Here is a 288,358-nt window from a genome sequence, read left to right as displayed (position 1 = left end):
AACTGTCATTCTTTGAAATCAGCAAGTCTATCGAATCTTTGAATTCAATAAGTAAATGTTCAAAATAGGATTTGAACCCAGATTTTCAGGGCTCCAAGTCCAGAGCCCTTATATAGATTTATATAGTGATATAAGGTTTACCAAATACTTGCACACATTGTCTTATTTGAACCTAGATGTCCAAGGAGAAGTAGAGGAGATGAAAAGATAGAGGAAGGATTTTTCTGCCCAATTCCCTAGATGGTGGGAGACCTCTTATATTCTGAGCTCTGGGTCTGCAGAGCTGCTGCCAAAGGAGGCTTTACCAAAAGGGTGACGCCATGGATTTGGGGGATGCTCTTGATTTTTATCATCCTTAGGCAAGTTAGAGTACTCAGTTACATGTACTTCCCTTAGTTGTTTTAGAGAACTGGTTCTCCGGGGAAGGGAGTGAGCACCATCTCCTGGAGCTTGAGGAGAACTGCAGAGTGAAGAAGCAGAGCCCGTAACAAAGGACCATCTACTACTGGGGGGTGATCAGGACTGAGACAGGAAGCATCCACTGGTGATATCTGCTAGACTGGCTAGAAAGAAGCAACACTGTAGATAGAGGAATAATAGAGATGAGGATCAAAGTGGAAGAGCAAACACTTGAATCCTCCATCACTGCAAGAGATTGAGACTGGTAACTGCCTGGGGGTGAGTAATGATAATAACAATAACAAACATTTATATAGCACCTACTGTATGCCAGGCGCTGTGCTAAGCACTTTAAAAATATTATCTCATTTGATCCTTATAACAGCCCTGGGAGATAGATGCTATTCTTACCACCGTAAGTGTCTGAGGCTAGATTTAAACTCAGGTCATCCTGACTAGATCTAACACTCTTTCTACTGAATCACCCAGCTGCCATTTTATTTTTACTGGGCTCTGAGATCAATTTGTTCCCTCCAGACTGTAAACAAAACTCTTTTATGTTCTGAGCTTTGTAATCCTTTGTATTTGAACTGGGAAGATGGCCTGACACCCTAGAGATAGATTAGATTCCAGCCTGGCCCCTTCCTACCTTTCCAGTCTTCTGACACCTCACTCCCCTCCATGCCCTAACCCTAAAAGCATGCTGCCTTAAACCAAATCACTCTGGCTCTCTGGACTGGCCAACAATAGGTCCCAGGCCAAATCCCACTCAGCCCTTGTTTGGGCCCTAATTGAGGCAGGGTGAATTGTAAATAGGAATCATTTCTGCTTTGGCCAAAACCCTGAGAGTCTTCCCCTCCCAGTTTGATTTTGTTTTTCCTGGACTTGGTTAAAGAGGCCATTCTTGGCCTCATTTTTTTTTAACCTAGCCTTAATCACTGAATGGGTGTTGCCTCAGCCAAACCTGCTAAAGATCTCTAGTAGTCTATGTGTATCTGGCTACTGGACCTAGATGGCTCCAGGGGAGAAAGCGAGGCTGGTGGCTTTGCACAGACCTCACTCACTGAAATCCAATTCACTTGCATGTCATGGCATCACCTGTCTGATGAAATGGTCCTCTTCTTGAACGAAGGACAAACAGCAACAGCAGCACCAGTAATCCAACTTTGCCAACTCTGCATTTTCCTAGGCTGTCCTCCATGCCTAGAAGGTTCTCCCTCCTCATCTTCACCTTCTGGCTTCCTTTAAATCTCAGAGAGAGTCCCACCTTTTGCAAGAAGCCTTCCCCAGTCCCCTTAATGCTCATGCTTTCCCTTTGGGATTTTTCCAGTTTATCCTGTCTATATCATTTGTCTGCAGTTGTTTGCATGTTATCACCCCCATTCGATTGTGAGCTCCTTGGAGGCAGGGAGTGTTCACCTTCTTTTGCATCTTCAGCACTCAGCACCGTGCCTTGCACATAGAAGGCACTTAACGTGCTTATTGACCTCTCAGGTCATCTGGGTGGGGGGTAATGATCCAGAGAAGCGAGAAAATTCCCACAGTGCCTTGGGCTCAGACACAAAGGTTTCACAGAGATGATTCTTGTGGCAGGGAAACCTCTCTACCTCTTAGTGCAGAGAGAGATTCTGAAAAAGACTGATGTGTCACCAGCAGTTCTTTACACCCTATGTGTATATCGATTGCCTTCTGTCATCAGTTGCATCCAGGGTTTGCTCACTGGCTTTGCTCCCAGATGATTCTTCCTGCTTTGAGAACTGCCTGACAGGGTAACTTGTCTGCCACTCACAGTCATTGTAGCATTGGAAGCTGGTTGTCAGGAGCACCCCAAGGCCCTTTTTCCCATGCCTCCTTTCTTCCCCCCAACATCTTCTTGCAGCTCCCTTTATGATTCTGTCAGTTCATTTAACCATATAATATTCATTTGGATTCTCAGCTGTCATCTGCCAGTGCCCAGCCCCATGCCCCAAGATCTTCCTGCTGTCTTCCCTGCTTTGCCAGTCTGTGACAAACAGCTGCTGGGGATGAAAACGCTTGAGATGCCATGTCGGATACAATGTCTGTGTCTGACCCAGACCTCACAGCCGTATAGGAAGCTGGGCCTACTCAGCTTTATAATCTTCAATGTGGAGAGAAGAATTCCAACAAAGAGGTCCCCCTTGATCGGTTTCCCAAAGGATGTATTGGCATTCTGTATTCATTTCTGCAATGGCAATATGTAGGTGAGCTGTAGAATTCAGTGATGGCTCACCTGACAGCGGTTCTCTATGTAAAGGATTACCTTGACTCTCACTGCCTGAAGGTCAGATAGATTACATTTTACCCCTTCCCTAAGGTTATCTGGTCCTCTTCAGAGGGTTTTTGATGACTAGACTCTCTGGATTGACTCCAGTTCCCACTAATGATGTTCCCCTAATTATATGGGTCCTCTGCACCCCAGTTCCATTTAACCACATAAGATTAGCTCTTCCTGCATGGAGTTGTTGTGAAAATAAACTGAGAGTAACATGTAAAGTGCTTGGTAGATCTTAAAGCACTATATAAATGCAGCTTCTCATACTTGCAATGTTGCAGACGGGTAATAATGGCTAAGTGTGGTGGGATTTTGCAGCTCTATAGTAAGATCTGGTTTTTAATATAGTATCTGTCCTGTTTCAAAATGTCATTTACAGGTGCAATGTTTCATGGGATACACTGATGAAAACCTGACTGTGTAGAGAGGCCTGCCTTGGTATACATCATACTTTTCTGGCTTATCATTAGTTTATGAGGTCGTGTTGACTTGGCTGGGTCCAGAGCAAGTCTTACTTCCCAACCGCAATTAACTAGTATTTATTAAGCACCCACTGTATACCAGGCACCATAGGTGTTGGTTCATAAAGGATGATTGGCTCATAAATATTCATAAAGGATGAAATAGTTCCTACTACTGAGTAGCTAACATTTTCATGGCCTTTGGTGATCAGTGACCATCTCCTCATCTTAACTCCTGTCACATTTTATAATGAAATAATGATGCTTCCTTTTGGTGGATGAAAATTAAACATGGGCACATGTGAATATAAAATGCACATGTGTTGTTGCTAATGTTGGTATTCTCTGGTGTGGGGAAGGGGCACTGGAATACCCCAGTTATTCTAGACAAATGGATGAAGCCAGGTTGACTGGTGGACTCACGGTGGAATTTTGACACCATGGTGGTGACCATGGAATTCGAAGGGTGAAGTTAGTGGCAGCCTGGAGCTTAATGGGAGAAGTGACAAGGAGGCCTAAATGACCAGGCTGATAACAGCAGGGGACTGCACATGGATCCAAGGTCCAATTTCAGTTATATTCAGTGAGGTCAGAAGGGAGGGTGCGCTGGTCTATATGACATGACAGAGTTCTGATGTAGTCCCAGAAGAGCTAAATAATGTACCTGGGCCAGGGCCAGACTTAATGACTCCATGCCTGCTCAAGAAGTGACCAGGAAATTTTTGTTTGGAATGTTGGATGGCACATTTGACATAATATTTTTTTGGATTCCGTTATTTGGTAGGCACTTGGCATCTATGTTCTCTTCTAGTTTACTACCTAACTAGCTTCTGTGTTGTATCATAGACAAACTATTATAATTCTTCTCATTTTATTTTTAATATCATTTAGATAGAAACAGTCCCAGGGCAAGTCACTATTCCCCAGTTCTTCATTTATACTTAATGTTAGCTGAGCTTAATAAAGCAGGCAGATAAAAATGAGTGCTTTTGGTAACAGAATAAAATGATTGGGATGTAAGTTCATCTTGTACTGACCTGCTGAAAATATCTTCAGGGCTATGGTGCTTTAAGACTGATAGGGTGGTATGTACTTTATCTTTTTTCCATGTGGTTTTGTTTTCTGTTCCAACTTCTTCACATTTTGGAGTGGGTGGCATTTCACTCCATTCCATGTAGATCGACAGCTATGACTATTCCAGATAGAGATATCTATTAAAAACATTCCTTTACACTTTTTATGGGTCAATGTTGGATATGGGTGTTTGTGGAAAACAGTCTTGTCTCTGATTATGCTCCAGCTTGAGGACAGTTTATATAATTCTCAAGGATATTTCAGGGTTTTATTTTGTAGCCTGGGGATTGGTCACATGCTGGTTTATGAGAAGGACTTTGGGGTAGTAGAGAGAGAGCTAGCTTTGTAAGCCCCGAAGACCTAGGTTCAAGTCTCATGACACTGGCTATGTGACCCTGGACAAGTCACAACCTCTCAGAGCTCTAAGCAACTCTCTAGGACTCTAAGTTGCAGAGAAGGTATTGATCTGCATTGGCAGGGGGAGTTTCCTCATTCTTGTACTAGGTTATAAGGTACTAGATGGCAGCACCATGTCTTATGATAATAATAACAATACTAGCATTTATATAATGCTTTAGGTTTGCAAAGTACTTAACAAATTATCATTGTGGTTGTTTAGTCATTCCAGTTGTATCTGACTCTTCCTGATCTCATTTGGTGGTTTCCTTCTTCCTCTTATTTCACAGATGAGGAAACTGAAGCAAACAGGGTTGAGTGACTTGTCCAGAGTCACACAGCTGGTAAGTGTCTGAGGCTGGATTTGAACTCAGAAAGCAAAGTCTTGATTCCAGGCTCAGCACTCTGTGCACCATGGCGCCCCCTAGCTGCCCCTATGTTACAAAGGTTATCTTATTTTATCTTCACAACCATCCTGCGAGATCCATGCTATTATTTCCTCCACTTTACAGATGAAGAAAATGAGCCAGAGACAAGTTAAGTGATTTTTTTTCAGGGTCACACAGCAAGGGAATGTCTGAAGCAGAATTTGAACTCAGTCTTCCTGACTCTAGGCTCAGCCCTCTATGTCTTTACATGAGAGTTCCTTATATCAGCGAAATCATAAGTCCCTAATTGGATATATAACTTTGGGCACATGACCATAACTGTCTGGGCATTCAGTATGTGCTAACTGTTGTAATTTGTAGTCATATGCTGCAGTTTCTACTGTTTCTTTGAAAAACCTACATTGTAGATCTACAAGGTATCTGGGTTCCTTAAGGATGGAAAACCTTTCTGTAATTTCTAGTGGCAATGACTCAGTCCCAAATTGCATAAACTCCTCTGTTTACGTCCAGCCCATGACTCATCCATTTAGTTGATGCTTCTTTGTCCATATTTTACTTGTTGGGTGAGTTCGTGTAGATGTTGCTCATGGGATTTTGATTCCATTCTTGAAACTTGGTCTTTTCATAGACTTCATTTTCAGATAAATAATTTTTGTCTGTTTGACAAACGTACTGGTTGCATTACTATTGCTAATTTTTAAAGCTCAGTGATTGCATTACTATCGTTAATATTCAAAGCTCAGCGAAGTGGTATCTGTTTGTTCTAAAAGTATTTCTATAAATCTGTAGCCTGCCCATCATGCCCTGAACACATCTATCAGTCTTCTTCTTCCTTTTTTGGTGTGGTAGTGCTTATTTCTCTGTGGCTGTCTTGGAGTGATTGTGGGGTTTTTTGAGAATATTTTCTAATTCTGTTCTTATTCTTTTTATAGTTAAAAGGTATATGTTAAATTGGCATTGCAAATGTCCCTCCTGGGACAGTGCCCCAAAAGAAAGATATTCCCGTGTCATGTATGTGGAGATAGTTGAAAGCTGAATGGACTTTCCAAAAGGGACTTGCTTCAAATAGTTGGTGGCAGAACTTCCAGGGAGGTGCTTGAGAGGGAGATGAGGAGCAAACTTTTAAACAGAGGACTGGAGTCCCCTGAGTTGTGGACTTGCATGTGAGGTTGGCCCCATCATGTCCCTTGACCTTCACGGCTTGCAGCCTTAGAGATGGCTGAGAGTGGACCCTGCCTGGTTGGGTTTGTCCTCTCCTTGTTTGAGCTGAGATCTTGTCTTGCTCCCAGCAGAAGAGCACCTTTGCTCTTTCATAGATTCTAATCTGTAGAGTTTGGATGATTTCTGTTTATTGTTTTACTTGGATTAAATACTATTTGTGATGGTCTTTTGTTTAAATGGTGTTTGGTGGGAAGGATGTATAAATTGTCAGGTGCAAGGTTGTAAGGTAAGAGCTACCTTCCCTCTTGAGAGTGATCTGGGAAGTAGCTTTCTATACCCTTAGGCTAGAGATATTTGAGGGATGGACCTTGCCTGCCACTCCCCTCAGCTAGGCTGCTGATGGTGCTGGCGTAGTCCTTCTTCTACTCTCCACAGAGGCAGGCCAGAAATCTGCTCATATCTATTCACTCCACCCTCAAACTGCATCTTTATATTTAGACACCCACTCCCACCACATAAAAATGTATATGTATATACTACCAATAATAGCTAGCATTTATATATCACTTTAACATTTGCAAAGTACTTTGCAAATACTATCTACTTTGATCCCCACAACAATCTTGGGAGGTAGGCCATTTTACATATGAGGAAACTGAGGCAGATGGTTCACAGCTAGTATGTGTCTGAGGCAGTATTTGAACTTGGGTCTTCCCGACTCCAGAAATTCAGCACTCTATCTGCTGCACTTCTTCTCCTTCTTCTCCTTTTCCTTCTTCTCCTCTTTGTGCTTGTCCTTGTCCTTCTCCTCCTTCTCCTCCTCCTCCTCCTTCTCTTCCTCCTCTTCTTCCTCCCCCTCTTCCTGCTCCTCTTCCTCCTCCTCATTATTATTATTCAGCAACACATTGGTTCAAACATGTCCATCTGACTGTTCAGAAAACTAAGAGGAGGAATCTACCTCTTCTTGATCTCAGGATTATTTCCTGTGCTGGACAGGACCTAACATGTAGAATTGCCTTTGGCTGAGACAGGGGCCTTTGTAGACAAGAACACTACTGCAACAAGTGATTTGGAATAGCTGCTGCTGGTGCTTTCATGGAAACTTCTTCTTGTGAGGTTATAACACAGGTCGATAACAATGAGAGGTGGGGGCAGTGTCACTCAAATCTGGCCTTTAGCCTAAAAGGGATAGAGTACTCCTCATTGGGTAAGTCCTCTACACACCCAAGAGTCTGGGACACAGGGTGGCCATATGGCTAACAAGGCTCTAATACACGTGTGTCCTTTCTCTACTCTCTGCAGTAAGTGGTTCAGGGAAGATTTTGAAGAGTTCCTTTTCCTGAATCCTGAAAGAGTCCATTATTCCAACAGGCACAAAGGGATTGAAGGCTAGGCTCTCCTGAGCTGGGTAGCCCAATGTATCTCTGTAGCTGTAATTTTGTTTGTTCTCCCATCCTCTTCCATTTAACTAGTAAAAGCCTTGTGAAAACTCACTTCTGTATCTGGATGAACTAAGGGAAAGCAGAGGGTGGCTACTTGAGCAAGGTATGTGATGGTGGCAGATGCTAGAGAGACCAAAGGAGAGGCTGAACCCCAGGTGTTGCTTGACAGCATGGCAGAAGTTACTGAATAAAACAGAGACCAATAAGTGTTGCAACAATTTGGTTAGCAAATTGGGGGTGAAAGACCAACACAAGTCCAACAACAAGAACGCTGCCAGCACAGGTTCTTTTGATCTGCTTTACTAAGGAAAGCAATGTTAAGGGGTTAATCTTATTTCAATCCAACATACAAATATCATTCACTTAGTTCAGGGGAAAAAGCCAGCACCCTGAGCTTCAGAGCAAATACAAACAAATTACAAACATACATTTATAAACAGACCAAATACAATTCATAGTTACCAAGAAACCATCAACATCTGAGTTCAGCCGGGAAGTTCTTGGAGTGGCTGCCCAGAGTCCCACACCTCCAGGAGTGAGAGCCTCAAGCAAATAGCTCTGTTCTCTCTTTTTATACACTCTTTAGCCATCATCAAATGTCATCTGAGTGACCAGAACTCAGGCTCCTACTATTGGTTCTGATATTAACAACTTCCCTTAGGACCCTGAGAGCTTCACACCCACATAGACTTAGCACCTAATAGATAGGGGTTTGGGCCTGGGGCTTTGCACCTAATAAGGCTCAAAGACACTTAATTAATCATTCTAAAACAGTAAGAAAGTCCCACCTTAGTTACCAATGCAGCAAGCTACAGGAATGACTTCAGGATTTGGTCTGATACCCTTTTTGTTCTTCATATGCTTTTTATCTCTACTGCTCATTTGGCCTTTAACCTATGGCATCTTGAGTAATTTGTTATTGTTTCATATCTCATATCTAGACTGCAATCTCCATGAGGGCAAGGATGATACCTTGTACTTATTTGTATCTTCTCCATCACCTAGCACAATGATTTACAAAAATGGCTGGGGACCGATCTATTTTTATAGATTTCTGTTAATATTACCACTTTTCTTTTAGTCACCCTGGTTCAAAACCCCAGAATCATCTTTGCTCCTCTCCCCTCCTCTTCTCCTCTGTCCTTGGTTCCTAAGTTTTATCAATTCTACACACTCAGCTTTGGAATCCAGCTCCTTCTTCCCACTGCTACTGCACTGGCCCAGTTCAGGCCCTCATGACTATCCTCTGTGTTATAATAACCTCTCTGCCTCTAATTCTCCCTGATTCTACACACCACTCTCAAGACAATCTGCTGAATGCGTAGACCAGATCATATCTCATTCTCATGCTCACAAACCTTCAAAGTTTCAATTTGATTCAAACCATTACTAATTTACTAATGGTTCCACATTGCCTAGCAAAGAAAGTCCAAAAAGGTTGGCATTTAAAGGCTCTCTCTGGAATCTGGCTCCAACCTATTTTTACAGCCTTATCTTCATCTAATTCCCTTCATGGTTCACACATTGTATGTTTCAGTCAAACTCTATTTATTATTGGCTGTACCCTCAGCTGGTCCCATTCCTCCTAGCCTCCATAACTTTGCTTACACTGCTCCTTCCCTCCCCATAATCTGGAATGTGCTTCCTCTCATGGGAAATTCTTCCCATGATGCAAGGCTCCTTCAAATGCCATCTTCTCTAATCACTAATATTAATTCAACAGCCATCTGTTAAATACTTACTATATGCAGAACATCATGCTAATAATGGGAGAGATACAAATTTTAGGTAAGACAAGGTCTTTAATTGCATAGAATTTATAGTCTAATGGGGGAAAAGATACAATACAGATAATTATTTTTACACTGTGGCTTTGAAAACATGCAATATTACATGATAATTATGTGAAAAGTACAAAACAAAGTGTGTGAGGTCCAAAAAGGAAGGTCATTATCAACTGAGGGGAATGGGATTTAACCTGGCGAAGAGAAGGGAAGACCTTCTGGAAATAGAGGTGACTGGAAGCTAACAGGGGAGAGAGCACAGGGCATGTTTAGGGGCAAACTCTTTTGTGTGACATAGTCCCCTTTGGCAGTCAGTCTGGTGAAGCCCAAGGACCTCAGAATCTTATTTTTAAATGCATAAAATAAAATACGTAGAATTGCAAAGGAAATTAGTAGTATTGAAATGTGGTCCTCAATACATACATACATACATACATACATACATACATATATATATATATATATTTTTTTTTTTTTTTAAAAGTTCACAGACCCTAGGGGAAGAACTCCGACTTCAGAGCATAAAGTACCTGAAGGAGGGTAATAGGAGAGATCAATGGAGAACTAGGATGCTATCAATTTGTGGAGGACCTTGGATGCCAGGTATAGGGTCTTACTCCACATGTAGCAGGGAGCCAGTGAAAGGTTTTGAGCAGAGGAATGACATGAGTTAGATCTAAGAATAAGAAAGGTTATTTTGGACATCTTCCCTGGTCCTCCAGTCAAGTGTAATCTCTCTTACCCCTATGTACCTAGCACGTTCCAATTTGTATTGCAGTAATTTTTGGTCCTATCTGACCTTCCTTACTAGGACAGGGATGTTACTGTGGCTAAGGGGTTAAGCTGTTTGGAAAATTGAGACAGTGGGTAGGCATGGGAAAGAGCCAACTCTGATCCAAGAATGGTTTCTTGGTACTAACACAGGTCTCCAGACAGCCTTGGGCTTCACTGTTTTGGAGGGGATGGAGTAAGTAAGAGATAGGACCCTAGGCCAGGTGCCAGGACTTTTTCTCTTAAAAAAAGGAAAGAAAAGAAAATAGAGACCCTCCCACCTTCCCTTTGAGTTTTACTTGCTTTTTGGGAGGAGGAAGGCAGATGAAACATAGCCCCACTGTATTCCCTACTCTTCATTCTAGGGATTCTTAACTTGTAGTTTGTGAACTTGGACCAAAAATGACTGCAATACAAATTGAAATGTGTTAGATGCATAGGGGTAAGAGAGATTACATTTTAAAAAATTTTTGATAACTATTTATTTTATTTTGATAACTATTTTATTTTATTTTATGACTGATAAGGGGATCCCTAGGCTTCACCAGATTGTCAAAAGCACAAAAAAGGTGAATATCCCCTGCTCTATACAGTGTGTACATGACCCCCCCCCCCACAAGGAATGGTTGGTGTGTGGGGGATTGTGGTTAAAGAGTTGGAGCAGCAACAGGGCTCTTACGAGAGCGCTCCAGCAGAGGAGGTCTAGGAGACAGAAAGGAGGAAACAGTCATTGGGAGTCATGGTAGGCAACATGGCAGTCTGGGGGACTTTGTGTATGAGGGACTTGGGGGGCAACTCTGGGGAGAGGGTGTGCAGGAGTAGAATGCCCTGGTTTTACTGTTGAGTCCTTCGATGAAAAATGGATGCTTTTCTTGTAGGGTACACCCTCAACTGAATAAATAGCTTTTAGGACTGCGCCTTGGCTGGTCTGGTAATCATCAAGGTTGTCTTGAGTTGCAATTGTGAGCTCTGGTCCTAACAAGACTGGTCTAATTTATCTTTGTCTCTCCCTTGGTGTCAGCACAATGCCCCACACATGCAGTAAGTGTTTTAAAAAACTGTTGACTTGGCACAGGGAGAAGCCAATAAGTATTCAACAAATAACAATCTCTAGGTCACTTGTCTATGGGACTTATGGAACTGATTTTATCCTATTCATTTATTTTATAAACATTTATTAATCACTCACTAAGTATAAGGCCTTCCACAAAAGTCCCATTCTGCTGCTGTTCCTGCACAGAGTCATGAAGACGCCATTTCTATTCTGGAAAAGCTTTGTGTATAGGCACGGCTACAGACAATGTATCTTGCCTGAGGACTGGCCTTGCTATAGAGAAGTAAACTCATCATCAGGTTAGCCACTAAGTAATTAGTGGATAGGGATAAGGATTAGACCTGGGATTTCACTGGTATTAGGGACTCCCGGATGAAGAAACTCTTTCTATGAATGCAGGATGGACCCTTCTCTGCAATTTATAGTCTTAGAGAGTAAGACTATAAGTTGCATTTATTGGCGATGGTGGTAGTGGGAGAGGAAGAGCAGGACAGATCCCAAAGGTAAGCAAATTTAACTTACCTAAAGCTCAGGTCTGATCATGTCACATCCTAACTCAGTAAACTTCTGCGGCTCCCTACCTCCACAATAAAATATAAAATCCTCTGGCATTTGAAGATTTTTACAACTTGACGCCTTCCTACTTTTTTTTTTCTTATGCTTTAGTTGCTTGTATAGACATTCTGAGATACAAGAACACTGGTCTACTTTCTATTCCTCACTTTGCATTTCATCTCTGGATTCTGGGCATTTGAACTGGTTGTCCCCCATGCCTAGAATGTTCTTTCTCCTCTTCTCTACTTCCTGACTTCTCTAGATTCCTAGTTTAACTCAAGTTAAAAGCCATTTTCTTTAGGGAGACTTTCCCTCTTCTTTTTCCTTCTGAGGTTACCTTCCATTACCTGGCATATCTCTTATAGGTGCATAGTGATTTACAAGTTATCTACCTAATTAGAAGTGACCTTCTCAAGGACAGGGACAGTGGTTTTTTTTTTTTTTTTGCCTTTCTTTGTATCCCTAGTTCCTTAGCACTTGAAAAATGCTTGTTGACTCAGGATATGACAGATCTGGAGCACAGCTCCATTTTAAGTAACTTACCCAGAGTCACAAAGTCAGTGTGTATCAAAAGTGTGACTTGAACCCAGTCTTTCTTGATTTCATATACAATTCTGTATCTGGTATGCCATGCTGACTCTCCAAGTGATCGGTAACTGGTCAAAATCCAGTGGGGCTATGAAATAGACAAATCCACAAAATGGTGCTCAGTTCTATTTAGCCTCCTGCTGCAGGGAGGGTGATAGAATGGCATAACAGGGGTCAGAAGGTGACAAGAATCACTACACAGGTTTTAGCCTTTGAGTATTCACTTTTTCATTAATGTGTATCGTGACCATTTTGCTGATACACACTGGAGGAGTGGAACCATCTCTGTGCTGGCATTATTGTTATTAATTAACCCAAGAGACATAAAGAAGTTTCAGCTGAGTGGAAGGAGAGCTCACAGGTTCTTTTTAGAGAGTCAAATAAAGGAATTGGCAGGATTGTAATGACAAACATCATTTCATGGGACATTTGGTCTTCTTGACTTGTGGTTCAATTTAATTCAATTCAACTAGTTTTAATTAAACACCTCTTATGTGCCAGTACTATTAGATGCTGGAGATACAAAGATATGACCACAAATGACATCAGAGAATTTACATGCTTTTTGTGGTGATGGTGGCAGCAATGGTTGTGGAGAGGGCAGTGGAACATAGATAAATAAATTCAAATATACAAGGTATATGCAAATTAGGGACTACATTAGCTTGGAATGAATACTAGCAACTGGGAGAGGTTGAGACCTAAGCTTCCTGTGGAAGCTTCCATGAGCTGAACTTTGAAGGAAGTTAGAGATTCCATATTGACTCAATTCAATTTAGTGAACGTTTATGGATGGTGAGGTTCTTCAAATGTTCCTATTTGCTAATGACTTTGTACCAATTACATCAAACCTTGGAGCACTGCAAGCCCTCTCAGTAAAGTCTCAGAGCCAGAACATTGCAATGAACATTGATGACTATGTAGTCCAGACCATACACTAAAAAAAAGCTTGACTAGAATATGTCTGACAAGTAAGTGATTGTCCAGCTTCTTCTTGCAGAACTCCGAGGGTGGGAACCCTGCTTCTCCTGAGATAGTCTGTTCCAATTCTGGACAGTTTTTCCTGACATAAGTCTGAATTTCTTTTTACCTTCCACTCCCTGCTTCTGGTTCTGCCCTCTGGGGACAAACAGAGTCTCTTTCCTCCTTCTCCCCTAACCAAGTCTTCTCTTCTTTTGGGTAACCATTTCTAGTTCTTTCAGTTCGTCATTACAAGAAGTGGAATGCAGGCCCTTCATCAACCTGGTTTCCCTCCTTTGGACACTCCTGTTAATCAATGGCCTTCCTAAATTGCGGCAGCCAGTATTGGACATAATGGTCCAGATAAGGTCTAATTAAGACAGAGTAAAGAGGAATCATGGTTTCCCCATTCCTGAAAGCTACACCTCTCCGCAGCAACGAAATTTACCTTCGTTTAGATCCCTGCAACTGGGGGAAACAAAATCAATTCATTAGTAAGCACTTATTAAATACCTACAGTGTGCTAGGTGCTAGGGATACAAAGAAAAGAAAATGAAACTAAAGACTAAAACATAATGCCTACTTTTATGGAGCTTACAGTCTAACAGGGAAAATAAGACATGTACAAGTAATGATAATATTATGATATTATATTTCTAAATTATAAATTATATTGATAATATTATTATATATTGATAAACTATGATAATAATCTCCCCTGTATAATAGGAGAGATATGATGTGCTAGGCTCCGAGGAGGGAGATTGATGCCTTCTACTTAATTTCGAAAAGTTATGACAGAGGATCAAATACTTATTTATATTCTTTATTGTCTATTTAATTCTGAGAAGTAGAAATAGAATTATTCTGGACCTGTCACATAACAGCAGTATTCTATTGCTGATGGAGAAAGTCAAAAGCGGCAGCATGAGCTCTGAAATGACCAATTGTTTGGCCATTGAAGAGCCTTGTTTCCAGGGCAGCCAGGTTTTCTGTTTGCTACTACAACCCAAGCCTGTTCCTGATTTAAAACAAAGCAAAAATAAAACCTAGTCTCCAACTAGCCAGACTCTCTGGACTACAACCCCCATAAGGCTTTGTGCCAAAGAGTGGTGCTCATTGTCCAGGAGGATCATGCATATCCAAGAGGACTATGGAATGTCTCTCTGAGTGTAGGAGATTTTAAAAGAGCAAATCCTAGCCCCTGAATCCAATCCCTACCCAATCCATCATAAGTGGCAGAAGATACAGTGGCATTGGGGTGGTTCAATGTGTGGTTTTCTTTTCCTTCAGCTCCCATCACCTATGGTTCCATATGGAGAAACCAAGCTGCTGGTTTCAATGCTTTACAATTCTGGTGCTGAGATTACTGGTGTACTCCAAGAAACACAGCAAGGTTCTTAAGACCTTCCATAAGTGTCCGAACTAACTATTGTCATGCAGTGTTGGGGAGGGAGGAGGGCTATTTGGGAACTAGCACAAGTGCTTATAAACTGCCTGGGTCCCTACAGATAGGTAGGCGAAGGGGGAATGGGAGGAGAATTGACTTGCAGGAGGGAAATGGGAGGTAGTTTGCTGTGAGCATCTGTGGGAGAGGGCATCCCTATGTGTGCGGGCTATGTTTCTTGTCCTTTAGTTTGCTATGCTGTTTAAATGTCTTTGACTTTGAACTGGTTTAGTCCTCTGGTTGGTCTGTCTTTGGTCGATTGTGTGTTTGTGTGCATGTTTGTGTGTGTGTGTGTGTGTGTGTGTGTGTGTGTACACACCCTCATGATCTATGGCTTTGAGTGGATGATGAACCAAAGCATTCCTTGAACCCATGATAGTTTTTAAGGTGCCCACCACTGAGAGAGGTCCAGGCTTATAGTGGAAGCTTCCACTATAAGGTCAGATTAATGAATACACAATCAAGATAGGAGTAACTTGGGGGATTGGGAAAAGTTTTAGGTCATAATGAAGTGGCTAAATGAATTGGTTCCCTTCCATTGTCCCCCTCCCCCGCTTTCACTAAGTTCACATTGAATATCCTCATATACCTGCATAAAAAACCCTCAGCTTGGGCTAAAAGAACATCTTTGTGGCATGTGAATCAAATGAATGAAGCCTTTTTCCCTAGCTCCTTAGGCACAGCAGGCTATGGAATTTTGAAATGTAACTTATTATTATTACCTAGGTAGGAGAAATGAGAGAGAAGATACGATATCACTCAGAGCCCTTTTACTTTATTAAAAAAAAAAACACAAAAACCCAACAGTCCAAAACAAAACCGCTCACAGTCACTTTCTTTGGCAGCTGCATTACCATTATTTTCGGCACTCAAGAGTACAAAATGAGATTAGTTGTGGGGAAGGGATGAGGGAGGGTGAGCCTTCAAGTACTGGATTTAAATCCAATTCTGCAGGTTGAGCCTGTGTTAATGCAATATTATAGGATTTGAAGGTAAGGGCCTCAGTGGCTTAATCTAAGGGTTTCTCAAACATCTGGGTCATTGGCAATGTCACTGCTGCTTTTATTCTAACTAAATCAAGGGGATGGCTAGGGAGAGAGGAGAGAGAGAGAGAGAGAGAGAGAGAGAGAGAGAGAGAGAGAGAGAGACAGAGACAGAGCTCCTAATCCCCACAATTACTTGCCTGTGAGCCACCCAAAAGACACTCTTGGCAACAAGCCTTTGTTCGTTACCGGAGACCTGAAATAAAAACAGGATTTAACCCTTTCCAACAAGGGGACACAGGGATAGAAAAGATTCACCTGGCAGCTTTCAGTAGCATCCAGATGAATTCCAAATAGGAGGGTCCAGAGATCGAAAAAAGAGATGCAAATCTAATTGAATTGTGGCTTCCAAACATCTGCCCTGGCAGCAGCTGGGGGACCTCCAGGGACTTGAGGAAAGGTTAAAATACATATTTGCCAGGTGCAAACAGATAAACAACAGTACCTAGGCAAACAGGAAACTTGTTACGAGCTAAGGTAGGTTTTCATGTTTGTAACTGAATATCTGGGTGCTGTTCCACAGAAATGGGATATTTCATCATGGCGTGGAGGACACTCTAGGTTCTTGAAGGCAATGTCAAGTCCCATGGAGTTGAAATGCTTTTTGACACTAAACCTCTTATATAGTAAGCACCGTTATAGTACAGCGTAGTGTAGCATAGTATAGTAAAGTAGGCAGTCTATGAATGATAGTTATTGTTATGAGCCTAACTCTGGGCAGACAGGCTTATTATCAGTAAGGCTGCCTGCTGGGTGATCACTTTTCTTGGTCCCAGCAATTCACAGACACCAGAGAGGGTGTGTCTGTGACTGGGGAGGGAGCACTAGCCTGGATGGAACCACAGGTCTTTAGAATAAAGAAGGAATGTGCCTGTTCAGAGGAGGCCTCACCTGCCAAGTTGAACCATCCTTCCCCATGGCTCTGGCCTAGGGCAGACTTGAATTGAGATTTCTTCCTCTCCACAGGCAGCAGCTCCTTTAAGGAGGCTGGAATAGGTTTCTTGCTAGGCTGGCCTCTCAGCTGGAGGGCCCTCTCCCATGGATAGCACTTTGCTTCCTCTGGCTTTTTAGTGAGATCTCACAGCTTGAAATGAGAGTGTATTCTTAAAGGAAAACCAGTATTTTGTTCTTTAGGCTTAGGAGATCAGGGATGCAGGAAGCAGCCAGTCCAAGAGGGAGTCCCTTACTCACCCAATGGCACTGCGGTCCAAGGTCAGGTGGGAAGAGGTAGCCAATGGTATTATGAAACACCATGTTCCAATAAAAGGAAGTGAAATGGCAGGCTCTTGATGCCTTTGGAGCCAGTAACTAGGGAAGCAGTGAGGTGGTCCAGTGGATAGAATACCGAACCTACAGTCAGGATTCATCTGAGTTCAAAACTCCCCTGAGATACTTACTAGATACTGGGAAAATCACTCTGCCTCATTTATAAAATGGGGATGGTAACAGCATTTACCTTACAGGGCTGTTGTGAGGATCAAATGAGCTAAAGCGGAAGCATTTGTAAACCTTAAAAGACTATAGCTTTTATTACTGATTCCCCGCCATGGACCTCCCCCCAATTCAGTGGTGTGGCATTACATAATACATTCAACAAACATTTTAAAAGTACCTCCTGTGTGTAAAGGACTGGGTGAGGTGCTAAGGAAGTTACAAAGCCTAGCTAAAATATGGTTTCTGCCCTTAAGAAGTTATTAATCTTATGCTCAGTTAAAATCCCACCTCTGATGCTTACTATCTATATGGCATAGTGTTCCTGGGCTTCATCTGAAAAATGAGAGGGTTGAACCCCATAATGTCTGAGGTCTCTTCTAGCTCTAAATATTAAATCTTATCCGTAACCCCTTTTTTGGCCTCCCCCTCCCTTAGGGATCTTTGGCATAGAAACCATGGGGAGCTCAAATTTGCCTGCTTGCTAATTTACCCGGCATTTCCCAAACTCCTATGATCTTTCCCCTGACCTTGAATTTGGATGGATTTCAGAGAAGGAGGAGAAGCTATTGTGGGTGGCTACAGAAGAAGCCACAGTTCCATCTATGCTGGAAGGACTCCTGCTAGCTCTAATAGCTTTTCTTGTCGCTACCCAGTATGGCTTCTTCTCCTCCTTGCTAGAAGTTTGTTCAAGTTTAAGGTCAGAGGCAAGACCACAGGTATGGAGAATGCTGGGTACATCATCTAGCTAGCAAACAAAAGTACCTGGATTCCCCATGGCTTCCCTGTCAATGCCCCTGTGGTCAGGGACAAAAGGCAGTTTATATATGATTTTAAGGTACCAATTGTGATGACTTTAATAATGCATAAGTCCACAAGAGGGTTAAAACAAAAAATGTGAGATCTGAAGGGAACTGATGGAACCAACTCAAGGATAGAGAACTTAGGAGGAGGTGGCATTTGCATTGAGATTTAAAGCATGAGGAGGAATTTAACAAAGAGAGAGAGGGAGGGAGGAAGGGCATTCTAGATATAAGGAACAGCTTCAGAAAAGGCCCACAGTTGTGAAAGGTAAGCATGTGTTGAGCAGCTGGAGAATTGTCCATCTCAGAGTACAGAGAACTGAGGGCAGTAGAGTAATGTGAGACAAGACCGGAAAGGTGGGGAGTAGGGTGAGGTGGCACCAGGGTGACTTGGGCCTTGAATGTCAGGCAGAGGTGTGTGAATTTTACTTTGTAGGCAATAGGGAGCTACTAATGATGATGATGGTGATGATGGTGGTGGTGATGATGATGATGATGGTGATGACGATGGCAAGTCATGACCAGATACTTAGGTAAATAAGACTATTTTGGCAGCAATATCAGGTGGTGGATTAGAGATGGGTAGAATTGAAGAATTGAGAAGACCAGTAAGGAGGCTGTTGCAATACTTCAGATAGGTGGCAATGAAGACCTCTACTAAGGTGGCTACTACAGGAGGACAGAAAAAAAAAGAAGGATGAGATAGCTATGGAGGTGGAATCCAATAGGACATGGCCAGTGACTAAAATAAAATAATAAATATTAAAATAAAATCATAAAAGTAGAAGGAATCAAAGATGGGTTCAAGATTGTGAACTCGAGAAACATGGTGAATGAGGATGCCACAGACAAACAACGAAGTCAGAAGAAAGAGGTTTGGGGGAGGGGGAGGGAGAGGAAGAAGCCAGGAATGAGGTGTCTCTTTTGGACAAGTTGAGAGATTCCCTATTGCTTCTTCTAGTCCATGGGTTCTTAACCTTGTTTGTGTCATGGGCTCCATTGGCAGGCTTATGAAGCTGATGGATCCCTTCTTGGAATAATTTTTTGAATTTTGAAAACAAAATATTTCAAGGGAAATTAATTCTACTGAAATATAATTATCAAAATGGTTTTTTAAAAATGTTAGTGGAGTTTCAGCTTAAGAACCCCTGTTCAAGGCAAAATCTTCAGCCTGAAATATAAAGCCACTTGTTATTAGGCACCCACATATCTTTCCAGTCTTATTTCATTGAATTATTCCATAGTACACCTCTCAGTTCAGAATCTACTGGCCTTCTAGATGTGCCAGGGAATATCCAAGTAGAAATGCTCTGAAGGCACTCAGAGGTGTGGGCCTGTTTGGAACTTGGAGGAGAGGCCAGGACTGGAGGTATAAATTTAGAAGTCATCTGCATGGAGGTGGGAGTGAAATTTCAAAGGGTGTGTTGAAAGAGAGAAGAGAGCCAAGGACTACCCATATTAAAGATTCATAAAGAAGATGTTTTTGCTCAGTAGTGTCTGATTCTTTGTGGCCCCATTTGCGGTTTTCTTGGCAAAGAGACTGAAGTGGTTTACCATTTCCTTCTCCAACTCATTTTACCAATGAGGAAACTGAGGTAAACAGGATTAAGTGATTTGCCCGGGGACACATGGCTAGTGAGTGTCTGAGGCCAGATTTGAACTCAGAAAGAGGAGTCTTTCAGACTCCAGGCCTGGTGCTCTATCCACTGCAACCCATGAAGAGGCTGACTATCTGAGAAAGAGTAGTTAGAGCATTTGGGGAGAGAACTAGGAGAGTATGATGTGTGGGTGAGCAACAGGTCAAAAGCAGCAGAGAAGTTAAGGCAGAGGACGACTGAGAAAAGGGCATGGAATCAATTACCTTTCAAGTTTCTTCTGTGATTAAAACTTATGATCCTATAAAGGAAGACATTCTTAGGACTGGGGAGACCTGATTATGTTTGTAGCCAGAGGGGAAGGAAATGAGGGAGAGATTGAAGATGTTTGAAATATTGGGGAGGACCAGCAGATTAAGGTGTCAAAGATAGCAGAATGGAATGGGATCAAGAGAGCCAAAGAACCTTTGGTGTTGCTTAGTAGTAAGGATAGCTATTTGTTTTCAGAAAGGCCTGAGAAATTGATAAGGATAATGGCTGAGTAGGGGAGGAAGGGAGCTGAGGAGGTCCATATCAGGTGGCCTTAATCTTATTAGTGGAGAAGGAGGTTAAGACAAGTTGAGGGAATGTATTTGGTTTCTAGAGAGGACAAGCCAAGTTTTAAAAGAATTATTGCTGGGAGGATAAGCTAAGCAGCCAATAGATAGAATGATAGGCTTATCTAGCACTGATGAGGGCTCAGCTGAAATTACATAGCATAAACTGTAGCTGATGCAATTGCACTGTGTGGGGGAAAAGAGGGGTGTGAACCCCTTCCCCCTAGCTCACTTGATATGGTCATGAGACTTAGTCCAGATGATGAAGTTTTCATGTGGTAATAAGTTATTAAACTAACTGTAAAACTATGGCCACCTCTAGCGTTCCCTTTATGAAAAACGAACCCTCTTTGGGCAAGTAAAAATTGGAAATACTTATGTAGGGCTTTAAGTATCTAAGTCTAGAGTTCAAGTGAATACAGGTTCAGGAAAACTTTGTGGAAGAAACACTTATGATAGGAAGAAGGGAATTTTTCTCTCTTCTTTTTCCCTCACCATTGGCCATGGTATCTAGCATCAACTTGCTCAGAGGGAAATTCATTGGATCATGAGTTTAAGGCGTAACTTAGGGAGGAGAACTATACTCTAGATAGACAAAGATATAGAAAGACAGTAATTTGAGGGAGGAATCAGCTTTGAGGAATAGGAACCTGGAAGCAGAGGAGAGAGCCAGCTATGGACTCAAGAGAGAGCTAGCTTTGGTCATTGAGATACAAATTGTACAGAGTAACAGACCCTGAGGACCCAGCTGAGCAACCCATATGGCAGAGATCCTACATAGAAGGAAAGTTACTTGAGAACCCGGCAAAGAGAGAAAGGACTTCCAGACCTGGCAGTGCAAGTAGTGAGTTGCCTTTGCCACATATATATGTATATATCCTATATTTGTTGGAGCAGCTAGGTGGTGCAGTGAATAGACCACTGGCCCTGGAGTCAGGAGGACCTGAGTTCAAATCCGGCCTCAAACAATTGACACTTGCTAGCTGTGTGACCATGGGCAAGTCAATTGCCGTCCCCCCTCCAAAAGAAAAAATTAGAGCCATATTCTATGTTTGTGCTGCATGGCCATTGTACTGTAAATTTGAGGCTATTTTCCTATGTATTTATGGGAGAATATGCTCAAATTAATGGGGGAGAATGTTTTATAGCTACTGTTTTTACTATGTCCTCTTAATAAACGCCTTTTCTAAGAACTAATTGTGTCTCCTGGTAGAATATAAATGGGAAGCATACTAGTGGGGGCTTGTAAGCTATAGCAATAGGAGCATAGCTCTACAAAGCATAACCCTAGAATCTATGAGAGTAATAGCTATCTTCTGGGAACCTAACCTTTGTGCATAAAGGAGAGGGGAGTAGCCTCGAGGGGCTTCTACACAACTTTTATCTGTAACTCTAAGCAGTCCTGGAGCAGGAATGAAGAAATTGGATGGTGGGCTACTCAGGAAAGAGGACTGGTAGGTTAGGACAGTGTAAAATATGTGTTCATGGGGGCAACTACTTTGACCTTGCCATGAGGATTTGTCACTAGTTCTTTGGGCCTCAGCTTCCTCATCTGTAACTGGACCAGATGACCTCTAAGGTATTTTCTAGTTCCATCTATGATCATCTCTTTTCCCTGCCCCTGAGTGCCAATGTTCTGTCTTGTGGGCAACATAGGCAGGAAGAAATCCACACACAGCTCTGCCTACCTTTGTCTCCCAAATGTCACAACAGCTTTGACAAATTTCCTACCTAGAAAGAACATATTGCTGCATTCAAAGAAGGAGATTATCAAGGCTTGGACATCTGGGTCAGTCTGTGTTGCCTGGTTACCATTTCTATGCTGCTGTGGATGGCCTCATCAGGCCTTCATCCATACCCACTTCTCCCAGTATACTCTCTTTGTGCCACCATATATAGGTCAGTTTGATCAATGGCATTCCATCTCTGATCCTTCTGTTCCCTGAAATGTCCCAGCTAACCTCAGGCCCAGGTGGAAGCTCTCATGCCTGCATCCTGCCCCAGCTATTCTCTGCAGCCCTGTGAGGGAAAAGTGTCCCTGGAGAGTGTCTGACACTGCATTCCTAGTCCCTGTGCCCTCTCCGCCGGCCTGAGCCCTGCTGTGCTTTTCTCTGACAAACTCCAGAGCCACCCTCTGCACAGGTCAGAACACAGCTCCTGCCTGATTAACGCGCTTTGCTTGCCAAGCCGGAGATGTGCTGAATTAGCCATAGGAAAATGTTCTGCCTGGCCTAATCTATTTATCTTCCCAGACACCCCTCCCCTGTCCCCCTTCCCTCCCCCAAAGAGGAAGATGAAGCCTTATAAAGCCACTCTCACGAAAACATCCATCTAGAGTCTAGAAGTTACCCAAAGGTCTCCTTTAGAGCCTCTGACACCTTAGGGTACTGCCTCACAACCTTTTCCAGGCACACCCCTCTTTTTCTTTCTTTTTCTTCTTCCCAATTAGCTCAGGCTTTAATTTAACACTTCATCCCTCATGGACAGTAGATGTTCTGAACCCTCACCAAGGCAGTAATCATTCTCACTGCCCTCCTGTGACCTCTTTAATTTCCTTTTTGAGCCGAGATGACCCAAATTGAAGCAGTCTTCAAGGTCAAGATGCCCCAGTCTGTGTAAGACACCTTTTGCCTCACCAGCCATTATGGTGTGGTTTTACCGCATTCCCTGGTTCTTAACATAGACTAATGGCTCCTATAAACCCTCCTTCAAGCTCAGAGTGGACATCTTCCTTGAGCGCTCCTTCATGATAGTTTCAAGATCTTTTTTCTTAAGAAGTTATAACTAGTTCAGGGCCCAACAGAGAGCATAAATAGTTTAAATTGCTCTCCCCAACGCGAGCTGCCTTATATGAACCAATTAACTTCATCTGCCTTCCCTCATTGCTATTGCCCCTGTCCTTTCTTGTCCTTCCTGTCCTATGTCTCTGAAAGGGGAAAAAAAAATCACCTGAGAGCACTAGATTTGGCTCAGCAGAGCTGGGTTAGAATCTAGTCTCTGCTGCTTACTACATGTGTGACATTGGGCAAAGTACCCTTTCCAAGCCTCATTTTTTTCATCTGTTAAAATGAGGACTAGATAGATAATGTCTAAGGTTCCTGTCAGCTCCAAACCAATCAAAGGGAGGCCTGCCTGTTTAATTGTATTTAGTCTTCTCAATTTGTTGTGCACTTTCCTGTGTTCAGCCTGCTCTGTAGAAGTAGGAGCCTATCAGCCCCCTCCTGTACTAAAAGCCCCATGAGGGCGGGAACTGTGTTTTACCTAGCTCTGCATTTCTGGCAGAGCTTAGCAGGGAGGTAGGAGCTCAGTAAAGATTTCTTGAATGGATGAATAGACAGATCTATATAGATTTATCTATGTAACTATGTATCTATGTATTGATGCATGCATGTATGTATTTATAGGTCAGTCTATGTATATATGTATGTATCTATCTATGTATGTATCTATGTATGTCTATTTATAGGTCTATTTATTCTATCTATGATCAGTCTGTCTATCTCTGTCTGTCAATTTATAGGTCTATCTATTTTATCTATCTACGGTCAGTCTATCTATCTATGGTCAGTCTGTCTATCTATCTATGGTCAATCTGCCTATCTGTCTGTCTGTCTACGTATCTATGTATCTATCTATGTCTGTTTATTTATAGGTCTATTTATTCTATCTATCTATCTATCTATGGTCAGTCTGTCTATCTATCTGTCTGTCTATATATCTATCTATGTCTGTTTATTTATAGGTCTATTTATTCTATCTATGGTCAATCTGCCTATCTGTCTGTCTGTCTACATATCTATCTATCTATCTATCTATGTCTATTTATAGGTCTATTTATTCTGTCTATCTATCTATCTATGGTTAGTCTGTCTATCTATCTCTGTCTGTCTGTCAGTTTATAGGTCTATTTTATCTATCTATGGTCAGTCTATCTATCTATCTATCTATCTATCTATGTACCTATCGTCAGTCTGTTTATCTATCTAAGGTCAATCTACCTATCTATCTATCTGTCTGTCTGTCCGTCTGTCTGTCTATCTATCTATCTACCTCTCTATCTTTTGAATGTATCCAAAGGAAAACTGTATTAATTTGAGAACTTGGATATATTCATTTCACACAACCATAAAAATAACTACCACTTAGCACCTTCAGGTTTGCAAGGTATTTCACAGACATTTTTATTTGAGTAACCCTGTGAGAGAAGTATTCAGGTATTCTCATCCTTATTGTACATATAGGGAAACCAGCTCAGAGAAGTTAAATAACCTGCCCGTGGTTGCACAGTGAGTGAGCACCAGCATTGGGATGATGATGGTGATGATGATAAACAGTGATAGCAATAACTAGCATTTATATAGCACTTTAAGGTTTACATAACAACTTATAAATATTTTCTGGTGTTGTCCTCATAAGAACCCTAGCAGGTAGGTGCTATTATTACCCCGGTTATACAAATTAAGAAATTGAGGCACGGAGAGGTTTAGTGATTTGCCCAGGGTTACATAGTATACTGTAAGTGTTGGAGGCAGGATTTGAACCCAAGACTTCCAAATTCCTGTTCCATTACCCTATCTGCTATACCGTGTCGTGTCTCATATGGCCTGGACATTTGAAATGTGGGAAATAGAATTTAATGTTAGCTTTAAACAATACCTCTTTGAAACTGCTCATTCTACAGGATGGTTTACATGAGCATATTATGCATTTTGCCTGGTTAGGCAGCAATGAGGCAGTGAACAACACCATAAAAATACCAACAAATAAATGCCGTTGTACCTTTCCATGCCATGAGTGATTTACAATTATAGCAGTACATCATTCCCTCTGATTTATGGCATCCTGTTAGCCACAGAATTACTTAGCAAAATCAGTTTGGCTCCATGCAAGAGCCTTTTCTTGTGGAGGAAAAATTTCAGCTTGAAGAAAAGATGACATTAATTTAGGAATAGTGGAGCTATCATTGAGTTATCAAAATAAATCTGAAGACATAAATCAATTCTACTGCATGGAAAATGCTAAATCGATAAGACAGAAAGACTATATTGATTCTGGACCTATCACTCAAGGGCTTTTCATTAGATTCCTCAGCCATCTGTTTAATTGAAATGATAATGTTGATAACTTTTGGTAAATCCTGTGCATCATGACTTTGAGGCAGGATTGTTCAAGGTAATAGATGCGACTCAGAGAGCTTGACTCTCTCCTTCAAATTTAGGAGGGGACAGGCAGTGGGCCAGTCCGAATACCAGCATGTCCTTCTCCCAAATTTCCACCCAGTATTCTGTTTGCAGATACTGGCCTTTATTTTACTTACTGACTTTAAGCCACCAGGAAAGAAAAATCTCAGCCTAGACGTACGCAGAGCAAAATACTGAATTAGCTGTAGGGGTAGGGTGAGCTTTCTGGAGCTCCCTGGAATTATCATAGGTTGTAGAAACTGCATTTGGGTGTTGAAAAATAAGGCTCAAATGCCCATGTGATGGAACACCAAGGGCATCTCTAAGTCACAATAATCACTTGCTATTGATCATGTCCACTGCCACCACCCAAGGGTTAAAAGAGGGAGGCGTCTTCTCTTTACATGGTGATCTTGTGTATCAGGAGGGCAGAGTTTATAATCTCAAAGAGGATCATAAACATGTCTGAAAGGTTCGGAACCGCCGGATATAAGAAACTCTCAAAGTAGAAGGCAGAAGAATCAAAACATTTATTTAGGCTCCACAGTAACCAACCCATGAACCAGAAGCCCCATTTTGATATGTTGATCCAAATCTTCCAGGCCCAATAAGTACGCCTTGAAAGAGTAACCAGGAGGCTACAGAGAAACATGATTGCGTAAAGCAAAATCATGTTTCCCCCTTTATGGTAATAAGATTACCCACTGGCCTGAAGTCTTTGTTCAGCTTCCTCCCGTAGATCAGCTCTGCTACTGGCAGCTCCTGCCTCAGCTGTGTCTGTGTCTGAAACTGAAGCTGCAACTGTAACTGACGATGTAACTGTCGTAACTGCCTCTGTAACGGTCGTTGTAACTGTCGCTGGCTCCAACCGGAAAAGGAAGAAGAGTCTTCAAGCTGTCCTCTCCCCTCTTATAGGGTTTTTGACATCATCAAGCTCCGCCCAAATGACCAGGGCCGATTGGTTCCTGAGTTGGCTCCTCCCCCTAGGGTAGACCAGGTTCTGGAGCTAACACCTCCCCTCAGCCAGCCCCATGACTCATCACACAGGAAGTTCTGGTCCTGCCCCGGAAGAGCAAGCCCCAGCGTCCAGGGAAGCTCAATGAGGTAAACTGAGTCATTCAAAGAAAACAAAGGCCATTCTGGCTACATCTTGAGAACATGATCCTGCCCCTGAGTTCTCATCAACCTCCTCCAGTCATGGCAAGCTGGGTCAAGTCACAGTTAGGTCACTGATTTCCCACCTGATGTCTTCTTTAAGATGCAGGGTAGGGGTAGCCCTGTCAGACCTCAGTGCCAGGAGGAAAAAGGCCATGGCCACAGCTGTACTCTTCATATGATAAATGGTCTTCACGTTGTACTTCTTCAAGTTTTGGGGGGGGGCTCTTTTTCCCTCATTTGTTTGTTTTTTCTCTCTCTTCAGGTTTTCTCGATATTCTGCATCATTGGATCCAGCTTGTGCTTGGTTTCTGTTCCTGCCTGTTCCTTTTTATTCAATGTTCCTACTCCTTCCTTGCCTCCCCAATTACTTCACTTGACACCCCACAGACACTCTTGGCTTGACTTCCAGGTTCATCCACTAACCCCTTGCTTCCCTCTGTGTGCTAGAACTGCCTCTGACAATCATCACATTCAGCTAACTGCTTAGAGTTCAAGAAATGACTTTATTCCAGCAGGAAGAATCTCTGGGCAGGAAACATATACAGATGTATTGGCTTTGTCCATGTATTCCAGGAGAAGCCCCTCCTCCCACTGTGTTTCCTTGACCCAGTGTGAATCATTTAAGCAAGGAGTAAAGGCTTTATTTTTTGCTCTGACTCAAGTTTATGATCTATGTCCTTGGGTCTGGCTTTTTAAAAAGAATTCCACACAGACCAAAGAGGGCTAGAAAGAGAGGAGAAAGGGGCTACATAAAGTCACAAACACAATCCCTGCAGAGAGGCTTGTCCAGCCACATGACTCCTTCATGGAATCACTCACCCCCAGAGATAACAGCGGCTGAAGGAGTTCCTAGAGTCCAGGGATGGGGAACCTGCAGCCTCGAGGCCACATGTGGCCTTTTAGATCCTCAAATGCCACCTCTGTCCTACACCAAGTAGAGTAGCTAGCTCCTGGACCGAGTCAAAAGCTTGGTTCAAGTCAGAAAGGGGTGAGCTGGAATGGAGTAACAGCGAAGTGTATAGTTATGACAAGGAGAAATAAGCCTGGACTTGGGACTTCCATGTTAGGTGATCTGGGCATGCTCCAGAAGTCTCTCAGGATGGCACCATATAACTTAATCTGGGCATTCCCAGGACAAAGTCTCATTACATCTGTAAAATGGGGATCATAATACTAGAATCCCTACCTCACAGGGTGTTGTAAGGCTCAAAAGACATGAAGGATATAAAATTGTGTGTGTGTGTGTTTTTTTAAATAATAGAATACTTGCCTTGGAGCCAGGAAGATCTGAGTTCAAGTCTTACCTTAGACCCTTACTCAATGTTTGATCAATGATAAGTCACTTAACTTTTTCCTCTTTTGTAAAACAGAGATTAATAATAGAACCTGCCTCGTGGGGTGGTTGCAAGGATCAAATGAGATAATGGTAAGTGAAATACTATATAAATAGGAGCCATTATTATTAAATTGAAGGACTGGAACTCTAATTCAGGTCTTCTGAGTCTTTTGCCTTTTAGTCCAATGTTTTTTTCCACTACATCAGCGCATTACTCCCCAGAGATGTTAATTGGCCATCATAGACGCAATCTTAATGACTTTCATGCGATATTTTTGCCATGCTATTTATTATGCCTCGTCTATGATGAAATCATTACAAGAAGTAGAACTCACAAGGGAACATTAACAGCTTTGGTGGGAATGTTAATTCCGCCTGCTAAGTGGAAGTTCAGAAACGGTCTCCATTGAGTTCCATTCTCTCCCCCATTGCTGGGAGATGGGGAAGAGGTGGGAGACAACGTGCTGACTTTAAGGTCCAAAGGGTGGGCTGTTATGTTCCCGATCTCTTCCTGAACGTAGAACCCAATTTTCTTGGGAAGGTCAATTCTGAAAAAAAAATGCATTCTAGAAGTAGAAATATAAAGACAGAATCCATCTCTCTCTGTAATGTTGTGTCTGCCATCTCAGTATGGGAAGTCATTCCCCCTAAGTCTGCATGTGAAAGAGAGAGAGACCGGACTTGTGATTTCATTGATATACAGAACCCTCAGGTGAGGAAAGTGTCAGCGCAGGTCAGCATCACTTGCTTTGCAACTTATAGTCTAAGAAGATTCCTGAGAAGGAATGTGACTCACCCAGAGACACAAAGCCAATATGTGTCAGAGACAGTACTTGAACCCAGGTCTACCTGGGCCCTGAGGCCAGCTTTCTATTCATTACACCATGGCTACCTCTTCTGTATATGGAGGGTACATAATGCTATATGGTTAAGAACTTCTATCAATCATAGGATAAAATAGTCACATGACAGTAGAAAGACCATTAGATTATTAGTTGGGAGACCCTGGGCCTTAGTCCTATAAGTGACCAAGGGGAAAGTATTTTACTTTGCTGGCCCTTAGTTTCTTTATTTTTTGGGAGGTGGGCAGGGCAATTGGGGTTAAGTGACTTGCCCAAGGTTACACAGCTAGTACATGTGTCAAGTGTCTGAGGCCGAATTTGAACTCAGGTCCTTCTGACTCCAGGGCTCGTGCTCTACTCACTGCACCACCTAGCTGCCCCTGTTTCTTTATTTTTAAAATGAGAGGAATGGACAAAGCTAAAATGCCTTCCTTTAAAAAAAATTTGTAGGAAGAACTGGAAAATTTAATTCTACTTCTTATAAACTCTGAAATACTCTAGGTCATATTCCAAAACATTACTCCATCCTTATGGAGTATTTTCTCTACCTTCCCTTCTGTTAATGGTTTTTTTTTTTAAATATCGTCAGAGCTAAGGGAGCACCCGGGAGTAGGCATGAGGTAGTACCCAAGTTGGTCTCTCCTTGGTGACTGCCACAAAAAGCCACTGGAGACTGACTTTTTTTGAGAACCCTGGACAGTTGCATATTCCTAGAGTGCAGCTGATGGTAACTGAAAGGTTATCAAAGGTGCAATGGGATTTTTCTTGGGAATTTATGGCAGGGATGGGCAGATGAAATCGTGTTAGTTATTTTACTGCTTGATAGCAACTGGCTATTGTAAGGGCAAGAATTAGGAAAAAATTCTTTATATTGGATAGTAGAGACTATTGTTAAATTATCAGAGGACTATTACTATAGATATAAAATTCCTAGAAATTTCTAAGTCATTATTATAGTATTTTTATGGGAAAACAGGGAAATTGAAAAATACATTGAATGCTTTTTTTTAAAGTTATGTTTTCAAATTACAGAATCAAAGAATCATTGATTTTGAGATTTGGAAGGTCACTTAATGGCTGTCTATATTAAACCATATACTGCAGGAATCTACCATACTATACAAGTGGTTTAATCAGCCTCTGCTTGAAGGACCTCTTTACAGTTTCTATCCATGGCCTCCTGGTTTTGTCCTCTGTGGCTTAACAGAACAAGTGTAATTTTTCATCCACATGCCATCTCTTCAAATACTCAAAGATGTGTGTCATGTCCCACCTGAATCTTCTTTTCTATAGTGCAGGGATGGGGAACCTGTGGGCTTGGGGCCACATGTGGCCCTCTAGGTCCTCAAGTGCAGTCCTTTGTTCTATGAAGTTTATATTTAGCCAAAGGGCTGCACTCGAGGACCTAGAGGGCCACATATGGCCTCGAGGCCACACATTCCCCACCCCTGCTTTAGTGTATACTAAGTACTTCTTTCAACTGCTCCTCATATGTTGTGGATTCAAGGCTCTTTCCAATCCTAGTTGCCCTCTGAACATTCTTTAACTTTTCAAGGTCTTTCTCAAACCACTCCAGATGAGGTCTGTTGAAAGTTGAGAAGGACCATTACCTCCTTACTCCTAGAAACAGAGTCCTTCTTAACAAAGTCCAAGATCATTTTAAGTTTTTTTTTTGGCTGCCATTTTAAACTGCTGACTCATATTCATCTTGCAGTTCACTAAAAACCCAGAGCCTTTCTGAACTGCTGTCTATCTATATACCTCTTCCATCTTATGTATGTAAAGCTGATTTTTTTGTACTGCAGTGAACGACTTTACATTTCTCCCTATTGAATTTCATCTTAGATTCATACCAATACTCTAACCTGTCAAGATCATTTTGGATCTTGACTGTACCCTCTAGTAGGTTAGCTAGTCTTTCCAGCTTTATTTGATACGAATACCATTTTTACAAATTTTACGATCTTACTATTTTTGCCTTTGTCCAAGGCGTTGATAAAAATGTCAAACTGGATACCTCCTGTTAACATTGCCATCAAACCATTAATAACTTACTCCTTGGCCATCCAACCAATTCTGAATCTATCTGACTGAATTATTTTCTAATCCACATCTCTCCATCTTCTCCACAAGAATAGCACGAGATAGTTAAAAAAATCTATATTAAACTCTATCCACAGCCTTCCCCTTATCTAGTTAATCCTGTCCAAAAAGAAAATGGAGTTATTATGTCATGACCTATTTTGATGGGGCCATCCATGTTAGCTCTTTGTTATCACTAGTTCCCTTTTTTAGGTGTTTATTAACCATCTCTTTAATGAGCCATTCTAGAATTTCCCCAGGGATCAAAATCAAGCTCACTGACCTGAAGTGTACAGACTTTGTTCTCTTCCCTTTTTTGAAAATCAGGACATTTGCCCTCCTCTTATCTTGTGGTGCTTTTTCCATTTCCCATGATATTTTAAATATCATTGATCCTGGCTCAGTGATCACACCTGCTATTTCTTTCGTAGTTCATTTAGGCCAGGTGACTTGGATGTTTCAATGGTAGGAAAGTGTTCTCTTACTATTCTCACTTATCTTGCGCATTGACTCTGTTACTCATTTTCCTTCTTTCATTTCCAGTGTACAGGTAAGTCATTCTTGTTGGCAGAGAAAATGGAAGCAAAGTAAAAATTGAGTCCCTCTACTTTTTCTCTGTTGTCAGTTAGAGCATCTCCTTGCCACATAAACAAAGGTCCTATCCCTTTTCTGATCCTTCTTTTTCTTCCAGAATAGTTGACAGAATTCTATTTGTTGTCCTTAGCTTTCTTCAGCAGCTTCAACTCATTTTGAGCTTTAGCATTCCTGAGACTATTTTTACAAGACCATAGTACCTGTCTATCTGGCTTTGTTTCCATCATCTGTATATTTCTTTTTAAAATCAAAGTGGGGAGGCTTTGCCTTGGGAGGTGGCACGTAAACCCTGAGTTAGAGGTCTGTAGCTAACAACTTGTTAGGAATGTTGGAGAAAGGATTCTTATTCATAATTTAATGGGGCCTTGGAGCATGCCCAGATCACCTAACATGGAGGTACTCTACATCCTGCATTCTCTTACCCCATGGGTGGGAGCAGTCAACTTCTATTGGCTACATAGCTGGAAAAGGCTGTCTGCGTCCAGCTGTAGATATGACTCATAGAAGAGTTAAAATAGTCTTGAGGCTATGGAGCTGGCTCGCAAAGGAACTATAAATACTCCCTGTAGGGAAGAAGCTGCTTGGCAGCCGTGATTCCCTAGAATATGGATTATTCAGGTTATAAATCTTCCCTATTCCACTGGTAGCATGTGAATCTATGGAAAAGAGTAGCCTTTTGGCTGTGAGGAAAGCATTTTTTCCTTTGTTTTTCTTGCTATTTTATTTTATTAAATGCATTTTACTAATGATTTCATGTATCGAATCTGGTATAATTTATGAGAGAATAAACTGAATGGGGCTTGAGATGGAGGTTTTTAATGATTACTGAACCAATGAGTACCTTGGACCTGTTCTTGGCTTTTAGGAGTTTGTGATATGGTGATACTGAGGCTACATTTAAGAGCATAAAAATGTATTTTAGACAACTCTTATTTCTCACATTTTCCTAGGACATGGCTTTATCTCGTCCTTCTCCCTATCATTTCTTTCTTTGTATTACACTCATTTCTATGCATCTTATGTCCATGTTCCCTACCCCACAATATGCTCTTTGATGGCAGGGACTGCCATTTCAAAACATTGTTTCACCAGCTTAGCACATAGTACCCTACCCATTTATTTCTGGTCCAGAACTCCAATGCAGTTGGAGCAGACAATTCCTAGTAAAGAAATTTCCCCTACTAATGCATATCATAACTGTTCTCTAGATTATAGTTTTAGAGAGTTGTCTGGGGAACTGAGAGGTCTGGGGACTTGCTCAGGGTAACACAGATAGTATTGACTCTAAGACTGGCTCTCTGTCAACTAAATCAAGTTGCCTCTCTTAACTGGAGATTCAAAAGTGTTTGTTGAACTAAGTTGATGATGATGTAATTTCTTACCTTTTTATTATTAGCAGAATTAACATAAAGTATGCCTTGATATCTCAGAAACTCTTGGTACTTCCCTATTCTCAAAGTCCTTATAACTCCATATATGACCAACAAAATGTGAGTTCCTTGAAGTCAGAGATGGTTTTACTTTGCTTTTGTATGTGCAGTATCTAGTGTCTGACACATAGTAGGTGCTTAATACTTAATACATAACTGGGGTTGGGCAGATGTGAGGTGGGTAAAAGGGATAACTTCTAACTTGGGTCTGAGGGTCTTTATGTGGGGCAATGTCCCCAAATGGTATTGTTTGTTTGGTGCAGCCATGGCTCATCATCTAATATTGGGTTGTTGTTGGTTTATGCTGTTTAGCTATTTGTTGGGATAGTCTTAGCCATTGTAACCACATCAGGGAAAATTGTGAGCTACTGTTTCAGATTTAGAAATATCAATGGATGAATAGAGAAAACAATTTCTGTGTTAAAAATTTCCTACTTAGAGGCTGAGACCTCGGAGCCCAAATCTGGGATTATGATGGATCAGGTCCAATCCATAGTTTTTCTAAGACCATGATTGTTAAATAGATAAGCACAAGGTGGGATACTGGACTTAAGAAGTAACCCCTGGCAGCACTGACATGTCAAAAAAGACTTACCTTAATTCAACAACAGCAGACCTATATTGTTTAGCTCCCAGATCAATCCTGAGGAGGCCACATGTTAAGAGCAGATTTTGGAGGAAAAACAAACCAACAAATACCACATGCCTTTTGGCTTGTGAGTGTAATCAGAGAGAGAGAAGAGGAGGCTGCTTTGCAAATCATCAGGAAGAGCTCATTTTTGTAACTATTATCTTTCCCAGAAGATGTATTTTCTCTACCTTTAAGATCATCTGTCTAAAGTGGGCAGTTCCTGCTGTTCTCTCTGCTGTTTTGGTGAATAGTTAATAGCAGGTGGTGGATGTCTCCTCCCTTTTGTGTCATCTGATAATTTGTATAATTTGACACTGGCCTCACACACACCTCATCTCCCAATTCTGTGCATTTGCACTGGTTGTCCCTCATGCCCATAATGCTCTCTCTCCTTGCCTCTGCCTCCTAGGTCCCCCCTTCCACACTGCTAGCATCTTTCCTCTGAGACTATCTTCCATTTATACTATGTATCTTATATGTAGATAGATATTTGTATGTTGTCTCCACCATTAGAATTTAAACCCCTGTAGGGTAGAGATAATGTTTTTGCCTTTCTTTGAATTCCCCAGTGCTTAACACAGTTCCTGGACATAGTAACCACTTAATAATGTTTGCTGACTGACCATTCTTATCTCCCTTACTCTTGGTATGGGGGGAATAACATTTGTCCCAAGAAGATTTTGGGGGGCTTTAGAGACAGAAGGAAATCAGGGTGCTTCATTAGACTTGGAACACTAGGCTATGCTCACTAGGGTGGGAGATACCCTGCCTGTGAACCGGAGGGAAATTGGACATCAGGTTTTGGCATGGCTATGTTTGAAGCAGTGGTAGTGACTAGGACCCACCTGGAAATAGGGTTGAAATGTTCAAGATCCCTGGATGAATTTCTGAGACAAGAGGTGAGAAACTCTGTGATCCAGGCTCCTATGACTGATACTGCATTAGATCTGTGATAGAGGGATGATGAGTTCCTAGATTTAGAGTTTAGAGATTGTCCAGAGATAGTCTAGTAGCTTCATTTGAAAAATGAGGAAACCTTAGGCCCAGAGAGGTGAGGTGATTATCTGGCTCTCTGAATCCAAAATCCATTACTTTTTCATACCCTGGGAGAATAATGTCTCCTGTCAAGACAGGGGAACTCTGGAGGATTCCCCTGTGTAGTAACAGGACAGCATGCACGATAATGAGGAATTTTCTCTGCCAAAGGGCTAGCAAGACTCAAAGACCAGAAGAGCGAGATGACCAGAGTGACTGTAATGAGGAGCAATGCTGGGGAGGTACCACCTGTAGGGAGATGGTGGAGGAGCTGCAGCACCCACGATGCTACCTGCTGAGAGATCCGGAGGAGGGCAGGAGCCACCTGTCCAGGAACAGTGCCAGGTGACGTAGACTTGGAGCCCTGCCTAGTCGTGACTGTAGCAGACTGAGACACTATACAGGCCTCTGGAGAGAGAGCTGCTCATGGAGGGAAGGTGTCTTTATTTTCTATGGGTTCTACTATAGTTTCTATTTTGTTTTCTTTAACTTCCAACAAATTCCTTTGAGTTTTGTAAGCCATGTGCTTGTAAGAGGAATTGAGATGGTCTAATACAGTGAGTCTTCTCAGACTTTCTGAGTCGAGGCTATGAACTTGAGAGGTGAGAAATTCCCTTAAATATGGATTCATCATGTCATAGGAGAACCTGGAACAAGAGTGACATGTCTCATGGGCTATTGCCTTATCAATGTTGGGTGCATCTTCTGTGAGATTTAATGGAAAGACCTGGACAAAAAGGACTCAAGAGGTGACAGTGTAGACCAGTTATGATTAACATCAGTGGAAGAAGAAGTGGGATGACCCATGCTCTGGGCTGGGTCTGACTCAGGAACAAAATGACGTACTTAGAGGTCATTCAACAGTTGGCAAAAAGAGATGAGGATGTTCAACAAGAATATGTATGCAATGAGGAAATCAGGAGATGACTCAACTGAGAGAAATTCTCCAGTCTCCAAGGGGGTTGTTTGGGGGGGCCAACATCACAATGTACCTGAGCTCTGAGTAGTCAGGTGACCAGGAAACATTATTGAGAGCTTGAGCCTTTAATCCTTTGAGCCAATTATGTCTCTAGGATGGTTTAGGATCCTGTTTAAGGAAAAGTTAGCCTAATTTTTGTGGTGTGGAGGGAGAAAACATTGCTCCCATCACAACCCACATTGATGAAATAAATCTTAGATCCACAAAATTACCAAAAAAATTGTTTTTTGCTCCCAGGAGCTTTTGGCCTTCCTGGAATTTTTAATGAGTTCCAGAGATCTCAGCAATCACTACCAAATGGCACAATTTTCACTCACAGAGGCCCAATAAATAAGACTACTTAAGGGAAGGATATGTCTTTATAGCAATCTAATATATAATATCTGATCTTAAAGTAGGGAGGAATTTGTAGTGATTATCTCTTTCAGCCTTCTGCCTTCAGCCAGAGAGGGTCATATTCATCTCCATTATACAGATGAAGTAACAGAAGTTAAATGGGTTGTCCAAGGTCACACTATCAAGAAAGAGGAGGAAAGAGGGGAGGGGTGGCCCGGAACCCAGGTTTCCCACTTCTTAGATGGTGCATTAGCCATTTCAGTTTTTATTTAGTGTGTCTTCTCATGTTTCAATGGACAAAAAATGGAAAGTTCTTTTAAAAAACATTTTTATCTTTTTAATTTCTCAAATTGTTTAGACAAAAATTGAATTTAGAACCTCTGCATAGCTGAAAAACCTTGTTTTTATAGTTTTTTTTCTTATAGATTTCTGGATTGCTATAGTGGGACAATCCCTTAGAGAATATCTCCAGTGCTTCTTAACCTTGGGTCCATGGATGCCTAAGGGTACCTAAGGGTGTTAGAGCCAGAGCAGGTGGATGAGAAATTGGCAAATGGCTACAAATTAAGGCTAGATTTATTATTTCATTGATTGTCTAGTCTCAGGAAAGTGATGGAGAAAATGTTAACAAAGCAAATTAAACTTAAAAGCGTGTTATCTACTTTTTTCCCCCCAGAGTTGGTAATTAAACATTTATCAGCATATCATTGGGTTTACAGATAGATTTCAGAGGGTCTGTGAACTTGGATAGGGAAAATGCACACAGACACAGACACAGGCACACGCGTGCGCGCGCACACACACACACACACATGCACACACACACATTTCTTCCCTAACCTCTAGCAGAAATGTAATATTTCCTCCATTTATTTAAAAATGAATCCATCAGTTTCAGCAGACATTCAAAAAAAATATTAAGAACCTGGGAGTAGTTGAACTCTATCCTTTCACAGAAGAGGTAAATTGAGGCGTAGAGCAGACAAGTGACTTGTCTAAAGCCACACATTTAATGGCAGACCTGGGAATCAGATCTGGGGCTCCTGACTTCTAGACCAAGAAGTTTTTGTAATTCTTTCCCTTGGTCCCACCCGGAGGCTGGATTGATTAAAACCACTGAATTTATTTAGTCTTGGTTGGGGGCTGGGGGAGTGATGATGTCAGAGGGCCTCTAATAAGCATAAATAACCTGTCTGGGTGGAAAATCCTTTTTAAAGATTGAAGCCTTTGCTCTTTCAATGCTTTTCAGTCAAATTAAAGGGGAACGATGTTTTGGATGATTAGGTCTGTGATGAAACTGGTTATGGAATCGATTTCAGAACCCTCCGTGCTTCCCACTTAATTCTGAACACGGAGACAGCCTGAGATACTCCATCTGAAACTATTTCAACTTGTTACGGTTTCATGCACATGTCAATATTCTCTCCTTTGCCAGGGTAATCAATAGCTAAAGGAAAAAAGTAAATTTGCATGGCAAAATAATTTCAGCAGCCCTCTGCTATATAAACCTACTATTGGAAGCCTGTAGTCTTCAATTATACTTATGAATCCTAATTAGGTTTTTAAAAATGCATATTCTGCACCCTGAATTATTTTTGTCTTCTAAGTGGTTACTTTTAGAATTGCATTTTCCAATCCAAAGGATGCCACTGCAATGTAAGCAGGGTGAAGCTGAGAACTGAAAATTATCTGATTTGATTTGATCAAGCTATATAAGCAAGGAGTCTAAAATATCAACTTTGGAGCCTGAATATTCCCAGCTGATACTGATGCTGGCTATCATGGGACCAAATCCTTTCCCCATGCTGGGACTCAGTTTCCTTATTTGTGAAATGAGGAGGTTGAGCCTCTGGGGTCCCTTGTAGCTAGCTCTAGGCCTAGGATGTCATGTGACCTTTGCCTCTGTTTGTTCTTCTCCACTAATTTCTTTAACTAGATAACAGTGGTGTGAAGAATTATTTAAGTTCTCCCCCAGAACTGGATTACCCTTTGAGAGCCTTGTGAATTCAGAATCTCATAACCTTGATAGTACTGCTTGGAAGATTGTAGTCAATAAATTGTACCCACGCACGATGATTTATTTCTAAAAACAGGGGCATATTTATCAAATGCAGAGAATTGATATATACATTTATCCTACAGAAACTTTAGCTCAAAATAAATATGCTTATTTATCAGACTGCACTGGGGAAAAAATCCTATGAGCATGCATTAAGAAAGGACCTAGAAAGGGATTATACATTTTCCAGGGTCCCTTTGAAGTTGGAAACCCATTACCCAGTATTTTAGAAACTCTCACTCCACTTACCTTCAGCATTATGGAAACTCTCATCCCCTAGAAAAGAGAGTCCAGAAAAGATGTCCCAGGGAAAGTTGGCAGGTAGGGTGGGGTCAAAAAAATCTTATTTCCAAAGGACCAATTCCTGGTTTTATATTCTCTATCAGCTTCTACCCTTGGTCACATTCAGTCCACCAAAAGTCATTCTACCCCCAGACTATATTTAGTAGGAGGCAGTATGATACAGTGGTAAATTCAGTGGCACTTGAGTATGAGGTCCTGGATTCAAATCTCACCTCAGTGATTATTATGATTGTGGGCCTCAGTAGCCTTGTTTACAAAATTAGGGAGTTGGAGAAATGAATAAGCATTTATTAAGTGCCTACTATGTGCTAGGTACTATGCTAAGCAATTTATAGCTATTATCTCATGTGATCCTTACAACAACCTTGTGAAGTAGGTGCTATTATTATCCCCTTTTTACAATTGAGGAAACTGAGGCAAAGAAAAGTTTAAGTGACTTGCCCAGGATCACACCACTAGTCAGTATCTGAGGCAGGATTTGAACTCAGGTCTTCCTGACTCCAGACCTGGAGCTCTGAGGTTGATTCCAGATCTAATCTAAGCCTACTAGGGAAGGAAAAAGGCAAGAAGGTGTGGCTTCAGACTGAAGAATCCAGTTGGCTGCAGGTAGGGCGTCCCTTGTAGGCCTGGGCTAGCTCTGGATAACTTTTAGCAGAGCATATGAGTTATAATATGTGCATATCTATGTTTCTATGGTTCTCACGGGGTACCAAAAGTTCTGATATGGTCTGGAGTTCATATGCATGAACTTGGGGTGGCTTTCAGTATGTTTTATATCCATCTGAATTCCTATTTACCTGTGATGAGGTACCTAATGTTTTTGAAAAATTTACCTCAGACATAATTCTATTTAATTCACCATGTATTTAGGCAGAGGGCTGTGGGGTGTGGATGTGGATATATGATTCTAGGTTAAGAACAGCGTCCTCATGGACAAAAGAACTAATCTTCCATTTCTCAGGCTACTACTAGCTTATGTCCTTTCAATTTTTCTCTTACTGAGTTCAAAGATAGTTCAATGAGCAAAGTCAGGAATACCTTCAGAAATTATCAAAATTACAAAAACTCTCTACCCAGTTCAACTCCAATTTTAGCAAAACCAAATGGTCTTCTCCCATGGGCTAGTTTTCTTGCTCTCAATCTCAAACCCCAAACTTAATTGCTTAGACAAAAATCAGTGTTAATGACTATGGAGTTTATTAGCAGGAGGAAATAATAAGGAAACACAGGTAAACTTTTAAACAAGGTATAGCTGCAATGGAGAAAGAGCTGCCGATTGACTTTGTTCTTTGAGTCAGTAGGTGCTGATCCAAAGAGGGCTTCAAACTCTGAGTAACTCTTCTGGGACTCCACATCTGAGCTCCCTTTCCCCTTAAGTATTACATGAAAAATGAAGATAATTACTATATCAGTTGTCTGGTCCTAGCTCCAGTATATTCCTCTGTCACATGACTTTCTCTCCTCTTGGTAAATATTTCACATGCTCATCTGCTTGTGTCTCACCACCTCCATTCTTGGCACTGAGTGAGGAGGATATAATTTGTGAAGACTTCACAGGGTAAGAATATAGGAGCTACTCTCTTCTCATATTTCTGGAATGGGGAATGTCTGAGGGAGTAGGAGAGGCTTGGAATTTGACCTTGTATTGACTTAGCTAACTTCTGGAAAGTCAGGGCCTGAAGTGGTAGGTGCCCCTCCCCCTCTCTCAGTGCTAGCACAAGAATTTTACCAAATAGGGAGATAATGGACTACCTGTGAGCTGCTTGTTCTCTGCTCCAGGAAGGTCCCCCTCTCCTTCCTCATTCCTTCTCTTTAGTCATATCATTGCCACATTAGTAGCCAAATAAGGAAAGTATGTATGGATTGGCTCTGTATTTTCGTACCTAGATTGTAAGCCTGCCTCCCAGCCGATGGTGAGAAGGGTTAGAGGTGGGCGGGAAGAGTATATCTAGTGCTGCATTTCCTTTGTACTTTGCCTCCCTCCACTACTTTCCTAGTGGAGGTGACCACCCAAATCTCACAAGGTTTGTAAAATAAATTCGCTTTGCTTCTCCTAAAAATGTCTCTCCAATTATTTGATTTTTCCGTACCATACAGTACCCTCAAAACCTGGGTGAAACTCCTTTACTTGAAGCCACTGGAACAATGGAGCTTTCCTGAACAAACTGAGCTCTTTTTAGAATTGTTGACTGTCCCATCCCATGATTCTTTCACCCTCCTAGCAAAGTCCTCCAAAGATTTGGTGATCCTGGGCATTGGCAACCTAGAACTACATTTATTAAGCAACTGCTGTGCATAAAGCATGGCAGTGGGTCACAAATGGCAAGTTATTTAAGAGTGTCCTTAGGGGTACCAAATGTATTAGATCTTCATAGCCTTAGCTAGCTCCTCCCAGATATTCAAAGCCCTATATCACTGCAGGATTATCCTTATATAAAGTACCAATCAATGAAAAAAACATTAACTTTAGACAAAGCCTTCGTAAAGAATTACCATTTTGCTGCTTGATGGGATTTGGTTTTGAATGTAAAATAAGAGTAGCAGGGAATTGGCCAGCTGTGGGGTAGTGGGCAAAGGTGCTGTCAGATGGTGGAGAGTTGAATCCTGGCTCTGTCAGTTATTAATTGTGTGACTTGGAGTAGGTCTCTTAACCTTTCTATATCTGGGTTTATCATGTTATAAGTAGAAAGGGATCGTTGTGTTGGGCAAGCAAAAGAGGGCCCGTGAAGTTTTGTTGCTGGGAAATATGCACAAATTGTGGCAGGAATGTGGAAAGGGGCCTGGTCCTCTTTACCTCTCTTTTGTTCCTGTCCAGATTTCATTTGCATGCCAATCAGAGGATTTTGTGAGTGGGGCTCACTTCAGTGCCCGGTACCTGTGGGTTTTTTGAGCAGAGTTCCGCAAATAGATTTTGGGGCCATGGTCTCCTAATCAGGTATATAAGATGAGTTAAACCCTGTCAGATGGTTTTCTGGCACTAAGATTTGAATCAGCACCAGTCACAAGCAGTTAAAAGGGTTTTTATCTTTTTTTTGTCACGGACCCCTTGGTCTCTTCCGAAAATTTCCTCATCTGAAAATTGATGATTGTAAGCTCCTTGAAGGCAGGGACTGTCTTTTGCCTTTTTTTCCATTTCTTTTGTTTGTATCCCCAGTGCTTAGCAATGTACCTAGAACATTGAAGGCACTTAACCTAATGTTACTCAAATTGAATTGGGTGAGGTGGTTGGATAAAACAAAAAACCTTATGAATGAAAAGTACCTCAGGGTAATCTGATCCAGCCCCTGTCTACAGGCAGGTAAGGTATTATTATGATTCCTATTTGAATGAATCCATCTCGGATGTCCAGTGCCTTCCTTCTATTGTTTACTTCCAATTTTAACCTGAAAGTTACATAGCGTGTTTGTTGTGTACATTAAACTGTGAGATCCTTGAGAACAGGGACTGTCTTTTGCCTTTCTTTGGAACCCCAGCATTTAGCACAGTGCCTATTATGTAGTAGGTGCTTAAAAAAAAGTCTGTTAACTTACTGTTAGAAATATGCTTGACACTGAAATTCAGGTATCAAGGGCAATTTATTATTATTAAGGAATTCGAAAGAATTGGTAAATGTTCCTGGCCAGGAGCAGACTCCACCCTTCTCTAGGAAGAAGGACTGGAGAATACAGGAGTGAGGATAACTTTATTCTGTTAGACTGACATATATTGATGCACCATCAGCTCAGTATCTCCCTTCAGAGAACGAATTGGTCCGTTCCCTTCTGGGTTACAATCTTCCATACTCGCCCCTGGGAAATATGCTTGATATATACAAGCATGTCCCCCCTCCCTCATCACATGTCCCATGTTCAAACATGGCAGAAAACTCCTCCCTGTGGGTGTGTAAGATAATATTCAATTAGCCAATTAAGCATTTGTGGTAGCCATTTGACCCAGTTTTCTCTTCAACCCTGATGGTTATCTGGCCAGTTTAGACCAGTTTTCTTAACATCCTGAATAACATCCTGAGTCTGTGGTTTCTACAAAAGCACAGACTTTATTCCCGTTGTCTGGGGACCCTCATCCTGGTTGAATTTTACTCCTTCTTTGTTCAAGTTGACACTTCATTAATTGTTCTATGGAACTTAATTAACTGTTCCGTGGAAACCTAACTTTCCCTAACTTTTACCCATCTCTCACACTTACTGACTGGCAGTCTTGGCATTCTATGATTTTACAATTTGCAGATGACTTGAGGACTTTTCTAGAGTTGGGTTTTGATAATCATTTAATATCAATCTAGTAACTTCAATAAGGGTCAGAGCCTGAACTGATTAACCAGAGGAAGAGCTTAAACTGATTAACCAGAAGAAGAGTCTGAACCTAACAACCTCTTAGTTCTCTAAGTAAACTCAGAGAATGCCTCTTCCTATGTCAACAAGGCCAGATCTGGCTGACCTAAGAGCATTCTTTCCTCTGTCTATTAACCATTAAGGATGGGACCCTTAACCTGAGAAACTATCTTGCTTAATATTTTATGGGCATATACTATGTTATGGAATGTTAATAATAAATTGAACACAGAAACGCTGGGTTGTAGTTTCGATTGACCCTTTTCAACTCTGTTATCTTATTGTATTGACAACCTATTCAATTCAGAAAAGTCCTTTTCTTGTGTTATGGTTAAACATACATGGAGATCATAAAATTGAGTAATACAGACATGTTGGGTTGTGAGTGTTCTAAAAATGTATTTAAACCTTCTCATTCTTCTGTTCAGGCAGTCAGATTTTGTCTGGCTTCATGCATGTATGTATCTGCTACCTTTAAGGGAATAAACAATATGAATTTACATATCACCTGGCTTGTGCGCCTACTTTAACCAAACTTTCAGGTTGACAGTTTTGGGGTAAATCAGCTGGGCCTCTGGTTGGTTGCTATGAGAAGCATTATGGAAAATGTATCTGCTGCCAACAATCAGGTAACTCTGGTGTTTACAATTTTTTTCTTGCTAACCCCAAGAACTATGAGAGATCAGGTCATTTGGGGACTTCTCACTTCTTTCTTTCTTTCTTCTGGCTTCTTCCAATATTAGCATTTGTTCTCTCCAGCCCTAGCCTTTGGTTTCACTCTCTTCTGGGCCCCACCCTCCTTTATCACTTTCTCTGTTTTTGCCAGTTAGCCTTTCTACAAATAGGACCTTCTCCATTAGACATCCCATGGATGCCTTTGAGATGTGTGTGAGTGGGAATCTACAAGCAGGAATTCCCTTAGACTTTTATAAACTATATTTTTGATGTTGCCAGACTCCTCCTGCAGTGCACCCTGGAGGGAAGAGGATGGGTCTGTCCTTTCAATGCCACACAGACTTCAGAATAACCACCACATCTATTTAAACATCCCTAACTTAACCTCTCCCATTGGTCTCATGGAAAAGTCTTATTGGGGAGGAAAACAACCAATATTCTTAGGGACTCCCTTTCTGTGTTTTGTGCAGTGACTCTGAAATAAAAAGACTGATTTAGAGGAGATAAGAAAGGCTACTCTCTTTTTAAAAAAAATCATGCCTCCCCCATAGAACTTTCTTTTGTAACTAAGAAAAGACAGCTAAGCAAAAGAAAAAAAAATACTCAGCAATAACAACCTCATAGCAATTTGGCATGATGCCACATTCCCCATTCTGCGTCCATAGTCACTACTTTTCTACTAAGAAGAACATTACTCCTCTGGCACCAAAGAACCATTGCATTCAATCAGAATTCTGCTGTCTTTTAGTGTTGTTTCATTTACATTATGGTGGTCACTGGGTGTATTCTCTTGATTTTGCTCTCTTCAATCTACATTTGTTCATTTAGCTCTTGAGGGAGGGGGAAGTCACTCTCCTAGAGCTTATTCTCTGCAAACAGGTCAGAGGAGCTCAGATATTCAACAGTCTTTTCTTCTTGGTAACCTTATATTGTTCAATACCATTAGTCGTAAGCAAAATCTCCTTTTTGGAAAGACTTTACTGTAAGGCTCTTGTCTAAATTCCTTTGAAAGTGAAGGGTTCTATTTTTGCCAAATGTTTCTGAATCTTTGGGCAAAGGAGGTTATTTATCTATACACTGGCTCCCCCAGGGTGTGTGTCAGCCCACTGGTATTGTTCCCAGAGAAAACAAGTGAAACAGTCTGGTCTCTGGTCTCCAAGGATTGCACTTCTGAGATCACGGTCAAAGATAAGTTCACAGAAATTAATCTGTCAGGTTTGTTCAGAACAGCTGCTTATTTATCTGTCAGGCTCTCCACCTTCGTCCACAGCCCTCATTTCCCCACTACCATCCATTCTAGGACGACAGCTTGAAACAGCAAGCATCCATTAATTTTGACTAAAAGGAAGTGATGCTAATCTTAGTTCTGTGGCAACCCAGCCATTTGAGAAGAGAAAATAGAAGTGCTTCTTGTGTGAGACTGATACCCTGAAGGGGTGAGTGGCCAGTTCTGCACTGGTTTTTCTTTTCTCCTTATACTCTCTCTTTCGGTGACCTCGTCAGCTCCCATGGCTTTAATGATCTCTACACAGATCACTCCCAGATCTATGTACTCAGGTCTACCTAGCCTCTTCCCTGAGTTCCAATCTGGCACCAACAACTACTTGCTAGATGTTTCAAACTAGATGTCTTAAACACTTAAGCATCTTAAACTCAACATGTTCAAAACATAAGTCAACTTTCTCCTCAAACCCTCTCCTCTTCCAAATTTTCCCACTTCTTTTGATGGCACCATCATCCTTCCAAGAAACAAGGTTAATACCTTTAGAGCCATCCTATAATCTTACCTCCAAAACAACTCTTTCATGTATCCCATTTCCTCTACATGCCCATCCACTGTCCTAATTCAGTACCTGGAGTACTTCAGTAGGCTCCTAATTGGCTTCCTTTCCTCCTCTCTTCAACCCATCCTCCATACAGTGATTTTACTAAAGCACAGATCTAATCTTGTCACTATTTAAGGAAATTAATTCAAGGTATTCACTACAAGGTCAAATACTGAAGCTGAGGCTTAAATACTTTGGCCACATAATGAGAGGACCAGAATCATTGCAAAAGACCCTGATGCTGGGAAAATCTGAAGAAAAAGGAAAAGGGGATGGTAGAGGATGAGATGGATAGATAGTGTCATGGAAGCAAGGATTGCGAGCTTGGACTCACTTCAAGAGAGAGTGGAGGATAGAAGGGCCTGGTGTGCCATGGTCCATGGGGTCATGAAGAGTCAGACACGACTGAACAATAATAATAACAATCTTGTCATTACTCTGCTCAGTAAACTCTTGTGACTCCCTATCACTTCCAGGATCAAAATACCTCTGTCTATTATTTAAACCAGAGGTTCCCAAGCTTATCTGGCTTACTGCTCCCTTTAAAAAAAATTGCTCAGTGCCCCTCTGGAAATTTACTTTCTTTAACCCTTTAATGGTTTTTTAAAAATTTGAGTCATTTCAAAAAATATATAATGTATTTAAAAAATAATGTATCTTAAATTTAATAGTTTATTGTAACTTTGCGGGTTTTTTCCTGCATTGAAGTTTGGATGATGCAATAGTTCATGGTGTAACCATACAGTATCATATTGTAAACAAGTTGTTATACACACATATTCCTGCTGATGCATGCTAGACTTCCCGATAATGCAAGACACTCTCACCTGCCAACACTTGCTTGTTAAGACCTGTCCGCAGACTTGACCACTGATTATTATAACTTGCATTTTGTGTGTTTATTGGGAAAATAATGTAATCACTACATATTTAACTCTGTTACACAACAGATGAAACATGTACAAACAGTTTTTCAAAATTTTCTTCTCTTCTTATGCTTCCACTGCTCCCTTATTTGTTGCTCCCTCAATTACACCCAAAGCTACTACCACCGCCCCTCCCCATCATTCCAGTACTCCTCAGAGGGCAGTATTGCCCACTTTGGGAAACTATGAAAACCCTTAATAAGTAAGTTCCACTTTCCCTTTTCAGCATTATTAGACCTTGCTCCCCTTCACATATTCTATGGACTAGCCAAATTGGTTTTTGTGTTTTTGCTGTTCCTCACATATAACATTGTCATCCAACTCCATGCTTTTGTACAATCTGTCCGTTATGCCTGGAGTACACTCCCTATTCCCCTCTGCTTCTTAGAATTCTTAATTTCTTTTGAAGTTCAGCTGGAGTACCACTTCCTGTATGCCTTTCCTGAATGCCCCAGCAGGTAGTGCTATCCCCCATATTACCTTATAATTTTTTTTGTTTTCCAAAAATATTAGTGCAGTTTTAAGCCTTAATAGCTTTTATTAATTTTTTTATTTAAAGCTTTTATTAAAGCTCATAACTACACTAACACTTTTGGGGACATCCTGTATTTTGTATATACTTCTATTTTCCCACATTATTTGTCCCCAGGAGAATGTAAGCTGCTTAAAGGTGGGATTATTTCATTAGAAATTTTCTATCTCTAGTACCTGGCACAGTGCCTGGTCCTTAGTAATGTGAAATAAAGCTAGAAATGGAGGTTGGAGGCAATGGGCATTCTAGAGGGCTTCAAATACCAGGGTAAGGATCTTGGACTATATTCATAGTTCCAGAGAAGGCCTGTTGAAGGTCTTTAAGCAAAGAAATGACTGGAAAAAATGGTGCTACATGATAATCATTCTAGTATTGATTCGAGAGGTCTTGACACTAGAGGCTGAGAGAATAGTAAGACAATATGAAGGCTATTGTAATAGTCCAGGGATGACATAATGGAAGCCTGAACTAAGGTGATGGCATGAGGGACAGAAAGGAAGGGAAAGATATGAGACACAAGAAATAACCAGATTGGTGCTGAGGAGGGGGAGCCAGAGGAGGGCTGCTGCTCTTGAAGGGTGCCAAGTGTCTCCCAAGATTTTTGATTAGGCTTTAGGCCCTGACTGGGTCAGCAGTAAGGGATTGGGTGTTTCCTTTAGATAAGACCTTCTTTTTGAGGGGGAGAATGGGACTTTCTGGGCTCTGGTGATGGTAAGAGATGCCCTGCCAGGCTTTGGAGCATGGGCTTTTATGGGGACCACCCAGGAGGCAGCTGTGGGCCTGATGAGCCTAGGCCAACCCAGGGGGAAGGAGCTGGGGGTAGGAGAGGGCTTCATGACCCACGGCTCTTTGTTGTTGTTGTCGTTTGTCCTTCCTTCTTGAAGAAGACTGTGATATCAGGAAGGTGATGCCATGATTTGCAAGTGCATTGAATTTAAGTGAGGGAGGGCTGTGCACCTCCAGTCTCACTTTTTCCTCTGGAGCCATCTGGGGGCAAGATATAGATCAGGACAACTGGAGATGGCCCTGGATGCCGTGGGAGACCTTGGCATTTTTAAGCCAAGGTCTTTCCGAGTTCTCATTCTGACTAAGGCAACATCCATTCAGTGACTCAAAGTGGAATGAGAGATAGTAGATGGCTATTGCTTGGGGTGCCAAAGCAAATAATGCACCAGAAGTAGAAGTGTCAGAGTTGACATAGACTTAGGGTCTCCGGGGCATCAGGACAACATGGCATCATGGCCATAGCTGTAGTAACAGTATCTCATTCTTTTGGTGATTTTTCTGTTTCACTTTTTTTGTGTGAATTTTTTTTTTCTTGAACTTTCCTCTCTGTCTCCTTCTTGTGGGAAGTTGGGGTAGCATATCTATGTTATTGAACTATGGCACAACTGCTTCTTGTTGCCCTATTCTTTCTCAAGTTGCCTTCATATCCATTGAATTTGCAAACACTATTAAAATCAATGAAACTCAATGCTGGTAGGATGTAGAGAACTACCTACACTCATTCATTGCTGGTAACATTGTAAACTGGTGGACTATTTTGGGGGAATAAGGTGATATTACACAATAAAAGTTACAAAAATATGCACACCCTTTGACTTAATCATTTAATTATTGGTAGTGTATCCTGAAAGTGTTATCAAAAATAAATTTTCGAAAAGACTCATCCATTAAAGATTTTCAGAGCAGTATCATTGTAATTGGTTAAAAACCTGGAAGCAACTTAAATGTCCAACAATAGAGGAATGGTAAATAAATAGTAGTACATTAATGTAATCTAATACTATAATATAATTAAGATCGACAAGGATGAGGAATGTAAAAAATCGTTATGACATTTCATGCACTGACATTCATTTATTCAACTATAAATAGCTGCATGCTAAGCTTAACTGTATTGATATTTAATATTAGGATAAATCATTATTCAAAAGGGACAAGACCAGGTGACTAGATTTGGAAGTACAGGAAAAGAAAGGCTTGAGGACAAAACTAGTTTTGCCTCTTGGATGATGAACAGAAATGGGGAAGTTGGTGGGTGGGGGAGCATGGGCAGTTAGGGGTAAAGGATTGGAGTTTAGGAGAGAAATCTGGGTGTTTAAGACAGGATTTTCAAATAATAGGAGAGACATCCTTAGAAGAAACAAAGTAAATTTATTTCACAAACCTTGCAAGATTTGGGCATACCTCCATAATGGAGGAGGCGAGGTAAAAGGGAACCTGCCTTAATTTATACTCTTTAATGAAAAGATTCCCACCCACCTCTATCCCTTCTCACCATTGGCTGGGAGGTGGGCTTACAGTCTAGGCACAAAAGCTACACAGAGGACCGAGGTTGATGCGGTCCATTCAGGTTTTTCCTTATCAGAGCTCAACTGCCAGGGTGGCATCTGAAAGTCTAGGAGAAGAAATGGGGTGGGGTGGAAGAGAGACCTTCCTGGAGCAGAGAACAAATAACTCACAGGAAGTTCATTATCTTCTAACATCAGAGGGAGAGGGGGAAGGGCATGCCCACAGCTCCAAGCTCTGACCTTCCAAAATCACAAGGCCAAATCCCAAACCTCTCCTACTCCCTTAGACATACCTTGTGAAGTCTTCACAATTATCCATCCTATTCATGGGCTAGAGATAGAAATTTAGGCACCATTGATTTTGAGATGATAGTTGAAGATTTTGGAATAGAAGAAATCGCTAAGAGGAAAGATCAAAATATTTTCCTCCGTGATATCTGAAATTCTAATATTCAGCCAAATATTCTAAGAGATCTGATTTTAGGTGAGGTATCATGGTGAGGCATAGCAGAAGGGGTGATGACCTGAAGTCAGGAAAGTGTTTGACTCTTACCTTAGACTGTGGCCAATTTGTTTACTTCTATGAGACTTCCTTATCTGTAAAATGCGGATAATTGTTGTTGTCATTCCATCGTGTCTGACTCTTCATGACCCCATTTGGGGTTTTCTTGGCAAAGTTGTTGGAGTGGTTTGTCATTTCCTTCTCCAGTTCATTTTATAGATGAGGAAACTGAGGCAAACAGCATTAAATGACTTGCTCAAGGTCACAGAAACTAAGTGTCTGAAGCCAGATTTAACTCTGGGAGATGCATCTTCCTAACTCCAGGCTGGGCATCCTATCCACTGTGCCAACTAGTTGCCCTTTATTTTGCAATATTATTTGTTTAAATATTTTCTTTCTTTCTTTGAACTTGTGTATCTTCTGTTTGCTCTAGTAAAAGAATCATTGGTGTGAATTCAGGGCATGTGGTTTTTAGTGGATGCTGTCCTTCCCAGGGCAATCCTTGCACCTTAATGAGGTTTCCTGGGACCCTTGATGGAAGAGAGGGTGCCACAGCTACACATCAAATCCCTAACACCATATTGTGTGCTAGTTTGATCAGATTTTCCCCCCCTTGGTGAGCAGATGGAGTAATTGACATAGAGGGGGTGCTATAATGCAATAGAAGGGAAGAAGACAGGGGAGGTGATAACAGAGAGCTGTTGCAGGGTGGGGAGGAATAAAAAAAAACCTGCCCTTTTCACAGTTTTCTCCAGGACAAACCCTGTTGGCAATAATCCCCCAACTAGACAAAGGCTGGTGAAAATTTGATTCGGTCTCGGATAGCAGTTAAGCCAACTGAAGTGCAACACAAAATCAGACTTGATAAGGTTGGTCCAAGCCCCTAGTTTTTCCCTGTTAGCTCTTCTGAATCTGTTTTTGTAAGAAGTACTGGCCTATTTGATCACCCAGTGACAGGTAGGTTTAACAGCTTTTAGCCCCCTTGGTTTTCTTTGTGGGATAAAGAGACTTTTCAAATAGCTGCCAGTCAATAGATTCTTTTTGTCTTTAGATGACATGAATGCCTTTTTGTCACATCACAGAGATCATAATGAAAGGGCAGATTAAGCTTCTGATTACCGGGGCCCATTGGCAATTCATCCTTAGTTAAATGAGCATCATTGGGAATCCCAGGGAAAGGGATTGTATGATTATGGGTACATTATAACAATGACCCTCTTTAACAGACATGCCCTTCAGCATCTTAATCCTTAGTCAAGTATAAGCCTGAGAATGCTCGTTAAATCCTGGATTCCCTGACGTTGATGGTTAACATATATTCTCATCTCGCCAGATGCATTTTCATTATGTTTCTAAATTGATTTATTCATTTTGACAACAACTTCTGATTGACAATGGGCTTTGTGGGTTTTTGCAAAGTTGGGCCTGTAACCAAGTAACCATTTCAGTTCTTAAGTGTGATTTTATGTTTGGTTTCAAGCTGGGATTTGTGCTCTAAGGTAACTCCCCATCCTTAGGCCTAATCTCCCGTTCTACCTTCCCCTTTTGATTATATTCTGGCCAAGCTATTTTATCTTCTATCCTCCACACGTGCTTCCTTTCTTTCCCCTTCAGTTCACTGCACACATCATTTCACCAATCAGAAACTTCTTCAGTAAACCAGGGCCTGCTATATCCTTCATGCTCTGCCTTTACTTTATGGTGTGACCTTGGGGAAGCTGCTTCAACTATCAAGACTTCAGTGGAGATTTAAGACGAGGCGATTGGATTTACAGATTTCCAGGTCTCTACAGCTCTGTGGTTCACACAATTACACACTCTTGGACGCAGAAGGGTCCTCAGCAGCCATCAGTATTACCTGTACCTGGAAAAGAACGGCAACTACCATATACCCAACAAGGGGTCAACCAGTCTCTGCTTGAAGGTCTCCCACAAAAGTGACCTCTCTTTATGCTGGCAGTATGTTTTACTTTTGGATAACTCTCATTGTTAGGAATTTTTTCCTGCCATTAAGCCTACTTTGGGGGTCTCTTTTCAACTTTATTCCTCCTGATTCTTCTCTCTGGGGCTAAACAGAATGGATCTAATCCTGCTTAGAATGAATCAATGTGACAGCCTTGAAAATATTCAAAGATATCTGCTATGTCCCTTAAGTTTTCCAGGTTAAAAACTAATGCTCATTGCATGGGCTCCAGGTTGCTTTCTTTTAGATTGTCGTTCAGTCGTTCAAATGTGTCCTACTCTTCACGACCCCTTGGACCATGGACACCAATGCTGTCCATGGGATTTCCTTGGCAGAGATGCTGGAGTGGTTTGTCGTTTCCTCCTCCAGTGGATTAAGGCAAACAGAGGTTAAGTGACTCGCCCAGGGTCACACAGCTAGTAAGAGTCTGAGGCTGGATTTGAATGCAAGTCTTCTTGCTTCCAGGCCCAGCGCTGTAGCCACTGAGCCACCTTAGTGGCCCTTTTGGACACTCACCAGATTATTGATTCCATTTCAAAACTGCGGCTCTTAGAACAGTGCATGATACTTGAGAAGTGGCCTGACTTCTCAGGCAGAGTCCAGAAGGATTGTTGCGTCCTCATTCTTTGGAACTCTGCTCTTCCTTTAGCCCCAGTGTGATAGTAATGTGGTACTACAGTCTCCTGTAGTAGATATTTCGGCCGCCATATCACAAGTGGTGAAGTGGATAGAGCTCTGGGCCTGGAGTCAAAAAGACCTGGAGTTCAAATCCAGCCTCAGACACTTACTAGCTGTATAGCTCTAGGCCAGTCACTTAACCTTTCCTCCTCTCAATTTCCTTGTCTGTGAAATGGGAATGATAAGAGCACCTACTTTCCAGGGGATGAAATGAGATAATAATTATAAAGTGCTTAGCATAGTGCTTCTACACATAGTAGGTGTTATATAGATGGTAGTTATGATTATAGTTAATTATTATATTAAGCTAGTGATGCACTAAAATCCCCGGTCATATCAGACATTCTATGCCTTCCCCAAGCTTTTTCCATCTTGCATTTGTAAAGTTGTTCTTTTGAACCCAAATGTAAAACTTTATATTTGTCTCTATTAAATTTCTATAAAATCTCTGTTATATGAAGAAAGACACTATGTGCACCTAGAGAAAGAACTGATAAATAGAAACATATGTAGAATGATTCTACATACCTACGCATACATGTATGTATGCACGAGTATATACATGCATATACACACATATGCATGCACACATGTATAAACACATGTACATATATGTATATACATACAGATATGTATATATACACATACACATATACATATACATACACACACAAACACACACATATCTATCTATATATCTATATCTATATCTATTTGTGTCTAATGGCAGCCATCCCTCGGGTTGAGGCAGTGGTGGGGAGAGAAGAAAAAAAGGAAAAAATAATTTACATGATAATTTTGTTGTATACTTGGAGGGAATAGCAATTTATAAAAGACAGATTTGCTGTTTCATGTGCAATCATCTTTTTTTAATATTGTACTATATTATGGAAATACTTGTTTTGTTCCATGCAGTAAAAATAAGATACGTTAAAAAAAATTCAACTGAAAAAAATAGGAAAAAAACCCAAACCTCTATTAATTTCATCTTATTCAATTTAACCCAATTTTCTATACCAGGGGTTGGCCAACTGTGGCCCCTGGTCCAAATCCAGCCCACCCCCAGTTTTTGTACAGCCTATAATCTAAGAATGCTTTTTACACTTCATTTAAAAATATTAAAAACAAAACCATCCTTAGCTTATGGGCCACACAAAAACAGTGATAGGCTAGATTTGGTCTGGGGTTCGTTGATACCCTATCTAGACTTTTAATAATTCAGACTTAAATGGGTTTGTAGTATATTCCCCACCACCCCCAGCCCAGAGAGCCTGTTGTTACGCTTTTACCAGCACATCTCTGGAGGTACACCTCTGTGCTCCCTTCCTGAGGAGTCCTTCTCTTCTCCTTTCTCCCCTTCCCCCTTTGATAGATCAAATTGTTCTATGCTGTCTGGATATCTCTGCAGCAGTAAAGGACTTAACAGTAAATAGAATGTAAGATACAAGACTTCAAAAAGCAATCTCCAATACAAAGCTTCACAAATAAGAACTAGGCTCATCTTACTGAAAGAAATTATAGATTTTTTTTTCAACTTGAGTGGCTGACTGGCTAATTGGTTAATTGTGTTGGCATTTAAATAAATTGATTGGGAATAGTTCTGGGCAGGCTTCAACTTCCAAGTGGAGGGTTGGAAGTTTAAGTCAGGTGATGAGAAGAGGAGGAAAATACAGGACAAATGTGAGGCTAGCTGTACTGTTTGCATCCAGATTCAGGGAAATGAGGATGAAAAAATGGGAGTCCTGGGTTATGACCATGGCTAACACTTGGTTTTCATAATTGTCTGCAAAAACTCTCATTCCTAAATGGATCTTTGGAAGGAGAGGTTTGTTAGGGAAAGTTTGGCAGGAAGAAAAGGCAAGGCGAGGCATCAAAGTACACGTTATAGGTTTCGCCTTCCAAATTTAGTTCTCTTTGAAAAATTCTGGGGTCTCCTTTTCCTGATCAAACGAGATAATACTTGTCTGTGCATTTGGCACAGCGGCACATAGTAGATGTTTAATAAGTGTGTGCTCCCTTTTTGCCCTTTTAAAACCAACATCCTCTATGATATTGATTCTCTAGATGTAACAGAGGCACATCCAATTATATCTTCTAGGATGCCTGGGCCCAGGGAGTGACAGCTCAGTGAGACAAGTTGCCAGCTCTCTATTTTCCCACGTACCACCTAGCTGCCTGTGTACATAATAGAAGATAAATACAAAAGTGTGGCGTGGTCTTGTAAGATTGTCAAGAGTACAAAAAGCTCAGAATGAGCTGAGGTGGGAGACAAAAGCACTAGGGCCACCGGAAAAGGAGGATGGGCATGGATCAGCTTTGATTGCAACCTGAGACATGCACCTGAGTGGGATGAAGAGCCCTCTGAGAGGAAGCGGGGAACATAGAAGAGTTTGTTGGGATGCTTGGAGTCTGTAACTGGCTAGGGAGCTCAGAGAGCAAGCTCAGAGTTTCTTAGAGATAGAGGATGGTCTGCTCTGGTTGAGATGGTGGAGATGCTGTGAGTGTCTAGTGAGACACTGCAGGAATAGCCCCTCCCAGCCCCACTATTCACCCAGGAATCCTTGACTAATCCTGGACTTTGTGTGCGCTGAGAGTGCTTTCTTATTTCTTTAAGTCTTTTATTTTTGATTAACTGTTTGTATTTTATGATGCATAGAAAGTGGTGCAGTGAATCGAGTGCTGGGCCTGGAGTCAGGAAGACTCATCTTCCTGAGTTCAAATCCAGCCTCAGACACTTACTAGCTGTGTGACTCTGGGCAAGTCACTTAAACTCTGTTTACCTCAGTTTCCTCATCTGTAAAATGAGCCAGAGAAGGAAATGGCAAACCACTCCGGTATCTTTGCCAAAAAACCCCAAATGGGGTCACGAAGAGTCAGACATGACTGAAAATAACTGAACAACACAACAACAAAAGTGTGCTGTGATTAATTTACTAGTTGCCTACAAGCTGAGTCTAGGTGACCTCTGAAGTGCCTAGCTGAGCTGGGTTGAGGGCTAGAGCTAAATTTATACAGATTACCCTACATTGAATGTAGTTCCTTTGAACCTTACATTAGGTGGCAGTGGGGTGATGGTTGTTGGGTAGGAGTAGACAAAACAATAGAGAAGAGAGGCAATTTGTGTCAGCTTAAACTATTGCCCTCCCCCCTAAAAAAACGGAAAAAAACACTTGGGATGATAAGAATGTCTACTTTATCACTGTTGCAAAAATAGAAATAAATTTATTCTAGAGAAGACTTTGCCATAATTGTCTTTGCTGTAATGGGATTTTACCTGCGATAGGCTGATGAAAATGAAAGGACCTGCGTTACTTAGTGGGGAAGAGATGGCTGAGCGAGGGATTTAATAACATTCTTTAAGTACCGTAAGTGAAAGATTCACCAGATGCTTCCCATCTCCACTGAGCAGAGAATGAGAGCATTCAAGACGAAATTTGTAGCACGAGTAATTTAGGTTAGCTACAAAGCAGCGTTTCCTGACAGTGAGGGCTGGTAATCATTATCACAGGTTGTTGAGGGAGGTTTTTGGCATTTCCTTGGAGGTCTTTAAAAACAGAAGGTCTCATCTGTTTGGGATGGTTTTGGCACGGTCTTGCCCAGAGAAAGGCCAGTGAGGAGAGTGGGACTAGAATTACGGATCTCAAAGACCACATCCAGCTGTTTGAAACAATCTCCACTATCCCTGCCCCCCTACATTTTGTAGCCTTCTCCTTTTGATTTGGATGAAAACACATTCAAGTTAACAAATCCTTGGTTAGAGAAACCAATGGATAGTAGTAGGCATAGATTAGTGACAGAAACAAAACATCCCTGGACTACCATGACCACCCAAGTCCCCTTCCCAAACCATGGAAACATGGAAACAGGATTACTCATCCTCTCCTGTAAATCTTAGCTGTTCCCATCATTTCCTTATTCCTGTGCTAGAAACCTCAAGGGGCACTTTAAAGAAACCATATGAAAATTACACACATATAGGCCTTTATGCTCAGCTACATAAAAATTAATTACAGGAAAAATATATGCCCTAATGTATTCTTTTTATCCAAGTCTAGGCAAGTGGTGGTGGGGAGGGGTGGGGGGTGGGTCTTTGTAGTTGCTTCTCCTGTGAGCTGAATTTGGTCATTCTCCTGTATGTAGTTAAAAAAAGGTATTATGGGTATTTTTGCTTGTGGCCCTGCTCTGCAGTTAAAAGTCTGTCAGGTTTTGCATTAAAATCTAGCCACTAGGGACTTATAGGCTGGCTCCCCCATCAATCACATGAGGTTAAGCTTGGCATCCCATTTTCCTTATGAGGCTGGTGTCAGTTGGGTAAGGTATACTTAGTAGTTCCCATGGAAAGTTGTTTCCCTCCTTTCTTCTTCTCCCATGTAGAGGGGTTAGGGATGTGTGCTATAGGCTGATATTTGAGAAGACATTGAGTCCCACTGTGAAAATAAACACTGCTTTCCATGGCCAAAGTCTCCTGGAAATTTATGAGGTGTAACAGGTTCGGGAGCTACAGTCCGTGTTGTTGGGACTAGTCACCTGAGCTCTTTAGAAATGTTGGTTGTATTCATAGTCCATTTAGCCTGGAGCCACATCTTTTTGTGACATTAGGTAGCCGTGACTGCAATTCTGATCAGCCAAGATGGTGAAGGGGTGGGAGGTAAGGACAGAAGAGTGGGAGCAGAGGGCAGGAAAGTTGGAACAGCACACTGAGTGGGAAGCCAGTGGCTCACTTCTCTTGAGTCAGAAGACGTGTGTGTGTGTGTGTGTGTGTGTGTGTGTGTGTGTGTTATCAATAAAGCTAGAGCTATGGTTAGAGCCTACTTGCCCCTCATCCTTCATCTTTTTAACCACATCCATAAGAGGGCCTGGGGTCTATTGAATGTTTGTCATAGTGATCCCCCTTTGCAAATGACTGGCTTGGAGGGTGACTTAAAAAGTCTTAGATGGTATTATTGGTGCCCTTTGTTTTTTTACAGCATAGTAATATCTCCGGCCATCCCCTTTCTTGCCCCCAGTCCTGGTCCTTTAACAAAGAAAAACGGTTAAGCACAACCAGTCTAGTATGGAGTTAATGCCCAAGATAGATAGGGAGATACAGTAGGCAGAAAGGACCTCGATGTCCTTGTATCAGGTGACCTAGCCCAGATGACCTACAACCTTAGGATGCAGAAAGAATACACCAAGGATTTCTGAAAGGTTGTAGAAACAAGATGGGTACTTCAAGACAAGAGAGGCAAATTCTGTCCTGATTTTCAAAAAAGGGATGAGAGTGGAGTCTGCACACTAAAGGACAATGAGCTTGACTTTAATCCCATGAAAATTCTGCAATGACTTACTAAAGGGGTGGTTGGCGAACATCTAGAAAAGGAAGCAGTGATCACCAGGAACCAGTCTTGACTTTATTAAGAACAGATCATGGCAGACTGGTCTCGTTTCCTTTTTTGACAGGGCGACTAGATCATGCAAATGCTGTAGGAAGAGTTTACCCAGGTTTTGGTGAAGTATTTTATGATGCTTTGCAATACCATGAACAAGGTTGAAAGATGTAGACTAGATTGTGGCATGGTTATGTAGATTCAGAACTGGTTGAATGGCCCAGTACAAAAGGAAATCATTAATGGTTTAGTATTAATGGAGTACTGGAGGGATTTACGATTCAATATGGGAATTTGTTGTTGTTGGACTATGATGCTTTGTAATGAGGGCTTTGTTTATTTTTATTTGCTCAGGATGAGTGGGGGGAATGAGAAGAACAAAATTTAAAAAATTAAAAAGCAACCACAAAAGATAGTTATGCTACTATAAATCTCATTTATTCCAATCTAATTTATTGTTGTACAGCTGTATTTCTCTAAATTTAAACTCAGGCACTGAACCACACTGTCAAAGAGGAATGGTGAAAATATATTACATTATCTTGCTGATAATAATAAAAAAAAGTGTTTCAATGAATTGCCTTAATAGAGTAGGACTGTTACCGATATTGTTTCCTGGAGTCAAGAAGACCTGAATCCAAATCTCAGTCAAATACTCACGGACTAGGTGACACTGGGTAAATCACAGGCTCTCTCCGCCTCAGCTTCCTCATCTGTGAAATGGGAATAATAGCACCTACCTCACAGAGATGTCATGAGGTTCAAATGAGATAACATATCTATGATGCTTTGCAAACATCAGAGGACTAAAAATGCTATTGTTGTTATCATTATCATTAGTGGGAACAAATAGGGAATAATTATTGAAAAAATAACATGCTAAGTGTTTGTATTTTTCAATAATTTTATTTCTGAAATACATATGTGCTGGTAATAAAATGAAATTTAAAAAGAAAATTAGATCACTTATATTATTAGAATATCTTTAGAACATAAGCTCCTTGAGAGTAGGGATTGTTTCATTCTTTGTGTTTGTATTCCTAGCACCTAGCACAGTGTCTGGTACTGTGGGGAAAGTACTTTATTATTTATTAATATCATTTGAATCTAGCTTTATGTGTCTAGAAAACTGGACAAGCCAGGTTTATGATAGAGCAGGCTGACATTGGAAACCCTCCAGAGAAGATGGAGACTGCTCTGAGGAATGCATGGGTCCACCCAAAATATGGTCACCCAGGTGTTATTTTATGTTCACTCAAAGCTTGTGTTTTGGCTTTGCCTCAATTTTATTGAATGTTTATACTTATCTGCTGATATACTTACCACCTACATATGGCAGTTTGTGGGCTAGTGCCTTTGTTTGAATTGCATATAATGTGAGACTCAACAGAGATTTGAGAGAGAGCTACACTTCTTTCTGGCTCTCCTGCTAAACTGACAAGAAAATCCTTTCTAAAACCTTTTCAGGTTTTAATGTTTGTTCTTATGCTATATTAAGCACCTAGTAGGTGTTAAATAAATAAATGCTTATTGGTTGGTGAATTGTGTCTTGAACCCTAATATGATTTATTAATATTTTTATTTCTTGACAATGGTTCCTATTTGTCAGTCTTTAGATCTCCTATTGTACATCATTATCCTAGCCTTAATGATTCCTCTTGTGATAATATTCTTTAATTTTCCTTTCTATTCACATTTTTTGGATCCAATAATAACCATAACTGATAACTGTATCATATTTTAAGTTTTGCAAAGTACTTTCCATGTGGTATCTCATTTAATCCTCACAACTACCCTGTTAGATATTATCATCCATGTTTTACTGATGAAGAAACTGAGGCCCAGAAAGTTTAAATGACTTCCCTAGGATCACATCACTAAGTGTCTAAGACACAATTTGTCTTCCTAACTCCAAGTTTAGCTGTCTACCCAATAAGCTATTCTGATTTTCACTGGGCATACTGATATGCCCTCTTCATAGGCTTCCTGGTATGGCATGGTGCTGAGGAAGACCACCCCTGGTTGAATGGCCACCTTTCAGCCATAAGGATCTCCTTATGCCTACTCTCAGGAGGCAGGGCTTAGGACCAGATAAGTGATGAAGTTTCCAAGACAGACAAAAAGCTTGTCTGGAGTGTAACAAAGAGGTCAGTACTAGGAATGAATGGGTGAGTGAAAAATCATTTAGTAAATTCTTATTTGTGCCACATACTGTGCTAAATGCTAGGGGATACAGATAAAACAGAAAAGACAGGGTCTACCTTCAAGGAGCCTGTATTCTAGTGGGGAAGGCAACCCTCAGAGGGAGTGGTGCTCAGGGAGGTGATAATTTGGTTTAGAAAGTTACGGGGAAGCTAAGTGGACTCCCAGGGGAGTAGATTGACAGATCCTTTCCAGGATCAAAAGCTGTACTGAAATGGTAAATAATTATTCCAGAACTGGGAAGTGTGTATATGGAGAGATGGGGTAAGGCTGGGGTGGGGAGGAGGGGTAAATGTGGATCCCATGTGGCAGCAAGGTGGCTGGAGAGAAGCTGTCTATGGACTAAAGTGGAGCATGGCTAGAACCAGCCCTCACTGATGAGGAGGTAAGGAAGTTCAGCTGGAGCTGAACGGGTTAAATGCACTAGGATATTATCTCCGGTTTGGGCAGCAAGGTGGCTGGTGGAAAACCAAATCAAACCAAACCAAACCAAAACGGAGAAAAGAACGGGAAAGACTCCCTGGCCAGGGGATTAAGTGCTAGCTAGACCTAGAGTCAGGAAGACCCATGTTCTGACACTTCTGTGTGGCTGTGGGTAAGTCACTTAAACTCTGAGCCTCAGCTTCCTCATCTGTAAAATGCGGCAATGGTACCTGGGGGACATATAGATAGGGAGAAGCTGGAGATGGCTTAAAATTTTCAGTGTGAGCATTTGTGCCTCAGAAATGAGCAAACAACAAATCAGGGCTTGATTTATCATTTTGTTGATCGTCCAGACTTAAGAAAGTGATGAAGAGAATGTTAATGCAGATTAAATCTAAAAGTTTGTCTCTCTCACCATGCAGCCTCCCTCCCCCCAATTAAATATTTACCAGAGCACTGTTGCCTACTGGGCTCTTGCTGAGTATCGAGTGAGATACTATGAGTAAAGCTTCTTTCACCTCCCAGTTTTTAAAGGGAAATTTTGATGCTCAGTTGCCTGGGGCACATCTCTGCCAGAGCTAAGGACCAAAGATTATCTAATGTCAGTAGAGAAGAGGCCAATTAACAACACTTTTAATAAGAGCCTTGTTTCCACTATCATAGTCATCTCTAATCACTGTTTTTTTTTTTTAAACTTAAAATCCTCTTCCCTTTGTTAGCCTTGGGTGTCTGTGAGTAAATGACAATGACCAAATGGTCCTGGGTGGGGCCAAATCTCTACTGAGGCCAGTCGTTATTACTAGGAAGGTGAGAGTCTGAAGAGCCAGAGCCAAAGGTCATGGCCAGGTGCTGCAAACAATTGCTTAAAGGGGATGAGAAGCAACCAAAACCAGAGGGCAGAGACAAAATCAAGTTTAAGAACCAAGCAAAGGGAAGCAAGCAGGACACCTGGTCAGAGAACCTAAGAGAACCTGCTTTACTTCAATGACCGGGCCATCTGCTGGCTTCTAAATAAGGGAGCACTGGCGCTAGCCCCGCTCACCTGGTCCACTTGTTGGGATGCTCTTACATATGGTGCCAGCTCACCTTCTAATTCTTCCAGATGGGAGTCAGGTACACTGGGGTCATCAGCAGACACCTGATACCTAGAGGGGCTAGTTCCTTTGGGAGAGGTATATATTAGAAGGCATGAAGGACATCAGGGCTGTGGAGAGGTTTGTTCAACAATCTGGAAGCAGGAGGGTTGTTTTTGAAGCCTTCTCCACCACTCTTTCTTCATCTTCCTCTGCTCCCTCCTCTGTACCCCTCCCATGCAACTGAATGTAGAACTTGGTCTTTACAGTGGAACTCCCAGGAAAACCATTCTTATGAGTGAGTCTCAGTGTAGATAGTGGGCATAAGCCCCTGTGGTTCAAGCTGTGAGCTTTGTAAAGAAGAGCTATAACCCCACACTACACTAGTCAGGCAGTCAATAAGCATGCGTCAAGCGCTTACTATTGCTCCTCCCATCCTAAGTCCTGACTTTCTCTGGACTTCCAAACCATTCTCCCTCTTCTACTGGCTCATCCTGGAACTTCCCTCATACTCGTCCTGGACCACTTCCCTGTTTTTTCCCATTGGTGAGTTCCTTTTGAGACCCCCATTTTGTGGAGGGGCCCAGGCTGGCTGCCTTCATTCTCCTCCTGGCCAGCTTCTCTGTTTTTTACTTTCCCTGGGATTTAAAACTAAGTCTTCCCTAACCTTTTGTATATTATCTTCCCCCATTAGAATGGAAACCCCATGAGGGCAGCGACTTATGTTTCTTTTTGCTTATATTTGTATCTTTAACAGTTAACACAGTGCCTGACACATTGTAACAACTTAGTATATCCTCCCTTTCTCCCTCCTTTCCTCCCTCTCTTCCTTCCTTCCTTCCTTCCTTCCTTCCTTCCTTCCTTCCTTCCTCCCTTCTTCCCTTCTTCCCTTCCTTCTTTTCTCTCTCCCTTCCTTCCTTCCAAAAAAAAGGCAAAGGACAAGGCTTATGAGAAGACATGTGTGATAGTTGGGTCTGGTATTTCAAAGAATAGATGTCTCATATTCTGTTGATCTAGCTTTTGGGGACCCATTGTATAAAAATCACCAGAGGACATAATTACTCATATGAAAAAAGATATCAACACCCATGTGTGTTTGGTTCCACCTCCCTGTTGCTTGTTAGGTCCCCGTCTTTGTCTGATGTGGGGAAACAAACCTTTGCTGGTGGAATTGCTGCCATAAAGCTGACTTTCTTCAGCCAACAACGGGACCACTGGATAGCCCTGGACTGTTCAGGCCTATGCCATTTGATGGTGAGTTACATAAAGGGACTCTGGTGCAGGGCCACAAAATTTATTCTAATGTAGAAAAATTCCTGTGCCTTCGAGGGCAGACCATTGACACTGAAGTCAGAGAAAAGGCACATTCAGGTCAGAACAGACTTTTTGGGCCTGTTGGTTCTGCCTTATGTATCTCCCAGTGGTAGTAGGCAATTTCATCCTTCTATCTTTGCCTCCATAGAGCAAGGGCGAATTCAAGCAACCTGTAGCAATACGTCACTTGGCCAGTAGAAGGTTGTAGATAGGGTCAGCTGAGGGAGCATCAGAGAGGAGCTGCCAGCTGGATGCAGGAGAGGAAAGCAATTCCTATAATCCAGGAGCATCCTAGCAGAAGAAGTGTCATATTTCATGAGTTGGTCAGTGTTATAATATCTTAGACCAAGTATGGTAGGTAGATAAAGCCTAGAACGAGGGGGTACTGGACACAAGGTATTAAAGAGAGATTAGATTTTTACTCATTGAAAAAATAAGAATATGTGTTTTAGATTTAGAACTTGAAGGTATCTTAGAGGTCATTTAGTTTAACCTCCTTTGTTTTATAGATAGAGTACTTCTCTGAGGTTCAGAGATGTCTGGGATATGCCCAAGGTCACATAATAAGGAATGTGATTCAGACTCAGTATTTCTGATCCCAAATACAATGTTCTTTCTATTACACCAGGCAGAAGATGAATAGTGAAAGGCACCAATTTCTAGAACTGGGGCAAGTGGTAGAGTGCGTATGGTTGGAGGGAGTAGGCTTGTGTTGGCTGCTAGGGGAGAAAACCTTCCTGGGACATGTGGAATTTCTAAGATGCTAAAGGGGAAGGAAGTCCCTTTTTCTATTTCCACCCCCAAGGCTGCTGCTGGGGCTCAGATCAGCAGGGAAGAAAACCAAAAGAGAGATTACCACCGTTTGAAGACCCTGTGAAGTGGACAGAATCAGAGCCTCAGGACTTTAAAAGAGATCAATGTCTCAAGAAGGCTTTCTCCCAATCATCCAGGTCCTTTTTCACAGTGAGGTTGATGTAATCAGAACTGAAAAATGAAACTGAATATGGGGAGACAGAGGTGGAGAGAAATGTTTCTGTTGTTCTTAACCCTGGGTTGGGGAGAAAGGACCCATTACTTTTACTTAGATGACAGAATCACAAAATCCATGAATAAGAAAATATCAGGGTTAGAAGGAACCCCAGTAGTCACCCAAGCCAACCCACACCCAAAAGGAATCCCTACTCTACCATGCCCAACAAGTGATCATCTGGCCTGAAGACTGAAGACTTCTGATGAAATAGTCCATTCCACTTTTGAACAGTTTTACTTGTGAGGAAGCCTAACTTTGCTCTTTGCAACATCTACCCCCATTGTTTTTGGTTCTGTTATCTGGAGACAAATAGGAGAAGCCTAATTCTTCCTCCATATGACAGATCTTTGGAGATAATTATCATGTTCTCCCTCCTTCTCTTTTATAGGATGTTGTTTTTCCTTGGTTCTCGAAGACCAATGACATCATGAAGGTGATGTCTTTTAGGCTCAGCACTCCCAGGACCTTTAACTAATTCTCATGTGATATGAACTTAAAGTCCTTCTTCATCCTTGGTTGTCCTCCTTCGGATATTCTCCAATTTATCAATATCTTGCTTAAAATGTGGTGCCCAGACCTGAACACAATATTCTAGATGAAGTGGGACCAGAGATGTATACAGGAGAACTATGGTTTCCTATGCCTCTCTTAGTATAATCCAAGATCATATTAGCTTTTTTGGGCTACTACATCACATGGTTGACTCATATTAAGCTTTTTGTTCCCCTAGATCTTTTTCAGATAAATTTCTTACCTTATCATACCTTATCATCTATATTTGTGACATTGATTTTTGATCCCAAATTCACGACTTTGTATTTATTCCTAATTTTTTTCTTTTGCTTGGTGGCTTGACAGTCGTCTGCCAGTCTAACGCTTTGGCCTGTCAAGATCTTTTTTGACCCTTATGCTGTCATCCACGGTTTCATCTATCCTGCTGAGCTTTGTGTCATCTGTGAATTTGATGAGCATGCCAACCGTGCCTTTATAGAAGACACTGACAAAATGTTAAGCACAAAGGCAAAGCACATATCCCTAGGGCGCCATTCTCTTAGAGATTTCCTGCCAAGTTGATATGGAACCAATAATGGCTACTTTTTTGAGTCTGGCCATTCAACCACATCCAAATCCTTTTAATTGTATGACTGCATTGTCCATAACTCTGTTCCAGAAGATAAGAGGAGAGTTTATCAAATCCTTTGCCAAAGTACAGGGAAACTATAATGATAGCTTTACCCTGATCTACCATTTTGTCAATACTGTCAAAAAAGGAATTATGGTGAGCTTGGGATGACCTGTCTTTGATGAAGCCATGCTGGCTCTTACTAATCACATTCCTAGAGGTTCCCTAATCATCATGTCAATGATCCTTTCTAGAAATTTCCCAGGAATCTAGACTTGCTGGCCTAGAATTTACAAACTTTCTTCTCCCTGTTTTTGAGATTTGGGATGACATTTGCTCTTCTCTAGGCCTGCTATATCTCTCTTCTTTTTTTACCATGGTCCCTGAGAGTGTCTTTGGCTCTTCCCATACCTGAGGATGCAGTTCATCTGGGTCAGGTGATTTGAATTTCCCAATGGTGGTTTGGTGTTATTTTGTGGGTCTACTCCCTGTTATTGTTCTCTCATTTCCAGCACAAGGATCAGAGAAAACAGGAACAAAATAAGATTTAAATAGCCCTTTCTCTTATCAGTTATCAGAGCTCTATCTATCCCAGGTAGTACTATTTTCCCTCCTTTGATCCTCTTCTTTTCTTCCATATAGCTCAAAAAACAGCTGAACCAATCCTTTTCTGTCATCTTTGAATTTCTTCACTAGTGTCAGATCATCCTGAGCTTGAGCACTCCAGACACTTTTTGTAGAATCATGCCACACACGTAGACTCATCTTCTGTCACTCATTCTTGTTTCCATGTTCTTTCTGCTCCTATCTTTTTCAGTTCTGTTCTTTGGAGATGCACCAAGTAAATCTCGTTCTTTTCCAGGTGACATCCTTTCTGATGCATCCAGTTAAAAAAACCCATAACAAAACAAACTACTTTACTTAACATATTATTATTATAGCTAGTATTAGTTATCAGATTTGGGATATTGTTTGGGACCCTGCCTTACTCACAGGCAATTACTTGGGGACGGATGCTCTGTTTTACAGACTGGTCCTATGATATCATTAGTATAAGGATAGTTGAGGAAATTCTCTCTACCAATGCAGGTTATCATATCTCTATACACAAACAAACAATAAACCCCCAAACTGAAACAATATGTACCTTCATTTAAGTAGTGGGAAACAACATAAGTACAGAGAGAAGCAAATACAAAATACTTGCTGACTAATAAGGCAATGGTGTTAGGAGAGCACTGATAACTTTGGGGGTCAGGTAGGTGGGGACACTTGAATTGAGCCTTGGAGAGAGGGTAGATATAAAGAGGGAACATCTGTACATGAGAGACAGACTGTACAAAAGCATAGAGTTGGGTGATAATGTTACGTGTGAGGAATAGTGAAAAGGCCAATTGCCCTGACCCATAGAGTATGTGAAAAGGATCAGAGGTTTAGAGCTTAGGGAAACAGACTATTGTATGTGGGGAACAGAAAATAGGTTAATTTTACTGGAACAGAGAGTACATAAAGAGCAGTAAGGTGACATCAGTCTCTGAAGATAGTTTGGAGCTATCTTGTGAAGGACTTCAAATGCCTACAGGGAAGAAGGAACCACCAAAGCTGCTAAAAACAAGGAACAAGTGCCGTCTTTGAAAAGTACAATCTAAAAGAGTTGGGGGGGGTAGGGGAGGATTGCTTTTTATTTTCACCAACTTGGTTTTCAAGGTTGACATTTCTTTTAAATTTAGATTGCTTATTCCACAAGTCAAGGTTATCTTGGACAGAGAAAGCTTTCTGTTAGACCACCTGCCAGCCAATGGGTGTTTGGAAGCTTGACAGTCTCTGAACTGGTCCCACTCTTGCATGAAAGCAACTCTATCTAGCCTATAATTAGAAATGAAATAGTTTTAAATGGCTTCTACCCAGCTTGACTTTCAAAGAGGTTCCAGTTACACATAGCTTCATATAAACAGAGAATCCTAGAATAGAACCTGAGAGCATAGTTCCTTCTTACTAATGACTAGGAGGCCAGGACATCTGGTTTATATAAGGGACAGGTCAGGTAATCCCTCTAATCTGTGACCCTTTGTGGCTTGGAGAGACTTGTTCATGATTATGTATAAACTTTTTAGGAGTTATTGAAAAACTGCATGTATTCAACTTGAATGTAAAATCTAATTGTCTGGAATCCTACCCTAACCATAGGCAATTACTTGGGGAGAGATACTCTGCTTTATAAAATAAATATTTTCCCTCCAAAGGTCACCTCTTGCCCTGGCTTCAAGGGCATAAATTTCACTTAATAAGTCCCAAACACTCAAGTTCCTTCTCCATTTAATGGTTTATGATTCAAGACTTTGCATTCCAGATTAATTTGGCATATTGGAAAAGATTAAATATTATATGGTCTCATTTAATTTTTCTCTTTTATGCCCTTTTATTTTCATTGTGAAAAAGGCAAAGTTGCAGGGTTGGAATCACTAGGCAAATAAATATCTGGTTTGTGGTCTGAGGCCCAGCCTTTGCAAGTTTTGTTAATCTCTTGAGCTTCTGTCAATCATTGACAAAAGAATAAGTCATCCAGTTAAAGCGACCAGTGACTGGCAAACATGATAGGAATCCTATGTCTCCCAAAATTTTTTTCCTTTTCTCTCAGTCCTTGAAGTAGCTGATTCTTAGAGCAAAAGACTGTACAAGCAGCCTACATGTGCTCTGTGTGCCTGTGAGAGAGAGACAGAGACAGAGAATCTTAGTTTGCAAAGTGGTTAAAAGGTAGAGCTTACATGTACTTTCAGGTTTCAGGTTCTGATTAACTTTGGTCCAGAGAAAGAAGGATCAGGCCACCTCCTGTCCCAGTTCCTACCTATATTTCAAGACCTGGGTCAAATCTTCCCTCCTCTGTTAAGCCTTATCTTACTTCACTAGGCTTAGTTGCACAAAATCATCAGCCTCACTCTCTCTTCCAGAGTCATGGAAATCCAGTGGTAAGACAAAAGTCAAGACGGAGATGACCTGGGATGCAGTGGATGACCTTAGTGTCTTTGATGCCTGACCAAGCTCTAGGTGCTCCACTACGCCTGCTTCAGCCACTTTCATGACCGTTGGAACAAACTGTTTTCCTCTACCCCTTCCACCGGGTGGAGTCTTCACAGGATTTGGGTAGACACCCCGCTAACTCACTAATGGGTTTGAGAATTGTCGGTTACCCTCAACCTGGTTTATCCTGCTTGCTGAGACATTTTACTGGGGTGTGGCTGCTGAGAATGCTACAGCTTCTAACAGCCACAGGTGACAGAGTTGGGTGGCAGGTGGACCCCAAGGGTGGATGAGCAGCCCTGAAAAGGGCGCGGCAAGCCCTCACGCCAGAGGTGCTGGTCCTCCCTGAACACCCCATACACCCCATGTTAGTGTGGTATTTCTTAGCAGAAGATACACAACAGAAATCTCATGGGAAGATGTCATTGAAATGATGCTTCTCTGTGGCATTAATCTCCTCTGATACTCTAAAAATCCTATGCTCATCCTGGTCTTTGAAAACAGAATAATCTTTCAGGGAGCACTCTGGAGCTCAAAGAGCACTTCCACGTAGGCTCCCCGGATCACAGACTTACATCTGGAAGGGACTGTAGAGGTCACTGAGTCTAGCCCTTTCATTTTTCAGATGAGGAAACTGGGGTTCAGAGATGTTAAATACTTGCATGACTAGTGAGGGTAGGATTTAAATCCAGGTCTTCCTCCCTCAAAGCACTGTATTTTATTCCCTGCATGACCCTGCTTTTCCTCTTGGGCTCATTTGATTATTGCTTTACTGCCAAAACAACCACAAAACAGTAGAAGTGTGCAATTGTCTTTTTAATCAAAGGTATTTAATGACATTGTATAGTGAGAAAAGCAACAAAATATTTCCTCTGTAAACCTGGGACATACTCTCACAAATACAAAGGCCATCAGTGGTAAGGCTGGACACATATAGGATGGGGAAGGGAAAGAACATTTATTAAGTGCTTACTACGTGCCAGACACTGCTTTAAGCACTTTTACAAATATTATTTGATTGGATGCTCTCTGTTGTTCACGGTTCTCTAATCAGAGTTAGAGAAGAGGGAGCCAGCTGAGAAAGAGGAATAGGGGGGTGGAGGTGGGGAGCCGAGAGACTGACTGAATAGGACAGAGCCTCCTTCTTTCTTGGAGATTTCCCCCACTGCTCTCCTTTCCAAGAATACCTGTGCTATCCTCTGATTCTCCTTGAAAATCTGATGACATTCTTTTTGCTGATGGTGATACTTGGCCATTGCACAAAAACTGAAATCTTGAGAAGTTGCTCCAATCCTCAGCACAGTCTAATTTGCTTTGGAGCATAGTCAACCCAATTATTTTGAACCTTGTCATGATGAGATCAGATTTATTGAAAACACTCTAACCCATACACCTCATATCAATTGGTCAATATCTTTTAGAATTGGCCCAAAGCATTTTTAATGGTAAATGACCAGTTCTTTGCAGTTAGTAGAAATGTGATTTTTCAAGCTATTCTGATTTTTAGTATTAGTCATTTTTAATGAGTTTGTTTTTGTTTGAACATATGTATATATACACATATACATGATATGTGCATGTATCTATCTATCTATCTATCTATCTATCTATCTATCTATCTATCTATCTAATCTCTAGTCCCTATCGTAATGGACATGTTCCAAAGGGACCTGAATTTTTGTTGCAACAATTCGGCTAGCAGCTGCTGTGGGGGTGTAAAACCAACAACAACCAGATCACAGAACGATGCAAGCCCAGGTTCTTTTGATCCACTTTAATAAGGAATGTTTAAGGGTTAACAATCTTACTTTAATCCAGCATACAAATATCATTCACTTAGCTCAGGGGAAAAAGCCAGCACCCTGAACTTCAGAGCAAATACGAACAAGTTACAAATATCAACAGACAGACCTTGTCTGATTGAAATCCCAATTCATAGTTACCAGAGTTTAACCAAGTTCGAACATCCGGGCAAGCTGGAGGGCTCTTAACTACAGTTGTCCGGAGTCTTCACATCAGCCCACCACCAAGAGTGAGAGCCCTAAGCAAATAGCTCTGTATTCCCTTTTTATGCACTCTTTAGCTGTCATCAAATGTCATCTAAGTGGCCAAAACTTAAGCTGTTACTATTGGCTCTGGAGTTAGCACCTCCCCCTAGGACCTTGAGGGCTTCACACCCACATCGACTTAGTACCTAATAGCTAGGGGTTTTGGGCCTACTTGGGAGTGAAGATATAATCAGACCTCCCTTCATTGGCCCCACCTGGAGCCCCACCTTAGTTACCAATTCACACCCACATAGTTTTAGCACCTAATAGAAAGGGATTTGGGCCTGGGGTTTAGTACCTAGTAAGACTCAATCAAAGACACTTAATTAGTCATTTTAAAACAGCAAGAAAGTCCCAACTTAATTGATATTACAGGAGGTGAAAGACCAAAACAAGCCCAACAACAAGAATGCTGCCAGCACAGTTCTTTTGATCTGCTTTACTAAGGAAAGCAATGTTAAGGGGTTAACAATCTTATTCCAATCCAACCTACAAATATCATTCACTTAGTTGAGGGGAAAAAGCCAGAACCCTGAACTTCAGAGCAAATACAAATAAATTACAAAGATACATAATAAACAGACCAAATACAATTCATAGTTACCAAGAAGGTATTAATGTCTGGGTTCACAAGCTGGAGGGCTCTTAACTATAGCTGCCCAGAGTCTCTACATTAACACTCCTTCAAGAGTGAGAGCCCCAAGCTAATAGCTCTGTTCTCTCTTTTTATACCCTCTTTAGCCGTTATTAAACATCACCTGAGCCACCAGAACTTAGGCTCCTACTATTGGCTCTGGTCTTAGCAACTCCCTTTAGGACCCTGAGGGCTTCACACCCACATAAGCTTAGCACCTAGTAATTAGGAGTTTGGGCCTGCGGCTTTGCACCTAATAAGGCTCAATCAAAGAGAATTAATTTATCATTCTAAAACAGTAAGAAAGTCCCACCTTAATTGATATTACAATTTTCTATGAAGGCATCTAAGTTTTCTAAAAAAAGTACTTATTTTTCCAGAATGCTTTATGCCCAAGGTACGTGCACAGAAAGTGCTGGGTGGGGTAAATGAGAGAAGAGAGCTTCCCAGAGGAAGAAAAACCTTGAGGGGACAGACTGGACTCGGATAAGAGTGAAGGAGACATTAGAAGGAAACTTTGGAGTAGCTGAGCATCGTGGCCTAGGAAATCCTGAGCCAAGCAGAGGACTGGAGACTTCAACGTAGAATGCCAGTATACATGAGACACATAGATGCTGGAATAAGCAGGAACCCCAGAAGAATCAAACATGGGAGAGACTCAGACACTGCCTTTATCAAAGCCTCAGTGCCATTCACAGTGACAGCAATCAGCCTTTTGGTGTTGTGAACTTTTTTTTTAAGTGTCAGGGCTATATACCAAATGCCTTGGTGGAAAAAGAACTTAGCATGAAGAGTTCTATCTATACCCACTCCCTTACTACCTGGAGTTTGGAAGTGAATGTCATTTCTGTCCTTCCATGCTTTGCCAAAGGTATTTCATTTTCGAATGTTTATTGCTAGCCTTGGTTGTTTGCCCATCAACAGAATACTCTAGAAGTAAAATAAATTCGGATGTTCCCAGATAGTTATGGGTGGGAGTAAACCTGAGTTGCACTGAGGTTATTAAAGAGACCCTCTCCAATATCCATCCCTGTCAGACTGGCCAGGTTAGAGAGGCCATTTTATTTGAGGAGTGTACAGCCACATGGGAAGTCTTAATACTGTGTTTTTATCATCATTCTCGTTCATGTGAGAAATGTATTTTATACTTTAAAAAAAGGGTAGAGGAGTCGAGTTCTATTTTACACTTAGGTTACTTATGGAATGATTTTTCCCTCAGATTATAGTAACAGTTGATATGTATTCAATATAAATTGGAGAATACCAATGCCAATATAGGCCCTGCTTTGTAAAGTAGGGGTTTTCCTAAAAAGATTAAGAACAAATGAAACTTCTGTAAATCAAATCATACCTTCTGATTGTCTTATTTTGTAAAGTAAAGACGTTTCAGAATAATTTTGTGTTGTTCTTCACATAGGAATAGATGCTAAAAAAATATAGATTCAGGTTTATTTGCATTCTTCCCAAGCTCCTCTGCCAAATAGTTAATGCTCTGTAACACACACTTGACTGTATTAAGGGAATTTGGTATTTAAACAAAATCTCTGGTGAATCCTTTTTTAATGTGAACTATTACCTGCAAATTTATCATGGTGTCATGGAATTATATAGTCTCAGAATTGGAAGCAGAGGTGAGCTGGAATGTTTAACAACTGGTTGTCAAAAAAAGTGCTCAGGATATACTTTTAATCTTAATCTTCACTATTTTTAAAATAATATTTTATTTCCCTTCAATTACATGTTAAAATAATTTTAAACTTTTTAAAAAAGTTTTGAGTTCCCTATTCTATCCTGTTCTCCCTCTCTTCCCTCCCCCCTCCCTGAGATGGTATTTAATCTTTAATATTAACATTTTCTCTATCAATTTATTAAGTCTACAGAAGGGGTCAGCAAACTGTAGCCTGTGGGTCAAATCTGGCTCCCTGCCTGGTTTTTTTTCTTACATCTTGTGAGCTAGGAATGGTTTCTACATTTAAAAAATTGTAATTTTCATTTTAAAAACATAAAAGATTTGCAACTTGTAACAAAATAGGTGGTGGGGCTGGTTTGCTCACCTCCTGGTTTAGACAATCAAAAAAAAATCAAGGCCTAATTTGTAGCACTGATTTCTGAGGTGTAAATGCTCAAACTTAAAAATGAATAATTGGCTCTTTTGAATCAATACACACTTACTTCAGCACAGCCCTGATTGGAAGGGACCTTGGTGCTCATCTAATCCAACCATATCCAAATTATGAACACCCTTTAAGGAATTTTAGCAAGTGATTCTTCTGTCTCTGTTTGAAGACCTCTAGTGAAGGAGAACATTTCCCCTTAATGTACCCCATTCTATTTCAGGACAGCTCTAATGTCAGGAAATTTTTCCTTGTTTTGAGCAGAAATCTGATTCCCCTGAAATTTCATCCTCATTCTGTCTTCTGATGCCAAGTGGAACAAGCCTCATCCTTTGCTCATGTGGCAGTAGTTCCAATACAAACCTTGAAGATAATGATCATGTCCCACCTTAAGTCTTCTCTTCTCCAGTCAACACCTTCAGTTCCTTCTACCGGCTCTTCTCTGGAATAATTTTAAGTCTTCTCAGTTATCATGGTTGGCTTCCACTGGCCTCTCTATAGTTTGTTAGTGCCTTTTCTAAAACGTGGTGCACAATATTCCCGATGTCTTCTGATCGTGGTGAAGACAGGACTTACCTACCCTCATCCTTCTATACTATACCTGCAGATTATGTTTGCATTCATTTTTTTTGCTGTCTCATCGTACTACTAATTCACACTGAGTTAATAATCTACAAATTTCCATAGGTATTTTTTCTCATGAGCTACTTTCTAGACATATTCCTTTCATTCTATCCTGGTTGCTCTCCCCTGAACAAGCTACAGTTTTTTTTAATGTCTCTTCTAAGATGTGATGCTTTTAACACTAAATATAGGACTCCACTCTTATTAATTTTAAGTTACTGTCCTAACCTGTTAGAAATCTTTTTGGATCGCAGCATAGTGTCATCTAATATGGTAGTTACTACTTTAAACCTCATGTCATCCTCAAATTTGATAGACATGCCATCTAACTTTTTATCCAAGTAATTAATAAAAATGTTAAGCAGAACAGATCAAAAGATAGAATTATGTGGCACTCCATTAGAGACTTCATTTCAGGTTGATATTAATCCGTTAATCAGTGTCCTGAGTTCAATCAGGTCTGAATGTATATAGCATATATACGCTGAGGGCTAACCTTCCCATCTCCCACTGGCGGGAAAGGTCCCTAGAGGCAGGTGGTTGGCACAGTGAATAGAATGCTGCGCCTGGAGTCAGGGAGACTTGAGTTCAAGCCTAGCCTCAGACACTATGTGACCCTGGGCAGGTCATTTAACCCCTGTCTGCCTCAGTTTCTTCAGCTCTAAAATTAGAATAATAGGCTTATTTGGGCTCCACCGATATAAATATTTCGGTGTTTCCTTAGACCAAAGCTGCTGTACCTCTCAGAGTGCTAGGAATAACTCTGAGGGAGTCAAGTCATATCTCTAGCTTACAAACCATCATGTGGTATATTCTCTCTAATATCGATCAAATCGTTGCTATCTCTTTAATATCATCTAGCCAGTAACTACTATCCTCATGTGACCAATTGATTTCCCTTAATATCAACTAACCAATTAACACCAATTGGCCTTCATGAAGGGATATTTACTGAGAGGATATAACAAAAATCGAGGATTAAAACTCCCTGAAATTGAAAACACCGTCTGCTCTACCACCTTAGTCCTACAAGAGAGTGAATTCACACTAAAAGTGGTGAATGTCAACATTCCCCTCGTCAAGCTTACTCCTGAGGGTTGGATAACCAGTGGTTGAGTTATTCCTTATTTGCTGAATCGATTCATGCATGGCTGGGCTGAGGAAGCAGGTCACTCCTCGGAGCTGGTGCTTATTGGTCTTGGCTGCTGCGGACACCAGCAGATTCTTTCATATACTCTGGATTCTGGATCTCTGGTGGCTTTTCCAAACTTTTGAAACTCATAAGATCATTACCCAGTCTATTCCTCTCTAATATTCATTCACCTAAAATTAGGAAAGAACAGATGCAATGAGGACAAAAGAAACTGGTGCGCCATGTATGCAAGGCCCCATGTGGGAAAATAAGGCAGACACAGTAGCTCCTGCCATGACTACTGAGGCTACCTTTCTACCCACCCAGAAGCCTATATCATTCCTTCCTAGACTCAAAAGTTTCAGGAGAGAGAGAGAGAGAGAGAGAGAGAGAGAGAGAGAGAGAGAGAGAGAGAGAGAGAGGGAGAGAGAGAGAGATCCTCAAGGTGCTTACATTCTATCACTCAGTCTCTCCCCAGAAGTTTTGAGTTTCAGTTTTGTCTGTTTCCTTTTATATGCATATTTAGTTATAACTCAGTAGCTGGTTAAAAGGCTTTTCATTACCAGGCAGTTAAGTGGTAAAAGGGCCCCTTCCATTATACATGTTTAGAAACAAATTCACCAAACCTCTGTGTGGGCTGATACCAGGCAGAGCATATTGTGCAGGCTCTAGAGACTAGGCCTCTCATTGGTCAGTCCCTTCCTCCAGAATGGTCCCCTAAACTGAGCTATTATCTAGCTCGAATGTGTCTGCCTTCTCTATAAGACATATTCTAAAGGGACTTTGTCAAATGCTTAGGTGGAATGCAGATGTACTATGACCCTAGTATTCCCTTAATTTACTACTGTCGCAATCAATCATGATATTATTTATTAAGTGCCTACTATGTGCTGGGGATTGTGCTTGGGGACACAAAGACAGCTCCTGCCACCAAGGAGCTTACATTCTATCAGTCGGGCTTTCTCTCTCCCCTGAATCTTTTTGAGTCAGGAGTTAGAAATGGTATAGACTTCTGGGTGGGTAGAGAGGCAGCCTCAAAAGCTGCAGCTTGGCAGGAGCTACTGTTGCTGCCTTATCTCCCCACCTGCTACCACAGGGCCTTAGGTGCATGGCTCACAGATTTTGGAGGCAGATACATTTCCAAGGCAGATACAAAATTCAGGCAAAATAAATGTAAGGTAATTTTTGGGGGTGGGGGGGGAAGCACTAGTGACTAAGTGAATCAGGAAAGGTTTCACGAAGAAAGAAGTGCCTGAGCTGAGTTTCAAAGAAAAGTAAGGACCAAGAAGTGGAGAGGGGAAGAGAGTGCATTCTAGGTACTGGGGCCAGACAGTGCAAAGGCGTGTTGACTGGAGATGAGTGTCGTATATGAGAAACAGGAAGAAGGCAAGTTTGACTGGATTGCAGAGTATGGAGAAGAGGGAGGGTGTGCTGGAGCCAGCTGGCACTGGCTGGTTGTTAAATTTTCAATGTGAGCATTTATACTTTGGAAATCAGTCAACACTACAAATCAGGATTTGACATATCATTTCATTAATTGTCTAAAATTAAGAAAGTGATGCAGAAAATATTAATATCGTAAGATTAAGTTTAAAAGTATTTCATGGGTACAATTTTTTTTCTCCAGAGAACTGGTTGTTAAACACTTACAGCACATCCCTGGAATTAATGTATAATAAGGCAAGTTGGAGCCGAGTTGTGAAGAGTTTTAAATACTAAACAGAAAAATTCATATTTTATCCTAGAAATAATGGGGAGCTACTGAAATTTATTGAGTAGAGGAGTGACATGGTCAGACCTACTTTTTAGGAAACTTGTTTAAAAACAAGGAATTAGATTGAGTCTATAATCATTTGCTCTTAATGAATTCGTGCTGGTCGGATTGAGAGATGTCTCTTCTCTTCCTGAGCACTCACAAACCATCCCCTTAATGATCAGTTCTAGAATTTGATCAGAAATCTATTTCAGGCTCACCATCCCTACCTTTCTTCACCTTTTGAAAAAAAAATGACATTTAATTACCTTTTTATAGTGCAGTGGCCCCTCTACTGTTTACCCAATTTTTCTTTTTTTTTTTTTTGATCCCAGTTTTTCAAAGATCATCAAAGTGGCTCAGCAAACCCAATTGGCAGTTCTTTTTGGTTCCCTGGGATAGGATTCATTTCACTCTGTTTTTGAGTTTGGATTTTTCTGTATTAGGGTCTTTTTGAAGCCAAAGCCCTGGTCAGATAGATCTCTTTTAGGCTGGGCCTTCATCTGATCAGTCTGGTGCTTTAGATCTGGGATTGGAATGAAATGGATACAAGTCAACCATTCAATAATTAACAGTTAAGCAGGCAAGTCCAAGAGCTGGGGATGGCAGCACTGTTCAGACTATCTTAGCGCGGCTTCCAGCCTAGCCCTGACCAGCCCAAGGGAGTCATTTTCCAGAGGAGCAACCCTTATAGATGTAACCTGGTGATGTCCCCTGCAAGGCCTATAGCCCCCGTCTCCTCAGTGGCCATGGGTTCAATTGAAGACCCAGAGAAGAGATTTTTCTCACCAGTGTCCTTGCCTCTGTCAATGGTTCAAAATCAGAAACAGATAAAACTTCATTAATGGAAATGATGCTGAAGACGATTTATTACCCTCTTCTTTGCCTACTTCACCTTAAGGACTTCTGGGCTTTTCCATTAACCTTTCAGCTGAGCCTTCCTTTTAGAATCCTATTAGAATGTGACTCCCTTTAGAACGGGGACTGTCTTACTCTTCTGTTTGTAACCTGAGGACTTAGCACGGTGCATTGCACATAGTAAATGCTTAAGAAATGCCTTTTAATTCTTCAATTCATGAATAAATAATTAGTTCATTCAACAAAAGATTTAATTCCATAATTATACATATATTCTAATGTATGTATATCTATGCATATGTGTTTATATATGTATGTGTGTATGTGTGTATATGTGTATGTGTATATATGTGTGTATATTTGTATGTGTATATATGTGTATATATTTCTTTATTTACCTTCCATAGCATAAAAAGGATATTTGACCAGGATGCAGCAACTCATCTCAATAAAGAAACATGTCTTTTTAGACATCTGTCAAGTCTGAAGGATGTTGGCTCTTCAAGGGCCAACCTTTTGTGCCCTTGAAAACTAAGAAGCTGTGGCAGTTGCTCAAGACATAACCTTCCTGGACCAATCAAGAAGTCTCAGCAACAGCTTTCCTGCTTTCTAGAGTTAAATTAGCCTGGCCCATGTGGTGGGGCCTTAAATGACTATGAAGTTATCTCGACAGCTCAAACCTTAGCCCCATGGACTAATAAAGTTTCAGGAACAGCTTTTCTGCCTTTGGGGGAGTAGGGAGATGCCCAAACTGGCCTCATCTACATGGCAGATATTGCTCCTACTACGCTTTTACAAATTGCAAATATTAGGTACTTCACTGAAGGAATAATTTTGTTACAGACGTGGCCTAGTTGATTAGGGTTAGATTAATCCTAACCCTAATTGGAACTCCATGTATGTATGTATATATATATATATATATATATATATATGAATATGAATATGTATAATATATGTATGTATGTATATATGTCAAATATATATAATATATATTCTCTGTCTCTGTTTCTATCTCTCTGTCTCTGTACATCTGTATCTTAGTCTCTACTTGTATTTGTCTGTCTCTCCTTTCCACAAAATGCTTCCTGTACTCCAGCCATCACCCCCATCTTCTCCTCCCACCTGGAACCTTGGATTTAGTTCCTGGGACCTAGACTCTATCTATCTATCTATCTATCCATCTATCTGTCCAGCCATTTGTCTGTCTGTCTATCTGTCTGTCTCTCTATCTATGTATCTATCCATGCCATCTCTATATAAATCACTCTCTTAAGCCTGTGCTGGATAAAAAGGAATAGATGCAGTTGGTGAGTAAAACTTTTCTTCCCTAGCATGCTATTGTGTTTGGCTCTCCTTCTTCCCTCTACTGCCCCAGTTCTATCCCCCTAACCTAGATATTGGGGGAAGCAGCCCTGGGTAATTTGGATAATGCTGTCCACTTGGGCCCAGAGGAATGTGTAAGTCCATGGGACCTCTGTGGATAATGGCGGTCAGGGAACTGAAGCCAGTGGTTTGCTTCAAGACCCATGTGATGTGGATAGGAGATTCATTGCCTGGATGTTGGGGAAGAAAAGAGTCAGGGGCAGTATTTGAACTCAGCTTCTTTGACTCTAGAACCATGCTTCCTCCTAAGAGAAATAAACAAACAAATATTTTCAGCAATGCCATTTTCAACCTGCCATTGGAATTGAAAATCCATTTGGGAGATAAGTTATCCAACATTTTAATCTGATGTGCATGTAGTGCCATACAAGGAATTCCGTTATGGATTCCTTTCCAGGTCTCTCCAGTACAGTTCCTGTGGACATCTGGCTTTGCAGACATTTACTTGATCAATAGGCAAACTTCTGTGAAGCCAAATGTCAGCAGAAGTCATAGCATAAGAAGAAACCCAGAGCAGAGGTCCCTGTTCAGCACACCAAAGAGTTCAGTATCATGCCTTAAACCCAAATCACTCTGGCTCTCACTGATTGGCCAATAATAGCTTCCAACCCAATCCTCGTTTGGTCATTGTTTGGATTTTGCTGGCTCAGAGTGAGTATAAATAGCAATTGTTTTTGTTCTGGCCAGAAACCCTGAGGTTTCTTCCCCTTCCAGTTTGATTTTTTTTTGAGCAGGCAAACTAGGACATCTTTGACCTCATTTCTTACCTAGCCTCAAATCACTGAATGGGTGTTGCCTCAGACAAACTGAGGTCTCCAACTGCATTTGGGGGCATCTCCAGTTGTCATGACCTATGTCTTGCCACTGGACACAGATAAGCCTGGAGGAGAGAGTGAGGCTGATGACTTTGCACAGTCCTGCCTCACTTAAATCCAATTCACTTGCAAGTCAAGACATGGCCTCCTGAGGACAAACAACGACAGAGTTCAGTGCAGGGAAGCCAAGCATCTCTATGAAAGACAGGGGAGTGCAGGAGTATCTCTGCAGCTAGGGGGTAGGCCTTTGAGGGAAGGTTTTGCCTGAGAAACATCACTGCTTAGATGCAGAAGGAACTGGAGGCAGTGATGGGGAGGGGTGCTTGATGTCATATGCTGAAGAGGGGCAAGCAGATCAGCACTGTGAACATAGGGGAAATGTGGAGGGGGAGCAAAAACTACTGCCATCTGCTGGGAACCCTCAGAATGTCTCTGGCTGAAGACTTACATTGCACAGAGGCCCAGAGGGTTGGGAGGAGGATGCTGATGATCAACCGTCTTGGCCTCACCCACCAGGGTTACGGAGGGCCTCAGCGGGAGACAAATCCTGAGGAACACGAGATAACATCTGTTCCCCTCTTCTCTCTCCATCCCAGGGCAAGACTCAAAATGATTGAAATTAAACAAGTTAACCCTGAGGAAGGATGGCTTATAGGCATGTTTTGTTACTTCCCCTAGTCTATGGTACTTAGACTCAATTATTTTCTTTGGCCTCTGAACAAATCCCTTTTCTTTCTTGGAGCTTTGTGAACCATGTGTTTACAAGGGGAGTTGGCAAAAATACAGAAGCTATCAGAGAGTGAAGTTCCCAGCTTTCTGGTGGGGTGGGGAATGAATGAGAGAGTTCCTCAGATTCTATCTGGTCCCTTTATTTCTCATATAAAAACCCTGATCACAGGGGTTACACTTAGGACAATCTCCCTGGGTTCAAGAAACTTATAATCTAGTATGGGACGATGAGCATATTTCATTTTGTTTAAATGCTAGTTTTGTTTGATCTGATTTGTATTGTGCACTAAGATTTAGAAGAAAGGGAAAACTGTACATAAGCCCTTGGAAGAAAATGACACTTAGCATATATAACCAGGTTGTAAGAGGCCTATGTGATCCTGTCAAGAGAGTTGCGGATCATAGAACGGAGAGTTGGAAGGGATCTTGGAGAACTGGTGCAAGGGTTCTTCACTTTTTCAATGTCTTGGATCCCTTTGGCAATCTGGTGAAACCCATGGGCCCTTTCTTTGAATAAAGCTTTTAAATGTATAAAATAAAATAACAAAGGAAGCCAATTATGTATATTGAAACTGTTGTGGTTGTGTCCAACTTTTCATGACCCCATTTGGGGTTTTCTTAGCAAAGACTAAGTAGTTTGCCATTTTCTTTTCCATTTCATTTTATAGATGAGGAAACTGAGGCAAACAGGGTGAAGTGACTTGCCCAGGGTCACGCAGCTAGTAAGTATCTGAGGCCAGATTTGAACTCAGGAAGATGAGTCTTCTTGACTCCAGGTCCAGCACTCTATCCACTGTGCCACATAGCTGTCCTGCATATTGAAATAGCCTCCCCGCAATTCCCTAAATTTGGCTAACTGTATTTTAAAATACAGTTAGCCAAATTTAGGAAAAAAACCCACAAGTTCATAGACCCCAGGTTGAGAACCCCTGATTTAGTCCAAATTTCTCTTTTTACAGAGGAAGAAACTAGCCCAGAAAGGGAAAGTTACTTGCCCAAGGTCTTATGCTTCTACTGCCCCTTATTTTTATTCAATGCCTCCCAATTGCACCCGAGGCTACTACCACCTCCCACAATTGTTCCAGCTCCCCCGCAGCAAGCAGTATCATCCACTTAGGAACCTACAACCCCTTCATGTTATAGATGAGTCCTAGGAAGATAAAATAATTTACCTAAATTCATATGGGTAATAAGAGTCAGGGGCAATATTTGAACTCAGCTTCTTTGACTCCAGAACCATGCTTACTCCTAAGAGAAATAAGACATTGGAAGGCATTGGCAGACAGAAGTACCAGGAAAGGCCTCCTGGAGAAGGGGGGATTTGGGTTGTGTCTTGAAGGAAGCCAAGTCACTAAGAGGCAGATGTGAAGGCATAGAACATTCCAGGCATGGGGGACAGTCAATGCTACAAAGATGGGGAGCCAGACAACTCCATTTCAGACAATAGTGGAGACTTTTCTGTAATTATAGCAAAGAAGTAAACATGCCAGTCCTCACTCCTCTGTTTGGGTTTAAATACTTTCTGGAGATCTGGCAAGACTATCTTCCTGAGGCAAAATGTTTTTACTGGGTGATAAGCTTTTAAAGTCAGGCACTTGGAGAGATTTAATAGGTGTTTCATTCACAAATAGCCCTGAAGAAGGAAGTCATTGTGTCAGCCTAGTAACATTTCCCAATAACACTCGCCTGAAATAGAATGTCACTGCTCTGGCCCCTACAGCAAAGATCACTCTGCACCTATGTCATCCAAAGACACAGAGGAAAGACAGATTGTGCCTTTTCTCATTTGAGGTCTAGTACTTTCTGAGACAAGAAGACGCAAAGAAGGAGGCAAAAATACCGTCTCCTTAGGAAGAGGTTGTAACGATAATGATGATAATGGTGCTGATGATGGCGGCGACAACGACTGGTATTTTTATAACTCTTCTTAAAGCACTTTACATATATTATCTCATCTGATTCTCATGCACATCTCTCTGGCTCATTATCTCCATCCAGATGGAATGTGGGAATTCTAGTACCTGACACTACCCTGAAGCCAGCCACTGGCTTCATTTTTTTAAAAAAGAATTTTTTTTATTGATAGCTTTTGCCTTACCTTGCCTATATTTCTCCTGGTATCTCTTTATTTCCAAAGAACCAGTCCATATAACAAAGATTATTTTTGAAGAAAAAAGGGAGGAAGAAAAGAAAAAAAAATCAGAGAAACCAATCTCTCTCTGTCTCTCTCTCTCTGTCTCTCCCTCTCTGTCTCTTTATATATACACACACACACACAGACACAGACACACATATCCATATATACTCATATATTCATACATATATACATACATATATATGTAAGAATATGAAAATATTTGCAATATTTTATATCTAGCTATTCTTATGGATCTCCCACCTCTTCGAAGGAGTAGCGAGAGGTGTTTCGTCATATCTCTTCTTTGGGACCATGCTTGTGCTTTGTAATTCTCCAAGGATCAATTTTAATTGTTTTCTGTTTGTTTTTCTTCCATTCGCATTGTTGCAGATACTGTGTAGATTGTTTCTGCGGCTTTGCTTACTTCTTTTCATGCAAGTCTTTCCGTGCTTCTCAGCATTCATCATATTTATCATTTCTTGTAGTAGATTATTATTCCACCACATTCACGTACCACCATTTGTCTAGCCATTCCGCGATGGATGGGCATCTACTTTCTCACAAGCTCCGTTTTCAAGTGCTCAGGCTCTCAAGGCTCAAAACATGAAATGGTTCTAATACAAATTAATGGACATGGAAAGAACTTATAGCAGAGCCCATGGAACTTAATGAGAACTCTTGTAAGTAACCTCTCCCTTTTGATCTGTCCAGTCTCTGGAACTTAGAATAGTATTCCCTTGGGTGGGGCTTAAGCAAAGGGGGAAAGTCAGGGCTTGCTATTTGTCAGCCCCATTTGTCTTCCACAGCTCTGCTGCTTATGCCCAATTGAATGTAAACTCTCCAAGGAGCAAGGATGGTTTCATCGTAGACTTTGGATCCCTGGCATCTAGCCCAGTACCTGGTACTTAAAATGTTTGTTGAATAGAACTGAATTGAACTGATCACTTGGCATTTACGTGACTCTCCCCTTTAGATCACTTCCCAGCTTCTCTATAGCCCTACTTGCTGCATCAGATGAGATAATGTTTATAAAAATACTTAGCACAGTGGCTGGCGTGTAATAGGTGCTTAATAAATGCTTATTTCCTTCCTTTCTTCCTGTGCCTCCCATAGTTCCCATGTCTCTACCTATTGTAATACCATTGTACTCCACAGCTCTGCTGACTTTTTTGCAGCTCTCCAACCAATGATGCTCATTGCCTTACCCAGAAGACTTTGCAGCCACTGCAGCTCACTCTGTACCTTGGATGATTTTGTTTATGTTCTGGAAACATACTGACGGAATAGAATGAATGCCTTTGTTTTCCGAGAACCTTTTTTGGGGGTATACCTTGGACGTATACATAGTCTCTGCTGTTTCATTCCAAGGTGTAACTACAGAAATGCTCCTTTTTAGCACCCTTCAAAGTAGTTTTCATTCCCCTCTCCTTTCTGGGTTATGGTGAATCTGTCCCGTTTGCCTCCTCTACCCTAGTGCCTAGAGGATATTCCTCCTGATCACGGGAATACTCCTCGTTGCGTATTGGGGTATTACAAGAGTACCCTCATTCTCTTTCACTCTCACATTTCCATCTTCCCTTTCTCTAGGGCAGCTGAATCAGATTATTCAAATTAACCCAGGGCTGCTTTGCAGAAGAGCTTCAAAATGAAAGTGGGAGATGGAGGAATTAAAATTGAGCTAGTTTTTTTTTTTTTTAGAAACCTGCAGGAGGAGAGATGACTGTGGTTATAGGAAGGGGGACTGTGTAGTCTGCCACAATAACAGTAATATTTAATATAGCAGTTTACATTAATGTCTCCTTCCTCAAACCTCACATGACAGTTTGTTTCGCAAATCTCTAATGTGACTCTGGGAAGCTAAGTGGAGCAATATGGATAGAGCGCTGAACATGAAGTCAGGAAGATTCATCTTCCTGAGTTCAAATCTAGCCTCAGACCCTTAATAGCTGTGTGCCTCTGGACAAGTCATTTAACTTTGTTTGCCTCAGTTCCTCATCTGTAAAATGAGCTGGAGAAGGAAATGGCAAACCACTCCAGTATCTCTGCCAAGAACACACCAAATGGGTCAAGACTGAAATGACTAAGCAACAACAGCAAAATGTCACCCTTAGTCACTTAACCTTTCCCAGCCTCAGTTTTCACATTTGTAAACTGACTCCAAAGTTCATTTCAAAACTAAATTCTTGACGTCCTGTATCAGTAAGGCAATAATCACAATATAGATGATGATTGCTATTATACCTCCCCAGGGTAGTGGCAATGGAAAGTGAAACCAGGAAAGAAATGATGAAACACCAGACTAGAAGAGCCTTCTAGTCCTACTTGTAAGAAGAGGGTGTGAGGTGCTACCTACAGGGAAGACATCTGTTGTGCAGGTGTGCAGAGGTGCTGAGCCAGAGAGGGGGCAGGTTAGTCTTGGTGGTATCTGGACAAAAAAACCAAAACAAAACAGGCATGGGAAGAGGTTTCCAGCACCACCCACATCTTCATATGGATGTTTATCATAGCTTAGAGGGAATAGGGATTACTGCAAACTTTTTAGTAGATGGAATGTATAGCTTCAACTACTCACAATTCATTTAGCTCATTTGATCATTTGGGACCAAAAGCAGGAAGTTACCTTTGCAGCCACTGCAAGCTACTCTAACCCTCCACCAGAGAAGCCAAGTGACTCTTCAATTGTACACAGCTTGCTGGTAGCAAAGTTTAGGTTAAAATGAATGTTTCCTGATTTTTAGTCTTAGTGCTCCACTGAATGTCTCACTGACACTTTAAATTTATTATGTCCAAACTTGAGATTACAGCCTACTCTTTCTCTTGAATTCATTATTTCTTTTTTTGTTTTGGAGGGGTGAAGGCAAGGCAATTGGGGTTAAGTGACTTGCCCAAGGTCATGCAGCTAGTAAGTATATCAAGTGTCTGAGGCCAGATTTGAACTCAGGTCCTCCTGACTCCAGGGGGCTGATGCTCTACTCACTGCACCACCTAGCTGTCCCTCTCCCTCTCCCTCCCCCTCTCCCTCCCCCTCTCCCTCTCCCTCTCCCTCTCCCTCTCCCTCTCCCTCTCCCTCTCCCTCTCTCCCTCTCCCTCCCCCTCCCTCTCTACCCCTCCCCCTCCCCCTCCGCCTCTCCCTCCCCCTCTCCTTCTCCCTCTCTCTCTCCCTCTCCCTCTCCCCCTCCCCCTCCCCTTCCCCCTCTACCCCTCCCCCTCCCCGTCTCCCTCTCCCTCCCCCTCTCCCTCTCCCTCTCCCTCTCCCTCTTTTGAATTCAGTATTTCTGTTGGTGACACCACCATTCATACCATGTCTCATGTTTCAAATCTTGCAATTATTTGATTATCTACAGAACTCTCATTTCCAAATAAGTTACCATATTCTGTCACCCACCTTCTGTAACACTCCTCCCAATGGTATATTCTCCATTCCCCTGGCTACTGCCCTCATTCTGACTTGCTTGGACTATTACTGTAGGCTTCTATTGGGTCTTCCCAACTCGACTCTCTTCTTCTAATTCATCTTCACATTGCTCCTAGAATAATTTTTCTTGTCCGTAAATTTAATCATGTCATTCTGCTAAAAAATTTTAGGTGGCTCCCCATGGCTCTTTAAATAAAATTCATACTTCTTTGACTGGTATTTAATGCCCACCATAATACAGCATTATTTATCCTAATTTGTTATGTCTCACACTTACTCATTTGCGTGGTTCAAACTAGATTTTTCTCTGCCCCCATTTCTCTCCCTTTCCTTACTTTAAGTTTTGGGACATGCTATTCCCTAGGCTAGGATTATCGCTTTTCACCTTTGGTCTGCCAAACTTTACTAGTACCTCCCTCACCCCCTCCAATGGTCTTCTGATCTCACAGAATCACGTCTAAGAGTTAGAAGGGACCTCAGCCCTCATGTCCAGCATACATGTAGCCCATACATGAAAGGGCTCCCTACTATCACATACCTGACAAGTGGTCATCCAGCTTCTGCTTGAAGACCTCCAAAGATGGAGGAACGAACCACTTTTGTACAAGCCATTCCACTTTTGGACAGCTCATTTTTATATATATATATATATTCCTCATTTCCTTTCGGCTCAGCTGCTATTCTATGTTCCAAGTATCATTCTTTCATATCTATCATATCTTTCATATCTAGAAGAGCTGTTCTGTTGCAATTAGATGCCTATTGAGGTTGTTATTGAGTCCATTATTTGCTTAGAGATAGGGTTATTTCAATTTCTTTATGAGGCCAAAGAAGGAGATAATAGCAGAGAACAGAAAGAACAAAATATGGTTCAGAATGACCTGAAAATCTCAAATTCTTTTGTTAAGAAATGATAACAGAGTGAGAACATTCAGATTCAATGATAATTTTGTTAAGCTGGAATTTTCTTAAGTGAAATCGTGTTTTAAGAAATTCTTTGGAGGAGTTACTGAGGTCTCTATTGTTAGAGACTTTCCTAGGGTACAATGAAACTGGGCAGTACTTGCAACTGAGACTTTTGCAACCCTCTTATACCTTTCACCTTCACTCCAACACCCTCCCTGCCCAGCCCCAATTGGTAATCACTCAGTACCTCCCCCAGCTAGTGCTCAAAGAGGACTAAGACATATACAATCACTACATAATCTTTACCTCCTCTTCCATTCCTATAAGTTTGGCCAAAAGTTAGATTGTACTTCCTTTCCCTACAGACACGCGCAAGTGTGTGTGTGTGTGTGTGTGTGTGGGTGTGTGTGTGTGTGTGTGTGTGCGCGCACACTCACACCATTCTAATTTTTTTCTCCTTAAGTTATACTTCATTACTTACTTCTGCCTGAACACTGACAGTGGCCTAAATTGAATTTCTTTACATCTGGCAAGTTGATTGTAGTTAGAGGGAGATGAGATCGGTCACTAAAGGCTCTGAATGTCTGATTCAGATGTTTATCAAAGGGACAACTTATTCGTTTGTATTAGAGAAGGCAATGTGCTTGTTCTAATGGTGATGTGACCAGGGAACCTCTCTCCTGGTTCTTTTTGTCCTGACCAGGACAATCCATTCAATACATTTAATTCCCAAGTCCTCAGTCTCTGGCCTGCTCTTTCTCTGGAGTGTTATAGATTCTCCTTGGGGGAGAATTGCATTTAAAATAGGGATATCAATTAGGAGGCCATTGGAATAACCCAGGCACAGGCGATGAGGGCCTGAATAAACTAAGATGGTGGCAGTGTGATTAGTAAAAGGGTGCCAAACTTAAGAGATTCTGTGGAGGTAGAATGAAAGGATTTGGCTACCCAGCACTGGGTATCACCAAAGAAGAGGAGAAAGCTGGAAAGGCCTCTGAATCCAGGATCCAGACTGTGAAAGAGAAATTTCCTCCCTTATCATTAAGTCCTTGTGATGGTACCAGTGGGGACTTGTGAAGGTGAAAGAGAAGGGACTTAATGGCACATAAGCAAGGCAGTTTCATTACCACTGAGGATACTAGACTTATAGTTTGCACCTTGAGAGCATTTTCAGGTATAGACCAAAAATTTTAGGTACCGTGTAATCAGCAAAATTATATCAAGCCAAGTTGAAAGATAAGTGAGGATTCCAAATACCCTTAAAACCTTCTTTCTCAAGACTCTGAGTGTTCTCATCAGCTCACATGGCTATAATTATAAATCTCTAGCTGGATTATACATATACATACCATCGATCTATCTATCTATCTATCTATCTATCTATCTATCTATCTATCTATCTATCTATCTACTATAAATTTGTATCCAGCTTTTGTCTTGTCTCTCTCCTGAGCCTCACACCTAGTCCTTCCTGTCTATCTTTTCCTGACTCCTGCCTTCTCCCTCACCATTGAGAAAGCATTTGACTATTGTTAGATTGGATTTCTTAATCTGAAAACTGTTTGTTTTACATTTTTTCACAAGTTATCAATTGGAGAACAGTTCTTATTTTTGTAAATTTGAATCCACTGCTTATATATCTTAGAAATGAAACCTTTATCAGAGAAATTTGCTACAAATTATTTCCCCACTTATCTGTTTTTCTTTTAATGTTAGCTATATTGTTTTTGTTTGTGCAAAAACTTTTAAATGTTATGTAATCAAAAGTGTCCATTTTAACTTCTGTCATTTTCTCTATCTCTTGTTTCATTGCAAACCCTTACCCCATCTGTAGATCTGACAGTTTCTTCCTTGCTCCTCTATTTTGTTTCTGTTATCATTCTTTATTTCTAAATCTTGTAATCATTTGGTGCTTATATTGGTATGTAGTGTGTGATGCTGGTCCGTACTTCATTTCTGTCAGATAATTTTTCAGTTTTCCCAACAGTTCCCCACCCCCTTCAGATAGTGAATTCTCACCACAGTGGCTGGGACCTTTGGGTTTACCAGACACTAGCCTACTTTGCTATTTTTCTCCTGTATGTTGTGTGTCTAATCTGTTCCACTGATCAACCTCTCTATTTCTTAATGAATATCAAATTGTTTTTGATGATTGCTTTGTGGTATAGTTTGAGATCTGATGCTATTGGACTCCTTCCTTTTCACTCCACCCTGCCCCCCCTATTATTTCCCTTGAGATTTTAGTTTTTATTACTCTAGATGAATTAAAAGAAATTTCTACAAAATAATCCTTTGGTAATTTGGTATGGCACTGAATAAATAAATTAATTTAAGTAGTATTGTCATTTTTGTTATATTGGCTCAGCCTACCCATGATCAATTAATATTTCTCCACTCATTTAGATCTGTCTTAATTTGGGCAAGAGTATTTTATAGTTGTATTTATGTAGTTCTTGTGTATGTCTTGGCAGATAGACTCCCAAGTGTTTTATACTTTCTGTAGTTATTTTAAATGGAATTTTCCCTTTTATTGTATTTTGTTGGTAATATACAGAAATACTGATGATTTATGTGGAGTTATTTTACATCCTTCAATTTTGATCGTGTTAATTCTTTCATTTAATTTTTAATTGATTCTCTAGAGTTCTTTAAGTAAACCATCATATCATCTGTAAAAAGTTTGGTTTCTGTTTGCCTATACTTATTACCTCAATTTATTTTCCCTGTTTTAGTGCTATAGTTAGCATTTCTAGTACTATATTGAATAGTAATGGTGATAATGGATATCTTTTGTTTTCTCCAGATTTTGTTGGAAAGGTCTCTAGTTTATCCCCATTACAGATAATGTTGGCTTTTAGTTTTAGATAGATATTATTTATTATATTAAGGAAAGAGGTATTTATTCCTATGCCTTCTAGTGTGTTTTTTAAAAACAAGAATGGGTGTTGTATCTTGACAAAACTTTTCATGCATCTGTTGATATAATCATACAATTTTGTTCTCTTTGTTATTAATATGGTCAGTGATGTTTATAGTTTCCTTGATATTGAATCGGACTTGCATTCTTAGTGTAAACCTTATCTAGTCATAATGTATAACCTTTGTGATGTTTTATTGTCTTTTTCTTGTTAATGCTTTATTTAAATTTTTTTCATCACTATTCATTACAGATATTGGTCTATTTCATTCTCTGTTTTGACTCTCTATGGTTTAGATATCAATATATCATAGATATCATAGAGAGAATTTGGCATGACCCTTTCTTTTCCTATCTTTTCCAAAAAGTTTATGTAATATTGGAGTTAATTGTTCTTTAAGTGTTTGATAGAATTTGCTAGGATTTTTTTCTTTGGGAGTTCATTTACGGTTTGTTCAATTTCTTTTTCTGAAATCAGGTTAAATCCTCTATTTCTTGTTCTATTAATCCAGGTATTTAATATTTTTTGCAAATATTCACCCATTTCATTTAGATCCTCAGATTTATTGGTATGTAGTTGCACAAAATAATTTGCGATGATTTTCAAATTTCTCCATTAATTGTGAATTCATCTTTTAACTTTCTATACTGGTGATTTGTTTTCTTTCTTTTTCTTATGCAAGTTAGCTAATGTTTTACTTATATTCTTTTTTTCCTAAAAAACCCCTATGTTTGTTTATTAGTTCTTTTTTGCTTTCGATTTTATTAATCTTTTTTTCTTGGTTTTCAGAATTTCTATTTTGGTATTTAATTGAGTATTTTTGATTATTGTTTTTTTTTATTTTTTTAGTTTCACATCCAATTTGTTGATCTATGCTTTCTCTCATTTATTGACAAAAATTTTTAGAAATATAAAGTTTCCCTTAATGGCTGCTTTGGCTATATCCTGAAAGTTTTGGAGTAATGTACACAAATATATATTCTTTTCTATTCCTGTTCAATAATCTCTAAAGGTCTATCATTACCTAACTCTCCTAAAATTCTATTCAGTTTCTTAGCTTCTTTCTTGGTAAGTTTTAAAAAATTATATTTATCTAAGTCTGAAAGGGATAAATTAAGGATCCCCTTCTGCAATTATAGTTTTATAGAGTATTTTCCCTTATGACTCATTTAACTTTTCCTTTAAGTATTTACATCCTATGCCATTTGGTGCATATATGTTTAATATAGATTTTAATTGATTGTGGTATTTTTCAGCAAAATTTATTTTTCCCACTTATCTCTTATAATTGTTAATTTTATTTTGCTGTTGCCTTATTTGAGACTATAATTAAACTGTTTACATTCTAATATAGGGAGATACCATTCTTACCTTTATTACTTCAGTAGAAGCTTAATAGATTTTACTCCAGATTCTAATTTTAACTGTGTGAATATTTCAAGTGTGTTTCTTGTTAATGACATATTGTTGGATTCTGCTTTCTAATATAGTCTTTCATGATCTACCCTTATTACTTAGGTTTTGTTTTGCCTAGGACTAATCCCTCCTTTCACCCATCTTCCTTTTTATTCTCTCCTCTCTTTTCCCCCTTTTCCTCATATTTATCCTTTGAATGAAATATTTTTTCTGTACCCAACTATGTATATAGGCATGTGTGCATGTGTGTGTGTGTGTGTGTGTGTGTGTGTGTGTGTGTGTGGTATTCTTCCTTCTTTTGACTTGTTCAGATGAGAATGAGGTTAAAGTGTTTCCCATTCCTTCCCTTCCTCCTTGTTTGTATTGTTTTCTGTTTATGCACACCAATTATGTGAGCTAATTTTCCTCATCTTTTCTCTCTCCCAGTATATTCTCCTCTTCTCTTTCTGGTCTTTGAAGATCATCAAAACAACAAAATTATCTTTAGGTCCTCTGTCTTATTAGACTTTCTCTATGACCTCTGATGAAAATAGAGTTCTGAGGGGACGTATATATATAACTTCCTCATATTGCAGTGTAAACCGTTTATCCTTATTTAGTCCCTATGGTTGTTTGTTCATGTTTACTTTTTTATGTTTCTCTTGACTCCTGTGTTTATATTTCAAAGTCTGTATGCAGCTTTTTAGTATTTTTATCAGGAATGCTAGGAGTCTTCTATTTCATAAAAAGGTTCATTTTCCCCCTATGTGGTATTATACTCAATTTTCCTGGGTACATTATTCTTGGTTGTAAGCCTATATCTTTGCCTTCTGAAATATAGTCTCTGCTTCATTAAAGTAGTGGCTGTTAAATCTTGTGTGATCCTGTCTGTGGCTCTTTGGCCTTTGAATCTTTTCTTTTTGACTGCTTGCATTAATATTCTTTGACCTGAAAGCTCTGGATTTTGGTTATAGTATTCCTGGAAGTTTTTATTTTGGGGTTTCTTTTGGGGGATGAGTAATGGATTCTTTTTATTTTTACTTTGCCCTCTGGTTCTGGGCAGTTTTATGATTTATTTTGGTTCTACCTCATCAATTGTTTTTTCAATATTTTTAAGTGGGTGATGACTAGGTATCTTGAACTCACCAAGTCCAACAGAACTCATTGTCATTTCTCCCAAACACATCCCTCTTCTGAATGTCCATATTTCTGTCAAGCATATCACATCCTTCTGATCACCCAAATTTGGAACTGCTGAGGCATCCTCAATTCTTTACTCTCCAATCTTCTCCAGTTGCCAAGTGTTACTGATTCTATCTCTACAATATCTCTTGCAATCATCCTCTTTGCAAAACCCCTGTGGCCACCACCCTGCCTGCATCACCTTTCATGTGGACTACCCCAATAGCCTCTTACTTGTTCTCCCTGCCTCATTTCTCTCCCTTTTCTTATCCATCCTCCACAAATCTATCCAAGTGACATACCTAAATCAAGATTTGACCACATCACTTTCTAAGACAATAAACTCCATTGGTTCTCTGTTACTTTTAGGATCAAATATATGCTGCTCTGTTAGGCATTTCAAGCCCTTCGTAGTCTGACTTCAACCTACCTTTCTAGCCTTGTTATATATTATTCCCTTTCATGCATACTGGTAGAGTCAAACACGCACAAACATTGTGTGTGTACACACACAGTGTCTCAGCTCTTCCATGCCTAGAATGCACTTACTCCTCACCTTTGTCTTTTAGAATTCCTAACTTTCTATGCAGTTCAGCTCAAGTGTGACTTCCTACATGAGATTTTCTCGATCTCTCTAGCTGCTAGTGCCTTCCTACCCCCAACTACTTGATATTTATTTTACGTGTATCTAGATGTACATATCTATGCAGATAAGTGTGTTCCTTGAGGGCAGGGACTGCTTCATTTTTTATTTCTGTATTCCTAGAACCTTGTACAGTGGCTTGGTACATAGTAGGCACTTAATAAATGCTTGTTGGTTGATTGATTGCTTAGCATCACTAAGATGCTGATACAATTCTTCAGGTCTAACAGGTGAAAAACATGGGTCAATGTCTTGCCAGCTCCTTAAGACTGAGAGAACTGTACTTTTGGATCATTGTGGCCAGCTTCCTGCTGGGGATTGATGTAGAAGGTATTGAAGAGAAGTGCAGGTTGGGATACACACATGCTGGGTGCATTACTTTCCTTTGCTTTTGTTTATTTAGAATGGTATAATTAACGCGCTGTCTCTAAATGTGTGTATATTTTAAGGAAAGCTCAGTAGGGATTAGTTGAAGGGAAGGAATTTTCCTAAGAGAATGGAATGATCCATGATCTCATTGGATAACACATCAAACCCTTGACAACCTAGAAAAAATAGCATCACCCACAAAGGGGCAGATCCAAGGGGATATTGGCAGCTAGGTCTTGGAGAACCAGACAGAAGTACAGAGTTGATATCCTATACTGTCCTCTGGTGGTAGGCGGTGTATATGACAGATGGGGGTGAGTGAGACAGCACAAATTCTGGTCCTTCTTACTGCTAAAGAAGACCAGATTCTCGTCATTTTGCACCTCTCTCTCTTCAAGTGAAAATTTGTTTTTGGTTTTCTTTGAGCTATCCTTTGGTGTCTTGGGCCAGGGCTCAATAATGCCCAACATATTTGTCATTGGGATATCAGAAGGACATTTTCTAAAGTTCCTTACTTGCTGGATGATAGACGTAGCATCCCCTAGGGGTTTATGAAAGGAGTGTGAGTGTGTGCATATGTGTGTGTGTATGTGTGTGTGTGTATGTGTATGACATCACTCATTTCAACATTCATTAACCGATCAGGCACATATCTGCCTAAGTGAAGGATATTTGCTTTGAATAGTAATAATATGAGCAGGGGCATATAACCTGCCTTTTCCTTATTGAAAAATGCTAAAGGTGCACGGGGAGGCAAAATCAGACAACTGAACTAGCCCTTATATCTCCAAATGTCACTTTCATAGAACCATAGGATCTCAAAGTACGAAGGAATCATAGAGGTTCTTTGGTCTGACTTTAGGAATCTCCTCTTCAGCACCCCTGATCAATGATTATTCATTCTTTCCTTGAACACTTCCACAGAGGGGAAAGCTCACTCAGGGTAGCCTGTTCTATTCTTGGATAATTGTTAAAAAATTCTTCCTTGTATTGAGCCCAAATCTATTTCCCTGGAACTTTAATGGATTGGTCCTGGTTCTGCTCAGTGGAACCGAACAGAATGAATGTCATCTTTTTTTTTTAGCATCACCAAATTCAAAACAAAATGCCCTATTTTATCTTTCCATAACCAGCATACCTATGGATCTTAAATAAATCTAAATCTTGAAAAAGTCAATTGAACTTGTTAAAAAAAATCCAAATGCTACAGAAAGCTTTTCATTTGTAGTTCACAAGATTAGGTTTCTTTTTATAAAGGAAAATGAGTTGGGAGAATTTTTCCTAACACATCTAAGATATTTTGTAGTTACTGAGGTTCCTTTTACAATTCTACTCATTCTCATTATTCCTCAATTTTCACAAGCTGTTGCATTTCCTCATTTGGTGAATGAAAGAGCAAAGAACAAAATAGGCCAAATTATTTCTCTAGCCCTAATTGACACTTCTTTCTTTTCTTTCTTTCTTTTTCTTCTAGCTAGTAATTACGGAACTTTACAAGATATATCTGAATCTAATTTCTTACCCACCATTAAATAGTTCTTAAGCCTAGCAAACAGAAAGAATGTGTTGATGTGCTTGTAAAAAATCTTTAGTGCTGAAAACATGGTCATTTCATCAAGGAGGACACATTTTTTTTTTTCCCTGTGTTCTTTTTTCCTCCGTTAAAAAAAAATGAGAAAAAAAGCAACAATCCCGAAATACTTTTCTTTTGCCAGGAGAGGTCACCCTTTCTCCTTTATCTTAGCCAAATGACTTCATTGTGATTCAAGAATCTGAGGCAGTGCTGATCTCTCAGCTTGGAGAGAAGATTGAAGACTAGTGGAAATATATATGCCATTCAGCCTGCTGTTTTTATTTTTTTTTATGCTCTAATTAAGTGTGTTGCTGGACCTAGAATTAGAAATCTCTATGAGCTTGCATATAAAAATCGGATTTGACAAATATATAATTCAATCCCACAAGTATTCATTGAGCACCTACTATGTGCCCCATGTTAACCCTGTCTAATTTTCTGACCTCTGGTCCATGGAATAGGCCATCATAAACTCATGAAAAGAATCCTTCTATGATTGGATATGGAAAGTGGGGAGAAGTGGAGAGAGAAGGGAAGGGAATAAGCCTTCGTGCTAAGTGTTTTACAAATATGAACTCATTTGCTCCTTACAATAATGCTGTGAGTTAGGTGTTATTATTATCTCTGTTTTGGGGCAAATAGAGGCTAAATGACTTGCCCACAGTCACACAGTTAGTAAGTGTCTAAGGCTGGATTTGAACTCAGGTCTTTCTGACTCCAGGCCCAGTGCCACTTAGCTGTCTGATTAGTGATGGCTTTAGAATAGGAATTGGGTCCAAATCCTGGCTCTGCCATTTGCTACCTATGTGACCCAAGTCACTGATGGCCCTTGGCTTCAGTTCCCTAATATGTAAAATGAGGGGGGGTGCCTTGAAAGATTTCTTTCAGCTTGAAATATGATTCTATTCTATTGGGGAAAACAGAATTAAATATGGAAATCTGTGACAAGTAAGCAAAGTGTTATAATGGAGAGGCAGCGTATTATAAAGGAAAGACAATTGGACCTGGCTTAAGAGGACCTGGGTTTGAACCCTGGCTTTCTATTTACCAGCTGTATGAACTTGGACAGATCACTCTAGACCTTAGCTTCTCATCTGTAAAATGAAGACCTTAGACCAGGTGATCCTAAGATCTTTTCAAGGTCTAATAAATATTTATCGTCTATGTCCATAGCCCTGAGCTAAGAGGGGAAGGGAACAGCAAAAACTTCTTCAACAACAACAAACAGAAAAGCCTCTGTCTTCAAGGAACTCAGTTTTGTTGGGGGAAAGAGATTGTGACTCATTTAGAGCAGGGATTCCTCACTGTTTTTTTTGCATCATGGAACCCTTTGGGTGAAGTCAGATAAAGCCTGTGGATATCTTAGAATAATGTTTTTTAAATGCATAAAGCAGAATACATAGGATTACAAACTAATTTTATTGAAATACATTTTTAAAAACATTTTAAAAAAGTTTACAAACTCCAGGGTAAGAACCCTTGAATTAGAAAATGGTACAAGCAACATTTAATAAAGTGATACATTGATTGAAATCAAGTGCCAACAAGTATGCAATCGACAAGGAAGAGTCATAGGTTGTGGGGAAGGGGAGGAAACAGGGCATGCTGAAGTTATTGGGAAGAGGGCAACTTTTTCCTTTTTGTGTGCTGAATACGGGACTTTGTAAAGTGGGACTTTTACCAGGGGCAGTCAGATGACCCCTAAGGTCTGACTTTTTCCAAAGGCTATCATCTCAGCCAGAAAACAAGGGGGCAGGAGGAGAAATGACTTGACCTACCATGAAACGAATAGACCAGTCCTCGCCTTATTGTACCAAGGTAGGCTGCCAGCTGCTGGGAGCTGAGCCTCACTCAGTCAGGTTTAAGCCCCAGTGGAGGGGAGGCTGTGGAAGGAGCATATGGGAAAATCTTTTGTTTTCCTAGCTTAGGAAGTACAAAGAAAAGAACTGTATTCATTCTAGGCAGCCTGATATATAGGAGAAAGAACACTGACTCTAGATTCAGAGAACCTGGCTTACAATCCTGCCTCTGTTACTTTTTGCCCGTGTGACTCCTTGGGCATTTAATTTCCTTACATCTCTGTTTTCTTGTCTGTAAAATGAAGGTGTTGGACTAGATTGTTTCTGGGGTTCTTTCTAGTTCTAGCTCTATGATCCTAGGCTTTTACTTTTAATGGCAGAAAGGCCCCTTCAAAAATAAGCCTTACCATATGTGGACGGGGCAGGGTGCTCTCACCTTAGCATTAGTATTAGTATTAGAGAGTTGTCTAGAGAGGGTAAGTGAGTTGTCTAGGGTCACACAGCCTGGATGTGTTAGAGGTGAGAACTTCCTAACTCTCGGGCCAGACAACTCTTTATCCTCTATAACATGCTGGCATAGGTAGGATAAAGGTTGCAAATCAGAGGCTGCCTACATTGTTTGTCATTTAACTTAGAGACTATGGGAAATGGGGAGGGGGGATATAAGCTCCTTGAGGGCAGGCACTATTTCACTTTTGTCTTTGAACCTCCAGTGCTTAGCACAAAACCAAAGTCCTTAATAAACACTTCTTGATGGATTGATGGCTTGGCGCTATTTTATTGAAATAGGAGAAAACCAAGATTTAGATAAAAATGGGAGAAAGAGAAGCCAGCACAGAACAGAGACCGACTAAGAGTAAGACAGCACAGTCTGTTTTCTCTTACTCCACCATTTTGTGACTCAAAGCGGAAGGGGAGTTATTGGTCCTTCAGTGTATCAGAATCCACATAAATTAAATCGAGGAGGAACTGTCTGCTGGAGGTGTGAACAAGGCAGACAAATCCCTTGGAACTTACTAAACATCTGCTCTTTACCCAGAAGGCTCAGGGTTCACTATAAAATAGAAAAATTCGTGGCTGGAATATTCCCTTTTTTCTCTATAGGGATATATAAAGATTCAGTCCAAGTTTCAGGAAAATTCCACAACAGAGGGAGCATTTGTGAACAATCACAGAATCACAGACTTGGAGCTTTGGGCTGGTCCATAGAGATCATCTACTTCATTTACTTCTACTTATTTTACAGATGGGGAAACATAGGCTGAAAGAGGGGTAATTACTTGATCAAGGACACACAAAAAATCAGTGGCAGAGCTGGGATTAGAACTTGGATTTTCTGACTTCCAACTGGCTATGCTTTCTACTCAACCAAACAACTTCATTATCAATCTATTATCTTAGCTATTAATTTTTCTGTTTCCAATCCAATTGAATTCTACTAACATTTATGGAGCACTTCCTGGGTTCAAGGCACTATCCTAAGGTCATCCAAAGAGACATATGGCATAATCCTTGTCTTCCAATAGCTTTCAAGCAATCCTACATTTCAATTCAGGTCTTAGCTCTGTAAGAACAGCCTTATTAACATCAGGGGAAGAGGTTTAAGTTCTTGCAAAAGAACTAAAGTGATAGAACAAAGGTAAGGGAATCTCTTGGGAGAGAGTTCCTTTGCAAATGCGAGTCTGTACTTATTCTGCGATTTATAGTATTAGACAGTTGTCTGGAGAACAGAGAGGTTAAGTGATTTGTCTAGGGTTACACAGCCTGGATGTGTTAGAGGTGAGAGCTCCCTAGTTCTGAGGCCAGACAGCTCTTTGTCCTCTATAACATGCTGGCCTAGGTAGGATAAAGGAAAATTAGGATGCTATAGAGCAAAAGGAACTATGAGTGGCTAGGGTTGGGTCATCAACCTGGGGTCTTATGTGGATAGTTAGGCCAAGATCTTTTGAATGATTATGGATCATATTTGCAATTTTCTGGGGCTTGATGCAATCAACACAATGCTACCAGCAAAGAGGAGCACGTGGAAGATCTCATGGTCCAGACGGAACCCTCTTTGACTTGGGATCTTCAGTATGACTGCAGTATATCCCTTTGGTGAGGGTCCCTCTTTAAGACCTGGCTTGGTGTTAGTGAGGAGAAGGTCTTCAAACAAAATTATGTTTGTTGTTATATCTTTTAAGCAATCTTGTACAATTTATATACATAAAATACATGTATATATACGTACACAAATATGGTACCTTGTCTTCAAAGTTATGTTTACTGTTATATCTTTTAAATAATCTTGTACATTTTATACATATACATGCATACATGTATACACACAATACATGCATGTATCTATACACACATGTATGTATACACACAGATACACATGCAGTTATCCCTTCCATATCATGGTTTCTATATATCACAGGTCGGCATAAGAAATTAAATGGGAATTTTTTGGGAGTTTTGCAGAAGCCACAGACAACACACAAAGGCCAGCAGGTGACATAGAAAAAGTTGAGAAACTCATAAATGCATAAAATATATGCATAATGTTGTATAATATCAACATATTTTGTCTTTTAATACCATAATAATTCAGACCTCTCTTTGGTATGAAAGGAGAGCCAAAAAACTTTACACAGATTTTCTAGATCATTGGGGTGCCATACCCCTAATCCCCACAATGTGGAAGGGAGAACTATACATGCATATGCATACATACATTCATACATACATACATACATACACTGTGTATGTATGTGTGTGTATGTATATGGAGGGTAGCTTATCAAAAGAGAGTTTTTAAGGTAGCATTTTGCTCCACTGAATCAAATACTTGTTCCCAAAGTCAACAAACAGTGAGCACAGGGGCATTTTGTGTTCACTCTTATCTTTCAATCAATTCTCTGATGGTAAAGGTGTGCGCTGTTGTAGAATACCATGGGGAAAGCCTTCTTGTTCTCTTCTAATGCCCTCATCAAGGGTATTCTTGGTGCATATGTAGGTTATTCTTACCAAAATTGTAAATACCTGGGAAATGGGCACATGGGTCCTATGGGAACTATGGGTTTATAGACTCTGAATTTTATATTTGGAAGGGTTCTCAGCAGCCATCAGGTGTAACCCATACTAGAAAAAGAATCTCCCCTGTACTACACTTGACATATGGTTTGCTTGAAGAAAACCAATGAAGTGGAATTGACTACTTATCAAGGTATCCCATTTTACTTTTAGATACTTTTAATTATTAGGTCTTTTCTGACATCAAACCTAAATTTTCCTTCTTATAACTTCTACTTAGGGCTCCTGGTTTTTCCCCCTGGAACCAAACAGAAGAAATCTAATGCCTCCTTGATAGAACAGATCCTCAAGTATTTAAAGACAGCTATCCTGTACCTCCTGGGTCTTCTCCATGCTCAGCAGCCCCAGCTCTTTCTACCAGTCCTCAGATGTCATCACCTCATCTTGTTGACCCTTCCTTAGAACACTCTACAGCTTATCAATGTCCCTCCCAAACCGTGGTGTTTAGAATGAATGAAATGAATTAAATGAAACACTCCAGAACATGTTCTGAACAAGGCAGAGACAGGGACTATCACATTCTTATTCCTAGAAGTTTTGTCTTTCTCTTAATGTAGCACTAGGCTCCATCAGCTTTTTTGGTGGCTATACTGTGCTACTGACTTGAATTGAGTTTACAATTCACTAAAATCCCCTAATCTTTTTCAGACTCACTGCTACCTAACCATCCTTTCCCCATCCTGTTCTTGTGAAGTTAATTTTTTGAAACCAAGTGTAAGACTTTACATTTATCCATCTTGAATTTCATCTTAATAAATTCAGCCCGGTGCTCTAGACAGTCAAGATCTTTTTGGATTCTGACCTTGTGAGGTAATGTTTGTTGGCTATTCTTTTCTGCTTTGTATCATCTGGAAATTTGACAAGCTTTCCATTTCTATCAGTATTCAAGACACTGACATCAATGTTAAATATCATAGAAAGGGCCCAGCACAGATGCTTGGGCCATGCCGCTGAAGACCTCATGCCAACTGGACATGGAACCATGCATGACTACTGTTCAAGCTTGACCGTTTGACTGGCTCCAAACCCTCATTCACCTATTTTCCCCGGAAGATCGAGAGGAGAGAAGTCTATCAAATATTTTGTTGTTTTTCATCCTAGAATATTCCTATGCTCTTGGGAATCCTCTCTCACATTGGCTAGTTCCCCCAAGGCCTTCATTTAGGGAAGAGGCCCAGGTCAATCATTCTTTGTTCCCTTTATTTCTTGTATTTGTATCCCTAGCACTTAACACAGTGTCTAGCATGAACTAAGCATTTAATAAATAAATGTTTTGTATTTGTCTTTGTAGCTTGCTTGTCAGATACAATCTGGACTAGGTGGTGTAGTGGATAGAGCACCAGGTTTGGAGTCAGAAAGACCTGAATTTAAATCTGGCCTCAGACATTCATTAGCTGTGTGATCCTGTGCAAGTCACCTAACTCTGTTCTTCCTTTGTAAAATGAGCTGGAGAAGGAGATGGCAAACCACTCCAGTATCTTTGCCAAGAAAACCCCAAACGGGGTCATGAAGACACGACTGAATAACAAAATTTTTACTTTATTCGATTGTTTTAAAAAAATGGATATACAAATATTACAACATCATCACGAATCTACTCATAATTTTCCTTCTGAATAAATAGGTAATAATGTATAAACCATGATAAGTGATATAACCTTCAAATCCATACACAGATAGAGAGTCAATATCTACATTTATAGCATCCCCGATCTACCAAGTAAAGACGCATCAGCCATTTTTGTGCTCACTATATTTCTTTTTCTAGATATTCATTAATAAGTTGTTTGATATCTATTTTAGAGTGTTTCCACAGAGTGAAGTCAAATTTACTGCATAGGGAAGTTGCAGAGACTCTATTCTCTTGCCTTTAAATTTTTTAAAAAAGGACATTATCTGCCCTTTTCCAGTATGGCAGCACTTTTCCTATATCCACGATCTTTCAGCTATAGATGATGTTTATTAGTTGCCCTTTTGTTTTTATACCAATACTAAAATCATAGAAAAGGTAATAATTAGGGATGTTCTGGTAAATGTTCAACATCCTTCTGTCTAGGAAAAAATACACCCAATACACTTTTAAGTTGAATCTGTATTATTAAAGTTCTCTCCGTAATTTTCTTAAGTCTAGACATAAAATAGTAAATCAAGTCTTGAATGGTAGTGTTTGCTGATTTCTGAGGTATAAATATTCGCATTAAACATTTAATAATTAGTTCTCCAAGGCTGGTTCAAGCTGGCCCCATCCCTCTCCTGGTTAGCTAACATACTATCTGTCTTTTGTACACTGCATAAAGATGAGGCTTCTGATCCACCTTTAGCCGTTTGTCCAGTGGTTATTGTTTGTCCCTTGCTCTCAAAGAGGACCGTGACATCAGAAAGGTGATGTCATGACTTGCAAGTGAATTGGATTTAACTGAGGGAGGGCTGTGCAAGATCACCAGCCTCACTTTCTCCTCTGGAGCCATCTGGGTCCAGGGGCAAGATGTAGACCTAGTGGTGGTGATGAGTTGAAGGAGATGGTTGCCAACATCTTTCTATTTCTAAGTCAATGACCATTTTAACCTCAGTTCCTTGTAAATAAGGACAGGCATTTGTGAGCTGGTTGACAAGGGTTAAGGATGCCGGGTGTGGCTGAAGAGAGACAGAGAGAGCCTAACTGGTTCACTTGAGGATGTAAACTATGACCTTGGCCTCGTTTGACTCATGGCCTAAATGTCTAGAGAAGCTTTGGGGATGATTCAGTTGCCAAGTCTGTGTTGAATTGTTCTGAGCTAAATTTATTTAAGCTTCTGACTCTTCTTTGCTGTTTTATATGTCCCCAGTTTTTGTTATCAGTAAAATGCCACAATAGGGAGTTTCGGAGTTGATTTAATTTTGAGTATTTAGGGAAGAATAGGTTATAATGTCCTCTTAATGGTTCTGTCCCAAGTCTCAAGGACTCTGGAGATGGTAAGCTCCATGAGGATAAGGAAGAGTGTTATGTGGTAGAAATAGGGTTGGACATAGAGCCAGAGGAATCAAATTTGAATCCAAACTCTGTCATCTACTTTAACATGACCTTGGACAACTTGTTTTACTTTTCTGGCCTTTGGTTTCCTCATCTGTTAAAGGACAAGGTTGGATTCAATGACTAGAACTCTAAGGTCCTTCTCAGCTGTAAATATACCTATGAATATGGGGCAGCTGGGTGGCTTAATGGATAGAGTGCTGGGCCTGGAGTCAGGAAGACCTGAGATCAAATCCAGCCTCAGATACTTGCTAGCTGTGTGACCCTAAGTCACTTAACCCTGTTTGCCTCAGTTCCTCATCTATCTGTAAAATGAGTTGGAGAAGGAAATGGCAAACCACTGCAGTATCTTTGCCAAGAAAACCCCAAATGGGGTCCAGAAGAGTTGGACACAGCTGAACAACAGCATACTTACAAGTATATAGATATGACATACATACATACATATAACATGCATATAAAAATATAATATGCTTGAAAATATAATCTTTTTTTAAATTTTTAAATCTTTTTTTTTGAGGGGGGAAGGCAGGGCAACTGGGGCTAAGTGACTTGCCCAAGGTCACATAGCTAGTAAGTATGTTGAGCATCTGAGGCCACATTTGAACTCAGGTCCTGCTGACTCCAGGGCTGGTGTTCTGCTCACTGTGCCACCTAGCTGTCCCACAAATATAATCTTTTGAGTGTCAGACTTAGAGTTAGGAAAGAACTGGGTCTAATCTCACCTGACACTAGTTTAGTGACTTTGGTTGTCAAGCTTTCTTAGCCTGTTTCCTCAGCTATAAAATGGGGGTAATTGAATTTGTAACATCTATCTCTCAGAGCTGCTGTGAGGATCAAATAAGATAATGTAGGCAAAGTGCTTTGCAGCCTTAAAGAGTTGGGAAAATGCAAGCTATTCTTATTCTTATTATTCTCACTATTACTTTTTTATCTCTTACCACACTAATACAGTGTCTTGCACGTAGAAAGTGTTCAATAAATTCTAAATGAATGGATGGGTGGATGAATAAATACATTTGCAGCTATGTGACTTCCCACAAATTTACTTAGAGCATATAAGATGAAAGGCTATGCTGGCTATTTGTTCAAGCTTCCAATCCCTCTAGTTAGGAAAATAAGATTTCAAATGTCATTTGCTACAATGATTAGATACAGAAAGGGGTTCTATCCTGATTATTTGCTTCAAAGACTTAATAGGCTGAAGCCTATATACTTGATCATTAATAAAATGGTCTCTTATTTTCCATGAAGCCAATAATCTTGTCTCACAGAACAACAGCTTTGCTCTCTTCCTAGTTAGGTTGCTTTCTTTCTGGCACGTGACAGTGCTGGTTTAAGACGTTGCCACATATGAGACGTGGCAAACTTCCATCTTAGGAAACGTCCAGGTCCAGGTCTGTTCAATGAGATGGGATGGAATATTCTTGGTCCAGCTGTGGGAAGCAGTTTGTTTAGACCAGAACGAACCAACGATTTCAGCTTAAGGGGAAACTTTATACCTGTCACACATGTTTTAGACACTTTTGAAAAAACAAACAGCTCCATATTTGCAATTACAAGGTCAAAAAGTCACATGTTGGCCCCAGTGCCAATTTAGCTAACTGACTCCTCAAGCAGTCAGCACTGATGTTGTTAAGTAAAGGTCTGATGTTGCCACTTAGCCAGTCTCCACACCTGGAAAAAATAAAAAAAAAGTGAATTTGAAACCAGAGAAGAGGCTGAAGTTACACTCTTAGAATACAGTGTGTCTAAGCTGTCTCCCCACCCTAGACTCAGTGGAATGTTTGAAAAGGATGTATATTTGTTTCCAGAGCCCCTTCCATCCACATCTCTGGGGTAAGATTAACACCACGCTAACACCCCATGTGGACATGGATTTCGGGAAATACGTTCTCATAAACAGTGTCCTAGTGGCCATGCTGTCCTCTTCTTCCTTTCCTGTCTGTGGACCAGCTGTTTCATCTCCTGAAATTTAGTATTTTCCCCCTTTTCCCCCCCCAACAGAAATGTCAGCAAGTACGAAAGAGACTCATGAAGAGAAACAGCTGCATTGACCCCAACAGGCGCTGCTGCAGCAACAGATTTGGGGAGCACACCTGCATTGTCAGGCAGCTAGAAGTTTGGAAAGCAAGAAAATACCTTGGAACATCAAGAAATCGCGTCTGAATGAGTGGATGGCTCCAGGGGTGGTTAATTAGATCCTGCACTATTCACCTGTAGGTCTTAGGGCCACATGTGATTTGAATTAGTCCGAAGGTTTACCCACTTGATGGCTAGTTGCTAACGTATGAGAAGGGATTGGCTGGCTGAAATTCAGTTGCTAATAAACAGGTGCCCTAGATCATAAAACGTATTAGTGCAGCCAAGACTAGAGAGCTCCTCAGTGACCCTTTTGATAAAAGGGAGCAGAGTGAAAATGATGAAAAATCCCCAACTTTTGATGGTCCTTTTGAGGCATGTCCACATGCACAAGTGGGGTAGAGAATTGAGACAATTACCCAATCAGTTAAACTTCTGTATAGTTAAACAAATTCAGGGTGTTTTGACTGCCTATTTCATGTAATGCACCTTGTTATGTGTTATGGAGAGATACAAAGATGAACAAGACATGTTCTGTAGGGTCTTACAGTCTAATGATGGAGGAAGGATAAGAAATGAGAGTCCTAATATGAATACTTAGGGATTTTAATGACTAAAAGCCCAAAGGACCATGCCAATGGCATTTTAGAAAGCTAAACGCAAAGCTGAATTGATTGTTTTGGCCACATAACACCAGTGTGAGTTTTTAAATACTTAATCAATTATCTTGACTGGTTGTTTTTATATGATACGGACCCAGCCTCACTTGAGAAATAATGAGGTGTTCAAGATACTGATCTTTTGCTTTGGGTCTGACATCTGAAGTAAAAGCAAAGATTTTGGCACATGCCAAGATCACTGATAATTCTCTAGACCTCAGAGTCTGCTGAAATACCAATGTATATTGGTTTAGCTATAGAAATCTATAGTTTGTTTTTATAACTATATGGTAAAAAATATTGTAGGTATGATTTTTTTGAGTTATGATTAGTGATTTCTCCAAGGAAAATCTTGGAGAAAAAAAGTTTGCTACAAGATTGAAGGTGGACATAGGTATTTATTTCATACTGAAGAAGAAAGTAGATTTTTTCCAGCTTCCTCAGTTTGGTTTATAAGTAACCAGCTTCAAAAGTGCCTTCCACAAAGAACATGGTTACATTACTGTATATTTAAGACAGAATAGAATCTCATAGAGAGTTACAACTTAGCTGTCATCTAGATTGAATTGTCAAACCTGAAGAGACAATGCAAGGCACTTAAAGAAAGGAATAAAAGAACTTCGCTCCTGAGAGCCTGAGTGAGTTAGCTGACAAGGAGAAAGTGTCTGAAGAGATATTTCCTGAGAGAACTGAGTTTGACTTTGATCTTGAGAAGATATCCTAAGGAGAATTCTTAAGGTACGTTGACAAATATTCTAAGAACTGAATTGCTGGATAGAAAAGTTAATAGTTGTAATGGATGGTTAGAGGTGACTTTGGCTCGTGACTTTTGCCACAGCTGATATATTGCTGAAATATCTAGATCTATCTTTGTATGATTTGTTACGTTAATAATTGTATAGCCAGTGACACTGATGTGTGTTTAAGCCTATGAGAATAGGAGGTTTGATACTGAAAAAGAGAGAAATGAAAACTTATATGAGCAGAGGTTTCTCCGGCTTATTTAATAAATTGGGGTAGAGGAGTCAGAGCTACTTGATAAATAAGATTTATCATTTCTATTCATTCACAAGGAAATATTAGAATGTACCCCTTGATTGTCTTAGAACATAGGTAGAGAATCAACAAGTAAAAGGGCTAAAGACAGAAATAATTAACCTACGTAAGGCTGACCCCTACGTAAGTGACTAACCCCACCTAACTCCTCATGGCCAGGGGGTTTCTTAAACCCTTTTATACATTGTAAAGGATTCATTTCTGAGCATTTCAAAAGGGAAACAGTGATCAAGATAAACTAGCATAAGTTCATTAAGAACTGGTAATGCTAGACTTTTATTTTCCATAGGGTTTCCATCAAGGAACCCTTCTTTGGAATGTTCCAGGTTGTCAATGCCCTACCTAAAATGGGGCACTTAGAACATAAAATGGTACTCTAAATGTGGTCTGATCCATGCAAAGCACAAAGGGACCATCATTTTCCTTGTTTTGGACATTAGCTGTAAGATCATACTGGCTCTTTCGGCTAACATTGTTGACTTAAATTCAGTCAATCAGTTAAACATTTACTAGGCACCTACTGTGTGCTAAGTGCTGGGGAGCAGAGAAAGGCAAAGACTACCCCTGCCCTCAAGGAGCTCATGGTCCAATAAGACATAAAATAACACATAAAAAGGAGATGAAGAGTACTGGAGGTGGCTGCGGGGAGATACCAGCACAGGGATATGAGGGGTGCAGTAGTGTGGGAAATGATGGGATGGCTGCCCTGGGCACACTCTTTCAATATGATGTTTGAGAGGTGCTCCCACTTTCCACCTTCCACCTTCCACCTTCTCTAATCAGATGATCATACTGAGCTTTGTTGTTGTTAGTCATTCAGTTGTGTCTGATTCTTCGTGACCTCATTTGGGGTTTTCTTGGCAAAGATACTGGAGTGGTTTGCCATTTCCTTATCTAGCTCATTTTATAGACCAGGAAACTGAGACAAACGGGGTCAAGTGACTTGTCCAGGGTCACATAGCTAGCGAGTGTCTGATTTGAACTCAAATCTTCCTAACTCCAGGCCCAGCATCCACCTACTGGCCTACATACTGAGCTTATAGTTTATTAAAATGAAAACTTTCATGTCTTTTTCACGTGAAAAAGCCATATCTAGCAATAGCTTCTCCCATCCTGTGCTTGTGTAGTTCATTTCTGGAACTCAACTGTAGTGCTTTCTATTTGTCTTTATTGTGCTTCATTTAATTAGATTTGGCCCATTGTACTAGTCCATAGCTAGGTCCTGATTAGTGTGAATGAGAAATGCCACGAAGTGGTAGCATTATTAGAATTCACACTGCATATCGACATTGGTCTTTACCCAATTACCATATTTTACGTAATTACAATTTTGAATAGTATGAGTTTGAATACATGTGACCACTTCATGGGATTCGTTATTGTACATCACATAGAGATATTTTTAGATCCTAATTGGGACACCTAATGTGTTAGCCATCCTTCCGCTTTTAGTCACCTGTGGATTTAATAAGCATACCCACTGTCTATGCCTTCAACTAGGTTCAAGGACAGAACCCTAGGGTTTTTGCTCTAGAGTTCTCCTTTCAAGTTGCCATTGATTTGTTAATCATCACTCTTTAGGTCCATTTGTTCAAATAGCACCGAAACCACATAATTGTACTGTTTTCTAGTCTTCAATTATTTACTCATTTTGTCCACAAGGATTTAGGGAGAAACTTTGTCGAGCACCATGCTGAAATCTTCATAGATGATGTTTATAGCATTCCCCCTCACTTCTGGTCTAGTAACCCTGACAACGAAAGGAAATGAAGCTGGTTTGGCACGACTTATTTCTGATGAACTCATGCTGGCCCCTGGAAATGAACTTTGTGGTGCTTACTTCTTCCATCTTTAAGTGCTCACAAATCACCTTTTAAATAATGTATAGCAGGATTTAAGATGATACCCCTCATCCCCATACCACGTGCAGTCAACATTTTACTAATGCATCTTAGAATTTTTTTCATGAATTGACATCAAGCTTACAGGTCTGTGAATCCTCCTTTTTCCTGTTTTGGAAACTTTGGATAATATTTGCCTGTCTCTACTTCTATGGCACCATCTCCTAGGTTCAGTGATTCTCCACCCCACCATGATTCTCCACCCCACCATGATCCTTAAAGAGTGGCTAAGTGATCACATTTACCAGTTCTCTCAGTGCTCAAGGATGTAGTTCACCTGGTCTTGGTGGCTTGAATTAATTGAAGGGTAAACTAGATATTCAATTTAACTGGATTCAATTCAATAAACATTAATTAGATGTATATAGAGGAGCTAGGTAGCTTAATGGATAGAGTGCTGATCCCAGAGGCAGGAAGACCTGAATTTAAATCTGACCTCAGATTTGCTAGCTGTGTGACTCTGGGTAAGTCTCTTAACCGCTGCCTGCCTCATTAGTTTTCTCGTCTGTAAAATATGAATAATAACCATGCCCACTTCCCAGGGTTATTGTAAGAATTGAATGTAATAATACTTATGAAGTCTTTAGCATAGTGCCTGGCACGTAGTAGGTGCTATCTATGTTAGCTATTATATAGTAGACAAGGCAGAATGCTCTGCTTTAGGTCAAGGGCACTTAACATTTTCTACATCATAGACTCCTTTAGCAGTCTATGAAGCCTATGACTCTCTCCTCAGAATCATATTTTTAAATGCATAAAATAAAATATATGGGATGACAAAGGAACCCAAATGCATCTAAATAGTTATCAAACAGATCCAAGGTTTAGAACCCCCCTGCTATGTAAACAAAGATATATATATGTATATACACATATATATATATATATATATATATACACACACACTGAGACACATATATGTATATATACACATATATAGAGATCTATAGATATAGGTCTCTCTCTAGATACATATCTAGATAAACACACACAAACATATATGTATATGTACATCTATACCTATATATAGATCTAGCTCTATATAAATCTCACACATACAGGGACACAAAGACTGTGATATCCTTGAGAACAAGGACTGTGGGTTTTTTCCAGCATGCTTACAAATAAATATAATACAAAGTAGGGCATGATGAAGCAAAGAAGAACTACAAAGTGCTCTTGAACAGAGGTATCAAATGGGCAGCCCACTTTGCTGTCTACAGTGAACCAGATTAAACTGGGGAAATGTATTTAAAAAGAAAGAAAAACACAGTAGAACATAGATAATGTTAATATGGGGTTTTCTAAGTCAATATACGGCCAGGAGGGATCCCTGCTGGTTTAGTGACTCATTTCTATGGGAGTTTGACTCTATTGTCCCAGGAAAATTTAAGGAAGGAGAGAATGGTAAAGGAGAATATGAAGGGAGTTCATGGGAGAAGTAACACTGGAATTGAGTTTTGAAGGAATCAAAAGATTTCAATAGGTGGAGATGAGGAGAAAGGGCCTTCTGAGTGTGGGGATTAGTCTGGGTGAAGGCATGAAAGTAGAGGAGAGCCTGACAAAACCAGAGAGCAGCCAGTAGTCTAGATTGACTGGAGTGAGAGTGAATGAAGATGAGTAATGTCGAATAAGGCTAGGAAGGTTGGAGGCAGATTGTGGAGGGCTTTAAATGCTAGGTTAGGAGTTTACAGTTTAAGAAATAAGGAACCAGTGTGGGTAGTGCTTTGACTAGGAACATGAATTTGTCAAAAGTGTCATGGTGTATAGGGGAGCAAACATTGGACTTAGGCAGGAGAGAACTAGGTTTGAAACCCAACTCACGTATTTACTCTTAGACCTAGAAGGGGATTCTGATTTAAGTGCAGGTTGGACTACATGGCCCTATCAGCTTTGAATTTATGGGTTTTTTTTGTATGTGTGTGGTGGTGGTAATGAGTTCCCCATCACAGGGAGTCATCAAGAGGATGTGTTGCCTGGCATAGTCCAAAGGGAATTCCTTTTGATATGTGGTTAAGAGTAGTTAACCTCTGAGCTCCCCTCTACCTCTAAGACATTGCAATTCTATTATTCTAGAAGTGTAGGAGGCCTGAGAAGCGACTGGTATTCGTGCTCCTGGCAATTTCTAGGCATATAATGGGGCAATTGTAAGTTACTATATTATCCAGCTGATTATATTTTGACAATGTCTTCTGAATATGATATTATCTTTCAAAACCCCTGAAACTGGCAGGTACTTAAGGTACCATTTTTTGCTGAAAATATCAGTATAACTTGTTGAAATATTCACTTTACATCCTAGGTACCGACACATGGGCTTGGTGGTGGTTTGCCTCATCAATCAACTAGACAATTATGGAGCACCTATTGTGTATATGTAAAGTACTGTGTTAGGCACTGGAGGCAGGTAGAGGAAGGGGATAGACACAAAAAAAGTAAAAAGAAGACATGGCCCCTGACCTTAAAGAAGGTCATAATCTTGAGGCTGGAACATGGGGTTAGCGAATTGGAATGAGGAAGCTCTTTTTAGCCAATGGTCCCCTACAAATGCTTCTTGTAACTTCTTGGTTTGGATCAATAAATTATAATCATAGGTTGTTACTGCTGGAAGGAACCTTTAAGATTAGTTCAACCCTCCATTTTACTTAGGAGGAAACTGAGAACCAGAGAAATCATGTGTTTTGTCTAATGTGTCATAACCGGCAAGCGGCAAAGCTGGGGCTGGAGCTAAGGTCTTGGAATCCCAAGCCTGGTGGTCTTTTGCATATACCATGGACGTCTCACACCCTGCATCTTTCCTGAATATCAAACTTGTATTAGGTCGGTCTCGTGATTCAGATCAGTCAGAATTCTGTCATTCTTTGTGGCACTGAGGGATATGTGTCACATATACTGAAGACTCAGAAAAGAAAGTTCTTGTCATCAAAATACTTGGCACTGTCAAATCGGTCACAATCAGAACTGGATATGATTTTATCCCTGGTAATGACATGACAAAAAAGGCATCACCACCTTCTTTTCCACTGTACCCTATAGACCATGGAATCATTCCATTTGACTGTATGTGTTTGTTCAGTCCTTTTTAGTCATGTCCAACTCTTTGTGACCCCATTTGCAGTTTTTTTGGGCAAAGATATTGGAGTAGTTTGCCATTTGCTTCTCCAGCTCATTTTACAGATGAGGAAACTGAGGCAAACAGGGTGAAGTGACTTGCCCAGGGTTACCCGCTAGTAGTGTCTAAGGCCAGATGAGTCTTCCTGATTCCAGACCCAGCATTCTATCCGCCACACCACCCAGCTGCTCATTCTGTTGCATCCCCCCATTAGATTGTGAGTTTTTTTGAGGGCAGGGATGGTCTTATTTTTTGTATGTATCCCCAGTGCTTAGTACAGTGCTTGGTACATAGTAGAGTTTAATAAATGCTTTCCAAAATGCCATTTATTCATTTACATGTTGTGGGAGGGCATTTATCCATCAAACATCTATGAGGGAGAGTAATCGTGTTCAAGACACTCTTGGCTGTTGGAGAATGATTATTATTTTCCTTCATGCCAACCTCAAAGATGAGCAAAGTCTCACACACAGCTTAATATCCCCTAATTTGCCCATTTTGGATCTGTCACTTAGAAATGTATCTGAACTTATTTTGATGCTGTTTATATTTTCAAAGACAACACCCCCTTGGGGGAAACAAGCTTGGTAAGCTTTACCCTGTTAAAATATTGGTTGCTTTTATTGGTTAAGGTTGCTTCTCTTTGAGCTTTCCCAGAAGACTCTCTCTCTCTTTCTGTCTGTCTCTGTCTGTTTCTCTCTCTCTTTCTGTCTGTCTCTGTCTCTGTTTCTCTCTCTCTTTCTGTCTGTCTCTGTCTCTGTTTCTCTCTCTCTTTCTGTCTGTCTCTGTCTTTTTCTCTCTCTGTCTCTGTTTCTTTCTGTTTCTTTTTCTCTCCGTCTTTCTCTGTCCCTCTGTCTCTCCATCTCTGTCTCTGTTTCTTTCTGTTTCTTTTTCTCTCTGTCTTTCTCTGTCCCTCTGTCTCTCCATCTCTGTCTCTGTTTCTTTCAGTTTCTCTGTCTCTCCATCTCTGTCTGTCTCTATCTGTCTCTCTCCCTCTCTTTCTCTCCTTGCCTTCCTCCAGCCTCTCCAATTCTCTTCCTGCTTCCCAGGAGAAGGCTTCAGCCTTTTACAGCAGGTGCACTCATAGCTAATCAGTGGCTGGGAAGGCAGCCAATAAACCATAGATTTTAGGTGCACAGTCAATAATTCCTTGCAGAAAGTACCAGTGAAGCACCATTCGTTCCACAAATAAGTATTTGTTGAATGAATGAATGAATAAGTGAATGAATGAGTAAAAAATGATTTGACTGAAAAATGGTCTGTTCAGTGACCCTATTATAGACAGAGTCATAGGATCCTCTTCAGACGGTGAAAAAATAAACAGATGAATGCACAGCTGGTCCTGGGCCAGGCTATAAAGTGGGCAGCGTTTGTTTTTGGAGTTACCGCCCCTTCCTGTTTAGTTCTTTTTTTCTCTCCCCTCCCCACCACCAGCCCCCAGGTGCTCAGGCACCTCTAAACTGCTTCTTGGTTGTCCTGGACTCCCTGTGGTGTAATCTAATCTAGCCTGCTCTCTGTAGGCAGCACCTTATGCCTGGGGACTTTCCTTTCCCCCTCCCCTCCTTCAACTCTTTTCCTGTTCTCTCAGAGTCCTGTGGAGGCGAAAAGCGGATAAAGTAATGCTCTTGGAATTAGGAAGACTCCTAGTTCAAATCCTGTCATCTGTGTGACCTTGGGCTAGTCAATTCACCTCTATCTCAGTTTCTTCATCTGTGAAATGAGTGGGTTGGACTGAAGGTCCTCTAACTTCCTTTTTGACTATGAAAACTGAGAAGTAAATCCTTAGGGGATATTGAAAGTTCTTATACAAGATATCCAAAATACTAAATACTAAAGCTTAAAACTGCCCTAAGACTTTCAAACACCCTATATAATAGGATGTTAATACACATAAACACATATATAATTATAATTTACATATATAATCTCCATATAGAAAATATATATATAGAAAATATATGATTTATATGCATACTTTAAATACATAATTTTTGCACATATATAATTTCAATGTATAATAGATATACAGTGTGTCCAAGTTTAATTAGCTTAACATTGCACTAAGGCTTTTGGATACCTTGTGTAAACAGGAATATAACAGGTGATGATGAGGTTCTCTGGACAGCTTAGTGAATTTGGAGACAAAGGATTGATCTAGGTCCAAAATTCCTTCTCCATAAGACATCTTACATCTCTGGGCCTCAGTTTTCTCACTGATAAAATTAGTTTGGTTAGACACTATGGTTGCTAAACTCCTTAATTTAAATCCTAGAAGCTATCTGCTTTATAATAGGGATCTAAATAGGGGCAGCTAGGTGGCGTGGTGAGTAGAGCACTGGCCCTGGAGTCAGGAAGACCTGAGTTCAGATCCGACCTCAGACACTTGACACATGTACTAGCTGTGTGACCTTGGCAAGTCACTTGACCCCAATTGCCCTGCCAAAAAAAAAAAGCAAAAAAAAATAATAGGGATCTTTGAGAGACAGTTAAGGTAGAAATTTTGGGTACCGAGGCCAAGCTGGTGGAGGGAAGATAGTTTCAGGAAGATTTGCTTTGATTTTTTTCTAAATAAAACCACTTAGGTGGGTACGTTCTACTCATAGGTAAGAGTAACATAGATTAAATAACCAATTTTCCATAGCCTTTTCCCCCTTGGATCAGTTGCTACTGAGCTCACCACACTTTAAGGCAACCTCTTGGATTTAAGAGGGGCTGGGAAAGACTTCCTGTACAAGGTGGAATTTTTAGCAGGGATTTGGAGGAAGCCAAGGAAGCCAGGAGGGAGAGATGAGGAGAGAGGACATTCTAGGCATGGGGACAGATGGAAAAAATGCTGGGAATTTATTGTTCAAGGAACAACCAGGAGAAGAGTGTTTTGGGATGTTTTGCATCATGTCTTTTTCTGCCTCTATTACTCTTGGTACTTTAGCTGATTCAGGGATTATATGGTATTTTTAAACTATGTTGAAACTTGGCTCACTTTTTATTTTGGGTGGATTTTTATAGCCATTTTTCTTATTTTTGGTGTTTTTAATCTTTATTTTTGGTGGCATCATTGATGAACTTAGCTTTCTTTGGTCTGTGTCTTAGGTTGGTTTCTCTCACACTCTCCATTTTTCAATGCAACTTCTCCCGCTGTTGGATAAGTCTAATAGATAGGAACTACCTTCTTCCATTGAGGCCAGCCTGCAACTTCCACCCCATTAATTCTATTTCTCAGAACTGTAACTAAGGCAGGGAAATCGAGGAAATGGAATTTAGAGGGTGACAACAGTATTTTCCTGGGGTATGCTTCCTGCCTTCACCTCAAGCTTCCAAACAGGTGTGCTCTTTCCTTGCCAGGTCCTGCCCCCATTAGAGGTTGTCTCACTTTCTCCCCCAGGCCACTCAATCCCCAATCCTCTATTTGCTTTCTTCCAGTTCCTCCCTCCCCCAACACAAAAATTGCTAGTTATATCTCTGCTGGTTCTACCCAATGGAACAATAAAGCATAAGCATAATGGGGAGAGTGAAGCCCAGCTGGGCTCAGAAACCGTGCAGATCACAGGTGGGGCCGTGACGTGTGGGAGCCAGCCCTAGGAGGCTTCAGCAAGTGAATGCAGCTGCTGCCAGGCTGTCTGCCTGCCTCAGCCCTTCTGCCTAGGGCTGCAAAAGCCAGGACACTTATGGCAAGCAGAAAGAGGAAATGGGAGTGGTGCATTCTTAGAGAGCCAGATGTGATTTCTGTGGGTATAAGGATGAAGGCAGGGAGGAGCCAGGTGAACTTCTGATTGTGGCTGGAGGGCACAGCAGAGGATTCTGGGCTTCTCTGTAGTCCAGGGCGATTGGGAGAGTCCAGCTTCTATGTGGGGACAGCACGAAGGGCACTGGGGTGTCTGTGTTTCTGAGGTGTTTTGTGTGACTTTCTCTGCCTTTGTTGGTTGCTGTCTTATCTAATGGAAGATTTGTAGCTAGAACTAATTGGTCTGGTGTCCCAAGGGTTTTCAGAGGCCTTCTGGTCCAAGCCCCTTGTCAGACATGTAAGGACACCCGGGGGAGGAGCTACAGTGGAACAATGTGCCCAGGGTCAGTGTCTTACTCATAGCACTTACTTAATATTACTTTGTCAAACTGAATACTGTCTCCCTTGCCCTAAAGGAATGTCCAAAGGATCTGTCAGACATCAGTCACTGACAAAGAATATACCTAATCTTTCTTCTTCTTTTTTTATTTAAAGATTTGCTTTTATTTATTTAAATTTTTTATAATAAGTTAATTTATTTATTTTTAGTTTTCAACATTCACTTCCATACATTTTACATTTTCTCCCCCTCCCTCCTCCCCTCCCCTTTCCTCAAGACGGCATGCAATCTGATATAGGCTCTCCATATGCATTCCTATTAAACATACCTAATCTTTCTTCTAACATGTCAGAGAGCTTTTCATGTATTTGGAGGCAGCTAACCAATCTCCATGAACCCCCTTCCCACCGTCTTTGTTTCTCCAGGCATTTTATTTGTTGTTACTCTCAACAAGACTACAAGAAATCTTACCATCCTAGTCACTCCCCTCTGGACCTTTCCCAATTTTCCAATTTTCTTTTTCAAGTTGGTGCCTAAGGATGAGCACAATATTCCACATAAGCTCTGACAAGGATAGAGTCAAGGGAGGCCTTGACCTCTTTCATTACAGTCACAAATTTCAGAGCTAGGGTGGTAGAAAGGACCCAGGATCTGGCACAGGTGGACCTGGCTTCAAATGCCAGGTTCTGTACCCTTCTAGTTGGGTGAACTTGGAGAAAGTTTTAATTTCTTTGGGCCTCGGTTTGTTGTAAAATGGTAGAGGAAGAGTGTTAAGGTCGCTTCTGGCTCTAAATCCACGATCCCATGAGCCTGTGGAAGAAACCCCAAAGGCCATATGGTCTAACTCATACTCGAACAAGGATCCCCGTTACAACCAACCTGACTAGTGATTATATCCAGCTGTACCCGAAGACTTCCAGTAAGAGAGGGGCTGATAAAGGCCTAGTGGATAAAGTATCAGACTTAGAATCAAGGATACCAGGGTTCAAATCCAGCTTTAGATATTTACAAGCTATGTGGCCACTGGCAAACCACTTAACCACTCTGACACTCAGTTTCCTCATTTGTAAGATGGGTATAATAATACCACTTTCCTTATAGGCTTGTTGGGGAGGTCAAATGAAATGATTTATATATAGGAAGTTCTTTGGAAACCTTAGAACCTATATAAGTGTGACCTGTTATTAGTACTACGTCCTGAGATGTTCCATTTCTCTTTTGGATAGTTCTGATTTTTAGGAAGTTTTTGCCTTAGGTCAAGCAAAAATTCATCTCATTGCATTTTTCACCCATTGCTTGTGATCCTGCTCTTCCATTTGGGGTCAAGCAAAATCAGATGGGCAGCTAGGTGGTACAGTGGACAGAGCCTTGGGTTTCGGACCAGCAAGATTCATCTTCTTGAGTTCAAATCCAGCCTCAGATACTTACTAGCTGTGTCACCCTGTGCAAGTCACTTAACCCTGTTTGCCTCAGTTTCCTCATCTCTAAAATGAGCTGAAGAAGGAAATGGCAAACCATTCTAGTATCTCTGCCAAGGAAACCCAAAATGGGGTCATAAAGAGTCACAAATGAACAACAAAATCCATCTAATTTCTTGTCCATCTGACAGTCCTTCAAATACTTGAAAACCGTTAACCTGTCTACCACCCTTCCCAACCCCCTATGACTCTCTCCTAGTCATCCTTCATCCAGTCCTTACACAGCATGATCTCAAGGCCTCTTACCCTCTTGTTTGCTCTCTTTGGAAGTTTCTAGGTTACCATTGTCCTTCTAAAGCTGTGATGCCCAGAACTGAAAAAATTCTATAGATAGGGGGTAATGAGTGTAGTATAGACCAGGGATGGGGAACTTGCATCCTTAAGGTCACATATGGCCTTCTAGGTCCTTAAGTGTGGCCTTTTGACTGAATCCAAATTTAAGGTCGCAGTTTCCCCACCCCTGATATAGACCATAGTAGGTATATTACCCCCCTGCTCTGGACACTGTACTTTTCTTAATATTGCCTAAGATTCCTTTTTTGGTGGCTATATCATGCTATTGATTCATATTGAGCTTCCAGGTTATTCATTTTTCTGGAAGACCTATCAATCCATAGCTTGTACTTCTAAGGTCAATTTATTTTGAGCCTAAGTGCAAAACTTTACATTTAACTCTGTTAAATTTCATTTTATCTGATTTGTCCCAATTTCTAGCCTGTTGAGGCCTTTTTTGGATCCTTATCCTATTGTCCAATGAGTTAGCTATTCTTTCTGGTTTTGTTTCGCCTTCAGTTTTGATGAGCATGTCATCAATATCTTTATCCACATCATTAATAAAAATCTTAAGTGTATAGGGCCAAGCCTAGATCCCTGGTACTCTTTACCAGAGACTGCATTCTAAATATGAACATAAAAACCATGAATGGCTCCTTTTCGGGTCTGATGCCCAGTTTTCCTAATTGCACTGTAGACTGGCCCACATCTTTCTACATAGCCTACAAGAGTAACATGAAAGCTTTGTCAAATGCTTTGTTAAAATCTAGGTCAACTGTATCTATGACATTCCAGTGATGTACCTGTCTAATAATTCTATCGAAATAGGAAATGAGATTAGTCAGGCATGATGTATTCTCGATGAACCCATGCTGACTTTTGGCAGTCCCTGCTTTTTTTTCTTCCAGTTGTCCTCTAAACCAATCATCCTTTTAAATGATGCATTCTAGAATTTTATTAGAATTTGAAGGCAAGCTTGTTGGTTTATAGGGGCAGACTTCATCCTCTTTCCCTTTTTTGAAAATTGGGACATATCACTCTTTCTTTGGTTCTGCAGCACCTTTCCTCTTCATCCTGGTCATTTAAAGATCTTTGATAGTGGTTTAGCAACCACATTCACCACCCCCCCTTCCCCCCTGCCCCACAATTTCTTAGGATGTAGTCTGGGAACCACACTTGGTTTAGAGTACTTAAACACATCAAAGGTAGCCAGCTGTTCTCTTGCTGTATTTCTATTTATCTCAGGTATCAGCTATTAGCCATTTTTATTCTGGCCTTTTGGTCCAAAGGTCACCCTCCTTGGCAGTGAATATAGAAGCAGAGTCAGAATCCAGCAGCTTCACTCCATTGTTAAGAGTTGTATCCCTTCTTTGAGACTTCTTCAACGCCCCCACCCTCCCAATATAGATGAACAACTGCCACTTTGGGTTATCTTTAATTTTCCTGCCATTCTTGGCTCATTCAGAGCTTAAACAGTCTTGATATTCTATTTGATTTTCCATTTGCCATTATCATCTATATTTTTGTACATAGTTTTACAAAATCTAACTTAGTCGATGAGTTTCTTGCATCTTCATGTTGACCTCTTTCTCATTGGAATTGCTTCTTATTATATTTTCAGAATTTCCTACTTGTCTTAGTTTGGCTTCCCTTACTGATCTTCAGTCGATGAGATCTTTTGTCCAAAGTCTTTGATGTCTACTCTCCTCAAACCTGGGAGCGTTAGGGGCACCATTTCTATTCATGAAATTTAAGATTCCAGAAGTTTTTTGTTTTCCAATTCAAATTTTATTATTATTTGGTAGCCATATTATGCTTTGGAGTATTAATGAGCTCACAGTCAAAGATATCTCCCCCATTTTTTTGGACATGACGCGATGATTAGGCAGGCTGCTCCCATCCAATTTTTCACATATAATGGAGTTTTTGGAAACGAGGTGCGTTCCTATAATTGGAGAATGTGCCTCTTTGGTCCAAGATGATTTGAAGATGAGGCCCGAGTATTAGACCTGCACTATTCTGGAAGAATTTGGCTGGTAGGGACTTTTTTGGTGCCCGATTCATAGAGGCAATGCTTAGAATGGAATCATTTGTTTAAATCCGCCTTGTGCTGCTACTGTTGCTGTCCATGAAAGGAGAACGACTGGCAGCTGCCCACCTTTGTGCTTTCCTTTGCTATTTTCCTTGATATAGAAACAGGTGTATTACACAGACTGAGAATTTTACTTGCTGCTCAGAGTGGGGGGTGTGTATGTAATGGACATTCAAGGGCAGCCAGGGCCCCTTTTCTGGTACAGGATGATCCAGCCAGTGTGGGATCACTTCTGCATAATTTCTTGGAATGAAATCTGCATGTTGGAATTGGGTTGCTGAGCAGTGTCACTGGAGTCGAGCTGCCTCTGTGGGTGGTCTCCAGTAAGCCTGTCATGTGTGGTGTCAGTTCTGATCATTTCAGAGCAACTTCTTAATGATGCTATCATTTTACACTTGCAAATTAAAAAAATGAGGACCTTTAATACCACATTGCATGAAGGGGTGTAGAGGAACTCTGGCACTGTCCCCAGTGAAGTTGCTTTTAAAGTTCAATCCCAGAAGTGCAGGGAATGAAGTGTGTATCAGTACAAACTCCTCTGTCTGGCATCACTAATGGTGAGAGCTGATGTTTACGTAGCTCTTTTAGGTTTGCAAAGTGCCTTATATATGTCATTTCAACAACCACAGGACTATCCCCCTTTTACAAAAGAGGAAGCTGAGGCCAGAGGTAAAGTGATTGTCCTATGATTACATGGCTTGTAGCTATTAAAGGCAAGATTTGAACCCGTTTCTCCCCTTGACCTTAACTCAAGCACACTCCCCAATGCACTACACTGACTCTCATCGTTTTAGTACAGGAGGTTTTTTTTGTTTGTTGTCACTGTTTTGCAGGGGGGAGCTAGCGGCTGCATAAGGCTGGGACCTATTGTTGGCTAATGGGGGGCATCCAAAGTGATCTCGATTTAAGGCATGGTCCTTAAAAAAAGAAACCTAACCCATAAACCCCAAGGTATCTTGTGAGGTTTCAGAGATCGAAATTTATATTCCTTTGGGCAGAGCATCCACAGGTGAGGGTATGATTCCCAAAGTGGACAGACAGAGAGGAAAGAGAGGAAGAAAGGAGAGGAAGGAAGGAAGGAAAGAAGGAAAGAAGGGAGCAAGAGAGGAAGGGAGGAAAGAGAGAGGAAGGGAAGGAAGGAGCAGCATTGTCCAACTGGAACTGGTCAGTTGGGTCCCCAGATAATGGAAGTCAAGAAAGCAGGGGAGCTGGATGAAGCCACAGGGTCTCTAGCCATCTTAGAGGTCATCTAGTCTAACCTCCTCATGTTACATATGAGGGCACTGAGGCATAGGGAGAAGTCAATTGTCCAAGTTTTCATAGGCAGTAAGGGGCAGAGCTGAGATTTGAATCCAGCTCCTTTGACTCCAAACCCAGTATGCTTTCCATTATGCCATCTTTATAAGGTAACAGAACTACTTAGTACCAAGGTAGAGACTGGAACCCAGATCTTCTGGATATCAGATCAGGGGTCCTATTAAAGTCAGTGTGCTATAGTAGAAAGAGTATGGGACTAGAAGTCAGTTCCTGGTCTCTCCATCTTCTTGGTGGGAATGGGAATGGGAAGATTGAGGCTTGTACCTCCTGCCCCTTCCCTTTCAGCCGCTGTGTGGAAGAGGGCTTTGTAAATTCCAAAATTCAATGGCATCAATGTGAGCAGGCACGATTATAAAATCTTAAAGTTTTCTTTCTCCAAATGAGGGTCCCAGAGGACTAAGCTCCCAGCTGGTGCTGGCTCCCATGCTTCACGTGGCACAGGCCTCCTTGTGTTCATTCATGGGTCTTGATATTGATGCTTGGTTGAGCTGGGGGGCATCTTGCAGGGGGGTTTCCCAGAATGCGAAATCACAGTTTGCCACTCACCTCCAGTGGGTTGTTTTTGAAGCCTTTGAAAGCAAAACCAAAATAACCTGCCATTAGTGGAAAGCTAGAATGTTCCCTCTACTTGTGGTTCTGACAGCTTATACTCGATGCTGTCACCAGTCTGAGTGCCTTTTCAAAATCTCTTTTCAGCTTGTTAAGCAAAACACAACAGAGTGGATTAATTCCTGATGTTCCTCTGTGACATGTTCATTAGTGGCAGCAATAAAAGGAGGAATCAGTCTCCATGGGCCTGATACTCGTCTATGGACAGTGAACGAAGTTCGTAAGAAGAGAAGGTCTCTGACCCCAAGGAGTTCTGACATCTGAGGGACCTACTGAATTTTCTGCTTTGACTTGGGGTGTTCTGGGACCTGGTTATTTTTCCCAATATTTAAGTGGGTTGGCATTTTCCCTTCATAAGATGTCCAGATCGTATCCATCTTTTCCCTCTGCTGTCCCATATTCTGGATGAATACAAGAAGGCACATTTAGGAGGTAATAGGGCAGAGGGTCAACCCTACCCAAGAAAAAAATGTCAGTTTTGTTCCCTTTTCAGTTCTTTTTTGTATTATTCTTCTCCATGCCTTGCCTAGTCTAGACAAATTAATTTGCTTGCTGTTTCTCCTCTGCCGTTTCTGTGACTTTGCATGGATAGCCCTCTGTGTCCGGAATATACTGTCTTCTTGTGTCCACTGTTTGGATCTCTCTCTTATTTCAAGAAGCAGCTCAGATTCTACCTCCTGAAACAACAGGCCTTTCCTGATGCCCCCCCCCCCCAGAGTTAAGGCTCTCATCTACTATGTGCTGGGCTCTCTGCTAAGTGCTGGGGATACAAAAAGAGGCAAAAGACAGTCCCTGGCCTCAAGGAGCTTACAATCTAATCGGGGAGACAAGATGTAAAACAACCAGGGACAAAGAAGCTATATATGGGATAAACAGGAGCTAGATATAGAGGGAAGGTGTTAGAATGAAGATCCCTTCTAGCCCAGGCTTCCTACGGAGGGTGGGATTTTAGATGGGACTTGAATCCAGCCGGGGAATCCAGGAGGCAGAGATGAGGATGGAGATCATTCCAGGCATAGGAGACAGTCAGTGAAAATGACTGGAGCTGAGGGGTGAAGAGTCTCGTTCCCAGATGGGTGCAAGTAGGCCAGTCAACAGGTATTTATCAATCAGTCAGTTAATTAACATAGCACCTACTAATTCTCAGGCATTGTGCTAAGGGCTGGGAATTTAAATATGAGTAGAAAGACAGGCCAGGCCTTCAAGGAGCCTACTTGTTGTATTGGGGGAAGGAAACACATAAAAGCAATCTCCTAAGGTGGAGGAGGAAGGTGAAAATGAAGGTACCCAGGTGCATGGTACAGAAACTCTTGTGAGGAATCAGAGTGCTTACTCAGGCATTTATTAACTGTGTGACTCTGGGCAAGTCACATCACCTTGTTTGCCTTAGTTTCCTCGTCGATAAAATGAGCTGGAGAAGGAAATGGCAAACCATCTCGGTATTTTTGCCAAGAAAGCCCCATATGGGGTCATAAAGAGCTGGACACAACTGAACCACAACAACAACACCATGCAAAGCATAGCTGGCATTTTTAAAGTGCTTTGAGGCTTACAAAGTGCTTTACTTACATTATCTCCATTAGTCTTCATAAGTATTTCATAAGGTTGGTACTACGGGTGTGGTTATTTCTACCTTATAGATAAGAAAACCCATAATATTACATAGCTAGAGAAGTGTCTGAGTCAAGATTTGAACCCAGGTTATGACACTCCTTTCATGTTATTCATATTACTTCAGTAACTAGATCTGACTTAGATAATTCATCTTTGTCTCTTCCCCTATTTCTGTTCTTCTTTTTGACTTGTGGAGGCACCAGGTCTCCCGACCCCCAGGGGTCTCATTGTATAGCCTGGTTAACCGAGGGGTTGCTATTGAAGCTTGTACCTTTGGGGGGCGGAGCCAAGATGGTGGCTGGAAAGCAGGGACTTGCATGAGCTCCCCGCCAGGTCCCTCCATAAACCTATAAAAAATGACTCTGAACAAATTCTAGAACTGCAGAACCCACAAAATAGCAGGGCAAAGCAGGGATCCAGCCCAGGACAGCCTGGATGGTCTTTGGGTGAGGTCTATTGCGGACGCAGCTGGGAGTGGAGGGAAGCAGAGCCCAGCGTGGGCGGCGGCAGGACCAACCAGGCCAGGAGCCAGGTGGAACAGGCCCTAGCACCCTGAGTCAGTGAGCTGTGGCAGTTACCAGACTTCTCAACCCACAAACACCAAAGACAACACAGAAGGCTAGTAGGAAAAGCTGCAGGGGACAGAGTGAAAAGAGTTCCCAGTTCAGACACTGCCTGGTGGCGATGCATCTACAGAACTACAGCTGCAGTTGCTTCTGGCCCCAGGCCCACCTGGTGGGAGGAATTAAGTGGCAGATCACAGCAGGAGTGCAGAGCCAGCTTAAGATCTGAGTCAGGTCCAGGTTGGTGGTTCTTGGAGAAAGAGGAGTGCTGGGGTGGCAGAGCTGGCTGTATAGAAATAGCTCTGAAAACAATGGCACATCCCCTCAAGCTTGGAACAAAGTACTCTTTATGAGCAGTCATACCCTGACAAAAAACTCAAGGGTCAAGTAAGTTGGCCAGGAAAATGGCCAGGCAGTGAAAATGGACTCAGATTCAGTCTCAGACTTTGGAATCTTTCTTTGGTGACAAAGAAGACCAAAATATACAGCCAGAAGAAGTCAACAAAGTCAAAGAGCCTACATTGAAAGCCTCCAAGAAAAACATGAACTGGTCTCAGGCCATGGAAGAGCTCAAAAAGGATTTGGAAAAGCAAGTTAGAGAAGTAGAGGAAAAATTGGGAAGAGAAATGAGAATGATGTGAGAAAATCATGAAAAACAAGTCAATGACTTGCTAAAGGAGATCCCAAAAAAATACTGAAGAAAACAACACCTTAAAAAATAGACTAAGTCAAATGGCAAAAGAGCTCCAAAAAGCCAATGAGGAGAAGAATGCCTTGAAAGGCAGAATTACCCAAATGGAAAAGGAGGTCCAAAAGACCACTGAAGAAAATACTACCTTAAAAATTAGATTGGAGCAAGTGGAAGCTAGTGACTTTATGAGAAATCAAGATATTATAAAACAGAACCAAAGGAAGCTTGTACCCTCTCCAGAATCAACTTTGCTCTGGATTCCTCTTCTTTCAGGGCTATGAAAACATTTTAGAAGGTAGCCTGATAAACTATTTCATACTTCAAGGATTTGTGATTTCACTGTGGCTGTTCCCTCTATTGGTATAGATCCCAACCACTATACATCACTTGATAGATAGTCTTGGAGAGTTACTGTAGCTGAAAAATCCAATCAACTGGAGACATACCTGGTGATGAGACCTCCCAACTCATCTGAGCTGCTTTTCTGATAACATTAAGAAAGTTTGCTACTGTGCTCATTTTCAGAGGCTTCCTGGCTCAGTAGCACCTCCAATTACTTATACTCCACAGGCATAGTGATCCATTCCACTCCACAATGAGACATTAGGGTAAGACTTTAGTGGAAAAAAACTAATTCAAGAAAAGTTATTAATGAATCCAGACTTAATATGTAACCCCTCCCAAGGATATTTGCATTATAAAGAGGAGACAATATCTTAATTCTGGAATGAATGACTGATTAAAGAATTTCTGACAGGTCAGCTGTGGAGGTGTTATTTGGTGGGAAATCTTTCCTGCTATCCCTCAATTAGCACTGTATGGGCTGATCGTGCAGGGCATATGTAGTATATGATCTCCCATTTCCAGAGTAAATATCACTTAATAATTCCCTTAATTTGTCTCTAATTGTTGAGCCTGATATGACCCCTGTTCCTTCTGTCACTAACATCTAGAGGCCTGAATTCTTTATTGAAGTGAAAGATATTATTTCTGGTATTGTATCTTAAGCATAAACTCCTTGTTTATATCTACAAAATGGCAGATACACTTCTTGTATATATCTACAAAATAGGCAAAATCCCGTTTCTCTATGGGAGAGAAGTAAACCCTAGGGTTTAAATGTCCATTTATTTATGGAAAGGTTGGAAAAAAAACATTTCATGGAAATGTTTGTTTCTAACTGGTGTGATTTAAAACCAAAGTTTACAGAGAAAATGTTAGTTTGTGTTAACAAAAACATGGGGTGGAGTAACTTGACTGGGCCTTTGTCCTGGAAAGAAATATCATCAGGGACCCCATCCATATCCTTTAGGGTGAAAGCAAGCCTCTAAATCATCTTTGCATTGCCCTCTTGTTGGTACCCTAGTTGGAAGCAAGTTTCATGTTTATAACAGTAAGAGTGCATTGTTTGAGAGAGTGAGAAGTGGGTGATAGGTGATGCTCCTAAAATTTGGGGTGGCCTCTTGGTGATGATGTGGGCTTTCTCCCTTTTATTTTCCATAGTATTGATGTGTGTGGCCTTGGCTGTTGGGAAGGAGAGCGCAGCTATGTTAGTGTTTCTGTGATGGTCTTTCATAGTGCCTAGGCTGGTTCTGTGTTGTCTGGGGGCTGGGTCACAGAATACACCCAAGAGGAAATCGGAGCAGTAATGATATGTCCTCTAGACTTCAGCTTCAGAGCTAAATACCTTATATTTAATGGTTGAACTCAATCACTGGAGGAGATACCCCACTTCTGGGTTTCTTCCAATTATATTTTGATGCCATGAAGACAGTTAAAACGGCATCTTTGCATCACCAGGCAGACTCTTTCTTCTGCATCAGTTTTGCACTCATGATTTCAATGAATCCAGAATTCGTTATCTTCCTCCCCAAATGCTCCCCCTTTCCCAACTTTCCCATTGTTATTGAGGGCATCTTCATTCTCTCAAGCAGGCAGCTTTGATGTCATCCTAGATTCCTTGCTTATACTCACCAATCTGGTGTCAAACTTTGTGCTTCACTGGTTATGCTCCATGCCTAGAAAACCCTCTCTTCTCATCTCTGCTTCCTGGCTTCTCTGGCTTCCTCAAACCCCACTCTGTATAGGAGCCTTTTCCCAGTGGTGCTCTCACCTACATGAGATTCCCTCTCATTTACACTGCATATGTCTTGTTTAGTAGTTGTTTGCATGTTGTCCCTCCATTTAGATTGTAAACCCTCTGAGGACAGGGACCGTGTTGTTGCCTTTCTTTGCATTCCCCAGTCTTGTTCCCTGATGAAATGAATTCAGTGATAATTTATTAAATACATCTTTGTGAATCCATATCCCCAGTGGTGTGAGTACTCTTTTATCTGGTGAATACAACTTGCCTTGGAATGGCAAAAGTGACATTTTTCAGGGCATACTTTGTGTTAGGTACTGGGAATACAAAGGTTAGGAAAACTTATTTCTTTCCATCTGGAGCTTAGTATCTAATAGAGGAATGAGATATGGACACAAAGAGGTATGCGTAAGAAAGATGATAGAAGAGAAAAAGGAGAGGTCTGGACCAAGTGGTCTGGGAAATTTGAGGAGGGGGAGAGCACCTTCAGCCCATGGGTAGAGAGGGAGATCAGGAAAGGATTCATGAAAAGGTAGTATCTCTACTGGGTCTAGAAGGGAAAAAATGAATTTCATTAGGTAGAGATGAGGAGGGAGTGGGTTCAAATAAAAAAGAAGGTCTGTGCCAAGGGTAGGAAACCTGTGGCCTGTAGTTCCTCAAGTGTGACCCTTTGACTGAATCCAAACTTCACAGAACAAATGCCCTTAATAAAAAAGTTTATTCTGTAAAACTTAGATTCAGTCAAAAGGCCACACCCAAGGACCTAGAAGGCCACATGTGGCCTCAAGGCCATAGGTTCCCCACCCCTGTTCTATCTAAATTCATGGAAGTGGGGGAGTGCTGAGTCAGCTCAGGAAGCAGCTAATAATTCAGTTCGGCAAACTTAGAATGCTACGAAGGGTACCAGCTTGAAATAAGGTAGATTGGACACAGCTTGCAGTCTTGAATGTCAGACAGAAATTTGTATGTTATCCTATAGGGCATGGGGAACCACTGAAGATTTTTGAGTAGGTAAGAATTGTGTAGTAGTTTCATTCAAAGCTGAGCTCAAGTATCACCTTCAAAATGAGGCTTTTCTTGATCCCACAGCTGCTAATAACTCCCCAACAAAAGATACCTTGCATTTATGTAGCAGGGGCCTGGATTGGAATACTTCCTACGGAACCAGGCTCTAGGAGTGAGAGAGTGCTCCGGCCACTGGCTATAAAGAATGTCTCGCTGGAAAGGGGCCCCAGCTCCATGGGAAGTGTTCCAGTTCAATCCCCTGATGCTTTAGAGAATTCACTGTGTATGTTACATTTATGTATGTATGTGTATACGTACCTAGATAATATACGTGTATATTTGCAAAAGTACATCACATGCACATATGTATTGCATGAAATAATATATACACATGCACATAGATACCACATATATTTGTGTATATATGTAGCATGTACATGCACACAGGACACATTTAGGTGCACAGGGATTGTTTCTTTTTTTGGATTTGAATTCTCAGCAACTGGTGCAGTGCCTGGCACATAGTAGGCTTGTAATAAATACTTGCTGACTGATTTTGTATATATTTCTATAGGTACATGCTATCTTTCCCAATACAATACAAGCTCCTTGAGGGCAGGGAATGTTTCTTTTTCAAATTTGCATCCCCAGGGCCTGGCATAGAGTAGGCACTTAAAAAGTACTTGGGTTTTTTATTGATTATTTTGGCAGCTATATTGAAGTAGCAGGTGCATTAAAGAGGAGAGAGACTGAAGACTGGGAAGCCAATTAAAAATATTTGAATAGACTGGGTGAAGGGTAATAAGGTCCCTGAGCTAGGGTGGTGGCTTTGTAATTGGAGAGGAGACAGATGCAAGTGATATTGTGGAATTAGAATCAAATGGACTTGACAACTAGTTCCAGTCAAAGATGACTTCAGGGTCTGAACCTGGGTGACTTGGGTGATGATGATGATGATGATGGTGATGATAGGAATTGGAGATTTCAGATAAGGGATAGGTTTAGGGGAGAGGATGAGTTCACTTTTGGACACGTTGAGACTCAGATGAAGATATGGATAGGTAATATAGATGGATATATCCAGCAGGCGATTAGTTACAGGACTTGGCACTCTCTCTCTCAATCTCTCTCTCTCTCTCTCTCTCTCTCTCTCTCTCTCTCTCTCTCTCCTCTCTGTCATTTGCATAGAGGTGATATTTGAAACCCTCAAAGGAGATGAGATCATCAAGGGAGTGAATGTAGAAAGCGAAGCTGGCCAAGGACGAAGCCTTAGTTGATAACACATGTATAAGGGGATGGTTGCTGTGGGCCAGGATACTGGTGGAACTGGGGAAGCTTGAGTTAATCTCCCTTACTCTGACAACACCATAAAATCAGTCAAGACTGTTATGACTGAAGAAGTTATGGAGTATACCTGAGGCAGTGTGAGTTAACTTTGCCTCCAGATGTATTGATATAAAATCCATCTGTAGGCCCTTTGGGCAAGGAAAATATAAAATCAGCTCTAAGACTCTGGCTGTGGGTTCTGGAGCCCCTAGAGAACTTCCTTGCTTGCTCTTTGCTTTTAGCCTCCTTGCCAGTGGCTTTTAACTGATTTTATCTTCCTGTGAAATTGCTTTTTAACTGTTTAGGGTCTGCTCTTGTTGGGAATATTTGAATATATTTTTGTTAAAAAGATTGGTTATTTGAACCCTCGGGATCTCAGAGATCCATCAAACCAAACATTGACTCTCAAAAAGGTAAAGAATGTTGGACCAATGAAGAGTATTAAGATGCAGTATAGAGACAAGAAGGTGAATTAGGGGTCTTATGACAGGGGGAATACTGACTACACCTTAATCTGTACCTTAATAGATAGGTTCACCAGTAGCTGTGGTCAAAAAAATCATCACTTGATGGTCAATCTTCTGGCGAGGAACCTTTCTGAATTTAGCTAAGCTGGTCCTGAAACAACATTACCAGTTCCACCCTTTCCAGCTCAGTAAGTCCTGCCATATCTGGCCCATGGTCTATTGGCATGGCTTCTAGGAACCCAGGGTCACCTGTGCACTATAGCGATGCATCAGAGGAAGACTTGAGTGGAGTACCAACCATCTAGGATAACAGTAATCACAGCAGAAGTAACAATTGTGCCAACAATAGAACAGTAAATATAATAACAGCAGCAATTTTTGCCATACCCCCATCTCGCTGGCTTGGGTACAAGAGTGAAATCACAGAATTCTGCAAGCACACTGTAAACATTGGAACTGATGTCTCCCCTCGTTGAGAGGGCATCTGTGGGATGACAGGAGGGAGACAAAGGGTCGTAATGTAAATTACCATGTAAACTACCACTATGTTTGAGTTTACAACACCTTTGCCCCCTTGCAACTGGAGCAAACTGGTCTCATGTGACTTCTAAATAACAAGAGAGTTGAGGAACCTTCCAAAGTCAGAATTACCTAAACAAGCCCCATATGTTTGGCTACATGCAGCTACTGTAAATAAATTTCAGGCAGCTGCTGAAAATGGGAAAATCCAAGCATGGCGCGCCTCATGATGCTCCCCTGTTGGACGTTTGTCAGATTTCTTTTAATGCTGGCCCTAGCAGGAGCACTAATGCGAGTTTACACTGGTAAGCTAAGGGATCTGCATAGGAGACACAAATGTTTTTAGCCATATTTTATCCGTTGGGCCTAGACTGTTTTGTCTTTTTTTGACGTGAGTTTACAGGATACACATGAAGTAGATCAGAAAGTGTTGGACTGTCTTGTCTTTAAAGCTAAAATATCCTTTTCATGTACAAACCTTGAATCTGTATCCTTCCTCGTCTCATACTTACAAGTCCAAGCATGTCCACTTGGTTGGCAGCCTCTATTGTTTATATGTTATCATTCATGTCTTGGTCAGCAGCAAAATTTTTTCCTTCTCTTTCTGATTAAATCGCATTTGTTGTGGAGGTGTTTATATTTCCAACACAGAAGGGAAAGCAGGGGTATCATTGTTCAGAAGACATTGCATAAAGGAACTCTTATTATACCTCTAAGGTTATAACCCTACTTTGAAGTATATATAAAGAGGACTATCTTTGCCACTGACTGAGCTATGCGACTTTAAGCAGGTCACTTCCCTGGGCCTCAGTTTCTCTATTTGTAAAATGTTGGGGTTGGACAATGTCATCTAACAGATCCTTTCTGGCTTTGACATTCTCTGATTCTGTCATGAGCCTTTAAGGGTAAGGGATGAAAGACAAAGCCCTGGGGAAACTATTTTAAAGCAGATTGTGTGCAGCATAAGCCCTGTACTTTCCTGCCTCATTGCTTTCGCTCATGGTGTTCTTTTTGCTTGTAATGAGTTCCCTGTGCCCCTCCCCCCTTTGTGAGCTCAGATCCTGCCATCTTTGAAGACCCAGATCAAGTGCCCCCCTCCCCACCCCCGTGGATTTTTCTGTCTGCCAATAGATCTTTCATTGTGCTCTGTGCTGACTGAATAATGGGAAATGAATGAATGAATACAGAAGTATTTATTAAGTGCTTACTAAAGGCTGTGTAGGGGGCATGAGTACCAAAGTGAAGACAATGCCTGCCATCAAGGGGTTCTATTCTAATGGAGAGACCACATGTGTAAGGGAGTGGTGACTAGAGAGGAATTTTGGTTTGGAAAGTTACAGGAATGACAAATAGAGCCACAGGGGAGTGGGTTGGCATGCTCTTTCCAGGAGTAATGACAGAGTTGATTCAATTGTGGTTCTGGTTTTGGTGGCATGGTGGCTGGTCGGGAGAGGAATGAAATGAAGTATGGCTGGAACCAGGCCTAGATTGTAGCATATGACAGGAGCCACCACCAATTAGGACAGCAGGGTCCCAGAAGAGGAGCCCTGGAGAGGCATTTACTTTTACTATTGACATCTCTTAGAAGAGGAAAGCAGTTACCACAAGGAAGAGGATGCAACTGCCCAGAAGCCACTTCAGTCAGCTGTCTTTTGATGTCTTTGCCAAGTACTCTGTGGATAGGCTTCTCATTTGCACAGCCACTTCCTAAATCTCAATTAGGTTTGCCTTCCCAGGTCTACTCCCTTAAAAATATATATTTTACTGATGCATTTTGTCTTTTTATCACAATTAGGACCAGTCTTTTAGAGAATCTAGTGCCTATATCTCCGGGATTTGGTCATCAGATATTTGGGTGGTTTACTCTGGTTATCTGTTTCTCATGGACCCCGGAGATGGCAGATCCCTCTTCTTTTCCAGTTCTGCATGTCATCAACAATGTCTCTTATTCCTCTTGGTAAGTCAGCTTAATACAGTTGAGTGGTTTAATAGAATAGAGATATAATCCTATCTCCAGCATCATGCTTGCTGCTCTCATTACCATCCTTCTCACCATCATCATGGCCCACCACTTTAATTCATTGTTATCAGCCTCACCATTACTACCTCCATCATTACAACAAACATTACATCTATCACCTCTACTGCCACCATGACAACGACTACCACCATCACCGCTACACTGCTACCACCACCATCACAACAACCACCAACACCATCACCATCATCATGACTGTCACCATTATCAAAAAGTGGCAGAAGCACTTTTTAAAGTTGCTAGCCGTGTGACCCTGGGCAAGTCACTTAACCCTGTTTGCCTCACTTTCCTCATCCCTAAAACGAGTTGGAGAAGGAAATGGCAAACCATTCCAGTATCTCTGCCAAGAAAACCCCAAATGGGGTCACAAAGAGTCAGACATGACTGAAATGACTGAACAGCAACAAACTTCTCAACCTCCAGTGTAGGGATACCCACCCTCTATTATGTTGGTCATTCTGCTTTTACTTGAATTCTTACAAAGGGGTGGAGAGTTCATAACTTTTCACCATATGCCTATTATCATTGCCTACCACCATTGTTGTAAAAACAGTTGAAAGAAAGTTCTAACTCTGACTCTACCATTAGCTAGACCTTGGACAAGTTAGTTTTCCTCCCTGGATCTCAGTTTCCTGTTTGTAAAATAAGGGGTTTGGACTAGATGAGCTCTACGATCTTTTATTACTCAAAACTGATGATACTAAGCATTCTAAAGGCCCTGTTCCATTCCAAGCTGTGCCTGCAAAGGGCTATGGGTTTGAATTGGTGCTCTGGGATGCACCTGACTCAACCAGGCTCCTGGTAATTTAGGTTTATATTGGAATACTAGTAGGTCATTCAATAGTAAACAAAGTGAGGTTTTCTTCTCCATAGCAGCAGAAGGATATTTTACAAGGCCAGGCATTAAGGACTTCTCAAGTTGATTCAGCTGAGTGAAACTCTCTTCCCTATGCCACCTATTGAGATCTTCCATTGCGATCCATCAAACATCTCTGGGATGTCTCCCTTCCTCTCCCCCTTCCATTGTATTCAGACAATGAGGAAGTAACATAGCAGTCTGAATCCTTAGTCCCTAAGGCCAGAGATTGAGTAAGGTCTCAATACCTTTTAAGGAAAAACTAACTTAACCTGCATGGGGTGGAGAGGAGGGAGGGTTAAGATATTGCTCGTTCCACAATTGGTTATATGGGTTGATTTTCAAAACCTGAACTGGATAATTGAGGAAGCATGGACAGAGTGCTCAGCCTAGAGTCAAGTAGATTCATATTCCTGAGTTCAAATCTGGCCTAAGCTGTGTGACCCTGGGAAAGTCACTTGGCCCTGTCTGCCTCAGTTCTTCATCTGTAAAATGGGCTGAAGAAGGAAAAAGGAAACCACTCCAATATCTTTGCCAAGAAAATCCCAAATGGGGTCATGAAGAGTGGGACATGACTGGAATGACTGAACAACAACAAATTGTCAAGAAACCTGGCTCCCAGCCTTTCTGTTAGTAACTGACTGTGAGACATAGAGAAGGTTATCCTTAGGGTTGTGACTTTCTGTAAAATGGGAATTATATTTGCCCTCCCAGTGTCCTCCAAATGTACAAGATATGAATGTTTCTAAAAGTGTACTTTGTTCCACCACAAAAAAGCATGGGGTTCCACCCCCAAGAAATCAATCTAACAGAAAAATGCCCTTTCCATGTGACTTTTCCTCAAAAACCATTCACATAAGAAGGATTTTACTGTGATATTTCACATTTTCTTTGTAGTTGATGGTCTTTTAATGGTTGCATTCTGGTTGCGTGTAGAAAGCTCATTCATTCTAAGATTTCTGTGCCTTAATGGTTATTTGCTTTGCTTGGTTCCAGTGAGATAAAATCAGTGATATGGACAGACTATATTTGTCTTGGCATTATGGCTCATTGTCTTCAGTAAGTGCTGTTTGGCCTGGCACAGTTCTGGTTTTCTCCATCTGTTTCTGATGTTTACATTGTGAAAGCTATGATAGACACATAGGACGTTGCCACATGCAGAGAGAGAAAACCTTTCTTCCCCCAACCCCCTCCATCCCAATGCATCAAACAGAGGCTGAGCACATAATAAACCCAGGCCCAGATTACACTTGAGCCTCCAAACTGTCAGGCTTGGTCATAGCATTTATGGATTGATTGCCTCCACTCTGGAGGATTTCATGGCAGTGATACAGGGCTTCTGGTGGAATCCAGAGACTTATTTGAAAAGGGAGATGTAGAGAGACAACATTCCAAGGTGAGCTCCAGAAAAAGAGCAGAGTGCTCTTTGCTTAAAATAGCTTAAATTTTGATTAAAATCGCTTAAAAGATTGGACACATCGGACACACAAAAACAGAGCAAAACACAACTATCCAAATCTAGAAAAACAATAGATAAGCTGCCAGGCCTTGAAGAGTACCAAGATTAGATATTTCTGTTATTGGGCATGAGTGGATTTTCTCTGTTCAAAACTTTATACCTCCCCTTGGTTTGCTGGAGTGAAATAAGTACTCAATGTGTATTCAAAAGACTTAGGTTCAAATACTAGCTTTTTAATGCTTACTGGCTGTGAAAGTGGTATTTGTATTCCAAGTAGAATATAAGCTTCTCAAAGGCAGGTACTCTCCTCCCCTTCCCTCTTCCTCCTTTTTTCTTCCCTTCCCACTTCTCCTTCAAAGTATCCTTGTCTATGCAATGGGTTAAAAGGGACAGGGTCTTCCATTGCATCCTGGGTCATCTCCAGTCATCCTGATGAATATCTGGTTACTGGATCCAGATGACTCTGGAGGAGAAATTGAGGCTGGTGACCTTGCACAACCCTCCCTCACTCAAATCAAAGTCAACTGCAAGTCATGTCATCATTTCCCTGATGCCATGGTCATCTTCGAAAATGAAGGACAGACACAACCTGTACTAACGCCAACTGTATGTTTGTTTAAAAGACTATTTTATAGAGGACTTATGCAAGGAATGTATTCACACGGTGGTTGGAAGAAGCAATACAAGGACACTCTCAAGGTCTCTCTGAAAAACTTTGGAATTGATTGTGTGACATGGAAGACACTGGCACAGGACCATTCAGCATGGAATGCCCACATCAGAGAAGGCCATGTGCTCTATGAGCAAAGCAGCCTTGTAGTAGCTCAAAAGAAAAGTGAGATGTGCAAATTTAGAGACATCTCCACTCTAAATGTCCATGTGGACTATTTGTGCCTGACCTGGGATAGAGCCTTTGCAAATCATATTGATCTGATCAGCCACAGTCAGACACTGTACCCTGACTCAAACATGATGGTGTCCTTTTGGTCCTCTTTGAGAACAAAGGACAACAACCAACCAACCAATCAACCTAACTCCCAGGAATGTCTTGAGGAAAGTGCTTCATATGCTGTGAAGGGCTGGAGAAATTTGAGTTGTTTATTATTATTGCTTTCTTCTTCTTCTTATTCCCCCCATGGGGGGAAGGAACTATTATTGTTGTGAGTGAACTTTTCATCCCTGAGCACTTCACTCATATACACTCTGCATTCCTCCACCGCACCATTTTGATGGGATCATTTTGATGGGACCTTCTCAGAGAGTAAAGTTGCTGACCAGGAGAGGGGCAGGGTATTTATGGTGAATGATATAGTGGATGAAATAGGGAGCAAGCACAAAGAGGGTCACCTCTTTCTATTATACCTCCTAGTTTTTGAAGGAAGAACATGTATACTCAGTCATAATTTTATCAATATAGATGGTTCAGATGGCTACTCTTCCATGTTTGCTAATCCTGGGCAATTCTTCTCCATGTCCTCTCACAAATACTTGCTAAAAGGTCTCCTTACCACTCTGGAAGGCTTCTTCTAAGCCTTAGTCAGTCATTTGACAAACACTTATCATGCACTTAGGCCTACAAATATTTCCTAGGTTGTAGTGCTCACAGGATAAGCTTCCATCTGTCATCTTCCATGTTTGATTCATTCCTGGGCCTCTCCTTTTTCTGATAATATATCCCCTGGACTTTTTTATGCCTCTTCTTGTGAGGAAATTATCATTCCTATTATGCTGTAGCCTACTTATACCTATCAGCAGTTTCCTCATTACCATTTGGGTCAGACACAATTTTGATTTCTTGGAGATCCTAGCTTTCTGTGATTTGTAGGCATGAAGCATCACTGGCAAAATACTGATATTGAAAGGATGGATTTTGTTGTCAGGGAGCAGTCTGGGATTGTTAAAAGCATTGTACCTTTTCCTAAATGCAGTCTAGCCCACTCTCATCTCCTATTTCATTCTGGGCCCAGTTTACTGTCTGCCCAAGAATTAACGGACTGACTCAAAATGATTATTCAAGTTCATGTCTGAATCTGGGCAATATTCACTCTATATCTACTTGTTTTATCCTTTGTGGATTGTTAGGTCAGTATCTTCGGAGGAACAGTAAATCTCATTAAGGTGGGGCTCTTAGGGGTCTTTATGCAATCAGCACATATCATCTATGAGGAAGATCATCTTTAGAATATCACCATCTACGGGAAGTCTCTTTGCCATTTCCAGTCTGTCTGGGACATCTTCCATTTCAAAGTCAAATACTTTTGTCAAGCATGTTTCCCTATTTCACATATTACGTGATTTTAATAATCATAGAAGTATTGAACAAAGTTTTCTCTGTGGTTATGTTCTTTTCATTTTCCATCCTTTTCATGTCTTCCCCTCTTAGAAATCTTGAATCAACCAAGCAATCAGTCAGCATTTAGGAATCAGCACCATGTCCCAGGGATTATCCTAGCCTTTGTAGGTACAGGAAGTCCTGGATCGCAAAAGAATTTTACACTATCTGAATACATGCATGGGTGGCATTTTATTGGAGTAGAGTCTTTTAAGATACATTTTATTCTACAGAGTCAGTTTTTTTGTAGACCTAACTGAAACATATCTATTCAACTACATTTCCAATGATGCCCAAGTGCAAGGAGCAAATGCCTATTAGGAAAAATTTCCAGGAGTCCTTTTTCTAAGAGCTTGATGCCTATAAAGTAAGGTGATTGTAACAGGAGGTATAGACTCTGATGATGTGAGGAGATTTCTGGGCTGAAATGAGAGGGAGCTAAATAGTAGTGAGTAGACAGAGTCACCATCCACAATCCCAACATCCCTGACCTATTTCTGAAACCCAATGAATGGAGAGAAGGAGACAGGGAGAGAGGAAGAGGGAGAGGGAGAGGGAGAGAGAGAGAGAGACAGAGACACACAGAGAGAGAGAGAGAGAGAGAGAGAGTGTGAGAGAGAGAGATTGAGAGAGATCTGGGTGGTGGAGTGGTGGTGAGACCAATGGATATTCAGACTGGAGATGTAGTGGAGACGTAGGGGTTATGTGAGTTATGCTGGGCTTATACAGGGTGTTCCTAAAGTCTGGACACATAGGAAATGTGGAGTTATGGCATCGAGTTCATGTGAATCTTGCAAAGTGCATCAACCTTTGCATCACAAATGATGGAAATCATATTTAAGATGCTATTTGTTAATATTCCAATTAAATAAAATATTGTTGAAAATTTCATTCATTTCATTTCTTGAAAATATGCATTTTTGCCTATGTGTCCATACGTTAGGAACACCCTGTATTTGCTCCTAGAGGCACTGGGGAGCTACTGAAGCTTCTTGAGCCTAGCAGTGCCATGGTCATGCCTGTACTTGAAGAAAAGTGATTTGGCAGCTGTGTAGCAGGATAGATTGGAGAAGAACAAGCCGGGAATCAGGGGAATCATTTAGGCGGCCATTGTAATAGTCCAAATGATAGATGATGAGGACTTAACCTACAGTGTTATTATAGAAGAGAAGAGAAGGGAATGGATGGTTGCTATGTGACTTAGCAACTAATTGGATATATAGAGTGAGAAAGAGAGTGAAGACTTCAGGATGACTCTGAGACCACAAACCAGGGTGATCTGAGATGTGGTGATGCACTAGACAGAAATACAGAAGGGAGTTGGAGGGTGGATTTAAGGGGGAAAACAATTCAGTTTTGGACAAGTTGAGTTTAATATGCCTGTGGGACATCTAGGGGAAGATGTCTAGCACGCAGCTGGAAAATATAGCACTAGAACTCAAGAGAGTTCTCTATAGAGATCTCTATAGAGATGATAGTTGAAACAACGGGACCTGATGAGATCTCCAAGAAGGTAAGAGAAAAGGAAGAGTCCATGCCAGGTAACATCTTATTCATTTTTGTATCAACATACTGCCTAATACAGTACTTTGCATATGGTAGCTGTTGAACAAATGTTTGTTGAATGCCTAAAACCAAATTATTTTATTAATTCGTTGCTGCTATTAACACTCAGTAGAAAGGTCCCGTGAAGAAGGAAATGTGACACAGGCGAAAGTAAATTTTGATGACTGAGAAGAGAAGGGAAAGTCTGATAGCATAAAAGCACTGGGTATCTATCCATCAGGATACTGAAAGGGGGAGTGCTCTAATAAGTCCTGGAGGGTCTCAAGACCAACTTTGCTCACTTTTTTTTTCAGAATAGTAGAATGAGGAAATGGGTGTTAACCCTGCTTGTGTCACTTACTATCTGTGTAAACTTGGGTAACTCATTGGGCCTCAGTTTCCTCATTTATAAAATTAGGAGGTTGGATTAGATGGCCTTTAAAGGACTTGAAGGCTCAAGAACTATGATCATTTGTGTCATTTGATAGGTGCTGATAAAAACAAATCTGTTTTCAAGCAAGCTGGGTTCTTGATTCTTTATTTCAACCAGTACCTATTAAAATTAATAAGAGGAAACTTTATTTGGGCAATTCTGTTATTTATACTGTGTTAATCACATTCTTAACATCCTAGAAAGAATTAAGATTTGCTTTATTGTAGAAAGTTCCATATGGGCTATGGACTTGGGAGTCAGACCTAATAAAATGATGAATGGCTCTTTACCGATTTAACAAATGATCATTAATTTTCATCCTTATGGCTGACATCTGTTTTTGATCTTTGTCCTTTACTATGCAATTAACATCCTCATCAATATGTAATGTATCATTAAATGTTACAGGTAATTATTCCATCCTCCCAATTCTCCACCTGGTGGGTCCAGAAGCCCAGTTGTTGTAATTTTTGGTTTGTGTACAATGGAGGCTTGGGAATAGATAATGGGAAGTGGGGGGGGCACCTAAGGAGTCTGGGGAATGTGTCTCCTAGTGTGCTAGTGAAACTACTGGCCTCAGGGCAGACCTGTTCCCACTTTTGGTGAGCTATTTGCATTCCTTGTAAGTGAAATGTTGGTGTGATTTCTGAGGGCTTTCACTCACTAAAAATTCCTCCAATCTCCTTACCCAAGCCTGAACTTCATTTATGGGAGATAAAGCCTTTGATTTCACAATTAGCTGTAACTCTTCTGCCTGCTTGAGCATTGCCATAGAGATCTGAGACTCAAGAAGTGGCCAAAGAAAATGTCCCAGAATTCTTAGTTTGGTGACATTTTGAACTTGATGTTGAGGCTTTTGAGAAGGAAAACGAGAAAGAGATTCCATCTTAATGAACATGCAGAGATGTGGGACTTACTGGAGTATTTAGAGGAACACTCCCTGGCAGTGTGTCTACCCTCCCCCCATGCCTCTGTTTATCCTGAAAAAGAGATACCATCTCCTATCTTTTTAAAGGGTCAAAACTTTTTTTTCCAGCTCTCTCTCCACTGTTGGCGTTAATCACAGAAACAAGGATGAACATCTGCTAAATTTCCTTCCTTCCTTCTTTCCTTCCTTCTTTCCTTCCTTCTTTCCTTCCTTCTTCCTTCCTTCCTTCCTTCCTTCCTTCCTTCCTTCCTTCCTTCCTTCCTTCCTTCCTTCCTTCCTTCCTTCCTTCCTTCCTTCCTTCTTCTGTCCTTCCCTCCCTCCCTCTTTCCTTCTTGTCCTTAATTCCTGAAAGAGACAAAAGGGAAGGCTGGTCATTTACCTTAGGAAGGAACAGCCTCTTTGGGCTTTGGTTTCCTAATCAATCAAGATGCTTGCTACCCATACAATCTTGAGAAATCTCACTGGGTCCTCAGTTTCTTTATCTGTAAAATCAAAAGATTGGACTTGAGCTTTGAGATCTATGAACTGTGGGGTTGGACTGTATTTCCCTTAAGGTTCCTTCCAAATCTAAATACTATGATCATGAAACCACTTCACAATTTTGCCGTGGGCTGGCCTACAATGCTGAGCATTCCCCAAAGTCCCTACTCTATTGATTTCCTGCCTGCTTCTTAGAGGTACAGAGATTACAGTGCTTCTCCTCCTCCATATGCTTAGGGAGTACAGTATCCCAGCTGTTCGGGAGAAAATTGACCTTGGTGTAGTATATTTAAGAGGCCATTCTAACACTATCCTCCTTATTAAATCCCTTGTATATATTCCAAGGAAAAATGATCCGTCTTAGATGAAACAAGTTTTTTTTTTCCCTCCCTTCACACTAGGGGAAAGAAGAGGAGAACGGAGTATTTTTCACATACCTGGGTTTAACCTGTTTCAGGATAATTGCATTATAATAAGGCCCGTGATCTCAGATTCCAGGGCTTTACTCCAAGGTTGCATTGCACGCTCACGAGCATGCGAAATCAGCAGAACATAGAAGACTTATGATGATGCCTTTTCTTAGATCTCTCATGTTTGTGAAGCCAATTTCTGTTCCTCACTTAAGTCCAGCCATGGAACTATATAAAGGAAAGGTATGAGCTTTTTTCAAAGGTAGATTCTCTAAGGATGGTAAGAATTTAGTTGAAGGTTGAGGATTTATTATCATCCCTTTATTCTCAGAAAGGTAATAAATACTTGTTAAATCTCCTGTACCTAACAGTGCCTGGTGCATCAAAGGTACTTAATAAATACTGATTGATTGATTGAATGAGCAAAAGAAAGGAGGGCGTAGTGCATGGCAGGTGTTCAGGATCTGAGGCGGGAGGCTCTCCTTCAAATCCCATGTCTGTAACTTGTCCTTATAAACTTGTACCCAAAGTCAAATGACCTTTTCCAGTTTCCTCAACTGTATAATGAAGGAATTGGACCACATTGACCTCTGAGGTTTTTCCAGTTCTAAACCCATGGTTTTCTTATTAGCATTAAATCTTAGCATTTATTCATGCAAAAGTACTTGCTTTCTATCTTCCTGCAAACAGGAGAGAAAAATTCCCCAATCCCCCTTCAAAATACAGATAAGAATCATAGCCCTAGAGATGAAAGGGGCCTGAGAAGTCTTCTCTTAATGAAGAAAGTTGAAGAAACTGAGGTGGGGAGAGTTTGGAGGTATTTACCCAGGGTCACACATATTGCCCACAGTCTTCAAGGAGACCATTAAATGAAAGGGAAAACTGCCCCAGCATCTTCAATAGTCTACCTTGTTCCGTGAACACAGCTGTCTAAGGCAGATATGTTTACCAGGAAGCAAGGATGGAGATATTTTCGATTGGTGTGGAAAAGTTGGCCAGGACGACAAGAAGAGAGTGTCCCCCTGGGGTTGGGGGAGGCTTTTTCCTATCTGGGGGCTCTGAAGCTATAATCTCTTTTGCCTGAAATAATTAGTTGGCCCATGCCCTGAGTGTTGTTTCTTGGAAACATTCATCTGAAGTGTGGATTCAGCAGAAATAGGTCTAGATCTTTTGGTCCTTGAGTCAAATGAATTTGTATCGGAATCCTAACATAACTCTAACATCTTAGAATAGGTCAGATGCATATTTTATAAAAAGGAAAAAAAGAGGTAGATTCTATACATTATAAGTACTTGACTATATGAAGAAATCATGTAAAAGGGCAAGGTCTCCCACCGCATCCAGGCCATTTCCAGTTACCCTGACTTATATATGGCCACTGGATCCAGATGGCTCTGGAGAAGAGAGTAAGGCTAATGACTTTGCACAGCCCTCCTTCACTGGAATCCATTTCACTTGCAAACCATGGCATCACCTCCCTGATGTCACGGTCCTTTTCAAAAAACAGAGGACAAACAACAACCTCTGTGAGCAGAAAATAGAAGCTGCCCACTGGGGACCCAATTGGGACTGGCTAATTGGGCAACGTATCTCTGTGGTATCATTTACCTGGAATTTAGTTAAGTACTTTACAAAGTCTCTTGTGCTATCCTTAGGTACAAGATGTAGCTATGAGCTATCAGGAGTGGGGAACCTGTGGCCTTGAGGCCAAGTGGCCTTTTGATTGAATCCAAATTTTACATAACTGTATCTCTTGATCTGGTATTTAGAGGTAGCCAGGTGATTGGCTACCTCTAAATACCAGATCAAGAGATACAGTTAGACTTTCAGTTTCCCTGAAAAAGATCTGAGGGTCTTAGGGTACTTTAAGTTCAGTGGCAGTCAACAATTCAATATGGCAGTTAACGAAACTAATGGTTTATGATAAGAAAGGCATAGTGTCTATCTAGGACTAGGGAAGAATTAACATTGTACTCTCCCTTGGTCAGACCACACATCCAAAACACTGTGTACAAATTCGAGGGTCCACATTTTAGGAAATATACTGATAGGCTAAAGTGTGGCTAGGATAGTTCATCCCATATGAGGACTGATGGAAGGAAAGGTGGGGGGAGACAACTTAGTGGGCAAAGTATTTGTAAGGTTCTCAAGCAGAAAAGGGCTAAGATATTTTTCTTCTCCCAGAAGATAGAACTAGGTATAGTGAGAAGGGGCAAAGAAGGAAATGCAATTCTTGGTAAAAGTTGTTCACAATCAGAGCAGTCCTAAAGGGGCATTGGATGCCTAAGGAGGATGTGGATTCCCTCTCATTAGAAGTCTTCAAGAAAAGGCTGGTGGACCTTTGCAGATGTTGTAGGGAGGACTCTTGTTCAACTAGGGGTTCAATCAGGTGACTTCTGAGCATCCTTCCCACTCTGACATTCTGTGTGAATCCATGCTAAGGCGTTTAGGTGTTAAAATACTGTGAAACATATGATGTTTTGGCCCTAAGAAGAGATGTAGGATGAGCCAAAGGGTTGTTTTCTACTTAAAACTGAAGAAGAAGCCAGAGACAGGTTGAAAAATGACTACGAACAAGTAAAGGCTAACGAGAAAGGTATCTAGGAGTTTGCATCTCTTAAAACCTTTTTCCAAATTGTATGGCAAATGTTGCAGGCTATTATTTTGCATATGTTTACATTTAAATTTATTTATTTATTCATCAATCTGTCCATTCTATGATTCTTTTATTTATCATCTATGTAGGCTGTCATTGGCCACAATTTTCAAAGACTGCTTTCTATGTTCAAGCTGCTGTAGCTTTTGAATGATTGGATAAAATGTTGGAAGTTACAGGGAGAATCAGTATTTTCCATTCCTAAAGGAATGAGAAAAGGATTATTGTTGGACTTTACAAAGGTTGGTTGAATGTTTAAACTATAGTCATTAGTTGCAGGGCATGGCTGAGAACATATTCTAAATAGGATGTCCTATCTGCTAATTCATCTGTGTAAAGTGATGTACGGGCTGTTCTATCAATAGAAATCTATTTTGCATTGGTTGTCATTGTCTGCACTCTTTAGTTCACGATAACACTATGTGACAGGGTCAGGTCTAATCGGTAGATGGAGAAATTGTCTACCTAGTGTTCATTTAAGGAGTCCTAGGAACATCCTCTCAAATGTTCCTTTCTCAATCTTTTCCAAAGTTTACTACTAGAAATAAATTTTTTGACACTGAAGGATTTTTGATTTTCAAGAATTTCCCATTAAAATGAAAATACTCCTTTGGAACAAGTCAGTCCTGTCCTCATATTACACGGGAACAGGATGAGTGAACAGCTATCTGAGAGCAAGACTCTGCATGTGTGCGGTACTTAGTATTTGAGGAAGAGTGAGCAGGTACAAAATGGGCAGAAAGGCACTCAAGACAAAGGTTGCCTTCTTTAAAATTCTTCCTCATTCTGCTCCGATGAATGCTTTATCGTCTGCCTGTGCAGGAGGCTTGGTGCTTTTGTCACACTCTATGGGATTGAGTTGGGGAGAAAGCAGATGAGTGCCTTCCTTTTTGTTGTATTAAGACTCTGGACTCAACTTCAAGAGCAGGTCTGGATACATGTCCCTCTGAAGGTTATAGAGAAATGCCAGAAGGATTGGGGTGATTTTTCTGTATTCTCTCCAATACCAACCATCAGCTATTAGTACCCTGGTTTCATTGAACTAATTAGTATCAATTAGCTTTTACATAGGGATATTTACTGGGAGGGCATAACAAGAAGTCAAACATTTTCTCTCAATACTTGGTGGCACAATTTCCTCTATATTACCTTGGTCACTGGGCAGAAGGCACTCCAACTTAAAGCAGTTTCTACATAGCATCCAACTCACCAAACAGACTTTCTAATTTGCCGTAACTCATGGATGAATCTTTGTAGCTTTCCTGGCTGCCTTTCATCTATTCTGGGTCATAGGTTGCTTAGAATTTTGCTCCATGTTAACTTCTGGTAAATCTTGGCATGGACTCCATGACTTCTGGAGCTTGCTATCTATTTGACCTTTCAAAGCTCACAGAGGTCATAGGCACCTCCAGTGATCCTTCACCTAAAGTAGAAAAGAACAAAAGTAAATTGGAGTTGGAAACGGGAGGCTGAGGCCTCTCCCCGACCTGGAGACCTGTCACGCTCACTAGAGAATGACATTCTGTTCTGCTGTTTAGTGTTTTTTGAATAGAGGCAGCTAGATGGCTCAGTGGATAGAATGCTAGGCCTAAAATCAAATTCAGCCTTACTAGCTATGGGACCCCAGACTGTTTCCCTTAATCCACTGGAGAAGGAAATGGCAAACTACTCCAGTATATTTGCCAAGAAAACCCCATGGACAGTATGATCTACTAGGTCATGAAGAGTCAGACATGACAACAACAGCAACAAAAAATATTTTGAACACATTCTCAGTTTAGCTCAGTAGCCAGTCGAATGTTTTCTCTTTTTTACATGGTAAGGATTTACATTGTAAAAATACATGGCTTGTTCTCAATGGAGGACCAGGGCTCTTCCATTTTGTCTTCTTAGAAACAAGGCTCCTCAAATTCTTCCACTTAGCTTGAACCAGGCAGAGTACGATTCACAAGCTCTGAGGAGGGGCCTGCATTGCTAAGCTCCCTTTACATCCTTATATAGTACATTTTCTTAAGCAAATCCTTGTTGACCTCTCTCTTGGAAACCTATGAAAATCCTAAACCTAATGGGAGGAAGCACCCTGATCTCATATTCACTTTTCTACAACCCTCATGTACTAAACACTAATGATGTGCAAGGCACATAAGAAAAATACCAAAGGGATACTTGGGGGACCCTGCAATAGTCTTCTCCTCCTACCACATAATAACTGGGCAGACAAAGGCAGTGTCTAAATGATAGAGATAATAGGAAATTGGTTGGCCACAACTAATTAATTTAGACATCTTTACAATTCAATTAGATCTTGGAATTGTCAATAAAGTCAACTCATACAACACTGACCATGAAGGCTGCTCTGAATATTTAACTCAACAATTCCTGGGCCAATTTAGTTTCCATGGATCTGTTATCATGATAAAGATATAATAATAATATATAATATATAATAACTCTATGGTGCTTTATAGATACAAAGAACTTTCATGTAAATTTGATCTTTACCCAAACCCTCAGGGGTAGATAGGCTATCATCTCCATTTTACAGATAAGGAAACTGAGGATTAGGAGGTGGGGTACTATGTCCAATGCCACAAATCCAGTAAGTGGTAGAGCCAAGACTTGCTGGGACAAGTCCCTTTGATTCCTAGTACAATGCTTCTTATGACATTTCCATGTTTCATATAAGTTCAGCAATTTTGATTCTTTGGTTATTGTGCTACATGTTGGATGGAACCCCTTTGTAGAAATTAAAGAAGATGTGAGTGAGAGTCACATAGGATGAGAAGTTTTAGGTGAATTGTGATCTGTCCAATTAGGAGAAATACCCCATCATTGAGATCATGCATCCTTTGAGGTATATCCATTTAGCGGCATTGCTTTTCCTCCTGATTCCTAACAAATTCCATTTACTTTCTATTCAAATAAGTATTGATCGTATTTTGTTGTTGTTAAGTAATTTCTGATATGGACACTAGTCACTCCTGAGTTTTAACTTGCTACTATACATTCTAACCTAGATAGAAATTGATTTTAGAAAGTCAAAGAATACAACCATTGTTGAATGTTTTCAGTTTACAGTAATATTCTAGTAGTAAATGGAGGACATTAGAATAAACATCATGAGCTATTGGCTCTTAGCATCAGTAAAGTGTTTCTCCTGAGCTATTAGGGTTATTGAGCTCTCCATTTTGTGATACTATTTGTGATTATGCTGTGGTTAGCATGTGAGAGGATGCCTTGGGGAAATGGATTATTTCTTGATTCATTTTGTAACTCTAAACCACATTGAGGGCTGGGTCTATATAATGTCATTCAAATGTTTGCAGACCCCTAAGTTGGTCAAATTGGATAACTTTGTGCCATCTTTTACAACCCACTTAGGAGGCCATTCCACTTCAGCTCTGCTCACATTAGCAACACTACTTCCTGACTCCTGGCTGTCATGCTTTATTGACACCCCCCATGAATAGAATCACAGAATCTCAGAATTTGAAGGGAGCTCAGAGGCTTTCTAATCCAGCCTATGCCTGAGCAGGGATACCTTCTATCACCTAACAAATGGATATGAAGTTTTGGCTTGAAGACCTACCTTAACGAGAAGGAAATTCACTATGTCTGAGGTGGACCCTTCCACTACTGGAAACCTTTTGGGATTTGGCGGGAAATCTACTCTTTCATCAAAGATGTGTTAGTATAGTTGTACTGCTCCAACAAAAGATAGCATGCATGGTACAGTAGAAATAATATAATGATTGGATTCCCTGCTTTCAGTCTTTATTCACTTCCTTCCCCTCCCCAACCCATCTTCCCTATAGCTGCCAAATCATTATTCCGAAACCATAGTTCCAAACTTGTCACTTTCCTGCTCAGTAATCTTTAATGGCTACCTATTGTCCCTAGGATAAAAGGTACCCCACCCCATAATTTAATGCCTTCTGTGGTCTGGCTCCCTCTTACCTTTTCACTTTTATCAATAATGTCCTGTACTCTACATTCCAGGTAAAATGGCGTGCTAGCTGTTCCCCACACAACAGATTCCATCTCCTGCCCTGTGCCATTGGTCTCCCAGGTATAAAATGCACTCCCTCTCCACCTCCACCTCTTGGCATCCCTAGCTGCTATCAAGGCACAGCTCTGGGGCCTTTTCTCATTTTTCTAGTTGTTATTGCCATCTCCTCACAACTTCTCTGTCATCTCTGCGTATGCTTGGTATTTGATTTTATTATGTTTTTCTATACTTGGTAAGTGTGTACATGTTTCCCACAGTAAAATGTAGCATCCCTGAGGTCAGAGATGGCTTCATTTTTGTCTTGGTATTCTCAGTGCCAGCATCAGACCTTGTAGAGAGCAAGGACTCAATGAAATTTATTGAATTGAAGAATAGACTGGTGAGATGACTTGTTTAAGATCACACAGCTTCTCAGAGGCAGAGCTCAGAAGTCAAAATTGTGGCTTTGACTTAAAATAGTGGGTGGATGAAGGATGTATTTCAGTGGGAGGATTGATGGGACTTGGAAACTGGACATAAGAAATCAAGGAGAAAGGAGGGTTAAAAGGTTTGGACATGAGGCTAGATGAATGTTGATATAACTTAGAAAGATGAAAAATTCAGAAGGAGGAATAGATTTAGGGGAGAAGATAATAAGTTTGGTTTTGGACATCTTGAGGTTAGTGTCTGTGCAAAAATGTCTTATAGTTAGCTTGAGATGTGGGTCTGAGGAGGGATCGGGACTAGATATGTAAATTTGGGAATCATCTGTGATATTTAGAGCTGTGGGTTTGAATCAGGTGTGTGTGTGTTTGTGTGTGTGTGTGTGTGTGTGTGTGTGTGTGAGAGAGAGAGAGAGAGAGAGAGAGAGAGAGAGAGAGAGAGAAGGGTGAGGGAGGAGAAAAGGTCAAGGAGATGGTTAAGGGCAGAGTCTTGGGAAAGTGAGAAAGATTGAGCCCTTTGGTCTTGCAGTGCATGATCTGAATCACTTGTCTAGGAATTCTGGATTTTCCTTGGCACTGATCTAAATAAGGACTTTGGCCTTTGGACCTTGGGCTTTACCCTTTTACTACTTTCTAATTGCTTTCCAATCTCTGAGTCCTTAATTTCAGGAACCAGTTGGCCATACCTTCATGATTCCTGAGCTAGTTGGCTTGGTTCCCTGGGTTCAGCGGTGTGCCACACCAATTTCTAATTATTTCTTCTTCTCTGTCTACCATTGTCATAACAACTGGGTGTCCCATTGCTATGCATTTATTCTTTTATCTTCACCCCCTCTCTAGTCAGTCCAGACACAGACGCACAATTTCTAGAACAAAAGAGATTATATGAATTTAGAAATAATACACCAGGGTGAGATAATTTTTTTAAAAAAAGTGTTACAGAAAATTAAAACTTACCCCATCACTTCAAAAATAGAATGCCTAATTTCCATCTCTTGACAGTGTATATCACATATCCCCTCTCCCCACTTAAGGAGTCAAAAAGAGGATTAGGAGCCAACTAAAAGTAAAAACACAATTTTTTTACATTCAGTAACAAGGCAATTCTTTTAAAAAAGTTTTATTGGTGCCTTTTATTTATACATCATAGTCATTTCTGCATTTCCTCCTTTACACTGCTCCCAGTGGGTCTCTTATGTAACAAAGAAAAAAAACCCAGTTAAACAAAACCAACCAAAACATCTACCCATTCTGATAGTGTGTGCCTTGTTCCACCCACATTCTTCCACCTCTTTAAAGAATGGAGGGCTCTGCATTTCCTTATCCCTTCTTCAGGGCCAGGATTAGTCATTATAATTACAGAACTTTCAGCTTTGTTTTTACTTTTCTTTTCATTCCAATTGTGATCATTCTGCCAATTGTTTTCACTGGTTTTATTTACTCAATTCTGCTTTAGTTCATATGATTCTTCCCATATTTCACTGAGTCCCTCATATTTGCCATTTCTTATAGTACAATAATGGCAGCTAGGTGGCTCAATGCATAGAGCCCTGGGTTTGCAATTAGGAAGATTCATCTTCATGAGTTTAAACCTGGTCTCAGACACTTATTAGCTGTATGACCCTAGGCACGTCATTTAACCCTGTTTGCCTCAGTCTCTTTATCCATAAAATGAGCTAGGGAAGTAAATGGCAAACCAAGCCAGTATATTTGCCAAGAAAAGCCCAAATGGGGTCATGAAGAGTTGGACACGACTGAACATAGCACAATAACGTTTTGTCACATTCATGTATCTCAAAAGGTCATAGCTCTAGAGCAAAAAGGCCTTTGTGAGGGCATCTAGTCTAATATTCTCTTTTTACAGATGAGGTTGCTGATGTTGGCTGAGATTACATGATATCAAAGATAACAGAGGTAGTAAGCTTCAGAGGTGAGATTAGAACCCAGGTGGGCATGATGCCACTTAGATTTAGAAATGGAATTGAATTTAGAGATCACTTAGTCCACTCCTATCATTCTACAAAGGAGGCAATTGAAATCTAGAGAAATTAAGTGACTTGCTCATGGTCATCAAGGTAAAAAGTAATTTGAACCCAGGTCCTCTGACTCTAAATCCAGTGCCCTTGACATTACTCTTTGAAGCAAAGGAGGAGAACACGACTAGTAGAAGAGGGCTGTCAACAGTGTTAGATGCTGTAGAAAAAAGACAAGTAGAGAAAGATAAGGACTGGAAAAAAGACGAATTAATTTCATGATTTGGTCATTGGCAGCCTTTAAGAGGGAAGTTTCTATAGAGTGGTAGAGACAGACTTTAAGCCCTTGTTTTGGGAATAAGTGGAGGGAATTAACTTTTTCAAGAACTTTGGTTGAGAAGGTGAGCGAGAGAGAAGTAAAGGGTAAGTAGCTAGTTGGGGAGAAAGGTCAAATAAACTTAATTTTTATGACTGAGAAGGCCTGGGCAAACGGAAGGAGTTAGTGAAGAGAAAGAAAGGAACATTTATTAAGTACTTACTATCAGCCAGACATTGATTTAAGCACTGGGGATACAAATACAAGCAGAAAGAAAGACAGTCCCTGCACTCAAGGACCTTACATTCTAATGGGGAAAGACAACACCCAAAGGGAACAAAAAAGCATATAGCTTGGGCGTGGGGATGGGAGAAAGAGGAAGGTACCTAATGGTTTTGAAGTCCAGGGCTAGGGCTAGGAGAAGAATGAAAGCAGGTCAGCCTGAGCCCTTCCACAAAATGTAGAACTCACCAATGGGAGAAGTGGGGCTTATGGAGGACTATTTCAGGGTTTGTGGGCTATTGAAGAGCAAGGAGGCCCTAGGGAAATCCCAGGATGAGTTAACCATAAAGGCAGCATGATTTTGAAGCCCAGGATAAGATTTTGGTGGAGGTGGCATTAAGGGAATTAAGTAGGAGGAGGAAGATTTCATCTTAGGCAGTAAGCAGAATGGTTAAGGCTGGGACTCAGTATGATGGAAAATAGATGCAGAGGTGTCTGTGGGGAATGTGGAATACTGGTTGTAGAGGATGCCTTACTGCCATCTTGTCCTCCAAGTGTTCCTTTTCCTATGTTGATGATGACTGTCACAGCAAGAGCAGCTGATTCCAGGCTTGCATGAAATCTCATCCCTAAGGGTTCTTTGGTTGACTTAATGATGTGGCTGGTGAAAGAGGAAACATGCCTTTTGGGCAGCAAGTCACCTGATGGGTGACAGTTTGAAGGAGTAGCTTGAATTTGAAAATATTACTGAGAGGAACATTCTGTTATTTACACTAGACTCTTCTCACACTTAGAGTTAAGAGGGACATGGCGCCACAAGTGCTAAATGGTAAAGAGGACAATTTAGCCTCCAAGCAAGAGCTATCTCTGGATACTGAGGACAAGACCAATAAATGTCACCTTCTGAAAGTAAAACCAATGAAGGACAGTATAAAATGAATAAATGAAATTAGTTAGCTGAAGTGACTTGTCCTAAGAGATGGAGTCAGTGTTGATATAGTAGAAAGAGTGCTGGATTTGAGGTCAGAAGATGTGGGTTCAAATCCTGCTCAGGACACTTTACTACCAGTGTGGCCTAGGAAGAGTCACTTAACATCTATGGATCTCAGTTTCCTCACCTGTAAATAATGAGGAAGTTGGACTGTTTGATCTCTAAAGACTATTTGGTTTTAAACATATGATTGCATGATTCTTTAGATAGAACTAATCCCTCTTAGATAAGGGTCCTTTGTAAAGTGGCCACAGTTCAATGTGATCATCCATTCAGCATTGTTCTGATTCTCTGCTCCCTAAGAAATATTTGGATCTATACTTTTGCCTCTTGAATGCACATGCCCACCAAGAGACAGATTCAAGTACAAATAACCCATAGTTGTTCTCCTGCCCAATGCATGTTAGTAAATTGCCACTCTGATGTATCAATCAGCCTCCTGGTGGGAGTCAATTCCCCAGAGCCTGATCCCTCTGGGTGGGCTGATGGAAATGAATTCCTGAGCCTGCTCTCCTGAGGATCAGCTCCTGGACCCCACAAAGATGCTGCCAGTCAATGAAAGCGAGCCAGCATGGCTAACTTACCTTTTTGAGAAAAGAAACATGCAAACTGTTATTTACAATGGGAATCCTCCCACACACATGTGGTTTTTGCCATGAATAGGGAGGTAGCATTTGGGAATTGTATTCATTTTCAGCTGTTTTGGGTTAGTTGGGATTCATTATATATTCTTCTTTTTTTCCTCATTGACAATAAGTTGGCATTTAAGTGGTGTGATTTCAAGGGGCCCTGGGAAAGCCCTCCCCAGGCCCCCAAACTCACCTTTCTAGATAATTTAAGTATTTTCAAAAGGAGAAAAAGTCATTATATTGTATATGAACAATATAAAATGTGTGGGAGTCAGCAGCAAACCCTGTCTTCTTTCCCAGTCCTTTTGTGAGGGGCAGGGGAGAGATGTGGGAGGGTGCAGGTGAGTATGCTGTAACAGGAATAGGAAAAGATTCCATTTGGGTCTGCTGGAGCTGGAGGCTCATGTTTTGAAAAGACCAGGTGAGGAGTGCTGGGAAGAAGAACCATGAGGCAAGAGGAAGGAGAGGAGACTTTTGGGATATGAAGGTCATGAAAAGAAGCAGCAAACCTGCTTCAGTGTGCCCTGGCTATGGCAAGCAGCCAGAAGTCCTTGAACCAGGATGGGGACCTTCAAGGATGTAGAGAAGGGAATGAGAGCCAGAGAACAAGGGACAGAAGCAGTAGGAAAATTCTAACCTAAAAGGTGGCAGCCGTAATAGCAGGAAATAAATGATGGTTGTGACCGAGAGTTGGGATAAAGCAGCTGACACAAACTGGCCCGTCCAGGACCCATCCAGAAAAGCTTCCAGGGTACTGGGACTTCTTTTTGACTTTCCCAATAGATTTTATGAGGTCCTTGGGAATTATTCCTGGGTGAGGGGTGGTGAGAAAAATGCTACCCACTTGACACTATTGTTTTACTAAGAGAACAGAGATTCTAGCATTTCTTCTAGTTATATTTCCTGAACAGTTGTTTATGTTTGGAATATGATTGGAAGCCCCAAGTTGTCTTTAAGAATGGACTCTAATGTCCCTAGACAAGAACAAAATGAGCCAAATTATGATTTCCCAGACAATGAATCTGGGTGGGGTTTCAAAGCCTAGAATAATAATTTTTGTTGTCGTTCAGTTATATCAGTCAGGCCTGACTTTCAATGACCTCACACGGGGTTTCTTGGCAAAGAGACTGGAGTGGTTTGCCATTTCCTTCCCCAGCTCACTTTAAAGATGAGGAACTGAGGCAAACAGGGTGAAGTGACTTGCCCAGGGTCACATAGCTAGGAAGTGACTGAGGCCAGATTTGAATTCAAAAAGATAAGTCTTTCTGGTTCCTAACCCAGTACTCTATCTACTTCACCACATAGCTCCTTAGAGAGGTCATATGGAACGAATTTTTGCTGGGGATTTCCAAGATTGAACTTAGTTTGACTGCCAAGAGTATGGGGTATTAAGAGATTCACTTGGCACTAGGTTACATGTACCCTGTCTCTAACAATGTACCCCTGGGAGCTGTCCCTTTGGACAAACCTATTTATGTTGAAGTATATTATCAGACTCTTTGATAAAAGTAAGGAGAGTAAGGCAAAAAGCAGAAGGCTGAGAGAGCCTAAAGAAAAAAGAAGCTTGGGACGTGGAAGATGGACTTTGCTCTATGTCACAATGTTCTTAAAGTTGGCTGTTGACCATGGTTCTGCTCAATTCAGTGGGTCCTTTGACAGTTTCAAAAGACATCAGTGGGTTACTTCATAATTCTCCAATCCTCTGACATACATCAGCTATTTGGAGTGACTGTAGCATTTTATTGGGACAATGGAATACGTAGACTCTTACAGGATTGGGTGTTGGTCCCAGCTTAGCTCAATTTAACAGGAATGCTAAAGAATTCAATGGTGCCGTTGTACTTGGAATCAAAAGGTCAGGGTTCAAATCTCACCTCTAACTTATCAGTCCTGTGACCATGGGCAAGTCAATAAGATCACAATAAAAATAATACCTGAATAACTTATTTCCTCCACTAAAGCCCTATTTAGATGTCTCTTTTATGGAGTTATCTCTGGGTTCTTGAAGACTACGTCTGCATAGCATAAACTCTAGTAGGTCTTGGCAAGATGGAAAGCCTTTATATGTGGGCCCAGTGTGCAACTGCATATCTGTTTTCCAAGATTCAGCCTTAGCAAGAACAGAGAGGATCATCACCAGGTTACCCAAAGGAGGAGAAGTGTTTTGACCACAGTAACTCTCAAAGACCATTTACTAAGGCATAGAAGGACTGCAATCTGAATTAGTGGAGAGATAACATCAATGAAATCACATACCTTTGAAGCATGGGAATATGATTAAGCTGTTAGGGTTGTTGTGAGGAAAGTGCCTCTTAGAACTTTAGAGAACCACATACATTTGATTTGCTCTTATAATTATCCAGTTGTAAGTTTGAATTAAAAGGTATATCGTGGCCAACAAGATGAGAGTGTGGTGTTAAATATTTAACAACCAACTCTCTGAAAAAAGTATGATTGACACACTTTTAAGTTTAATTTGCATTATCAACATTTTTCAATGGGCTTTAGCTAGAAATGGTGTGGGGACGAATCACTACCATTCTATTATTCTTTTATATATATCTTCTTTTTTGGGGTATTATAATTTTTTATATTGAAGATGCTCTCAACCTGTGATTTTTTTTATCAGTGTGGAGAACTCCCTTTACAATTCAGATGGACAACTGCTCTATTATTTGAGTTTTAGGGAATTGGATAGGAGTATTTAGAGGCTAAAAGCTCACAGGGTCAGCATATACATACACACACACACACACACACATATATATGTATATATATATCTATATATGTTTTAAAGTTTGCAAAACACTTTACATGCATTGTCTCTCATGGAAATATCACAATTCAATGAAGAGTAACACTAAAAGTATCATTATCTCCATTTCACAGATGTGGAAAAAGAGGCTCAGAGAGGCCCCATGACTTGCCCCTGATCACACAGCCAGTATGTCTAAGAGGCAGGGTTTGAACCCAGTTCCTCGTGACTCAAAGGATGACCCTCTATCCACTATACTGTTCTGCCTTTCTTTGATTTTCATGATATGGGTGTTTTGACCACCATGGCTAGTTCCATCTGCTTCATTTAGTTCTCCCCCCTTTCCCTCAAACACATGGAGAAGGTTATGACATTAATTACATTGGAGTCTTCTGAGAATTCAAAGTTTTACATTTCCCGTCCCTGGCATGGAGAAAGGAGAATTTAGCTGGATTCAAATCAACTCTTCTATCATAGGAGCATTTGTTCTAATCACAGCAAGACCTCTAAGGGCATGCTATTCCATGTTACAATACCTCTGCATTTGGCAACATGCACCTCTGTTTGCAGACCTAAAATTCTCCAGGGTATCTCTTATCTTACCACAACACCCGCCTTGTTAGGGCCTATTGTGAAGTTACAAAATGGGTTTTAATTCTCTTAAGTTGATACAGTTTTCTAGGGCACTCTGATGCTCCCCTTTCCAAAGTACTGTTCTAGACCCTGGTAGAGCCCAGGGTATCATTAACATTTTATCTGGGAGTTCTAAGGCTTGTACATTTTTTTCAGGGGGAAAGAAGGCTGGTTGGGCAAGTGCCAGCTGCTCAGCTTGTATTAGAACAGATTTACCTAATTAATGGAGCTTCAGGGTGAGTTAGAGGAAGCATTGTTTCACATAGTTTTTAGTTAAGTTTCAATTGCTGGAAAGACTCAAAAATCCATGGCATTCCAGTACACTAAACAGACACATGATAATCAAAAAAGGGTGGATCGGGGGAAGTGGGAAGATGTTTCCTCATGGCTCAAAAATGTCTGGACAGAAAGCAACTCATTGATACTGGTTGCTTTGATAAACTGAGGCTCTCCCTGAAGAAATTAATTTGATAAATTAGAGAATATCAGAGCCACCTGTTGGGCCCCAGTGGCAGATGCTGGAGTTCATTTTGGTTTGATAGGAAACGGTTTAGAATTCCTTTGTTCTTGTGTCCATACAGCAAACTTTTATGAGCACCTGTTGGGTGCAAGGTGTTGTGCTAGGTTATGTAGATGACTTTAGGCAAATCACTTCCTTTCTTTGGGTCTCAGTTTCTTCCTCTGAAAAATGATAACCTCCTGGTTTAAGTCTGTGATCCTCTGGTTGTCTGAACTAAGGAAGCTTCTCTGAAAGGATGTGAGAAATAATCGATTACTCAGCTCACCGACTTTGGGTATTCTTAACCACATGTTAATGGACAAACAGCACTTTCCAGCCAATTGGTCTGTATTGCAGTGGCTGTTTGATAATAAGACCAAATTTGAGCTATCTTCCCCAACAGCGCCCTTGATTTTCAACCATTAGCTGGATGTGAGGACACACACACCTTTGCTTTGGCTCTCAGTACCTGGCAAACGATTGTAATTATATTAAATATTGAATTTCCTTAATAATTCTGTCCAACCCTACCTGCTCTACTGCTTACCTTCCAATTTCATTTAGCGCAGTGGCTGGCTTAATCACAGGTTGGCTGATGGACTGGATCCCATTGTTCTCAACTTTGACCCCAGTCTGAAGTCAATTCATAATTTAAGAGAAAAAATGGACAATTCAGAGATGTTAGGGAAGAAAGTCATAGAGTTGGGTGAAAAAGGCTGAAAAATAAGGACCAGTATGGAATAGGTAAAAGGACCTGGGATTTCCTAGCTTTTTGCTAGGGAGCAGATGTATGACTTATTAACAGCCTTCAAATAAACGGAAAACTGTTAAAGACAGAGAGGCCATCTGGGCAAAGGGAAATGGACTGAATCTATAGTTAAGGCATTTAGGATGAACCTAAGGGAACCTTTCTTTAGTGACTGTGGAATGGACTCACTAGGGTGAAAGTAAATTCCTAGAAGGAACTTCATCTGCTTATCTTGCTTCTTGGACAATGAAGGTGTTGGAATAGAATTCAGGAGTTCTTAATCTTGAGCCTATGAACTTTCAAAAATATTTTCATAGTTATATTTCAATATAATCACTGTCCTTTATAATTCTGTACATTTTATTTTATGCATTTAAAGGCATCCTTCTGAGAAGTTTTGCATAGGCTTTACTGGACTGCCAAAGAGGTCCATTAACACAAAGAAGGTTGAGAACCACTGGACTAGATTATAGGGTTCCTTCCAGCTTGGATTCCTTGGTATCCACATGGTGCTATAGAAGAGATTTAAGGAGTATTTTTTGATAGGCTGACATTTCATGTGATCTTCTCAATGTAGGTGCTCCTTCCAACAATGTCAAGCATGCTCCTGTCCATGTCTTCTCCTCCTATTAGATTGATGTCCCTTTGTAAATCCTGGGAAGGGGTGGGAGGTAAAGGGGTAAGAGGTCCTCCTGATTTTGGGGCCTTCCTCTACATCTCTTACTATTTCATGGAAAGTAATGGAAGGCATCCTTTCCTCTCATCATAAGAATGGCCCACTTTCTCTTCCAGCCATATATCCCTTTGATGACAATGCTTTTTTGATATTAATGATAATTAGTTTTAACCTCTCCTCTCATCATACATTTTCCCAGAGCTACGGACAAAGGGCAAGTGTTTCTGTCCCCAAGCTTTTGTGGCATTAACAGTCAGTAGGAGGAAGAAAAGAACCAGGTGGCTCCCAGAGATGATCAACTCCTTCCTCCTAAGATAATCAAGAGATTTTTTTTATCATCTAAGCTAATGGCTTCTACCATCCTCAAGGCAATCTTGTCCGATTTTCAGTGAAACCTGAAATAAGGAAGAAGCTGTGATTTATATTTTCTGGAGAAAAGGAAGGGAATTGAAATGGTAAACGCTGAAGAAATTAAAAGTCATTTTGGCTTTTCAATTCATTACTATGGAAAAAAAAACACATCTTAGCCTAGCTTCATTACTAGTCCTATTTTAGTGCTGATTATAATTGCAAAGGCAGTATTTTAAATTAGAATGTATAAGACTACATGTAATTAACCTGTACAGAAGGGCTGAGACTTCATATTAGACTATTAAATCAATCCCAGCAGAATCACTAATATGGAGCAATTGATTTGAAAATACTGTACCAGCCTAATAAGGGAGCTGGATGCTAATTGCCATCAAGGAGAATTTAACACACTTGGAGGATGTGTTTTGGAGTACCCAGATCTTTCCTCTGGCCTTTAACCTGCTCCGAGCTGAGGATGCAAATTCATTTGGATTTAATGCCAAAAAGAGCCCAGAGATTAAGGGGAGGGAGGCTCTTTCCTGCCATGACGTGATTCTGGTGTCTGCACTGAAAGGGGACATTTTCAGATTGTCTAGGTCCACTGGTCTTAGTGCATGTGAATATTTACTTTGAGGCATTGGCAAGGAGCAAGTGAACAAGCATTTGTTAAGTTCCTATCATGTGCTAAGACTGTGACTACAAACTCACAGTCTAATGGGAGCACCCACAAAAGATTGATTCAGTAGACACTATCAGCATTTCCCCAACCTTCATCCCAAAGCACATACGTACCTTTAGGGTTTACAATATGTAAGCATCCTCCTACTTACATTCATTCCCTATTCTTATTGGACAGTATACCAGCACCATACCAGCCAGGAAACTGAATCACTTCCATTTGAATTGTCTTTGGAATATTCTGAAGATCACCTGGCAGGATAAGGTAACAGACACCGAGGTCCTTGCTCAAACTAAACTGCCAAACATTCAAACTCTGCTTCAGAGAGTGCAACTCTGATGGGCTGGCGTGTTGTTTGAATCTAAAACATACACTTGCCAAAAAGACTATTTTATGGAGAACTCACACAGGGCAATATGGAGGTCAGAAGAAGCAATACAGGGACACTCTCAAGGTCTCTCTTAAGAACTTTGGATTTGTTTGTGTGACATGGGAATCATTGGCACAGGACCACTCAGCATGGCATGCCCGCATCAGAGAAGGTGCTGTGCTCTATGAGCAAAGCAGAATTGGGACAGCTTAAAGAAAATACAGGATGCACAAGTTTGGAATATCCACCGCAAATGTTCACATGGACTATTTGTGCCTGACCTGTGGTAGAGCATCCCGAGCTCGTATTGGTCTGATCAGCCCCAGTTGGACATACTGAAACTTGACTCTCCATAGTGATGTCATCTTAGTTACCACCATACCAACCATGTGTAGATATCTGAATTCAGGAGAGGTTGAGAGGGAGAAGAGAATGAACCCTGACTTTGGAGTCAGACATCTGGGTTCCAATCCTGGCTCTCCTACTTAGTACCTAGATTTTATTTACTACTTGTGTGACTTTAGGCCAGTTGTCTAACATCTTTGGGTTCAGCTTTCTCTTTTGTACACTGAGAGGAGTTGGGTTACATGCCCCCTGAGGTCCCTTCCAGCTCTGTGATCCTAAGATCCTATATACCCAGGTGCTCTTCTTTTCTCTCCATTTTATACACCTCTCTTTTGTTGTTTCTACTTTTCCTCTGGCATTCCTAGTTTTCCCCCTTTTCATCCTAACTTTTTAATCAGTCAAACCATCAACAAACACTTATTAAACATTTTCTAAGAGGAAACTGTGGTCTAGAGCAGAGAGTACCAATGTGGAAGCCAAGGAAACCTGGGTTCAAGGCCTGCCTCTGACCTGTACTGGCCATGTGTCCCTGGGCATGTTCCTCAACCTCTCACCCTCTCAGGGGTCTGAGTAATGCTCCAAGACTCTAAGTTGCAGAGAAGTTGCCAACCTCCCTTGGTAGAGGAAGCCCTCTTATTTGGGAATTCCCAGTGTCAGTGAAATCACCAGTCCCTCTCCCTATGTGCCCCACACTATAGGAGATACAGCCAGGTGCTTATTAGTGTGAATAATGAATCCCCCCCCATGTCATCTCATCATTTGAATTCGCACTATATGAAATTATATATAAAATATGGTAATTGGTTCCAGCCCGATGGAAACAAGGAAACATGCAGTTCAAATTTGAATAATGTGACCACTTCAGGGGATACATTATTTTCACTAATTGGGACATAGCTTATAGAAAAGTTTAAGACCCAGGCCTTTGTCCTTAAAGAGTTGAGCTGGGGAACTAAATATAGCCTGGGTGAAACAATTAGAGAACAATATGAAACAGAATACAGTTAATTGCTAAATTGTTCCATGCAAACAATAAGTGCAGATTGTTTCTCAAACTCCTCCACCAACAATCCCCTAAAGATGTGGGTTGGGTCCGTGGGTAAGGATGACAGGGAGCATCCCGCTGCTTCTCTGAAGGCCAGAACTTTGTTTGTAGACCTCAGCCCATATGTTTTGTATTTAGGGGATGATGGAGGCAGGAGAACTATGTCAGGGTCTTTTGGTTGGCTTCACTCACCTGGAAATGTCAAGGGAGGCACTAGGAAAATCTAGTGCCCAGTGGTTTTTATTCATGAGTTACAAGGGAAATGAGAAGTAAGACAACTCTTGCCTCAACTAGGAGAAGTCTCAATAGGTGTCTTAAGAGAAGACAGCTTTCAGACTGCCTTCTATTTAGTCTCATATGTCTTTTATGTACCTAACTATTTACATGCTGTCTTCCCTATTAGAATGTAAACTCTATGAAGGCAAGGGCTAACTCTTAGCATGTCCCCAGTGTAAGCCCTAAATTAACACTCATTGGTTGACTGTTCACAATTCATATTCTTTCATGTAGCTGGGAGCAGGTGGGAATGATTGGGAGGGGGTGGATTGGGTGGGTAGAGTAGAGAGCTGTGGCAGAGTCCAAGTATAGTGCCCTAAAGTACCTTCCTACACCCCTACGCTTCCTGACCTCACTAGTCCTCTCACTGTTCTGTAACACTGACCCCCTCCTCCTCCCCACTCTCACTCATATTTCTGTGTGTTACGGAGGAACCTCGCCTCTCCCTGCCAGCTCTGCTCTGCCTATTCAAATCCTAATCTTTAAGGACAACTTCAAATGGTACCTCCTCCATAAAACCTCCCTTGATCATGAAAGCACTTTATGTCCCTTTCATGGTATTCGGCCAATGCAATAGTATAACACAATAAAATATTTATTAAGCTCCTACTATGTGCAGGCACTGTGCGATGTACTGGGTATATGCCTTGTAATATATTCATTCCAGGACACACCTTATCTCCACTGGGCTGTAAATTCCTTGAAGGCAGGGACTGTGTTATGAATCTTACCCATAGCACCTAATGAACAGTGCTTTGCACATGGTAGACATTTAATAAATAACTATTGAATGAATGTGTGAGTGAAAGAAGTACTCTTTTATCTAATGCTGTTGAATATTCTTGAACAATTTCTTACCAGGTGGTATTAGAAGACAGCAGGATATGGTGGAAATACATCTGGCTCTGGGGTCAAAGGTCCAGGGTTCATTCAAATCCTATCTCTGATGTTTACGACTTATATGACTTTGGACCTGTCATTGAACCTCATGGGGACTCAATTTCTTCATCTGTAAAATGAAAGGTTTGGATTAGATTTCTAATTTTTATCCCATCTAAATTCATGGGACCCTGAAATCTCTCCATAGACCCCTTCCATGATCTAAGACTATAAATTGAAGAGCAGATACCTATCTGCACTGGCAGATGGATTTTCCTATATTCATGAAGTCACAAACAAACAAAAATCTATAGAGAAGGGGGCCTGGGTTCAAGGTCAGACTTCATTGAGAGCTAATGAACCCTCCTCCTAGGCAAGGTAAAAGGCTAATAGAGACTATCACTAGAACAATACTGAGCTGAACATTAGACTTCTCCTCTTGGATGTCTTGTAGGAAGAAGTCAGAAGGAGTAGAATCTTTTAAAATAAATGCATAGAGTGGAATAGCCTGGAGATACATTTTTTTTTATAAATTTCTTTATTTATTTTTAGTTTACCACGCACGGTTCTACATAGTTTTGAGTTCCAGTTTTTCTCCCCTCCCTCCCCCCTCCCTCCCCAAGACGGCATGAAGTCTCATATAACTGTCATGTATAACTTCGCATTGAATTAATTTATACACTAGTCAAGTCATGGAGAAGAATTTTGACCAATGGAATGAATCATGAAAAAGAAGAAACAGAACCAAAAAAAAAAAAAAAACCCAAAAACAAAATAAAAGAGAAGCAGAAAAGGCGAGCATGTAGTGTGCCTCAGTCTGTATTCAAACTTCACAGTTCTTTGTCTCGATGAAGATAGCATTCTCCATCATGAGTCCCCTGGAGTTGTCCTTGCCCCTTAGGTTGCTGAGAAAAGCGCAGTTTGTCAGGGTTGGTCCTCACGGAATCCATATATCTGTGGCTGTGCACAACGTTCTCCTGGCTCTGCTCCGCTCACTCAGCATTATGTCGTGTAGGTTTTTCCAGGTTGTTATGAAGTCTGCATCATCCCCATTTCTTATGGCACAATAGTATTCCATTACCTTCATGTACCACAGTTTGTTCAGCCATTCCCCAATTGATGGGCATCCCTTTGATTTCCAATTCTTGGCTACCACAAAGAGAGCCACTATAAATATTCTTGTACATATGGGTCCTTTTCCTGCTTGCGTGATTTCTTTGGGATACAACCCTAGAAGTGGTATTGCTGGGTCAAAGGGTATGAACATTTCTATAGCCCTTTGGGCATAGTTCCAAACCGCCCTCCAAAATGGCTGGATCAGCTCACAACTTGGAGATACATTTCTATACAAGGTGTAGACAGCCCCATTTGGGATGACTTGACGTTAAGTTAGACATGTAACCAATGGTAAACTCTTCCTGGGGATTAATTGGTCTATAAGGCAATGAAGTGGGGTGAACTGTATTTCCACTTTCCTTATTCTGCTTCTCTTTTCTTTGATTTAGTTTTAATAGACTCCATTTTCCTCTGCTCATCTGCTGTCATTACCTCTGAGAGGTGGTGTGGTGCACTGGAAAGAACATTTTTTTTCATCCCCAGAACGGAAAACTCAGACTCCAATGATAACGGAGAGAAGGCTAACTCTAGAGGGTGCCCCTGTCCTTTATTTGTATCTGCAGTAATAGAAGCAACAGCCTGCTTGATAAGATTGCCAGCCCCTCCTAATTGCTTGCAGTTGGTTAAAATGATGTGAAGTATATGGAATATTTCAGGGTTAGCTTTTCCCTCCTTCTTCCCACTTCTCTCTCCTTATCCATCTTTTTCTCCCCAAAACACAAGATCCTTAATTGAGTCTGACGTTATTGTTCAATAACTTGGCCTTAGCCAAGAACCTACCAAGTTTCTGTGTCAACTTCATATCAGACTTAGAGTTTATCATCCAGAAACATTCTGTGGGACTGTAGCCTGGTAGGAAGACAAAAGAGAAACCCCTCTGGAGTCTCGAGTTGTTGATTCTAGGGAGCCAAAATGTTTGCACTTCAAACACTTGAGAAATTCCACTTTCCTTCTCTGCTTGTCTTGGATCCCAGCTCAAGGGTGGAATAGAGGGAACCTTAATTTATGTTTTGGTCTGCACAGAGGAATACTTCAGCAAATTCAGATAGTTTATTGGGCTTTAATTTTCTAGGGAGCCACACATGATATTTTTAAAGATCTGCTTTGAGTAGTCTTCCCATTCGAGGAATGGTAATTACAGACTACGTTCTCACCAGTTCCTGAATTAAGTCCATTGGATTTTGTTTGTCTCCTCGTTATGATGGGCCGTTACAAACTCTCTCTTTGGTTGGGGTCAAGGCTGAGAGATTAAGTCATTTGTCAGGGACTGTTTCACCTTATGTTTGAGTGAGATCAGTTTTCCAACTCAAAGGTTAAGTGATGGTTTTGCAAAAATATTTAGAGGCCAGGCCTCTGAACTCTTAAATTATACTTGTAGGTGTGAGGATATGAAAGTTCAGGTAGAAAAAGGACCAAACAACTTCAGTTTAGCCCGCAGACTTCTTTCTATCTGCTCTGCTAAATTAAACTTTACTTAACCTATTACTCCAAAATTTGGAGTGTGGTGGAGCCCTGTCTGTCTGCCTGTCTGTCTATGGGTGTCACTCTGCTGTTCCACTCCTAACATTTTGGTGTGGTTTCTCTTTCCCCCTCTCCCCCACTCCTTTCATCTGTCCTCTCAACCCCCAGGTCCTCCAGAGGCAGAGATGTTTTTCACACCCCATCTGAGTTCCTTTAGATTTTCCTCAGATTTTAAAGATTGCTATTTTTGGGAAAATGTTTTATAGATGCTATTTTATTTTATTTTTACATTGCTTTCATTTCTCACCCTGCCCCTTCTACTTACCCCCAGTATTCCCTTGTAAGTACAGTTAAGCAAAACAAATCAACAAATCAACTAGGCATGGGAACATCTGCCCTTATTCCACTCCTAGGATCCACTGTTTCTCTGATTGGAGGTGGCAGACATGCTTCGGAGGCTAGATTTCCAAAGATCTTTGCTTACAAATAAGGGAGAGATAGTAAAAGTCAAATGAACTCTCAAAGAATACAGTTAGAGAGTTCAATGACCTCACTTCAAGTGCCCTGAATCAATCCATCCATCCATCCATCCATCTATCCATTTATTGCATAAATGCCTTCCTTCTGACATTGTCACATTTACACTGAATCTATCTTGCGTGTTCAGGACTATTTGCATGTTGTCTCCTCCATTAGATTATAATCTCCTTGAGGACAGGGACCATGTTTTTGCCTTTCTTTGTATTGAATGACTGATTGTTCAACATTAGCTTGTGGGCTAATTAGTTCTCTTCCTCCAGCCGGCTGGTGACTGATCTGCTTAACGGGGTGGTCTCATCTTCTGGCCTCAGAAGAAAACCTGGTGCATGGATCCTCTAGCCATGCCTCCAATCCTACTTGGCTTGATTTCTCCTTCAAAGCTGGTTCATCTCCTTTTCGTTCTCCATTTGTTTTGGTTATGTCTGACTCTTTGTGAGCCTGTTTGGGGTTTTCTTCTCAAAGATACTGGAGTGGTTTGGCATTTGCTGCTCCCACTCATTTTACAGATGAGGAATCTTAGGCAGACAATGTTAAGTGACTCACCCATGGTCATACAACTAGTAAGTCAGATTTGAATTCAGGTTCTTTCTGACTCCAGGCCCTGCACTCTATCCACTAGCTGCCAATTTCTCCTTGACTTTCCCATTAATTTTTAAAGCCAGTACTTCTGAATGCCATTTTTCCCCCATATTTACAGGGTTCCATTCCCATGGATTAAATCATGTTGGTTTCTCCCTCACTGGGGAAATTTTTTTACCTCTATATAGTCTTAACAGACCATCAGATTGAGTGATCCAGAAGTCTTAGTGTGGTTTTAAACATCATTAATAATAAGTTTTAATAGGTTAAAACTGATCTAAGACTTTTGGAAAATCCTGTATGGTTTGATGCTTTAAGAATTCCTGATTTGATTGTTGAGGTAGGTCTTGCTCATCTTGTAGGTCACAAACCTTATTCCCCTTATTGTGTGAGCTGCATGAGTTGCTGCAGCCAAAAAAAAAAAATTGATCAGCCTGTGACCACCTTTCTGGTAACGAGCTAGTCCCTGAGTGATAGGCACACATTCTGGACCCATATTTGAAGTCTTCCCAGCTTGGCAGGACATATCAAAGTTTCTGCTCTGCTGATGTAGCCTTTGAGAATTCATTGTCACCTCCATGTTTTTATGAGGTATCAGAGTAGGAATTTAGTTGAGGAATACACCACCACATGTAATTCTTATTGGTTGTAAGAGAGAGGTGATTTCTTCGTGGCAGGTAATTGTTGACTCCATCTGTAGTTAATGCCCTTTGATTCCCCATTCTAAAACTGTTCTGTGCCATTTTGAAAACAGTGCCGCAAAGCTTGAAAGATGTAATAACATGCAGACCATTAGCATGAGGATGGGGGCCAGAGTAGAGTCCTCTCTCTCTTCTGTCTTGACACTTGGGTTCGTAGGCTATACAAGTATGTTTGTGTTTGAAAAACGAGTATATCATTCATGTTTTGCATAACGACATCTAGTTCAGAACAGTGTGTCTGCCCATCCTCCAGGCCCCTTAAGTGGGCATAGGTGCAATTAAATAGATCATCTAAGAAATGAGAAGTATTTCTTAAATTTCTGTGCTCTTTGGGATCATTAATTCAGTGTGTATGTACTAGAGATGTGCATGTTCTGTTTGCCTTTAAATGAATAACCTCGAAACTTCAAGCTCATTAAAGAAAAAACAACTTATGAAAATTTCTCAAAGATTCTGTTCATCTGGTCTGAAGGGCAGTGTCTTTGCAGAGTGCTCATATATCAAGGTGGTTTACCAGAAGGAAATGGTTTGCTTATCCAAATGAGATGAGGCCCATCCTTTTTCTACTCTCTGTCTCTCACTTTTACACTTATTCTCATTCTTGTTCACTGCCCATGTCTCTGTGTCTCTCTTTATCTCTCTGTCTCTCTCTTGCTATACACACACACACACACACACACACACACACACACACACACACATGCCTCTCTCTCCCTCTCTTTGTCTCTCTGTTTGTTTTTCTCCCCCCACCCCCTTTCCCATAATCTTTTAAAACAACTTTCCCTCAGGCTTTCTTACAGTTCCCAATGTCCTTGAATGGGGTAGCTCATGATACACATCTAGCCTAGATCTGTCTTGCTTCAATTAAAGTATATTTCTTCTTTGTCCATCCACTAGGGACATATAGCATCTTACAACATGCAATGTCAAGTGAGATTTTGGGATAGTTTTGCCAACTGTAAATCAGCATCTTAAAGCTTGGGGAATATGTTTTATAGTCTTTGATCTTGGAAAAATACAGTCTTGTCCCCCCGAGTATGCTTTACCAGATGGTAAAGAAGAGTTTATTAAAAGTAAGTCACAGCACAACACAAGCTTTCTCTAATGTTTAAGGTAGCAAAAGCAAAAAAAAATCTCCCCACTCCCAGCCTGAATATACACAGTTTGGTTCCTCCTTGACTCAACTAGAAAGAGGGTAATCTTTTTAACCTTGTGAAGGAATAACTGCAGGTAAAGGGGAACCTCTGTTTCATTAAGGTGCTATGGTAGCTATGCTTTGCTGTTGCTTGCCCATTGGTGGTAGGGTGACAGGCTGAGGTGAGGGGGGTGGCAGAGATTTTCCTTTTTGTCCATGACCCAAAGGGCATAATTTTTGTTCCCCTACATTTAGGGGAGAGTAGATTGCCAGTGGTTTTAATCATATGGAGGGGGAGAACTGGGCAGGCCTTTATGTTGCCTTAGTGAAAGCAATATCTTTCCTTACTCGTCTTACAGGAGTGGGTGGATGGATTAAGTATTCATTAAGCAATATGGTAGATATGGTCAGATATGGTAGTACCAGTAATCCCAGTTATCATAGAGGCTAAGGGCTGGAGGACTGCTTGAATTCATAAGTTCTGAGCTGCAGTAGGGCCAAGGTGATTGGGTGTCCACACTAAGTCTAAGTCCACACCAACCTGGGGAACTCCCCAGATGGGGCAGAGGGTCTGTTGTCTAACGAGGGCCAAACTGACTTAGCTTATAAACAGAACAAATTAAAGCTTCTGTGCCAATTACTAGTGCTTTTGGGCCTTTGCTTGGCTGCCATATTTCTAGCCTGGGCAAGATAAGAAGACCCAGTCTCAAATAACAGAAATAAAAACAAGACATCAGACTATTCATATCCTGCCACGTGATCAGTTAAATTCTGTGGCTTCTAATTAGGCTGCTAAATTGTGATCCACTCCAAGTCTGGAATGGAAAGTCTGAGCTCTACTATTGGCTCAGCAAAGATAACCCTCTAGGACCATCCCAGGAAGAAAACAACTCTGAACAGAAGATGAAACTCTAAGGCAGTCTGTGATTTAATTGGTAAACCTCTACTTCCCAGAGGACTTGGGATTTTAGAGTTGGAAGAGACCTCAGATACCATCTATTTAAACTCATAACTGCTTCTTCCCCTCATCCCCCACCCCTCAAAAGAATCTCCTGTCCAGCATCTCTGGAAAGTAGCTGTCTAGCCTTTGCTTGATGACTTCTAGAAATGGGGAATGGGCAGTTGAAATATGTCCATTTCACTTTTGGATAGCTCCAATCATTTGAAAGTTCATTCTTATTTGACCAAAAATCTGCTTCCCCTATAACCTCCATCCACTGTTTATATTTTTATCTTCTAGGGACAAGCAGAACAAAGTCTGATCCCTCTTCTACATGACAATCCTTCAAATATTTGAAGACAGGCCATTTTCATTTCATTTCAACAAATGTTTATTAAGCAGCTGCTATGGACCATGTACTGTGCTAGGTACCAGGGGCACAAAGATAAATAAGTTGGTTTTTTTATTGAAGGAACTCATAATCTAAATTGGGGGGGGTGGAATGCATAAGACAAATACACAGAAACTATTATAAAGTTATTAACTGACAAACGCATAGTATAGGTACAAATAAAATGGTAGAAGAGGGAAGAGAAAGATCACATGATTGTGAAAGGGTAAAGGCAGATGAGGGAAGACTTCTTGGAGGAGGCGACGCCTTGAAGAATGGGGAGGATTTCAATACGTGAGGGTGGGGAGACCATTCTAGATCATTCTACTTTGCGGATAGTTTATGCAAGGCAGGTAAAGGTAGACCATTACTAAGGAAGTGAATACCGGGTGGCTGTAATGTCGAGAGCCTGGCTATCAGTTATAAGGCCAGAGAGACAGGTTGGATTGACATCATGAATTCCCTTGAATGATAGACTAGGGAGCTTCAATTGTTCCAACAATTTGGCTAGCAGCTTCTGTGGGGGTGAAAGACCAAGACAAGCCCAACTGAGCATAGAAAGATGACTTTTAAAAACTTATCATATCCATTCTTGGTTTTCTTTTCTCCAGGTTAAGTTAAACATGCCTTGTTTCTTCAATGAATCCTTATATACCATGGTTTCTAGTGCCCAGATTATCCTGATAGACCTCCTCTGGACCCACTTCAGGTTGTCAATCATCCTTCCCAAATGGGACATCCTGAACTGAACACAACCCTCCAGATGTGGCCTGACCAGTACAGATTCCAGCACATCCCTTGTCTTGGACACCATACCTCCCTCGATACCATAATTATCCCTGCTATTTTGGCTGTCATATCACACCACTGACTTGTATCAGACTTGCAGGCAGCTGAACCCCTCAAATATTTTTCACACGAGCTGTTTGTCTGGTCATGCTTTGCCCATCTTGGACATGTGAAGTTCATTATTAGAATTCAAGTGTAATACTTTACATTTGTCCCTATTAAATTTTATCCTGTTTGTTCTGGTTTCTGTAGCTCTTTGATATTAGTGCCATTATAATCATCATCATCATAGTCATATGACATTTATATAGTGCATTAGAGTTTACAAAGCACCTTATATACATTATCTTGTTCTCTCAATAGCTGTTTTACTACCTATAAAATCTCTGCTAATGGTTCCCAAACATTTTTTTCTTGGAGTCTTGACAACATGTTACACAATCCTCCATCTCCATCAAAACACAGTTTCTTCTTATATAAAATGAGAGTTGGACCAGGTGAACTCTAAAATCCTTTCCAATTCTAAAAACCTATGAACTTATGATTAGGAAGCTGAGGAAACAAAGAGGGTCAGTAACTTGCCTGAGGTCATACCTCCTTAGGGGCAGAACTGAGTCTGTGTAACCTGTCAGAGTGCCCATCCTCAGGGCAAGCCCAAACCCCTCACTTGAGAGAGATAGCAATACCAGAAGGAAAACTATCTTATGAAGAGGAGGGCCAGATTCTTTTGACTAGGTTGTAGGAATCCCTGGAGAACGTGAGTCCTTTTGTAGAATCTCAAGTCTGACCTGAAATGTGGTCCTATCATCATCATCATCACCATCATCATCATCATCATCATCATCATCATCATCATCATCATCATCATCATCTCCTCCTCTCCTCTTCCTCTCCTTTTCTTCTGCTCTTCTTCCTCCTCCTCTTCTTCTCCTCCTCCTCCTCTTCCTCTTCTTCTCCTCCTTTTCTTCTTCTTCATCATCATCATCATCATCTTCATCGTATCTAATATTTATATAGCATCTACAATGTACCAGGCACTGTGCTAAGGATTTTACAATTATTATCTCATACGATCTTCACAACAACCCTGGGAGGTAGGTGCTTTTGTCTCATGGGATAAAGATACCAAAAGTTCCTAGGGTTAGTTGGGGTGGGATGGAGAAAGGGTAGGAATAAGTTATTCCATGGCCCCAGATAGTCTATTTTACATAACTGGATTTTTTTTTTAGCAACTAGAGATTTGTCTAGACCTAGGAGATGGAGCCAATTGAATAACTCTGGGTTTAAAAAATGAGTTTTTTAAAAAAAATAACTCCCTTCTCACCAAATATTATGCTGCTTCAGTCTGTCCTCTCTGACCTAACGGCCTATAGTCCTCTGCCTCTGTGCCTCACCTACTGTTCTCTGACTACCTTGAAATTTCTCCATCCTGACCGTGTCAGCCACTGACTTTAAACCTTTGCCCCACAGACTTAACTCCTATTTGTGATGCTAGCCTACTTTGATCCTTTTCCATTTGACTTCATCTAATGCCTCATCATCCTGCCTGATCCCAGTCCCTGACTACCATAGTTCAGCTTGGTTTAGATGATATGAAGGAGGTCCCTAGCCAGGGAGCAGGTGACAGCTGTGGCATGTGGATGGAGCTGTCCATTTGGAGTCACAGGTAACCATAAGGTGTTTAAATTGGGGATGCACAACACCAAGCTTGGTTAGTCAGTCCTTTGTTGATTGGTAGACAGACAATTGTCACTTTCTCCAAAACAAGAGAAAAAAGAAACACAAATAATAATCAATGTACAGTAGAAATCCATATGTCACTTGTAGCATTAGCCATTGTTTACTCTCCTTTTTTTCTCTGACAAAGAAAGGAAAGCAAGTCTGTATTTGCTCTAATTGCAAGAGGAAGAAGCTGTTTTGGAGGTTTTATGGAAGCAGGGGGATCACCTGAGTTGGCATTTAACCAGGCATCAACTTCACTGGTTATTTTCCATTGCTTGTCAATTTCTCTGAAGAAAGCTTCAGCCTTGTCATTTGCATAGGTCAGAATGAGTGTTAGCACTGGGATAAGATTACTTTAATTAAGAGGAAAAGCAAAATATGTTTCTAGGCATTAATTTTTTCTTGATTGGGGGTGACCCAGTTTGAGGTTAACCGGAGAGGATGAAGGTGGTAATTTAGCACACTGGGGGGTTTGTGGAGATTTTTGTATGCCTGAGAAGCAACAGCTGGATTTCCAAAGCTGCCATCTGGATTAGCCTTCATAACAACTCGAAAACAGGTATGTAAGAGTTCTTCAGGAATGAAAACTCAAGGTGCCAACTGCCTTCCTATTTTTAGAAAGAATGAAAAAAAAAAGCACCGTTCAAGAAAGAGGGTCTAATAATCAGGTCTTCCAGCTAAAATGAAAGGTTATCAAAGAAACAGCTAAGTCTCAATAGTGGTTGATGTCTTTTCTATCTTCTACCTGAAATGATTCTATTTCCTTGGTTGCTGTTTTTTGCCTCTCATACTGAAACACTAAGATTTGGGACATGGGATATAAACAGTGGGAACATAGCACTCAATGCTTGGTTAAAGATAAGATGAGTAAGAGCTTGTTTATATGGTGTTTTACATAAGTGAAGTCATTTGAGCCCAGCAGAAGCCCTGGGAGGTAGGTACTACAGGTAAGCCAAGATTTAAAACCCAGGTCTCAGCTCAGGGTCACGGATCTAGACTTGGAAGGGACCGTCTAGTCCAGTTCCCCCCGCATGGAGGCCCAGAGAGGATCGCTTGCCCAAAGATCAGGGGCAGCGTTTATACACAAGTCCTCTTATACCAATGCTAGTCACAACCTCCAACTCCCAATCCAGAAGACTTCCCACTACTCTCTACTGCTCAGGATGTTTACAAGTGATTGTTTCAGGTGATACGTTTTGAGGGTGAGAGAATGGGGTAAAGCTCTGATAGGGCAGGCAATGGGTCATTTTTAATCTTCAGGCCCACTAGCACAATGCTTTGCATTTAGCAGGAACCTAGTAAATGTTTGTTGAAATGAATGAGGGTTTGATTCAGGAACTAGTCACTCCATGGTCATCAAATCTATCCTGACTTGGTGAAATGAGAGTTTGTTCTTTTTAAAACACATCTCATATTTTCTCTTCTTGTACAGCATTTCTGTCTCCCTGTTATTGGTGGACCTCACACATAAGTTTTGGTAAATTAGGTCTAGCAATTATTTCCATCAGATTCTATTTTGTTGTGGTTGAATAGATGGGGCCAAAGAAAAACTGGAGTGTTGGCTCCAATGGAACATCCAGATGGGATTGCTGCAAGCCTCGGGATCAGGGCTGCTTTTAAGCATAGAGGCCCCTCCTCACATTGCTTCCTCTATCCATTCCATGAGGCCAGGGGTGAAACTTTTAATTTTACTGTTGGAGATAGAGCTTAAAATGGAAACACCACTGGACAAGCTAATATTTTGAATTTTAGTTATCCACATTACTTAATCACTGCTATCAAATTCTTCCTCCTGAACAGATTTTCATAGATGGAAGAAGGAGAGGAAATGAGTATTGGATGCAGATGATAGAAGGAGGGAAGTGAGGACTGAAAAAAGAGGAACTTTGTCACAATTTGTACCAAATGCTCAACCTATTGGGAACACTCCCATAAACCTGGATTCCCTGGGAGTCATTTCCTTCGATTCCCTCCCCCCATCAAGATATTCTGGGTCTGAGAAGAGGCTGCGTACAATGCATTCTCAGACTTTGCAGAGCTGTTCTTTCTCCCTATTTATATATACATATATGCATATATATGTATATACACACATATAACACACATGTATATATACACATACACATACATATATAAACATACACACATGTATATATACACATACACGCATATACATATATAAACATACATACACATATGTGTATCTATCTATCTAAAATTTAAGCCCCCCTCTTTCTGGACCATGAAGGGTTTGGTCTCCAAGTGTGCCTGGCAGATAGCTTCAGCTCCTTTTGCATCCTCATTTGCTCACCTTCAGGCGTGCTTTCATTGTGAATCCTGAATCTTAGTTGTTATCTGGGAACTTCTGGGTATATTTTTAAGAGCAAAGCTTCAGGAACTGTAGGATGAGATGGCAGCCCCTTATTCTCTGGAATACAGAATTAGGACTCCCTAAGTCCCAGGGACCAGAGCATCTTGTTCCTTTATCCTCTGGTGAAGTTAGCCCCAGGGGAGTTAATACATCATTGAGATGTACAGCTTCCACATATGTTCATGGCACAGTTAAAAATCCAGGTTTGTAAAATATGTGTGCATGATGTCATTATTGTGAATTGATGTTGACTAATTTGACAAGGCTAGATTTGCAAAAGTGGCCTCAGATTTAATATGCTATTTTTGTCTTTGAATGTTGTGTCAATAAGTGGGTTGGAAAGGTGGCAAGTAATTATTCCTTAGTTCCATGGATATCCACCTTTGGGTACTGATTTCACTTTACATTGCAGTGAGAAAGTTAAATGCCATTAATTCAGCTTGCAGTTCAAATATAAATTTCAACTGGGTCCTAAAAAATAGGTTTCTGTTCTTCATTATGATTAATGACTGAATTCAGGCTTTATTAATACGTTGCGTTTTTCATGTCACATTAAGGCAATTTGTGCACTCTGTTCTTTTGCACAGCATTTCTGCACAGTATTTTTCTGCATTGCATAACATTGCAAACATTTGTTAAGTGCCTAGCATTGTGTTAACCAATGACTATGCAGATACAATATTCCTTGTTCTCGAGAGCTTACATTCTAATGGAGGAATCACACATATATACATGATATCCAGGTAAAGGAGAGTCCGGTAAATCACAGAGATGGTGGGTCGATTCACAGAATGGTCACATCATACTCCTTTTCCATGAATAATGTAGTAGGGTAGTATTAATTTGGTTACTGAGTCCAAGGCTCATATCATTAATTAAGAGAGCTCATTGTTGTTGTTATTGTTGTGTTGTGTCTGACTCTTCATGACCCCACTTGGGGCTTTCTTGGCAGAGATACTGGAGTGGTTTGCCATTTCCTTCTCCAGCTCATTTTATAGATGAGGAAAATGAGGCAAACAGGGTTAAATAATCTCCCCAAGGTCACACGGCTAGTAAGTGTCTGAAGCCAGATTTGAACTCACAAAGATGAGCCTTCCTGACTCCAGGCCCAGTACTCTATCCACTCAGCCACTGGGAATTTTAAAGCTAAGTTGATTAACATCCCTAGGGTCTCGATGAATTCTTATGGCTAGCCTATTTAGAGGTGCATTTTCAGGAGGTGAAGGGCAAATGGCAGAATGACCAGGGTAGACAGTTGGCTGGATTGTGAAGACAGTGGTCTGCAGACCATTGAGAATTGGACCCAATGACCCTTTCTGTCAGGTTCTCAACTACACATTTGAGTAGCCTGGGATTGTTTCATGAGTCCTTCAGTGATGGCTGGGCTGCTTGGTGTACGCTCCATGCCCTTGCCACACTCAAATATGGATACCTAGGTAAATAAATACACAATGGAGCCTCACTGCAACTCTGTACCCAGAATTTCTAAGTCCTCCTCCAAAAGCCCTTTGGTCTGCTCTGATCTCTCTTTTCTTAGAACTCCTTTTGTCCTTACTGCCTGGCTCCTTTCTTCCTTCTTTCCTTCCTTCCTTCCTTCCTTCCTTCCTTCCTTCCTTCCTTCCTTCCTTCCTTCCTTCCTTCCTTCCTTCTTTCCTTCCTTCCTCTCTTCTTCCCTCCCTCCCTTCCTCCCTTCCTTTCTTCATTTAACAAATACTTGTTAGATGCCTACAGAGGGTTGAAGTGGAAGGAACTTTGGAGCTGGTTTCAGGTGAACTGGTTCAAGCCCCAGCTCTGCCATTTAAGCCTTATGTGACCTGGGCCAAAGTACTTTGACTCTCTGTGATTCAGCTTCCTCATCTGTCAAAGGAGGATCTGCATTATCTAACTCACAGGCTCATCATGAGGATTGGATGAAGTGATAATGCACATGAAAGTACTTCGTAGATTGCAAGTCAGGATCATTGTTCACTTGTAATAGCTCACCTTCATCAAGTATTTCACAAATTGTAGACCTGTTTCATGTATGCATGTCTGGACCCTTCAGCTACATTGGAAGCTCCTTGGGGGCAGGCATGGCAGTGCTTGGCTCATTGGTGGTGCTGGTGAGACATTGGTAATAGTGCTGGAAATGCTGGAAATCTTGCTGCTTAGGTTAAAAACTTGTAGAGCAGGGAGGTCAATTAGGTCGTACCCAAGTGCCATTGAACTCAGTAAAGTTTGAATTAAGGGTATAGCTCTCCTCTTGGCCCATTGTTCACAGCTCCAGTTCCTACCACTCACAGTCCATGTATAGACAATGTACAATGTGTATGATCGGGTGTCATTTATACGAAATGATAGATGTCTCAAATTATTTAAGTTTATCCTGGATCTGAAAATGCCAAAATGTCAAAAGGGATGAACATATTAAAAACACATGGAAAAGATACCATATACACAGACCTTGTCTTTGCTAAAGAATTCCTGATCTGGCTATGGGAATTTTTATAAGACAAGTTCCATGTACCATTTTAACAGCTAATGGCTTGCAAATTTCAATTTTCTGCTTGTCACTGAGAGCCGGCATCTCAGAAGAGACTATATAAATTGATTCACCTAACCAAACTTTTCCAAAGTGAGGAAGCTATATAGGTCAGCCAAGGGAAACCCCAAAGCACAATGCCATTTCCAAATAAAATAGCAAGAAAGCCACATAATGAAGGAGGAGATGTGATACAAGGTTTCGGAGAGGGATACTGGAATCAGGTAATCTTAATTCAAAAGTGAGCATATGGACTTGGAAAAGATTCTAATGCTTAGGGCAGTACTTTATCCATGCAGAGGGAGACTTTGAAAGGAATCCAGACTGTCACATTACAGATCCACTTAAATAAAATTGGAAAATGGCGATTTTGATGAGAAATAGAGCCCATGCTGTGAAATTCTTTGTAGGAAATATGGACCTCCCTGAATGAAGCATATTATGGTAAGACCTCAATTTGTTGTGACCTAAGTAATCAGAGCCCTCAATTAACCAAGTTTTTTTTCCTCTGCTCTTATTAGGGATTTGTTAGTCCTTCTTCTCTCTGCCTTTCCTCCACTCCCCTTCCCACCCTCTGCCAACTCCCTCCATTCCAACTGCAGAATAATTTCCAGGGAATATCCTGAGTCCACTGTCCCTTTACCTCTACTCATTAAAATAAATCATACGGTCATAGTGTTATAGCTTCAAAAGACCTTACATTAGTCTAGTCCAAGCTTCTTGTTATCTGGACAAAGAAATTGAGGCCAGAGAGGGCAAGAGACATAACCAAAGTCACATGATCAGTGGCTGAGTTGGGAGGAGAACCAGGCCTTTTTTGTCTGGGGCCCATAAGGTCTCAGCTTCTAAACATACCCCTGGGAGGATGGTGTGAAGCCTCAGATCAATCACTTTTACAGATATAGAACCTAGGCAATATTTGGATTTTGGTATCACCATGAACTTGCCCTCCTAGTGAACAGAATGCTTCTGGCTCCTGTACCAAACATGGCCACAGAAGACACCCAGAAATGAAAGGACAAAGACCTATCACAGCAGTTCCCTTGGCTGCCTTCCTAGAGCATTGGGCCCGTGGAGCACACAGGTAGCCCGTTCAAGAAGACTCACAAGGTTATCATATGTCTTGCTGCTATGTCCTTACCCAGGCATTGAAGGCCTGCTTGGATCAGTTTCCCTTCTGACTTGTTCCGATTGACCAGAAACCTAAGTAAAACTTCTTATTCCACAACCACATAGCTCACCAAGACTTTACTGTAATGTGCAATGCATCTTTTATACAGCAACATTGAAGAATTCTGCATAAGTGAATTTTTCAGGTAATTGATGCTGACCTTTTAGCAAAACCCAAAACCCAAAACCGATCTCTTTTGAATAGAAGTCTTTCAAAAATGCTCCACACATTTCTGTACTTCCTTATGCAGAGTATGCTGAACATAATTTCGTATTTTCTTGATGATTCAGTAATATTATTATGAACTTAATTGTCGCGCTGGGATATAGTAATGGCTCCAGGGATTACTGAAGCACATAAGGCTATCTGCCCATGGTAAGCTGGTCTAGATGTCTGTGCTTTTAGAGTTCTTGAGTCCAATATTTTAAAATTTTATCAGCAGCTATCAAATGTCACATCCTGCCACTGTTAAATGCCTACTTATATATGGCAAATCCATGTTACTCCTCTCAATCTGATGCTTCTAATATTTTGTGGACTGGGAAAACAGCTCGACAAACTTGTTAGAAATGTGTTTAAAATGAGAGTAAATAGGCTTTGAGTGAAGGATTGATATAATTAGCCCAAGTGTAATGCATTGGAATTGTGAAATCTATTTTTTATCACCCAGGAGCTGCTTTTGTTCACTTTTCAGGCTGTGATTATATTTCAGTTCAGTGAAGTTACTTGTTAAATCACTTCTGGATGAATGAGATATCACTATATTATTATTCTCAAAAATACATTATATATTTATTTGTAAAGAAAATAATTTCTTCTCATAATAGCATTGACTTGATGAATTGTTGGAATCACTGCAATGAGTCTCCATTAAGGTTCTACTCTGATGATGTGGAGGTCATTCTTTACACTGTCCTTTGGTCCTTGAAGTAGGTGCTGGCTGAATGAATACTCTGGCCATGTCCAACCAAGCTGAAAAGGCTTTGAGTATAGGCCAGGTGAGCCCAAGGTCAGGGAAGCTTGTTACCAAAAAGTTGGCCATTGTTTCATGAAGATGGTTCACTAAATCATGATCTGTGTCAGTTAAGGGGATATCACTTAAATGAAACTATGAGTATTTGAAGAATTTGGGGTATCTTAACAAACTGAATATATATATATATATGTATATACGTGTGTGTATATATATGTATATGTATGTATATGTGTATATATGTATATGTATATATATGTATATGTATGTATATGTGTATATATGTATATGTATGTATATATATATGTATATGTGTGTGTGTATATATATATGTGTGTGTGTGTATATATATATCTATGGAGAGAGAGAGAGAGAGAGAGAGAGAGAGAGAGAGAGAGCAGATTGCTGCCTACAGCAGGTAACAGAAAGAGGCATCAGTGGCTGATTTAGCTGCCCAGGGTCAACCACTCAACTGATAACATGTGGCCAAGATGCTGTCGATGCTAGATCAGTTTTTAAATCAGACACCACCTTCTCCTCCATATGGAATTGCCCGAAGGAGACATCAACAAGCAGGCTCACCTTAAACATACAAAGTGATTAGTAGGGGATTTTCTCATTATGTTTCTCTAAGAACACACTCCCTTGTGTCTTCATTTCCTCATTTCCAGTAATCCAAACATATGCTAAGATACTTTCTTGGAAGATATAAATAAGAATCATCCACAAATGGTATCATTCCTCATGCCTGGGAACTCTTTCAACTCTCAGAAAGCGCAAAGAGAGCTTTGTGCTTCCTTAGGAGAGGGGTGGTGTCCTTTCTTCTCCCTTCCATCTTCTCTCTGCCTCTCTTCTCTAATCTCTCCTCCCCTCATCTCCTCTTCTCTCCATTTCTCTCCTCTCCTTATTTTGTTGATGAGGAAACTGAGGCACAGACAGGTTAAGAAATTTGCCTAGGCTTCCACAGCTAGTACCTGGGGTAGTACTTGAACCCGTGCCTTCTTGACCTCAGGAACAATGGCCTAGTTACTATGCCCTTCTGTAACTATATGAGTTCATATCAATCTTCCTGCAGTTCTCGATATTAATCACATTTATTGTTTCTTAAAGCATACTTTTTTTTTTAGCGATCTCTAATCCATGGGCATCTACTTTGTTTTCACCACAAACCCTATGGACCTCAGGTTAGGAGTTCTTTCTGGCTCAGAAACTTTAAGGACTATCTAGTCTAACCCTTTTATTTTATCTATTAAGAAGGTGAGTCCTACTGAATGACCCAATGACTTGTTCAGGAACAAAAGGTACTAAGTGACAGAAACAGAATTTGAACCCTGGTCTTCTGATTCTAAGTCTTGTGCTTACTGCAGCTACATAGTTCTAGGGCTGTTCTGTGGCAGAGTAGGGTTGGATTTTGTAGTCTCTCCTATTTTTTTTTTTTAAATTTGGCCAACCCAGCTACACAACAGGCCCCAAGAAGTATATCCAAATTACCAACAATACAGTTTCTATATATTTCTTCCATGCTTTGGCATTTGCAGCAACACCTTGTCAAGTTTCTTAAAATCTATAAATACTTTTCCACGAAGGTCCCCCCCTTTACTGCAGGCCTGAGTGAAAGAACTTGGCCATCTGCTTTCAGGTTTGGAGAATTTTCACTTATCTCCCCACTTTGTTTTATGGGAAGGGATTATGCCTGGATTTCCGCAGATGCAATTGGTTTCATTCCACTGCCTGTCAGTTTTTCCATATCTGGCCACATGTGTGGGTCGATAACCAAAACTCAGACACCCGTACAGACTGATGAATAGTCTTGTCTGGTCGATGAACTTTAGCTCCATGGTGTTACTTATTATCAAATGCATCTTTCACTTTCCCGGGAAAGGCTAAAGAAGTGATCGAGAAGGGTATAGCCAAGTGTTGAGATCTGGGGCCCCAGGGTGGTTCTAAGTTTCACTGGAGTGAAATTCAACTCGGTGAGCAAATTTATACAGTACCCATGAACAAAACATTGAGCTAGGCTCTGAGATGGGGGTGGGGGGGATGATAACACGAATGAGATAGAATTCCTTCCTTCAAGGAGTTTACAGTCTAAGGGGGAGAGAGACTACATGGACATAAATTCTACCAAGAAGAATGCAAAATTCTAGGGAACAAAACTTATTTCAAGGGGTTCGTGAACTTGGATTGAAAAAAAATCCACATCTTTATCTTTATTAACCTCTAAATGAAATTTAGCATTTCTTTTCTATTTCAATTATTTACTTTTGAGAATGGATACCCCGATTTATTCCAGGGTCAAGGTATAGTAGCCATCCTGGACTTGATCCCAGTACTACTGAGTATGGCGGGCTTTAACCTGCTTTTTAGCAAGGGCCAATTCACTGCTTCTTAGGCAGCTTGGTGGCCCTCTGTTCCTGAGAAATCGCTATATTAGTTCCAAATAATTGCAGATCAGCAGCTAGCCCTATTTGCAGATCCGAACTTCTGCACAAAAGCAATCTACCAGCATTGGTCTTCCCAGTAGCAGGGACCATGGGCATCTGACACCATGTCTGCATCTTTAATTATGAATTAAAATAAAACAAAAAACAAAACAACACAGCACATTATTCTGAGCAAGGGTCCATAGATTTCATCCAACTGCCATAGGGTCAATGATGTAAAAATGGTCGAGAGCCTCTCTTCTAGCTCTGAATCCTATGATCTAATGTGTACAAATAACCATGATAAAGGAAGACCAAGGTAAGAATTGATGAACTGTGCAGACAAAATGCTATATGAAATCTGAGTAGAGAAAGAGATCAATTTTTACCTCGGATTGGAGTGAGTGCACCATTAAGGAATGCTTTGTTCAAGCAGAATGGAAGAACTTTAATATACAGAGATGGGGAGGAGGAAAGGAAGTTCATTCCAGGCCTCAGGAATGGTATGAATAAAAGACTGGAATGATAAAGAGATCAGAATGGGAATAAGAGATGGAAGTAATTCACAGCTAGTACAAATATTAATATCCCAATTTTATAGATGAGGTGGCTCCCAAGATCATACCATTAGTAAATAACAAGATGAAGCAAGGGGAACCCTACAGTATTTCTTGGGCCCCTTTTGGGTTTGATGTTCTGGATAACTTATGTGGGAATAGTTGCAGGCAAGAACAGTTCTTGTCCTTGCCTTGGAGAAGCTCAGGGAAGCCTTTTTCATGGCCTCTCAAACTGGTATAGTCTGGTTAATGAAACCCCCTTATTCCGAAGAAGGGGGAACATGAAGATAGAAACAGCCAGAGTAAGATTGATGAATATCTATGAATTCAGCTCCTGATTCCAAAGGAATTCTATCAGTCCCTATATTTAGCTTCACTGACCTGATTGATGTATTCCAGTAGTTCTCAACCTTTTTGATCTTAGGACCCCTTTACACTCTTGAAAATTATTTAGGACTTCCAAAGAGTTTTGTTTGTGTGGGTTTTATCTACTAACATAGCATAAATATACTAGAAATTAGAAATATGTGATATAATTTAGAAATATATTAGACATAAAATGCATTAGTATTATTATTAAAATAGTTTTGACCTTATGGACCCCTTGAAAAGTCAAGGATCCCCAGTGGTCCCCAGACCACAATTAAGAAAGAAACGAGTGTATTCAAAGTTACCTGAAATGTGCTTGCCCCAAGATTTCCACCTTTGTAAGATCCAGTTCCTAAAGTCTATCAGTATAAGACTACAAGCCCCTTAATAGCTATGGGTCATCTGTAGATTGACCAATGTCTAGATAGAGCCAATTTACTCATAGGAGTTAGATATACGTTTTAATTTCCTCCAATCAGCCAAAGATGGGGACCCAGCTGTTGATATAAAATAGAAATCATATGTCATCTTGGACCTTTTTCTTCTAAGTACATATAACCACATATATTACCCATGTATACTGTTCAATAAACTCTAGACATAGGCAGATCGACTGTCTATGACGCTTTGCCTCTATTCCTCAAAATTTGTGGCCTCAATCACTCATTAACACAGCAGGATCTGGGCACTTCAGATCATCCAGGGAATCTCACTCTTTCCTTAACTATAAGCCAAAGAGAAAAGGACCATGTTGAGTTCTGGAGCTTCTTGATCCTGAGCTGGACAATGTATATTTGACAATATTGGGTGAGGGGAGTTAAATAGAATGATTTTTAGTTTTTCTTTTCAACCAAGTGGATGCTCTGCATTTCATTGTTGCTATATAGTTCTATTTCTGGGAAATTGCATTGTGATAGAGAAAGAGAAGGTGGGGGGGAAGAAAAGAGAATGAGAAACATGCAAAGAGAAAACAGATGTCTCAAAGTCACATGCAACGACCAATAATTTCCAGTGTTCTGATAAACATGGGGCAGTGTCTGGAGAAACAGATTTTGTACGTGAACAGTAAACATAAACAATGAATAGCAAATGGTTCCAAGTCCTCGCTGAATTGTTTCCACACCTGCTTGGATCTTGCTGCCAAATCTTGGATTCTTTATATACCCTTGCCAGCTAGAAGCTGGCCTTTCTGGAAAGAGAGAGGGGACAAAGCTTCCCTCTATTGCACACCTAGGTCTTAAGTGAAAGAAAGTAAATTAAGGGCCTAGGGTCCCTGGAAAAATTGTCAACTCTATGCCCTACTGCCTAGTTTTCACAATTTCTCTTTCAGGTAACCTGGCTCCTAGTAGCCAGGGTCTCACACTGGAGCATTCCTCACTCTTACCTTCTCTCTGGCTGGGATTCTGCTGGATGGTGTCCTGGGCTCAACCTTCCTTGGTATTACCTTTAGAAACTTGTCTTTGAAGGGAGGAGGGCAGAGCCAAGATGGTGGAGTAAAGACAGGGACTCATTTGAGCTATCCCCCAAACCCCTCCAAATACCTGGAAAAATGACTCTAAACAAATTCTAGAGCTTCAGAACTCACAAAAGACAGAATGAAATAAATTTCCAGCCAAAGACAACCTGGAAGGTTGACGGGAAAGGTCTGTTGCATCAGTCTGAGAGAGGAGTGCAGTCTAGCATGGGCTGTGTGAGTATAGACCCGGCCGCCAGCAAACCTGGAGCAGGTCTCAGGGCACTGGATAACTGGCAGCTGTGGAAGTTTCCAGACATCTCAACCCACAGACTCCAAAGACAACTTAGAAGATTAGTAGGAAAGGTCTGTTGGATCTGGGTGAGGGAAGAGAGTAGTCTGGACCTAACCTCAGTATGGCCCTGGGGCACCAGCAGCCATGTCAGGGGTGGCTGCTTCCTGATCTCTCAGCCCACAGTTGGTAAGGGGATTGAACAACTGATCAGAAGGAGATTATAGGGGTCTCTTTGCTAGCACTGAGGCAGGATTCTGTTGCTTTGCCCATACTTGGATCTGGGTTGCACTTCTGGGTGGCAGTCCTGGGGCAAGGAGAAGCACTGGCATAGCAGAGCTTGTGGCAGCAGTGGAGAGGGCAGAAATTCCAGGGCAGAAAAATGTGCTTGTGGTTGCTCACAAGCCATAGTACAGGCCAGGAGGGGAATAAACACCTCTCCTGAGATCATACCACCTTGAAAGAACTGAAAACCTATAAGTCCTTAGAAGTATCTCTGAAAACAGCTGCACAAAACCCCTGAAGCTTGGGACAGTACACCCTCCACACTGGAAGCAGAACCCTACCTTAACAAAGAGTTAAAAAGGAAAATAATTGGCTGGGAAAATGACCAAACAGTAGGAAAAACTTAGACTATAGAAACTTACTTTGGTAACAAGGAAGATCAAGACATATACTCAGAAGAAGACAACAAAATCAAAGCTCCTATGTAGAAAGCCTCTAAGAAAAATATGAACTAGTCTCAGGCCATGGAAGAGCTCAAAAAGGATTTTGAAAATCAGCTAAGAGAAGTAGAGGAAAAATTGGGAATAGAAATGAGAGTGATGCAAGAAAATCATGAAAATGAGTTAACAGCTTGCTAAAGGAGACCCCCCAAAATACTGAAGAAAATAACACCTTAAAAATAGACTAGACCAAATGGCAAAAGAGGCCCAAAAAGCCAATGAGGAGAAGAATGCCTTAAAAAACAGACTTAGCACAATGAAAAAGGAGGTCCAAAAGCTCACTGAAGAAAATAATTCCTTAAAAATTAAAATGGAGCAAATGGAAGCTAATGACTCTATGAGAAATCAAGAAATTATAAAATGAAACAAAAAAAATGAAAAATAGAAGACAATGTGAAATATCTCATTGGAAAAACAACTAATCTGGAAAATAGATCCAGGAGAGATAATTTAAAAATTGTTGGAGTACCTGAAAGCCATGATAAAAAAAGAGCCTAGAAATAATTTTTGAAGAAATTATCAAGGAAAACTGCCCTGATATTCTAGATCCAGAGGGTAAAATAGAAATTGAAAGAATCCACTGATCACCTCCTGAAAGAGATTTCAAAAGAAAAACTCTTAGGAATATTATAGCCAAATTCCAGAGTTCCCAGGTCAAGGAAAAAATATTGTAAGCAGCCAGAAAGAAACAATTCAAGTACTGTGGAAACACAATCAGGGTAATACAAGATTTAGCAGCTTCTATATTAAGGGATTGGAGGGCTTGGAATATGATATTTTGGAGGTCAAAGGGGCTAGGATTAAAAACAAAGAATCACCTACCCAACAAAACTGAGCCTAATCAATGATGGGGGAAAATTGACATTCAATGATGAGGAAGAATTTAATGCATCATTCTTGAGAAAAAAATGAGAGCTAAATAGAAAAATTGACTTTCAAATTCAAGACTCAAGAGAAGCATGAAAAGATAAACAGGAAAAAGAAATCATAAGGGATTTATTAAAGTTGAACTGTTTATATTGCTGCGTGAAAAGATGAAATTTGTAATTCCTGAGACCTTTCTCATTACTAGGGTAATTGGAAAATATATGTATATATACATATATAGATAGATATATAGATAGATAGATAGATAAACAGAAGGCACAGGATGAGTTGAATATATAGGGATGATATCTAAAAATAAAAGTAAGGGGTGAGAGAGGAATGTACTGGGAGAAAGAGAAAGGGAGAGGTAGAATGGAGTAAATTATCTCACATAAAAGAGGCAAGAAAAAGCTTTTACACTGAATGGGAAAAGGGGGGAGGTAAGAGGGAATGAGTGAACCTTACTCTCATTGGATTTGCCTTAAGAAGAGAATAACATATACATTCGATTGGGTATGGAAATTTGTCTTACCCTATAGGGAAGTAGGGGGAATGGGATAGGAGTGGGGGAGGGGATAGAAGGGAGGGCAGATTGGGGAGGGGGTAATCAGAAGCAAACACTTTCGAAGAGGGACAGGGTCAAAAGAGAGAACAGAATAAATTGGGGGGAGGGTGGGATAGGATGGAGGGAAATATAGTTAGTCCTTAACAACATGACTATTATGGAAATGTTTTGCATGACCATACATGTATAACCTATATTGAATTGCTTGCCTTCTCAATGAGGGTGGGTAGAGAGGGAGGAAGGGGTAGAATTTGGAACTCAAGGTTTTAAAAATAAATGTTAAAAGTTATTTTTACATGCAACTGGGCAATAAGATACGCAGGCAATGGGGTACAGAAATCTATCTTACCCTACAGGAAAATAGAAGGGAAAGGGGATAAGAGAAGAGGGGAGGGAGATAGAAGGGAGGGCAGATTGGGGGAAGGGGTAATCAGAATGCACACCATCCTGGGGTGGGAAGAGGTGAAAGATGGGGAGAAAATTTGGAATTCAAAATCTTATGGAAGTGAATGTTGAAAACTAAAAATAAAGATAAATTTATAAAAAAAATTAAAAAAGAAAAAAACTAGTCTTTCCTCAGAATCTCAACATACAGAACTGAAAAGGATCTTACAGATTGCTTAGTTCAACCCTTTCATTCTGCAGATAAGCAAATTGAGGCCCAGAAGGAGTAAATAGCTTCTACATGGTTATTGGAATAGTATCAGAACCAGAACTCAAGCCCAGGTCCTCTACTTCTGGTTCAATCCTTCCCTTTTCAGAGTACCTTCATGTACTCTCCCTAGATCTTATATCTACCTAGATATTTAATTGTCTCTTACATGTTTAGAATGTCTGCTACTTGAAAGCTGGGACTGATTTTTGCTTTTTTTTTTTTTTAAAAAAAATTATCCCTAGCTCTTAGCACAGACCCTGTCACATAGTAATTACTTAAAAAATGATTATTGACTGTTTGACTGACTGACAAGTCCAGTGTTCTTCTCACTGCCCTAGGGCTGCCACTGGTACGTCCCTGGATGGAGTCATCACTGCAGAGAACCATGTGGAACATGGTTACAGCAAATGGAGAAAGTCTGAATGCTGTGGACAAGTTCACTTACCTTGGAAGTATACTTTTCAGGGATGTACACACAGATGAGGAGGTTGGCATATGTTTTGCTAGAGCTAGCTCAGCGTTTGGGAGCCTCCACAGGAAAGTGAAGGAGAGAAGTATTAGACTGCTTACCAAACTGAAGACCTACAGAACCACTGTGCTGACCTCATTGTTGTATGCCCGTGAAACCTGGACAGTGTATCAGCACCATGCTAGGAAACTGAATTGTTTCCATTTGAATTGTTTTAGGAAGATTCTGAAAATCACCTGACAAGGTACTGTACCAAACACTGAAATTCTTTCTTGAGCTGAATTGCCAAGCATTCAAACACTACTGCAGAGGGCACAACTCCAATGGGCTGGCCACACTGTTTGAATGCTGAATGTTCATTTGCTTAAAAGACTATTTTACTGAGAACTCACATAAGGCAAGCACTGACAAGGTCAGAAGAAGTGACATATGGACACTCTCCAGGTCTTTCTGAAGAACTTTGGAATTGATTGAGACATGGAAGCTACTGGCACAGAACCGTCGAGCAAGGTGTACCCACATCAAAGAAGGTGCGGTGGTATATGAGCAAAGCAGAATTGCAGTAGTTCAAAAGAAATGTGAAATGCATAAATTTAGTGACATCACCCCAAATGTTCATATGGACTATTTGTGCCTGACCTGTGGTAGAGCCTTCCCAGCTCATATTGGTCTGGTCAGCCATAGTTAGACACACTATACCTTGACCCTAACATAGTAATGTCATTTTGGTCCTTTTTGAGTATGAAGGACAACAGCCAATCCTTGAGTTACAGGAGCTAATCTGATATATGACACAATTATCTGTCTGTCTATCCATCCATCTCCTTATCCACTCATCCACCCACCCATCCATCCATCATCTATCTATGTATCAATCCATCCATCCGTCTATCTACCCATCCATCCATCCATCCATCCATCCATCCATCCATCCATCCATCCATAATATCTTACATGTAGGTGTATGTGTATGACAAATTGGAGATAATGAACAGAAAAACCTTAGCATTAAGGGAGATCAGTAAAGGTTTCTTGTAGAAGATGGGATTTGAGCTAAGACTTTGAAGGAGGCCAGGGAAACTATATGGATTGAATGAAAGTCAGAGGAGAGGTTACTAAGTATTGGTGATAGAGAGAGAGCCTGGATTGCAATGGTGACCAAGGACGATTCTACCCCCCACCCCATCCCAGGTCCGCAGTGACCTGGTTATATGAATCAAAGTGCTACCAGTGCTGGCCAGGGAAGCCAGGGAGGTTGTGCCATCTAGAAGGGAGCTAGGTCCTGGTGAGAGCCAGGAGATGGAAAGAATGCGAAAGGAAAAGATTTAAGATGAAAACAAGTATACTGCCTATGGAGCAGGGATTCCAGAGAGCACAGAAGAAGGGTTAGGCAGCTCTAGAGCAAGATGTTGGGCATGTGTGTGTTGGATTGAGGAGGATTAGAATAAAAGAACGAATAATGGGGAATGGGGTTTGAATAATGACTACCAGGGTTTCGGGATCGTTCATCTAGTGAGTGGGAGAGCTGGACTCCTACTTCCTCTGAGTCAAATTCCAGTGGAACACCATGTTCCAAGAAAAGATTGTTGTATTTTGAAAATGAAACAGTGGATAGAGCGCCTGGCCTGGAAGGCCTGAGTTCAAATCCAGCCTCAGACACTTCCTAGCTGTGTGACCTTGGGTAAGTCACTCAACCCTGTTTGCCTCAGTTTTCTCATCTCTAAAATGAGCCGGAGAAGGAAATGGCAAACTATGTCAGTATCTCTGCCAAGGGAACCTCAAATGGGGTCATGGAGAATCAGATACAACTGAAGTGACTGAACAACAAAATTTTGAAAGTGACCCTCTCATAAAGGCAGAACAGAGTTCTTACACACCCAGGAGGAGCATTCTCACTGGTGCTTGACTTGGCCTCAGAACCACAGGGAATCCCCCACTTCCATCTCCTCACCCCAAGGTGTGCTGTCAAACCCAGCTCACATTCTGTGCACATTCGTGGACCTTCTGTAGATCAGCCTTAACCCAAAGCATTCTTTCAGACTGGAGATATTTTGGGGCAGACTGGGATATTTTGGGGCAGAGTCTCCTTTATAGCTGGTCAAATCACACCACATAGACTGTCATTTAGACCTCCTGGCCTGTTTCTTTGTACGGCTCAAGATGTTCCAAGGTATATCCAGGATTTAATCTAACTGCGCTACATAACAGAACCAATCTCTGGCAGGAGCAGTGTTTCCTACTGATTGGTCCTTCTGGCAGACTTCTGGTTAATCAAACTTATAGGCATATGTACTTGTGACCTCCCTCACCCAGGGAAGGTGGTGGGGAGAAGAGAGGAACACTCTATACAGCTCTGCTCTTTCCTCCAAATTCTTTAAGCTATATCATCTTTTTGGAGCCCTCTCTCTCTCTCACCTCTTCATCTTGCCCACCCCCTACCTTCTAGACACAGATGTAGTCAAGGGGATAGAGGGCATCCTTGCATGTTATTGCTTTTTCCTCTCCTGGGAACTGTGCCCAGGAGAGTCAGGCTGCGTAAGTTCCTTTGATAAAAATTCTGTAAAATGTCACTCACAGTGCCATTTTCCACATGTTTGAACTATGGAGTTTTCAATTGCAGAATAAAGGACATAAATTTATTAAAAAAGAAAACAAAACAGAACACACACATTCCTAGCTCCCCCTCTTTTCATCTGAGACTCTGCTTTGTAGCATTATGTGAAATGCCTTCTCCCTTTCACTCTTGCTCTGGTTGCCTGAGTCTCTAACCTTTCCTTCCCTTGGGACCCTGTAGTAGACAGCAGGAAAATTGGGACCAGGGATGGTGGTAAGAAATGAGGTAGAGAAGGGTAGAAATTCGGGGTCAGCAGAATAGTACTTAAGGCCTGAGTGAAAGAGGGATGAGGAGACATGTAATTGTGGCATGGCTTCTTGCTGGGCCTGGCCTCCCACTCCACTAACCCTGCTATGGGACAACTTGGCTGTAGCTAGCTCAGAGGTACCCACCAGTGACCAGGCAGCTGAGATGGGGACCACCAACCCTCTTGTGTTCCAGTTCACAGCCAATCTTGTATGTCAACTCTTGTGCTGAGAATGATCAAAGACTCTGACTCCAGAGTGTCTGCATCTGCACCTGATGATTTAGAGAAAATAGTGTCAACCCTCCTTTGGGACCTGTGTTATGTCGCTTTGCCTGCCTAAGGGAGAGCTCAAACTGCACACTGCCTAGAGCTACTGGGATCAGATCTGCACTGGAGTGTAGTCTGGAGACTTCTGGTGTCTAGGAGAGAAGCCTTTGTAGATACTTGGTAGATATTTGTTGTCTTTTTATCATATGTTATCTCCTTATTTTAAGTGCAATTTCTTTACTTCTTGATTCTAGACTGAGTAGAAATACAATATGTCACAGTCCAGCATGTGTATCTGCTTCTGTTGGGAACCAGCTTCCATTATGTCAAGGTCGTATGCCTTTTGCTCATTGAGATATAGCATATTGAGAAGGGAACAAAGTCAGTGAGGGAATGGGGGCTCAGAGTTAACAAGAATGATTCTGCTAATTGGAGTCAAGGGACAGAAGGTCTTGGAGTTTCTAGTAATCACAGAGAACATGCCATTTACTCAGTCCTTCTAGTGAGGCATATACAAAATGTTTGTAACAAGTGCCTAACTGTCCAGTGAGCAGCATCAGTGCCACCTGGTGGTTAAAGTGGATTTTTCTGATCTAGTTAGTATGTTGACCAGTATGTGTTTTTTCCCTAGAAAAAAGTATAACACAATTCCCACTGGAGGGTTGACACTGTTTCCCCTACATTATCGATCATTGATCAGTCAATAAACATTTATTAAGCACCTACCATGTGCCAGGCACTGTGCTAAGCACTGGGAATACGAAAAGAGAAAAAGATAGTCTTTGCCCTCAAGGAGCTTACAATCTAATGTAATCATCTAGTCATCAGATACAGACACTTTGGAGTCAGTCTCGGATCACTTACAATGCAAGAGCTGGAATACTTGATTGGCTATAAAGTGAAATGCAAGAGATTTGGTGGTCCTCATCTTGGCTGTCTGGCCACCACCTAGAAGCAGGACAGAAGCATCTGGTGGCTCAGTGGATAGAGCACAGGACCTGGAGTCAGGAAGACCTGAGTTCAAATCCATTCTCAGACACTGAGCTGTACAACCCTGGGCAAGTCACTGAACCCCTGTTTGCCTCAATTTTCTCAACTGTAAAATGAGACAATAATAGCATCTATCTTCCAGGATTGTTGTGGGGAATAAATGAAATAATGTTTGTAAAGTGTTTCACACAGTGCCTAGCAAATAGCAGGTACTTGATAATTGTTTCCTTCCTTCCTTCCTTCCTTCCTTCCTTCCTTCCTTCCTTCCTTCCTTCCTTCCTTCCTTCCTTCCTTCCTTCCTTCCTTCCTTCCTTCCCTCCTTCCTTCCTTCCCTCCTTCCTTCCTTCCTTCCTTTCTTCCTTCCTTCCTTCCCTCCTTCCTTCCTTCCTTCCTTCCTTCCTTCCTTCCTTCCTTCCTTCCTTCCTTCCTTCCTTCCTTCCCTATTGATAACCTCCACATGTTAAACAAAGCCCTGCAAAAACTCTCTTTGATATCTTTGCTCAGCAAAATACAGTTCTGAGAATTGCCTTCTTGATTGGCTATCGTGGGTAGGTAAGAAGGGGCTGCTGCTCAGATAGACCTTGAAGACTGATACTTTAGAATTCCAGTGGCAGTGTGTGTGCTTTGAATGCCTAGGACATATTCATGAGAAATATTTTACACAAAATAATTCTTTCATCACAAATGAAAATATTTAGAGGGTAGTATTTATACATTTAAAAAAATCCATCCTACAAATGCTTCACTCCCCTCTGTGTGATGCATTTCAGAATACTTTCCCACCCCCCCTATTAATGAAAAAGAAAACAAACCTTTGCAGGCTTCACTTAGTTCCTGACTTTCAATCAGATAAATTTGTGACCTGAATATTTCCTTCTTCTATTTCAGTATTCATGAAGGATAGGTGGTGGTAGGCTTGGGTGAACTTGAGAATTTGTCGAATTCATCAAAGGCAAATTTGAAGTTTGGAAGTTGTGTGTTACTTACAAGTTACATATTTTCTTTTCCTTCTTTCTTTTTTAAATGAGGAAAGTATAATTTGTTTGCCTCTTGGAGGTTATTCTTATTACAAAGTTATGATGTTTGGTTTTGAAATATTGATCTAGTTTTCCCTGTAGAGGTCTCTGCCTGTGAGTTTTTGCAACTTAATGTGTCTGATTGAAAGTAGTCTGTGTTGGATTTGCTCAGTGGGTTGTTACACTGTCTTGTGTGTTGATTTCCATCCTTTTAGCCAAGCACGAGTTGATTGTAGTCATTTTACTAAGAAACAGCAGCTTATTTATTGTTCCTTATTTGTAGAAAGCTACAGATGTGTTAGAAATGGGGGCCATCATGCTGAACTCAGGCTCTTTCCTGGAAACCTTGTATTTCTAGTCAGTCTGTAGAAAAACTATAAAGTGGGCTTCACCATCTTACCTCTTTTCTTAGAGTCCTCCTTTTGAGAATTCTCCCTTATGTTGCCTTTGACTCCTCACCAAAGTGCCCTTCCTTTGGGAAATGGACTTCAAAGGGTGAATGGTATTTGGGTAGGAAGAGAGGTGGGAATTTTAGTAGAAGGGCGTTAGAAAAATGATGGAGCCAAGAATGAACAAGGCATGCTTCTGGAACTCATGCACATCAGCCTGGCTAGAGTGGAAGGGTCATGCAAGGAAACAGGTGGAAAAGCACAGTCTAGATTATTCTCTCAGTGATGGGAGAGGAGGGAGAACAAACATATATATATATATATATATATATATATATATATATATATATATATATATAATATATACATATTTCAAAACTTAATTGTCCTGTATCCTAAGCTAGGCACCAGGAACTGAGAAAGGAGAATGTCTTGATGTTCAAAAAGTAGAAGAAGTCAGGATTTCAATTCCTGGCAAAATTCCAGAATGCATTATTGAAGATATAGTTTGTGAGTAATTTGAAAGGAAAGCAATAATCAATATGGAACAGCATGAATTCATCATGAACAAATTATATTGGGTTTATCTTGTTTCCTTTTTGACTAGGTTACTATACTAATAGGTCAGAATAATGGCATAGATATGATATAATTGGGTTTCAGCATATTTTTCATAAGATTCTTGTGGATGCCATAGAGAGATATGTATTGACTTTAAAGTTTGGTGGATTCAGAGCTCATTGAAGAATGAAGACTGAAGTGGTTCTTGAGGTCAAATTGGAGGGAAGTCTCTAGTGGAGAGATGCAAGGATCTTCCTTGATCTTATTCTACTCAACATTTTTATTAATGATTGGAATAAAGGCCTAGATAGCATACTTGTAAAATTTGCAAATGACACAAGGCATAGAGGAGGGCTGATATGGCGGATCATATCCCAAAAGATATTGACAGCCTAGAATGATGGGTTAAATCAACCGATGATCTTATAATTTTATGAAGGTAACAACAGGAATAAATGTCAAGTCCTCTCTGGGGTTCAAAGAATCAACTACAAAAATACAGAATAAAGGGCAAATAGCCAGAGAGCAACTCTTTGGGAAAAACCACACAGTTCTGATTAATTATAAGCTTGACATGAGTAAAGAGTATGATTTTGTTGTTGTGTTGTTCAGTCGTATCCAACTCTTCGTAACCTCATTTGGGGTTTTCTTGGCAAAGATAATGGAGTAATTTACCATTTTCTTCTCTAGATCATTTTACAGATTAGGAAATTGAGGCACAGAGAAGTAAGTGATTTGCCCAGGGTCACACAAACTAGTAAGTATCTGAGGCTGGATTGAACTTAGAAAGATGAGTCTTTCTGACTCCAGGCTCCAGCCTTTTATCCACTCTGCCACCTAGATGTCAAAGAATATTATATGGCTGCCAAAAAACCTAATATGATTTACAATTCATTGCTGGGTAAATGGAGACAAAACAGTCATTAAGGATGAGTATTAGTTTGGACAGTTGTTACTAATGGACCAAATAGATCAAATGCTTGACCCTATTCTGTTTAAGATTTTACTAATAACTTGGATAAAGGAATAGGTGGCATAGGGAAGAAGTTGTAAAGAAGGAAATTTAGGCTTTATATGAAGAAACTATAATTCGTAAATATCTTAACTGAGAATGATGAAAGATGATAGCAACATTTTCTCATAAAACAGATAAGCAGTGCAGCAAAAAAACAGTTTAAAGAAACCCTGATGAGATAGAAATCCATTACATAAGAAAATCATCCCAAAGGCATTTAAGGATGAAAATGGAAAAAGGACAATGACAGAATAAAAGTGGAAAAGATCTAAAGAGATTTTATAACAAACTTTTTTTTTTTACCATCAAAGACAGTAGAGCCAGCACAGGTATGCTTACAAAGGAGGTAAAAATAGAATTAAAGAGAACAAAGATGGGGAAAGTAGCTGTCTTAGACCAAGTGTTCCTAGAAGATACCCACACTGGAGGTTATACGGCTTTGAAGTCATTTAGGGATTGATTGACAATGGAGGAGGGTACCAAAGATGTGGAAGAAATTTTGGATCTATTATTACCAAAAAAGTGGCCAAAATAATACTAGCAACTGCCAACCTATATGTCTTACTTTCGCATTTACATAAAAATTCATGAACACTATCCATACATCAAGGGGAATCTTCGATGAGATTATTAGTGGAGAACAAGCAAAATTTTTCGAGTGACATTCCAAAGGAGACATCATCTTTGTCATGAAACAATTTACTAAAGATAATGCACTTAATGAGATGTATCAATGTATTTATTTTTGATGATTATTTTATATTTTTTTAAAATTTAGCTAAGCAAAATGGCACCTGAAAAGTTCTTGTCCAACACGTCATTCATCAAAATTACATGATTCTATGAATGATCTAACAGATAACCTTGTTCTACAACTTTCTGGTCATTAGTATCCAGCAAAGTGTAAAACAGGAGATATGTGTTTACCAAAGCTGCTAACTATGGTCGTAAAAGAGATCCATTGCAAAGTCCTTGTCAAAGAGCATCCTCTAGATGATTTTGTTAGCAGATAAGGTTGGGACAGTTTCATCAAGCTTCTGAATATTACAAGGGATCTTAGACAAGATCCATAGCTACTCAAAATAATTTGGTTTAAATATAGGGAAAACCACTTGGATGAAGAATGACTGTTGTCTACAGTGTAGACAGTACAATCCCACCTTTTACAAGAGCCCTATGCCAACCCCTTTTAATTCCAGTGCTTTCCTTCTGTTAATTATTTCCTATTTAACCTGTATAGTTATAGTATGCTTTGTGTATATTTGTTGGTATGTTCTTTCCTCATTAGATTGTAAGCTCCTCGAGGGCAAATTCTTTTGCCTTTTTTTCTTGTATTTCCAGCACTTAGCAGAGTACCTAGCACATACTAGGTACTTAATAAATGTTTATTGATTTATCAGCTCCATACTATGGCATCCTTGGATAATAGCTAGCAATAACAACAAGTAGCAGCAGCAACAACAATATATAACTTTAAGCTTTGTGAAGCACTTGACAAATGATACCTCATTTTATCCTCACAACAAGACTGGGACGTGTGATATTATTACCCCCATCTTATGCATGAGGAAACTGAGAGTTTGAGAGGTTAAATGACTTGTCCAGGGACATATAGTAAGCATCTGAAGTAGGATTTGAACTGAAGTCTTCATGACTTCAGGTTGCTGCACCAACAAGTTTCCCAGAGAGCTTATTCATCAGCATATACGTCAGCCAATAAATGTTTATTAAGGACCTACTGTGTGCCAGGCACCATGCTAAGCACTGGGGATACAAACAAAGGTAAAAGACAGTCCCTGCTCTCAAGGAATTCACAGGCTATATCTTGGACAGACATTGAAAGTGGATAATGAGTTGGGTCAAAGCTAAATGGGAGAAGAATGGCATAGATTGTCTTTGGGAAATGGCACAGTTCTTCTAAAGATCCTGAAAGAAAAGCGCAAATATTGAATATGAATATTCTGCTGGTGAAGTTGTATGACTCTAAGTTATGGAACATTGGAAATCTCCAAAGAATTCAAAATGAACCTCACCCGGAGGGTGGTGGAAAAGTGAGTGGTGGGTTGGAGCTGCATATGAGATATAACAATAAGGAGCTTGGAAGAAGGCCTGCAATAAAGGAAGTCATCAGGTAAATGTGTGATTGAAAAAGATGTGGACTTGGGCATTCGAGAAGAGCAAGGGATAACCAGCAGACAGCCTGAATGCTTTGCTGAGATCCCTTGCAATGGCAAGAGAAAGAATCAAAGACTTCCATTACATCAAGTGGGACCCCATGGTGAACTTCTGGGGGAACAAGGACAAGAGTCAAACATCAATCCTTTTGAGTATTTGAGTGTTTTAGAGAAAATGACACAAGACAACACTTGGTAAAATGCTGAGTAATGTGGTACAGAATACAAGTAGAATCAAAGTTCTGAGATGGGAGAGATAGTTGAGTAACAGTGGGAAGGAAGGATTTCACGGCAAAGGTGGGTCTTAAACCAGGCCCTTTTGGGTAGGGATTCTTTGGCTTAGTGGAAAGGAGGGACAGGAGAAGCAATTTGAGAAAAAGTGTGAAGACTCATTTCTCCAGTCTCCAACTGAGTTGTTTGCTCATTTTTGTTAGTGAGGTTAAACCTTTTTATGCATGTCTGAAAGGCATACTTCTGTGGACTTTTAAAAAGAGTGGGAGCATTTGTCTGTTCACGTTGGGAGCAATGGAGGGAGAGTTTTCTCAGCTGTTTCATTGGAGAGGGGATTATCAGACTCTGAAGAGCCAGAAGGACAGACTCAGGATGAATATAGAAATTCTAATTTCCATGTCATCAAATGAATACATCATCTTAGTTTGGACATGAGCTGGAACAGGCTTGATATAAAGCTAATAGAAATAGACAGCCACAGTCTCTGTTTCTACCTTTAAACAGACAATGTCAATATGTGTCAAGGAACTGTCTTCCTTCCCTGTCATTAATCCCTAATCACAAGGAGAGGGAAAGTCTCAGAAACTGGAGCTCTCAGGCTCATGCTAAGCCAGTAGAGCCTGGGGCCAAATATCATCAAAGGCTGATTTTCATTGTGATCTGAGCAGCATGGTCATTTCCCTAGTTGACCCATGCTATCTTGCAGACAGACAACACCACTGGAATCTCTTCCCAGTCATCCCCATTCTCAAAGAAACACACAATCAGGGTCAACTTTCTGGGGTCTGATTCTATATGAAGATACCTTGGGAGATACTTAGGAATTGAAAGTGAAATCACCAGGAGAGCAGAGGCTCAATGTCATCTAATTCTTCTGCCCAGTGAAACTCAGTATGATGATGTTATGGAACTTGTTTGGCTCTCCCAGAACAGATCAATCAATCTTTACAGATCACCAGCATCAGAGAATGCTCTGATGCTTTTGTAATATACTACTTTCACTCTCTTCCTAGGTAATAGGGTTTGGGAGCCATTAGCCTTGGGGTAGGTAGCCTGAATTCTTGCAACTTTAACATGCTAACTTTCTGCTATCAAGGTTTTCCAGCAGGTTGAGTGAGTGTATGAATGCCTGAGTTTGTATGTGTGGTTGGATGGAAGTTATCATGGCTACCCCTGCCTTCATGGAATTCTGCTCATTCAGGTTACTGCCAATACTTAGTTTCCTACCTATTGTGTTTAAGTAGAAGGTGAGGGCTCCCTCTCTCCTGCAGCTTGGTTTAGCTGAGCTTTGGAAAATGAACATTCAGATGCAAAATGTCAAAGCAAGAAAATTGCATGTGAGAATGGGATTTGAATTTCTGGCTGATGGCTCAAAATATAGGAATGCTGAGTTCTTAACAAGGGGTGGAGTGTCCCGAACAAGAACTATGGAAAAATTATTTTCCCAGAATTTTGTGAAGTTGATCAAGAAATTTAAAATGAAAAGAGAAGGAAAAAACAAAACAGTCTACACGAATCTCATAAATCTGGCATTACAAAAAAATAGAATGTACAGCATAGGGAAAAAATGGCATGTGAGTTCTGGAAATACCTGGCACATATGTGCTTGATGCTTGCTTGTTGACAGATCGATTACGGAGGCTATCTTCCAGAAGAGAAGCAGCAATAAAACTCTATGGCTTTAGAGACCTATATACAAATTCCCAAAGTATGGATAAGAAATGGAGTGAACTTGAGATCCTAATCCCAAGGAAGCAATTTTGAACTCTGTGATATCACTGAGACCTGATGGGCAAGGACTCAAGAATGAGATTTGGCTCTAGCTGAATATAACTAATAAGAATAATAATAGAGTTTGTAGCTTTAAGATTTGCAGAATGGTTTGCATATGTTATCTCATTTCATCTTCACAACAACCTTTCAAAGCATGTTCTGTTGCCATCCCCCATTTTACTGACGAGAGGCTATTACTATCCCTACTTTATGGATGAGAAAACAGGCTGAGAGAGGTTAATGACTTGCCCAGAGTCACATAGCTAGTAAGTGTCTGAGGCTGGATTTGAATTCATGGCCTCCTGCCTCTAAGTCTGGTGCTCCATCACTGTATTCCTAGCTGCCTAAATAACTCAAAAGGAGTAGAATAGGTAAAAGGATGGTGGCAGAATAATGTTAACTGTATATTAATATTGCATATTAATTATATATTAATAAGATATACTCATATGAGGAAAACCATGAGTCTGTGGGGAGAAAAGTAAGGCAAAATACATTTAGGTAAGGATCAACAGAGCTCCCCAAAAGAAGCGGTGTTGACATCAGCATATTTCCAATTACACGGGCAGAAAAGTGAGTTAAATGGGGGAGTTTGGGAAACATCCATATTCTGGTATGGAATGATGATGTTGCTGTATTGCGGTATATCTACTTAGACATTTTCTAGTGCTGTCTCTCTGTCAAGAGCAGAGCATCTGGTAAACTTTTGACTTGCATTAATGATACTTTTACCCTTCAAAAGGGAGGGGAAAGCCATAAAGGTTATTGATACTAACTAACAAAGAAATATGGGAAGAAGAAGAGATGGGACCTTTGTGGAAACAAAGGCAAGTCATGTGAATACAGAACAGTAGCAAGGTTCTATGACAACTATATTCATAAGGATGTATAACAAATAGGGTTTTTAAAAACCTTAGTAAAAACTTGGAAAAGATTAAAGAAAGATTAGCCCTCATTGCTTGGGCTGGATGGGATAATGACTGTGGGATGGCTAGACCACTTAACGTTTATTCTGAAAGATGGCTCAGGGAGATGGTGGGGTGTCTACAGTATTCCCCTGTCTTACCCACCATTACCTTATAAGAAGAGGAAATTAGCTTAGTTTGTCATGACTTGCTCTCAATAAAGCCATGCAGTCCTTTAGGGGTCATTATGGCCTCCTTATTTTATCCAGTCTGTAATGTCACAAAATCTTGGTTCAAAAACTTAAAAAAATTGGGATAATTGCTCAGTGTGCAGTTAACAATCAAGTCAGTCAACAAAAATTTATGAAGTACTTACTTGCCAATAAGTGCCAGGCACCGTACTGAATGCTGAGCAGGATAATTATTGCATAATGGTTAATAATGAGTTAGCTAGCATTTATATAGCACTTTAAAGTTTGCAAAGCTCTTTACACAAGTTACCTTATTTGATATTTTATAGTAGTATAGTACTTTATAATAGCATGGCTCATGCTGTGTGGGGTGTCTGGAATTTCTTACCTTATTGCCTCAAAAATTCTGGATGTGTAAGACCATGTATCATAGTCACTTAGTTGTAAAATGTTTCTTGGAGATTTTGAAATTTCAAGTCTTCCTGAAACTGGAAATAGGAGGCTTTAGATATGATATGATATGATATAATATGGTATGATAGAACATGATATAATAAATATAATGTGATATGATTTGATGACATGGCAGCTAGGCCTGAAGTCAGGAAGATCTGAGTTCAAATCTGGCCTCAGACACTTACTAGCTATGTGACCCTTGGCAAGTCACTTAACACTCTTTGCCTCAGTTTCCTCATCTGTAAAATGAGCTGGAGAAGGAAATGGTAAATCACTCCAATGTCCTTGTGAAGAAAACACCAAATGGGGTCACCAAGAGTTGGACATGACTGAATATAGCATAAATACATAATATATAAATATAGATCAATATAAAATACATAAGCACATATACTATAATATATAGATATATAAATATAGAAGGGGAGGAGGTGCTTTCAAGATAGTTTAAGAAGGTAAATTGTTGCAATGGGCATGATCAAAGGGAACAGGTACCAGTGCAGGAAGAAGGTTAGGTAGTCTTCAAGAGAGACTAGTTTTTGCTCCAGCATAGAGGATTATTTACGGTAGAATTGTGTTTGGGGAGAGGCAGATTAAGGAGAAAATATCAATTCGCTGCAGCTCTTGGATAAGGAAGTTGAGTGCAGAGACAAATAAAGAAAAAAATATGGTGTGTGTAATATTTTTAGGATGGAGGAAGTAGCCTTTGACAATGGAGCAAGGGCTTGGCATGCCAGAGGTCCTTGTCCTTGTCCTGGTTTGCAGCTAATGTGTTTAATTGCTTTTCCTCTTTGTGCCTCAATTGTTTTTTGTCTATCAAATTGGGAAAATGGAATCTGTCTGAACTGCCTCATGGGATTGTTGTGAAGACACAGTGAGATAATGATGAGAAAATACTTTGGCAGAATTAAAGTTATAATACAATGTAAGCTGCTATTAATAATGATACTTGGGCAGTTAGATGGTGCAGTGCATAGAATGCAAAGGCTTAGAGTCAAGAAGACTCACTTACCTTCCTGAGTTCAAATCCAGTCTCAGACACTTACTAGCTGTGTGACCCTAGGCATGTCACTTAACCCTGTTTTCCTCAGTTTTTTAACCATAAAATGAGATGGAAAAAGAGACGAAAACCACTTTAGTATCTTTGACAAGAAAACCTCAAGTGGGGTCATGAAGAGTTAGACACAACTGAAATGATTCAATAACAGTAGATAATAATAATATTTAGTTAATATGAGTGGGATAAAGAACAAGGAAGAGAAAAAATAGCTCACAAAATAAGGTTCATCAGAGGGGAGTATTTCCAGACTAGGAATTTGAACAAAACTGGCTCCAGAAGCAAAGCTTCAGTGAATTGCACTAAATTGGGAAGCCTCAACTGAACTGAAACCAATACACTCAACACTTTTGGTTATTAAAAAAAATTAAATGTGTGAGTCTGTGCGAACCGAACCAAAGGTTGTCTTTTTTTAATATCCAGTGAATCTGAGCAGATAGTAACAAGACAAATATTTTTTGTAGTTATTAAGTTGAACTGGATGAATACTATCCCAACTGTGCCAAGCCAAACTGATATTTCCTTCGATTGGAGCCACTGTTTCAGACTATGCTTTGTTGTTAAAATAGGATAATCTGCACCTTTTCTAGAATAACGTAGTAAAAAGAATGATGAAAGCTTTGGCACTTAGCTGTGTGACCCTGGACTGGCTACTCAATGTCTTTGAGCTTGTTTTCTTATCTTTAAAATGGTGATCATTAAAAAGGGAAAAGGACCCACATGTACAAAAATATTCATATCAACTCTGTTTGTGGTGGCCAAGAAGTGGAAATTGAGGGAATGCCCATCCATTGGGGAATGGCTGAACAAGTTGTGGTATATGAATGTAATGGAATACTATTGTTCCATAAGAAATGATGAGCAGGCAGATTCCAGAAAAAACCAGGAAAGATTTACATGAACTGATGTTGAGTGAAGTGAGCAGAACCAGAACATTGTAGCAACATTGTGTGATGATCAGCTTTGATAGACTTGGCTCTTCTCAGCAGTGCAATGACAATTTGAATACAAAGACAGTTCCAAAAGACTCATGATGGAAAATGCTATCCACATCCAGAGAAAGAACTATGGAGTTTGAATGCAGATCCAAACATACTACTTTCACTTTTTTTTCTTTCTTGTGGTTTTTCCCTTTTGTTCTGATTCTTCTTTCACAAAATGACTAATGTGGAAACGTGTTTAATATGATTGCACACATATAACCTGTATCAGACTGCATATTGTCTTGGCGAAGGAGAAAAAAACATTGGAACTCAAAATCTTATGAAAGCGAATGTTGAAAACTACCTTTACATATAATTGGAAAAAAATAAAATACTATTAAGTGCAAAAAACAATGGTGATCATAATGCTTGCACTACCTGAACGATTGTGAGGAAAGCACATAGTAGGTATTTAATAAATGCTTTGACTTAGATGGAGTTGAGTTAAAAGTACTTTGAAACCTTAACGTGCCATAGAAATGAGAGTTATAATTATGATAATAATTATTATTATCACCTTCATTTGCATATCTAGCCTCTATACCAGCTATGGGGGAAACATTCTGCCCTTGGCTTAACTTTGCTGAGGCAAGTTTTCTAAAACTAAATGTGTATTGATCAACCACCAACCTTCCCATCACTCCCCCACTTCCTTTTCCAATTATGTCTGAAGGAAAGTTCTGGTGGGAAGACATAGGTCATAATGACATACTCAGAAACACTACAGACAGCTAGGTGGTGCAATGGATCTGGAGTCTAAAGACCTGAGTTCAAATGTGGCCCCAGACATTTGCTAGTAGTACGACCCTGGGCAAGTCACTTAACTTCTCTCTGCCTTAATTTCCTCATCTATAAAATGAGGATAATAATAGAGCCTGACTCCTGGGGTTGTTGTGAGGATCAAATGAGATAATGAATGTAAAGCTCTCAGCACAGTGCCCAGCACATAGTAGGTCCTTTATAACTGGTAACTATTATTATTATTGTTGTAAGACCCTGGGCTAGTCTTTCAAGTTCTGTCGACCTCAGTTTCCTCACCTGTAAAATAGGGATAAGACTAGCACCTACCTCCCAGGAGTGTTGTGAGGATCAAATGAGATAATGAATGTAAAGCTCTCAGCACAGTGCCCAGCACATAGTAGGTCCTTTATAACTGGTAACTATTATTGTTATAAGACCCTGGGCTAGTCTTTTAAGTTCTGTTGACCTCAGTTTCCTCACCTGTAAAGTAGGGATAAGACTAGCACCTACCTCCCAGGATTGTTGTGAGGATCAAATGAGATGATAATTGTAAAGCTCTTAGACCAGGGCCTGGCACATAGTAGGCACTATATAAATGTTAGTTATTATTATTCTTGTTACTACTACTACTACTACTACTACTTTCTGCCTGCCTCAGTTTTCTCATCTGTAAAATGGAGACAATAGTAATATTGGCTTCCCAGGAAGATGTGAGGATCAATTGAGACATTATTTGTTAAAGGCACTTAGCGTAGTTCCTGACACATAGTAGGTACTATATAAATGCTTATTATTATTACCTTGCTCTGAACTGGCATTCTCAGGAGGAGGAAGAGATCATTCAACCAGCATTTATTAAGCACCTTCTGTGTACCTGGTTCTGGAAGAGCAGGTGCTGGGTAATCACATTTATGCAGCAGACTCTTCAAGTTAGCAAAGCCATCAATTTGAATGTCATCCTATCTTCAAAACTCGCCTGCGTAGAAATGGCTCCTGTGATCCCCATTTTACAGATGAGGAAACTGAGGCAAACCCAAGTTAAGTGACTTGCCCGAGGTCACACAGCTCTCATGCATCTGAGGCCAGCTTTGGATTCCTCTTTTGTGAATTGTATTGTATTGTCCACAGCCCACCCGCAGGAAGAAGGCCATGGAGGTGAAGGAAACTGAACCATACATCTCCTAGAATTCCTGGGTTTATTGCAGCCCATGAATTGCCTCCATCTTGGAGAGGTATGAGGGCAGAATTGTGCTATAGGTATTTTATGGTTTTTTTAAACACTTGCTTTTGTTGATTCTCTGCTAACACTGAGGCCACAATCTCCCTCACTCCTTTCCCCACCTCTCCTCGCCTCTTGCCTGCCTCCCCCTCCTCCTCAGTCTCACTCTTCTTTGCCTCCCACAAAACACCAAAATAGGAACCTGAAATACTTTTTTATGAATTGTTTCCTTTATTGGCCTTTTTGCTCTTCATTTTAAAAGAAGGCCAATCGAACATTTTCTATTTCTCTCTCCCACCCACACCCAGAACATCCAACCCCAAATCTGGCTGCAAGTTGGATTTTATTTGTGTCACAGCCCTCTATTGATTTTCTCCCCCTCTCGGTCAGTAGGTCTTGGTAGTAAAAGTTTCCCTTCCCTTCCCTTGGCCTTAGAGAAAGGCAGGACAGAATGCCGAGCTGGCTCAGGGCCACGGATCAGGAGGCCCTGGGGGTGTGCGATTCTCTCCTCCTAACTTCAGAGAATTTTAGAGTTGGAAAGGATGAATGCAAAGGGAGACAAACGTTTTGAAATAAGATTGTAAACTTAGGTGAAACTCTTCTAGAACACTACCACCCACATAGAACCACTCCTTCTTTTACAAAACATGTGTTAGCTCTTCTGTGGATTCAAGCTGGTTGCCCTTTGTAGTCTCCAGAATTAACAGCTTTCAGATTGACTCTTGTAAAGGGCTGTCATACTGGTCAGCGATTGAGTCCTCAAAGCAGCCAATCTAATGAGGATGCTTTAACAGATCAGTGGGAGAAGCAATCTACTATTTGCTCTTGACCCCAACTAGCCCCCAAATGGTTCTTGCCAGATAGAGGGTCACAATCTGAGGTTTCTTCAGGCAGTTAGGATGATGCAATGCATAGGATGGTGGATTTTGAGTTGGGAAGAACTGAGTTTGGTTTCTGCTACAGACACTTATTAGTTATTTTTTTTGAGGGGGAAAGGCAAGGTAATTGGGGTTAAGTGACTTGCCCAAGGTTACACAGCTAGTAAGCATGTCAAATGTCTGAGGCCCGATTTGAGCTCAGGTCCTCTTGACTCCAGGGCTGGTGCTCAACTCACTGCCCCACTTAGCTGCCCCTACTTATTAGTTTTGTAATCTTGGGCGTGTTACTTAACTGTATCTAACTGTACTGCAAAATGGAGATACGACAGCACCGACTTGATCCAAAGAGAAAACATACGTAAAATGGATCGCAGACCTTAAAGCACTATGAACTCGCTGTTACTATTATTATCACCAGTATTACTATTGCTTGAGTGACAGAATTAGGGGCTAAAGGTATTAGCTGTGGGCATGGGCAGAGAGTACAACAACCAAAGATTAGAGGAAATATTTATTAAGTATGCACCCCTCCCCCCATGCTTGTCCCTAGAAGAAGTGGAAAGTTTAGATAAGAAATATGAACTCTACCAGAAGAGACTGGATGGCTTGGAATTAGGGGCTGGTTCAACATTAGGTAGCTTACTGTGGGATCCTTCTTCCTTTGAAATGAACTAGGAGAGAACTTGCACAATTAATCTGCCCCAGAGTGAGAAATAGATTTGGAATATTGGTGTTTTAATGTATGTTAGGTGGCACAGTGGATAGAGTGCTGGGCCTGGAGTCAGGAAGACCTGAGTTCAAATCCAGCCTTAGATACTTACTAGCTGTGTGACCCTGGACAAGTCACTTAACTGTTTGCCTCAGTTTCCTCATCTGTTAAAAGAAAGAGCTGGAGAAGGAAATGGCAAATCCCTCCAGTATTTTTGCTAAGAAAACCCCAAATGGAGTCACAAACAGTTGGACATGACAGAAATGACAACAACCACAAATCTGTGACCCAAAGGGGTCATTAGGTCTGGATTAGTGGCCCCTGTTTCCAATTGATTTTGACGCTACTGACCTATGACATACCTGGCAGTCTGCTAGGAATCATGGGGCTTATAGAAAAAGTGTAAGATGTAGACTTGACTCTGAATGGGCGAATAGATGGGAACATTTTCTAAAAAGGCTAGTGATAGAAAAGGTACTAATTACTAAATGGTGTTAGGGCAAGAACAACCACCAGTGTCCATATGGGTAATGAGTTCTTAATTGTGATAAAAACAGACTCCCCTCAACCAAATATTTGCAAAATGTTCAATCCAGTGAGATCTGCCACAGAGAAGGGATGCTTCCCTCCAGAACGCCAAGCCTAATTGAGGCAATGGAATGTGCTGACCACAGTTTGCATTCCCATGCTCTGTCCGGTGCTGCTCTCTGGCAAAGTGCTGAGAGCTGGCCTTGCCTGACCGACATCTGCTGGACAGGAAGGGGCCTCGGTTCATTTCTCTCCCGCTATTGTGCAGAAGCGTCTTTCCGCTGTGAGTGTCATGGTGGGTGGCTCAGATGGAGGCAAGGACACATCTTTTCTCCCTTTGTATTTTTCTTTTGAAATGTTTCATTTTCCATTTTATGGAGTAGCACGTCTCACATCAGATCACTTAAGGCCAATTGCTTCCGAGCCCATCCTTGGCTTGACTTCTTGTCCCATTTCAATAGATCCTTCTATGGACAGGCATTACATCCCCGAAGTGCTTGGGTGACCTGATGGGTCCTGGGTTTATTATTCTCTATGAAACATACAAATGGATGGATACAATCATTCTGGAAACTGGAATCCGCATTGCTCTTTATTCCAAAACTAGAAGCGAAATCCTGTACCTAGCTATTTAATACACTTTCGGGTTGCTGGAACTCAGTCTTCTTCTATTCCCCCTCCTTCAACTCCCCTTCTGCCCAACAGCTTTCAAAAGTGCAGGAAAAAAGTACTTCTTGGTCTAGTTGCCTTCCCTATAAAATGGTTCATTTCTGTGGGTATCTTTACCTTTTGTGGGAAAAGAGCAGAGGGGGGTTGGACTAATTAGTTTCCTCCTAGGATTCTGATTAAATGAGTAGAGTGTGTGAGGCCTGGGGAAACTCAAGTTTGTGAAGAAAGAAAGGAAAAGTTAAGTTATATGATGTGATACCGTAAGCTACGAAGCCAGAGGAATGGCAGTCATGGAGGCAGGGTGGTTGAAGGGGGTCATGTGGGTTTTCCCCAACCCCCACCATTGGCCAAATCTTAATAATCTAAAGCTTGAGTAAGTGTTCTTTCTTTCCTCTTCATGTGGCTGTTCTTTGAGCTTGGATGAACCACTGTTCCCTTTGTCTTTTAGAACGGAGAGAAGGAGTTAAACAGGCCAGTAAAACATTTGTCATAGGCTCTGATTTTCAAAAGGGCAGAGAATAAAGTCCCTGATTTTTTCCCCCTTAAGTAACTATCTTCCACTTCCTGACACTAACTCTCTAATTAACCCTTCCTTCCAATTAGGTGCTTGCTATGATGATAGATCAGGGAGTTGTTGTTGTTTATTCATTTCTGTCCTGTCTGACTCTTCATGACCCTAACTGGGGTTTTTTTGGTAAAGATGCTGGAGTGGTTTGCCATTTCCTTCTCCAGCTCATTTTATAGACGAGAAAACTGAGGCAAACAGGGTTAAGTGACTTGCCCAGGGTCATACAACAGTAAGTGTCTGAGGACACATTTGAAATCAGGAAGACTCATCTTCCCGACTCCAGATCCAGTGCTCTATCCACTACAGCGCCACCTAGCCGTCCAAATCAGTAAGATCTGAGTTTGAATACTGTGTCAAATGTAATGATTACTAGCTGGGTGACCTGGGCAAGGGTGACCCTAACCTCTACTTCTCTCAGTTTCTTCATTTGTAAAATGGGGATAGTAATGTCACCTACTTCTCAGGGTTGTTGTGAGGGTCAAATGAGATAATAATGGTAAAACACTTAGCACGGTGCCTGGCATATAGTAATAATGATTATTTCTAAGGTTAAAAAAGCCTTGTCCTTCCCTGATGGGATTAATTTATTTGGCCATCCGAAGGGAGGATTTGACTTTTGGTGAATTGTGTGAAGTTTCCTATTTGTATGTTTTGCTCTTTGAAGGCTGGCACAGTGGTTTTTTTAATTAAAGTTTTCTTGCTACCTTTGTTGTATCACAGCCATTTCTGGATTCTGCTCCCAGCCTTTAATCAGCACATGCAGAAGGAGTTTTCTTGTAGTAAATAATTATAGTAAAGCCAAAACAACCGATACAGCTGCCGCGTCTGATAGGATATGTAGCATTCAGCACCCACAGTCTTCTACCTCTCTAGGGAAAGTTGGGAGCTTTGTTAAGGACTATAGCTTCTCTTCTTCTGTCCTTTGATGTTCTGACAATGCCTCTGAGCACATCTTGGGTACTCAGTCAATATTTGTTGAATAATTGGCCAATTGTTTTTTTTTTTCCTGTAAAGGGTAAAGATTGCTTCTTCAGCTGCTGCTTTCTAGAAAAGGTCCTTTTGAGTCTCCTGTTGGAGCTCAGGAAGGTCAGAGGGCCACTGGATCAGAAGTTTTGAGTTATACGGAATCCATAAAGGTTATTTGAGCCAATTCTTCATTTTACAGTTAGGGAAACTGAAGTGCAATGGCTTGCCCAAGGAAATGACTATAGTGGCCTTTTCCAGGTATTGAGGGGAAGGAGGGCCCTCTGTCAGTATTTCTTCTTCAGTTTTGAACCTCTTTCATGATTCCCAAGCCACTTTCTTCAGCCCAAGTCTGTTGGTATCTTTTTGTCTGACTTTTTTTTCTCTAACTAAAACAACCCAGTCAAAACCTGAGGTCTTTAGCTGTCTTCCTACTCTACTCTTTCTCCCCATTCCCTGCTGGTCAGTGACCCCATCAACGACCCAAGCCCCCAAGCTCACACTCTTTGTTTCTGTTCATTCCCTTGCCCCCTTCCACACTTATCTTCTAATTCTTACCATTCTCCCTCAGCATCTTGGAATCTAAGCCTGACCCTACCCCTTTCTATAGTCATGGACAGAGTTCAGGCTCCTGATTGCCTTCTGTCCTGACTGTGAGCATCCACCTCCTGGCAGAGCTGCCTCCACCTCTAGCCCTTTTCCTCTCTCCCTATGTCCTCTACCCAGCAGCTAGACTCATTTTCTTAAAGTGTTTTTCAGATGATGTCACACTCATCTGCTGAGAAAGCGGCAGGGGCTCTCAGCTGTCTCCCACCTTTAATCTAAACTCCTCAGCATGTGTTTCAAGGCCAATCCAATCTCCTCATTTAACTGCCCTCATCTTCTGCTTCCTGGCTGAGAGTCTTTGTTCTAGCCAGGCAGCTTGGTGGCCTGGATGTGTATGAATTACTAGCTCTTGCTTCCAGACTCCAGGCCCAGGAGTTTTTTCCTTCCTCTTCTGCCCTAAACCTCTTCTCTCCCTTCCCACTATGACCTTGTTGCTAACTTTTCTTCATTTCTTTAAAAATTTTTCTCTCATTTGTTTCTAGATCACCTTTCTTTCCAAATATGTCTCCCTTCCCTCACTTCCCCAGAGTGTTAAAAAGATTCACCTTTCCCTCAAATTCTGATATGTCTAAACTGCTTGGATCGATCAAACAATAAAGAGTGCCTGCTGTATACAAAGCATTGCACTGGGCACAATGGGAAGGGTAATCATAATAGGTAAATTAAGGTTTGCAAAGGAAATATTATCTCATTTTATCCTGACAATAACTCTTTGAGGTAGGTGACAGTCTAATCCCCAATGTACAGATGAGGATACTGAGGCAGGCAGTGGTTAAAGTGACTTACCCCCGGGTCATGCAGTGATACATAATAAAGTAGGATTTGAACTCAGGTCTCCCTAACTCCAGGTGCAGTACTCTCCTTAAGTGTCAAAGTTAGGTTACTAACCTAGGCGAGAAGATAAGGCATAGCCACATTACTAGCTTACTCACAGTTCAAGGCACCGTGTCAGTGTTCAATTGATGATGGTATAGATATTGCCTTAGAGCTGGAAAGGACTCTAGGAGACATGAAGTCCAACGGTCTCATTTTACAGATGAAGAAACTTAAGCCCAGGAAGTGACAGTGCTGGGAATCTTCTGACACTAAGTCCAGGGCTTTTTTTTTAGAAATTCAGAGAAGAGGAGCTGAGATTATCAGGGGAATTTTCATAGACATAAATAGAACTGAAGAAGGGCCTTGAAAGATGAACAAAATACAGACATTTAGGGAGGAGAGAGAAGACATTCTAAGTATGCATGCATGGAGAAAGCATAAGCAAAGGCATGGAGGTAAGAATGCCAAGGGATCAGGGGCAGCTAGCTGGCATGGTGGATAGAATGCCCAACCTGGAGTCGGAAAGACTCATCTTCCTGAGTTCAAATCCACCCTCAGACACTTCTTAACTGTGTGACCCTGGACCAGTCACCTAACCCTGTTTGCCTCACTTTCCTCATGTTTAAAATGAGCTGGAGAAGGAAATGGCCAATGACTCCAGTACCTCTGCCAAGAAAACTCCAAATAGGGTCACAAAGAATCAGACACAGCTGAAATGACTAAATGACAAATTTCAGGAGGCAGTGACTAGTCCTGCCTGGATGGAAGGGTGAGTTCATTTTGGGGAGTGGAGGGAGACTTAGGTTAGGACCTGTAAGGAAAGAGATGGTCCTTGGTGAATGAACTGTGTGTAGGGTTAAGTCACTTGGATTTTGAGATGATGGGATGGCTGTACCTGTTGGTATGTTTTTGTTTGGAGCCTTGGTTAGGGGGTAGAGAAAACCCACTGGGTCCAACTCCAATATGTCCAGGCCACATCCTCTGCCTGGTTTGTGCTCCATGGCCACAAGAGCTAATAAACCCTCGGAGAGACAGATAATTGGCACTTACATTGTTCCCTGAATTTTTTTTTCCTTGTTTGGGCCTCTTTTATTTTAAAAGCTAGAAGCATCTGCCTGCAATGCTTCCCAAACCCTGGCTTTTGGAGGATATACTGTCTTACTAATGTACAATCCATCCTCTCTAACACAGAAAGAGTATTTACCTAACAGATGGGACCCTTTGAATATTTATGTCTGGACACATCTGCTCTTGACTTGGAAGTTTAATAAAGCTTTTCATTTTCTAAAGCGTTTGTGAAGCCTGTTGGTGTCAGTCTGACAGCCCCGTGGGGTCAGCCCAGACACATCTCCTGTGAGGAATCCAGGGCTCTGGAGGGCAGCCTGAGTCTCTCTGTTTGGCAGGAAGCTGCACACTCTGCTTCCCTCCCCACTGCTACCAGACCTTCCCTGTGGGTGGCAGAGAAAGGCTAAGAGCTGGAAAGGATTCCTGGTGGGACCCTAGCTCAGGGGGCTCATTTGAGTTTTTAAGTTTTATTGGAAGAAATATGTAAACAATTATTTGTGATGGAAAAAAATGTTTTCTTGGACATTCTTCTTCCTTTCTGGAAGGAATGTTAGTTCTGGGAGAATGTTAGTTACTTGGCTATGGGAGTAAAAACTACCCACTTGTGCCTAGCTTTCTTAATTAACCGTTCTTTACTGTATTGATTGTCTTTCTTCCCCTCTAGGTAACCAAGCATCTTCATGATTTGTCTCTCAAGATCTTTCTCGAGGAAGGACTTGATATCAAAAGGAAATACAAAGTATAATTTTGTTACTACTTTGTTAAAATTTAATATGTATATGCTTAAAATTGTAACTGAAGTTTTATGTGCAACCCTCTTCTTTGTTTCTCTGTGCTTATAGAAATGTTTGTGTTTATTGATTAAACTCATAATAATTTTTTAAAAAAGATGTCATCCTCTTTCACTGAAGTGTGCGTGACTGATAACAGCTTAAAGTTGTATTTCCCCTTGAGGTACTGGAGTTTAATAAAGATGAAAGCTTTACTCAAACTTAAACGAAAGGGTAGAATTATTTGTAGCCCCAAGTTGCTAGGGAGGATTTGGGGTTGGGAGTAGGCCCTCATTGCCTCTGTAAATAATACCACACAGGCTATGTGACCTTGGGGAAATATCTGAGTTGGCCTTTAGTTTCCTCCTTCGTAAAATGAGAGGTTTAGATGAGCCAAGCTCTGGGATGCTTTCTGCCTCTAACATTATTCGATCATCTACTCTGCCCATGTTATGTGCACATCAGAATAGATGAAATATTTCACTGCTGCCCCTATATCTATTATTTAACAGCTTGGAGGCCATACTCAGAATCAGACAAGCTGGGAGTCATAGGGGCAGCTAGGTGGTACAGAACCTGGTGGTATAGAACACTGGGCTTGCAGTCAGGAAGACTCATCTTCATGAGTTCAAATGTAGCTTCAGACACTTGCTAGGTTTATGACCCTGGGCAAGTTACTTAGCCCTGTTTGCCTCGGTTCATCATCTGTAAAATGAGCAGGAAAAGGAAATGGCAAAGAGATCCAGTATCTTTGCCAAGGAAATCCCAAATGGGGTCATGGAGAGTCTGAAGAAGGGATTCATGGGAGAAGGTGGTTCAGTCAATGAGTAAATAGGCATTAACTAAACTCAGTGCATGGCACAAAACATACAAACAACACCCTCCCCCCACCAAAAAAAAGGGGAAGAAACTGTTCCTGCCCTTAAAGGACTCACATTCTGCTAGGGGAGACATGTCAATAACCAGGTCTCTAAAAGAGGATGCACAGGCTTAGGGCCATGTAAGCCCCGGAGACACAAATTCATCTTCTATTGTGTGGCTCTAGAAGATAGTTTGGAGCCTATCATGCTGGCAGAAGTTACAAGGAAGAAGATTTTGGCTCAGAATAAAGAATGAAATGATCAAAAAAGACAGAAAAGGAAGAAAAAAAAGACTATGAAACAGGCTGCATTGCAAAGCGTTGACATGTTTAAGGTGACGTTGGCTGATCATTTGTTGAGGATGTTTCATGCAATCTAGAAATGGAAAGTCCCTTAGAGATCTTCTAGGTGAGTGATTTTTAAGACCTCACCCTCCACCCCCAAAGAGGTCACGGATAGATTTTAGGGGATCTATGGACTTGGATGGCAAAAAAGTTAATTCTTAATCTTCAATAAACTCTAAGTGAAATTTAGCATTTCCTTCAACTATAAACGTAGGCAGCAAAACCATTATAGAATCCCTGAACTAGAGGATTCTGGGATTGGGAGAAGGGTGGGCCAGATGACCTTAAAGGTTCTTTTCTTACTTCAAGATTTTGTGGGAATGGTCCTGAGTCCACTCTCCAGGGTTGTTTCACACCCTTGGAAGCAGTTAAGAAGGCCAGATTCTGCTAGTGGCTGACAAAGGTTTTGGGGACTAAGGAGGGATGTGTGCTGGGGATATAGCGGATGGAATCAGGAGAACCTCCTTCCCTCTGTGCTTCTTAAGGCTAGCAACCTCCCAGACCCAAGCAGTGTGAAACCACTGGTAATTCCTGGTAAACAGTTATATACTTGTGAAGCAGTCTGATGCTGTGATTAATTTACACGTGCAGATAAAGTGTACCTCCCAATTTAAACTGTCTTTAGTGTGAGTGCCAATGGCTGGCTTCAAAGGAAATGCAATTGGAGCAGAATCTGGCCTAGTAATCCTTTTATTGCTCCCAGGAGTTTTGCTTACTGTTCAATTCACCTCAGGGAGCCTTTGTGATTGCCTAACAATGGTGAAGTGTCCAATGAAAACATGCCAAATCCTAACTGGTTTTCATCTCTGGGCCCAAACTGAAACTTCAGATGTTAATGTACTTGTCTCTCACTGACTTTAATGACCACCACACACAGGGTCTGGCCCAGAACTGCGCTCCTCAAAGGAGCTGGAAACGTTTACTCTCTTAAAGCAGAATGGAAGATGAAATATATCCAAGAATCAAAAACAAAACATGACCACCACCACTATCACCACCACAACAAACAAACACCAACCAATGGGTTTTTTAATTCCAAGCAGGACAAAAGGAATCATTTTTTTTTGAGTTGTCCTGGAGAGGTGACATATTAAGTCTTGCCAGTGTGAATATGTTCATTGGATTCTTTCCTGAGAACGAACATGGGTAGAATGAAACATGAAGTTAACAATGCCATGAAGGGTAGATTAGAAGAGGAATGTTTTTAAAACTTGGTGTGTATAAGTTTAAAGACAAGGCTAGAAGGGCAAACTGTGTCTTAGTTATACTGAAGCCCTTTACAACTCCATACATATGAATATCTTGCCTTAACCAGAGCTAGGACTGAGGTCCTGTTCTTAACTAATATTCATAAAGTCCTTTGAGGTTTGCAGAGCAAACAACCCTGTGTGGCAGGTATTATTATTATTATTATTAATTATTATTATTAATTATTCCAGTTTTACAGATGAGGAGATTGAGCCCGAGAGAGGTTGACTTACCCAGTGTCACGTAGCCAATGATGAAGACTGGTAAGTCACTTTAGATTGACAGTGCTAGAAAGTTGCCTGGGCCACCAAGAGTGGCTTTGTCCATGGCCACGGAGCTAGTATTTGTCAGAGGCAAAACTTGAACCCTGGTCTTCCTGGTTCCAAGGCCATTCATCTCTTCGCTTGACCATGTAGTCTCTGTACCAAGGTCATAGGTTAGAAATGATTGCAATGTGTGACTTCTGCTGGTTAATTTCTATAAAAATACATATAGACAAGTATATGGCTTTTCGATATGTATCTTGTATACTCTTTGCGTTATGGGTGGATGTACTCTGTAGTTCCCAAGAACCCTGAAGAGTGAGCTCGTTTCCATCATGGAGGACTGGCTCTAGAGCCAGTTGGGTAAGCTTTGGAATGGGATTAGATTATGCGGAGGAATGCTGCCATGAGGCTATGGGAATCATACCATATATGAATTCTAAAGCTCATTGATGCTTTGTCCTGTACTTTTCCCTAAAGCCAGGCCTGAGAGCTGTGTTAGGAATGTGTGTAAGCTATTGTGTTATGCAACAGCGGGGTGCTACCTGTGACAGAGAGAGACCTTTTGAAAAGGCACTATCTGACCTCAGTGTGCTAATTTCAGTTGAAGCTCTCATGGTCATAAAAAAGGAGGAGAAATTTGCTGTTTGAAAGCTGATCATGTGAGCCAGACTTTCTGGCCTTGGATTTGGCCTCATTAAAGCTCAGCAAAGAAACTGGTGCCTCCCAAGGAGGTCAATAGCTGCCATATCCCAAGTGATCCCTGGTTGTTTTGTCTTACTTCATCTCTTGGGGCACCACCAAACCTTCTGAAAGGGAATGTGGAGTTCTCATTTCCAAACAGACAACAAAAACAGTCACCACAGTGGGGTCTCCTGGCCTTTCTTAACTTGGACTGTGGTGAGCCTAATCAGGCCATCCATTTACCCGGACCAACCAGTATCAACTGAAATAATTGCAACCCCCAGATCCTGACTCAGTCCCACCTTGAGTGGCCCTGAACACTGCAGTGGCCAGAATTGGCAGCTTGGATATACTCAGTCCATCAGGACCTCCTCCTTCTCTGAAATGGTAATCATCTGCTTTGTACAGACTGTAGCAACATATTGATCAGCTACGCTTTGCAGTGGGTGTGAAGGCCCAGAGAGACTGGATTTGTATTCAGAAGACCTGGTTCTGCTACTTACCGCCTGTGTGACCAGGGGCAACTCTCAACCTCTCTGGACCTTGGTTTCCTTATCATCTTCTTGTTCTCCTTTTCTTCTTCTCCTTCTTTCTCCTCCTCCTCCTCCTCCTCTTCCTTCTCCTCCTCTTCCTCCTCCTTCTTTCCTTTCATAACCTTTCTTTTGGTACAAAGATTATAAACACATAGAGGAGAGAAAAAAAGGTGGCGTAAAGCCAGAAGTTCCTTTACCATGCATTAATTTATCCCTCCCACTACTCCCTACTTACAATTAATCAAATTAAAAGCAAAACCAAAAAAACAAATCCCTCAGTATGTATCTACATAGTTTGGCAAAACAAATCCTCATGTTAGTCACATCCAGAAATGTTTGGAAGAAAATGTTCTATATAGAGGGAGTACCTTGAAGAAAGGCATGGAGGTAAATTTGAGGCAAAGACAAGAAACTCCTGTCTCCTTAGCACCGGGCAGTCCAAATAGCAATCACTGAAGAAGAGGTGGCAGTGGTGGCTGACGGGGCAGGGGCATTTATTCATTCACTTACTTTATATTCTTTCATTTATTCAATATTTTTTGAGCTCCCAATATACGCATAACAATCTATGAGGCCCTGCAGAATCACTGGATCATAAATTTACTTTGGGAGGGGGCTTACAGATCATCTACAGTAGTCACAGGCTCTTAGGATCTAAGGGTTAGAACTGGAAGAGACCCCAGATTCCATCCAGTTAACTCTCATTTTACAGATCAGGAAACTGAGACTTAAAGTGGTAATAGAGTGACTTGCTGGAGGTCCCACAGGGAGTGAGAGGCAGAGCCAGGTCCTCTGCTTCCAAACTCAGTGTGCTTTCACCAATTGTAACTAAATACCACAAACTCTTGCAAGGGGCTAAAAAGAATTGTCATGACTATTCTATGCCCTCCAGGACATTATAAATGATCAAATGAGATATTATATGTAAAGTGCTTAGCCTAGTGCCTGGCACATAGTAGGTCCTTAATCAATGCTTGTTCCTTTCCCTCCTCCCATCTAGTTGAGGGGATAGGATGCATAAATGTGGAATAGTGAAGTGACAATGATGTGATCCTAGGATTTAGAGTGGAAGGAAACTTAGAGGCTTTTAGAACCCTCTCCCTCATTTTAAGATGAAGAAACTGAGTCTAAGAAAGGTTGAGAGTTGCCCCGGGTCACACAGGTGGTGAGTAGCAGAGCCAGGTCCTCTGAATACAAATTCAGTCTCTCTAGGCCTTCACACGCACTGCAAAGCATAGCTGATCAAAATGTTGCTACAGTCTGTACAAAGCAGATGATTACCACTTCAGAGAAAGAGGAGGTCCTGATGGACTGAGTATGTCCAAGATGTTGATTCTGGCTACTACAGTGTTCAGGGCCACTCAAGGTGGGACTGAGTCAGGATTTGGGGGTTGTGATTATTTCACTTGATATTGGTTGGTCAGGGTAAATGGATGGCCTGATTAGGCTCACCACAGTGCAAGTTAAGAAATGCCAGGAGACCACACTGTGGTGAGTGTCTTTGTTGTCTGTTTGGAAATGAGAACTCCACATTCCCTTTCAGAAGATTTGGCGGTGCCCCAAGAGATGAAGTAAGACAAAACAACCAGGGATCACTTGGGATATGGCAGCTATTGACCTCCTTGGGAGGCACCAGTTTCTTTGCTGAACTTTAATGAGGCCAAATCCAAGGCCAGAAAGCCTGGCTCACATGATCAGCTTTCAAACAGCAAATTTCTCCTCCTTTTTATGACCATCAGGGCCCCAAGGTTGACAGTGGGAGATTCAGACATTTGACGGGCCTTGAATTTGAGGTTCAGACACATGCAATGTAATTAGGCGGTCTTTATGAGGAAAGGGACTAGGGGATAAGTCATTAGAGCACATTTCAGCCTTTGTTTAACAAATGGGGACTTCCTGCTCTTACACCCTTATTAAAGGGCTGCTTTTCAACTCTAGGGTTCTTCTTTGATCCCTGGAGGGTTCTGATGTTTCACCTCACATCCTGTCATGACATTTAATGATGCCCTGTGATGTGCAACATGATTCCTGCCAAATTTTGCATCATTTAGGGGAAAAGGCTGCCATCGGACAAGGTTTTGATGTGGTTCATCCTGCTGCAAGGAGATCATGAAACTGACTATGTTGACTTTTGAGAGACATTTTGTGGCATGATTCAGCTGCTAAAGTTATTTAAGAGGAATTGGTGGAACCTACGGTTTTGCCCAAATCTCTGGGGGACGTAGAGTTCTGAGGCATCAGCTGATATTCAGGATGAATGGGACATGTACAATATGCCAGGCAAACTTTTGGAACATTTTCTGACATGTAATTCCCTTTATTACCTGCCTGTCTCTATAGTCTTCTTTCTCCTCTAGTGAGGTGGCACAGTGAATAGAAAGCTGGGATGGAATCATGAGACCCGAGTTTGAATGTGACCTCGGACACTGTATTAGTTGTGTGACCCTGGGTAAATCACTTAAGCTTTGTTTGCCTCAGTTTCCTCATTGTAAAAGGGGGATAATAATAGTATATACCTCCCAGGGTTGTTGTGAACATCAAATGGGATGTTATTTGTAAAGTGCTTTGTAAACTTTAAAGTGTTATGTAAATGCTAGCTATGATTAGTTACCCCCTTTCCATTTCTAATTCCCTACCTTCTCTTATCCTACCATCATCATGATCAGTATCCAGAATTGCCTTTACCTTCCATCTACTTTGTTTACATCTACATAGTTATTTGCATGTTGTCATTAGAATGTAAGCACCTTGAGGGCAGGGACCATTTTGCCTTTTTTTGCATCCACAGTGTCTGGCATAAAGTAAGCATTTATTAAATGACTGTTGACTGACTCACCATCAAATAGTGGAAAAAACTAGGTTTGATTTCCACATGACATTTACTAGTCATGTGACTGAGGGCAAATTACTTAGCTTTTCTCAGCCTCATCTTCCTCAACTGTAAAATGAGGATAATAATGTTGGTACTACTTACATCACATGAATCCTGTGAGGAAATAGCTTTGGGAACCTTAAAGTACTCTATAAATGGGAGCTATCATTATAGTCTCTCAGATAGCACATGGGAATTTTTTATTGCAAAGTTTCTGGAAAAAGCTGTCTACACTTGTGACCTCTAATTCTTCACCTTCCACTAAGTCTTCAACTGTTTGCAATCTGGCTTCTGATCCCACCACTTTAATGAGATTGATTTCTCCAAGTTTAACAATTACCTCAGTTGTTAAATTCGATGAGTCCTTCTCTTTCTTGAGACCTCTAAAGTCTTCAAAACTATTGACCACTCCTTCTCCTTGGGAGTAGAGGTACTATACTATGCCTTGGGTTTTGGATACATTGTTCTCTCCTGGTTCTTTACCCATCTGACTGGTCCTTCTCAGTCTTCTGGATTATCATCCATGCTTAACCCTCTATGCATTGATGTCTCTTAGGATTCTGACCTAAACCATCTTCTCTTCTACCTACATTCTCTCTTGATAGGCTCATTAACTTCCATGAATTTAACTATATAGATGACCCTCAGTTCCACAGATGATTCAACTGGACACCTTATAAACTTCTCAAACTCAACATGTCCATACTGGTACTCATTACGCTCCCCCCCCAAACCCACCCCTCTTCCTCACTTTCCATTTTTGTCAAAGTTTCCATTATCCTTCCGGGCACCCAGATTAACACCCTCACAGTCATCCTCTATTCTTTACCTCATTCTCCATTTCTAATTATTTGCCAATTTTTCTAAATTTTATCCTCATAACATTTCTCATATCCAAATCCTCCTTTCCTGTGTTTTTATCACTTCTCATCTGGATTATTTCAATAGCCTCCTAATTAATTTTCCTGCCTCAAATCTCTAACCTCTTCAATCAACCTTCCACAAATTTACATTGTTAAGTACATGTCTGGCCATATTATTCCCCTGCTCAAGAAATTTCAGTGGGTGTCAAGCAGAGTAGGACCAAGCTGAGGAGAAACCCACCTGGGGTATGGCCACCAGGTGTGTGTGTGTGTGTGTGTGTGTGTGTGTGTGTGTGTGTGTGTGTGTGTTTGAGGGGGAGAGGAAGGACAAACCATCTGGTAATTTCCTATGACTATTTTTTGCTCACTAGGCACTGCTCTTGGTATTTTTTCCCTACTTACTGAAGGATTTCAAGTGCTGTCTATACCCTCTAAATTTCAGAGCTTTGGGATAAAGCACCCATCACCCTGCCCTAATTGTAGTTCTCCTGAGCACACATCTAGGACAAAATAGATACTCACCCCAAATATATAATAGATGTCACCTGTGTCCATTCTGCCTTTCTTCTTGACTTTTTTGGATGCCAGTGTGTCAAAGGCTAGGTGCCAATGTTCTCTCTGTATGTAAGTGACAGCCTGCAGGAGAGCAGCAACTGTCGGCACCAAGAAGGTAATAAGCAATGAGAGGTGAGTAAAGAGTCTGTTTCTCCTCTCTGCCTGCTGCTTTTCAAAGACATCCCCAAAGGTCATGACACATTTCTACTCAGCTGCCCAATGTCTAGAAGCATAAAATTCTTTATTGAGCTCCAAGCTTTTGCCTCAGGGTTTTATTTCCAGTGAAAATCCAAAGATGAATGATTTGGCAGGGTTAGTGCACCCCTCCCCCTTCATCCGTATCACCCCACAAGGTGGAACCTTGCTTCAGTCTTAGTATTGTCTAAATCATGCTATGAAGTTATAACTGGTCATCTTCTCCTTTCTAATTTGGCAGCTGAGAATCCTGTCACAGCAGCTTTTCTTACCACGTTTCAACTCTGGTTCCAGACTTTTTTTTCTTTTAGCAGAATGGAAAAAAAAGAATGTGAAATTTTGGACAAATTGTCCTCCACCCTGTCCAGTAGGGTCAAGGTTAATTTGTGAAAGAAGGATCCATATGTTTTTTATTTTGTTACAAAATTCCTTTCTATGTCCTAAGAAAATAGAATTTTGCCATAGCAAATGTTAACCAGACTGATACATTCTGGCAGTCAATGGCCAAGACTCTTCTGAGCCATGATATTTTTAGTTTCCAAATAAGGCACTGGAAATATTTGTGACTTTGTTATATAGGAGATGGTGTAGTTTAGTGGAAAGAGCTTTAGCTCTGGAATTAAAAGATATAAATTCAAATCTTACCACTCACATTTACAAACTCTGTGACCTTGGACAAATCACCTAATGTTCTCGTGTCTCAGTTTCCTTATCTGTAAAATGAGACGGTTGGACTGGATGGCTTCTGAGGTTCCTTTTAGCTCTAGATGTCTGATCCTCTAATATCAGATCCTTTCTTAGATTCTGGAAACAATCCAGGCTATGTCTAAAAACAAAATGAAGTTCAGCTGTTTTGATCAATGACCAATCAAACTGGTTTGCACGTGGCAGCATAGTGTCAATTTGGTTTTAATATCATTATATCAGAATTATATGAGGATAGTACAATTCCCTTCCTCTTCCTTTTCCTTCTTCTTCTTCTTCTTCTTCTTCTTCTTCTTCTTCTTCTTCTTCTTCTTCTTCTTCTTCTTCTTCTTCTTCTTCTTCTTCTTCTTCTTCTTCTTCTTCTTCTTCTTCTTCTTCTTCTTCTTCTTCTCCTCCTCCTCCTCCTCCTCCTTCCTCCTCTCCTCCTTCTCCTCCTTTTATTCTTCTTCCTCCTCCTTCTCCTCTTCCTCCTTGGATTTTTCTTTAAATAATTTTAAATGTCACAAGACAAAGTTTTGTGCTGAGTCCATTCTTATTAATTTCTTGTCCAGATCTAGGATTTTTATTAATGTGGTAAACACTTGATATGGAAATTCTCCCCATTCATGCAGTTCAGAAACTTTTCAGTAATTGAGTCTTGGAAAGTTGCCTGAGGTTCTTACAGCCATGTTCCTCTTCAAGAACCAAGGACAAACAACAACAGTCTCACAGTAACCTACTCCTTGGAAACTTGAGGACTGATGCAGGTGTCACCACTTTGGCTTATCACATGATTGAAAGCAGCCTCTTTCCATTAGATGCAAAGCCAGAAGTGGTGGCACCTTTAAAACTATCTGACAGGGACAGGCATGCTCTGACTTCCTTTGGTGTCCAGGGGTGAAGGATTTGTCTCAGAGGACCACCTTCCATCCCCTTAGACCATGTGCCTAAGAAATGGGGCTTAGGGCTTCAACCTTGTTTGTTTGTCCCTGCCAGCTCTAGGTGCAAGGAGTGAAGTCCTTGTCTTGGCAGCTTGAACCATGGGAACCTTGCAGCCCATGATTCCAGGACTGACATTGCAACCAGCCCAGCCTTGAAGCTCTGAGTAGCCTGGATCCCAGGATACAAGCCCAAGGAGGAAGGATGCTTTGGACTTGGAACTTGTTGGGACTAATGCTATGTAGGAACTGAACTAAGCTGTGAAGTTAATCCTTTTTCTCTCCCTAGAGACAGAAGTATCAAACTGTATTGGTAGAGGAAATTTCCTTATCTGGTGGTTTCTTACCTTATGAAATCACAAACCTTCTGTCTGTCTGTCTGTCTGTCTGTCTCTCTCCACACAGGGACACACACACACATATACACATATACACACATATCTATACACCCATACACATATACATATTGTCAGAACTTGCCAAAGACTATGCAGTGAATAGTCTTAACTCTAACGATTCATAGAGATATAAAGCTAAACTATTGTCATTCTAAATGTGAACTCCTTTTCCAGGAACTGAGCGAACATTCTACTGGAGAGGCTGATTCATATCAAATATTGACATTTTTTTCTATAAATGAAATGAAAAGACAAAAGGATATTGTGGCTAAGTGGAAGGAGGGTTCACAGGTTATCCTCGAAGATATGAATAAAGGAGTCAGTAGAGTTAGTTTCATCTTGTGTTCAAACACAACAGGAATCATAATTTTGGGGTACACTTTATTTCATTGCAAAGAAACCACCCCAGAGTTAGTTGTAGTTTATGTCACAGAATCCTACCTGTTATAGAAGGTGAGGGAAGTAGAAAACTTCTATGAAGAACTTTATAAGACTGTCTAAATTAAATTAATATGTACTTTAATACTGGATAACCTCAATACAAGGGAGGATAGCAAAACAGACATGGGCCTTCATGACCAGCCTCAGGGTATTCCTGAATCAGCTGTCTGTGTACAGTTTGACCATTACTTTCTTAGAGAAATGATCAAAATCATGCTCAAATTAGAAAAAAGATTGTAAACAAGTAGAAAATATGTCAAGCATTTGAAGCAACTTCAATATGACATCTTTAAATAAACTGTTGACACTGAAAAATAGGAAATGGTTAGAAGGATAATCAAAATAGATACATGTTTTTTTCCTAAGGAAGTCCAATCAATGTAAATTAATTGTCACAATAAGGAGCTCAAAAGAGACTAAAAGTCCCTCAACCAGTAAATATTTGATGTCCTTGTCAAGTATAGAGATGTAGCAGCTAAAGGATGGTTCAGAATAGAAACTTATTTGCAAGATTTTATGGAGGAATCTATTGGAAGATTATGAGTAGAACCATCTCACAAAATGATGGAAACCAAAGGAATTTAAGTCAATTCAGCAAACATTGATTAAATGCCTACCATGTACCCCATGCTGTTATAGGTACTAGAGATACCATGTTAAAAATGAGATTGTCCACAGCAGGAAAAATTGCTGTAGCAATGTATGGAAAGGGGAAGAATCCATGACAAACAAGTGATAGAGAAAATCACAGAAGATAGAATGGACAATTTTGATTATAAAAAAGTAAAAACAAGTTGCAGAAAAAATCTAGTACAATGAAAATTAGAACGGAAGCAGGTAATGAGGAAAAAACTAATTTCAAAATTTTCTGTTAAAGGTTTCATATCCAAGATATATGAATAACTGATTCAAATTTATAAGACTAAGAGTCATTACTCAATGGATAGCCAAAGGACATGAACAGGTTGCCTCCGTGTTTGCAAAAGATGGAGGTGGCTATTGAGTATAACAATTCTTTCTCAATCCCTAGTCTCTCACTCCGGTCTACCTCTCATCTCACTCAAATCCCAATCTGAAAACAAAATGGAAACTGAATGCTACTGGCTTTCTTGGTGGAGTCCCAATCTTTGTCCTTAAATAACTTTTTATAGTCTATGAGATTTTTGCCCTCAAGGGTAAGAGAAAAATGTGTCTCTTTAAGACTCACAGTCCGTCTTCTATCTTTGGATCTTGCCAAGTCAAAGAATTCCATTCTGGCTGACAGAATTTTACCTCAGGAGTTTATCTCTCTTTGCAAGAGAAAGGTACCAAGGGTTGCAACATTATATCACACTTAAATGACAATAGAAACATAAGCTGTTTGCTGAATAGGAAAGGGAGATTGAAATCTTCTGGTCTTCAAACATCACCTGATAAATTATAAATTGATGGGAGGGAGAATTAATTCACATGCCCCAAATTAATTGGGTGGCTCTATATTGGATATAACAGAGTTTTGTGGTCTGATGAAGGAAGAGGTTCTCCATTAGATTTCAGACAATGCCATTAAGGAAAGCAGATTTCAAAAAGTCCACAGGAAATATTATCCTTTTCTCCCTTTCCTTATATTCCATCAAGGCACCCAAAGAATACTGGCCTGCTTCATGAGAAGCCATGCATTTCCCAGTGTAGGCTGCACCTGCTTCCTTCATGCCTTTACAGATCAGCCACATTGTTTTCCCTCTTGTACTAACAGCATCACTCTCTTTTATGTACACAGCTACGTGTATTCACCTGTAGATAGTGGATAGTTTCTGGCGTAGCTGAATAGGGACTCTCGGAGAGTCTTTGATGAAAATGGTTCACTGTAATTGGGCTATAGATTTTCCCCCTATTTCCTTGACTATAGCAAAGCCAATTGTGCTGCTCAAGATTTTATCTAAACATTTCCCCCAAATGAACAAAGACATAGGCAATCACTGTCTGGCAAACTTAGAATCATAGAATTTAGAGCTGGAAAAGACCTTAATGATCATATCTAATTCCCTCATTTTATAGATAATGAAAGAGTCTTAAGATGATAGTAATACTAAAAATAATAGCTAGCATTTCCATAATGCATTGAGGTTGAGAGTACCTCTTTGCTTTATGAGTTTAAGGCCTTTGGCTCAGAAGAATTATATTCCAGCTTGGTAGTAATAATAATATGAAAAGCTCCCATTTATATAGAACTCTGGGGGTTTGCAAAGTATATTGTAAACATGATCTTGTTTGAGCCTAACAACAACCCCATAAGGCACAAAGTACAGATGCTATTCTTCTCACTTTATAGATAAGGAAACAAGTTGAGATGTAATAAAGATAACTGACCAACATCTCATAGGCAATAAATAACAGAGTTAGATTTGAATACACATCTTTTAATTCAAAATCTGGTGCTTTTTTTAACTGCTAAAAACTTGTATATGTGATTGCTAAACCACTGCCCAATAATCTTTGAGAAATTGTAGACAATAAGAGTGGTATCAGAAGACTGGACACTAGATGATGCCTTGATTTTTAGATTAGATTAGATTAGAAATTATATTCTTTAATGTGAGCTTGACATTGATCAATGGCAATGTTCTAGCACCTATGGTTTCTCAGCACCCAGAGATGAAACCAGTGATCACTACAAATCACTATGGATTCACTTAGAATAAGTCATAGGATTGTAGCTTTAAAGCTGAAAGTGATCTTAGAGGCCATTTCAACCCCCCAATATTATAAATCCATTCATCAATGAACATTTATTGACTGAAGGAAATGAGGAAACTGGGTCCCCCAAAAGGTTATGTGGTTTATTTAAGAACAACACATTAAGTGAAATGGGAAGAATTTGAACTTTTTGTCCCCTGACCCTTATGCTTTTCTACTGTACTATGTAGTCCCGAACTTTATTTCATTTTTTGCTAAGACTGCCAAACTGCTAAATTGAGGGAATGCTGAAGTTATATTGCTTCTGGATTTTGTAAAGGCACTTGGACAACTTCTCTTGTAATAATCCATGTGGACAAGATGGAGAAGGGTAGTCTAAATGGAGGCTAGATGGCAGGTATGGTTAGGCAGGCTCAAAGCCGGTTTGACAATTGTGCAGAAAGAATATTGGTTGATGCCAACCCAGACGGTTATGTGCTGTGGCATTATTCCAGAGTTCTGTTCTTGGTCCTGCCCTCTTCAACAATCTATTCAATGACTTGAACAAAGAAATATAAAGTCTTGCTTGTCAAATTTGGAGAAGATGCATGTCTGGGAAGGATAGCTCCAACATGGAATAATCAAAATCGAATACAAAAAGATTTTGGCAGGTTGGATCAAGGGCTGGGATTTAAGAAGGAATTTAATAGAGCTAAATGCAAAGTTTAAATACAGGATGAACAACACTGATTGTCTCCCCTTCCCTTTCCCCTTTATTTCTTTTCTTTTCCCTTTCCTTTCCCCTTTCTTTTCTCTTTCCCTTCCCTTCCCTTTCCATTGCCTTTCCCTTCTCTTCCTTCCATTCCCTTCCCTTTCTTTCCATTCCCTTCCCTTTCCCTTCCCTTCCCTTCCCTTCCCCCTTTCCTTCCCTTCCTTTTCTTTTCCCTTTCTTTTCTTTTCTCTTTCCCTTCTCTTCTTTTCCCTTTCCTTTTCCTTTCCATTTTTCTTTCTCTTCTCTTTCCTTTACTTCCTTTCTCTTCTCTTCCCTTCTTTTCCCCCTTCTCTTCTTTTCTATTTCTCTTCCCTTTACATTTTCCTTTCCCTTCTCTTCCCTTTCCTTTCTTTTGCTTCCCTTCCCTTCCTTTTCTTTTCTCTTTCCCTTCCCTTTTGCTTCTTTTCCCTTTGCTTTCTTTTGCATTTCTTTTCCCCTTCCTCCTTTCCTTCTCTTCCTTTCCCTTCCCTTCTTTTTCTTTTCTCTTTCTCCTCCTTTCTTTTCCCTTTTCCTTCCCTTCCCTTTACATCTCCTTTCTCTTTTCCTTTCCCTTCCCCCTTCCTTCCACTTCCCCTTTCCTTTCCATTCCCTTCCTTTCTCTTCCCTTCCTTTCATTTTTTTCTCTTTGTGTCCCCTTTTCCCTTCCCCCTACCTTTTCCTCCTTTTCCCTCTTTTCTCTTCCTTTCTCCTCCTTTCCTTTCAACAGTTTTTTACACTGTTAACACTGGGTCCTTTACCTGAAGCCTGGTTCAGAAACATCTCGATGGGACTCAGGGCTTCATTAATATGCATACAGTGTGATGCAAATGGCTCTCGAGGCCTTCCCTTGGTGGGCTGGATGATTTAATGTGGCAGTTATGAAAGCTGCTCAGACTGAGCTCGATTAGCATAATAATGAAGCCTCTGCTGCAGTATTATCATCCTCAAAGGAAAGAGCTGGAGTGGTCACAGCACCTCTAACAAGGACCGCTTCAGGATAAAAAAAAGATCCAAAGGCCTAACTGTGCCCCTTTCCATTGGGACATGTGAGCTGTCCAGGGTCCTGGGGGTGGAGGTGGTAGCTGGGGCTGGGAGGATGTGTGTGTGTGGAGGGGGTGGGGTAGGGAGTTAGGGTTGGAGATGAGGCAGATTATTTACTGTAGTAGGTTTGTTGTCTCTTTGCCCTGTATTGGCACCTGCATATACCAATCTGGCATTTGGAGATGCCACTTAGAGATGCCAGAGTGTCTCTGCTTCCCGAAAAACCCCACCTCCAGATGCTTTGTGCCTTTTCTTCCTGTTCTAAGTCAGACAGACACAGTAATTTTGAACACTATAACATCATTATCAACGTGTGTCCCAGTTTTGCATATAATTTCCAGAAAATGTTGGACTCGGCAAAATCTTTTGACTCCTCTGTATTGGCCAGTGCCCACTCTCCATACTGTTCATGCTAATGTCTGTCCTTTCTCCTCCCCTCCACCAATGCTAGGTCCTATCTCTAGGTTAAGGGGGCACACATACAGTCACTGATTGGATCATTTCTTGGTGGAGACTGTTTTTGTTTTTGTTTATCTTTGCACAGAGCAAGCATAGTGCCTAACACATGGTAAACACTTAATAAATGCTTGTTGCTTAGCTTGAATGCAATTGAATTTCAGGTTTAGACAAAGGGTTCCCCTTTCAGCTACAAATCCTAAGAAACACACAGAGAGATAGAAGATAGGAAAGCCAGCCTCGGGCACAAGAAGAAGAGGCAGTTTACTATATGGGACAATTTTGGAAAAAAATCTCTTATTGGAAAAATGTTTCTTCTCTCTGACTCTTGCTTCTTTAAATTCTTTTAATAGAGAAAAATTTATTATACACTTAGAGATCATAGGATTTAGAGGTGCCAGAAATCTTGGTGCTCATCTGGTCCTGGGATTCTTAATTTTTTGTGTGTGTCATAGATTCCTTTGGAGGTCTGGTGAAGCCTATGGATCTGTACTCAGAATAATATTTTAACACATAAAATAAAATACATAGGATTGCAGAGGATATCAATTATATTAAAATGCAGTTATCAAAACATTCAAAGTTTGTAGAACCAAGGTTAAGAACCCTTGATTCTAATCCAATCTCCTCATTTTACCAAGGAGGAAACTGAGGCCAGAGCTGAGACAAGGCATTGCTACATCTTAGAGAATGTTTGAGAATCATGCAACTTTTTCTCCTTCCCCCTTCCTTCCCACCTAAAGATTTCTGGATAAAGGCTGTTTTCTACTGTATACTGTTGTATATTGGCAAATATCTACTCCTGTCCACTGGGGATTTTGAATCCTCACTATATACACAAGATTTTAGTTTTACCTGTAGTCATAGGTAAAGACATTTTCTGACATAAAATTATGTTCATTTATAGAAAGTTTATCATTTTTTTCCTTCCCTCTTCCCTTCCCTAGAGAGTTGCCTGCCTTAGCTGCCCCTAGTCTTTAGGTTATGTGACATAGTAGAAAACAAACCAACAAACAAAAGATACTCTTGGGCTCAGAGTCAAGAGACCTTTTTCTCAGCTCTCTCATTTCCTAGTCATATGACCTCAGAAGATTCACTTCTTCAATTTGGATATCAATTTCCCTGTCCATAAAATGAGAGAGTTGGATTAGATGATCTCTAAGATTGCTTCCAGCTCTAATCAACAGTCTTTGAAGTGAAGTATAGGTTAAATGTCTTGCCCAAGGTCTTTCAGCTGGTTAGTGGAAGTTCTGTGAGTAGAACCCAGACCTACTCATTTCTAGATCTTCACTTTTTATGCTGTGATTCAGGCACATGAAAACATCTTTTTAGGAGGTAATACAACTGAGTCTGGAAAGAATACTGAATTTGGAGTCAGAAGACCTGGTTTTAACTTGCGTTATGAAAGACATTTCACTTCTTAGATTCGGTTTTGTTTTCTGTCAAATTTGTGTGTGTGTGTGTGTGTGTGTGTGTGTGTGTGTGTGTGTGTGTGTCTGTGTCTGTGTGTCTGTGTCTGTGTGAATATTTGGATGTTTTGTATCAACTGGTCATGCTATGCCACATTAAATATTCTTTCTAAAAACTAATTGAGGTTACTGGCTGATAATTAACAGGAAGCACCAATGGGGGCTTGTGAGCAACAGTACTAGAAAACCTCAGACTCTTAAAGCTAGCTCTACATCTCTGAGGAAAAAAAAATAGTAATTACCCTCTAGAGACTTATCAATATGGATGGAAATTGGGAAAATAGTCCTAGAAGGGTTGCTTTATATGACCACATTACCTCACAGTTTTGTTGTGAAAAAAGAAATTCTTAAGCCTTGAGGAAGTGCTATAGAAATGTAGGCTGTTATTATCATAAAATGACTGATATTGCAGCCTTTCCTAAGAGCAGGTTTGGATGGGAAGGAAGGGAGAACACAAGGGCACTTGTCTCCTGAAGGGGAAATGAGTGATGAAGGGGAGGCAAGGCGTCCTCAAGACATATTCTCTTGTTTCATGATTCTTCTGAGGGCTGGTCTTAGAAAGGAGAGGAAACAGGTTTTAAATTTTCTCATTAGCTTCAGTGCCCAGTTCTCATTAGGACTGCATCATTTCTTTTAGCTCTTATGCATATGGCTCTTTTCTCTCCTGATTTCTCCTCTTTTGGGAGCAGTCTTTAGATCATCTAGAACCAGGTCTTGAGGTGGGGTTAGGGAGTAAGAAGGGAACCAGATTCTAATTCGGCCAATTGTTCTGAAAAAATCAGCTTGAAACTCTCTTGGATAAGTTACTAAACCAGGAAGGGGTCCTCTGATGACCCTTCCAGCTCTAAGTCCGTTATTCTATGATCTTCTTGGCAAAGGGGAGGTGGTGGATAATAGGTGTGGAGTGAGCTGTATGTTCTCCAACATGGCTCTTTTGTTGGTTTGTTTGTTTGATTTCTTTGTTGAAAGAGTGGGAGGGTTCTATTGTTGTAGTGGTGGGTTTCATGGGGAAGTTATAATAAAGTAAATAAAAGCTTCAATAAATATTTAATTTTTAAAAAGGAAAAATTGAAAAAAATAATGAGCAGATTGAGGTCCCATCTTAAAATGTTTTGCTGACCACTTGGACCCAAGTTTCATTTTGAATTTGGAGAAAGATGTGGTGAGGGTAAGACTGGAGTCTGCCCTGGAATGCCAAGCATCCCTTACACAGTGGGAAAAAATTAAAGCCAAGAACTGTCCCAAGCTCCCTTCTGAACATGAAAAATGTTATCTTTTCATGTCAGTGGCTAGAGAATGTACAATGCTTGCCTTATTAAACCTAAACATGAGTAACGTGTTTTGACAACAGGTCCTTTTTTCTGGAGTGTGGCTGATGCCTTGTATAATTACACATGATTGTTTATGGTGAGACAAATGTCACAGGTGATGAATTTATAGGCAGTGAGAAAAATTAGCTTGGCTGAGGGAATGAAACCAAGGCCCTATACGTGTGTGTTTCTCTCTTTGGTTTTCACTCTATGTCGTAGGTTCACGAAAGTAGTATGGAAAACTGCAGAGTGCTGAAGACCTGGGTTTGAATGCAGATTCCAAAACTTACTGGCTGTATGACTATGAGCAGGTAACTACCTCAGTGCTAGTGCCTTCCCTTCTGAGCTGACTTTCAACTTACACAACATTCATCTTACATGTATGGAGTTGTTTGCATGTTGTCTCCCCTGTTTGAATGGGAGCTCCTTGAGGGCAGGTACTATTGTGGCTTTCTTTGTATCCCTTGTGCTTACCATCATGTCTTTCACAAAGTCAGCATATAATAAATGACTATTTCCTGATTTAGAGCCTTAGTTTCTTTTTCCATAAAATGGGGGTGATATATATTTCAAACAGTTGTGGAAAAATGGTTTGCAAACTTCAAAGTATTATATAAATATGAGTTATCAGCATGGGAATTGGAGCTGGAAAGGATTTCAGACCTCATCTAGTCTAATCTTTCCATTTTATGAATAGGGAAATGGTGGCCCAGAGAGGGATCAAAGAGAGTTGAAAGAGGCCTTAAAGTTCCTTTAGTCTGACTTCCACAATATTATGAATTAGGAAAATGAGGCACAGAGAAGTAAATAACTTGTCCAGGGTCACTAGCCCAGCAAACCAAGTATCTAAGGTGGGATTCAAACCCACTGCTTACAGACTGCACGAATAGTGCTCTATTGCTTATGCCTCCTAGCTGCTTGTAACTTGCCAAAAGCTGTGCAAATAGTTGGCAGCAGAGACAAGATTCTCACCCAGCTCTTCTCACTCTAAATTCAATGCTTTTCTTACTGAGTCATGCTGTCCTCCTTTGTCTTAGACTAGGCAACAGTTAGTGTCCCCAGTACTTTCTATCACCCCACAGTCTAAGACTGAAATTTTACGGCTCCTTTTCTGAAGGGTCTTGAGGCTGCTCCCTTGGGGGAAGTAGGGTGGGTGTTGAACTCTAGCATCCTGGGTATTGGAATTCTAGTCCGGAAACATCAGGGTCAGAAGTTACATATGGCTAGTAACTGCCTGAATACTATATTTCAAGGGAGGAGAAGACCAAGGCTGAGGGTAATAGCACTGGAGAGGGATGAGGGTGCCATAAAAACAGACTCTGGAACTTCAGCTCTGTGAGTCCTAGAGCAGACACAGGGGAGCATATTGGGATTCTGCTCAGGGAGGGAAAGAAAGGGCTGGGGGGGAGCAGGAGGGAGTAAAGTGGGGCTCCAGATCACCAGTTTATGGTACTGAGGCAAGGCATACTCTAATGTGGGGAATGTAGCACTGATGTAGAAACTGATAATACTGGGAGTTACATGCTTGTCCCACCTCCACCAGTTATGCCTAGATCAACCCTTGACTGATCCTTTCTGAGAAAGGAGTGGGGGTAAAACATGGGGGAAGGACATTGATCTCACGCTATCTTCCAGCTATCTTAAATTGATTAAGCATGTCACTGTCAGCTCTAAGACAACCATAGAGTACTGTAGGTGGGACAAGATATAAAGCCCTTCCCAATCTGGCTCTAATCTGTTTTTTTTAGTCTAGTTCTATGTTATTCCCCCTCATACACTCTGTCATTTAGTCAATTAATGAACACTTATTAAGCACTTACTATGTGCTAAGCACCAGGGATACAAAGAAAGGCAAAAGCATGATCCCTGCCTTTAAAGCACTCACATTCTAATGGGGGGGGGGGGGCGGCACAACACACTAAACTGGCCAATTTCTGTTTCTGTGACTTTGACCATAACTGGAATACTCTCCTTCCTTACCTCTGCCTCTTACAGCTCCTAACTCTCTTTGATGTTTGGCTCAAGAGCCCCCTCAAACAAGAGGTGGGCTCCTATTCCTATGTGAGTATAATCCCTGTCCCAAAGCCCATTGGTATGCTTTCTCCCACCTCCACCAATGACAAGGGTTAATTATTTATTTCATCTATATCTTATCTGTATAACATGCCACAAGTAAAATATAGGCTCCTTCAGGTTAAGAACGATATTGCATTTTTTCTTTTTATCCCAGGACCTAGCATAGAGCCCGGGACATAGTAGGCTTTTAATAAATAAATTGAATTTATTTCAAGAATTATGGGGATGTCTTCCTAGCTCATATTCCACTTCTTCCATTTTCCCCCCATTTCGTGGCTGATGCTTAAAATTCCTTCAACTGACCCAAGAGCTTCCATCCCACAATTAGAGACAAGACTTAAAATACAAATGAATATTTTTGAGAAAGGGAAGGGGCATTGACAGACACTAATTCACAGTAAAGTGAGCATGAGCATTACCAGATTCTCTTGGTGTTTTAATGAAGAGAAAGTAGAACAAACACAAGGTATTAGGTAGGTGGCTGAGGACATATTTTGATGACTTGTCCATTTTTCCCAGAGTGGCTTCAACTTCGCAAAAACAAATAGCAGCAGTGTGGGTGGAACTTTTAGTTTCAGTGGTTAAACTGTTCACAAGAACCTTACCATCCTAGCCCTGCCAGGGGTACAGTGTAAAGGCAAGACTGCCCTAGGACACCAGTACCCTTTGTCTTGGGGACCACTGAGTCTAGAGTTCCTCTGGTTCAGTAATGATGATTTCTGAGTGCCTATGTATCTACACCTTTCCATATGTGTTTATTCAGTTAGGGGGATACTATGGTGGGTAGAAGTGGGAGTGTAGTATGTAGGGTCCCCTATAATTTGTAAGAGGGACTACATGTACCAGTGGGCAGTGCTTTGGGTTTAGAGTCAAAGGCTTGGGTTTGAATCCTGGTAGGCTACCTTGTAAGAACTCTTTTGTGGGGAAAGTCATTTAACCATTCTGGGCCTCAGTTTCCTTATCTATGGGATGAGGATATTGGGCTAGATGGTCCTTAAGTATATTTAAATTTATGATCCCATCAACTCCCCAGGTGATTCAATGTATTTCAGTTCAATTCAGTTCAACAGACATTTATTTGGAGACTGCTATACTCTAGTAGACCAGGGATGCTTACCTTCTTGTTTCATAGATCCCTTTGGCAGTCTGGTGGAATATAAGTATACATACACACATATACCCACACACACATATATGGAGAAAGAGAGAGAGAGAGAGAGAGAGAGAGAGAGAGAGAGAGAGAGAGAGAGAGAGAGAGAGAGAGAGAGAGAGAGAGAGAAACAGAGAGAAACAGTTTTCCCTAGTGCGGGGGACATAGAGCTGCTATAGAAACTGATAATACTGGGAGTTACATGCTCATCCCAAGTTCCTGGGAACCCACCTCCAAAAGTCATGGCTAGATCAACTCTTGACTGACCCTTTCTGAGATAGCATTGGGGGTAAAACATGGGGGAAGGGCACTGATCACACCTAAATGTGTTCTAAAATGCATAAAGCAAAATAAATAGATTTACAAAAGGAAAGCAGTTATATAGAAATACAGTGATCAAAAATGAATGACAGTGTAGTTATTTCAATTCCCTGGGCCTTGGTTTCCCCAGCTGCCAATAGGAGGGGTCTTGACGCTAGGATTCTTCCTTACAGCTCTAACTCCCATTATTTTAGTATGCTATGGAAAATGTAGAGAGAACAGGTCTGAGCATAGAGCCTTGAGGTGAGCCCAATTGAAAAAGACCCCTACTCAACACACATACACACACACACACACACACACAAAACTGAAGAGAAAGGTAAATCAGTAGAGACTGAGAAGAAAGCTTCAGACAAATAGGAGAACAAAGGTGTAAGCGTCCAAAATGCAGGCTTGGACAACTATGTCAAATAAACATAAAGGACACAGGAAGAGGACTAAGAAAAAACACCTTGGTTGGGCCATTAAGAGACCATTGGTCACCTAGGGGAAAACAATTTCAGTGGGTGATGAGGGAGTGAATGCTGTGAGTGAAGGCAACTCTAAACATTTTGCAGTGAAGGGAAGGAGAGAGAAAGGAGAGCCTAGAAGGCAAAAATAAACCAGTAGCTGAGGGAGTTATTTCTTCAAAACATTGCAGACCCTGATGAGTACTCTGTCCCCCTTGATCTAGGGTAGGAGATGGATAGTCCTGGCCCAACTGACAGTGGCGATCCACAGGGCCACATCATTCGATTTTTAGCTCTTTTGTTTTCCGCTGAAACAAAAGCAAAGACAGGAATAGATAAAGACAACATGGTTACTTGGAAATCTGTACCTGCTGCCCATTCTGACCCTTATTTTTTCTTACATATACTATAAACTTGACAGTCTTTAGTTCTTTTTTTTCCATAGGAAATTCAAGTTTGAGATTCTCCTCCCACCCCCACCTCTACATGCACACCTCCAAGTTGTTATTTTAAGTCCAGGGCTTCTGAATGGCTTCTCTGTGCTTCAGTTTGGAGGAAGGGCAGGCAGGGTTCACCAGGGTAGTGGCCTTTCCATCATTCTTTCAGACAAGGTGAGCCAGGCTCCCTGCCCTGCTTCCCCCATGTCATTATAGCTGGACCTGACAAGTAGCCACCTTCAGCTGCTTCCTGCCCCAAATGGCCCCGCAGTTCTTCCTGGCTTAATGCTCCTACTGTGCCAGGGGCAGGCAGAGAGTAGAGGAGGAGAATGAGGAGAGTTAATGGAATTGTAGTAGGTTGCATTAGTCAATTAATTAATTTCACTTAATGGCAAGAAGGGCCCCTTGAACTTAATGTGCAAAGTTAGTCAAAATTATATGCAAACTAGGTTTTGCTCTAAGAGCCTGGTTTTGCTCTGAGATGTGCAATGCTGAGTCTTTTTTTTCTTTCCCTTAAATTAAACTTAAACCATGCTGTGTTTAGTTGAGCACATGAAGCAGAAATTCTCTGGGTCAGAACTTCTGCCCAAGAACTTCTGAAAGTATCTCCTATCAGTCCCCCCACCTTGATCAAACCATATTTTTGAAGATCCCCAAATATTCTTTTGAAGCCCGTAGAAGATTTACTGCCTTCCTCTATCCTCAGCCCTGAAAAGTACTGCTATTACCCTGAAAGTAATAGTAGTCTATCAAGGGGGCAATTTCGCTATTGGGTGCGCTATTGTTGGAGCCATGCCACTACATAATCCTCCTGTATTTTATGGCAAAATTTCATTCCAATTCAAAAACATTTGTTAATTATCTACTGTGTGTAAGACCCAATGGTAAATGCTATTAAGAAATCCAGAGATAATGGGGATTCAGGAAGATGTCCATTGGATGAGGCATACCCACAGAGCACTTTATCGCTCAGGTTGGAAAACGTTGTCATCAAAATTGTTCAGTTATGAAAAATCACATTTTCTCTGTAATAAAATTACAAAGGGCAGCATGGTTTAGTGGTTAAGGCAATGCATCAGGTGTTCTGGGCATAGGAGTCTCAATTTTGTTGAAATTAGTTGATGTAAACAGCTAATAAAACCTTCCCATTCCTCAGATGGTTTTAAATCTACCCAAAAAGTGATTTTAAATCCTTCAGAGAAAAAAGGCCTAATGCAAACACAAAATATAGACAACTTAATTTTGTATGGGAATGCCAGAGTTAATTCAAAACACATGTATATTTGTGTATTTTATATGTGCCTATGGGTGTGTCTGATGTTCAGGATTTCACGGTCCTTCAAACAGAGGCCATGTTGTCAAAGCTGACATCTCCTTTGTATCCTCTCTTTTTTCTTCCTCTTCCAACTGATCTCTGTTCCCCATTCCATGTTCAGAAAGGACAAAATGTCACTCACATTGATGCATAGCAATCTGAGTATCTTTCTTTGTACCTGTCTCCTGTTAGTCTCCTTTCTCTTACTCTGTTTCTCTGTCTCTCTGTGTCTGTCTCTCTGTCTCTCTCACTCTCTATCTCTCTGTCTCTTTCTCTCTGTTTCTGCATCTCTCTCTCTCTCTCTCTCTCTCTCTCTCTCTCTCTCTCTCTGTCTCACTCTCTGTCTCTATTTCTCTCATGCTCTGTCTCTTTTTCTCTATTTCTGTATCTCTCTCTCTGTCTCCCTATCTCTTTTTTCTCTCTGTTTCTGTCTTGTCTCTCTCTCTTTCTCTCTGTCTCTGTCTCTCTCTCTCTCTTTTTCCTGTCTTTATATCTCTCCTTTTTTCTCTTCTCATTACCCTTTCTTCCTTTTTCTTTCCTCTATTTTCTCTCTTCTGCCTTTTTTCCTTTTCTCTCTTCCCCCCTTTTTCCTTTTCTTTCTTTCCCCTTGTTACTTTCTGCAATTTCAGGAAGTACATTGATAATCTTGAGAGTCAACAAGGCAGTGATCAGGATGGAGGACGTCTACTTGATCACGTTCCATGAGGACTGCTTGAAGGAACTGGGCACATTTAGCCTAGAGAAGAGAAATCTCATGTGGGGGAACATGATAACTCCCTTCAAACATTCCTGAAGTATTTTCTAATTATAATGAAGAGGGATTAGCCTCATTCTGCTTGGCCTCAAAGGGCAGATTTGGTGGAAGCCTCTGAGGACAATTTTTAGTGCTGGTGTAAAGAAAAATGTTCTCACAGTTGAAGCTGGTGCCAAATGGATAAGGCTGTCTTGGGAAATAGTACACTTCCCTCCAGAGAAGGCTACAACTATTAAATACTAGAGGCTGGATTTGATCTCAGGCCTTCCTGACTCCAGGTCCAGCACTCTGCATATACATTGTGCTAACCAGCTGGCTCATATTAGAAGGATATTCTTGCTGAGTTATTGGTTGCACTAGATGGCTCCTGAGGTGACTTTCAGCTCTGGATTCTGGGACCATCTCTCTTTTTTCCTCTTTGCTTCTGATCTCCATTCTTTCAGATGTCATTGTCTCCTCACCTCATTTCTCTCTTTGCCTCTTATAACCTCTATTCTCACACCTGTTCCTTCTTTCTTATCACTTTCAATGAGCCCATCTCTCCTTGGTGGTGAAATGATTATTACTTGCACTGCATATTGGGAAACATGTTAGATTTAGAATCAAGGAGACCTGGAATCAAATCCTGCCTTAGTTACTTAGCAGCTTTGTGATCGGGACAAGTCATTTAATCTCCTTGAGCTTCTATTTTCTTACTTGAGAAGTGAGGATAATAACAATAGTGGCATCTATTTTAAAGGGCATTGCGTGTATCAAAAGAGATGGTGGGATGGGGGGCAGCTAGGTGGCACAGTGAGTAGAGCACCAGCCCTGGAGTCAGGGGGACCTGAATTCAAATCCGACCTCAGACACTTGAAACACTTACTAGCTGTGTGACCTTGGGCAAGTCACTTAACCCCAATTGCCCTGCCTTCCCCCCTGCAAAAAAAAAAAAGAGAGAGATGATGTATGTACAGTGCTTTGTCAAACTGAAGCACTCTAGAAGTGTGTTGTTGTTGCTGCTGTTGTTGTGAGGCTGTTCATGATTGAAAAAGACTCAGGGAAGAAGGAAGCTTCAAAAGGGAACCTCCAAAGTAGTCTCCTAGAGGGTAAACAGCCACACAATGCAAACTGGCTCTGTAGAAGCCACTTCCCGGGGATCGAAAATAGCCTATGTTACTAAATGACTTTATTTTAGGCTTTCTTTGTTTGATTTGTAGTTAGTCTGTTGGGTGGCCCATTGGTGAGTGAAAGCAAAATCCTGCTTCACAGAAGTTGAAGGCATTAAATATCCAAATTGTCCTAAATAAAGTCATTGCCTTTTTTACTTTTCACAAGATGCGGAAAGGGCTATGAGATAACTTATTTACTATGTCTTTTCTTTCCAAGTCAGGAGCAGGAAAACTGTGTTTTGTTCTGTCAGGTAGATCTGAGTCCTGCATACCTGTATTTAAAAATTGCTTTTTTACTGATGTAGTGCCTATAGGCTCTGGACTCACTTCTCCCAACCCATAGTCCTATGAGCAGAATGGGTCTCCAGAGTGTGGCTACTGCTCCCTTGAGAGTTCTAAGTGTGACCCTGAGGGGTTTGGGTGGATTGTTTCTCTTGGGCTATTTCTCATGAGCTCTCATCTCCTGTGTTCCTCCCATATCAACTATTAGTAAATATCTCCCCAATATCTTGTAGTCAATTGGCTGATTTCTCCATAATAACAATTAACCAGTTAACATCAATTAGGCTTTCTTATTTACTGAGAAAATATAGTGAGACTTGAAGTACAAAAACTTCTAAAATTGGGAGCTCATTTTCTCCTTCTCTTGGGATAGTAGACTCAAACTTAAAATGGTGACTACCTGTAAGGCCAATTAGTAAGTGAAAGCTCTTTCCTGCCCATTGACCAGGCCTCAGGTGGGGTCAACAAAGGGAGGCCTGATTAGAGGCAGGCCCATACCCTTTCACTAACTAGGTGTGAGGCCGCTAGCTATGTGTCAAATAAAAAGGAAAGGGCTCCTAATCAGAATGCTAAATGCATATGAGCCCAATCTCTTCTGAGTACCCCTGAAAAGCTAAAAAGGCACCCAAAAAAACTAAAGGAAAGAAATACTGTAATTAAAAGAGGGGAAATGGGCACTTGGAAGAAGATGGCAAAATTAGAGAATGTGGTTAAGCATATCTTACTCACCATGATCTCAAAATAGCAAGGAATGAACAAAAAACAATTTAAATAGATTGGAAAAAATAGCAGAGATTGATAACCCAAAAAAAGCAAACAATTTTTTAAAAAGGAGTCAAACAATGAATAGATTCTATAGTACAAAAAGAAATCTACATAAAAACCTCTAATGAAAGGGAAATTACTACAGTAGCAACTACAACACACCATTCTGAAATAACCAAACAACTTTAATAACTCCTAGAATGGCTCGGAAAAGAAATACAGACATAAAGTAGGATGGAAATTTTAGCTTTCAGTGAAGAAGTAAAAAAGATGAACAGGAAATTATAAAATTAAACTGATGAAAAAATGTCTTCACAGAAAACAAGTGATTATAAAGGAGAACGTGGGATTTGTAATTCAAAAATCCAACAGTAGAGAAAATTGGTAGAACAATAAAAAGACAATAAATTTGAAATACAAGATGAGATCTCAAAAAACAAAGGATACTTATTTAAAAAACAGGCTACATGGAAACAGTCTGAGAGTTCCAGATTTTCCAGAAGAGAATGATGAAGCAAAAAGTCTGAATATACTTTTTAGAAAAATATGCTAAAAAACTGTGAAGAAGTAGTAAAAACTGAAGGGATGGAATTGATATAATCAATAGGTCACTCACAAACCCAAAATTTAACTGACCAAGAAATATTGTTTTCAAGCTTTAAAACAATATAATAGGCAATCTAGGGCAGTTAGTGGATAGAGCACTGGGCTTGGAATCAGAAAAACCCGTCTTTTTGAGTTCAAATCTGGTTTTAGACACTTATTAGCTGTGTGACCCTGGGCAAGTCACTTTACCCTGTTTGCCTCAGTTTCCCCATCTGTAAAATGAGCTGGAGAAGGAAATGGCAAACCACTCCAGTATCTTTGCCAAGAAAACTGCAAATGGGGTCATGAAGAGTAGGACATAACTGAGAAGTGACTGAACAACAGTAGACATTTTGAAGAAAGCTTTCATTTACTAAGTGAAAATAGTTAGAATTGCCCAGACTATTTCTACATTGTGAGAAATCAAAGGAATAATTGGAATATGATATTCTAAAAGGGAAAGGAGATTTGTTTGCACCCCCCCCCCAAATAATATAGACTGAAGAAGATAGACTTTTATCGAAATAGAAGAATTTGTTTCTTTTGTAGAAATTTGTTTCTGCTGCAAGGACAAGTGATCTTGCAAGGTGAGAAAACAGGGTGAGGGATGCTCCAACACTTCCATGGTGACTATGGCATTCCAGCACATGCAGAGTCAGGAGGGTGGAATTAAACCAATAAATTAATAAATTCATGGTCCAGATGCTTCTCCCAACCTTTATCAATGCAGATCAGCAGCTATGATCTTTGGGATTTGTTTGGGGGCACTGAGATGTTAAATGGCATGCCCATATTCTCATAGTCAATATGTATAGGAGGTGGGATTTGAATTAAGATTTTTCTACACTGGTTCTCTGTTTGCTGTATTAGCCTGCTTGTAAAAAATTTTTAAAAATGTTTTAATGCTTTTAGGGCAAGACAAAGCTATCATTTTTCTTAACCTCTTATGTTCTTTGAGGGCCAATGAGATAACAAAGAGAAGGTAAAATTCAAGAAGAGCAAAAGAATCAGGAAGAGAGAAGGGGAAAGAATGGAACTGAAATTTTGTGGGCTAGAATCTACTTCCTCTACCCCTCATTGATGAACCGATATTTTGGGAGATTCAGAAAGCATAAAAGAAGAGAGAAAGGAAGGAAGGAGCAGAAACGGACTACTGCTGGACTGAGGTTTGAGGGGAATTGGCATGTGAATTTTTCAGTCTCTTATGCTGACCAGGGAAAGAGCAAGGAAAAAGCATTGAGGAGCTTGATCCAAAGGAAAGTAAGAAGTGGGTCCTGTCCCTGGAGGGATATTGCTCAGAGAAGCATCATGACACATTCTGTCAAAGGTAGGAGTGTTAAATGGGGGGTTCACAAGGAGTTCTTTTTAGGAGAAATAGACACTTTGAGAGACCTTTAGGTAGGGTCATGTGTCTTAAATCTACCTCCCACCCCAGCAGAGGGAGATTCTGTGTCTGGGAACATCCAGCAATAAAGGTGACTGGATAGATGGGATGTGGAGTTTCAAAATGACATTTTTTTTTGAGTAAGTAAATGGTCAATGAAGGATCATAGAAATAAATTGTGAAATAAATTCACTGATTTTGGATACAGAACTCCTTATGTCACATTACATTTTCTCTTGCATGAACAGCTAAGGCAGGAGTGGGGAACCTGTGGCCTCGAGGCCACATGTGGCCCTCTAGGTCCTCGAGTGTGACCTCTTGATTTCATTCAAATGTCACAGAACAAGTCCTTTTACTAAGGATTGATTGCTTGATTTATCATTTATTTATTTATTAAAGATTAATTGTTAGTTACTAATGGTTGGGAAATGAGGTTCTTCAGAAGATCTTTCAGAAATTATCTATCTATCTGTATGTATGTATGTATGCATGTATGTATGTATGTATATATGGAAGGGGTGGGAGGGATCCATAATCACTCTTATATGAGTACATGGAGAAAATAAAGAATTTGTATGTTCAAAGACTGTAGATGAAAGATTAGATTCTGGGGGGTGGAGCTACCTCATATGAGTACATGGAGAAAATAAAGAATTTGTATGTTCAAAGACTGTAGATGAAAGATTAGATTCTGGGGGGTGGAGCCAAGATGGCAGCTGGAAAGCAGGGACTTGCATGAGCTCCCCCCCAGGTCCCTCCAAAAACCTATAAAAATGGCTCTGAACAAATTCTAGTCCTGCAGAACCCATGAAATAGCACAGGGAAGCAGGGCTCCAGCCCAGGACAGCCTGGATGGTCTCTGGGTAAGGTCTATTGCACCCTGTTGAGAGTGGAGAAGAGCAGAGCCCAGCATGGGCTGCATCTGGACCAACCAGACCGGGAACTGGGTGGAACAGGCCCTAGCACTCTGAATCATTGAGCTGTGGCAGTTACCAGACTTCTGAACCCACAAACACCAAAGACAACAGAGAAGGTTAGTGGGAAAAGCTGCTGGGACAGAGTGAAAGGAGTTGCTGTTTGGCCACTGCCCTGGGGCAGCAGAGGAGGTGCAGCTACAGAACTACAGCTGCAGTTGCTGCTGGCCCCAGGCCCACCTGGTGGAAGGAATTAAATGGCAGATCAGAGCAGGAGTGCAGAGCCTGCTTAAGATCTGAGTCGAAGTCCGGGTTGGTGGTTCTTGGGGGAGGAGGAGCACTGGTGTGGCAGAACTTGCTGTGTAGAAATAGTTCTGAAAACAACAGCACGACTCCTCAACCTTGGGACAAAGTACTCTCTACTCGACAAGCAGTCATGCCCCGACTAAAAACTCAAGGGTCAAGTAGTTGGCTGGAAACATGGCCAGACACTGAAAACTGACTCAGATTCAGACTCAGACTTTGGAATCTTTCTTTGGTGACAAAGAAGACCAAAACATGCAGCCAGAAGAAGTCAACAAAGTCAAAGAGCCTACATCAAAAGCCTCCAAGAAAAACATGAACTGGTCTCAGGCCATGGAAGAGCTCAAAAAGAATTTGGAAAAGCAAGTTAGAGAACTAGGGAAAAAATTGGGAAGAGAAATGAGAGTGATGTGAGAAAACCATGAAAAGCAAGTCAATGACTTGCTAAAGGAGACCCAAAAAATACTGAAGAAAATAACACCTTAAAAATAGACTAACTCAAATGGCAAAAGAGCTCCAAAAAGCCAATGAGGAGAAGAATGCCTTGAAATTGAATGCCTTGAATTTCCTTGGTAAAGGAGGTCCAAAAAGCCATTGAAGAAAATACTACCTTAAAAATTAGATTGGAGCAAGTGGAAGCTAGTGACTTTATGAGAAACCAAGGTATTATAAAACAGAACCAAAGGAATGAAAAAATGGAAGACAATGTGAAATATCTCATTGGAAAAACCACTGACCTGGAAAATAGATCCAGGAGAGATCATTTAAAAATTATTGAACTAGCTGAAAGCCATGATCAAAAAAAGAGCCTAGATATCATCTTTCAAGAAACTATCAAAGAGAACTGCCCTGATATTCTAGAGTCAGAGGGTAAAATAGAAATTGAAAGAATTCACCAATCGTCTCCTGAAAAAGATCCCCAAAAGAAAACTCCTAGGAATATTGTCGCCAAATTCTAGAGCTCCCAGATCAAGGAGAAAATACTGCAAGCAGCCAGAAAGAAACAAACTGAGTATTGTGGAAACACAATCAGAATAATCCAAGATCTAGCAGCTTCTACATTAAGGGATCAAAGGGCTTGGAATACGATATTCTGGAGGTCAATGGAGCTAGGATTAAAACCAAGAATCACCTACCCAGCAAAACTGAGTATCATGCTCCAAGGCAAAATACAGATTTTCAATAAAATAGAAGACTTTCAAGCTTTCTCAGTGAAAAGACAAGAGCTGAATAGAAAATCTGACTTTCACACACAAGAATCAAGAGAAGCATAAAAAGGTAATCAAGAAAGAGAAATCCTAAGGGACTTACTAAAGTTGAACTGTTTACATTCCTACATGGAAAGTGATGTGTATAATTCATGAGACCTCAGTATTAGGGTAGCTGAAAGATATATATAAACAGAGGGCACAGGGTGAGTTGAATATGAAGGGATGATATCTAAAAAAAATAAAATTAAGGGATGAGAGAGGACTATATTGAGAGAGGGAGAAAGGGAGAGATAGAATGGGGTAAATTATCTCACATAAAAGTGGCAAGAAAAAGCAGTTCTGTTGGGAGGGAAGAGGGGCCAGGTAAGGGGGAATGAGTGAATCTTGCTCTCATTGGATTTGACCTGAGGAGGGAATAACATACACACTCAATTGGGTATCTTACCCCACAGGAAAGAAGGAAGAACGAGATAAAAAGGGGTGATGATAGAAGGGAGGGCAGATAGGCGAGGAGGTAATCAAAAGCAAACACTTTCAAAAAGGTACATGGTTGAGGGACAAAATTGGATAAAGGGGGATAGGATAGGAAGGAACAAAATATAGTTAGTCTTTCACAACATAAATATTGTGGAAGGGTTTTGCATAATGATACATGTGTGGCCTATGTTGAATTGCTTGCCTTCTTAAGGAGGGTGGGTGGGGAGAGAAGAGGGGAGAGAATTTGGAACTCAAAGTTTTAAAAGCAGATGTTCAAAAAAAATTTTTGCATACAACTAGGAAATAAAATATACAGGCAATGGGGCATAATGATCTATCTTGCCCTACAAGATAGTAAGGGAAAAGGGGTTGGGGGGGGAGTGGGGTGACAGAAGGGAGGGTTGACTGGGGAATGGGGCAATCAGAATATATGCCATCTTGGAGTGGGGGGGGAGGATAGAAATGGGGAGAAAATTTGTAATTCAAACTCTTGTGAAAATTAATGCTGAAAACTAGAAATATTAAATAAATAAATAATGATTTTTTAAAAAAAGAAAGATTAGATCTGGAGTATCATAGAAGAGCATAGAAATAAAGGAGGGGATTAAGAAAATTCATGTTTCTTAGAAAGAGGCACCACAACTCAATGTTAGTCAAAATGTTTGTTGTCTTTGATTCTCAAAGAGGACCAAAATGATATCACTATGTTGGGGTGAAAGTACAGTGTGTCAGACCATCATGAGCTTTGAAAGCTCTATCATAGGTCAGGCACAAACAGTCCATAGGAACATTTGGAGTGTACATTTCATGTTTATTTTGAGCTACTGTAATTCTGCTTTGCTCATAGAGCACAGAGCCTTCTTTGATGCGAGCATACCACACTGGGTGGTCCTGTGCCAGTGTCTCCCATGTCTCACAATCAATTCCAAAGTTCTTAAGAGAGATCTTGAGAGTCTCCTTGTATTGCTTTTTCTGACCACCATGTGAGTGCCTGCCTTGAGCTCTTTGTAAAATAGTCTTTTAGGCAAACATACATTTGGCATTCAAACAATGTGGCCAGCCAATTGGAGTAATTGTGCTCTTTGGAGTAGAATTTGAAGACTTGACAGTTCAGCTTGAGAAAGAACCTCAGTGTCTGGTACCATATTTTGCCAGGAGATCTTCCTCAGACAATCCAAATGGAAGCAATTCAGTTTTCTGGCATGACACTGGTAGACTGTCCAGGTTTCACTGGCATACAACAATGAGGTCAGCACAATGGCTCTGTAGGCAGCCTAATACCTCTTCTCTCTCATACTTTCGTTTGGAGCCTCCCAAACACTGAGCTAGTTCTAGCAGTGCATGTGTCAATCTCCTGATCTCTGTGTACATCTCTGGAAAATATGCTGCCAATGAAAGTAAACTTTATCCATGGCATTCAATATTTCTTCATTTGCTGAAACTTCTACACATGGATGGTACAGTGCTGGCTGGTAGAGAACCTCTGTTTTCCTTAGTGTTAATTGTTAGGCCAAAATTAGCACAAGCAGCAGAGAATCGATCCATACTTTGTTGTATTTTAGCCTCAAAGGCTGCATTGAGTGCACAATCATCTGTGAACAAAAAGTCACACCCTCTACTTTAGACTTGGTTTGTAGCCTTTTCAAGTTAAATAATTTACCATCAGTGTGGTAGCTGACCTTGAAGCTGTTTTTGTCCTCGTTGTTGGCATCTGACAACATTGTGGAAACATCATGCTAAAAAGCCTGAGAGCAAGTACACAGCCCTGTTTCACTCCATTGGTAACAGGGGAAGCATGAGAGCACCATCCATTATCCATAGCCTAGGCAAGCATGCCATTGCAAAATTGATGTATAATACTGATGAACTTCTCCAGGCAACCAAATTTTGCTATGAACTTCCACAAATCTTCATGACTGACAGTATCAAAGGCCTTGATCAGATCAATGAACATTGTATGTGGACCTTTGTTCTGCTCCTGGCATTTCTTCTGTACTTGTTGGGCAACAAACACCATATCAACCATTCCTTACCCCTTTCTGAAGCCATACTGGCTCTTGGATAGATGGTCATCTACCTTTCAGGTGAAGGATCTACCTATTAAGGAAGACTCTGGCAAGAATCTTGCCAACAATGACTCAGAGAGAGATGTGCCACCCACTATACCCCCGCCCCCCACCGTTGTCACAGGATAACTTATTTCTTTTTCTTTTATAGAGATGGACAATGGATGCACCCTTGAACTCCTGGGTGATAACTTCCTCTTGCTATAAAACCTGGTAGATTTCAGTCAGCTTTTGTGTGATCAGTGGACCCCTGCCTTGCAGATCTCAGCTGGAATAAAATCAGCACCAGGTACTTTACCACATGAGAGGAGCTAATGGCATTCAAAACTTCTTCAGTTGGAAATTTGGCTAGAGAGGGATTCACTTTGACCTGAGGCAAACAGTCAATGGCTTCAGAATTGGAAGTGTTCAACCCATCTTTCCAGAACCATATCCTTATCACTAATCAATGTGGCTCCATTAGTACTGAGTAGTTATATCTTTGGCCCATAAATAGCCTTCATGGTATCACAAAAGTGCTTTGGAGTACTACTTTCAGCATAAAACTGAATTTTTTCTGCCTTCTTACTAAGCCAAGGATCCTGAATCTCTCTAGGTTTTGCTTGCATTTTACTTTTGATGGAATTAAATGCTACCTTGTTAGAGACGAATGAACGATCCTGCTGGCAAACCCTATTGAGTTCTCATTTTTCTTTCAGTTTGCAGCTTTTGAATTTCCCCATTATTTTTATCAAAACAATCTTGATATTTGCAAGTGTTCTGGCCCAGATGAGTAAATACAATGCTGTCCACCAAATCTCCGAAAGATGCCTACTTCTTTTCTCCTCCACTGTCGTCAGCCATGTGTTGGCTCAGCTTCCCCTCCAAGTTAGCAATGAACTGTTCCTGTTCAGAAAAGCTGTTGACATTAAGTCTTCTGGTAGTTGTCTTACCTTAGGGCTGTTGCTTTTGTTGAATGTGAATGTTTAGCTTAGAGAGAATAAGTCTATGATTGGTCCAGCATTCTGCAACACACATTGCCTCCATCACTCTCACATCCTGTCTGTCTCTTCTCCTTACAATGATAAAGTGTATTAAATGCCAGTATTTGCTGCAATGGTGCATCCGTGACATTTTATTGCATTTAGGAAAACAAAAGATAATGTTGGTGATGAGGTAGTGTGATAGACAAGTCTTCGGTAGTAAGTGACTGTTGCTGTTGGTATTTCCAACTCCATTTCTCCCAAGGCCTCTATGCCATGTATGATAGTCTGTCCCTTCTCTGGTGTTAAAGTCACCCAGACTTACAAGCTTGTTCTCTTTTAGCACATTGATGACAAGGGTCTCTAGGTCTTCATAAAATGAAGATGAAATCATAAAATGACCTCATTAGGGTTCATCATGGTGGGAGCAAACACATTGATGATGGTGAGATGGTGCTTTCCTGGAAGCGGCAATTGCATTGTCATGAAATTGCTGCTTTATTACTTGCCTGTTGCCACAGGACTTTGAGGTAGGTAAAAATGGCAAAATAGTATTGTTGAGGTTTCACGATGCATTGTGGTAGAACCGTCTCGAAGAATTCAGAGTCAGACCACCTCTAATCTATGTATAGGCATTTGTTGAGATTGATGCCTCTCATGAAGTTCCAAGAGGAACCAGCAACTTCAGAGAAAGCATGATGGATTTTTATAAGGTAAAGATGTAATTATATAACAGAAATTATGAATATTAAAAAAGCAGGAAGGGTTTGTTAAGGGATTAGGTAATAGGGGAGGGGTTCTAGCCACAGCTAAACTGTATGCAATTACCCACAATGCATTTAGATGTATGTATGTATGATAATGAAATTATAATAAGCTTCTCTACATCATAAGTTCACTCTAGTTCCATTCTTTACTATTACTGTACAGGTGCCTACTTAGGGAAAGTCCTTTCTATTGTTTTGGGGTCCACATCCTGCTTGCGCATCCTGGTGGTGCTACTTTCTGATTGCCTGAGTATTGTGGTCCTGTCTGACACTAGATGGATGTGGTTGTGGCTGAGTGCATGGACACATCTGCTGTTTCTGTGGAAAATATGAGGAATGCGTCTGGGGGCGGTGGCTAGCTAGGGGCAGTGGCTAGCTAGAGGCAGTGGCTGGGATCCTATCACATGGACATGTCTGCTATATCTGTGAGAAATATGAGTTCATGGACACCACTGTTATTCTAGTGAGCAGTGAGGCATATATGAAGAAGTTAGGATATTGGGGAGTGGTGAGTAGCTAGGGAGCGGCAGTGAGCCTGCTGTTCAGTGGGGCCTATAAGGAAGTTAGAATACTGGGGCTGGGGACAGCTTTGTTAGGGTTCCACCAGTATGGGTGACTTGTGCATAAATTGTATGTAAGTGAGGCAGAGCTAAGTCACAGGCCTCACTGTCTCCTCCAGAGTCATCATAGTGCAGTGGCAAGAAAAGAGTCAGGACAACTGGCGTTGGCCCAGGATGCAGTCGATTACCTTGGCGTCTTTGATGTCTAACGAAGCTTTGAGTATTCTACAGTGTCTGCTTCAGCCACCTTCATGGCTGAATTATTCTCATTCCCCCATTCGGCCAGGGAATATCTTCACATGCTTGGGGTAGACACCCCCCTAACTCACTGAAGGGTTTGAGCCCCCATGATTACACTCAGTCTGGTTTAGTCTGTCTGCCGAGAAAGTTTACCCATGGTTTGGCCACTGCAATGCTATAGCTTCTTGGAGCCACAGGTGAAAGTTGAGTGACAGGCAGATACCAAAGATGGATGAACAGCCCTGAAAAGGTCTCAGCAAGCCCAGGTGCTAATCCTCCTTGCACATCCATATACCCCATGTGTGTATATATACCACAGAGGTCAATGACAGAAACAATGTCCCAAATAGATCTTAAAATACGTTGAAAACATTCTTCTTTGTGGTAGTAAAAACCTCAAAACAAAGTGAGTGCCCATCCACTGGGGAAAAGCTAAACAGATTGTAATGTATTTGTGTAACAAAAGGTTATCGTGTTATAACAAAGCAATATCAATATAAATAACATCAGAAAAACTTGGGATGATTTTCATGAACTCAAAACGAAAGCAAACAAAATCAACACAACGATTTGCAAAATGTCCAAAATGATGTGAAAGAAAACAACAGTAAAGGACATCAGAACTCAGCTCAGTGCTTTGACCAGTCCATCTCAGAGGACTGATAGGGAATATTACTCTTCCTTTTTGGTAGAGACATTGTGAACTGCAGGAACAGAGTGAGGTTCATACTGTCAGGAATGGTCAATGTGTCTGTTCCTACTTAACTCTACTTCTTTGTTAAAAGGGAGGAATCTATTGGAAGGCTGTTGATGAAATAAAATGGCAGAGATTTTTTTTAAAGCATCAATAAAACATTTTTAAAGAAGACTGTATGTCATTTAGCGCGTAAGATTTCATAATGCTTTGTCATTGTCTACTTTGACTACATTGTCTAAGCCCAATGTAGTTTCCCTGTTTATCTCTTTTGACCTTATCATTTTTATTGTTGGCTTATCTGAAATCAAAACTTCAAATTCTGATTTTTGAAATGACCTGAAACACAATACATTTTATTCTAGTATCTCATTTTCTCTTTCTGTGTGTCTCTGTTTTAAATGTCTTTCTAGTATGCAGGAAATTGTGTTCTATTTTCTCATCCATTTTGCATTCTTTTATTTTATTGAAGAGCTTAACCCATTCCTAATCAGGATTATAAATATTAAGTTTGCATTTTTCTCCAGTAAGTCCTATTATATAATTTCACTTTATTTTTTAAGTTCCCACTTAAAGCCAGCAGTTTGTTTTGCTTATATTAATCTGTCCTAATTTTCTCTCACAGACAACTTCTCTGTCCCATTGCCCTGACCAATTCCAAGTTCCTTGAGCTTGCTTTTATTGTTCTTTTTTTCTCTGTCCCATTCCCCCTCCCCTTCTCCCTTTCCCTCTTCCCCTCCTCTTTCTCCTTCCCATATTTCCTGTCTCTCCCTACCCCCTTCTTTCTTGTCCCCTCCCAACTCTTCATCTCCCCCCTCCACAATAGGAATACTACTAAACACACACACACACACACACACACACACACACACACCCATACCCTCTCTTCTTTTATCCTTCCCTTTTCCAACCAAGAAAGGTGACTAAGTCCAAAATCCTCAGCCCTCCTTCTGCTATCTCCTCTCTTATTCCAACTAATTCTTATTCTGACAGTGAAGTATAGGGGTGTTCAGGGAAGACCAGTATCTCTGTGAGGGCTGCAGAGCCCTTTTCAGAGCTGTTTTCCACTGCATCCCAAGCCATCAACATTTTCTGTAATATAAATATGGTCCTAATACTTAAGCCAGGGAAAGACAAAGCAAATAGAGAAAATAGATCATTATCACTAATTAATGCAAAAATATTAAATATGATTTTAGCTAATAGACTGTACCAACATATAAAAATTATTTATTACGATCAAGTTAGATTTATACTAGGAATATAAGGATTGTTTAACATTAGAAAAGTAATTAGTAAAATCAGTTGCATAAAAATAAGAAAAAAACACGATTACATCAATAGAAAGTTGACAAAATATGGTACCCATTTAAAAAAAATCTAAAAACATAGTCAGATGTATCATTAAAAATATGACCATTTATATTTCTCAATACCAGAGAAACATTGGAATTTTTCCTGGCAAGTTCAGGATACACAAAGCAAAGATATGCCCTTTCCCTACTATTATTGACATAGTACTAGAATTACTATCTACAACTACAAGATAAGAGAATGAAATGAAAAGAATCAACGTTGCTAAATAGCAGGCAACATTGTTTTCCATTTACTCATAGTGTGATAGTTTACTTAGAATGCCCAGACAAAAAAAATGAAGTAAACACATATACAACAAGCTTTTCTGTAAGGTTCTAAAAAACTGATATAAATGATAGAAGGATAAATTATATTCAAAACAACCAAAATGGAATATAATATTTTAAAAGTAATCTACCAAGACTTGAAAAGAATTTGTATATACACAACTACAAAATACTCTTTACAGAAATGGAGAATACTTATGTAACTAGAAAGATAGTCAATATTCATGTCTGGCCTAGGCCAACCTAATAAAAATTAATTATACTAATTAACTTACTAATTAGCCTAATTAACTTAAGGATTTAGTGCTATACTAATGAAAGTAATTAAAACTAAGAAAAAAATCAAAATTCATTTAGAGAAATCAAGAATTTCAAGGAAAATAATAAAAATGTAGGCATCTCAAACTACATTATAAACTGTAATTATCAAAATATTTGGCCAGTGAAACAAACTAATTTATTAAGCCTCAGAAACAAATGAGTAAAGTAACCTACAGTGAGAAAATCATAGATCCTCCTAAGTAGTGAATGGGGGGTGTGGAGGACATAGAGGGAGGAAGACAAATTTTGGACCAGGAAGAACGACCTATAGGATTTTGAAAACTATATGTCTGATTAGTATTAATGGAGGAGGGCAGAAGAATATGGTAAAAAGATAACAGGTTGTGCCCCAGAGTGATAACCACTACCTACAACAGTTAAAGGGATGCTTGATACTCTCTGTCATTGTTCTAGGATTGTTTAGTAAAACAGGGCTTCTCAGCTGGCCTGTGGAACTCTGCCAGCACATGGCAAAGACCTAATTCTTGTGTTACAGAGAACCCAAACTCTTTCCAGAAGCTTTTACCCCAACTCCTCTCATGCATGGACAGCCTCTAAAAGAGACATTCCAATAATACCCTGGGTGCACCATTTCCTTCACATCATCCTTTTTATCTCTCCCATTTTTATAGTCATTTTATAACTTTAGATTTTCAGAGTCAGCTTTGATTTATCTCTCAAAAAGTCAAAGCTGTAATTGAAATGATATTCTCCATTCAGTTCCTATTCTGAGTTTTCCCCCTCGACCTTATGGAAGCCAAGTTGTCATTGTCTCTGGGCTCTGCATAGATACTTGTGATTTCTTTGGCTTGGGAACTCTCAAAATGGATGCAAATCACAACCCCTCTATGACTTAGAATATGGTTCTTAAGTTTTTCTGTGGCCAAAAAGCTAATCACCCTGTGGCCAATCATATAATGAGTCTCACTAAACTGAGCTAGGCTGTTCCTTGGATATGATTGGTCATGGAGCCTATAGCCTACCCAGCTTGGTAGGACCTCCCCAAGCTTTTATTCCACTTTTTCCATGTGAAAATTAAGGATATTCTTCCGTTCCACAATGAGGCACCAGATCGTGGTTTTAGTTTTCTGCTATCTGTTCCCCAGCCTCCCAATTTTCAATTTTCACCACGGAGTAGAAAGAATAGAGATTCTTTATCCCTAAAGGATATATAGAAACTCCCTCCAGATGTACTGTGGCCCTTTTAAAATTTTCAAATGTATCTCTCCCCCTCCACCCAAAAAGAAAAAAAGAATGCGATGGGAGTGCTGTCAAATATAGGGAATGCATGTTTGGTGACAATTTGCCATATCCTTTTGATACATTTAGATTCAAAGATCATGTCTAATCCCTGAAGAACACTCCCTCCTCTCACCCCTCTGCCTGTGTCTCCTGACACGCACACAAGGCTGATCTAGCCCTATTTACCAGTCCTTCCAAAAATCCAACAAAAAATCCATGCAAGGGGAAAGGGCCATTTTTTGATTGCACAAATGGATAAATTCTGGAAGGCTCTTAATTTATGCTAAATACTCTTCCCTAGTCCTGAGCCAACAGTAGTCTCCTTGCCAACATGTGCTTCCATGCAAACACATTTGTTAATGTCACCATTCTTATGCAAACTTTTTCATGGATACCCCATGTGAGCTTTACAAACACAAAGACAAATGTGAACCAGTGATTCATAGAACAGTGCTCCCAATGCTTTCCCCTTCGTTTTCTCTGATGGTGAATATGAATATGATACGAATTTCTGTGATTGTGGAAGAAGATTCAACTTAAAATTAACTAAAAAATTAATTTAAATTAAATTAACTTTAAAAGTAACCTGGTAAATTCCTCCAAAGTGGACCTGTTTCCAAATCATTCCTTCCAAGAGAGTCCAGGTCAAAAATGCTCTTTGGCAATTGGTCACCAAGCAATCGCCTATGCTTCCGTAGCTGATCCAATCTTGTTAATCTAGTCAGCTAAACACATAATGAAATGACTAGTATAGCTATTTCAGCCTTCTTGACAATTCATTTTAACAAGAATCTATTAATAACCAAACTGATAAAGCAGGCAGTACCAACTAACGGCTCAGCAGTTGGCATTGCAATGGATGGAAAAAATATGTTCACCTTTACTGGTTCAGTTTGGTTGAGTGGCATAGACAACCTTAATGAAACTTATAGCCATTTGGACACAGAAATTTAGTTTTATCTCTTAATAACCTGGCCCAAGCTGGTCCTCTGGCTCACTATGGCAGTCCACAAAATCCCCTTCTAGGGAAACTAATGAGCAAAACTAGGTTGCTTCAGGCCATGGATGAATGCCAAAAAAACATGGTGAATATTCAGAATAGAAATCTGATGCAGGAAGTGATATGCAGGTGTAAATGTTGCTCAGAGTTTCCAGGGCCTAAAGCATATGCAAAGCCATGAAATAGGCAAACATTGTGAATTATTTATGACAAACAATTTAAGTTCTTAGCTCATTAACAACAATTACAAATTACAATAATTGCTAAACAATGGCCCATAAATATTTGTAGTTTTATGTGCTAAAAAAAGATTAAATCTTGCCAGGTTTCTCTCCATGACTACTAGAAGCTCAGCAATCATTGATAGGTTATAGAAGTTTGAGTCAGAGATTATGCATCCTCAGGTTCATATGAAGAATTGATCTCAGGTCTTTGGGGCCAGATGGTTGTGCACTCTCTATAAGAGTAGGAGTCTGAGACAAATCAACCAATTTATTTATACAGATAGAGAAGAAAGATCATAAAGTCACAGGATTTAGAGATGGACAGTAGATTAGTGGTGCTGGGCTTGGAGTTAGGAAGACCTGAAGTCAATCTCAGTCACTTACTAGCTGTGTGACATTGGGCAAGGCAGTTGACCACTGGCTGCCTCAGTTTCATCGACTGCAAACTGGGGACAAAAATATAATACCTACCTCCTAGGTTGCTGTGAGGATCGAATGAGGTAATATTTGCAAGGTGCTCAGCACAGTGCCTGGCACAGAGTAAGAACTTAATAAATGCGTCTCTTTCTTCCCTCTGGCCCATCCACCTGCCTTCCAGCCCACCTGCCTTCCAGCCCACCTACCTATCTGCCCTTCTTTTCTTCCAGATACTGAAGATCAACCCCTCACATTTTACAAATGAGGAAATCAAAGACCTAGGGAGGGGAATGATTTGCTTAAGGGCATGCTGGTTGTCAGTGAGCTGTGGAGCACATAAGGGGGACTCATTTTTCTCTTCAGTAATTTAAAAGAAACCTTGGGAGAGTTTTATCATAGTTCTTACGGATTATACTTCTATTTTTGTATGTAAGGGAGTGTAGTGTCCCTAGGGGCACCAAGCATCTGCTTGGGAATGATATTATTCTCTTTTTGAGAAACTGTATTCACTAGAATTCTATGAGAGAGTGCAGTGGGAGATGACATCACTGAGAAAGTCTTGAGAGAGGGTAGAATCCAGAAACCTAAAGGTTGAAAAAGGATAAAGAAGGAAGGAGGGAAGGAAGGAAGGAAGGAAGAAAGGGAGGGAGGGAAGGAGGGAGGAAGAAAGGAAGGAAGGAAAGGAAGGAGGGAGGAAAGAAAAAAAGAAGGAAGGAGAGAAGGAAAACAGGAAGGGAGGGAGGAAGGAAGGAAGGAAGGAAAAGAGGGAGGGAGAAAGGAAGGAAGGAAGGAAGGGAGGGAAGGAAGGAGGGAGGGAGGAAGAAAGGAAGGGAAGGAGGGAAGAAGTGAGGAAGGAAGAAAGGAAGGAAGGAAGGAAAGGAAGGAGGGAGGAAAGAAAAAAGGAAGGAAAGAAGGAAAACAGGAAGGGAGGGAGGAAGGAAGAAAGGAAAAGAAGGAGGGAGAAAGGAAGGAAGGGAGGGAGGAAGGAAGAAAGGAAAAGAAGGAGGGAGAAAGGAAGGAAGGGAGGGAGGAAGGAACGAAGGAAAGCAAGGAGGAAATTATGGAACCTTTCCCTAGACTGTATTTTATCCTGCTGGGTTTGTAGATCCTGAAGCTTCCTACCCTCACCCCCATTCCACGTGGTACTTGAGAGTACCAGACTTTTGGACCCTGACATGCCGGCACTGCTGCATGTGGTGAGGCTTTTCCCTGTGCCTACTGATGCCAGGCTTTGTACTTGATGCAATCACACCCTGCCAGCCCTTTGAGATCTTCTTTCTTCTGTGGCAGAAACAATGACTGTGGAATTCTAAATGCTCATCAGTCGGTTGATCCAGTGTCAAGTGATGATGGAGCCCAAAACATTTAGCTGAAGCACGTGTCTTGAGTGCCTGATGGGAAAGTTGCTTGCTCCTCTAGGCTAGATGGAAGGAAGCTGACAGCAGAGGCACAGGCCTGGGACTGGGCTGACCTCACAGTCTTCTGTGACAGGGGATCAGGAGATGGCTTAGTTTGGGCAATACTAATCAAGTTTACTGATTATTGCATTTTTTTCAGTTATTTGTCCTACATTTATTTTTAAAGAAATTATTTCCTTTAGCATATTGAAGGCATGTAGTAGATACATATAAAATGCTTGTTGATTGATGAAATTCACCACCACAGTGTTAGATTATTAATATTGGCCAGATGTGTGTGTGCGTGTGTGCGTGTGCGTATGTGTGTCATTCAGAGGCCATTTGTGTACAGTTACACAGACACACACAGACACATACACAAACATATACAGGGTGTCCCAAAAAGTCTTCATGCAGTTATATGCTACTAGGCTTAAAATTTTAGGCTGGTAATTCAAAACTGCAGGAAGATTCTTGGGACACCCTGTACGTGTATGTATACAAACATATATACGTGTGAATTTGTGGCTGTTCAGTCATTCAGTCATGTCTCTTTGTGACCTTGACTGTAGCACCCCAAATTCATGGGGTTTTCTTGGCAAAGATCCTGGAGTGGTTTGCCATTTACTTCTCCTGTAGATTAAGGCAAACAGAGGTTAAGTGACTTGCCCAGGGTCACATAGCTAAAAGTGTCTTAAGTCTGATTGGAACTGAGGTCCTACTGCCTCCAGCTCCAGTGAGCCATCTAACTTTCTCAATATGTGTATGTGTGCACTTAAGCTATTAAAGCTTCAAACTGTATTCAGACTTTTGGGATACCCTAAATATGTGTGCATGTATACATACATGTATAGGGCAGCTAGATGGTGCAATGGATAGAGTGCTGGAGTCAGGAAGACCTGAGTTCCAATCCCACCTCAGACAACTTACTAGTTGTGTGACCCTGGGCAAGTCACTTAACTCCATTTGCTTCAATTTCTTTATCTATAAAATGAGCTAGAGAAGGAAGTGGAAAGCCACTCCAGTGTCTCTGCCAAGAACCTCCCCCTCCTCCCCCCCCCCCTCCAAAAAAAGAGTCATGCACAACTGAAATGACTAAACAACAATCAACACAACACACATATGGATAGGGCTTCAATAGGGAATTGTCTAATGAAGAAACTCCTCTCAATTATCAGTGTGGGTTGGCTATTCCTCTGCCACTAATCATCTTAGAGAGTTGTCTAGAGCTCCAAGAGAAGGGAAGTGACTTGCCCAGGGTCACACAGCCTATTTGCATCAGACGAGGGACACATATATGCAAAATTTGCAGAATTTGCATTTTGCCTGGCTCGTTGCCATAATCTCTGTCCCTCCATTTTATATTTTTCACCTACTCTGGTCACAGATTGCTTATTTTTGTGTGCTGCCCTATCCTGCCAGGACCTACCTGTGTGGCCGACCTAGGGCTCATTATTCTCGTACTATGACACTTCTTTGATGTTGATGATGCTAATTTGCATGTACTTCTCTAACCTCAGCTCCCCTCCTTCCTTTGTTCTTGGTGTTATCTATCATCCCAGGAAGACTATACATTTTGTTGGGCTGCTCATTTCCATTGTTTGTTGCTTTTCATTAGTTCTGTGTTGGCAGAGGCCAGAAAGCATCAACTCCTATTTTAAATTTTATCTGTGACAATCCACAAAATAATAATAACGGTTGGTAACAGTGCTTTGTGCTCTTGCTTGACTTTGTCAGTAATCCTGTGAGATAGGTCCTATTAGCATCATCAATTTACAGATGAGGAGGCTGTGAATGCTGTGAGAGGTTCCATGACTTTCTCATGGTCACATGACCAGTAAGCGTCAGAAGTGGGATCCAAACCCAGGTCTTTCTGACTGACTTCTGCAATGTCATTAATGCTATGCATGTCCCCAATGTCCAACACAGGACATTCTATATAGTAAGCTCTTAATAAGTGTTTGTTGAGTGAATTAACAGATGAACAAATGGATTCTTTTTTAAAGGTTGGACTTGATGGTCTCTGTTCCTTTGATTCTGGGAATGAATGAGTAAATTGATGGACCCTTGGTGCTGATGGCCATGATGTAATTCAATTTCCTCTTTTTATAGGTGAGGAAACTGAGGCACAAAGGTTACTTATAAACGTTTAAGACTTTTTGTTGAGGCTATTTTCCTTTTTCCTTTTTCTATGGCTTTAGCAAGTCTTTGGAGTTAAGCTTTTTTTTTTCTTAATCTATGATTTCCTTGTGTAGGGAGTTTGTGATAAGGAAACTCCCTTTACTAATGCAGATTCACACCCATTCTCCAATTTATGGTCTTAAAATGATGCCTTTGAGGCAGAGAGGTTGTGACTTATTCAGGGCTAGTCTGTGTCAGAGACAGGGCTTGAGCTGGGTCCTTCCCACTTTGGGCCAGCTCTCCCCACTATCTGAGTCTTCTTCTCACCTCAATGTAACCTGCCTAATCTGTGTTGAGCACTCAAATATTCTCAAACAAATAATGTGAAGTTAAACTGAGGCAATTACTTACACAGATAGATTGTCACACTCAGCAGTCATTGTTTTTGTAAAGGCAATATGGTTATGGATGGGAACTGAGACTGAGGAGACAGGTTAAAAGAAACGGGACCATTTAACCTAGGCAGTGAGGTGGAAGAGTAGAAGGAACACTGGACTCGGAGTCAGGAAGTCAGGTTCAAATCCTGCCCCAGATCCTCACAAGCTATGATTACCCCATATGGGCAAGTCACTTAACTTGTTAATCTCAGTTTCCTCATCTGTGAAGTAGGGAAAATAACAGCATCTACCCTGTCAGAGTTGTTGTGAGGATCAAATGAAATGATATAGATGAAGTATTTTTTGTTGTATCTGATTTTTTGTAGCCCTGTAACAGCAACCACACTGGCATGCCCAGGATGGCTGCCAGTGCAGGTTCTTTTATCTGCTTTACTTAAAGCGACTTAAAAGGGGTCAATGATCTTCTTTAATTACATAAAATACAGACAGAGAATATTACAGAGCAGAGAAATAAAGACTAGCAGACAGGGCTGTACTGCCTGAATCAAATGTAAATCCACCACTGAATCAAGAGAGCCTTTACCTTTGAGGAGTTGGGGAGCTCTGAACATACGGCCACTCAGAGTCTTGACCAGGGAATCACAACATCTTTCTCATAAGGGAGCCCCCAAAGCAAAAGCTCACTTCTTAGAATACACTCTTTAGGCTCAGTGCCTAATTAGAAATTAACAAAAGGTGTGTAAGTCTTCCTACAAGCAAGCAAGCTTCCCTTAATGGTCTCCACATGAGGCCTATTGATGGGTGGGGAAAATCTTATTTCCCCTTAACCTTACAGAGCCCACCCCTCCTTTTTTTTTTTTTTGCAAAGATAATGGAGTGGTTTGCCATTTCCTTCTCCAGTTCATTTTGCAGGTAAGGAAACTGAGGCAAACATGGTGAAGTGACTTGCCCATTGTCACATAGCTAGTAAGTGTCTGAGGCTGGGTTTGAACTCAAGTCTCCTGACTCCAGGCCTGAAACTCTATCCACTGAACCATTGAAAGTACAGTGGCCAATAAACATATGTAACGATCCCTGTGGGCTACATAACAATTAAAAAAATAGTAACATTCTGATGTATTTTAATTTATTTTGTTGTCTATTTCCCAATTACATTTTAATCTGGTTTACCCTAGGAATGTTTGGGGTGGCATTCAGACTTTGGCGGGGGAGGGAGGGCATGATGTTTGACAGCCCCTGTCTGGAGTACTTCTCATAGAGTTGGATATATATCTATATGTATATATATGTATATATATATATGTACACACACACACACACACATATTTTCTTTTGCCTCTGTGAAAAGAAAAATGCATTTTGGCTAAGTTCCATAGGATTCATACTTTGGTATGGTGCAGCAATCCCTTAACACTCCTCATGATTGTGAGGCTGAGCCAAAGAGGATTGGCATCTAAGTCAGGAAGAGTTCTGTAGACCATAAGGAGCAAAGAGAGAAAGAGAGTTGGTTTTCTGTCACTGGCCTCTTTGCTGAGACACAGCTAACCCTAGCACTTCTCTTCGGCTTCCAGAGAGATGGGGATTTATTTTTCTTCCCTCCAACCTCTAGCATTAATGACTGCTGCAAGTCCCTAAGGAGCTTGCCCTAAGGGAACCTAGGGCTAGACCTCAAATCCCTGCTTTGTGTGTTTTCTGTTAGGATAGAAGCTCCTTGTGGGCAGAGACTGTTTATTTTGTGTGTTTGTATTTCTAGCATCTAGTATGGTTCTTGGCACTTAATGCTTTTTCATTCATTCATCATTTACTTTCCTGGACAATGACTGATCTAAGGGGAAAATCAATAAAACATATATAAGACGACTGAGCGATGATCCTGAGAAATGGATATTTCCAGCTTTTAATGAGTCTGAATTTTGACAGGTGGTGGGATACAATTCCTGCAAATATGGTGTTTCTCAAAGGAGAAGACCTGTTAGGAAAAACTACCAAGAGGATTATTTAGTTGAAGAATCACAACCTAGCTTCCTCCTACCTTTCTAGTCTTCTTATACCTTACTCCCCAAAATGTACTGTTTGATCTGTTGACACTGGTCTCCTTACTGTTCCATGAACAAGGGTACATATCTTGGTTTGTGGCATTTTTTCTGATTGTGCCCCTACCTGGCATGCTCTCCTTCCTTGTATCTGCCTACTGGCTACCCTGGCTTCCTTTAAGTCTCTGTTAAAATCTCATCTTCTACACTCATATAGGAAGCCTTTTCCAACCCCTCTTAATTCAAGGGCCTTCTCTCTGTAAGTTATTTATTTATCCAATATATAGCTCATTTGTATATGCTTGTTTATTGATTTGCCCCTTAGATTAGAAGTTCCTTGAGGATAGCAATTGTCTTTTGACTGTTTTTGTATCCCCAGAGTTTAGCACACTGTCTGGCATATAGTAAATGCTTAATAAATCTTTATTGATTCACAGGCTAATGCCCAAGCCACATCCAGGCTTTCCAGGAGATCTGAACTTTGTGAGTTTCTCATTTAGAATAGACCCTAATTGAACAAGAAATATCTATCCAGCAGCCCCATTAAGTGTTTTAATATTTTAATTCTTTGTCAATGTGTGTTCATGAATCTTTTGTATTTTAAGCATTTCTCGTCCAGTGAAGAAAATCACTACCTGCCATATTCTTGATGTTATTTCATGAGTATTAGTTCATCTTGTTGCCCAACTGAACAGTGAGTTCCTTAGGAGCAGGAATCATGCTTTATTCCCATTCTAAGAAAGTCATTTTATACTTATTTTCCACCTTAGTACTTCAGAGAACCATGATTTTGCAGAGGTGCATGGCCTTTCTACGCGAACTCCCTACCCAACTGTGGGCTAAGGCTGAAAGTGTTAGAGGGCCCATATTGATGTCTTTCTAGTTGGGGAGTATGGTGCATGGAGTATGAGTCATTGGTTTATTCTACTCAAAGAGATTTTAGAAATACCAGGCAAAAGTCAGTTCAATTTACCCAGAATTTAGTGAGCAAGTATATATGCCAAGAACTGTGCCAAGCACTGAGGATTCAAAGACTTTAAAAATAAAACATTTTATGCCTCCAAGGAGCTTACATTCTAATTGGGGGAGGAAGAGCATGAACACATATTAAGTACAGAAAAAAACTCAGTCTAAATTAACTGTAGTTAAATAGCTTTCACTTCCTGAATTACTATTCATTGAAATAGACATTTCTAACTGGCGACAAATACACTTGATACCTCAGCAGGGAGTCTTTATGAGTTGATGTAACCCCAAACCCTCATCACCTGGTGGCTGTCTTTTTGGCAACCAGTAGTTCTGAATTTAGTTAGGCTGGTCCTTAGACAGAAAGATGGGTATCTGCTTGGAGCCTTTTCAACTTGGTAGACTCTGCTAGAATTGCTCCCCGTGGGCAGAGATTTTGAGAAGTCAGGTCATTTCCATACCATAATGAGCTGGTTGAGTTGGACTCTAATGAATATTTACGTGGAGGAAGATTGGGCTTTGAGTTTGGAGCTGGAATGCACCTTAGAGGTCATCTAATCCAACTTCGATAGGAAGGTCACACATTTGATAAGCAGCAGAACCAGGGTTTGAACCCAATTCCTCTGGACCCCAATCCAGAGCTGTTTTCACTGCACCAAACTCTTCTACTGAATACAACTAATTTAGACCCTTCCTAGCATCACCCTCATCAGGCACTTGAAGATGAGTACCACTTCTTCCTTAGGACATGGTCACTAGAGATGTAATTTAGACCTGTGGAAGACTTTCTTTGAGGTTAAGGTGAAAGTAGAGAATCTCTTTCTCTGGGAACTTTGAAACTGTCATCTCTCTTAGAGGGTTCAGTCATCTGCAGTCCTACCTGGGGATAAGGCAAAGGACTTTAAAAATTATTGATGCTTTTTGCTTTTATATCATATTCCTCTCTGAATACACTCTCATCCCCAACGCAGTGAGACCTCATTTGTAAAGTACCTGATACATAATGTATTAGTTGTTGATTTTAGGGTATGATCTATCATTAATTAGAAAGCAGATTTGTCTCCAATCAGGTTTGTCCTAATCATTGGTGATGCCGGTGACGCTCAACTTCAGACACATTTTTCTTTTCTTTTCTTTCTTTTTTTTTTTTGGTACTTTTGCCTATAATGTTTTTTCTTTTTTAATCATTATTGATTTATTTAATATTTTTAGTTTTTAGCATTTATTTTCACAAGAGTTTGAATTACAAATTTTCTCCCCATTTCTACCCTCCCCCCACTCCAAGATGGCATATATTCTGATTGCCCCATTCCCAAGTCAACCCTCCCTTCTGTCACCCACTCCCTGCCCCCCCATCCCCTTTTACCTTACTTTCTATTAGGGCAAGATAGATTTCTATGCCCCATTGCCTATATATCTTATTTCCTAGTTGCATGCAAAAACTTTTTCTTGAACCTTTGCTTTTTAAACTTTGAATTCCAAATTCTCTCCCCTCTTCCCTCCCCACCCACCCTCCCTAAGAAGGAAAGCAATTTGACATAGGCCACATGTGTATCCTTATGTAAAACCCTTCCACAATGCTCATGTTGTGAAAGACTAACTATATTTTGCTCCTTCCTATCCTAACCACCTTTATTTAATTTTCTCCCTTGACCCTGTCCCTTTTCAAAAGTGTTTGCTTATGATTATCTCCTCCCCCATCTGCCCTCCCTTCTATTGTCCCCCCCTTTTTATCTCCTTCCTCCTTCTTTCCTGTGGGGTAAGATACCCAACTGAGTGTGTATGTTATTCCCTCCTCAGGTCAAATCCAATGAGAGCAAGATTCACTCATTCCCCCTTACCTGCCCCCTCTTCCCTTCCTACAGAACTTCTTTTTCTTGCTACTTTGATGCAAGACAGTTTACACCATTCTATCTCTCCCTTTCTCACTCTCTCAATATATTCCTCTCTCATCCCTTAATTTTATTTTATTTTTTTAAATATCATCCCTTCATATTCAACTCAACCTGTGCCCCCCCCCCCTCTCTCTCTCTCTCTCTCTATATATATATATATATATACATATATATATATATATACATATATATATATATGTGTGTGTGTGCGTAATATATGTATGTGTGTGTATATATGTATGTGTATGTATATATATGTATATATATATATATATATATATATGTATATTCCCTTCAGCTACCCTAATACTGAAGTCTTCTGAATTATACACATCATCTTTCCATGTAGGAATGTAAACAAAACAGTTCAACTTTAATAAGTCCCTTAGGATTTCTCTTTCTTGTTTACCTTTTCATTCTTCTCTTGATTCTTGTGTTTAAAAGTCAAATTTTCTATTCAGCTCTGGCATTTTCACTGAGAAAGCTTGAAAGTCCTCTATTTTATTAAAAGTCCATATTTTGCCTTGGAGCATGATACTCAGTTTTGCTGGGTAGGTGATTCTTGGTTTTAATCCTAGCTCCATTGACCTCGGGAATATTGTATTTCAAGCCCTTTGATCTCTTAATGTAGAAGCTGCTAGATCTTGGATTATTCTGATTGTGTTTCCACAATACTAAAATTGTTTCTTCCTGACTGCTTGCAGTATTTTCTCCTTGATCTGGGAGCTCTGGAATTTGGCAACAATATTCCTAGGAGTTTTCTTTTTGGGATCTTTTTCAGCAGGCGATTGATGGATTCTTTCAATTTCTATTTTACCCTCTGGCTCTAGAATATCAGGGCAGTTCTCCTTGATAATTTCTTGAAAGATGGTATCTAGGCTCTTTTTTTTCATCATGGCTTTCAGCTAGTCCAATAATTTTTAAATGATCTCTCCTGGATCTATTTTCCAGGTCAGTGGTTTTTCCAATGAGATATTTCACATTGTCTTCCATTTTTTCATTCCTTTGATTCTGTTTTATAATATCTTGATTTCTCATCAAGTCACTAGCTTCCACTTCCAATCTAATTTTTTTTTATTTAAATTTATTTATTTAACATATTTGGTTTTCAGCATTGATTTTCACAACAGTTTGAATTACAAATTTTCTCCCCATTTCTACCCTCCCCCCCACTCCAAGATGGATTATATTCTGGTTGCCCTGTTCCCCAGTCAGCCCTCCCCTTTATCACCCCCCTCCCCTCTCATCCCCTTTTCCCTTCCTTTCTTGTAGGGCAAGATAAATTTCTATGCCCCATTGCCTGTGTATCTTATTTTTTAGTTGCATACAAAAACTTTTTTTGTTTTTGAACATCTGATTTTAAAACTTTGAGTTTCAAATTCTCTTCCCTCTTCCCTTCCCACCCACCCTCCCTAAGAAGCCGAGCAATTCAATCTAGGCCACACATGTATTATTATGTATAACCCTTCCACAATACTCATGTTGTGAAAGGCTAACTACATTTTGCTCCTTCCCAACCCATCCCGCTTTATTGAATTTTCTCCCTTGACCCTGTCCCCTTTCCAAAGTGTTTGTTTTGATTACCTCCACCCCCATCTGCCCTCCCCTGCATCATCCCCCCGCCTTTTATTTTTTTTTTATCTTCCTCCCTCTTCTTTCCTGTGGGGTAAGATACCCAACTGAGTATGTATGGTATTCCCCCTCAGGCCAAATCTGATGAGAGCAAGGTTCACTCATTCCCCCCTCACCTGCCCTCTCCCCTCCTCCCACAGAACTGCTTCCTCTTGCCACCTTTATGCGAGATAATCCACCCCATTCTATCTCTCCCTATCTCCCTCTCTCAGTATGTTGCTCTCTCATCCCTTAATTTCATTTTATTTCTTTTAGATATCTTCCCTTCATCTTCAACTCACCCCGTGTCTGCTCTCTCTCTTTTACATATATATATAAACACACATATATATATATATATACACACATACATACACATACATACATATACACATAGATATATACATACATACACATTCACTTATATATATACATAAACATATATATATATATATATGTATATATGCATATTCCCTTCAACTACCCTAATACTGAGGTCTCATGAATCATACTCATCATCTTTCCATGTAGGAATGTAAACAAAACAGTTCAACTTTAGTAAGTCCCTTGCAATTTCCGTTTCTTGATTACCTTTTCATGCTTCTCTTGATTCTTGTGTTTGAAAGTCAAATTTTCTATTCAGTTCTGGTCTTTTCACTGAGAAAGCTTGAAAGTCCTCTATTTTATTGAAACTCCATATTTTGCCTTGTAACATGATACTCAGTTTTGCTGGGTAGGTGATTCTAGGTTTTAATCCTAGCTCCATTGACCTCCGGAATATCGCATTCCAAGCCCTTCGATCTCTTAATGTAGAAGCTGCCAGATCTTGGGTTATTCTGATTGGGTTTCCACAATACTCAAATTGTTTCTTTCTGGCTGCTTGCAGTATTTTCTCCTTGATCTGGGAGCTCTGGAATTTGGCAACAATATTCCTAGGAGATTTCTTTTTGGGATCTATTTGAGGAGGCGATCGATGGATTCTTTCAATTTCTATTTTGCCCTGTGGCTCTAGAATATCAGGGCAGTTCTCCTTGATAATTTCTTGAAAGATGGTATCTAGGCTCTTTTTTTGATCATGGCTTTCAGGTAGTCCAACAATTTTTAAATGATCTCTCCTGGATCTATTTTCCAGGTCAGTGGTTTTTCCAATGAGATATTTCACATTGTCTTCCATTTTTTCATTCCTTTGGTTCTGTTTTATAATATCCTGATTTCTCATAAAGTCACTAGCTTCCACTTGCTCCAATCTAATTTTTAAAGTAGTATTTTCTTCAGTGGTCTTTTGGACCTCCTTTTCCATTTGGCTAATTCTGCCTTTCAAGGCATTCTTCTCCTCATTGGCTTTTTGGAGCTCTTTTGCCATTTGAGTTAGTCTGTTTTTTAAGGTGTTATTTTCTTCAGTTCTTTGGGTCTCCTTTAGCCGGTCATTGACTTGTTTTTCATGGTTTTCTCACAGCACTCTCATTTCTCTTCCCAATTTTTCCTCTACTTCTCTAATTTGCTTTTCCAAATTCTTTTTGAGCTCTTCCATGGCCTGAGACCAGTTCATGTTTTTCTTGGAGGCTTTTGATGTAGGCTCTTTGACTTTGTTGACTTCTTCTGGCTGTATGTTTTGGTCTTCTTTGTCACCAAAGAAAGATTCCAAAGTCTGAGTCTGAATCTGAGTCTGTTTTCATTGCCTGGCCATGTTCCCAGCCAAGTACTTGACCCTTGTGTTTTTCATCGGGGTATGACTGTTTGTAGAGTAGAGAGTACTTTGTCCCAAGCTTGAGTGGCTGCACTGTTGTTTTCAGAGCTATTTCTACACAGCAAGCTCTGCCACACTAGCGTTCCACCTCCCCCAAGAACTGGCAACCCAGACTGAGACTCAGATCTTAAGCAGGCTCTGCACTCCTGCTCTGATCTGCCACTTAATTCCTCCCTCCAGGTGGGCCTGGGGCCAGAAGCAACTGCTGCTGTAGTTCTGTCCTCAGAGCTGCACCACCTCTGCTGCCCTGGGGTGATGGCCAACTCTGGAACTCCTTTCACTCTGTCTCCGCAGTTTTTTCCCAGTAACCTTCTCTGTTGTCTTTGGTGTTTGTGGGTTGAGAAGTCTGGCAACTGCCACAGCTCACTGATTCAGAGTGCTAGGCCCTGTTCCGTCCAGGTCCCAGTCTGGTTGGTCTGGGCGCAGCCCATGCTGGGCTCTGCTTCACTCCGCTCCCAATGGGGTGTGATAGACCTTACCCAGTAACCATCCAGGCTGTCCTGGGCTGGAGCCCTGCTTCCCTCTGCTATTTTGTGGGTTCTGCAGTTCTAGAATTTGTTCAGAGGCATTTTTTATCGGTGTTTGGAGGGTCCTGGGGGAGAGCCCTAGGCAAGTCCCTGCTTTACAGCCGCCATGTTGGCTCCACCCTCCTCAGACTCACTTTTCAGTCAGTGCAGGTATCTTGCTGTATCATAGACTTCTCTATTCACTGACATCACTTCATGTTGCTGTACTTCACCAGAAAGTCACCCCTATCTGATGATACACCCCTCATTAAGCGGATATTTGGTATAAAAATAAGGTCAATGTTTGGACTTATGACCTCACTGTGCCCTTTGGAAGCTCAACTGTAGGTTGCAATTCTTCTAAATTTTAAGTGTTTCCAGGGAATTGGTTTAAAGTACCTCTCCAACTGAGCACCAGCATTTAGTAGAAATGAGATCTCTTAAAATGCTGCTGGTCTCCCTTCATGTTTCAATTTCAAAGGCTTTTTTTCAGCTCTAAGAATAGCAGTGTGTGAGTCCAGGAAAAAAAGTCTCCCAGGCCATACAGGTCTCACTGTTTGTACTGTTGTGCCTATTTTGCTGAGGAGTTGTTGGTTTTGTCCTCAGCATGAGCTGTTTCCATTTCCATTGCTGCTAGGCAAAGGAGACTTCAATCTAAACAAGATTGAAGTTAGATATGATGAAGAATTTCATTAGCCAGAACTGTGAACTGGCATGGATGAGTGATAGTTACTTTGAGACTCTGCATTGCATTGAGGGGCAAAAGGAATGAATTCCCCAAAGCGATGTTGACAAAAGGGAAGGGAGAACTGAAGTGGTTGTCCAGGTATTTCCAACGAGAGCCTTTGTTTGAGGTAGGAGGACTGAGCTGTCCACTTAATTTTTTCAATCCTCTATTCCAATTTGTGTGTCAGCTTCATCAGCCATGAGGAGATGCTGAAGTTTTGCCTTCCTCCAGTTAGCTGAAGGAGACATAGAATATGAAAACAGAAATGAACAAAAATAAGATGCTGGATCTGGTTCCCATGAAAGCTAAGTTCAGTCCAGAAGGAAGAAAAGATAACCAAAGATCAACCACAGTGAAGTAAGAACACCACAGACAAGCCATATGACCTTGTGAGGAATGTGTTAAGACCAGAGCTGGAACACACAAGGCCCAAGTGAGTTTAAAAAAAGTCTGAGTTTGAGAACAATATTTTTAAAAGCATGGCCATATTTGTAATAAATAGTAAGATCTGAAAGGGCCTGGTTAAGGTTTTGCAACCTTCACTTTGTAGATAAAGGTGAGAGCCAAGCAAAAGCCTGCAAACATGTTCCCAACACTTCCATTCCATCATGGTGCAAGGTTGGATGTTATTCAGGGTAGGTGAGGCTGGATGACCTCACACTATAGGAAATACTGTAGTAAGAGCCGGTGGAGTATTGGCCAAGAAAAAATATAATTTCCTTGATTCCTATGAACTTGAATCAGTCACATCCTGGGTGGAAGCAAAGGGTCATATACATGTGAATATGTGTGTGGGAACATATGTGTGTATGCACATATATGACTGTGTTCATACGAAGTCAACCACATATTGCTTAAACTGCCCTTTGTGACAAAATTCTGTGGTGGATTTAAAAGCCATTGAAAGAAGGCAAAAATGAATTTATCGTAATTCTTGATTAAATCTAGGATTGAGGAAGAAAATATGAGGCAATATGATAAAACCTTATTTTTAAATAGAGACATTTCTATATAGACAAGATGAGTAAGGGAGCATGTTCTAGTTTTCTATGAGTTTGATGTGCTTCCATATTTCTGGCCATGGAGTGGTCCTTGGGTAACACACAATAAAAACAATTATTTCAGACATTTCAGAAATGAAGTGCTACCAGCATCATTGTGTACTTCTGCATTGGTGAGTAATGAAAGACATATTCTTAATGTGAAACAAAAGAGGATTGTGAATATTAAAAAACCAGCACAGCCAACTAGAGTAAAACATTCAGGATAAGATATTAACTTGAACCACATGTGAAATGCAGCTGTTTCTGTTGAAGCTTTCATCAGTCTGAAGTGGAAAGATTGGTGGGTTTTAATATGTGGTTTCCAGCCAAGCCAATGGGAATCTGGGGAAAATGTGTGTGAAATCAGTGTTCTTCCATGGGGGGTCCTAGGCTCTGGCATGACTTTCCTTTTTGCTAACATAAACAATGGTAACATAAAGCTCAGGGCAAGATATTTCTAATATTTAAGGATTTGACAGGGAGGCCATGGAGTGTCCAACCGCCATGGATGGATTTCACTGCCTCTGTTTCCCCCCTGCTAATAGAGATCCACAGACCCCATCTTTTGAGGAGTGAGGATGGTGCTGGATTCTCACTGGACTAGTCTGTCTTCTCCTCCAATTCCTGGAATTAGTTCAGTTTTCCCAGAAGCTTATGAGGACAGTGCCTGATAGTGGCTGCCAACCCAAAGCAAGCACCCTGGTATGCTTTTATTTTTACTGTGTCCAAATCCTGAGTATTCCAAATTGCAAAGAAGAGTGATGATTTTTACAATATGGTGTAATTGTGCATGTGTGCAAGAAAATACTAGAAATACATAATACAGAGCATTCATAGAGGCATGAAACTGGGTCAAAAATAAAAGACCCCAATCATAAATTTCTCTTTGGTGACTATATTTTGGTTCAGTTGCTCAAAGATCAGTTGGGAGCCACTGTGTGATTTCACCAAATCAGCTTTTGGTTTCTTAGAGTAGCCAGGTGCTGGAGCCTTTCTGAACCAAGGAAGGCAGAGTATGGTCAATGACACACTTTCTGAATCCCATTAATACTGAAGGAGTCAATATAGCTCATATTTATCTAACATTTTAAGATTTGCACATCTTAAAATCTCACAACTGCTCTCTGAGGTACATAGCATCCATTGTATAGATGAAAGGACTGAGGCTCCAAGAGGTTAAATTATTTGCCCATGGGGCAGCTAGGTGGTGCAGTGAGTAGAGCACTGGCTCTGGAGTCAGGAGGACCTGAGTTCAAATCTGGCCTCAGACACTTGACACATGTACTATCTGTGTGACCTTGGGCAAGTCACTTAACCCCAATTGTCCTGCCAAAAACAAAAAAAAATTTGCCCATGATTATAGTAAAAATTGTTGGAGGGAGGATTCAAATCCAGGTCCTGTGACTCTGTGTCTAACATCCCATAACCTACAGCACATTACCTAGCAATCAGAGATGACCACTTGCTAAATGGCAGATAAAGGAATTCAAGAAAAACAAAATCAAAACTTTTAACCTGTACCCATTGACTTAATTTCATTGACCTGGTCTACAGGTAATTAGGTGGCGCTGGGTCCTAGAGTCAGGAAGACTTGAGTTCAAATCCATCCTCAGACACTTTCTAGATATGTGACACTGGTTAAGTCACTTACTCATGCTGAGCCTCAGTTTCTTCGTCTGGAAAAATGGAGATAATTGTAATACCTTCTTTCCAGACTGTTGTGAGAACAAACTGAGTTACTATTAGTGAAATGCTTTGCAAACTTTAAGCATTACATAAATATTTGACATTAATACTTGAAGGCCCACGATATTCAAGCAATCTGGCATTAAGGGTAATTCAATTATTCAGTCATTTTTCAATAGTGTCTGACTCCTCATTTGGGGTTTTCTTGGCAAAGATACTAGAGTGTATTGCCATTTACTTCTCCAGTTCATTTTTACAGATGAGAAAACTGAGGCAAATGGGGTTCAGTGACCCAGGTAGCAAGTGTCTGAGGCCAGATTTAAACTCAGAAAGATAAGTTTTCCTGACTCTGTCCACTCTGCCACCTAGCTGCCCCATTAAGGGTAATACAAAGATGAATTAATCTGTTTCTGCTTTTAAGTGGCTCCTCTCCAACTTGGCAAGATAAGACATATTCTGTTTACGTGAAAAGATAACTGACTATAAAAGGTGATGTCCAATGAGAGGTAGTTATTAAAGGTGTTACTAGATTTCAAAGAGGGAAAAGACCACCGTGGGTTAAAACATCCAGAGAGGGTTCTTAAGGGAGGTGATGTTTGAAGTAGGTCTTGAAAAACGGATAGGATTTAAATAGTTTTAGAGCAGCAGGAGGAGCATTCCAGGCTGAGAAAGGGATAGAAAGAGGGATAAATGAAGGCATAAAAAAGATAGGAATGATTGAGGTACGTTTGATGCACAATGGGAAGGCCTGCCTGCTTAGGTGAGAAGGTACCTATAGGGGATGTAGTAGGAGATAAAGTAGGAAAGGTAACTAAATGTCATTAAAAAAATCTCGCATGCTGGTGTTAAAATTTATGTCAAGTTCTCTAGAAAATTTAGCCAACTCAATAGGCTACAGATGTCATTAAAGTTATGAGAAAGCTGTTTGGGAACTGTTCTGTGCCAAAGGCTGTGGTTTTGAAGTGCACACATAAGACTTGTGAAAGTCTATGGCTTACCTTTCTAAGTGCTATGGACCCATAGCCTAAGGAGGGTCGATGTTATATTCACAAGGCATCTTCCAGCTCTCCCACCAGGGAAGACCTACTGTCCCAGGGCATTGCAGTAGCTTTTGGGTCGTGGAAGGACTACATGAAGAGTCATATTAGTCAGTGAACAGTGAGAGCAACCTTTGAAATGTTTTAACTCACACAAGGGAAGATTTGAAGCTTATAGGGACAGCTAGAGGTGGGAGGTGGCAGGATGTGGCAGTGTAGCATCAGCCTGGGTAATAAATCAGACAGCTGTCCCATTAAGGGTAATACAAAGATGAATAAGACACTGTCTCTGCTATTAAGGGGTTCCCCTACAAGTTGGCGAGATAAGACATTCTGTCCATGTGAAAAGATAATGTACTATAAAAGGTGATGTAATAAATATTCAATGAGAGGTAGTTATTAAAGGCATTACTAGATTTCAAAGAAGGGAAACACTACTTTGGGTTAAAATATCCAGGAGAGGGTTCTTAGGGAAGGTCATATTTGACATAGGCATCTATCAGATGTGATAGTCTCTAGACTGCCATAGGTACACCTTGGTGTACCCAGCTCCAGTTTTCCTTATTGATATGGGAGGGCATGGATCATGTTTTGACCATTCATTGTTCAGCACAGTGCCTAGCCACCTGGTAATCATGTAACAAATGCTTGTTGATTGCTGACTATTGACTGAGATAGCTGGAGTTTTGTCTCCACCAGGGCAATAACCAATCTCCCATGCTGCGGCTAGGGGCCAATATGTCCCAAACTATGGAAGCACTAAAGAACTATAGATCTTGGACCTGGAAGTATGTTCACTTACCCTTCAGAGAGAGTGATGGGCAAACCATGCCATCTCATCCTGGAACTTTTCTCAATGCCTGGGGTATCTTTACTGTGGAACATTCAATCATTCCTGTAACCTTCACAACCTTAAGCTTCTCTTGATAAGTGCTGCCCAATTGTCCCAATGGTGACTGCCCCTTGGAGTATCCATTTTATGGAGTGATCCAGACCAGCCTTCATTCCCTTCCTGGCCAACCTTGTTTCTGGCTTCTAACCTTATAAGCAGCATTGAGCAGTTACCACACCCTACACTCATTTTCTAGCTCCCTTTTATGTGTTATCTTTCCCCATTAAAATGTGAGCTCCATGAGGGTGGGGGCTCTCTCTTTTTGTTTGTATTTCTATCCCTAGTGCTTAGCACAGTGCCTTGCACATAGTAAGTACTGAATAAGTATTTTCCTTCCTTCCTTCCTTCCTTCCTTCCTTCCTTCCTTCCTTCCTTCCTTCCTTCCTTCCTTCCTTCCTTCCTTCTTCCTTCCTTCCTTCCTTCCTTCTTTCCTTCCTTCCTTCTTCTCTGAGTCTGTGAACTCTCTGTGTACCAAATTATATTTAAAAGACATGCATAGAAAGTAAAAAAAGAGGAGGTAGCAGAAGATAAAAGTAAATTTGACCCATAAGCACATAGTCAGGGCTTCTAAAGCTAAGAAATAAATTCAGGCGATGAATGACTAATTCAGGCAACAAAAAGAGATTTACAAACCATATTTTGAAAAGAAAAGGAAGGATCAAAGAAGAAATAGAAGTGATGCTCTGGGTGGATGCAAAGGTGTGTCAGTGCATTGCAGTGAAACAATACTGAATTTGGAATCTGAGGACACGGGTTTGATTCCCAGCCCTGGCACTTATTTGTTGTCTGACTTTCGGCAAGAATCCCCAGTCTTCTCTGAGACTGAGTTTCCTAATCTATGAAATGAAGAGGCTCGGTTAGAGGATCTTGAAGGTTCATCTCTTACATTCTATAATTCTGTTACCAGAGAAGGGTGGAGATTCTGGAAACAAATTGTAATCTCTCTCAAAGTAAACTAGCACAGAAAGTATTTCTTAGGGTTAGATAGAATGAAATTACATTCAGAGCGAGAGTTACTGCTATAGTACAATGGATAACGTGTTAGCCTTGGAATCTGGATCCCCAATTTCAAATCCTGCCTCTGACATCTGTTGGTTGTATGAGTATGGATGAGTCAGACTAAGCTCTCTGAACTCGGCTATTCATCTGTAAAGCAAGAATAACACTATCTGGAGTACCTACTTCACTCTAGGGTTGTTGTGAAGCTTAATGAGATAATATATGTAAAGTGCTTTTTATACTTCAAAGTACTATATTAATGCCAACTATTATTATTATACCTAACGAATGGAGAGAAATCAGAAATTATTTTGCTTCCATTTTCCTCTGCCAAGAAAAATGATTTTTGGACTAGAAGGTAGCCTGCCAGGCTTATTTTAGGCTGGTCTGGTGGATTAGATTTGAGGTTGGACCAACATGAGATACTCAGAGAATAGATAACTTTTAACAAAAGATGTTTACTTAACAATTGTATTGAAGGAATTCTCAGCAAGGATATAACACCAACTCAATTGGAAGCAGCTTCCTTCACCTGTGCATTTGCCAGAGCGTTGTACCTTGTCAGAAGCTTATGGAAAGCCTGAAGATGACCCGATATCTTGTACTCTGGGTTTTTATATCGAAGCAACAAGGAAGCCATGTCCATGGTTTGAGCCTTGGTCCTCTGGACCAATTAAGTCTCCCAGGATGGTTTTGTTGTTTTTTAGGGAATAAAAGCAGCTTAAAGTAGATGTTCCCATCACAAAATAACACAATAAAAATGTTTAATACGTAGTTTATATCCAATAAAAGTAAAGAGATATTAAGAGATTACCTAATTTCCTTTGATGAGTTTGTGTCTATCCTGGTGATAAATATATATTTTAAAAAGTCTCATGCATGGTCAAGTTACTAAGTATCAGAAGCAAGATTATGAACCCAAGAGTTTCTGACCCCAAGTCCAGCTCTTTACCTATCATGCGAAGAAGACTTTTGTGAGATAAAAAGATGAAATTCCCTTTCCTGGCAGAGACTTACTGCTGTTTGCTTCTCACTAAAGGTAGAGTCTTCTGGGTTCTAAGTGGGAGTTTTGGAGAGCTGGGACAGCATATTGAGACAAATGTGTGAAATACTAAAAAATCAAGACTGACAATTATAATGCCCAGCAGTTAGAAATGAGGTAATTATCGTTAAGAAAAGGCTTTCGGGGACTGTGGTAAGGCAGCTAAGTTTTAGTCAATGATAAATGGGTTCTGACAATTAGTAGCAGTTGTTGCTAATCAATAGTATTTATGTGTAGGGGAAAAATTGATGATTTGGATCCATCTTTTCAGGTACACTTGGTATTACCACCAGTGAAGTAATTTTTTTTCAGTGCTAAAGGACCATTATATACATTCATAGTCCTGCCTAATGAAATTTATTGGTTCTGGGAAAGCACATATTTAGGTGAAACAATACTGCAGAGGATAGTTAATTCTAAGGCAACAAAGTTATAAATGAAAGATATGTTCCTGGGTAGCCATAATATATACTATATATTAGTCTTTACAGAGACCTGAGCATAAGCAGAGTTGGGTGAGGCAGCTTGTAAGCCCCAGAAGACTGGAGATGTGGATTTCAAACACTAAACTATCAGGGATTTAACAATTTTGTACCAGTGAAATTGGAGGTAGAGAACTAGTTGGTTGGTTGAAAGGCATGAACCGAATAATCTAGTGACATCTTGGGAGATGGAATCTCATCCTTAGAACCCTCTGCCTTCCAATTTCTAGTTTAAGGTTAGCTAGTGATAATAATTATCAAAATGAGTTTAGGCATTATTTTTAAAAAGTAAAATAAAATAAACAAATTATCCACAGATGGAGATGCTATAATTTCTCCCCATAAAGGAAAAGAGAAATGTGAGATCACCAAAGCCCAGTGCAATATGTTCAATAATTGAATAAGCTGAGTTGTTAACAAGCATTTATTAAGCACCTATTAGGTGCCAGGCACCGTGCTGTAGTTTTATGCTATTTTACAAATATTATAGAAGCATAATCATGGCCATTGAGAGCCAATGACATTATTTTCAAATATTGTCTTTATTTTCCAGTAGGTCTTCATATAGTCCTGGTGCAAAAGTCTAAAGGAAAATAGACTAATAAGTCCTTGTGTTGGATGGCCTCTAAAATTTCTTCTAATTCTTAGATTTTGAATGAGTATTCTCATGGATTCATCCACATGGGATCCTCAAAATATGGTTATCAATGGTGAGATGCAAAACTTAACATTCCATGATCATAGGTGGTACTATTTCCTAAGTAACTTCTCTACACGATTTGGTGGTGTTAGAAGGGCCACCATGATGAGGAAGGCATATTGTGGGCACTAGACTAAAGGGCAGGGCTTTATAAAGTCAATGGGGGAAGGTTGGAACTTAAAGACAATAAATGAAGGAACTTTTTGTTAATCATACTTGATATTCTGTCTCTCATATATGCTTTCACATGGCTGTTTCTCATATCTAGAATATATTCCTTTTTCTCTTTTTCCTCTGAGAATGTTTCTCATGTTTAGAATATATTCCTTCTTCTCCTTTTCCTCTGAGAATGTCTAGATTCTTTCAAAACTCATCTCTTACTTAAGGTCTTTCCTGATCCTTCATCTACTCTGCTCTCCTTCATTATTTCATATTTACTCTTTATTTATCTTGTATTTACTTATATGTTTACATGTTCATTCCCTCTATAGCACATTAGGTCCTCAAGGTCTGGAACTGCTTGGTTTTTCTTTTGCATCCCAAACACCTATTGGAAAGCATGGACAAGAGACACACAGGATAGGCAGGTCTGGATGAGTTGGGATCTGCATGCCTGAAGAGGATACCTGAATCAATGACATCATAGATCCTTTTGAGTTTTGATTATTGAATATCCCTTATGTCTGATACACAGTAAGTGCCTAATTAATGCCTGTTGATTGATTGGTAATAGCTAACATTTATGGAGGATTTTAAGTTTGTGAAGCAGCTTACATATTATCTTAATTTATCCTCATGAAAACCCTGTGAAGTAAATATGATCAGCATTATTATTTCAGTTTTACAAATGAGGAAACTGAGACTGAGAAGCTAGGTGAGTTGCCTGGGGTCATACCTAGTAAGCCCTTGAGATGAGAGATATAAGCTCAGATTTACCTGACTCTAGGTTCTGCATGATGTCCACTATGCCAAGCTTCTTCCCACCTAAGATCCTGTCTATGATCCATACTTAAGTTCGTTTGCTCTTACTCACTTTCTCCTGATATTAAGTTGCTAATGACTTGTAGTTGTAACTCATATGTCAGTTACACCTTTGCCAGTCTACCTCTCTGATGGAAGCCAGTGGGTGTAAATGGAAACACACAGAGGCACTTTGATGAACTAAAAAAGAAATTACAAATTACTCTGCTCCAGAATGGGCTGCCAGGTTGGAGTTTCACCAGAAGAAAAATTAAGCTTGAAGCTGGCAAGTGATGAAAAACTGAGCAGTTGTAGAAGTGGCAACAAGAATTCCTTCCTCTGATAGGGTAACCTTACTCAACCTGAGTTCTGCTGTATCCAGATGCCATGGCATCTTACAGATCTCCTCCAAAGAAAAACAAATAAAATTTACCAGTGGGACCCATGCATTCTTCCCAGTGTAGGAACCAATGGAGCTGTAGGAAACACTCCATAAATCTTGCGTCCTGCATGATGACCTTTAGTTCTTCGGGGACAAACCTCATTTTATGTGCATCCTGCAAGCTATCAGTAGATGAGACTTTCAGCAAAACCCCAGAGCTCTCTCTGTATCCAGCATATTTACCAGGTGAACAAAAGGAGAAACTATGGAGACTAAGCCATTAGAAGCTCTGCTCCATTTTTCCCTGCCAGAAATTAAGCTGCTGTTCTGTCTGCCAGAGTACAGCAGCACTCTAAATGAGGTCACCACACTTGGGAAGGGCTGGGTGAAGGTAGAAGGGAGAGAGCCAGCTATAGTACTAGTCTTATTGGAGCAATTTACCTACACCACTGAAGTGGGGGAGCAGGTAAAGGAGACTGCCCAAGTAGCTTTTTCCCTGAAAAAAGAAAAGATATTAGCCTGGTGAAGAGTCGAACTTCAAAGGGAGAGTTTTATATTTTATTTGATTAGAATTGGACTCCCTTTGATTTAAATTTTTTCTTTTCAATTTAATATAAGTTGGGCCTCAAGAAAAGCTTATGTTAATTTGAAGCAAAAGTAAAACTGTCAGGCCATTGTGTGGCAATGTCTGCTGTGTCTGATTCCAAGAGGTACTTGGTCCAAGAATCTTACCAAAATGCTTACCTACCATTTTCAGAGGTATGGATTTGGGGCATAAAGAGTGAGAGGCATACTGACAATTGGCTGAATCAGTTGGACCATCGCTGATCCCCTCATGAGGAAGTGGGGACACTGGAAGAGGAGGTGCCTTACCCAATGTCATAAAAGGTTAGGATTTTAACTCAAGTCATCTTATACCAGGCCCAGCTATCTTCCATCTCTAGCTGCCTTACCAGTGAGGTAATGCAGGGGATAGAGTGCAGGACCTGGAGTCAGAAAGACCTGAGTTCCAGTCCAGGCTCAGCTACTTACTAGCTCTGTGATCCTGGGTAAGTCACTCAATCTCTGTCTGCCTCCATTTTCTCATCTGTAAAATGGGGATAATAACAACACAAATGATAACAATATATTCCAATATTGTGAGAATAAAACAAGATAATATATGTGGAATGCTTTATAAACCTTAAGGTATGATATAAACATTAGCTATTATTATTGAAGATTTTCTTCTCCATCTTCCAATATGGCAGGAGGTCAATGGTGTCAATACCATTCTGTCTCTTTCATACCCTCCCTCATAATAACCCAATGGTAACCATTTAGTTCAATTCAGCCTAATAGAAACATATTAACAGAATAGAAATATATTAAGCACCTACTATGTGCCAGGTACCATGCTAAGACCTGGAGATACCAGTCAAGTTAGGTCAACAAGCATTTACTAACCTTCTATTACAGTACTCTGTTAAATCCCAGGGATACAAAGAAAGGCAAAAACAAAACAAAACAAAACCCAAACTGAAAACAAACAAACAAAAACTCCAAAACAATCCATGGTCTCAGAGAGTTCACAGGCTAATAGATAAAAGACAAAAATGAAACAGTCCCTATCCCCAAGGAGCCTATAGAATACTAGGGTAGATATGCCATGCACATCCAATAGGGATTTGTGTATAACACCTTAAAGTTTTCCAGGTGTACATATATGCTCACATTCTTTCAGTGATTCTACATATGTCCTATGGACATTAGTATCAGAAGAGATAACTGAGCCTCAGAGAGGTTCAGCGATTTATCCTTTGTCACACAGCTTTCCAGTAAGTGTCAGAGGAAGGTTTCAAACCCAGTTTTCCTGAGTCCTTTCTATGGTACTGAACACGTATCGTAGCATTAAAGGAGAGATATAGACGAAGTACTCTAGGAAAATTTGAGAGAGAGAACACTTTAAACTGGGTAGATCAAGGTGAAAAGTGGCACTCGAATTGAGCCTGGAAGTAAGAAGGCTTTGCTTTCCTGACATGGAGAACAGCCTAAGCAAATGCTTGGAGGTAGGAGAAGATAGAAGAGATACTGAAATAGCTAGAAGCCCAGTTTGGCTGGAATGAAGAGTAGTGTACGTGAAGGAGAATAATGATAAATAAGCCAAGTAGGCTTGGTTGGAACCAGACTGTGGAAGATATTCATTTTTTTACCGTAGACAAAATCGGGAACATTTAAAGGCTTGTGAACAGGGGAGCAAGATGGCCATACCTGTGACTGAGGAAGATATTTTTGGCAGCTGTGTTAAGGATGAATTGGGGGGTGGAAGAACTGGAGGAAGATGAGAAGTAATAAAAGCTTAAACTTGAGTCATAGCAGAGAAATAAATGGAAAGAAAAGGGTGTATGTGAGAGATGTTGTGGAGGTAGAAGTAATTTAATGTGGAAGAAGAGAGAGAAGGAAAGTAAAAAATGATTCTGAGGTTTTGAAGCAAAGCCACTGGGAGGATGGTGGTCTTGGCAGAAATAGGGGAGCTGGGAGGGTGGGAAAGGCATTGGTGGCGGTGAGGATGAATTTCATTTTAGACATGCTGAGTTTGAGCTGCTAATGGAACATTCAGGTAGAAATCATAGGATCATAGAATTAGACCGGGAAGACACCTTCAAGATCATCAGGTCTAATGCATTTATTTTATAGATGAGGAGACTGTGTCACTTTCCCAGTGTCATCCAGTTAGTAAGTGTTCAAAGCAAGAACTAAGGTTAGGTCTTTCTGACTCTAGGTCCAGTACTTGATGCACTTCCGTCTATCAGAGGTGCCAGACTCAGAGCCAGAAGCCAGGGCATCCTGAGGGAGCTGGAACCAGATTAAAATGTGATTGGGGAAAAAATACAATACAATGTAGATAATGTTAATTTTGGATTTCTAAGACAATATACAGCCTACAGAGATCCATTTCTATTTGATTTTGATACCACTGACCAAATGACCAAGCAATGAACAGTTTGAGATGTGAAATTGGAATTCAGGAGAGAGATTAAGACTGGATTTATGAAGCTGAAATGACTACATATACATACATACATACATTCAAATATCCATGTATGTGTATGTATATATATCATACAATAAATTCACATTCACACCTATATGCCTGGATGTTGTTGTTTGTCCTTCATTTTCAAAGAGGATCAATGATGTCATGGGATGATATCCTGACTCAAGTGTGAACTGGATTTAAGCAAGGTAGAGTTGTACAAAGTCATCAGCTTCACTCTCTTCCAGAGTCATCAAAGTCCAGTGGCAAGACAAAAGTCAAGACAACTGGCAATGGCTGGGGATACAGTGGATGACCTTGGCATCTTCGATGTCTGACCAAGCTCTAAGTGCTCCAGAGCATCTTCTTCAGCCACCTTCATAGCCATTGGAACAAATCTGCCATTCTGCTGCAGGAAGTCTTCATATGCTTGGGGTAGACACCCTCCTAACTTACCAACAGGTTTGAGGTCCATCAGTTACCCTCAACCTAGTTTAGCCTACATTCATACATACACATATACATAAATACAAGCACACACACACACACAATTGCATAGAGGTCAAACAGGATAGAGAATTCTAGGGAGGAAAGAGTATCAAGGAGGAGGGATTGCTCATTTTCTGGTTAAGTAAATACTTATCAACTTGAATCATGATTTGCTGAAAGTGTCAGGGTACCTTTAACAGATGCAGGATACAGACCTGGAAGGCATGTTGAAAGGGCATTGAGGCCATCCCTGTGCCTTCAGGCATGGGCAAGAAGCGCTTCCCCCCTCCCAGTGCCCTAGCTTTCCCTGTTCTCAGGTTATGTCTGGCTGAAGGAGAGACTTGGCTGCTGGCAGTGACTTGCCACTAGCAAAGGAGTTTTGGAATGCCCAATTCACAGAAAGTACAATGAAAACTCCTGTTGGGCCATGGGTCAGCAGCTGCTATCCAGATGGTAGGTGTTTAGTGCTTACATAGCTATGAACTCCACCCTTGCCATGCTCATGATGGTTTTTCTCTGTAAATTTTAGCAAATTATGATATAAAAGCAGTAAGGTGAAATGGAAAAAAAACCGTTGGCAATGGAGTCAAGGGATCCAGATTCTGGGGACACTAGCTTTGTCATTAGCTTAAAGTATGAGATCTTAAACAAGTCAAATGATCTCTTCTTTCTTCAGATCCCTTGTGTATAAGAAAAAGGGTTATGGTGATGATCAAATACTTCTAATAACTCCCATTTTTACAGTGCTTTCCTCTCACCAACCTGTATGGCAAGTAGTGTAAATATTATCACTTTGGGAGAGGAGGATGAATCTGTGATTTTATGGATGTGGGAAATTCCAGATGTGGGAACTTTTTCCCACCAATGCATATGGACAACTGTAACTTACAGTCTCAGACAATGCAGAGAATTGCCTCGGGACAACAAGGGGCTAAGTGACCTTGCACCTGGTCATCTTGATCCCTCCCTTCTCCAATCCATATTTCATACTGCTGCCAAATCGATATTCCTGAAGCAAAGGTCTGTCCATGTCACTGCCCTACTCAAATAGCTTCCTCCTTGTGACTTTGGGATAAAATACTTGCTCTTCTGTTTGGCATCAGAAACTTCTTACAATCTGACTTTGACTTTCCTTTCCAGACTTCCTGTACATTATTCTCCTTCATATGCTCTTAAGTGACAAACTGGCCCACTTATGCTTTTCTCTGCATTAGACCATGAGCTCCTTGAGGGCAGGGATTGTCTTTTGCCTCTTTTTGTTTCCCCAAGACTCAGCACAGTGCCTGACACATAGTAGGCACTTAATAAATGTTTATCGATGGACTATATGACAATCCATGTCCCCTTTCTATGCTTTTCCCCAAACCTGGAATGTATTCTTCCCTCTCATCTTCCTCTGAGAATCTTTAACTTCCTTCAAGGATAGGCTCAGGTGTCATTTCTTTAACAACACCCATTCAGATCCCCCTGGTGGTGATTGCTCTCTCTGTAGTGTTACTTTGTACTTGTGCATATTTCGTGTTTCTTTTTGTGTATACATTGTGTGTTTCTTTTCTGTGTATGCATTATTCCCCTCCAGTAGAATATAAACTTCTTGAAGGCAGGGACTGTTTCATTTTTGTCCTGGTAGCTCTGGTGCCTAGTCCAGGGGTGGGGAACCTGCTGCCTCGAGGCCACATGTGGCCCTCTAGGTCCTCAAGTGAGGCCCTTTGACTGAATCCAAACTTCATAGAACAAATCCAACAATATAATACATTATAATATATAATGTAATAATATATTAATATAATGATAAGGGATTTGTTCTGTTATTATCTAATAATATAATATATAATATATAAGGGATTTGTGACAAATCCAATGTGAACAAATCCAATAATATAATATATTATAACAATATATTAATATGATAATAAGGGATTTGTTCTGTTATTATCCAATAATATATTATAATATACAAATATTATTATTAATAAGGGATTTGTTCTTCACGTGAAGTTTGGATTCAGTCAAAGGGCCACACTTGAGGACCCAAAGAACCACATGTGGCCTTGAGGCTGTAGGTTCCCCACCCCTGGCCTAGTACATAGAGGATGCTTCATAAATGCTTACTGGACCAACCAGTCCAACCAGTTACACAGCCACCTAGCAGCTGTGTTGCCTAAGCTATGTGTACCCAGGTCCTTGATGACTGTAATGCACAGGGTAGCACTGAAACCTAACTGAAGCGAAGATAGATTGCTGCTATCACTTTCCTTCAGCACACCAGGTCCATCACCCTGTCTAGTGGAAATTAGATTAGCCTTGCTTGCCTTGTTCTCCTGGGTCCACACTGGTTATTCCCCAGGATTCTATCTCCTTCTAGGCATCTGTGAATTGATTTTGTGATGATTTCCCCAGTATTTTCCTAGATGCAACAGCTAACTTATGTGTCTCCTATTTCCAAGGCTTTCTCTTTTTAAAAATTGCAGACACCATGTTGGCTCTTTTCCAGGCTTTGGGTTTCTCATCAAATCTTCTCAGATTCTCCAGGATGATATCTAGTGACTCTGTAATGTTTTCAGAACACTGTAGGTGAAATAAGATGCGGGCAGGTCTTATAGATTGGCATACATCTAACTCATTTCTATAATCGTTCACTACATCTTTCTCTACCTTTTGTCTGATTTTCCTTTCTCCTATTTCTTTTGCCATTTCTGGTTTTAAATTGAACTTTGTGTGTGTGTGTGTGTGTGTGTGTGTAGATAATGGGTTGAAAAAGGTAGTGGGGAGGGAAATGATAGAAATGTAAAAATGTTACCATTACTGTCCTTTTGTTGTGATATACTATAATACTGCCCCCCTCCCAGTATCCTCCCAGTATCTAATAAGGCAGTAAGATTTTATCTTATTCTTTTTTTCTAAATAAATAAATTTTCTAAATAAATGTTTTCTAAATAAATGTCTAAATAAATAAAAGGACCAGTGTTCTGGTCCTTTTTTAAAATGTCTGTGGAGGTCCTAGGGCTCAGCAGATGATTCACAGAGAGAAAGACTGAAAGAGCAATTTCTGACGATTCTAGCATGAGAAATTGATTACCCCTCCCTTTTGGAGGCTGTGATAAAGCTTTTTTTTTTTGGGTGACCAGAGTAGAAATCATACAGCAAAATAAATGGATGCTATCTGTACTCTGTGTAGTTCTGTTGCCCCTATACCCTCCTCTCCTCTTTTATTATTTTTTATTTTCTTTCTTCTAATCTCACAATTCAAACTACTTGGAGTTAGGAGTAGCTACTGAATGGGGAGCATAGGAAGAGGAGAGGACACCATAATTAATGGCCTCCAGAAGCAATTGGGGTCCAGGATTCCCAGGTACCTTTAGGCACCAGGAGCGGTGAGTAGACTGATAGGGAGCCAGTACATCCAGAAATGCTTGTAAGCCTAGATCAGAGAATGTGACCAGGAACCTTGAGGAGAAAAGAAGTCCGAGTCAATGAAATTCTAGTTATTATGGACCCCATTCAGCTGATAAGCTTAGGGAAGCTGCTTTTCCTTCTCAGTTGATGAATATGAGATCTGGAGTAAACACCTCTCTCCACCCATTCCTTTATGAGCCATGAATGAATATGGTTAGGATTTCCCTCCTATACCTAAAGATCCAGGAGGGAGCTGAGAAAAGGCCAAGAGAAGATGGTGTCTGGCTTTGACTGTCTCTGAACAGGAATGCTTGTCCTCGTTTCTTTTATGCTTTACTTTAGGTATGATAAACTATATGCTGATGCATCTAAATCTATGAATGCATTGGGGGAATGACTTGAGAAAGTGAAATAGTTCATGGGTGTGGGAGCTTAGCCAGACATAGACAACAGATTTCATGTTTTAGTACTTTAAACAAATGGTCCATAGTTGTTGTTCAGTCATTTTTTCAGTTGTGTCTGACTCTTCATGACCCCATTTGGGATTTTCTGGGCAGAGATGCTAGAGTAGTGTGCCATTTCCTTCTCCAGCTCATTTTACAGATGAGGAAACTGAGGCAAACAGGTTAAATGACTTTGTCCAGGATCACCCAGCTAGTAAGTGTCTGAGACCAGATTTGAACTCAGGAAGATGAATCTCCCTGACTCCAGGAAGGTGGTGCACTATGGCACCACCTAGCTGTCTCCCCATTGTCATTACCATAACATATCATTTTCCAAGTAGCCTTGGCATTTGAAAGTCTAAGTGATCTTTAATGACCAGAGGGCATATTGTAGTTTCTTCTAAAAGGTATGTATCTTGGGTATGCATACCTGAGTGTGTCTACCAGAGAAAGATTGGAAGGCCTAGATTGTAGCACATAGGACATCTTCTAGTAGATTTGTCAGATATTACATTCAGTTAAAAACTTCTTTGTTGGATAACTAGCTCTCTCCCTATAAGCTTAAAGAAAGCACAAATAAGCTAAAACAAAAGGATCACATGTAGAGGCCCACATCACAAAGATAAAATAAAAAGTGATTCAAGTAAAATAATAATTTTCTGCTTCTCATGATGCCTTTGCAAATTGAATCTGATTGGCATGTATGGCTTTTGTGATCATATGAACAAGGCATCAGTGAGTTTAATGAAGTTAAGGCTTCCATTCTTTATAGATTTCTCCATCCTGAAAGCTCCCAGGCTCTAAAAGCTGCTTAGTCAGGTGGTACGATGTGGGTACCCACAGATGGCATGCTTGAGATGTTGGCCAGTATTTACCCTTGAGCAAGGAATAATAGTTCACCTATGGTGAGGTTTGGGGTTTGTTTCTGACCCAGGCCTAGGGCAGAGTATACTTGAGCTTCCAGGATTTTTTTTTACTGGTTTAAGACTATAATTACTCAGAGGCTCTTCTAATAAGTTGTAGTAGAACTTAATTCCTCTGGCTTCAATGACTTTATCTTACAAAATAATGAGATTGAGCTAGATGGCTTTCAAGATCCCTTGCAGGTCTAAATTTATGTGTGACCTGATTATTCAATGGAAAGAAAAGGTAAATAGGAAGGAGGAAAGTGAATGCCAAATAATGGAAGTATAATGTTAGACAAGTCACTTAGCCTCTCTGGGCCTCAGTTTCCACATCTGTGAAGTAAGGGGGTTGAACTAAATGACATCCAAGCTTCCTATTCTCTCTAGATCCTATTTCATAAGTGCAGACACAAAGATCTTATGTAGGAAGCCTGTGAAGGTAGAGAGAATGTGACACAAAATTTAAAAGGCTAAAGTCCCCACCCCACCCCCCACTCCCTCATGACTCCAGTTAGTTTGACTACTTTTCTAACTGATTTTCATTCTCAGCAGTGCACATAATTGTAGAATTCATTTGAATACTGGAATAATACTCTCTGCCCTAGTTCTGCTGCTCCATGGTTCCCTTCTCTTATCCTCCTCCCTTTAGGAATATAATTGAGTTTTCTGTTGCACATCATGGAGACTCTGTGGGGCTTGACTGAGTAGTCTCTTCTGCTTATCTATTCCCTTATTACCCTCAAGGAAAGCTCCTTGAGGGTAAATCTGTGTTCCAATCATCCTGGTATTTTTCATAACAATCTGCATAATGCCTTCATCACTTGCATATAGTAGGTACCCAATAAATATTTATTGAGTGAACCAAAGAGAATAGAACAAAAGTTAGCAACTCTGGACATGAGGTTAGAAAAAAAAAAACACGGCAAAGATTTTTTAAAAGATGTGGAAAACAGTATGCTGATAGTGAATGTCATAGTCAGTATAGTGGTTGTTGGAATTATGAGTGGTGAGATTGACAATATTTAGACTATTCAAAAGGAGAGGAAAAATCAGGGCTCTTAGATAGAAAGGACACATTAAAGGTCATTAAAGCAACTGAATAAAAAGAATTTCAGTGAAAGAGAGTTTGAAGAAGTTGCTTCACACAGAGATAAATGGGATATTACCAAGGCAAGCAGTTTATTAGTGTGATGAAGAAGATCGCAGAATTGTAGCATTGAGTTGAGAGATTATCTTGCCCAATCTTTTCAATTTACTTATGAGGAGATAAGCCCAGATGGGCTAAGGCACATTCTCAAGGACATATAGGCAGTAATTGGGTGAGTTAGGATCCAAAATCAGGTTCTCTTACTCCAGATGCAGCATTCTTCCCATCACCCTATGCTGCAATTAGCCCAACAATGCAAATGTTGGAGGAATGTATCAAAAATGACTCCTGAGAAACACCTGAGCATTGTTTGAGCATTAAAGCATCTTCAAGAGATATGGGAAGAGATCAAGAAGAGTGTTTTTTGGCAAAGATTTCATCTCTAATTTATCCCAGACCCCTTAATTCCTGACTATGACCCTGGAAAGAAGATTACTGCCTTCCCGAGGAGGAACAATTGACCAGTATGGAGGTTGTTAACTTGAGAAAATAAGTAGAGATTGTATTGGGCAACTTCAAAAGTCCATTGTCCTTTTCAATGAGAATGCTGTGAAAAGACTTAAGCTGAGCACTAACAACAACTACAGAACCCATGGCAGGTGGCTGTCTAATTCCAATCAAAATAATATCTCTCCAGCCTTAGTGGATAAAGGAGGGAAGAGTCAAAAAGGAAACCAGGAGTGGTTTTTGGCTTGAGTACCAAATTTGTTGTGGGGGAAGACTATTGGTGTTGGCAGTCTCCAGGCATTCAGCTTCTCCCTGTAATACATTTTTTCTCTCCTCGATGACTGAGAAGTATTGTCTACAAATGTCCGTGTGTCAGTCATACACAGCTGTACACACCATGTGGCATTTGCTTTAGTTAACAGTGGGATGGCAGGGGGAGGATTTATGAAAATAATTCAGATAAAGGGTTATAGACAAATGTATTTTTCTGATTATCTTTCTTTATGCTTCCTTTTGTTTTCTTCCTTTACTTCAGGTGTCTCCCTTTGGCTTGAGCTGATCTTTTTCTAGGATTATAGATTTAGCCCAACTAGTTTTAAAAAAAAAAGTTAAACCATACATAAATGAGTAGGAACAGTCCTGATAGATGGCTCAGAATAGCAGCAAGAAGGAGCAGAAAGAGGAGCAGGAAGAGGAAGAGGAAGTAAAGGAAGAGGGAAGAGAAGAAGAGGAGCAAGGACCTTTTGGAGATGTCTAGTCTATGTGCCCACAAGGCTTTCAGTGAGTGAGTTATGCTTTCTAAAGCAGGGATTTCTAATTTGTTCTACTATATAATTTTTATGTGATCTATTTATCCTGCTGATTATCAATCATGAGGAATGAGAGACCTATAATTCATTCCAAAACAAACAAAAAACAATACCCTGAAAATGTGCAAATTCTTCAGTCTTTGAAGGTTTCTAGAGATTCCCTCTAGATAGATTTTTTTCACTCTTTTGACCAGAAAGAAGAAAGTACAACTGAACAATCTTAATCTACATCCAATCCAGGCCTCAGAAGGAAAGGCTAGAGCTCTGGGAAAATGATAGAATGGGGAAAACCATATAGAATCTTTTTGCCTAAAAAGTCAGAGCCAGAGTTTCAGATAGTTTTGCTAGGTCTTTGACTATGAGTAATGGATTTTCTTTTCTTAATTAAAGAGTCTCCTCTGCCAAAAAGAAAATAAAATCTCCAAGAATTTCATTTGGCAGTGAATGGTGGTTATATTAAGTCAAAAGAAGTCAGGGAAAGAGAGAACGAGGTTGTTTGTTAACTTTAGCATATCTCTTTCCTAATAAAACCCCAATAGTCTGCCTGTGTGCAAGTTAACATAACAACATTCAAACCAGGTCTATTTTTTTATTTATATAAAATGTTTGGCCTGTTTGGAAATTAAACACTTTCTTGGATTTCGGATCCTCATGCCAATGACAGACCTGCTGGGGTGTTCCTAAAAGGATAAATTGATAAAAGCCTTAATAGGGCAACTCAACAGGAAAAAGCCAAAATGAATTAGCTCTCTGCGACATGGCTAACATCATCGAGTTTATATATGTTTCATTAAGCGGAGACTTGACAGCTTTATGAGGAAACAGTGGGGTTTGCCGTGTCTGCAGAACCTGTAACCCTGCCAAGCCTGATCAGGGCCTCTGCCATGCGGCCTAGTTAATAGAATAATATTTGCGCAGTGAAAATGTCATTTTAAATGACTGGTTTGATAATCCCTTAAGCTTTTAAATGATCGGCAAAGTCTGGAAATTCTAGCCTGGTGTTTAAAATCTGCTGGTACATTAATGAAAGCAAACATTTAGCAAGTCATGGCCAGGTTTTGTACCTAGAGTTAAGAGATGACTCAGAATGTGCTCTTCCTTTTTTTCCACTCATTTTTGTCCAGGAACTTCATCATAAGTGACTTTTCTATCAGGAAAGAGCAGCTAATTTAGATGTAGGCTTCCTTAAAGTTAGTGAGAATCCCTTTGCTTACTTCTGACACCAACCATACCCCTCTTCACCACTGAAAACCCAGAAAGACTGCTCAGTGACTAAATTGAAGGTAGGGGATGGAGGTTTGCTTTGTCCCTTCCCCTGTTGAGCCACAGATTCCTTAACAGGCATATGACAGGATTGGATTCAGGACCTCTAGGACTTTTCCACCCTTTGTTAGGATAGTGACTTTGGGAGGTGTGTCCTGAAAAGAGGCAAACTACTTACTATAACTGTGTCTCAGCAGTTTTGATGTAGGGAGAAGGAAATGGGGAGATCAGAATAAATGAGTTATTTTGTCACCAATGAGGTGGCATGGCATTATGACTAGATTGCTTGACTTGGAATGGGGAAATTTGAGTCTGAATCCTGCCTCTGACACTTAGTAGTGATGTCACCCTGGATATGTCAAATCACTTCTTAAAGTTTTGGTTTCCTCATATGTAAAATAGGGACAATAATATTTGTAATATTACAAATAGCTAAAAAAAGGAGTGAAAAGCAAAGGAGACAGGGAAAGATGTACTCAACTGAATGCAGAATTCCAGAGACTAGCAAGGAGACATAAGAAGGTTTTCTTAAATGAGCAACGCAAAAAAAGAAGAAAACGATAGAATGGGAAAGACAAGAAGTAGAAGAGTCAAGAAAATAAGAGATTTCAAGGAGACATTTCACGCAAAAATTGTCATGATAAAAGGTAAAAATGGTAGTGACTTAACAGAAGTAGAAGAGATTCAGAAGAGGTGGCAAGAATATATAGAAGAACCAAATAAGAAAGATCTTAACATCACTGATAACCATGGTGTTTTGGTTACTGATTTAGAGCCAGACATCCTGGAGAATGAAGTCAAGTGGGCCTTAGGAAGCATTGCTAATAATAAAACTAGTGGAGGTGATAGAATTCCAGCTGAGCTATTTAAAATCCTAAGAGATGATGCTGTTAATGTGCTGCGCTCAACATGTCAGCAAATTTAAAAAACTCAACAATGGCCACTGGATTGGTAAAGACCACTTTCCGCCCCAGTTCTAAAGAAGGGCAATGCCAAAGAATGTTAAGATTACTGAGCAATCACGCTCATTTCACACATCAGCAAGGTTATGCTTAGGATTCTGCAAGCCAGGCCTCAGTAATATGTGACTGGAGAATTACCGGAAGAACAGGCTGGTTTTTAAAGAGGCAGATGAATTAGAGACCAAATTGGCAACATTTGGTGGATTATGGAGAAAGGAAGGAAGTTCCAGAAACACAAACAAACAAACCAACCAACCAACAAACAAAACTACTTCTGTTTCATTGATTACATTGAAGCCTTTGTGTGGATCACAACAAAATGTGGCAAGTCCTCAAATAAGTGGGAGTATCAAATCATCTCACTTGTCTCCTGAGGAACCTGTATGCAGGCCAATGAGGAACAGTTAGACCTGAACATGGAATAACTGATTTGTTTAAGACTGGAAAAGAAGTAGAAGAAGACTGTATATTGTCACCTTATTTAACTCGTATGAAGAGCAGATCATGTGAAATGCCAGGTTGGACAAATCAAAAGCCAGAATTAAGCGGTTGCCAGGAGAAATATCAACAATCTTAAATATGGTGATGATACAACTCTGGTAGCCGAAAGTGAAGAACGATTAAGAAGCCTCTTGAGGGTGGAAGAGGAGAGTGTAAAGACTGGCTTGAAGCTTAACAACAACAACAACAAAAACCAAAACCTAAGATCATGGCAAATGGTCCTATCACTTTCTGGTAAATAGAGTTAAAAAAAAGGAAGTAAAGTCAGATTTTATATTCTTGGGCTCAAAGTTCAGTGCAGGTGGTAACTGCGGCCACAAAATTAAAAGACTTGCTACTTGGAAGGAAAACTATGGCAAATCTTGAAAACAGAGACAATACACTTTGCTGACAAATGTCCATATAGTCAAAGCTAAGATTTTTCTAGTAGTAATGTATGGCTGTGAGAGTTGGACTATGAGGAAAGCTGAGTACCGGTGAATCAAGGCTTCTGAGTTATGGTGCTGGAGAAGACTTCTGAGAGTCCCTTGGACAACAGGGAGGTCAAATCAGTCAATACCTAAAGAAATTAATTCAGATGACTTATTGGAAGGACAAATACTGAAGATAAGGCTAAAATAGTTTGGCTACATAAAGAGAAGAAAAGACTCACTGGAAAAACCCTGATGTTGGGAAAGTTTGAAGACAAAGGAGAAGGGGATTGGAGAGGACAAGATGGATAGATAGTATCATGGAAGGAACAAATGTGAGCTTGGAAAGACTTTGAGAGACAGTGGATAGAAAAGTCTGGTGTGCTCTGGTCCATGGGGTTATGAAGAATTATGTGACTGAATAACTGAACAACAACACATGTAGAACTTCCTTCAAACAATTATTACGTGACTTAGATGAGATAGTATATGTTAAAGTACTATGTAAATGCCAGCTGTTATTGTAGTGCAGTGGGAACAGCACTGAAGTCAACTTTGAGATTTGAGTTTTAATTTTACATGCAGAATGACCTTAGCCAAGTCACTTCACCACTCTGTGTCTCAGTTTT

The sequence above is a fragment of the Trichosurus vulpecula genome, chromosome 4 (genome assembly GCF_011100635.1).
Source record: "Trichosurus vulpecula isolate mTriVul1 chromosome 4, mTriVul1.pri, whole genome shotgun sequence".
Classification (NCBI taxonomy): Eukaryota; Metazoa; Chordata; class Mammalia; order Diprotodontia; family Phalangeridae; genus Trichosurus; species Trichosurus vulpecula.
The sequence above is the reverse complement of the archived record's forward strand: the minus strand, read 5'-3'. Positions refer to the sequence as shown.